At 38.6% G+C, this 250,367-nt stretch overlaps 9 protein-coding genes across 23 annotated transcripts; 3 read left to right on the forward strand and 6 right to left on the reverse strand.

The window, feature by feature from the left end:
- The first annotated feature begins 1,888 nt into the window (after positions 1 to 1,888).
- Positions 1,889 to 16,238, forward strand: NUDT13 (nudix hydrolase 13). The gene is given in 14 exon segments (XM_022590854.3): positions 1,889 to 1,922; positions 1,925 to 1,970; positions 5,759 to 5,771; positions 10,175 to 10,285; positions 10,287 to 10,302; positions 11,551 to 11,685; positions 12,510 to 12,616; positions 13,709 to 13,834; positions 13,999 to 14,107; positions 14,640 to 14,656; positions 14,828 to 14,968; positions 16,020 to 16,142; positions 16,145 to 16,192; positions 16,194 to 16,238. Coding segments are annotated over 14 exon segments (1,071 nt in total).
- ECD (ecdysoneless cell cycle regulator) lies at positions 13,832 to 45,282 on the reverse strand. 2 transcript variants are annotated; one of them, XM_089897663.1, is made up of 15 exons: positions 45,008 to 45,282; positions 43,566 to 43,783; positions 40,281 to 40,398; positions 38,010 to 38,097; positions 37,718 to 37,896; positions 36,581 to 36,773; positions 35,871 to 35,999; positions 33,266 to 33,394; positions 31,424 to 31,509; positions 23,635 to 23,741; positions 23,321 to 23,504; positions 22,269 to 22,336; positions 20,822 to 21,036; positions 18,970 to 19,180; positions 13,832 to 13,902 (listed from the first exon to the last, which is right to left on the reverse strand). In XM_089897663.1, exons 2-15 carry the CDS (start codon positions 43,768 to 43,770, stop codon positions 13,847 to 13,849), a joined length of 1,968 nt encoding a protein of 655 aa, XP_089753789.1. In that variant the 5' UTR covers positions 43,771 to 43,783; positions 45,008 to 45,282; the 3' UTR covers positions 13,832 to 13,846. The 2 variants fall into 2 exon arrangements, with proteins under 2 accessions (XP_089753789.1, XP_022446566.1); XM_022590858.3 differs by lacking the exon at positions 13,832 to 13,902 and having other exon boundaries at positions 18,895 to 19,180; positions 45,008 to 45,281.
- Positions 45,283 to 45,308: 26 nt separating this feature from the next.
- Positions 45,309 to 108,538, forward strand: FAM149B1 (family with sequence similarity 149 member B1). 3 transcript variants are annotated; one of them, XM_022590859.3, is made up of 14 exons: positions 45,309 to 45,514; positions 49,714 to 49,818; positions 50,643 to 50,772; positions 72,862 to 73,004; positions 73,794 to 73,910; positions 81,331 to 81,498; positions 85,078 to 85,265; positions 96,695 to 96,819; positions 98,653 to 98,759; positions 101,152 to 101,376; positions 102,849 to 102,972; positions 103,217 to 103,342; positions 105,138 to 105,216; positions 106,325 to 108,538. In XM_022590859.3, exons 1-14 carry the CDS (start codon positions 45,468 to 45,470, stop codon positions 106,396 to 106,398), a joined length of 1,758 nt encoding a protein of 585 aa, XP_022446567.1. In that variant the 5' UTR covers positions 45,309 to 45,467; the 3' UTR covers positions 106,399 to 108,538. The 3 variants fall into 3 exon arrangements, with proteins under 3 accessions (XP_022446567.1, XP_089753790.1, XP_022446568.1); XM_089897664.1 differs by lacking the exon at positions 98,653 to 98,759 and having other exon boundaries at positions 101,262 to 101,410; XM_022590860.3 differs by lacking the exon at positions 101,152 to 101,376 and having other exon boundaries at positions 45,312 to 45,514.
- On the reverse strand, positions 79,551 to 113,066 carry DNAJC9 (DnaJ heat shock protein family (Hsp40) member C9). 2 transcript variants are annotated; one of them, XM_022590863.3, is made up of 5 exons: positions 112,600 to 113,066; positions 112,288 to 112,428; positions 111,399 to 111,653; positions 109,453 to 109,539; positions 79,551 to 86,683 (listed from the first exon to the last, which is right to left on the reverse strand). In XM_022590863.3, the coding sequence occupies exons 1-5, from the start codon at positions 112,777 to 112,779 to the stop codon at positions 86,639 to 86,641; spliced, it is 708 nt and encodes a 235-aa protein (XP_022446571.1). In that variant the 5' UTR covers positions 112,780 to 113,066; the 3' UTR covers positions 79,551 to 86,638. The 2 variants fall into 2 exon arrangements, with proteins under 2 accessions (XP_022446571.1, XP_022446570.1); XM_022590862.3 differs by lacking the exon at positions 79,551 to 86,683 and adding an exon at positions 106,695 to 109,085 and having other exon boundaries at positions 112,600 to 113,056.
- A 2,009-nt stretch (positions 113,067 to 115,075) lies between these two features.
- MRPS16 (mitochondrial ribosomal protein S16) lies at positions 115,076 to 116,676 on the reverse strand. Its single transcript, XM_022590865.3, has 3 exons — positions 116,502 to 116,676; positions 115,806 to 116,066; positions 115,076 to 115,318 (listed from the first exon to the last, which is right to left on the reverse strand). The coding sequence occupies exons 1-3, from the start codon at positions 116,512 to 116,514 to the stop codon at positions 115,185 to 115,187; spliced, it is 408 nt and encodes a 135-aa protein (XP_022446573.1). The 5' UTR covers positions 116,515 to 116,676; the 3' UTR covers positions 115,076 to 115,184.
- LOC149747241 (uncharacterized) lies at positions 116,034 to 183,359 on the forward strand. 9 transcript variants are annotated; one of them, XM_089897675.1, is made up of 9 exons: positions 116,034 to 117,158; positions 117,975 to 119,360; positions 120,122 to 120,173; positions 122,107 to 122,137; positions 132,534 to 133,663; positions 158,069 to 158,201; positions 163,978 to 164,175; positions 166,866 to 166,918; positions 167,139 to 183,359. In XM_089897675.1, exons 5-9 carry the CDS (start codon positions 133,656 to 133,658, stop codon positions 167,290 to 167,292), a joined length of 546 nt encoding a protein of 181 aa, XP_089753801.1. In that variant the 5' UTR covers positions 116,034 to 117,158; positions 117,975 to 119,360; positions 120,122 to 120,173; positions 122,107 to 122,137; positions 132,534 to 133,655; the 3' UTR covers positions 167,293 to 183,359. The 9 variants fall into 9 exon arrangements, 8 of the variants coding, with proteins under 8 accessions (XP_089753801.1, XP_089753802.1, XP_089753805.1 ...); XM_089897680.1 differs by lacking the exon at positions 117,975 to 119,360 and having other exon boundaries at positions 116,656 to 117,158; positions 132,534 to 132,732; positions 133,478 to 133,663; XM_089897678.1 differs by lacking the exon at positions 117,975 to 119,360 and having other exon boundaries at positions 116,658 to 117,158; positions 132,534 to 132,657; positions 133,478 to 133,663.
- Positions 116,805 to 205,963, reverse strand: CFAP70 (cilia and flagella associated protein 70). Its single transcript, XM_089897683.1, has 27 exons — positions 203,688 to 205,963; positions 202,360 to 202,546; positions 186,831 to 186,929; positions 186,579 to 186,658; positions 185,197 to 185,376; positions 181,588 to 181,770; positions 179,170 to 179,264; positions 175,016 to 175,115; positions 170,290 to 170,424; positions 162,495 to 162,665; positions 161,503 to 161,583; positions 159,849 to 159,940; positions 157,302 to 157,366; positions 156,789 to 156,979; positions 155,146 to 155,277; positions 150,335 to 150,460; positions 148,152 to 148,285; positions 147,915 to 148,030; positions 147,492 to 147,716; positions 136,446 to 136,604; positions 135,762 to 135,883; positions 134,142 to 134,294; positions 133,463 to 133,624; positions 132,702 to 132,791; positions 128,095 to 128,196; positions 119,492 to 119,539; positions 116,805 to 118,146 (listed from the first exon to the last, which is right to left on the reverse strand). Exons 1-27 carry the CDS (start codon positions 203,748 to 203,750, stop codon positions 118,066 to 118,068), a joined length of 3,372 nt encoding a protein of 1,123 aa, XP_089753809.1. The 5' UTR covers positions 203,751 to 205,963; the 3' UTR covers positions 116,805 to 118,065.
- Positions 205,964 to 210,463: 4,500 nt separating this feature from the next.
- On the reverse strand, positions 210,464 to 233,732 carry ANXA7 (annexin A7). 3 transcript variants are annotated; one of them, XM_022590866.3, is made up of 14 exons: positions 233,622 to 233,732; positions 230,056 to 230,110; positions 227,619 to 227,841; positions 226,917 to 227,018; positions 226,239 to 226,303; positions 225,743 to 225,808; positions 221,462 to 221,564; positions 221,148 to 221,242; positions 218,242 to 218,355; positions 217,833 to 218,003; positions 214,760 to 214,930; positions 214,605 to 214,680; positions 213,415 to 213,527; positions 210,464 to 210,961 (listed from the first exon to the last, which is right to left on the reverse strand). In XM_022590866.3, the coding sequence occupies exons 2-14, from the start codon at positions 230,107 to 230,109 to the stop codon at positions 210,839 to 210,841; spliced, it is 1,476 nt and encodes a 491-aa protein (XP_022446574.2). In that variant the 5' UTR covers position 230,110; positions 233,622 to 233,732; the 3' UTR covers positions 210,464 to 210,838. The 3 variants fall into 3 exon arrangements, with proteins under 3 accessions (XP_022446574.2, XP_089753799.1, XP_022446575.2); XM_089897673.1 differs by lacking the exon at positions 233,622 to 233,732 and adding an exon at positions 230,204 to 230,309; XM_022590867.3 differs by lacking the exon at positions 225,743 to 225,808.
- Positions 233,733 to 238,558: 4,826 nt separating this feature from the next.
- MSS51 (MSS51 mitochondrial translational activator) lies at positions 238,559 to 242,552 on the reverse strand. The gene is given in 9 exon segments (XM_089897684.1): positions 238,559 to 239,454; positions 239,759 to 239,852; positions 240,164 to 240,391; positions 240,394 to 240,729; positions 240,935 to 241,059; positions 241,304 to 241,314; positions 241,886 to 242,036; positions 242,318 to 242,351; positions 242,354 to 242,552. Coding segments are annotated over 9 exon segments (1,383 nt in total). The 5' UTR covers positions 242,538 to 242,552; the 3' UTR covers positions 238,559 to 239,234.
- Positions 242,553 to 250,367: the final 7,815 nt, after the last annotated feature.

Below are 250,367 nucleotides of genomic sequence, written 5' to 3' on the forward strand. Positions count from 1 at the left end.
TCTGTTTATTTTTAATAGCTGTGTATTATTCCATTTTATCACAATTTTCAGTTAACATTCCTGTACATATCCTTTTCTTCCTAGGATAAATTCCTAGAAGTGGAATTGCTAGGGGAAAGGGATGCTTATTTTCACGTTTTGATAGATATTTCCAAATTGCCATCCAAAAATATTGTATCAATTTACATTCTCAGAGTTGTATATGAGACAGAAACATTGACTTTAAATTCATTTCCTCCAGTATATCACAGAAGTCTTTGGGTTATTAAAATAAGGATTATACTTTTAATACTCTCCTAGAGTGCTTTATAACCCACATTTCACATACCGCCTTCTGTGAAAGCTATATATTTATTTTCTCTCTCCTGCTAGAGTCCCTTGAGGGATGTTTATCCTATACATTATTGTGTCCCTTAAGAGAGCTTGCATAAAGTCAGTACTCAATAAATATTTTGTTGAATGTCACTTACTAAATATATTTTACCCTTGGTTAGGACATAGATTATAGCCAAAACTGTCCAAGTATTAGTCATCAGTGATTCATAATTATGGAACCAAGAAGTAGGCCTAAACTTCAGACATTCCTTGGTGGTTTAGTGTCAAAGCTTGCTTCCCTTGGGCACAGTTAAAAGGGTAGTTGGTTATTTAACTGTACTGATTTTCTTGTTTCAGTGGAACTTCTTTGACTTTTTTATTGCTAGTGTGAACTGTACTTTTCAGGGAGAATAAAACACTTACTGTTATACAATTTAAAAGAAATCACCTTCTGCAGAATGGATTCTTAAGATATAGAATTATTTTTCCTCTCACAGTGAGATCTAAAAAGTATCTTAGATCCATGTGGGTTTGCATAGCTGCCTTTTGAAATGTTTTCCTAAATGCCTGTAATTTTATATTTTTCTTATCTACAGGATTCTTCTTACTTCATTTTCAAAAGGACTTTGCTTTTCATGTATTCTGAGAAACTTGACTCCATTACTCTGGAGACACTCCTAGGCTTACTTGGTCTATTAGGGTAATGCTAGCTGCTGTAAAAAAAAAACTTCAAAATTTCAGTGGCTTAATATGGTAGAAGCTTGGGCTTCCCTGGTGGCACAGTGGTTGAGAGTCCGCCTGCCGATGCAGGGGACACAGTTTCATGCCCCGGTCCGGGAAGATCCCACATGCCGCGGAGCGGCTGGGCCCGTGAGCCATGGCCACTGAGCCTGCGCGTCCGGAGCCTGTGCTCCGCAACAGGAGAGGCCACAACAGTGAGAGGCCCGTGTACCGCAAAAGAAAAAAAAAAAAAAGGTGGGGACTCTTTGGTTGGTGGGTGGCTTTTCTCCATGTAGTGATTCAGGGATCCAGGCTCTTCCATCTAATGGCTCTGCCATTCCAGAGTCTTCCAAGCAGAAGGGGATAGAGGATGAAGAAGGCATACCACTACTTAACTGTGTCAGCCTAGAAGAGATACACATCACTTCTAGTCACATTCCATTGTTAAGACCTAGTTTTGGTCCTACCAAAGGACCAAAGGAGGAGAGAAATGTAGGCCTTGGCTTGGCAACTACCACCCAGAAAGAATTCCACAATATGGAAGGAGGAGCACATATTTTTTCATGTATAGTTAGCTGATTCTCACAACAACCTATTAGGTAGGCAGAACAGGTTTCAATTTTGTAGATTAGGAAAGGTACTGAAAAGTTGAAATCCCACAGCTAGTTAGCAGTATAAATGCAATTTAGAAGCCAGATCATCTGACTCCCATTCAGTTTATCTTTCCTTAGTATTAAATAGTGATCCTATTCTGGCTTAAAGTATAACCCTCTTGGTGATTCACTACTTTAAATTGCATGCTATGATCTCTCTCTTTTTTTTCTAAACTCCTCTTTCCCCTAAGGACCTGACAATGTCCCTGTATTGTGGAATTACTCACAGGAGAAAATCTTTTGGTGCTATAGGCTGCTGTCAACCTATGTCACTAAGACACGGTGAGTTTTGACCAAACTGAGCTCTAATTATTATATCTTTGTTCCATTAAATTATAAAATATAAGTATCTCAAAATCCTATATTGGGGATTACGGATGTATGATTAAGATTTACGTATAAAGATGTTCAATGCAAATTATTTATAATTAGAGAATTTCTAAACAATTAAATTTCCAATATCTAAAATGTCTGACATACTTAAATATAAGTTCTTTTTTTAAGATAAGAACTTTGGAGACTTCCCTGGCGGGTGGTTAAGACTTCACCTTACAATGCAGGGCGTGTGAGTTAGATCCCTGGCTGGGGAGCTAAGATCTCACATGCCTTGGGGCCAAAAAACCAAAACATAAAAAAAAAAAAAACAGAAGCAATATTGTAACAAATTCAATGAAGACTTAAAAAAAAAAAGATAAGAACTTTGTCTTTTCCCCTATGGTACCCCTAGTGCACAAAACCCTAGTATCTGGCACCTAGTAGGCACTGAAATATTGTTGAATGGATGAATAGTAAGGGAAAAATTAATTAAATCATGATATACCCATATGATAGAAAAACTATATTGAATAATAGTTCATTAAGGTTCCTGAAAATAAGGTAGATAACTCCAGTCCCTGCATACCACCTGCATACCTCCCCCATCCCCCCGCAACTCCCTCCCCCAAGAACTAAACCACAGTGAAAAGCAGACTAGAAAAAAAAAATCTACACCAGTACAGGAAGGTGATAAAGGACTTCTTTGTCCCCAGCCTGGGCAAATATAAAATCTGTGAATTTGAAATCAGTAGCCTGCTCTCATTCAGTTTTGGGGTTTAAATTTGCACCATCTATGTGGTGTGGTCCAAAACCCCCAAACTAAGAAAAGACTTTAAGTAGTATTTGTAGACTTGCAGATGTAAAACCCCTCTGGAGGGATACAATCACAACCAGGGCTTCCCACACTGAAAGCTCTGCCATACATGAGGGCCCAGTTCAATATTTAAAGGCACATAAACGTACACAATCTTACATGAGCAAGAGTTAGAAGACAACAAAATTGCAATACTTGTTTTAGATATTGTTGGACATTTGGGTTATTTACAGTTCTCAGGCTGAGACTCTAAGAACAATAACAGAATTACTGAAGTCTAAAAAATGAGTGTTAAAGTGATTAAATGTATTGAAAATGAATTAAAACTAAAATTCTATCAGTAAAGAATATGGTGTGAAAAATGTTAATATGCTTACAAAAAAAGGCTACAAAGTAGTAGATCAGCTCTAAAAGTACTTATTGCATATGTATAGATGCATAATATTAATAAATACTTTGGAGAATTCCAAGGTATAAACAATGATCATCTGTGAGTGGTGGGACTCTTTTTAAAAAAAATTTAATTAATTAATTAATTAGGCTGTGCTGGGTCTTTGTTGCTGTGCGCCGGCTTCTCATTGCAGTGGCTTCTCTTGTTGCGGAGCACGAGCTCTAGGCACACGGGCTTCAGTAGTTGTGGCACACGGGCTCAAGTTGTGGCTCATGGGCTCTACAATGTAGGCTCAGTATTTGTGGCGCATGGGCTTAGTTGTTCCGTGGCATGTGGGATCTTCCCAGACCAGGGCTCGAACCCGTGTCCCCTGCATTGGCAGGCAGATTCTTAACCACTGCGCCATAGGGAAGTCCCTTTTTTCTTATTATAAAAGTTAAAAAATAGTCATTCTATAGAAATCAGAAAATACAGTTACCAATTTTTTTTAAAAAAGGGAAATCATCCAGAATCCCACCACTCAGGGACTTCCTTGGTGACGCAGTGGTTAAGAATCCGCCTGCGAATGCAGGGAACACGGGTTCAAGCCCTGGTCCGGGAAGATCCCACATGCCACGGAGCAACTAAGCCCATGAGCCACAACTACTGAAGCCTGTGCACCTAGAGCCCCTGCTGCACAAAAGAAGCCACCGCAATAAGAAGCCCGCGCACCGCAACGAAGAGTAGCCCCCGCTCACTGCAACTAGAGGAAGCCCGCGCGCAGCAACGAAGACCCAACGCAGCCAAAAATAAATAAATAAATAAATAAATAAATATTTTTAAAAAACCCTGCTCCTATGTTATGGGGGTATAAATTAATAAGAAATAAACAGTTTAAGTTTGATAATTTTAGTGTGTTATGGTTTCCAAACTATTATACTTAAAGGTGAAAAATGCATTTGTAAGTTATTTATTTATTATTGAGGTATAGTTGATTTATAATATTATATTAGTTTCAGGTGATTAACACAACGATTCAAAATTTTTATAGATTATATTCCATTAAAAGTTATTATAGAGTCTCTGGGAGGGCTCACGCCAAGGAGTACTTCCCAGAACTTCTGCTGCCAGTGTCCTTGTCCTCACTGTGAGCCACAGCCACCCCCCACCTCTGCAGGAGACCCTCCAACACTAGCACAGCCTTGGACTCTGAACCTTCAGAGACATGTCTGGTGCCCCTCATTGTCCTATGTTTTTAGAATGAAGAAGTTTAATTTCTGAAAAGTTTTGGATGGCTTAACTGCCTCCTCCCCTGGCAGTAGTAGCAGCAGTGGCAGTAACAGTGGTGGCGGGGCTGGAAGTGGTTCCATGCATCCAGGAGGGACTGCAGGGGTTCTCAGAGAGGAGATTCAGGAAACCTTGACTTCAGACTATTTCCAGATTTGTAAGCTTGTGCAAGTGAAAGCATGCAAGTGAAAGCTTGGAGTCCTAACCACTGGACCACCAGGGAAGTCCCACAATTGATAGTTCTGTTGTTAGTAGTAATACTAGTATTGTAGCTTTGAAACTATTTTAGGCATAATATACATTATATATGTATATGTTATGTATATGCATAAGCAAATACGCAATCATGTTAATGTCATTAAAACCAAGATTTTCAGTGTGAAAGCAAAGGGATACGAATATAATAACTGATGATTTAATTGTTCACTTAAATTGGAAATATCCATATGAATGCATGATTTAGTTTTCTTTCTGAAATTCACATATTTCCTAGCTTTATTTACTGAGAGGGCATAGAAATAATGACAGTCTGGTAGAAGTGAGCATCCCCAGTGCTGATCATAGTCTCTGAAAGCCATTTCCCAACAAAAGGAAGAAGGGCTCCTTGAAAAGAATGGCTGATTCTAGGTCTGGGGCAGGAAATGTACCAGATGAGCTTTATACCTCTTGCTATGCCAGAAAGCAGGAATGCTTTCAATACCACTGGGGTTGTGTGGATACAGGGGTCAACTTCAAGGAGTTCACATTGGCCAAATTTGGGACAATTTGAGCCTTGAATACTGCAATGTATAAAGCATAACGTATACAGGCATACCTCATTTTATTGTGCTTTGCTTCATTGCGCTTTGCAGATACTGTGCTTTTTACAAATTTAAAGTTTGTGGCAACCCTGCGTCAAGTAATTCTCTTGGAACAATTTTTCCAACAGCATTTGCTCATTCCATGTCTCTGTGTCACGTTTAGGTAATTCTCACAATAATTCAAACTTTTTCATTATAATTATATTTGTTGTGATCTGTGATCTTTGATGTTACTATTGTAATTGTTTTGGGGCACCACGAACCTGTGCCCATTTTTTTTTTTAACATCTTTATTGGAGTATGATTGCTTAATGGTGTGTTGGTTTCTGCTGTGTGGCAGGGTGAATCAGCTGTACATATACATGTGTCGCCATGTCTCTTCCTTCTTGTGCCTCCCTCCCTCCCAGCCTCCCTATCTCATCCCTCTAGGTGGTCACAAAGAACCAAGCTGATCTCCCTGTGCTATGCGGCTGCTTCCCACTAGCTATCTATTTTACGTTTGGTAGTGTATATATGTCCATGCCACTCTCTCACTTTGTCCCAGCTTACCCTTCCCCCTCCCCATGTCCTCAAGTCCATTCTCTAGTAGGTCTGCGTCTTTGTTTCTGTCCTGCCCCCTAGATTCTTCATGACCATTTTTTTTTTAAATTCCATATATATGTATTGGCATGCAGTGTTTGTTTTTCTCTTTCTGACTTGCTTTGCTGTGTGGCAGACTCTGGGTCCGTCCACCTCACTGCAGGTGGCTCAATTTCGTTTCTTTTTATGGCTGGGTAGTGTTCCATTGTATGTATGTGCCACATCTTTTTTATCCATTCATCTGTCGATGGACACTTGGGTTGCTTCCATGTCCTGGCTATTATGGATGGAGCTGCAGTGAACATTGTGGTACATGACTCTTTTTGAATTATGATTTTTCTCAGGATATATGTCCAGTGGTGGGATTGCTGGGTCGTATGCTAGTTCTATTTTTAGTTTTTTGAGGAGCCTCCATGCTGTTCTCCATGGTGGCTGTATCAATTTACATTCCCACCAATGGTGCAGGAGGGTTCCCTTTTCTCCACACTCTCTCCAGCATTTGTTGTTTGTAGATTTTTTGATCATGGCCATTCTGACGGGTGTGAGGTGATGCCTCATTGTGGTTTTTATTTGCATTTCTCTAATTGATGATGCTGAGTATTCTTTCATGTGTTTGTTTTGCCTGGTCTCTTGAAATCACTTCCTAACTGATTTTGTCACCTCTTGTTTTACCCTATTCCAATTCATTTTGTTATAATAATGGTTATTTCTGAATTATAATGTAATTATGTCATTTTTCCTGCTAAAAATTCTATGTTGGTTTCCCTAGAGCAGTGGTGATCTAGAAACAAAAGTCTTATGTAAAATCCCAACAAAATAACACCTATTAAAACAAATAAATATGGTACTTTATTGGTGTACATTAAAAAAAGTTATTATAAAATATTGGCTATATTCCCTGTGCTGTACAATATATCCTTCTAGCTTATTTATTTTTTATTGAAGTATAGTTGATTTACAATGTTTCAGATGTACAGCAAGAAAATGCATTTCTAAAAAAAGTGTTCCAGTCAAGAAGAATGCAAGGAACTTTTTGGATCTCAGTCCCAGTTCCAGTGAGGCCCCAGGTTTAAGACCTTAACCTGGATGCTTTTGTAGATGTTTTGCTTTTTGGGATCTTTAGGGCAAAGCACAGGTTGTATCACTCCTACTGTTCTTTTACAAAGTTAGCATTTTGTTCTATTCTTTATATTTGGTAACTTCTGAGTGGCACATAGCTCTCCTTTGACATACATTGAGACTTTGTCCCAGGAGGTTGCAGTCACTCACAATAAGTATAAAAATATCATGAGTATTCAAATCTCAGAAAACTGTTTCTTTTGTCTTCTGTTTACAAAGCGCTCACTGCAATCGCTTTTATCATACAGTCAAAAATAGGTTCCTATAGATGCCACTGGGGCATGTTTATCATTTTACTTTGTAGTTTCATGTGGAGCTAACTCTACTGGTGTTACAAAAGCTCCCAGATCCTACAGAAAATATCTGTAAACTGTGTTTCCTACTTAAGTGACAAAATATGCCATATACCTGAGAGTCTGTTGTAGGGCTTTCAGCAGTCAAAATCATTATCCCTGGTTGCCTAGTGGTTAGGACCATAGGCTTTCACTGCTGGAGCTTGGGTTCAGTCCCTGGTCGGGTAACTGAGATCCTGCAGGCTGCGCGGCAAGGCCAAAAAAAAAATCATTATCCCTAAGGCCGCAGAAGGAGAATCCACATTCAGTCCTCCCTGAATCACGCAGTTCCTGCCCTGATTCCCAAGCCTCTTGAAAGGATAGACTTAGGCTGTCCTTAATGAAGGTACAGAACTTGCTCCATTACTTTTTTTTTTTTAGAGAAACTAATTACAGGATGTTCTCTTTTTCTACATTTTAATTTTGGCTATTGAAAATATTACACTTTGGGGCTTCCCTGGTGGCACAGTGGTTGGGAGTCTGCCTGCCGATGCAGGGGACATGGATTCGTGCCCGAGTCCGGGAGGATCCCACATGCCACGGAGCGGCTGGGCCCGTGAGCCATGGCCGCTGAGCCTGCGCGTCCGGAGCCTGTGTTCGGCAGCGGGAGAGGGCACAACGGTGAGAGGCCCGCGTAACGTAAAAAAAAAAAAAAAAAAAAGAAATTATTACACTTATTAAATAAGTGTATGTCAAATATGGCTTCACTTTCATCAATGATCCCTTCAGTAGAGATAAGAAGCTAACGGCATCCACCTGGGGGAATAGATGTTTGAAACAAGAGTGCATTGAAGATAAATTTGCTCTTTATCATCCCTAGATTGAATAAGGGTTTCTGAAGGTATACTGTTTGTTCCTTGTCTGCAATAATAAAGTCTGCTCCCATCTCTAGGTGCTCTGTGGTTGATGTTTTATCACTGAACTTGTTTTCCTTTCACTCCACTGCATGTAAAATCTTGCCTCACAGCATAATATTGGCAAAGTACCTTGAGGTTCAATTCAGTAAATATTTATTACCCTTGAAGTTCAATTCAATAAATACTTATTGAATTGAGCCATTCAATATGCTAATTACCCATGATACAGAACTAAGGCAGACCCTGCCCTTAAGAAGATCATAGTCATTTTTGATAAAGGAGGTAAGAATATACAATGGAGAAAAGTCAGCCTCTTCAATAAGTGGTGCTGGGAAAACTGGACAGCTACATGTAAAAGAATGAAATTAGAACACTCCCTAACACCACACACAAAAATAAGCTCAAAACAGATTAAAGACCTAAATGTAAGGCCAGACACTATAAAACTCTTAGAGGAAAACATAGGCAGAACACTCTATGACATTAATCACAGCAAGATCCTTTTTGACCCAACTCCTAGAGAAATGTAAATAAAACCAAAAATAAACAAATGGGACCTAATGAAACTTAAAAGCTTTTGCACAGCAAAGGAAACCATAAACAAGACCAAAAGACAACCCTCAGAATGGGAGAAAATATTTGCAAATGAAGTAACTGACAAAGGATTAATCTCCAAAATTTACAAGCAGCTCATGCAGCTCAATATCAAAAAAACAAACAACCCAATCCAAAAATGGGCAGAAGACCTAAATAGACATTTCTCCAAAGAAGATATACAGATTGCCAACAAACACATGAAAGGATGCTCAACATCACTAATCATTAGAGAAATGCAAATCAAAACCACAATGAGGTATCACCTCACACGAGTCAGAATGGCCATCATCAAAAAATCTATAAACAATAAATGCTGGAGAGGGTGTGGAGAAAAGGGAACCCTCTTGCACTGTTGGTAGGAATGTAAATTGATACAGCCACTATGGAGAACAGTATGGAGGTTCCTTAAAAAACTACAAATAGAACTACCATATGACCCAGCAATCCCACTACTGGGCATATACCCTGAGAAAACCATAATTCAAAAAGAGTCATGTACCAAAATGTTCATTGCAGCTCTATTTACAATAGCCAGGAGATGGAAGCAACCTAGGTGTCCATCATCAGATGAATGGATAAAGAAGATGTGGCACATATATACAATGGAATATTACTCAGCATAAAAAGAAACGAAATTGAGTTATTTGTAGTGAGGTGGATGGACCTAGAGTCTGTCATACAGAGTGAAGTAAGTCAGAAAGAGAAAAACAAATAACATAAGCTAACACATATATATGGAATCTAAGGAAAAAAAAAACGGTCATGAAGAACCTAGGGGTAAGATGGGAATAAAGACACAGCCCTACTAGAGCATGGACTTGAGGATATGGGGAGGGGGAAGGGTAAGCTGTGACAAAGTGAGAGAGTGGCATGGACATATATACACTACCAAACGTAAAATAGATAGCTAGTGGGAAGCAGCCGCATAGCACAGGGAGATCAGCTTGGTGCTTTGTGACCACCTAGAGGGGTGGGATAGGGAGGCTGGGAGGGAGGGAGATGCAAGAGGGAAGAGATATGGGGATATATGTATAGCTGATTCACTTTGTTATAAAGCAGAAACTAACACACCATTGTAAAGCAATTATTGTAAAGCAATTATACTCCAATAAAGATGTTAAAAAAAAAAACAACGATCATAGTCTTTGAGGGGAGACACAGATTAAAAAATAGCACCATGTAAGTGCAACCACAGAAGTATGGGCAAGGTATACAGTAGGACAAAGGAGGGAATGACCCCCTGTAGTCACCTCAAATCCTTTTTTAAAGAAATTTAGGATGTAAATAAATAAAAGGAAATAACCGTGGCAGGAGACCAGTGCAGGAACAGAATTCTCAAAGATGAATGCTGTAAAAGAAACTAAGTATGGTTTTGTAATGCTTTGATTATTTCCAAAACACGGGTATTTATCTGAGCTGAAGGAAGATGATGATGCATGTAAAAAAGCCCAGCAGACAGGAACATTTTACCTCTTTCATAACCTGGCTCCTTTGGTTCAGAAATCAGAACATCAATACCTGGCCCCGCCAGCATAGCCTATTAGGTAAGCCCAGAGTAGACTAGTAAAGTAGACCAGGCTGTGGCCGCTAAGCAGAACTCGGTCCATATCAAATCCCTGAGAAGAATCCTCCGAGTTTAGAGTCCAGATTTTTCAAACTTCTTCTGCCAATTAATTATTTAATGTATAAACCTGAATTGCCCAATCGAATATTTTTTGGTGATGGTTTGAACCACTATAGCCTTAAACCAAGGGTCAGGAAAACTGCTGTCCAAATTGGAACCCATGTCTGTTTTGTAAATACATTTTTATTGGAACACAGCCTCACTCATTCATTTACATAGTTTATGACTGCTTTTGCACTACAATGGTAAAACAGAGTATTGTGACAGAGACCGTACGGCTCACAGAACTTGAAATATTTTGCCAGCCCCTGCCTTGGACCAGCAATTTCCAGCCTCCAAGGAGCTGTTCACTGTTACACCGTTTAAGATTTGCATCATGACTTAATTTCTCCTTAGAAGGGTCAAAACTAAACGTGAACTAAAATTGTTTTGAGAACTCTTTTAAGGTATATAACTAGAGATATCTAAGCCATTGGGATTTGGCATTCAAGATGCTACCTTGAGTTTTATATGATGCCACTATGCACAAACTTCTAAATACATTGCCAGGGTCAGAAGTTGGAATACTTAGATAGGTAGTTTCTAGCAGTGCCTAAGTATATGAGGATGTTTATCAGAAGGCACTAAACATTATTTATAGATTAGCAATGTAATCTTGTATTATGAACAAATAATTATGAGCCCTTCATGCACAGGAGGATAGATTTTCTCCCTATACAGCACTTGTCTTTACAGACCAGGGTCTCAGATGAGTAGTCTACCCTGGCCCACAAAAGCAGCATGATCTGAAGAGTAAATTATAGAACTGCTTTGGTCTCTCTACCATTTTAAGTTTGACACTTATTTTTTTTTCAGTGCTTTATTAAGTCAACTATCATGTATCTTTAAAACTAGGGGATATGCTCCTTTCATGATACAATCATAGAGTAATACAGTGTTACACAGAAAGAATTCCTTTAAACTCTTCAGACTGCTGATGAGAAAATGGAGGCCTTGAGAGGTTAAGTGATTAGGCCAAGATTACATAGCTAATTAGCTGCAGGGCAGTGACTAGAAGCCAGCTGTACCTACTTCAAGTTGAAGTAGATGGTTTCCAATAAGTCTAGTATGGCTCTGATGGTTTAATTAAAACCCTTGTTTTCTTCCCTTCTCCTTCTGTGTTTCTTAGAGTTGGAAAGCCTCCTGGGTAAGTTTGGGCAGGACACGCAAACAATAGAAGACTCCGTGCTAATTGGATGCTCAGAACAGCAAGAAGCATAGTTTGCTCTGGATCTAGGTCTAAATAGCTCCTCTTCCATAAATGGTACATAACATTATTCCTGATGGGTACTTCCCAGTGGTTCTTAGACTTTGGGATTCCACATAATAGTAAAATTTCAAAGAACATTTTAAGAATACAAAACAATTTCAATTTTTCTTAAGTTAGGACCTTAAAAGATAGTACCATCTACCATCATCATCACTTAAAGGACATTTTAATACTTTCTTTCTCAGCTAGGTGGTGGTACAAAGATGTTTACTGTATTATTCTCTGTACCCTTATACATTTTATATGTCTTAAATATTTCATAAGAAATGTTTTAAAATTCATGACATTATTCTTATTTCTCTTATCAATGCAGGTGAATAAACATGTTACCTTGGAGTAGCTCTGGGTCTTCAGACCTGCATTTGGGAACTGGTTTGCTAGAGGCTCATGGCTCCTGTCAGGCTTTCCTTCTCTCTTTCACGGTGTAGCTGTAAACGTAATGATGCTGGAATGAAGTTCAGATAGGAGCTTAGAGGTCCCCTTTCATCTTTTTATCCAGGGATAGTGTGTGGCTAGTGCGAATGTTCTTATTGCCCCAGAGAGGATCGTGGGAAACACTACGCTCTAATGCTTCCCAAATTTGCCTGAATATAAGAATCTCCTGGTGCTTGTTAAAAAATAAAGATTTCTGGGCCTCACTCACCTGCTATTCAGAATCTCCAGGCAGGGGTTTGAGAACCTGTATATTTTTTTATTCTCCCTAGTTGAGTCATATTAGGTGAGTTTGGGAAACACTGTTCTAACAGAATATACTTGAGAGGGTCCCTGAGATAAAGCCTAACATTCATTTCATTTTGTTCTCTTTTCTAATTTTTTAGCTTCCTTACAGAAACCTGAAATGGAGACAGAGCTCAAGGGGTCTTTCATTGGGCTGAGGAAGGCTCTCTTTCAGCTGAATGTGAAGAATGCCTCCTTGCTATCCACGGTAGATTGATTTCTTGGTTCTCTAGGAAATTAAGTAAAGTAGTGTATATGGGAAACATTTGATTTTTTTTTTTTTCAGATCATAGTCCTTCCTACAAACCTTGGCAGAAGGACAATGTGCTGTAGGGAGATTGCTTATTCTTCTTTCTTTTACCCTGTTTTTGGCAGGACCGTTGTTAGTACCATTGTCTCCTGAGGGTGTGCAGATATATGGCAATATGATCTATCAGCCTTATAAACATTTTTAATGACCCACAGCATGACATATACATCATGAGAAGTTATTTTATATTGCTTTAACGACTTGTCCTCCAGGTTTAGATTTCACTTGCTAAAGTGCTTTTGATTGCCCATTTAAAGAGGTATCTCTAAACATTTAAAAATTTATTTATTTTTGGCTGTGCCGGGTCTTAGTTGCAGCACACAGGATCTTCGTTGTGGCATGCAGACTTCTTTAGTTGCACAATGCAGATTCTTAGTTGCAGTATCTAGTCCCCCGACCAAGGATGGAACCCAGGCCCCCTGCATTGGGAGCGTGGAGTCTTACCCAGTGGTCCACCAGGGAAGTCCCTAAACATTTTTTATTTGCAAAAAAATTCCAACTTTATTGGGGAGGAGTACATATTGGGGTGTTTAATTATACTGAAAATGTTTTCTTTTTAAGCTGGCTCATAAGTTCACGGGTGTTCATTATGATATTTTATATATCATATTTTTAAAATAATTCATAATACATTTAAAATATGCTTTTTAAAAATTCATACTTCAGAGAATTCCCTGGCGGTCCAGTGGTTAGGAGTTGGGCTTTCACTGTTGTGGGCCTGGTCAATCCCTGGTCGGGGAACTAAGATCCCGCAAGCCACATGGCACAGCCCCCCAAAATAAAATAAAATTCATACTTCAGATGCTAGAGGACTGTGTTCAAATAGTTTCCTTATTTTAAAGTTTAAATAGTTAATAAGCATTTAAAGTAGGTGAGCTGAAAAGGGATTGGTGTGTCCCTTTGAGTTGCTCTAAATAGTAGCCCCAGCACCATTATAGATGAGCCCCACATTCTCTCCAAATGAAACCAAGCCCATCTTTGTATTCCTAGGCTCAGGCTCTTCTCCATTGGCATGATGCTCATCAGTTCTGCAGCAGAAGTAGACAGCCCACCAAGAAGAATGTGGCTGGCAGCAAGCGTGTGTGCCCTTCCAGTAAGATCATCTATTATCCACAGGTAAGCATCGCTTTAAAAGGTCAGTAATCCAAGAAGGCTGTGCACTACTTTGTCTTGTGGATGGAAGCCTGTACAGCTAAAAGGCTTTCCTTAGTTACCCATTACTTTGTTTCATTAACAGGCCCCAAAGCCCTAGTGCCCAAGTTTCCATCCCCTTTTCCTAGATGACTCCTGTGGTGATCACTCCGGTGTCAGATGGGACTCAATGCCTGCTTGCCCGCCAGAGTTCCTTTCCCAAGGGAATGTATTCTGCCTTGGCAGGTTTTTGTGATAATAGGTAAGGAATTTCGGGCATATACAGATAACATTGAAAGACATGAAATCTTATAGTATGAAATAGTATGTATTTCTTATTCTTGTTGCCATGGTGTCTCAAGCACATTCTTCCCTATTATATCAAGAAAACTACTTTGTGGCATCAATTTTCCAATATTTTATAGGCAAATTTTCAAACATAAGCATAGCTGGAAGATTTATACAGTAAACACCCATGTACTCACCACCTAAATTCCATAATTACTATGTTTACTTTATCACATATCTGTCTATCCATTCCTCTATCCACCAATTAATCCATCTTATTTTGTGATGCATAGATTGCAGACATTAGTACACTTCCTCCTAAATATTTCAACATGCATATTAATATTATATTAACTAGAATTTAAAATTTATTTACGGGTTTTTTTTTTTGTCAGTCTATTGGGGTAAAATTTGCAAATGGTGAAATGTGGCATTTGAACTTTATTAAAAACCTGAGGGCAGCAGTAGCCTCTCCGACTCTTATTTTGTGTAACTAACCTAGTAGGTTCAAGTATTGTGGTTTAATACCCAACTTCAGACTTGATTCCTAGTGTAGAGACTCAGAGATTTAGGGCTCCCCCAAGAGTATTTCATTGACTTGGGAGCCAGTTTTGCGCTCCTTTCGCCAACGGGCTTCTGTATCACCCTTCCTGCTGCAGGGCTGTCCTGAATTAATCTGTGTGCTTATAGGTGGCCATCCGGCGAGAAGCTGCAGAAGAGGTGGGATTGGAGGTGGAAAGACTGCAATACTCTGCATCTCAGCACTGGCCCTTTCCTAATGGCGCACTCATGATTGCTTGTCATGCAACTGTGAAACCAGGGCAGACAGAGGTGAGTTCTGATGCTTCCCTTATGATATATCCTTTGCCTCATCCAAGCTGGTCCATAGGTACTTACTAAGCACCTGTCTAGTCCAGCATTGTTTAGATTATACAAAGAAATGTAATATATGATTTATACCTTTAAGGAATTTGCAATGTTATAAACAACTAATCACCTTAAAAATTGGGAGTGCCAACACAATCACCATTCTTCCTTGTATATATCTCAATCATGAAACAATTTATCTTTCATCATCAGGAAATTAACAGTCTTGCATAGAATAGGCACACAATAAATATATAAAATTTAATGATTGATTTCAGAATTGGTATTATTGCTCCAGTCAGGATGTTGGGGACTAATAATATAAAATCATAGGAACTTCTGATTGAAAGGGACTTAGATGTTGTCTTATCCCACCTCACCTTGCTCTAACATCCCTGACAGATGGTGTTGTGGTCCCTATGTGCCAAAGTCTATTTTGTGCTTTGGTTTCTATACAATGAATAATATCTAATCTGTCTCAGCTCCCTGTGGATGCAGTTTGCATTTTTCCTTCTTGCAAGGCAGATGCTATGCTTTTGGCTATCATTAATTAACACATCCTTTAAAGAAGAGTAACATGTATATGTTCTTTTTTTAGTTATATAATTTTACCTCTCAATGTTAACCACTCTTTTTTTTTTTTGGCCACACCGCATGGCTTGCAGAATCTTAGTTCCCCAACCAGGGATTGAACCTGGGCCACAGCAGTGAAAGTGCCGAGTCCTAACCACTGGACCGCCCGGGAATTCCCAAACCACTCAATATTTTACTATTTGAGCTTCCAGGATTTAAAAATTTTTTTTTAATATTTAAAATATATACTTAACTCTCATCTCTTAATTATGGTACTTTTGCTTCTGAACCCTATCTAGAACTGATTATCTCCCAGACTATAGATCCCAGATATTACCTTCTAAGATTGCTCAGTTCTGGAACCATTTTCTCATCTTTGGCCGTAGTATTCTAAGTTTTGTATCTCCTAACCTTATATCCTGTTTTTCCTTATGTCTTCCAGATCCAGGTGAACTTGAGAGAACTAGAAGCAGCTGCCTGGTTCAGTCATGATGAGGTGGCCACAGCCCTGAGGAAAGACAACCCATATTATCAGCAACAGAATGGGGCTTTCCCATTCTGGCTGCCCCACCACCACCACCACCACCCAAGTTAGCCATTACCCACCAACTGATAAAAGGAGTGGGTGGAAAAACCGACCTGTTCTATCCTGCCTGCTTAGCTCAGATCAGGTCACCAAATCAGATAAATCCCTCCTATCTCAGAGGGGCACATCAGAGATCAACTGATGAAGAGGTGGTGACGAAAGGTCATCTCCAGGCCAACATCATAAGAAGGCAGAGCAGATGGTGAGCCTCCAGCAAGGCACATCTGCCAGCAGTGTTAATAAAAGAGGTTCCTAATCATAGGCAATCAAAAATGCCAAAACTGATGAGATGACAATTGTCAAAATCAGAGGGAAAGTTGAAGCATTGGTTTGGATATGGGCCCTTGCTCATTCATTTTCTCCTGTGCTTTGGAAGCAAACATCTTTTGGCATGTGGCTTGTCAATGCTGGGTTTATACTAACTGCCAAAATGTGCCTGGTATAATTTTGGTTACAACTTTTATTTTAATATTGAAAATATATAGCAGATCTCAACCCTCTACTGAGTTCCTTTTTATCCTCATACAATTTAAAAAAATAGCACATATTTTTTAAACAAATTTATTTACTTATTTATTTGTGGCTGTGTTGGGTCTTCGTTGCTGTGCGCGAGTTTTCTCTAGTTGCGGCGAGTGGGGGCTGCTCTTTGTTGTGGTGCGCGGGTTTCTCATTGCGGTGGCTTCTCTTGTTGTGGAGCACGGGCTCTAGGCGTGTGGGCTCGGTAGTTGTGGCTTGCGGGTTCTAGAGCGCAGTCTCAGTAGTTGTGGCGCACGGGCTTAATTGCTCCGCAGCATGTGGGATCTTCCCGGACCAGGGCTCGAACCCGTGTCCCCTGCACTGGCAGGCGGATTCTTAACCACTGTGCCACCAGGGAAGCCCAGCAGAACATTTTTGAATTTGTGTAGAGGTAATTATTTTGTACACTGTAGTTAAATAAAAGTCATATTCCTTTAAGTCCTTCATCCCAGGAAAGTGGAAGTTAAGGTCTTCCTCAAGGTACTCTCTAGTAAATCAGAGGCAGTGATGTTCTACTGAGGTAACTGCATGCCAGTGGGGCTCAAGAGCATAAGTCTTTTTTGCTGTTACTTGCTCAGTTTGTGACCCAGGGAAAAGATTATCACTTGCCATGCCTGTTTTCCTAAAGGTAAAATGGTTGCTGCCTTTTGCACACCCAGTAAGTGTAACTTCAACGAAGCGATCAGTGAAGATGAACCATTTCTTGAGTTTTATGGGATAAACTAAATTTAGGATTTCTTATCATTCATATATACCATTCTAAACCTTGTCATAGGGAAGAAGCACTTATCTGGAGGAAATGAAATAAATTTCTGTACCTTTGTTCAGATGTTATTTCTGTCTTATGAAGTGAGAAAATTGTAGAAAGTGAGAATTGGGGGTGGGAGGGAGTAATCTATTAGTGTGACAAACATTTAAGTCCAGATTCCAAGTCTGTGGAATGACTAAAGTAATATTCAGAAGAAATCCTGTTAGAGGTCTGTTTGAAAAGAGGAATGGCTGGGGAAAGTCTTATCTTCAGGTACTTTTAGGCAACTAACTAACGATTAAAGACACAAGTGCCAAAGACCCTAAGATTATTCACACATCCAAGTCCCACAGGACTAAGTAAAAGAGATTCTAGAACTAGAAAGATTGAAGTGACTGAATTTCCTTTTGATCCCAAAAGGTTGTTACTCTCACCATTGCCAGCAAAACATCATTGCTTTGGGGAAATCAAACTGCCTTCATCAGGAAATGTTGAGGGATAATACGTGATGGGACTTGATTGTCCTGTTAGATTGGCAGCTTGCCCTGACCTGGGCTGAACCTAGCATGTAGAAGGGAAAAGCACTCTCGAAAGAGAGATCCTGAGATTTCTTCATATCTTGCAGTTAGAAGAAAACAGTTCAGGGTCCATGTGTATTACCATCTCCCAATGTTTTCTATCTCTTTGTGGGTGTGTTTGTGAGCACATGTGTACACAGTATTTTCAGACTGGGGAATCTGAAAATACTGATAGAAAGGGGAGTGTGCAGGACTCCTGGTTGTGAGTTTCTCAAACTTACCATGGAGTGTTTACTTTTGGATTAATGTGTTGTGTTGGAAAAGAAAAAATGAGAATGGCTAATAGGAGGAGCTGCAACATTGAACTTTGTTTCCCAGCAGTGAGTGGGAAGAGGGCTTTGCTTCTTAGAACTCCAAGGATAACTGAAAGCAGAGGCCAAAGAGGGCAGGGTTGGGGTACTGAAAAATGGCAGATAAATAAAAGAAACTTTGGTGCAGGGATCACCTGGCTGGAGAATATTTATGTGGCAATGAATCATGAAGGGGCTAAGGATAAAAAGAACCCAATGGGTCCATGAAGAAGAATAGCAAAAACAGGTAAAACGCTAAAATTATTGGACACCTGAGGGAGACAGACTCAAGGTCATTGGTAACTGGAATAAAAAAGCAACTCATTCATTCCTCATGTTTGCCTATCTATCTTCCTTCCTCTACCCAATATTTAATTCTCGATAAACTTAATGTTCTAAACATGGAGTGTACATCTTATCTCAAGGGCTTGATTCTCTCTCTTCTGCTGATTTCAAAACCTTGTGTGCATCCCAGAGTTGAGATCATAAAGACTTGTGCAGAGAGGGCAACATTTGGGGCTCATAGAGGAGAAGTTAATCTGTGAACTTAAAATGAAGAAAACATTTTTACTAAATGTGTAATCAAAACTAGAAATGAGCATAGTCAGACTCAATATTTATTTAAGAACAAAAAACAGAGGCTAGGTTTGCTGGCTAATCTTTTGTTGGCTTACTTATGGGTCTGTGATCAGCACTGTCAGGCAGCTGCACACCCATGCTTTGTAAAAGGTTGGAAGCAGGTCCTGCCAGTCCAGCTTGGGAACTATAGGATTCCAGTATGTTTGAAACCAGGTTCAGGTCTATATCCACTGGTGTCATAACAGATCCTCCTGCACCAGAATCTTCCTCCTCTGAATTGTTACTGGCAGTCTGGGATAGAGGCTCCTTGTTCATGGAGGGAAAAGAAAATCATGGTACAATATGCTATTAGGTTGGATGGTAGTTACATTAAAAAGCTAAGTAAGCAACAATGTAAAATTGATTTCCATATTAGAAAGGAAATTCCCTTGATAGAAAATAAAAATGAAGTCTAATAATAAACTATGTAATTGAACACACATATTAAAATTTGGTTCCGAAGATTAAAACACACTTCTTCCTAGGATAAGTTTCTGCAGATTAAATGGATTTCTTCCCGATTTTGAAATAGCCCAAGGGAGATAACCAGAATTAAGGAGGTAACTTTATAGCTTGCCTAAGAGTTTTAAAAGAAATAAACAGAAAAATGAACATTAAAAAAAAAAGAATCTAAATTTTCTCTACGTGAAAGAAGTGAGATTTCTTCCCTACCCACAACCCCCACCCCAATGAGAAAACAAAATAAAACCCTGAAGCCTGGGCTTCCCTGGTGGGGCAGTGGTTGAGAGTCCGCCTGCCGATGCAGGGGACACGGGTTCATGCCCCGGTCCGGGAGGACCCCACATGCCGCGGAGCAGCTGGGCCCGTGAGCCATGGCCGCTGCGCCTGCGCGTCCGGAGCCTGTGCTCCGCAGCGGGAGAGGCCACAGCGGTGAGAGGCCCGCGTACCGCAAAAAACAAAAAAACAAAAAACCTGAGGCCTTGTGGGATCCAACCACAGAGACTGTGAATTGGTACTTGAGCCTCTGATTTCATAGGCTGAGGAAAGAATTTGAGAGATTGCAGCTTGATCTATAGATTTTTATATCTTTGCTACCCAAAGTGTGGTCCATGGACCAGCAGCACATCCATCACTTGGGAACTCGTTAGAAATGTAAAATCTCAGGCCCGCCCTAGACATACTTAGCCAAAATCTATATTTTAACAAGATCTTCAGGTGGTTCATATTCACATTAAAACCTAATGTATGGTTTCTAGTAGGTTTTGGCAATACTAAAAGTGATTAAATGTGGTTAAGATGATCAAAGCAAGGGGAATGACATTAATTAAGGGCTCATTATGGGTTTTACTGTTGTCTCATTTGGTTCTCACGTTCATTCTATGACATGAAGATTATTGGTTAATGGATACATTCACAGTGGATAGCTGAGCTGGATTTCAAACCCCGCCCATGAGACTCCAGGGTCCATTCTCTTTCTATCTGTGGTTAGACAGTGCTGGTATAAAAACTAGGATAAAAACATGAGTGGAAGATAAATTCTAAATTTGGCTCTAAATAAGGGAAACATATAAAACAAACACTATTAAGACTTGAAAATTACTTGGATATTTAATATCCTTTCTCTTTTTTTAAAATCAATTTAAGCTATTAGTAGGAGTATGCAACCACATACTAATTTGAACATATCACATGACTTTTTAAAAAAATCCTGATAGATAACATAGAATAAGTAATATAGTCAAGCTTATGTTTAAGAAAATCAATAATCCGTCAGCCTACCAGTGTTAGGAAAAAATTAGCATTCTTATTTATTCAAATTTAAAAATTCATCACAGAAAATTATCATGAACCAAATAGAAAAAAACAAAAGAAAAACTAAGATAAAATATGGTTTTAGCTATCCTTTGTACTAGACTCAAAAGGGAAAGAAGCTGAACACACACATACCATTTGCTTCTGGGTGGTGAAACTTTTGCCAATGCTGGTATGTGCGAGTTCCTGGTCCATCTGGGCCATGTATGACTTGAGATCAGCAAGAGTTCCTTTTACAGATGCTTCTCCCCCAGGCTCCTGTGTTTCAAGATCCAAGTCATCATCACTATCTAAACATTCAGAGTCTTCCTCATCCAGTTCATCAGAGTCTGAGTCATGGGGCCTTGAACCTACATAGACCCCAACACAGAAAGAGCCACCCATTAAATTTTTTTGGAGTGATTACACATCTCAAAAGAATTAGAATGTTATCTGCAAAAAAGAGCGAATATTAGGCAAACTACTTCAGAAAAATCCCCTCCAGAAAATGGTACTGCCGGCAAACACTTGCAGAAAAGTACACAGGCTGAGCTGAAAGATTCAGCTTTTTCTTTTTAATGTGAATTCAATTAATTAAAAGTTTTTACTTAAAAAATTTAAAAACTACATAATCCAGGAATACATTTTGATGTAAACATTCAAGTTATGCAGAATTGTCTCATATTTCACTCTTTTCCCAGAGTTAAAGATCTTTTCACAGTTCAGTGAGTACCCAGACCTTTATTTATGCAATTCTGTGTGTGTGTGTGTATATGTACATATATATAAAACACATTTGTTATATATATACATGTTGAACTATGGTTTGCTTTTCTACCTTTTTTTTTTTTGTAAAACTGAACTATAATCCAATTTTTGCTACTACAATGTTGCAATCACCATCTTAGCATATATAACTTTTTCATAAATTAAATTCCTGGAAGTGAAATAGCTAAGTCAAAGTTTATGAACATTCTGGAGTACCAAACTGCCTTGAGAAAAGACAACTTACACTTCTACTCCCACAGTTTGACAGTGCTCATTTCTCCAACTCTTGAGAAAACTGGCTATTATCAATCTTTTAAATTTTTGCCAATATGATGGGCAAAAAAAAAGTTCTCATTTTTATTGTGTATTTACTTGCTTACTAGAAACAGTTAACTATTTTCAAATATTTATTGATTATATTTATTCTTCAAGGCCTGTTTATATTTATTGATTATATTTATTCTTCAAAGCCTATTTATATCCTTTGTTGATTTTTTTTAAACTGGGCTATTTGTGTTTTTATTATTAGTGTATATGTGCAGTATGTCTAAAAGAGGAAAAAGAAACAGTGTAATACAGGAGCCCATGTAAAACCCTATCTAAACACACAGCATTCATTCATTCAACAAAGATTTAATGAACAGCTACTATGTCAGGCACTAAGCAAAGCATCCTCTGCAAAATCATTCAATAGGGCAATAATTAATGGTTGAAAGCAACTCAAAATCATTAAAAAAAAAAAAAAAAGCAAATGAGATCCAATGCTCCAATGCTCTAGCAATTGCTATACTACTTACACTTGCAAAATGAAAATAAACATCACACTGTAACTCACCTAAGATCTTATCAAAGTAATTAAGAAAAGAATCTGCATCAAAAGTGACTGGAGCCTCAGAATGTTCTCTGTAAGATTAAAGGAAAAAGACAATTTATCCCAAACAAAACTCTTTGAAACTTTTTCTAAACTGGTGCCATTCTTAGGAATACTCCAGATATATACTCTCAAAAGAGGCACAGAAAGGAAAATTGTAGTTTAAATTTTAAAAATCATTATGCTTACTGACAGGGCAACAGAAATGGGAAAGACTGATGAAATAAAAGTAAAAACTGCACTTTGATTATGCACATTTAATTTACACTGATTTAGGGATCTACCCACCCTCCACCTTCCATAAAATATATCTAACATTAGCAGAAGTTGTTATTTATCCAAGTTCATTTAAATAAAGTTTAACTTTTTAAGAACCAAGTCTTTAAAAATAAGTAAGAACAAACCTTCCCTTATCTCTGCTTTCTCAAAGAGAGAATACTAAACATAAACTTTAATCTTCTCATGAGGCTAACGAGCATCAACATTAATGAAGAGATATTTGCTGTGCAAGTAACAATTCTATCTACTTTTTTCCCTATTACTTGCCAGATGTAACATCTCATTTCTTCTGTTATTATTTCTTCCTCTGATAAACACTTTTATCCTCCTCTTTTGAGTCTGAAGCTTCCAATCTGCTTGAGGGTGGGAGATCAGAAGTCTAAGCTTGATGAGAACTAGAAGTTAGGAGTCCATAAAATTCTGAGTAAAAATCTAAAGAATAAAGTACATGGTTGCCCTGCACAGCTCTGGGGTGGTGGCCTTTACATCTGCTGAGTGGTCTCTTTGGCTTACCTCAAGGATCGTAAGGGATCAGGTTACTAGAAATCTGACTCCAGATAAGTAAGTTATCATAGTACTAGGCACCAAAAGAGGAAAACAAAGCAGTAAAAATCATTTATTTAAAAAAAAAAATTTAAACAAAGAAAAAGGAAAAGAGAGAGAGAACTGGCAATGACTGGATGATGTCAACATATAGGCTATAACCATTTAGATATTTATACTTTAACACAAATTACCGAGGCAGCTCTGCTCCTTTGTGGGTTGAGACTTTGGATATGAAAGCTTTCATGCTCTCTGAGACTTGAGTTAAGTCATAGTTCTCCTCCTGCCCCTTGGAAACGGGCTCTGGTTCTTTTTTACCAGCAGCTTCCTGCAGCAGCTGGTCCAGCTGATCTGGTGAGAGATCTAACCACTGGTCATCTGAAAAAGAAGCATGACACTGCCATACTACACTCACATGACAGGTACTCTCAGGAAAGGACCCTCTGAGACTTAGTGGAATGTTTCAGTTCTTTCTAACCCCTCTGCTCTACCCTGGTCCATCACTTACCATCTTCTGGGGGAAGATTAGCTTCTTCTTTCTTAAGCTCTTCTATATCAAATGGTATTGTCTGTAATAACGTTAAGATTTCTTCACCTGGGCTCACAGCATGAGAGCTATAAAAAATCAAAGACATGGGTATTTAATGAGAGCTTAGAATAATAATCATGAAAACAGAGTATTTTAAAGTTGGAAGGGATTATCTAGTTTAATTTGTTTTTAAACATTTGTTTAGGACACAGAATCCTTTTTCTCAAAATTCCACCAGAAACTCTAAAATATAAAAGTGCTCAAAGAAAAACTGCTCTGGGGAGTTCCCTGGTGGTCCAGTGGTTGCACTTGGCACTTTCGCTGCCCCCGGTTCAATCCCTGATCAGGGAACTAAGATCCCACAAGCTGGGTGATGCAGCCAAAAAAAAGAAAAACTGCTTTGTACAGGAAAAGAAAGCATCAACAAAATGAAAAGGCAACCTACAAAATGGGAGAAAATATTCGCTAACCATACATATGATACAGGGTTAATATCTAAAATATATAAAGAACTCATAACAGCAAAAAACCTCCCAAGCAATCTGATTTAAAAATAGGCAGAGGAACTGAATAGACATTTTTCCAAAGAAGACATACAAGACAAGAAAAGGTGCTCAACATCAACTAATCATCAGGGAAATGCAAATAAAAACCACAATGAGATACCACTTCACACCTGTCAGAATGGCTGTCATCAAAAAGACAAGAGAGATCATGTGTTGGCAAGAATGTGGAGAAAAGGGGACTCCCTGGTGGTCCAGTGGTTAAGATTCCATGCTCCCAATGCAGGGGGCATGGGTTAGATCCCTGGTCGGGGAAGATCCCACATGCCACGTGGTGTGGCCAAAAAAAAGAAAGAATGTGAAGAAAAGGGAACCCTTGTGCACTGTTGGTGGGAATGCAAACTGATACAGCCACTATGGAATACAGTATGGAGGTTCCTCAAAAAATTAAAAATACAGCCACCATATGACCCAGCAATCCCACTTCTGGGTATTTATCCAAAGAAAATGAAAACAGGATCTCAAAGAGATGTCTGCACACCCGTATTCCCTGCAGCATTATGCACAATAGCTAAGATTGGAAACAACTTAAGTATCCATCAACAGATAAATGGATAAAGATGTGGAATAAATAGACAGATAGATAGTGATTACATACACACAATGGAATATTATTCAGCCATGAGAAAGAAAGAAATCCTGCCATTTGCAACAACATGGATGTACCCTAAAGGCATTAGGCTAAATGCAATAAGCTAGACAGAGAAAGTAAAATACTGCATGGTATCACTTATATGTGGAATCTAAAAAAAAAGTCAGACTCATGGAAACAGAATAAAAAAGTGGTTGTCAGGGACTAGGGGGTGAGGGATATAAGCAGAGGCTGGTAAAAAGACAAACTTTCAGCTATAAGATAAATACAGTCACAGGATCTAATGTAAAACATGGTTACTAGAGTTGATAACACAGTATTACATAATTGAAATCTGCTAAGAGAACAAAAATTATTCTCACACACATACACAAAAAATAAATATGTGGGGCTTCCCTGGTGGCGCAGTGGTTAAGAATCCACCTGCCAGCAGAGGGGACATGGGTTTGAGCCCTGGTCCGGGGAGATCCCACATGCCACAGAGCAACTAAGCCCATGAGCCACAACTACTGAGCCTGTGCTTTAGAGCCCGTGAGCCACAACCACTGAGCCTGTGAGCCACAACTACTGAAGCCTGTGCGCCTAGAGCCCATGCTCCACAACAAGAGAAGCCACTGCAATGAGAAGCCCGCACACTGCAACGAAGAGTAGCCCCCGCTTGCTGCAACTAGAGAAAGCCTGCGCACAGCAACGAAGACCCAATGCGGCCAAAAATAATAATAATAATAAATAAATATGTGAGGTGATGAATTTATTAATTAACTCGGTGGTGGGAATCTTTCCATAATGAATAGGTATATCAAATCACTACGATGACACTTTAAATATCTTATAATTTTGTAATTCTGTCAATTACACCTCAGTAAAGCTAAAAAAAAAAAACCCTGAAAGACTGCTTTGATTGAAATGGACGCTGGAGGCTCGGAGACCTGCCCATTCTGCCTTCCCCTTTGGATCTGCAGCAGGCTCCATGGAACACTATCATGAAGCTGATGATTTAGTATCACTCTTTCGATTTATATATATCATATATATGAGGAAAAGAAAACCCAGAAGAAAATATGAACAAAAATTAATCTAACATGCATAAAGTATGAACAAAAATTAATCTGTCAGGGCTTCCCTGGTGGCGCAGTGGTTAAAAGAATCCGCCTGCCAATGCAGGGGACATGGGTTCGATCCCTGGTCCGGGAAGATCCCACATGCCGCGGAGCAACTAAGCCTGTGCGTCACAACTACTGAGGCTGCGCTCTAGAGTCCGCAAGCCACAACTACCGAGCCCGCGTGCCATGACTACTGAAGCCCGCGCGCCTAGAACCTGTGCTCCACAACAAGAGAAGCCACCGCAATGAGAAGTGCACGCACTGCAAGAAAGAGTAGCCCCCGCTCGCCGCCACTAGAGAAAGCCTGCGCGCAGCAGCAAAGACCCAACACAGCCAAAAAATAAACAAAACAAAAATTAATCTATCATATGTTAAATGCTAGGCTAGCACTTCAAATACATTTTCTTTATTATTAGATTGATTGATTGACTGACTGATTGATTGGCTGTGTTGGGTCTTTGCTGCTGCACGCGGGCTTTCTCTAGTTGCGGTGAGCGGGGGCTATCCTTCATTGTGGTGCACGGGCTTCTCATTGCGGTGGATTCTCTTGTTGCGGAGCACGGGCTCTAGATGCGCGGGCTTCAGCAATTGTGGCCCAAAGCCTCAGTAGTTGTGGCTCGTGGGCTCTAGAGTGCAGGCTCAGTAGTTGTGGCACACAGACTTAGTTGCTCCGTGGCATGTGGGATCTTCCCAGACCAGGGCTCGAACCTGCGTCCTCTATATTGGCAGGCGGATTCTTAACCACTGCACCACGAGGGAAGTCCTCAAATACACTTTCACATTTAGCCTTCTACTTACTATTATGAGGAAGTAATAATCCTGTTTTACAAATGAGAAAACCAGAGCCCAGTGAATTTCTATAAGTTTTGCAAGGTCATTTAGTTGGACAGAGCAAAAGCTTGAAATCAAGTCTTCTGATACTATTTTGTGCTCCTCCTACTATAAACTGATAATGAAATACACACAGAGATTATTTACATGATGAGTGAGTTATTTTGTGATGGTGATGTGATTTGTTATATAAGTTCATGGAACCCTGTCTGAACTATTTATAATGGAGCAAATCAAGTTATATAATGGACTTGCATTCATTTAATAAACATTTGCACACCCTGCTAACTCATGTGGGTAACAGGAAACTATCCCTACTCCATAATATGTAAATATTACTAGGAGAGAGAAAAGAAATATACAAATAATCATAATAAATTACAAACATATAAAGTCACAGACGAATACCAAATGCTATCAATACAAAGAATCATAGGAGGGCTTCCCTGGTGGTGCAGTGGTTAAGAGTCCACCAGCCAATGAAGGGAACACAGGTTCGATCCCTGGCCCAGGAAGATCCCACATGCTGCGAAGCAACTAAGCCCGTGCGCCACAACTACTGAGCCTGCGCTCTAGAGCCCGCAAGCCACAACTACTGAGCCTATGTGCCAGTAACTACTGAGTCTGAGTGCTACAACTACTGAAGCCCACACGCCTAGAGCCTGTGCTCCACAACAAGAGAAGCCACGACAATGAGAAGCCCATGCACCGCAACGAAGAGTAGCCCCCGCTTGCCACAACTAGAGAAAGCCCGTGCGCGGCAACGAAGACCCACCACAGCCAAAAATAAAAACAAATAAAAACAAACAAACAAAACAAGAGTCATAGGAGAAGGTAATTACATTCACTGGGGTGGAGGCAGAGAAGTTTAAAAAAAAAAGAGAGAGATAATGGAAGAAGTTGAGTTAGGCCTTAAAGAATCAAGAGGATTTTGACAGGTAAGATAGGGTAGAGAAACTATGCAAGGGGATAAATGAGCATTTGTATAGAGGCAGGGAAGTGAGGAACATGTTCAGAGAGCAAATGGGGTTCAGTTTGGCTTAAGGGTGGAATCCGAGGCTGAATAGATGGGCTGGGATGACAGCACAGCAAGCGTGAAATGGCTAAGTTTAGACTCAATGAAATAAGGAGTGGGTGATCACTGATGGCCTCTTTGTTATTTTTAATTTTTGTTTTATGAGATTTAAATAATATAGACAAGTTGAAAAGGTAATACAATAAATGCCCATATCTCTACCACCCAGAATTATAATATTGTTATACTTATCTCTAGTCTAATTATTACATTTATACATTTAACATAAAAACCAAACTAGTAATGTGTGCGTGTACTTACAAAAAAATATGATAGATAAAGTTAGTTTCCTTTGATGATCAACACTCCCAGTTCCAATCCATTTCTCTGGCTACCCAAAGGTGATTGCTCTCACAAGAATCCTCCTGGGCCACTGAGTGTGTGTGTGAGACAGAGAGACAGAGAGATAGAGATCGAGATAGAGACAGAGACAGAGAGAGTGTGTGTGTACTATTTGTTGTATTTACTGTTTTGTTCTCTTTACCTGAAATGTTATTCCCTCAAATACCTGTCTGCCTCATTCCCTCACTTCCCTAGATCTCTTCTGAAAGAAAAACTCCTTGGCCAACCTATCTAGAAGAGGAGCCCTTATATCTCTCCCCGCAAACGCTGCTTTTTCTTCAAAGTACTCATTACCATCTAACATCATGTAATGGTTTACCGTCTTTCTCCTACACTAGTATATAAGCTCCATAAGGGCAGGGAGACTTTGGGTTCACTTGCTGCATTCCCAGTGCCTGGAATAGGGCCTGGCACATAGGAGATAATAAGTATTTATTGAGTGAATATAGATACATGTATCTATACATAATACATGATATCTTGTGTATTTTTACAATTTATATGCATAGCACCCGTATTTTACAAATTTACAACTTGCTTTTTTCCCTCAACATTATGTTTCTGAAATCTATTCATTTAGACCAGTGGTTCTCAACTGGGGACAATCTGGCAATGTCTGGTGACATTTTTGGTTGTCACAATTGGTGGGGAGAGGGGAGCCAGTCCTACTGGAATTTACTGGGTAGAGGCCAGGGATGTTGCTTCATCTCATACTAATGCACAGGACAGTCCCCCACAGCAAAGAATTATCTGGTCCAAAGTGTCAACAGTGTCAAGGTTGAGAAATCCTGAATTAGATTTATGGATATTTAGCTAATCTCTGATTAACTAATGGAAGTAAGCCATCATGTAAATACACTGCAATTCATTTATCTACTATTGATGGACACTTAGATTGTTTGTAATTTTTCACTATTACAATCTCTAATAATTTTTAGGAGACGGGAGTAACATGATTAAAGACACACTTCAAGCAGATTCTCCTGGCTCTAATGGTTGAATTGGAAGAGAAGAGTCTCCAGAGGCTGAGAAACAAGTTTAGGTGTAGCCATAGTTCAAGAATTAAAGTAAGTAGAGTAGCTAGCTGGGCAGTAAGGAAAAAGAATGCAAGACACAAGATAATAGTAGACAGGATCTAAGGACTGGATCCAAGGAGAGAGAGGAGGTCTGGGTGATAAGGAGGATGGTGGTACTATTAAAAGACAGTAGGAAACAGTCTATGATATTAATTCAGCTAATAAAAAAGAACATTGGGAAGTAAAGAAGAGGTCTGGAGGGAGATGTGAGTTTGGTTTCAAACTGTTTAGAAGTTATCCTGGTTTGGTGAATGGGAGCCTCTCCTGCAACACTCATTAAAATGTTGGATATTTAAGCTATTTGCAATAAGTAAATTATGGTCCATTTGCTAAAATGCTGTGTGGTTATTTAAAACTATGCTTATCAAAACTTTTTAAGGTCATGGAAAATGTAAGATCGTAATGAGTAAAAATTATGAACAGGATACAAGATTTCTACATAGTATAAAAAATGTTTAAAAAATCAACTGGTTATGGGGAAAAAAATCCTGGAAGGCAGTAGGTTGGAATAATAATAGTGGTTTACTCATGATATAAATTTTTTCCTTCTTACGTCTTTCTGTATTTGCTGTAATGAATGAATATGTTACTTTTATAACAACAAAAAACTTTATTATATTTAAAAAGAACTACCCAACCATCAATCTATCTTATTTTGTGGGAGAAGCCCTAACTCTCCTACATATGAGTCTCCCTCATTTCTTAACTTTTCTTCAACCTAAGACTATAAGGTAACATTTTTCAACAAGGGGAGTGGTCTCCTAGAGGAGACAGGGATCATCATAGGGGGAGATTCTCCTAACTATGAGGGCCACCTCCTTTACTTTCTTTCCCAAGTTTTCTTAAAGGATACCCTAAGAAGGCATCATCTTTTCCAATTACTGACATAAAGCTGACGGGAATGGGACAAAGGCACCCCTGGACACTTAAAAAAGAGTAAAGACTGCTGTAAAGTCATTACCACCTCACAGACACTGAGGTTGGAGTTCTCTCAGCATCAACTTTGCTTCATGCAGTCTTCAAAGAACATTTTATTACACAAATATGTGATGTTTGAGATGCTGGCAAAATGACTGGGGTTCAAAACCAGATTGGTTTGACCAAAAAAAAAAAAACAAAAGCCCAATGACAAAACAAAAAACACACCCACACACAACTCAGGACCTTTTAAACCATAACATATACAGTTATTTCTTTCATGTTATTTAATACCTTTATTTCTTTCATGTTATTTAATAGCTTTAAGTATCTCAAATTCAATTTTGCAAACATAAACTGAATTTTTTCCAGTATTCAAATTCTGACCTTTGATTCCTCAGCTCAATAAGACCTTCTGTAGGAGCTCCAATTTCCTTGAGCCACACTGACTAGAAGTACCCTCAAGGGACAAGTCAGACAAATGTGATTTTCTTCTTTCAATGATCCTATTCCCTCTGATCTTTGCCTGCTTTTGTTGTTTTCCACTGTCTTCAAATAATTGTTTTTTATATTCTGTCCAGGGTTTATCATTGTAATTAGCACAGGGTTATTCTGATATGTTACTCCACCATTACCAGAACTGAAACTCAATTTTATCAAATTTTAAAGGGGAGCCATTTCCTTCCAACCCTGTCTTCATTTCTTTCTTCCCCCAGAAAATGTATGGCAGGTTAGAATGAGATTTGATTTGGAAGGTGAACGCCTGCTTCATCCTGCGTTTCAGATCCACCTAAAAAAATCTAAACACAGCCCAGAACTCCCATAGGAATTAAGCACATGGCTCAATACTAGACTGCCTGAGTTTAAATCCTAGGTCTGTCACTTTATTAGCTGTGTAACCTTTGGCAAATTATTTGATCTCTCTTGGCCTCGGCTTCTGAGCTGTAAATAGGGAAAATAATAATTGTACCTATTCCATAGGGCTTTAAGGGGGATGAAACAAGTTAGTGGCCTATGCTTTGTAAGTACTCAATAAACGTTAGCCATTATATGATGATGACGACGACGGTGGTGGTGGTGACAGCTGCCAGTGCCAGCAAACTTCTGTAACAACACTTCCTCTCCCTAACCCCTGCTCCTTCAGTGGTCATGAGCCTGGCCATTAACTGTTTAAATATGGAAACTCCAGCATCTGCAACTACCTCAAGAGTAAGTAACTCCTTAACTTCTGGCAAGTAATCAATCTGTTCAGGTAGCGATAAACTCACCTTTCTGGCCGGTTTATGGAGAGTTGGAAGTAGTTCTTTGCCATTTCTAGCCTTTCCTGGTACTGGGCAGAACCTTTCATCAGTCCCTAAAAAAATAATAATGCCCATCAGAGCATTATATATATGGTATCATTAAAATAACCTGCTCACCAGCAACTTTCAGGGAGGCAGTGTACGATATAATATATTGTTCAAAAATCATGAGGCCTGAGTCCTAGTCCCTGTTTTGTCACTGATGTACCTGTTTGGGCTCCAGTTTCTTCCAAAAAGGGACTAAGTTAAATGTAGTGGTCCCTCATCCTTTTCACCATTAAGGGCCTCTTTCCAGTTTGGAAGGTTTTCTATTATTTAACTCATTATTAAGAAATAATTGATTAACTAGTAATTAATTTATAAGGCAAAGTACAAATTGAGCCAAAAAGTAGCATAATCCCACCTTAACTACCATTTCTATCTTTCACATGCATGTTTATGGTGGCATTCATACTTAATATTTTATATTCTTTAAAAAATATACTATAATATAAGCAGTTTTCCATACTACTACACAGTCTTTAAAAATCATCATATTCTTAAGGACTTTTCTACTTCTTGGATGTTTCCTTAAAGTAGATGATTTATTATTTTTTTAAAAAAATTAATTAATTAATTTATTATTTATTTTTGGTTGCATTGGGTCTTTGTTGCTGTGCGCAGGCTTCTCATTATGGTGGCTTCTCTTGTGGAGCATGGGCTCTAGGTGCGCGGGCTTGGTAGTTGTGGCTCGTGGGATCTAGAGCGCAGACTCAGTAGTTGTGGCACACTGGCTTAGTTGCTCCGCGGCATGTGGGATCCTCCCGGACCAGGACTCAAACCCGTGTCCTCTGCATTGGTAGGTGGATTCTGAACCACTGTACCACCAGGGAAGCCCAAAGTAGATGATTTAAATTGAAGGTTCCAAGTTTGAACCTTTCTATAGTTCTTGGAATACACTATCAAATTACTTCCCAGTTAAGGTTCTAACTATTACGATGTTATCAGCAAAGTATAGGTGTATTATTTTCACTATATTCTCAACAGCACTGAATATCATTCATATCCTTTTTACATATGTGAAAAACAGTCTTTATTATTATGTTAATATGGTTATCTTTACTACTTGTGAGAGTGAATTTTTTTTTTTTTTTTTTTTTGCAGTACGCGGGCCTCTCACTGTTGTGGCCTCTCCCATTGCGGAGCACAGGCTCTGGACGCACAGGCTCAGCGGCCATGGCTCACGGGCCCAGCCGCTCCGCGGCATGTGGGATCTTCCCGGACCGGGGCACGAACCCATGTCCCCTGCATCGGCAGGCGGACTCTCAACCACTACGCCACCAGGGAAGCCCAAGAGTGAATATTTTAAGAGAAATTTAGTAGTTGTCTTTTTGCAATTTTTTTTTTTTTTGGAGTATAGTTGCTTTACACTGCTGTGTCAGTTTCTGCTGTACAGCAAAGTGAATCAGCCATACGTATACACATATCCCCTCTTTTTTGGATTTCCTTCCTATTTAGGTCAGGTAAATTTTTAATCCATGTCTCTGCTAACTTTTCTATTTGGTGTCTTCATGTTTGCTTTACAGATTTGTGCAAGTTGTTCATCTGATACAAATAATAACTTTTATCACTTTATATAGACGTTATTATTTTTTCTAAAATATTGGAAACAGTTTATAGACACTCCCTCATTACCACCAAGCTAGAATGGTGCCTTTCAACTTTAGTTCCTACAATTATGTCACACATTAAACATGGACATAGAACTTTAATTCACTGGCTTGACTTACCCTGGATTGTCCAATTTAAAAAATGCATTGCAAGTCCTACCTTAAAGTAATCATTCTTTTTCAGACTTTCAAGGAAGCCAGCCCAGAGCGGTGAGGTAGTCACAAGAGATTTCTTGGCATCAGAAAAATGTGGGCTACATTTGGAGCATAAGATCTCAAATCCATGAGCCTAGATGGAAAAGATAGAATTTTTATTATTAGGTTAATTTCTTTCCATTTAACCACACTCAAGAACTAGGTGATTGGACACATGGGTATGTGGACATTTAAAACACTTTCTGAATTTTAGGAAAAAAAAATTCTGACTTTATTTCCAAGTTTCTTAATCTCTACAGATTAAAATTATAAAGGGGAAGCAAATAATACAAAACAAAGATTCTTATTCTCCTCAAAGAGATTTCTTTTCTCACTAATTAAAAAACTAGAAATTTAAACTTATTTCTTGTTTGCTTAAAAAAGGCTTGCAAGGCAGAAATAGAGACACAGATGTAGAGAAGAAACATATGGACACCAAGGGGGGAAAGTGGGGGGCGGGGGGTAAGTGGGGGGTGGTGGTGGGATGAATTGGGAGATTGGGATTGACATGTATACACTAATATGTTTAAAACAGATAACTAATAAGAACCTGCTGTATAAAAATAAAATAAAATTCACAAAGAAAAGAAAAAAGGCTTGCAAAAGGTTTCTTGTCTAACAGAATTATAAATGAATTAACCATAGTCTCAGGCATAGTAAATGGAGGGAATCACTTCATTTTAAGAGTCCTTTGGCTAAAAAATATAATAAATGCACATGGCAAAATAATTCTAATAGGGGGCTTCCCTGATCACTCTAGAGAAAACTGTCACCAATTCCTTACACATCCTTTCAGAAGTAATCTATGCACTCAAGCAGATATGTGTGTGTCTGCATATGTCCATCCTCCTACTCCATCCCTTTTATCACTAAATGGCAACATACACACTGCTCTGAACCCTGCTTTTCACTTAGTGATATACCTTGGAGATCATTTCATATGAGCATATATAAATTTATCCATCCCACTTCATGGACAGACCATAATTTATCCAACTACTCCTCTACTAACAGACATTTTGGTAGTTTCCAATCTTCTGCTACTATAAACAATGCTTTCATGAGTATCCTTGTACGTCTTTGTGCACAAGTAAAATATATGGAGGATAGATTTCTGGAAGTGAAAATGCTGAGAAGGGTTTGTGCATTTTAAATGTTATGGAAAGTGACAAACTGTTCTAAGAGACTGATTCAACTTATATTCCTATCGATAATGTTTGAGGGTACCTCTTTATGTATTTTTATAAACCCAGTATGTATTATCAAACTTATGGGTACTTGCCAATCAAATGGTGAAAAATACTATTTTGTAGCTTTAACTGCATTTCTTTTATTATGAGCAAGTGTCAACATTTTTCATAAAAATCATTTGTATTTCCTTTTCTGTGGACTGTTAATGGTTTCTGATGATTTTTTGATTGATTAGTACTATTTTTTTATATTGAATTGTGGGAATGCTATATATTAGATAAATCAACTTTTGTCATTTACTAGTTTTTTTACTCTTTGTCATTTAAACTGCAAATATAGGGCTTCCCTGGTGGTGCAGTGGTTAAGAATCTGTCTGCCAATGCAGGAGACACGGGTTCGAGCCCTGGTCCAGGAAGATCCCACATGCTGCAGAGCAAATAAGCCCGTGCGCCACGACTACTAAGCCTGGCTCTAGAGCCCGCGAGCCACAACTACTGAAGCCCACGCACCACAACTACTGAAGCCCGTATGCCACAACTACTGAAGCCCGTGTGCCACAACCACTGAAGCCTGCGCACCTACAGCCTGCGCTCTGCAACGAGAAGCCACCACGATGAGAAGTCCATGCACCGCAACGAACAGTAGCCCCTGCTCGCCACAACTAGAGAAAGCCCGCACACAGCAATGAAGACCCAAGCAGCCAAAAATAAAATAAATTTAAATAAATAGCAAATATATTTTACACTTTCACCAAGTTTACTGTCTTTTGACTATATTTATGTTTTTTGGTTTTTTTTTTTGTGGTACGCAGGCCTCTCACTGTTGTGGCCTCTCCTGTTGCGGAGCACAGGCTCCGGATGCGCAGGCTCAGCGGCCGTAGCTCACGGGCCCAGCCACTCCACGGCATGTGGGATCTTCCCAGACTGGGGCACGAACCCATGTTCCCTGCATCGGCAGGCGGACTCTCAACCACTGCGCCACCAGGGAAGCCCGCTTAATTTTTATATTATCCAATTTATCAATCTTTTCTTTCACAGTTTCTAGTCGTGCTTAGAAAGGCCTTTCCTACTCAGATTTTCAAAAGTTTTCCTATGTTTTCTTTCAAATTTTATGGTTTCGTTTTTTTCATTTAAATATTTGGTCCAACTGGAATTTATTTTGGCATAGGTGTGAGGTAACCAACTTTAATTTTTCAGATGGCTTCACAGTTTTATCATCACTTACTGAATAATCCACTTTTCCTTCTTATTTGAAATGCTACATTTTACTACATTCTCACATTAATAGGGTATACATCTAGATTTCTAAGCTCTGTCATTATTCTCTTAAGAGCCCTTTGACATAAAGGAAGAAAATAAAATTTTCTGGTTTAACATTACCAACTTCATGCCCAATTCGTGGGCTCGGTATTGGGGATGAGATGGAGGAGGCAGCCTGTATCCACTCCGCAGGTCTGGCACAAACCTTTGTTGCACCAACTGTGCATACAGACATTTAGTGAAAGTGACCTGGATATTGGGGCACAAAATATGTGAGTCTTTTCCTGAAATTAAAAATTTGAATATCATTTCATAGTTAATAATAACTTCATAGTAACTTCATTTATGAGCTTCATATTCATATAAGTGCAAAGAAGATCCAACCTATTTACTGCCTACATTTTTTAGTAACAGCTTTACAGAGATATAATTCATATACCCATAAAATTTACCTTCACTTGTCTATATTTAGTTATCACTAAGGTAATTCAAATCATTAGTTACATTACACAGCAATTTTGGTGGGTGGATGATATAGAATAATTCTTAATTCTCTGGAAGAAATGAAATGTTTTATTGTTAAGAGGATATAACTACTCAAATAGGGAAAATATGGTCAGAAATAGCTAGGAAACATTGAAATATAAAATAAGGAGTCAGGTCTCTTACAATCTTCCTCCCCCGGATAGGAGAAAAGAAAAAATTTAAAAATGTATATTAACTTGCTATGAGGAAACAGAATATTTCCCATTTTTTTCTAGTGAACAATTAAATAATGTTCAATTTTATTTCCAGTGAGAGAAACTAAATGACCAAGAGAACTAGCTTACCGAAGTCATTATTCGTGTTTCAGGCAAGAATGTCTTGAATATACGACAGGCTCGCAGGTCAATGGGGTCCCGCAGGTAAAATGCCTGGACTCCTGCAGCCACCAATCTGGGGCGCTGCTTTAGCACTGCTACAATGCCAGCTGGAAGGAAGCAGTGTGCTTGATGAAGGGAGGCTTTAATTTTTTCTGGGTATCTGTGACAGGTAACATAATTATTTTTATTTTATGATATGTAAACATCCAGGATTCTTATACTATTTACTTCCCCCTTAACATTTTATCTTGTCTTGGTTCACCAAGAGTGAGATGGAAAAAGTGACAAGAGAGGTGAAGATAAAGATACTGTAGGGAATTCCCTGGCAGTCCAGTGGTTAGGATTTGGCACTTTCACTGCCAGTGGCCCAGGATCAATCCCTGGTCGTGGAACTAAGATCCTGCAAGCCGCGCGGCCAAAAAAATTAATTAATTGAAAAAAAAGATACTGTATATACTAAAGACTACAAGAAGGAAGAGAGACAGAAAAATCGGGAAGAAATGGAAAATAAAGAAAAGGGATTAAGGTGGCCCAATAAAAAATAAAATCAGCATTTATTCTCCTAAAAAATGGTACAAAGTGTACTGAAGCGAAGCTAAAAGAAATGTTTAATACTGTTAAGACCTGAATGGTGCTAAACATTTAATAGGCACTCACATTTGAATGGCTGAATTAGTATGTTATTAGACTAAGGTATTCTCTTCTGAATAGAGCCTAAGGTGCTCCACCTAGGTCAAAGAATCCCATATATACTCCAAGAACCACAGAAAAAGCCTGAACACAATTGTGCTCACTTAGGTTTCCATTTCTAAAGGTCTGAAAATTTCTATCTGTGGATCTACATAATACTTAGCCATAATATCTAAGGTAAATAAATGCAAAAATATTGGGCCTATGACACTTTTAAATGGAAATTAAAAGATACATCTGTTTACTGATTTTAAAATACGTAAGTTTAATTTGTTGGTCAATTTCACGAAGGATGAAGACAGCATGAAAATTAGCATTAATTTAGGTGAAAGAAATTCCAGATTCAACAGAAGACTTGAGCGACATGAAATCAAAAGGTTCCTTGACTAGCAGTGAAAGTGTTATTTTTCTTACCCTCTGATGCGTCTATTCACAGCAGCTCGTATAGATTCTGAAGCCAAAATTTTTTCTGGGTGTGTTGAGATTATATTCAGTGCTTGTGAGATTGTTTGGAGTGTGGTGGGTAACCAGGATACTGCTCCAGGTTTCTTTGGTGCAGGAATAATGCACAACTCCCCATGATGGAAAAACACCTGCAAAATGATGTTTTAATTTTCATACCAGGCAGTGACAAACTCTCGGTACATATGAAAATGTTGCAACATGATTTCGCCTCCGTAGATTTTCCAAACTTGGATATACTTACCCTATTGGCACTATTATCAGGATCCAACCATTTAGGGAGAAAGTCAGCAGCTTCTATTAACAAGAATTCACCGTCATTGTCTTCAATCCTAATGCAAAAGAAGTTCTAACTTTATATTCAAAAAAGCACATATTTGCTAATAATCAAGCAAATTTGTTCTAATACATTTTCTCCTTCATCTTAGTAAATATATGAGTATGTACCATGTGTAGATTCCTATAATTAAGCAAAATGTTTAAGATACCATTAAGCACTGAAGGAGACTCTAAGATTTTAAGGAGGAATTCCTTAGGTGAGGGTGATAAGGAGAGAAAAATAAGTACATAAATAAATAACAATAGAAAAAAATATGGAAAATACATAAAGTACTATGGGGTTTCAAAAGAAAAAAAAAAATCACATATAGCCAAGATTAGGAAAACCTTTATGGAGGAGGTATTACTGGACCTTGAAAGATAATTTTGTTTTGCCTCATTTGCATGACTTTTAAAAAATTTAAATTTCTGAATAGGTAATACAGTCACATGGTTAAAACTTTTAAAAAATACATAAAAAGTTATACAATGAAAAAGTCTCCTTCCTGCTTTTGTATCTATATGCACAACCCCTCCACCATTGTTATTTCTTGTTTATCCTTCTACCGTTTGCTTATGTGTAATCCAGCCAATAGGAATATAAATTCTTTCTTCTCTTGTTGCACAAAAGGTAGCATATCATATATACTGTTCTAGATTTTTTTCACTTTTAATGGGTGGAGATAACAATATACGGAGAAAAGGAGAGATGTTCTTGGGAGAGAGAAGAGCATAAGCAAAATCATGGAGGTAGCAAAGTTAAGGTAGATATTTGAAGAATGACAACGAGTAAAGAACAAGACTAGAAAAGCACAGTTATATCATTTTGTGAAGAGCTTTAAATGTTGGCAGAATCAACGAGAATGTGTTGAATTTTTTTTTTTTTTTTTTTTGTTGAATTTTATAGACAAAATGAATGAAAGGCTTTAGAGTAGCGTAGTAAAATGGTTCGAGCTCTACTTTAGGAATATTAATCTGGCAGAGACATAGAGGAAACACTTCTTCCTTTTTCTAATTTTTAAAAAAACCCCGACAAGACAGTAGATGCCTATTAAAGAGCTTTAGGGTCCTAGTGTGTAGGTATGAACCATCATTACATGTATAAAAATCAGAATCAGCACATGAAAGGTATTGCCCCCTTCTTATTATCCTAGTAAAGATAGAAACTACTATTTTTGTGTCTGTTCATTTAAAATTCTATCATTCATTAAAAAATTATTGCTATGTATTTGTAGGTATGGTAACAGTAGTGTTTGTTATCTCTTAGATTTACATCCTGAAGTATTTAAAAATCAAATGGCATAATACTGGAGATCTGTTTTAAAATAATCTTGCTATGTGATGGGGGAGTGGGGAAGGAAGTAAATGAAATAAGAATCACCAGGAGTTGATAATTACTGAAGCTGGGTGATGGGTACGTGAAGGTACCCATCTCTCTACTTTTATGTATGCCTGAAATTTTGATATTATAACAAGTTTCCAAAATTGTTGTTCTTTTTTTCTTCTTGTTTTGCTGGGGAAAAGACTGGGTGGATAGAAGACCAGAATTTGGGGGCTGATGAGGAAAACTAGGACATATGTTAAATGGGTGAAGCGCCCTCTGCTGGCAAAACTTGGGAATTACAGATAATTATCCATTCCTATTTTAAAAACTGAATTAGAATGTACTATCGTCTACTTTGCTTCCTGTCCATAAAATTGCGCACTGATTTCTCTTTAAATTTCTTCTGTATATGATTTTTCATAAAATATAGCTATAGTCTAATAGAGGAAGACACAGTAAAGAAATCTGTGAAATATGTATATCTGTAGATGAATTTCTTTTTTTAAAGACACAGGAAATTTGACGGTGATTACTTTTGGGAAGTCAGAGCAGTACACCCTTTTGTATTGTTTGAATTTTATTTACCATGTGTATTTGTTCTTTCAAAACAAGAAGAAAAAGAGAAAATCTAAAATAAGCAGGTTTTGTTTGAAATTTTTTTGAAGTTGAACTCTCAAATGATTCTTTAATTCTTCTTCAAGAAAAGGAAGTCACAAGAGAAAAGGAAGAAAATACAGAAGTCACGTTTAAAATCTACATCCCAAGTTTGTACAATTTCCACCAGACTACAGAAAAAAATACTACTAAATGGATAAAAATGTAGTCATTTTCAATAATAGAATTCCTTTAGAATTATTAATAAAGCTATAATACCTTGCTACTAACTCTGGAAATTCCTTTGTAATTTGCTTTACTATATAAACAATAAACCATTCATCCTCAATGTTATCTCCAAACTTTGTCATGCCAAATATATGAGCAGGAACACCTCCTAAAAACAAGAGAAAAGCAATCATATAACCAAATAAATATACCAGTGCAAATAAAAGTACAAGTAATCATTCAATTAAACAAACATTTATTGACTGGCTATGCTCCAGGTACTATACTGGGAGCTGGGGTTGCAATCCTGGACAAGATACAAGAAGCTTATTCTTGAGGAGCTTAGGGTCTAGACAACAGGAGATAGACAACCAAGCATCACAAAACAAGATGATGAACAGAGGTATACACTGAGGGCTATGTGAGCATAAAGTATGTGATATCTGAGCTATACTCCTCTGGAGGAATGACCAGAAGTAGGCCTTCCAGAAAGAGAGAACATGTGCATGTGCAAAAACACAGAGGCATGACAGACAATAGCGTGGTTCTGGGAATATCAGCAGAAATTTTCAAACAAGTACATTATCCAAAAATATGTAGAACTTAAACAAGACACTCAGACAGCCAATGGGTCAAAGAAGAAATCACAAGAGAAATTAGACAATATCTTGAGACAAATGAAAACAAAACCACAACATGCCACAAAGATGCGATGCAGTGAAAGCAGTGCTAAGAGGAAGTTTATAGTTATAAAAGATGTCAAGTCAACAACCTAGCTTTATACCTTAAGAAACTAGAAAAAGAAGAAAAAACTAAACTCAAAGCTAAAGGAAGGGAATAATGAAGATCAGAGCAGAGATAAATGAAATAGAGAATAGAAAAACAATATTTAAAAAATCAATTAAACTGAGTTGGTTTGTTTAAAAGATCAACAAAATTGACAAAACATTAGTTAGATTAACTAAGAAAAAAGAGAAAAGACTCAAATAACTAAAGTCAGAAATGAAAGGGGGGATATTACAACCTATGCCACAGAAATAAAGAGGACTGTAAGAGAACACTATGAACAACTGTACATCAGCAAACTGGATAACTTAGAAGAAATGCATAAATTCCTGGAAACACACAAATTATCAAGACTGGATTGTGCAGAAATAGAAAATCTGAACAGATCTATAACTAGTAAGGAAATTGAATTAGTAATCAGAAACTTCTGCACAAAGAAAAGCCCAGGACTAGATGACTTCACTGGAGAATTCTACCAAACATTTAAAGAAGAATTAACATCAATCCTCCTCAAACTCTTACCAAAAAACTGAAGAGGAGGAAACATTCCTAAACTCATTTTATGAGGCCAGCACTACCCTAATACTAAAGTCAGACAAAGACAATACAAGAAAACTACAGACCAATACCCCTGATGAATAATGGTGCAGAAATCCTCAACAAAACACTAGCAAACTGAATTCAACAACACATTGAAAGGATTGTACACCATGACCCAGTGGCATTTATTCCTGGAATGTAAGGATGATTTGACACAAGAAAACCAAACAATGTAATATACCATATTAACAGAATGAAGGTCAAACAAGTGTAGTGCGGAGTGTCTCAAGAGCTACCATGGCAAAAAGAATCCCCAAACAGTTGGGAAGAACTGCCCAACCAACTCTTCTCCCTACTCCAGATTTCCCAAGTTTCATCAAGTATAGAAGTTCCAGTTAGGGTGTCTATTTTTATCTACCTTACATATTAAACTTCAATTTGAATTTCATCCAGAAGCAATGAGGAACTGCTGAAGGATGTTAGGCAGGAGAGTGACATGATCAAATTTGTGTTTTACAAAGGTAACTGGCAACAGGGTCAGGAACTGCAGACACTGGAACCAGAGAGGTTAGTTAGGTGGCTACTGTAGTCTTCCAGATGAAGAGATCAAGGGGGCCTAGACTGTAGCCAAACAGATGTAGAAAGGGGTCATATTTTAGGAGTAATCACACTAGGATTTAGTGCCTGACTGAACATGGTGAAGTGAGGAGTTGAGGATGATTCTGAATCACTAACAAGCTTGATAACTAGGTGGCTAGCAATCCCATTAAGCAAGACAAGAAAACACTGTGTAAAAATGATTTTCTAGAAAAAAGGTAAGGAATTGGTTTTGGCTGTGCTAATGGGACAGTGTTCTTGCCAATAAATATCACGTGTTTCAGTGAATAGGTGTTTAATAAATTAACGTTTTGCATTTGGCAACTGCTAGCCAAAAGGAAACAGATAAGCACTAAATTGAGAGCCAGAATGATGGTATCACAAGATGCCACGCTCCTGATCTGAAATAAGACCCCACAGAAGTCACTGCATGAGTAGAGCCTTGGTCACCTATCCATGATTCATTTTAGTAAAGTTATAAGAAATGACAGGACAAAGTACCATATTTGGCCAGAGGTCAGATCTCAAGCACTGAATACAGGGAAGCAGTGAAGGAACCTCAAAATGCTTCCGAGTGGCAAATAATGGTCATTTAGCTCAATTATTTCTCTTTATAAGCCAAGCAGAGCCACTCTTAGATCCTTACCAAAACAACTATGTGAAAGGCAGCCTAGTAAACATACTATCAAGACTGAGGAATACAGAGTAACAGCTAAAAGAACTATGGTTAAGGAAGCCAGATGCCTGAACCTGTTTAGTATAGGTACCTAGATACATTATGGCATAGTAATTAAAGTTCAAAAGAAGAGCCATGGCTTAATAATGTTGAATATATATTAGTTCCTAAGATAATGAGTATTAGAAAGCATCCATCAACATGAATTAAAAAAAATTTTTTTTAAGTTCAAGGGCTTAACTGAATAGAGGCAAACACCATAAAAAGCTCAGGATATAAATCTCCTGACAGGGTTCCCCTGGTGGCGCAGTGGTTAAGAATCCGCCTGCCAATGCAGGGGACACGGGTTCAATTCCTGGTCTGGGAAGATCCCACATGCCATGGAGCAACTAAGCCTGTGCACCACAACTACTGAGCTTGCACTCTAGAGCCCACAAGCCACAACTACTGAGCCCGCATGCCACAGCTACTGAAGCCCACGCACCTAGAGCCCGTGCTCTGCAATGAGAAGCCACCGCAATGAGAAGCCCGCACACCTCAATGAACAGTAGCCCCCGCTCGCTGCAACTAGAGAAAGCCCACACGCAGCAACAAAGACCCAACACAGCCAAAAATAAATAAATTAATTTAAAAAAATCTCCTAACACTGAATGAACTATGGACTATTATACATCACTGTTGTCAGAATGACATTAAAAGTCACACATATCAAAGCAAAATAAGCAAAAGAGCCTTACCTTTCCCAGGTTTATATTTGAGATTGAAAGGCTGATTCTGCCAGATATAGGGGACCAGCATAGGTGCAAACTGGGTCATTATCTTCTCAATGTACTTTTGAAGAATCTCTCTGTGTTCTTCTGGGTCCCATGGTTCATCCGGTATCAGGAACAGGTGGTATTCTACAGTGTCTTCCACTGTAGCAAACTTCATATTTTCCTCCATTCTTCTTTGAAAGCTACATTTAAAGTTTCAATAATATAAACCATATAGAATAATGTAGAAGTAATATCCCATTCCCTGAACTATGCTAGGAAATTCCGTTAACATTTTTTCCCAAAATTCAGTTATCCACATACCATCATCATGATTTTTGCCTTGACCACATACCAACTATAATGACATTTATTTAACATACTTTTAATGACATTGTTATACTTACGATTACATGAAAGGAACTTTTGATATAATACAATAAATGGAAATCCAATACCACATTCCCAAATTAACAAGTATGTAAGAATAAAATAAAAACTGTTTGCCCTTGCACTAGCAGTGGTGTGTATAACACACTTTTAGAAACACTGAAATAACATCTTTTGAAACACTATCACAAGTCCCAGTTCTGCCAGTAGTCCCAGTTGTGTTATTCTGGGCATTTCACTTTCTTCCTGGGGCTTTTTCCTTAATTGTAGAATAAGACTGTTACTGTATCATCTCTATAATCCGTACCTCGTTTAAATTTTTATTATTTAAAATTTCTGAAAAGCAATCTCCCTTACTCTGCAGAATTAAATCTCTCCCGTTGTATGGCATAGAGGAATTCAAAACTACAAAACATTCATGCCCTATCATTTCACCCCCAAATAATCTGCCCATGGCTCTTGATCCTACAACTATCTATCCTAAATTTTCCCCCTTCTCAGGTCTCAAAGGGTATAGCTCTGGTATATTAGGAGGTGGTAAATAACTATTTTCTAAAGGTTCCCCTTACAAACAAAAGTACTAGCTCACTATTGCTTCCAGGTGAGGCTTGGTAAAGGAAGACACTGTTTTGGATTATCCACTTTACGGCTGCAATTCAATTTTTAGACTTGTTTTTCTAACGGAGTAGTAAAACGAAGTCGAGAGGAACTTGCATCTTCTATCCAGACACTCATTCGCTACTTTCTGTCCAAATCATCATTTGGCCTTTTAACCCTGGTAGACAGATGCTAACTACCCACCCGAGGACTATAAGGGGCTTTGAGATCACTCAGGCTAACTCCACACTGTACATATGAGAAAACACTAGAAGGGGCTTTGAGATCACTCAGGCTAATTCCACACTGTACATATGAGAAAACCGGGAGCACAGCAAGAGAAGCAACCAAGCAGCAGAGGCCTGACTTGGGAGTCTAGAGCTTTTTACTCAGACTAGGCGCTCTCCTTCATCCAACAAAATGAAGCCAATTCCGCTTACGGTTCTAGGGCCTGGGCCTCTCCGGCAAGTCTCTGCTGTGGCACCTTTCCTCAGCCGCCTCTCCTATCACGTGAGCTGGTCGGGAGCTGCCAGTAGCAGCCAAAGCCTGGCTCAGACTGGGTCCACACGCTCGTCTGGGACCAGAAGACAGCAGAAACTCTGAAAGTCAGAAACCGGCTCAGCCTCGGAACCCCGGGCGTCGTCCCTGTTGCGCGTCGGCGAGAGCATTAGGTGGGTGCCCGTGTGCCTTCGCCACTTCCGGCTCCACGGGGAAGCAAGGAGGGCGGAAGACTAGGGAGGTGGGGATCCTGTGGGAGTGACGGCCCGCAGTCTAAGAGACGGGGCTTGACGGGGCCGGAAGGTGGCGGGAGGGAGCCGAACAGGAGCCGGCGGGAGGGCCAGGCCAGAGGCCCCCAACCTGGCTTGCCCGCCCCGGCCGCGGCTGAGGAGGAAGAGGAGGATGATCTCCAGATACACTCGGAAGGCGGTGCCACAGAACTTGGAGCTGTGAGTGGACTGCTCAGCCACCCCAGCCCGGCCCAGGCCGAGGCGGGCCGCAGGCGCTTTGCGGACCCTCCCTGACCAGTCCCTTGCTCCTTTTTCCTTTCCCAGGGCGAGGGAAAGAAAATTTTCTTCGAAATTCTCTCCTCCCAGCCTTGCCGGACGTTGCCCCTTCTACCTCCATCTCCAGCTAAGGGCGTGTTACCTGTGCTGTCCCAGAACTTGGCCCTCTTGGGTTGCACTTCTTGAGCTCGGGGACTGGGTTTCCTAAGGCATTTTGTAGTTTCCGCAGTGCTTCGTGCCCCAGTGTCAATGACCATTGACAATTCGTGAAGCTATTAATAGCTGAGTGCTACAATGAAGTTGAATACGTCTAGTGCCAAGCACAGTGCAAAGCTGCTTACATGCATGCATTAGCTCCATCGTGTCAATAAGGAGACCAGATAGGAACTATTATTTTGCCCTTTCTACAGATAAAGATCCCAGACTTAAAGATTGTAGCATGCCAAAGATCACACAGCCAGAGGGTGGTGGTGGAGCTTAAGTACGAACCTGTTGTCAATCTGTTTTTGAAGCTTGTGGTCATAACCATTACACATACTGCCTCTGCACCTCTGCAATTTAGTGTCAGAATCCTTAAGGATCAGTTTTGCTTTTGAGACTTTAGACAGCAAATATTTCCCGCTTAAAGACCCACCTCCCACCCCTAGTGAAGTGTTATAATGTAGGAAGTAATGATACTGTCATTCATTTATTAATGCTTTACACTTTCAAAAAGATTTTCACATTTTGATTCTCTTAACAACTCTGTAAGATGGGTATGATTATCTTTAGTTTTTCAGCAGATGAAATATCAGAAAGGTACACATCTTAAGATTATATAACCAATAGGTTTTGAGCTTGGGTTTTTCAACCCCAAATACCAATATTTTTCCTCCACTAAACTATGTAATTTTAGCAACCATACATTTATTAATTAAATATTAACTATACAGGGCAATTAACAGGCATGATATCTTCAGTCACATCTGGGTTTCTGTTTAGACTCTTTTGTAGCCTTGTTAATTTTAGGCAAATTACTAAATCTTTGAGCCTTCATTTCTGTAATATAGGAATAAGACCTTATCTAAAAGCATATCTAAAGTGATGGCATAGGGCTTGACACATAGTAGGTCCTCGGTAAATGGTAATTTCCTTGTCCCTTCCCACCTTTGCTTGGTACAATAACCATACAAACAAAATCAGTCTATGATCTTTCCTTGCCTTTCAGAAGCTTATTATCTACTAAATAATAGGATAGGACACAGAAGCAGTTCAGTTAATAGGCTTTTTTAGCAAATAGGAAGAAGAAAGTCATTTACCAATAAAGGGAACAGGGCTTAGGCAAAAATCTGCTTTTATAATTAATTCTGACCGTTCTGAGAGTGAAAAAAAATATCATTTATGGAAAAAATTGTTGATAGCACTTATTGGGCCAGAATTATTGACCCAGTATGGTTATGTTACTTGTTCTCTATTGTTGATTTGATACTCCCTAAAGATAATTCTCCCAAAAGATGATTCTCTAGAAGTGTCAGAATAACATGAATAATGATGATAATAAGATTATATGCATCTAAATGACAGTATATATATATATATATATATATATTTTTTTTTTTTTTTTTTTTTCTTCTCAATACACGGGCCTCTCCTGTTGCGGAGCACAGGCTCCGGACGCGCAGGCTCAGTGGCCATGGCTCACGGGCCCAGCCGCTTCGCGGCATGTGGGATCTTCCCTGACCAGGGCACGAACCCGTGTCCCCTGCATCGGCAGGCGGACTCTCAACTACTGCGCCACCAGGGAAGCCCTAACTAACAGTATATTAAAAGTAATTTTTACTTTAGGTGTTATAATGATAATTTGCTTTGAAGAAGTAATTTTAGTTTTCTCCCTAATAGTTCCAAATTATAGATATTGAAAAGAGGTTGGGATAAAATATACAGCTTAACATTTTAAAAATGGTAAATCTCAAGCATAAATGTATAGTGAATAATATAATGACCTACCCATCACCTACATTAAACAGTTATCTAAATTTTAATATATTTGCTTCATCTTTCATCTATATATTTTTTTCAGCCTGTCTGTCATCTGTGAAATAAGGAAGGAAAACCCCAGACACTATCATTTCACCCCATATACTTCATTATGCATTTCTAAAAATTATACACATTTTCTTATGTAACCACAAAGCTATGATCAAATTTAATATTTCTTTGGTATTATCTAATTGTCACTTCATAACCAAATTTCTCTGACAGACTAAAATATGTTTTAAGTTTCTATTTCATAGCTGGGATCCACATTTCTGATCCCCGCCACTGTCTCAAAGACAAGCTTTTGGTTGTAAAATCATTGAATGAGAGAAGTACAAATAGCTCTACACAAATCCAGCCCCACCATTTGAGAAATAATTTAAAGTACAAGCTCTGCTGACTAGGTCTTTATCTTTATATACAAAAATGGTACAATTTACTAAAATCTCAAACTATTCATTTGCTCTGAGAAGCCTCAAACAAACTACTTGGATTTGAATCCTGGCTCCATTACTTACTAGCCATATGACCTTAAGCAGGTTACTTAATCCCTCTGTGCCTCACTTTCCTTTCCTGTGAAACAAGAATATTAGATTTATAATATACATTTGCATATTAAAAGCCCTGGGAAGACCTCTTGTAAAGAAACCTGTGTAACTTTGTTTAACCTATCATGTTATTTGACTACAGAATTTTGTGGGGAAGAAAAGTCTATTGTGGATGATTAGGACTGGAACATATAATAATTGACCCCATCCCATAGTTTATTCTAATGCACATGTTGAACTCTCTAGAACAGTACTGTCCTATAGAAATATAATACAAAACACATATATAATTTAAAATTTTCAGGTAGTCACATTAAAAAAATAGTAGAAACAGGTGAAATTAACTTTTTTACCTTTTTATTTTGAAATAATTATGGACTCACAGGAAGTTACAAAAATAGTACAAAGTCCCGTGAACCCTTCACCCAGATTCCCCCAACGATGACAATTTACGTAACTATAATATAATTTCAAAGCCAGGAAACTGACATTGGTACAGTACTGTTAACTAGACTATAAACCTTATTCAGTTTTCATCAGTTTTTATATCCACTCCTTTGTATATATGTATATATAGTTCTATGCAATTTGGTCTCATTTATTGATATATGTAACTACCAATACAATAGAGATACAGAGCTGTTCCATCACCACCAGGAAACATCCTTATATATGCCTTTACAGTCACATCCATTCCTTTCTTCACACCCTGGAACCACTAATCTTTTCTCCACCTCTATAGTTTTGTCATTTGTGAATGTAATATAAATGGAATCATATAGTATATGTAACCTTTTGAGATTGGCTTTTTTCACTAAGTATGATGCCCTTGAAATCCATCCAAGTTGTTGCATGTATCAGTTCACTCCTTTTTTATGCTAAATCATATTCCATTGTGTAGATATACCAAAGTTTAACTATTCAGCTGTCAAAGAACATTTCAGTTGTTCCAACCTTTTTCAATTATAAATAAAGCTGCTGTGAACGTTTGTGTACAGATTTTTGTGTGAACATAAATTTTCATTTCTCTGGGATCAATGCCCAAGAGTGCAATGGCTAGGTCTCATGATAAACACATGTGTTTAGTTTTATAAGAAACTGAAATTATTCCAGAGTGGCTGCACCATTTTACATTCCTACCAGCAATGTATGAGAAATCCAGTTTCTCCATATCCTTATCTGCGTTTAGTGTTATCACCATATTTTATCTTAGCTGTTCTAATAGGTGTGTGGTTATACCTTATTATATTTTCAATTTGCAGTGAAATTAATTTTAAGAATATATTTTGTTTAACCCAAATATATCCAGAATATTATCATTTTAACATGTAATCAAGATAAAATAATTAATGATACATTGTACATTCTTGTACTAAGACTTCGAAATCCTATGTGTTTTACACTTAAAGTGCATCTCATTTCCAACTGACATTTTAACTGCTAGTGATTAATGGCTACTGTATTGTACAGTGCAGTTCCAGAACAGCAAGAAGTAGGTGACGAACTTGTAGATCAAGTTACTGAAAAGTATATATTTTTTCTTTACAAGAAATATAACTTTGTTTTTCTCTTTCACAGGAAAGGAATAACAAAACATTCTCTTAATCATCATCCCCTTCCAGAGCAGCTGGATGCAATTTCCTCTACCAATGACAGCCATGAAAACGACATAAGTTCCCAAAGGTAATAACAAAAAGTGCTTGTTGCACTTGATAATGGCAAAAGTTTTGTTTTTTTGCCTTGTACTAATGAAAGAAAACAAGAATTTTTTTATCACATTTTTCAATACCATTCAACTTTCATTCTGGAACAGCTAATGGAAACACACTTATTTTGTCATCTATTAGCTGAATAATAGTGGGCAAGTTACTTACCTGGTAATAGTATCTCTTAAAGGGTGTTCTGAATATAAATGAGATAAAATACAGTAAATGCTGAGTAAATATTAGCTGCAGTTATTATTTTAAGAAATAGAGGATACGGTAACTTCACAGAGGGTTCTGAGAAGCAATGTGGTATCATAGAAAAATTACAGTCATAAAACCTAGTTTCAACACCTAGTACTAAATCTCAGATTCTTTGTCTTAAAAAAGGGGTTGAGTTCTGCACCACCAGGTTGTTGTGAGGATAAAATGGGGTTAATATCTGTGAAAGTGCTTGGTAAACTAAAAGTGCCATACAAGTTCACATACTATTCTATGTGAATTCCTAGACGTTTCTGAAATGTCTTTAGTTCTCAAGGGTAGATATTATAAGTGGAATGTTAAAGTATTCATTGTAAACTAAGACTAGAATTATTTAGAATGGCTGCCATCAATTCTGTAGGAATTAGATCCGACTTTACTATGATGCTTACATTTCAAGTCCTTCATTTATTTTTGCCTCTGTGGATATATTTCTACACATGCTTATCACCTAATAGATTGCTGAGTAGTTAATGTTGCAGAAACTTAAGGAAATATAAGAATTTTTCTGTTTTCTCTTCTCCTTCCAAATTGTGCATTTAGTGAGTCTGACATCACACAAGAATCACCTTTTACATCAGCTGACACTGGGAATTCAAGGTCTGCTTTTCCAAGTTATACAGGCACAGGGATCTCTACTGAAGGCAGCTCGGACTTCTCCTGGGGATATGGTGTGAGTTTTATGTTATTGGTCTGATGGATTGCTTGGGAGACTGTTCTGGGAGTTAGCATTTGTCAGTTTGGTCAGTATATTTCATGCCTTCCCTCTCCTACACTGTTTATTTTTAACTTTATTTTATTGTATTTGGCCGTGCCGCACGGCGTGCGGGACCTTAGTTCCCCAACCAGGGATCGAACCTGTGCCCCCTGCAGTGGAAGCACGAAGTCTTAACCACTGGACCACCAGGGAAGTCCCTCCTACATTGTTTATTTACTCTTTAAAATAGCTGTAAAGAAGCATCAGCTTCACCCTCTTTCAGTATTGCTCTGTCTGATGGATGTAGTAGTTGATCCTTAGAGATGCTTAGTGTTTGGCTTAAACACTTGCACGTTGGTATGGATCTGAGCTCTGGATCTACTCCTTCTGCTGTGCTCAGTCCACTAGTGTGTCTCTCCACTACTAATATTACCTTGTTGTTTAAAATGTTTTTGAAAGTTTATTACTAAGCCATATAGACTGGGAAAATGTTTATGATATATTACTAAATGAAAAAAAGCACGTTAAAAATAAATGTATAGGGCTTCCCTGGTGGCGCAGTGGTTGAGAGTCCGCCTGCCGAGGCAGGGGACACGGGTTCGTGCCCCGGTCTGGGAAGATCCCACATGCCGCGGAGCGGCTAGGCCCGTGAGCCATGGCCGCTGAGCCTGCGCGTCCGGAGCCTGTGCTCCGCAACGGGATAGGCCACAACAGTAAGAGGCCTGCTTACCACAAAAAATAAATAAATAAATGTATAGTGTAGTTCTAATTTTATTTTACAGATATTTTTGCTTATATATACTAGAAAAAAAGACTAAAAATATTTACCTAAAATGTTACTCCTTTATTAATTGGGTGTTGAGATAATGAGATTTATTTATTTATTCATTCATGACTATCTGCCATTATAAGTATTATTTTTAAAAGACCAACAACCTTAAAAGAAAATTAAAAAAAATTTTATGCATGTTTCTCACCTTGATGCAATAGGTATTTTTATTTCTGTATCCTCTTTCAATCTATATTTAATTTGGCCTAGCTATAGTCATGGTGTACATACAATACTATGCTCTCTGTTTTTTCACTTACTGTTATTTTGTAAGCACTCTTCCACAATACTGACTTTATACAATATTATTGTTAGCAACCTGCTTTCTTTACAAAAAGCCTGCTAATTGTTACAACCTTTTTGTCACCATGAGTTATTTTCTAGTCATTTTAAGTTGGATGTATATATAGTTGCCTTACATAGTTGTATGATATATGTGCATCCTGATCTGCTTCTTCATTCACCATTATTTCATATAGACATTTTCTTTTACTACTTCCATACTTGTCAATTTGAATAGTTATATATAGTTATATAGCATTTCCTTGTTTTAATATATTATATCATAATTTAGTAATTTCATTATTATCTGATACTTGGGTTTTCAGTTTTTATTTATTCAACAAATATTTATTGAGCGCATTTGTTGTCAGACACTGTATTTGGGAATATGGGGTGAATGAGACTTACATGATTCAATAGTCTAATGAGGGAGATTGACAAAAGCAAATGAACAAAATAACTACAAAAGGTCATAAGTACTCTAAGGAAGACAACAGGGAGCTGAGATAGAACACTATAAGGGGGATTCACTTTAGGTAGGGTATCATGTAGGGTAGATCTGAGACTTGAAGACTGAAGAGTTAACCACGTGAAGAATGAGGAAAAGAGCTTCCAGCAGGTAACCAGCAGCATCTGCAAAGGCCCTAAGGAGGAAGAGATCTTCATGTTTCCAAGGGAAAGTGTTTGGTATGTTCTTGGAACTGGAAAAAGGTCAGGGTGGTTGAAGGATGGTGTACCAGGGGAGAAAGCACTAATGAGACTGGAGAGGTAGGCAGCACTAGATCTTGTAAGGCGTTGTAGGCCATGGTAAAGAATTTAAATTTTATCCTTATGTAATGATTTAATTAATTTGATGACTTATTTTGAGCTTTTAGTGTACTGACTATATATTTCAATCAATTATCTCTATATTTTAATTAGTATCTCTTTATAAGTTATGAATGTCATACAAATGTTTCCCATTTCCCTGCTTTCCTTTTGGTATTTATTGTGTAACAGATTTTTTTTTTTTTTTTCTTTGCGGTACGTGGGCCTCTCACTGCTGTGGCCTCTCCCGTTGTGGAGCACAGGCTCCGGATGCGCAGGCTCAGCGGCCATGGCTCACGGGCCCAGCCGCTCCGCGGCACGCGGGATCTTCCCGGACCGGGGCACGAACCCGTGTCCCCTGCATCGGCAGGCGGACTCCCAACCAATGCGCCACCAGGGGAGCCCATGTAACAGATTTTTTAAAAAAAAATTCAAATATAACCATTTTACTTTTGACCTTAATTTCTCTGCTAGTCAGGATTTTATCTTTAGAAAGATGGAATATTATAATATTCTTCTTCATAGCTTTTTAATAGAATTTTGCATGTTTAACTTTTTAACTCACCAGACTTTTAAAATAGTATATGGTGTGAGGATAATTAAGTTCTTTTACTGTTGAACCTACTTTGTTTGAACAATTTTTCTACATTTGACTTAATATCTTAGGGTTTTCATGATATTTTAAAAATCTTGGAAAATCTATTAGTGTTCATTAAAAAACATGTATTATTTAGTATTTGTGTCCTCTTTGCTCTTTCAGATAAATTTTATTTTCCCTTGTATGAAATTTTATAAAATATTCATGAGGGATTTAATTGATATTGCATTACAACATTATATTAAATTAGGTGCAGGGAGAACTAAAATTTATTGAATATTTAATAGATGCTAGGCTCTGTACTAATCGCTTTATAAACACATTTCAGTCATTTTGTACCTTAACTGAACTTAGTATTCTACCTAGAAATATAGTTTACTTAGATCTTCCTTTAATTTAATCCACTTTATCATTTCATTATTTATTTTGAGTAAATCTCTTGTAAGATACAACTGATATTAAAATTGAACTTAGTATTTAATTATACATTTTCCTTGCTTTTGAACTTAGGTGTTTTTGAGTTATCACTGGTATATAGGAATACAGTTTTCCCCCCAGTTTAACTAATGGCCTACTACTTTGCCAAATATATTTATAATCATGCTGGCGTTTATATTCTTAGGTTTATTTCTTTTAAAATATTGTTTTAAAATTAAACAAAGTTGGGGACTTCCCTGGTGGTCCAGTGGTTGAGACTTCGCCTTCCAATGTAGGGGGTGTGGGTTCGATCCCTGGTCGGGGAACTAGGATCCCACATGCCTCAGGGCCAAAAACCCAAAAAATAAAACAGAGGCAGTGTTGTAAGAAGTTCAATAAAGACTTTAAAAATGGTCAACATTAAAAAAAAAAAAGTCTTAAAAAAAATTAACAAAGTTATTATAATGATGTGAAGGAAGACTTTCCTTTTTTATTCTAATTATATCTATTATTTAAAGTTTTATAGTCAACAATCATAAAAATATCTAACCCAGTTCTATTCTATTTTAGTTTTATGTACTTCGGATTGATTTTTTTTTAAATAATCAAATAAGGTTTATTCTAGGAATACAAAGATGGGTCAATATCTGTAAATGTATTAATATGTTTAACATCAGTGAATTAAAGGAAAAAATATGATCAAGCCAATAGATGTTAAAAAGATACTTGATAAAATTCAAAAACCATTCCTTATAAAAATTCTCAATTAGATAGGGAAGGAAACCCTTGAAACTTGATAATGACTATTTGTCAGTTGAATATCAGTTTAAATGGCAAAACACTAAAGCTGTTTCAGTTACAGCAAGGAACCAGACAGGGATTCTCTATTTACAAATTTAATTGATTCCTTTGCTAACTTTGTACATTTTAATTTTTACATAAAGCTTGTCATTATACACTCTATCCAGGGCTATTTGTTTTTCCACTTAACACTATCAATATATTTTGAAGAATATATTACATTATAGTATAGTATATTATGTATATTATAGTATATTCAAATATATATATTATTAAAAAACTAACTGCTTTGTTCTTTGATGGCTGCATAGCCATTGCTATTACAAAAAAGTGCTGCATTTATGACCTTGTACATATATTATTTTACATATATATGAACATATCTGAGCATAAGTTTCTAGAGGTGGAATGCTGCTCAAAAGATACATGCTTTTGTAATTTTGAAAGTTGTTACCAAATTGACCTCTGTAAAAGTTATTACAATCTGCAGTCTCACCAGGAACATATGAAAGGGCCTATTTTCTTACACTCTTGACCAAAACAGTGAATTATCAAACTTTTTCATCTTTGCCAGAGTTTTAATTTTTTTCATTTAAAGGTATCTGATGCAATGGGGTTGATTAGAAAAGAAAAGTTGCACACCTTACAGAAAACTGCATAACTTACATATTGGGTGTGCATGTGTGTGTGTGTGTGTGTGTGTGAAAACAGTACACAGATCAAGATATAGACAATCAGCATCCCACAAGGCTCCTAGATGCCCTCTTCCAACCCCAAAGATAACCACTATTCTGACCTCTATCACCAGGTTTACTTGTTCTTGCCCTTCATATAAATGGAATCCTACAGTATGTATTTTTTATATCTGGCTTCTTTTGCCTAGAATTGTTTGAAAAGTTCATACATGATGTTGCACATATTTGTAGTCTGTGAATTGCCTATTAATATTTTCATACTCATTTATTATTTTATTTATCATTTTCATATTAATTAGTAGGAGTTCTTTGTCTTTATTTTTAAATTTATTTTAACTTATTTTTTATTTATTTATATTTTGGCTGTGTTGGGTCTTCGTTGCTGTGCGCGGGCTTTCTCTAGTTGCAGTGAGTGGGGGCTACTCGTTGTTGTGGTGTGCGGGCTTCTCATTGCAGTGGCTTCTCTTGTGGAGCACGGTCTCTAGGCGTGCAGCCTTCAGTAGTTGTGGCATGAGGGCTCAGTAGTTGTGGCACAAGGGCTCAGTAGCTGTGGCTTGTGGGCTCTAGAGCGCAGGCTCAGTAGTTGTGGCGCACGGACTTAGTTGCTCCACTGCATGTGGGATCTTCCCGGACCAGGGCTCAAACCTGTGTCCCCTGCATTGGCAGGCGGATTCTTAACCCTTGGTACCTCTTTGTCTTTTAGATTAGGGGTGGTGGGTGTACTTTTTGTGTAAAGGACTAGATAGTAAATATTTCAGGCTCTGCAGACTCTGTCAGGACCCTCAACTCTCACTGAGAAGGCAGCCATAAGCAGTGTATAAATAGATGGGCATGACAATGTTCGAATAAATTTTATTTACAAAATAGGCTGTGGGCTGGATTTGTCCCACTGGTCATAGTTTGCTGACCCCTGTTCTAAATAGTTATATAATGTCCACTCTCCCTGTACAACTATAGAACTTTTGGTATTGTACCCAGTTGAAAATTTATTTACCAACCTCTGTTACAGGTAGAGGTAGCTAATGAATTGTACAATAAGTCAGGAGATGGGGCTTTCTGGAATGCCGTTTTTTTGAGAAAAAATTCTGGAAAATTCCTAATTCCTAATTAGGAATTCTCCTAATTCCTGCCTGGAACATGGAACTATGGCTAAAGGTAAAGCAGCCATCTTGGACCATAAAGCATCACTGAGGATGGAAATGATAGAAGAAACTGAGTCCTTGATATCCATGGAGGCACCATATCAGCTTTTAATGCCTACCCCTAGATTTAATTTTTTTGAGAGAGAAATTAAACTTTTATCTTGTTTAAGTCACTGTTGTTTTTATTAGTAGTAACTAAATGCAATTAATCACTGATACACTCATTCTTTGTTAAATGTATTGCAAGTATCTTTTCCTGGTCTGTGGCTTTTGTAACTTTCACAATTCCCACGCTTAGGTCTTTAATCCCCCGGAATAGTATTTTGTATATGGTATATAGCAGGAACATAATTTTAATTTTTCCATATGGATAATGAGTTGTTTCAGCACCATTTACTACTAGTTCAGGATTTCTAAGCAAGGGCATTTTTGGCATTTTGGATATGGCTGTTGTACAGCAATGTCCCATGTATAGCAGGATGTTTAGTATTAATGATCCCTGCCTATTAAATACCTGTAGCAACCTCTAGTCATTGTGATCACTAAAAATGCACATATATATTTCCAGCTTCTTCCATAAAAGGTAGCATTATTTCCGGAGAGTACTGTTGCATCCTTTCTCCATTGATTTGCTATGTTACCTCTGTTATAGATTAAGTTTTAAAATATGAAATGGTCTGTTCCTGGGCTCTCTAAACTGTTCTATTCTAAACTCATGCGAATACAACTGGCTTTTTTTGTTTGTTTGTTTGTTTTTGCGGTACGCGGGCCTCTCACTGTTGTGGCCTCTCCCGTTGCGGAGCATAGGCTCCAGACGCGCAGGCTCAGCGGCCATGGCTCACGGGCCTAGCCGCTCCGCGGCATGTGGGATCTTCCCGAACCGGGGCACGAACCCGTGTCCCCTGCATCGTCAGGCGGACTCTCAACCACTGCGCCACCAGGGAAGCCCAATACAACTGGTTTTAATTAAACTATAGCTTTATAATAATCTATAATATGTGATAGGGAAGTCTTACTACATTATTGATAATTGTCTTGGCCAACCTTTTTTATGTATGTTAGAATCTGATTATTAAATTGCATAGGTCAGTTTGGGGAGGACTGCTATCTTTATGATAGTGAGTTTTCCTAATCATGAATTTGATATATAAATCTTTCCATTTATTATCCATTTCTTTAGTGTCTTTCAATACATTTTTATAATTTTATCCATAAAAGTAATATACATTTGTTGAAGATTTATTCCTAGGTACCTTGCATGGTATATTAAAAATCATATTTTTAATCTATTTGTTGCTGGTATATAGGTGTAGAGTTCATGTTTTGTTTTGTTTTTTTAAATTAATTTATTTATTTTTGGCTGTGTTGGGTCTTCGTTGCTGTGCGTGGGCTTTCTCTAGTTGCGGTGAGGGGGGGCTACTCTTCGTTGTGGTGTGTGGGCTCCTCATTGCAGTGGTTTCTCTTGTTGTGGAGCACGGGCTCTAGGTGTGCGGGCTTCAGTAGTTGTGGCACACGGGCTCAGTAGTTGTGGCGCACGGGCTTAGTTGCTTCGCAGAATGTGGGATCCTCCTGGACCAGGGCTCGAACCCATGTCCCCTGGATTGGCAGGCGGATTCTTAACCACTGCACCACCAGGGAAGCCCCAGAGTTCATGTTTTCTAAGGGAACTGAGTTCTAGGCTAATGTTGGCTTCTGGCAGAAATTTATATTCTTTGTCATGTGTTTAACTTTTGATATTTCATTTAAATGTTTTAATAGATTTCTCATCTGTTTAATACTAGATTAGACTTTCATTGGATTTATTATTTTTACTTTTTTTTACTGTGATAGTCACATACATAAAATTCACTCTTTTAAAGTGAACAGTTAAGTGATTTGCAGTATATTCTCAGAGTCGTGCAACCATCCTATCATTTTCATCACCCCAAAAAGAAACCCTGTCTCCATTAGCAATTACTCTCCATTTCTCTCTCCACCCAGCCCCTGGCAACCACTAATCTGCTTTCTGTCTGTATGGATTTGCCTATTCTGATATTTCATATAAATGAATCATACAGTATATCACCTATTGTGTCTGGCTTATTTCACCTAGCATATGTTCACATTTTATCCATGTTATAGCGTGTGTCAGTACTTCTTTTTTATTAATGAATATAATTTCATTGCATGGACATACCAATTTTGTTTATTCATCAGATGATGGACATTTGGATTATTTCACTTTTTTGCTATTATGAATAATGCTACTATGAACACTTGTGTACAAGTTTTTCTGTGGACATGTTTTGAATATTCTTAGGTATACACCTAGGAGTGGAATTTCTAGGTCATATAAAAACTCTATGTTTAATATTTTGAAGAATACATTTCTCTTTGAAACTTAAAGCTATAATTGTGATTGTTTTCAAGGTTCCTGGTTAGTATATAAATAATGTTGATATTTTTCTTGTATTACACAAACATTTCATTGCAGATTTCACATGTATGTCAGAGTAGGTAATTCCTGCGAAATCCATTATTAGTAATGGATTGTGTCTTAATCAAATTCAAGTTTTGTGATCAAAGTTGCAATTACTGCACATTGTGTTTTCTTAATAACTTGGAAACAACCTCAAACTTACAGAAAAGTTGTAAGTATAGTAAAAAGAACAGTCATCCCTTGGTATCCATGAGGGATTGGTTCCAGGACCCCCTGTGGATACCAAAATCCAGGGATGCTCAAGTCTCATATAAAATGGTGCAGTATTTGCATATTACCTATGCATATCCTTCTGTACACTTTAAATCCTTTCTAGATTGCTTATAATACCTAATACAATATAAATGTGTTTTACATTTACAAACCCATGAATATGGAGGCCAACTGTTTTTTTCCTGAATGGTTTGAGAGTAAGTTACTGACATGATACTCCCTTGCACCAAATATTTTAGTGTATATTTCCTTCAAGCAAGGACACACTACATTACCAGAGGGCAAGAATCAAATTCAGGAAATTAACACTGATATATTGCTACCACCTAATCCATATATCCCATTAAAGTTTCACTAGTTGTCCCAATGATATCCTTTATAGCAAAAGTTTATATCACATTGTCAAGTCTCTTTAGTCTCCCTCAATCTGGAACAGTTCTTGAGTCTATGATATGACAGAAATGAGCTTGTTTTTCTCATTGCATTCTATTAGGTGGCACATAATTCCATTTGTCCCATTATTAATGTTGTTCACTTTGATCACTCAATTAAGGTGATTTTCCTTTGCATTTGAAAGTATTTTATTGGGGATATATGTATACGTATAGCTGACTCACTTTGTTATAAAGCAGAAACTAAAACACCATTGTAAAGCAATTATACTCCAATAAAGATATTTTAAAAAAAGTATTTTACGGGGCGGTACATTGAAATTATGTACCTACTATCCTGTTCCTCTTCAGACTTTCAATTTATGATTTACATCAGTGTAGACTCAAGGATTCCTATTTTGTTCAGTTAGTTATAATATATAATACATCATTATTTATCTTGAAGTTCCAATTGTCCCAGATTTGGCCCGCAGAATTCCCTTCAAGCTGCTTCTGTGCCATTTTGACATGTTCCCATCCTTCTTTAAATATTTCCTTACTTTCTGGTACAAGATATCCAGGCTTATTTTGTACTTTCTTTGCCCCAACCCTGGAATCAGCCAATTCTTTAAGAAGCCCTGGTTCCTTTTATGCCATGTTTAGAAACAAAGATTTGGGTGCTAAGCGTGCTCATTGCTTTTTAGGTGTCACTTATTCCCAAACCCTCCCAGCGGACAGAACTAGGGAATATAAGTACTCCTCCTATCCCACTGTGAAATGACAAGGTTCATTCTAGTTTTTTCCTTTTCTAATTTGTAACTTCTTTCTCTGACAGTGATAAACGTGGCTTCCGTTATTCTTAATATATTTACTTATTTGATTAGTCCCCCTGAACATAACCAGTTCCCCACTAATCCACTGCCTCTTAACCTCTGCAAATGCTCTTCTCACTCCACATATGTTTCAACACCCTGTGCTGAGTCACTGACCCTTGCACTCTCGCACCCAATGAACGATCTCCTCATCCCACTCAGAGTCAGACACCCAATGTTGTCCTCGCCTCCGAATAGGCACCTTCCTCAGGTTGCTTGGGCTATCACCCTGTGTGGGGCTGCCGACTCCCCACATGGTAACTTTCTTCTCCATTGTTGTTCCAACATTATAAGCTGGCTGCTCTCCCGCAAGGACATCCTCCTCATCTCACTTGTGCTCCATCACCCTGCAACAACCTGCTCCCCATGCAAACACCCACTGTGGCAGATTATATTTTCAAGTCATGCCAATATATATCCCATCTGACATGCCCTTATTACAAGATACTGATACTCCTCCACTGAAGAGATAGGCTCTATGTTCTTACCCTTTGAACCTGAATGGACTATTTAACTGCCTTAATCAGTAGAATGCAGTGAAAGTGATGCTGCATGATTTTTTAGGTTAGAAAGCAATACAGCTTCTGCCTGCCTCTTTCTGTTTCTCTCTCTCTGGATGCTTGACCTTGGAATTCAGCCACTATGTTGTGAGGAAGTTCAAACCACATGGAAAAGCCCATACAGAGAGAAACTGAAGCCCCCAGCTGAAAGCCAGCATCAATTGCTAGATATTTGAGTGAATGAACACTCAGATGCTTTCAGCTCTAAGCCTTTGAGCTTTTCAACTGATATCCCAGATGCTGTGGAGAAGAGACAAACCATTCCTGCTGTGAGCTATGTAAATTCCAGACACATGTAAACCTGGAAAGATAATACATGATTATTGCTATTTTGAGCCATTCAGCTTTGGAGTAATCTGGTACACTGCCAAAGTAATTAGAACACCCCTCTCACACTGCTCAGGGTCAGAAAAACTGCTTAGATGTTCTCTTTACCTCTCTTAGGCTCCTATCATAAAAAGGCTGTCTTCCTACACAGACGCCGTCTTTACTGTGCTTAGGTTCCAATATCTTATAACAGGCTGCCTTCCCAGGTTGATGCCTTCCTTATTCTGTTTTGGCTCTGAAACTCCATGCTGACTGTCTCTTGAGGCATTGGTTAACAGGCAGCCCATATCGATAATCCCTAAGAGAAAAGAAACTCATAAGGTAGGCAGGCCCCTGTTTACCCTGGCTCCCTGCCTGGGAATAATTTTCTGACTATGGAATTGTAAGATAGAGTCCAAACAAAGCACAGTGGTCCCATTTTGCTGAGTAACAGAGATCAGAGTTCAGGGCAGATGAAGCAGTTGGAATCTTTAGGACACAGGGAGATAGATAAAGAACACCAGAAACTAAATAGGTGGGTAAATACAAAAGTCTATATTTTTTAGTGATTTCTCTAAAGGATAACTGAAAGCAAAACATGTGCAAGATGGAGTTTATATTTGTAGACGTAAAAGCTGAGACAAATATAGCTCAAAGGATGGGTGAATATAAATGGAATTATACTGTTATATGACTATTACGTTTGTGAAGTGTCAGGTATCAAGACAAGTGGGAACTATGAAGAGGGAGGTATGAAGTGGTAAAATACTGACTAACTAGACTTTGATAGGTTAAGAATGCACATTATTAGCCCTAGAGCAAGCATTAAAAAATTATAAGAAGAATAAGCTAAGATGCCAATAGGGGAAATAAAATGGAATACTAACAAATATTTGATTAACCTAGAATAAGACAGGAAAGGAAAAGAACAAGAAAGGATCCCCCCCCCAAAAAAAGGGACAAATGGAAAAGAAACAGCAAGATGGTAGACTACAACCCAACCATGTCAATAATTAAAACAAAAAAAATGGAATGGATAAAAAATGGATAAAACACAGAATGGATTAAAAAAAAAACAAGACTCAACTATATACCATATGGAAGAGACAAACTCTAAATATAAAGACACAGATTGAAATTAAAAGGACAGAGAAAGTTATACTGTGCACACAATAGGCTTATATTAATATGAGACAAAATAAACTTCAAGACACAGAGTTGATTACTAGGAAACAGGAATATTTTTTACGGATAAAAAGGCAGTTTGGGGGCTTCCCTGGTGGCACAGTGGTTAAGAATCCTCCTGCCAATGCAGGGGACATAGGTTCGAGCCCTGGTCTGGGAAGATCCCATATGCTGCGGAGCAACTAAGCCCATGTGCCACAACTACTGAGCCTGCGCTCTAGAGCTGCTACCCACAACTACTGAGCCCGCGTGCTGAAACTACTGAAGCCTGTGCACCTAGAGCCCATGCTCTGCAACAAAAGAAGCCACTGCAACAAGAAGACTGCACACCACAAGGAAGAGTAGCCCCCGCTCGCCGCAACTAGAGAAAAGCCCGCACGCAGCAATGAAGACCCAGCGCAGCCACAAAAAAAAAAAAGGCAGTTTGGGGACATCCCTGGCAGTCCAGTGGTTAACGCTCCACACTTCCACTGCAGGAGGCACGGGTTCGACCCCTGGTCAGGGAACTAAGATCCTATATGCCATGCAGCCAAAAAAAAAAACTTAAAAAAAAAATGCTTGCATTCCTATACACTAATGACGAAAAATCAGCAAGAGAAACTAAGGAAACAATTCCATTTACCACTGCAACAAAAAGAATAAGATCCCTAGGAATAAACATATCTAAGGAGGCAAAAGACTTGTACTCAGAAAACTATAAAACACTGATGAAAGAAATCAAAGATGATGTAAACAGATGGAGAAATATACCATGTTCTTGGATTGGAAGAATCAACATTGTGAAAATGACTATACTACCCAAAGCAATCTACAGATTCAATGCAATCCCTATCAAACTACCAATGGCATTTTTCACAGAACTAGAACAAAAACTTTCACAATTTGTATAGAAACACAAAAGACCCCGAATAGCCAAAGCAATCTTGAGAAAGAAAAACGGAGCTGGAGGAATCAGGCTTCCTGACTTCAGACTATACTACAAAGCTACACTAATCAAGACAGTATGGTACTGGCACAAATACAGAAATATAGATCAATGGAACAGGATAGGAAGCCTAGAGATAAACCCACGCACATATGGTCACCTTATTTTTGATAAAGGAGGCAAGAATATACAATGGAGAAAAGACAGCCTCTTCAATAAGTGGTGCTGGGAAAACTGGACAGCTACATGTAAAAGAATGAAATTAGAACACTCCCTAACACCATACACAAAAATAAGCTCAAAATGGATTAAAGACCTAAATGTAAGGCCAGACACTATAAAACTCTTAGAGGAAAACTTAGGCAGAACACTCTATAACATACATCACAGCAAGATCCTTTTTGACCCAACTCCTAGAGAAATGGAAATAAAACCAAAAATAAACAAGTGGGACCTAATGAAACTTAAAAGCTTTTGTACAGCAAGGAAACCATAAACAAGACGAAAAGACAACTCTCAGAATGGGAGAAAATATTTGCAAGTGAAGCAACTGACAAAGGATTAATCTCCAAAATATTACAAGCAGCTCATGCAGCTCAATATCAAAAAAACAAACAACCCAATTAAAAAATGGGCAGAAGACCTAAATAGACATTTCTCCAAAGAAGATATACAGATTGCCAACAAACACATGAAAGGATGCTGAACATCACTAATCATTAGAGAAATGCAAATCAAAACCACAATGAGGTATCACCTCACACCAGTCAGAATGGCCATCATCAAAAAATCTATAAACAATAAATGCTGGAGAGGGTGTGGAGAAAAGAGAACCCTCTTGCAGTGTTGGTGGGAATGTAAACTGATAACAGCCACTATGGAGAACAGTATGGAGGTTCCTTAAAAAAACTAAAAATAGAATTACCATATGACCCAGCAATCCCACTACCAGGCATATACCCTGAGCAAACCATAATTCAAATAGAGACATGTACTACAATGTTCATTGCAGCACTATTTACAATAGCCAGGACATGGAAGCAACCTAAGTGTCCATCGACAGATTGAGGCCACTCTTCCTGGCTTACTGTCTCCTCACATGACCTTTCTCCTGGGCACAGGCACAGGTAGAGAGATCTCTGGTGTCTCTTCCTCTTCTTATAAGAACACTAATCCTATCAGATTAGCGCTCCACCCTTATGACCTCATTTTACCTTAATTTCCAACTTAAAGGCTTTATCTCCAAATAGAATCATGTTGCAGATTAGGGCTTCAACATATGAATTTGAGGAGGACACAATTCAGTCCATAACAATGTATACCAGGAAGATGTAACAATTCTAAATAAGTAAGCATCTAATTGAGTTTCAAAATGTATGAAGAAAAACTGATGAAACTAAAGAGAGGACTAGGTGAATCCACAATTATTGTTAGAGATTTTAGTTATTAATAAAACGATTAGAAAATCAGTAAAAACATAAAAGATCTTATGCTATACTGAACAAATGCAGAGTACATATCCTTCTCAAGAACATATGGAATGTTGACAAGGACAGACTGTATGGCGGGCCATAAAATATATCAGTATTGTTCAAAAGATTAAATCTGGGCTTCACTGGTGGCACAGTGGTTGAGAGTCCGCCTGCCGATGCAGGGGACACAGGTTTGTGCCCCAGTCCGGGAAGATCCCACATGCTGCGGAGCGGCTGGGTCCGTGAGCCATGGCCGCTGAGCCTGCGTGTCCAGAACCTGTGCTCTGCAACGGGAGAGGCCACAACAGTGAGAGGCCCGTGTACCGCAAAAAAAAAAAAAAAAAAAAAAAAATCCAAATTTACGGATGCAGCTAAAGTAGTTCTTATAAAGACATTTATACCTTTAAATACCTATTTTAGAAAAAGAAGAAAGCTTTAAAATGAGTAACCTAAGTTTCTACCTTAAGATGCTAGGAAAGAAGAGTAAATTAAATCCAAAGTAGAATGAAAGAATTAAAAGCAAAATTAATCAAATAGAAAACAGGTAAATGAAAGAGAAAATGAACAAGTCCAAGAGTTGATTCTTTGGAAAGATTAATAATTAATAAGCCCTCTAGTGATACTAGTCAAGGAAAAGCAATAAAATGCAAATTACAAATATCAGGAATGAAAGAGATGTCACTACAAATTCTACAGACATTAAAAATATTAACAGAATAATATATACAATTTTATGCCAATAAATTCCATAACTTAGATGAAATGGACAAATTCCTCAAAAATCTGAATAGTTGTAAAACTCTTAAACTAAATCAAGCAACTCTCACAGAGAAAGCTCTAGGCTTAGGTGAAAGAACATACATTTGTGGAAGAAATAACAGTCACACAAACTTTTCCCCAAAACAGGAGCATTTTCAATTCACTTTATGGGTCAGCATAATATTGATGCCAAAACCTGACAAAGACAATATAATAAAAGAAAATTATGAGATGGGACTTCTAAATAGTGTGGCAGAGTGAGTAGCTTGACAAATCTTCCCCAAAAGCAACAATAAACTGGATATAATTGTCTAAAGCAATCATTTCAGGATTCTGAAAATTGACTAAAGGTACACAGCAAATGGAGTAGCAGTTATTCATGAAAATCAATAGAACTTTGAGTTAGGAACAATAAGAGTCTGTTCAACTTTAAAGGGACAAACTGTGAAAACTAGCAGCTTCACCACCAGAGAGGGCTCAATAGATTTGGAATGGAACTTGGATGAACTCTTAAGTTCAACAGCATTGTCAACAACAGTAGCACATTCGGTAGCATATGAACAAGGAAAAACAGTGGCTCAGATAGTCTGAGGTTTCAATACTAGCTGGGGCAAAAAATGGATTGGCAGACTATCCAGAAATTTATTAAGGAGGTCTGGGAAATAAGTCATAGGAGGCCCTAATAAACTCTCCACATATCCATGCAGGAGAGACCAGAGGGGGCCCAAACTATGCACACACGAATGGCTGACTATGAGTCAGCACACAAATGCAAAGGAGATGAGAGGGCACAGAAATTAAGAGCCAAGGCAGCCATAAAAACTGTTTGAATTTGAACACAAAGTAAACTTTAAGACATAAAATACTACTAGAAACAAAAGGACATCTCCATAATGATAAAAAGGCCAATTCTTTAGGAAAATAAAGTAGTTATAAATGTATACACATCTAACAACGAAGCCTTAAAGCATATGAAGCAAACTACAGAATTTAAAAGAGAAATGGGAAACATAACAGTTGTAGCTGGAGACTTCAATACCCCACTCTCAATACTTGATAGAACAACTAAACGGAAGATCAGCAAGGATATTGAAGACTTGAACGGTGCTATCAACCAACTTGACCTAATTGATTCTATCCAATGACAGCAGAATATATAATCTTCAAGCATACAAAAAACAAGTCTCATAAATCTAAAAGGATTGAAATTGTACTAGGTATGTTCTCCAATGTTGGAATTAAGTTAGAAATCAACAATGGATATAAATTTGGGATATCCCCAAGTATTTGAAAATTAAACACTGTTCTTCTAAATAACTGATGGGTTAAAGAACAATCTACAAGGGAAGTTAGCAAATATTTTCAATTGAATGAAAATGGAAAAGCAGAATATCAAAATTTATAAGACATAACTAAAGTGGTGCTTAGAGGGAAACTTACAGCTTTAAATACCTATAGAAAAAGAAATCAAGCTTATAGACACAGAGCAGATTGGTGATGACGGAGGTGGGGTTGCGGGGTTGGGTGAAATGGGTGAAGCATGTCAAAAGGTACAAACTTCCAGTTATAAAATAAATAAATCATGGGGATGTAATGTACAGCATGGTGACTATAGTTAATAATACTGTATGACATATTTGAGAGTTGCTAAGAGAAAAGATCTTAAAAATTCTCATCATAAGGAAAAAACTTCTGTAACTATGTATGGTGATGTGCTATGGAGATCAATTGACCAAATATACAAATATTGAATCATTATGTTATATACCTGAAACTAACATAATGTTGTATGTCAATTATACCTCAACAGAACAAAAGTGCCTACAGAAAAATGGAGCATACTGAATCAATAACATAAGCTTCCACCTTAAGAAACTAAAATAGACCAAATTAAATCCAAAGCAAGCAGAAGGAAGGAAATAAAATAATACAGATGAGAGTAGAAATTAATGAAACAGGAAACAGAAAAACAATAGAGAAACTCAATAAAGTCAGAGTTCTTTGAAGAGTCAACAAAATTGATAAGTCTTTAGCTACTTTGACCAAGAAAAAAGACGACATAAATGAACAAGATTAGAAATAAAAGTGAGGACATAACTGTTGACCTTACAGAAAGTAAAAGGACTAGGGAAATATAATGAGCAGCTTCATGTCAAGAAATTAGATAACTTAGATATAACAGGTAAATTTCTAGGAAGACACAATTACCAAACTGACTCAAAAAGACATTAAAAATCCATACAGATATATATTAATTAAAGAAATTAAATAAGTAATTTAAAATCTTCCTACAAAGAAAAGCCCAGGCACAGATGGCTTTACTGGTAAATTCTACCAAATATTCAAAGAATAAATAATAACCATCTTTCATAAACCCTTTCAGAAAATAGAGGAAGAGACACTTCCCAACTCATTCAGTGAAGCTAATATTACCCTGATACCAAAGCCAGACAAAGACACCAGAAGAAAAGAATTCTGTATGTAAAAAATTCTCAGGAATTCACAAAATGAACAAACAGAACTGCTTAGCACTAATACATGAGTTTAACAAGGCCACAAGATACAAGGTCAGTATAAAAACGTCAACTGTATTTCTATATATGCTTAAATATTTAAAGAAGAAATAATACCAATCTTTCAGAAAAGAGGGAATGGTTCCTAAATCATCCTATGAGGCCATCCTATAACACCAAAGTCAGACAAAGGCATCACATGAAGAGAAAACTACAAATTAATATTCCTCTTGAAATTATACAAAAAACTTTAAATTATTAGCAAACCTAATCTAGCAACATAAAGGGATTATTTACCCTGAGTGAGATTTATCCACGAATGCACAGCTGGTTCAACATCAGAAAATTAAATTAATACATTATAGTAATGTGAAAAACTGACATGATTATCTCAATAGACACTTTGAAAAAGCATATGATAAAATCCAACACCCACTCATGATAAAAACTCTCACAAAACTAGAAAATAAAAGGGAACTTCATCAACCTGACAAAAGGCACCTAAAGCTAATAGTGTATGTAATGGGAAAAGACTGAATATTTTCCTCTTCAGATCAGAACAAGATAAAGATGTCCATTCTTGCCACCTTTATTCAGCATTGTATTGGAGGTTCTAGTCAGTGCAATAGACCAAAATAAGGAAGTAAAAGCCATCCACAGTGGAAAGGAATAAGTTAAACTATCTTCATTCACAGATGACATGATGTAGAAAATCCTAAAACTTTCCCTCTGCCCCCACCCCAACTCCATCTACTAGAACTAAGAAATGAGTTCAGGATGGTCACAGTATATCAGATCAATTTACAAAAATCAATTGTAAATGTGGTATATTTATGTAATGTAATATTATTCAGCTATAAAAAGGAAAGAAATACTAATACATGCTACACTATGGATGAACCTTGAAAACATGCAAAGTAAAAGAAGCCAGATACAAAAGGCCACATGTTACATGGTTTCATACATATGAAATATCCAGAGGAGCAAATCTATAGAGACAGAAAGTAGATCAGTAGTGGGTAGGGGCTGGGCAGAGAGAGGAATGGAGAGTGATGGCTAATGGAGCCAGGGTTTCTTTTGGGGTGAAAATGTTCTAGAATTAGATAGTTGTGATGGTTGCACAACTGTGCATATGCTACAAACCACTGGGAATACACTAAAACCACTAAATTTTACACTTTAAAAGGATGAATTTCATCATATGGGAATTGTATCTAAATTTTTAAAACCTATTGTATTTCTACACATTAGTAATGTATAATCTGAAAGTGAAAATTAAAAATAAATTCAATTCACAAAGAACAAAAAATTGTTAGGGATAAACTTAATGAAAGGAGAACAAGACTTATACACTGAAAAATTTAAAACATTGCTGAGAAAAATGAAATATAAACAAATAAGAGACATTCCATGTTCATGGATTGGACGACTAAATACTGAGATGGCATTTCTCCCCAAATTGATCTATATATCCAATGCATTCCCTATTCAAATCCCATCAGGCTTTTTGTAGAAACTGATAAGCTGATCCATATTGACATGGAATTGCAAAAGACCCAGATTAGTCAAAACAATTTTGAAAAAGAAGACATGGACTTCCCTGGTGGTGCAGTGGTTAAGAATCCGCCTGCCAACGCAGGGGACACGGGTTCGAGCCCTGGTCTGGGAAGATCCCACATGCCGCAGAGCAACTAAGCCCGTGCGCCACAACTACTGAGCCCGCGAGCCACAACTGCTGAAGCCCGCGTGCCTAGAGCCCATGCTCTGAAACAAGAGAAGCCACCACAATGAGAAGCCCGCACACCACAATGAAGAGTAGCCCCTGCTCGCCACAACTAGAGAAAGCCTGCACACAGCAACAAAGACCCAACTCAGCCAAAAATAAATAATAAAGTAAATTAATTAATTTAAAAAAGAAGACAGAGGACTTACTCTATCACATTTCAAACTTAATGGTACAGTAATCAAAACAGTATGGTAATGGCATAAGGATAGGCCTATAATTCAATGGCACAGAACAGAGAATCTAGAAATAAACTCATATTTATGGTCAATTGACTTTTGGTGATGACAATTCAACAGGGAAAGGATATTTTTTCCAATAAATGTTGCTGGGACAATTGGATATCCATATGCAAATTGGATGAATTCAGACCCTTACCTTACATCATACAGAAAACTTACTCAAATTAATTATAAACTTAAATGTAAGTGCAAAAACTGGCATTCTATTTTTTTTAATTATTTATTTTTGGCTGCGTTGGGTCTTTGTTGCTGCGCGTGGGCTTTCTTTTTTAGTTGCGGTGAGCGGGGGCTACTCTTCATTGCCGTGCGCGGGCCTCTCATTGCGGTGGCCTCTCTCGCCGCGGAGCACCGGCTCTAGGCGCGTGGGCTCTAGAGCGCAGACTCAGTAGTTGTGGCGCAGGGGCCTAGCTGCTCTGCAGCATGTAGGATCTTCCCGAACCAGGGCTCGAACCCGTGTCCCCTGCATTGGCAGGCGGATTCCTAACTATTGCGCCACCAGGGAAGCCTTTGTCATTCTTTTAGAAGAAAATGTATGAGAAAACCTGCAAGACTCTGGATTAGGCAACGAATTCATAGATATGACACAACAAAAGCACAAGCCTAAAAAAATGGATAAATTTGACTCCATCAAAATTAAAATCTTTTGTGTTCCCAAATACACTATCAAGAAAATGAAAGAACAAGCCACGGACTGGGAGAGAATATTTGCAATACATATATCTGACAAAGGACTTGTATCCAAAGCTTAAAACTCCATATGAAGGAGATAAATAGACCAGATGAAAAAAAATGAGCAAAAAGCTTGGACACTCTGTAAAAGAAAACATATGAATGGCCAAGTAGCATATAGAAAGATGCTCAATATCATTATCATCAAGGAAATGCAAATTTAAAACGGTCATGATACACACTCACTAAAATAGCTAAAACTAAAAAGACTGACAATACCTAGTATTAGCCAGGATGTGGAGCATATTTAATGCTCACACATTTCTTGTGGGAGTGCTAACCTGTACATTTATTCTGTGATATAGTTTTAGTAGTTTATTTTAACATTAAACATCCACTCATTATAAGACCAGTAATTCTACTGCTAGGTATTTATCTGAGAGAAATAAAAATATATGTCCAGAAAAAGATTTGTGCATGAATGTTCATATATTTACTTATAATAAAAAATATTGTAAATAATGCAAATGTCCCTCAACAGGAGAATGGATAAACAAATCGTGGCATATTCTTACAACGCAATACTATGTAGTGAATGTAATGTAATGAATACTAACACATGCAACAACATCGGTGAACCTCAAAAACATTCTGCTGAAAAACATTCCACCTCTCTCACTGAATCTGTCATCAAGTTTTGTGTATTTTATCCTCACAATGTATCTCATGTCTTTTTTTCTCCTTTTCTTTTTTCTTTTTAAAAATTGAGATATAATTGACATATAACATTGCATTACTTTTAGGTATACAGAGTAATAATTTGATATATGTATATAATGCAAAACACAAAATGTACATCCTGCATGATCCTGGTTATATGAAGTTCTGTAACAGACAAAACTAATTTATAGTGCTATAAATCAGATCAATGGTTTCATGACATGGAGAACAGGAAACTTCAGTTGCACAGGGGTATGAGGGAACATTCTGGGGTATCAGAAATGTTCTTCTACATCTGGAAAACAATGGTGGTTACTTGGGTGAATACCTTTGTCAAATGTCATTGTGCTGTAGATACCTGAAATGTTATTGTATGTAAACTATTCCTCAATAAGGTTTATTAAACTTTTAAAATACTCAAAGAGTTAAGGGATAAGATAGCATCCATTAAAATTATTGGAGGTTTTAAAACAAAGCAGGTAGAGATTTTAATTTAAGAAAAGACAGATATGAAAATTCAGTTTAAAATCTTAGACATGAATAGCATTTGAAATATCTGAGTAGATAACTGGACATAACTACTATATGTAAACTGGACCCAGTGAAACAGAATAGTAGTGAATTGAATGAGAGAACTAAGAAAATCACCTAGGGGCTTCCCTGGTGGCACAGTGGTTGAGAGTCCGCCTGCCGATGCAGGGGACATGGGTTCGTGCCCTGGTCCGGGAAGATCCCACATGCCGCGGAGCGGCTGGGCCCGTGAGCCATGGCCGCTGAGCCTGCGCGTCCGGAGCCTGTGCTCTGCAACGGGAGAGGCTACAACAGTGAGACGCCCGCGTACCGCAAAAAGAAAAAAAAGGTGTAACTTTTCTTCCACCAGAATGTAAAAGGGCACATAAAAACAGATGAAGTAGAGAGTAAGCAGAGAATCAGATAACATGATCAGATTCACATTTTATAGCCATCCTTTTGGCTGCTGCAAAAGGATAAATTATAGGGCAAAGATTTAATGTAAACTGTCAGGTGAAAAATGCAGACTACAAAGTAATATATATATGGGATTGACTGTCTACCTTATGCTCTAAAAATAATACTGGAACCAAGCAACTATAATAAAATTAACAATCATTATCTTTGAGTGGTAGAATTACTGGTAATTTTTATCTTTCTTTATACTTTTCTGAATTTTTTTGATGAAGAAAATGTTACTTTAAAAACGTAGATATTTCCACAAATTTTCTTTAAATAGGATTTAGGGAGGCCATCTGAATATTGTAAGATCCCCAAACTCACTAACTTAACTTTTCTTTCACACAAATGGACTAAATATTGAAAATAAAACAGAATCTGATTGCTTTCAACCTTTATGATTATTAACAGAGATTGAAGCTCATCTAAATATTTTGGGGTGATAATTTCTTTTAGGAACTTGATCAAAATGCCACTGCAAAAGTCCACGCAATGTTCACAGCCATTGACGAGCTCTTGTATGAGCAGAAGTTGAGTGTACATATTAAAAGTCTACAAGAAGAGTGCCAACAGTGGACATGTAGCTTTCCTCACCTCAGGTATTGGAGCCCTTGTATATTCATGGCTAATACTAAAATTTGAAGAGCAGATTTCCAAGAAAGCTTGTATTCTGAAATCTCTATGGGCATGGATTTATATAAATGAGGCAATGTGGTATAAAGCCTCAGATGACAGAAAACTCATGTTGATGGAAGTTTCTTGGAGTTTTCATAACTACCAATATATTGTCCTAATCAAGTAAAAACAACTTCTATACCAGTAACTGTGATCTGTGTAGTACTGTGGCTGTCCAAACAGCCTTTCTTTTGAACAAGAGGGTCAGAAAATGTATTTGATTACACTGTTGTCTATAAGTAAATTCTTATGCATGTATACTTGAAAGCAAACATAGGCTATTAGGAAGCTTTCCTTAGAAACCGCATTAGTGCACTTACTACACATACTTAAAATTTATAAAGCTTCATGTTCTTAAGAATATAATTCAGTTGTCACTAATTTGGCCTGGCTTTCACCCACTTTGGCAAATTTAATGAAGATTGCTATAGGGGATGGAGGGAAAATTACAAATGTTTGCCCAGTTCCCTTGGATTTTTTTCAGTGGGGTGGAAAAGCTTTATCCTTTCTATCTCCATTGTATAGGAGAGAGATATACCTTTAAAAAGGCTCTAGATTCACATTTCTCTCAAGAATCATTCTAAATCAGTAACGGACTAGGTATGTACTAGATTTCTATGTAGAGCCATCAAATTTGTTCCAAAAATACCTACATTTTGTATGTATGCCAGGTGAAGGTGCTTAATTATCTCTTTATGTTCTTCACTTTGAAGGATTCTGGGTAGGCAGATAATCACTCCAAGTGAAGGTTATGGACTGTATCCTAGATCCCCTTCTGCTGTTTCAGCTTCACATGAGGCAACACTGTCTCAAGAAAGAGATTCTACTATGTAAGTATTCTAATATGTAAGTACTTATGTATTCTAATGTGCAAGTATTATATTCTACCAGTTATACTAAGGGATTAAAATACTTCTTCCTATTTATTGGTATTTAGTAAAGCACAGCAAATTCTGTAAGATTGACCATAGTCTTTATGCATATTAGAATTTTGTTACTTAGTTTTTTGTTCAAAAGTAAGACATTCTCTAGGATTTAAGGGTTATTCAGATTCATATATATCTACGTCTATCTATAAATCTAGGCACTTCCCTCTTGGAATAAATGTGTAGATAGACTGGTTTAAAGAAATTCAGGGATCTAAGAAACAGACTTTAAAATTTTTTTGAAAAAAATTTTGAAAAGTCATTTTCTTAAACATATAATACTAATTAAAACTTAATTTCTTTATGGAAGTTAAACTGGTATTAGTTTATCAGCTTAAAATGGGTAATTAGTATACTAGCTAAAATGGCTAATTCTTTAACACCTCAAACTCTTTATTTTTATTTTTACTTTTTAAAAATATTGGGAATTCCCCGGTGGTCCAGTGGATAAGACTCTGTGCTCCCAATACAGGGGGCCTGGGTTCAATCCCTGGTTGGGGAACTAGATCCTGCATGCATGCTGCAACTAAGAGTCCGCATGCCGCAACTAAGAAGCCTGCATGCCGCAACTAAAGATCCCATGTGCCACAACTAAGACCCACCACAGCCAAATAAATAAATAAGTAAATAAATAAATTCCTTTACTTTTTCCTAAGACTGTAATTTTACTTATACTGATACCTTCTGAGAGTTGTAGTAATACTTTCTTTTGATGCCTTTTTGGGCTTGTAGTAATTTCATCAGACCACAAAGTAAAACATTATTGTCTTAGGCCAGTTAAGGTTATGGGATCTGGGTTATCAACTAACTGATTTTTGGTCAGAGAATGGGATTTGTTTACTTCTTTCAAAGTGATTTAAGCTCAAGCTTCTGGTCACTAGGCTGAGCTTTCTTTCTAAATTTAAACCTCATGTATTACATCAATAAGCCTTTTTAAGTTTACTCCTTTTATATAAAGGTCAGACTTTTACAAACTAATGTCTACCACAGAAATGATGTATCCTTTAATTCTCACTGACCAAAATTACATAACTTATGTCCTGCTATTAAGATATATTTACCTGATCTATTAGTATAAACTTTATATATGCCTTATTATTTTATAACTATAAACAGCAGTTCCATTTAGAGATTCCAAAGAAATAAGGAACAAATCTGAGCAGTTAGCTCCTCCTTTTTTAGGACATCTGGCTAAATCATCATTCTGCAACTTAGTACAGGCAACCTTTCTTTCCTTTTTACTTGCTACCACCACTGCTGCTTGGTGCTTCTTATTTTTCGTTCTGCTTTTCTGGATTATTTGACTTACAGTTTTCAATAATTACCTTTCTTTACTATACAGATGAAACAATTACCTATCTATACTTTATATACAGACATATATTTAAATGAAACAAGTTATTCAGCTATATTAGCATGTCACTACTTATTGAAAATAATAACAAATTAAATATAATCCATATTTATTTTCATATCACTACCACTTTGTCCATACTTGATATTTTCTATCTTGAGTACCATTAATGAACTCATTGCGTTTCAAAATATTTATATATTTGGGCTTCCCTGGTGGCGCAGTGGTTGAGAGTCCGCCTGCCGATGCAGGAGACGTTGGTTCGTGCCCCGGTCCGGGAGGATCCCACATGCCGCGGAGCGGCTAGGCCCGTGAGCCATGGCCGCTGAGCCTGCGCGTCCGGAGCCTGTGCTCCGCAACGGGAGAGGCCACAGCAGTGAGAGGCCCGCGTACCGCAAAAAAAAAAAAAAAAAAAAAAAAAATTTATATATTTTAATTAACCATAATTATTATTGATGCTCAGATTGTTACAACTTGGCCATGTCAAGCTAGTTCCTTTGTTTTTGTCTTGAATGTATCCTTGTTTTCTGGTTACAATAGGATGCTCCAGGCCCATCCTGGAAAAAAATTGTTTCTTCCTTTAAGGCATGGTATCAGCTGAAATTCAAGGAAATCTAATTCCTTTGAGAGGCTACTAGTATTTGAGAACAAAATTTGGATAGTGAGGGTATGTAAGCTGGTGATGATGCTGCAGTTCTGCCACTTTTTCTAATAAGTGGTGTGAAAAAATGTGTCAAGAATTCATTTTGATATTTTTCAGTTTAACAAATCAGTTTTCCATAAAATATGAGGTTGATCATCTACTTTCTACAAAAATAACATTTCAAATTGTATCCATTCTTGCCTCTCCACATTACATCAGATTCTCCTTTTAAAGTTCAGCATTAATCCTTTCTGTCCCCACTTAAAAATCTTCAATAGCTTCCCAGTGAATTTAAGATACAAATCTAAAATTATAGCATAAGCTGGCCCCAGCCTACATCTCTACCTTTATCTTCTGTCACTCTCTCTCTCATTCATTAATCCTCCCACACTGGATTTCTTTCAAATCTCAAATGTACTAAACAAGGTATTCGGTCCAGCTTCCATTCTTGAGGAGTTCTTGGGCCAGAGGAGAGTAGTATAATAAACAACACAAAAATACAGTCTCTTCCTTTTTGTATCTCTAACACCTCACACAATGCGTAGAACATGGTTAGCATCAACTTATTTTTTTTTTACTAAATCATATTTATATGAAAACAAACTCCATGAAAATGAATTAATTGATATTATGGTTGCAAAACAATGTTATCAATCAAAACAAATTAGTGTCTAGGTCAAAATGGAATTCCAGGAACTTTATAACAATAGAAGATGGTGGCAGCATAAGGAGAAAACACAGGCCAGAAAAGGACCATGAAGAAGATGAGTCTGAGGACATTTCCATTTGAAAAGAAACTATGCAGTCATCTGCTTCAAGTTAGCTTAAGGGGCTTACCTACCCTTACTTTAAATACATACCTCAACAAAAATTAACTATAATATCTAATAAGTTGCTAAAGTATATGACTATATGCAGAATTATAACCCTTAAAAAATCATTAAAGAATGGAGAGCTCAGAAATAAACCTCTGCGTTTATGAGTAAATAATTTTAAGCAAGGGCGCCAAGACTACACAATGTGGAAAGGACAGTCTCTTCAACAAATGGTGCTGGGGAAAGAATGCAAAAGAATGAAGTGGGACCCTTATACCATATACAGAAATTAACTCAAAATGGATTTTATAGACCTAAATGGAAGACCTAAAACTATTAAAACTCCTAGAATAAAACACAGGGGAAAAGCTTCAGGATATTGGATTTGGCAATGATTTATTGGATAGAACACCAAAAGCTTAGGCAACAAAAAGCAAAAGTAGACAGATGGGACTACATCAAACTCAGAATTTTCTGTGCGTCAACAGAAACAATCATCAGAGTGAAAAGGCAGCTTATGGCATGGGGGAGAATATTTGCAAATTGCATGTCTGATAAGGAGCTAATATCTAGAATATATGAGGAACTTCTACAATTCAACAACAACAACAAAAATAACCCAATTAAAAAATGGACAAAGGGGGGCTTCCCTGGTGGCACAGTGGTTAAGAATCTGCCTGCCAATGCAGGGGACACGTGCTGTGGAGCAACTAAGCCCGTGCGCCACAACTACTGAGCCTGCGCTCTAGAGCCCGCGAGCCACAACTACTGAGCCTACATGCTACAACTACTGAGGCTCGTGCGCCTAGAGCCTGTGTTCTGCAACAAGAGAAGCCACTGCAATGAGAAGCCCATGCACCGCCACGAAGAGTAGCCCCGGCTCGCCACAACTAGAGAAAGCCTGTGCACAGAACAAAGACCCAACGCAACCAAAAATAAATAAATAAAATACAATTAAAAAAAAGAAAATGTGGTATATACATACGATGGAATATTATAGAAGGAAATCCTGTCACATGCTACAATAGGGATGAACCTCAAAGATATTATGCTAAGTGAAATAAGCTCATCACAAAAGGACAAATACAATATGATTCCAGCCATCTTTAGTATCTAAAGTAGTCAAATCATAGAAACAGAAAGTACAAGCGGAGCTGCCAAAGGGAGGGGAGGAAGGGGAAGGGGCAATGAGTGTTTAATGGATATCAGAGTTTCAGTTTTGCAATATAAGAAAGTTCAAGAGATCTGTTGAACAATAATGTGAACATACTTAACACTGTTGAACTGTATGGTTTTAAATGCTTATGATGGTGTATTTAATCTTACATTGTTCACCACAGTTTTTAAAAAATCATTAAAGTGACATGGTATGGTTTCTCCTAAGCCCACCTCCCTCATGTCACTCATTACAAATTATAGCTTTTGCTTTCATTTTCTTTGATTTTTTTTTTTTTTTTTTACAACTGTCCTAAATGCAAGAGCCCAGTCAAGCTAATTACAAATCAGACTTTTTCAGACATAAAGAGCTTTCTGAAGCTCTCCAAAACCATGGAGATGTTCTCTTTAAGTTTTTCTACTGTTAGGGCCGTCCACAATCATATTTTCTTTCCTAGTGTACTAAGTTATATTTTCTTCCTTTTGGCATCATGAGATCACAACTTCATGTAACTTTCCTCTATTTTGATCATCTCTAGAGGTCCACTGGAAGATAAGTTTGGTCTGAAATGGAGTTGAGAGTGGTTAGTTGTACTTTTCAGATCCTAGTCAGGAAGGAGAGAGCTCTTGGCCACTTGTTCCTCCTAGCCAACCTGGAGGGCCTTGCAGTGATCACCTCCATGAAGGCCGCAGAATTCTGCCTCCTAAGGCCTACACCTGAGGGGTGGCTCCAAATTAAACTCTTTGTTTAAATAAGAAACCCAGCAAAGTCATTTTATCCTCCATGCATGTGGGAGAAGAATAAAGTGGCAATGATTTCTTTCCGCTCACAAGAAAACAGATCTGAACTTAAATATTACTATCAGGGCAATACATTATTAGATAAGACCACTGTTATATTTTTAGTAAGTAAGAGAATTAACAAACATTTTAGAAGTTAAAGTTTATTTTCCAGACATGGTAATCTCTGAAGTCTGATGATTTAAAAGATCCTTTTGTTAGAAACAACATTTGCAAAGACAGCTTTATGATGTAGAATACTATCTGTTCTTTGCTGCAGCTTTAGGGGAAATGGGAACACTTTTCCTTCTCATCTAACTGAAAATTTTTTTAACTGACAAAAAGGCCTATACTTCGTTAGAAAAGCCTATTTTTTTTTTCAGAGCAAGTAATTCCATTAGTTACCACTGACTAAAAAATGATTGGTTAATAATACAAATGGAACGATACAGTAGCACAATAACATAAGGAATGCTGGGAGTGCAGTGTTTGACATGGGTTTGACAGCTTTTAATTTTGTCATGTTGTCATGTTGAAAAAAAATACTAACACCACTGTTTTATAAAAGAAATGACATATTAACACAAAAAAGCATGTCTCAAAATAAGGACAGTCCTTTTCAAGAAAGGGCATTTTGTAGTCTTACTGAGCATTGTTCTTATTTTGCTTATTTTTGATGTGGATCTGTAAAAATTTTGTCATGGATTGCCATAAATCTATTGACTAGATTTTGGGTATCACTGTTTTAGAATTTCAGAACAGAGACTTAAAAAACCTAAAGTCTCAAGTTTAGAGACTTTTATAAACGGTAATACCAGCTGGTTTTGATATATTTGTTCTTCAAACTGTTTTCCCATCTCTTATTGTCTCTCTGTCCCCCATGCCTCCTGCCATGGTCCAGGCTCTCATCAGCTTACCAGCTCTTGTTTCATCTTTTGCACTAGCCTCCTAACCACATTATCCTCTTCATCACCACCATAGTGATCTTTTAAAGCAAGGATGCTGTCATTCCCCTTCTTAAAAACTTCAATTCCATTGCTATCAATTAGCCAAAGTTAATAAAGTACTTCACAGTCTGGCCTAATACCCTTCCAACCACTTCCTATGAACCATACACCTTATTTAATGGCTTACATAACAGAGAAATTTCTCTTTTAAAAGAAGTCTGGAGGAAGGGTATCTAAAGATAGTACAGTGGTAGTATGGTGTTTTCAGGGTCCTACACTCATTTCATCTTTCTGCTACATTGTGCTAGCCCAGGATACTTTTCCTGAGTTTTGGGGGGTTTTTTTTGGTGGTCCAAGACAGCTGATAGAGTTCCAAACAGGACATTCACTTTCCAGGTAGCAGGAAGCAGGAAAGGCAGAAGGGCAAAAGGGCAGCCCTTAAAGCTAACCCAGTTCTCTTTAAACAGCCTCCCCAGAGTCCCACATAACAATTCTGCTCATATCTCATTGGTCACATTTGGCTGCAAGGTGGTGGGAAGTGTCATCTTTGAGGTGCGTGTATTGCTCTCCTGAATTAAATTGGCATGATGTATTAGGAGAGGCAGGGAGAATCGATATTGGGGGCACCTAGCATTCTCTGCCACATATGTATAGAGTTTTTTGAAATTACTGTACATATTTTGTAATCTTTTTATAATTACCATTATGGGAATCTTCCATTTTGTCCCCCAACATTAATTTAGTAACCTCACAGAATTCCACTGCATGAATATACCATTATTTAAACAACCAATCCCCTATCCTGTATTTTGAAACAGTTGGGCCAGTTTTGAATTTTAGCCATTATAAGCAGTTCTGTGATGGTAATTTTTATAGCTAAATCTTATAGGTCATATCCTCAAAGGAAATCCCCTACAAATGAAACCACTGAATCAAAGCGTATTTCTGTTTTAAGGCTTCTAATACATATTTCCAAAATGTCTTCCAAAAAGATTTTCCCACTAGCCTTGCTGAAAAGTGCCATAGGTTTATTCTTTTTTCATTGTTTAAAAAATACTTAAGGTACAAAAAGGTATAAAGAATAACACATACATTGGCTATATTTAATATTTGGTTAAACTGAGAGCCATTTAAAAAATTGTACTGCTCAGATTTGACTGACTTTCTCCAAAGTAAACCTGCTGAAGTGAAGGCGTCATCATATATTCATTGAATAACTGGGTAGGATGAGATATTTAAATATAAGTAAGGGAAGATACTTGCCCTTTAGGAGTATACATTTTGAACAATGACGGAGTTATTGAAATAAGCATATAACCTCCTGAGGTACTTTAAAGAGCTAATTATGAATGTAAATATTATTAGATTTTTTTTAAAAACTTGTTTTATAGCCATAGCTGTTGCATCTGAAAAGATAGCAAGCAGTATTCAATAGTGCATAATATACCTAAGCAGAGTGGGTCTATGGCTAGTATTTATTTATTCCTGTTCTGAGAAATAACAGGTATTAAGGTTTAGAGTAGCCCAGGAAGGTGTCACTAGGGCAAGGGACCTTGAGCTGAAACTTGTGCGAATGAGTTCCTTTGAGAACTGTTTATGTTGAACATAATTAATATTTTTCCTCTTCCAGATTTGGTATTAGGGGAAAGAAGTTACATTTTTCATCTTCATATGCTCCTAAAGCATCTTCCATTGCCAAATCCCCTAGCTTGTGTTCTATGGAAAGAGAAGAGGAAGACTGTATAATCTTCTCGGAAGGAATAATAGAGGAATACCTAGCATTCGACCACACAGATATGTGAGTATTATGTCTTTTAAACTTTTTACTCCCCTGCTATTTTGTTGTTAATATCTATTCTTTCTAAAGTATACTACCAATATTACCTATAATTAAGTTGATGTCTGTTTATTTCTTTTCTATTAGTTCTCAGTTATCCAGTGTCATGTACTTAGTTGATATAAATTCCTATTGCTTTCACATACCAGTCTTCCTTGTATATTTTCTTCCTGCACACGTCATTTGCCTCTTCCTGAGATTAAACATTTTTTAAATGAATTTTTTTCTCCACATAATTTGATTTTCCTCTTTGTAAAGTATCACCAGTAACTCATGAAAACTTTATTCATCTGATTCTAAATCCAGTGCTCTCTTCACTATTCCATGCTACTTTTCTGATATATTAAACTCTTAAATTATTCCTCTAAGCCTTTAAAAGCTCAGAATTGATAGTCACAGTAGTACATCTAGAAGTGAGAATTTCATTTTAGGCTGTGAGGCTGTGGTTAGGTCTAGTTAGTGTCACATGATTCTGGACTTCTTCCCATATTTCCTACTGAGCCATGCTTACTACATGCTCAAGGTACACAGTCCTAGGGTCAGGTAAACACAACCCAGATTTCCAAACATAACACCGTTGAGCTAGCTCATTGTTCCAAGGGAATCATAAGTATGCTGTTTTGGTTTTGCAGAGATTGCCCCCTTCCCTTTCACTTCATCTGGCCTGAGTCAAATTATCCATATTTTCTCTTCCTTTTTCCTCAAAGGTCTTTTCCCTTCATTTTAGCTTATAAAAAATACAGCAGATTTAACTAATTTAAAATGTGATGTTCATGGCTCATAGGTGTCCCTGGGGCATCTCTTCCCCTTTCCTGATAGTAAACCGAAATGAATTTTCAGGTAAAATGGAAGATTTTTAGAAAGGCAGTCTTCTCTTTAGAGATATCACTGAGATATTGAGATGTGATGAATGAAATCATGTAAGTTTGGAAGAAAATGAGATATGAAAGATTTTTTTTTAAATAACTTGGGAATAGGGAAGGTCTTTCTAACCATAGCACAAAATCTACAAGTCATTTAGGAAATTCTTTAAAAAACTGCATAAAATAGTATTTCTGCATAGAAAAAATTCATAGAGTCAAAAGACAAATGACAAACTGGCAAAAATATTTGCAGTTCATGCATAGACAGAGGCTTAATTTCCTTAATATGTATATCAGTAAGGAAAAGATTAAAGATGAAACAAAGAACATGAATAGTTCACATTATAAGAAAATGGATTTTAAATATATGAAATGGAATTCATTCACAATTAGAGATACAAATTAAAACTATAATGAGTATTCTTTTACATGTCAGACTATCAAAGGACAAAAGATAAAGGTTAATAATTCCTTGAATGAGAAAAGAGGCATATTCTTTCACTACTGGAGAATTATACCACCTATTTATTTATTTACTTAGGTTTATCAAAAATTTATTCTTCTTTATTGTCAGCACGTTCCATGGTATGGATGTACCACAGTTTGTGCACCTGTGGAAGGACACCTGGGCTATTTCTAGCTTTTGGCTATTATTAATAAAGCTGCTATGAACATTCACGCACAGATTTTTATATGAACAAAAATTTTTATGTCTCTGGGATAAATGCCCGAGAGTATACTTTCTGGATCCTATGTATACCACCTCTTTAAATTGAAATGCACATACCCTTTGACTCAATAATTCTATTTATAGGAATTTATCCTACAGATATAATATCCATGTAGCCAAAGAAGTACATACATATTGTTCCCAACTTAAGATGAGTTGACTTATGATTTCTTGATTTTGCGATGGTACAAAAGTGATACATATTCAGTAGCAACTGTACTTTGAATTTTGATTTTTTTTCCCTTGGCTGGCGATAGGCAGTATGATACTCTCTCGGGATGCTGGGCAGCGGCAGCAAGCTGCAGCTCCCAGTCAGCCACACAATTATGAGGGTAGACAACCAATATACTTAAAACCATACAACCACTGCTGTTCGCTTTCAGTAGAGTATACAATAAATTACATGAGATATTCAACACTTTATTATAAAATAGTTTTTGCATTAGATAATTTTGCTTAGCTGTAGGCTAATGTAAGTGTTATGAGCACATTTAAGGTGGGCTACGCTAAGCTATAATGTTCAATAGGTTAGGCCTATTAAATGCATTCTTGACATGATATTTTCATAAGTTCATTGGGCTGTAACCCAATATGTAAGTTGAGGAATATCTGTAGAAGCGTATTAATTGCAGTATTGATTATATAAGCAAAGGTTAGTTGATCAATAACTGTCTAGTTAGATATATTATGGTATATCCAATGGAATACTCTGCAGTTATTTTTGTTTGTTTGTTTGTTTGTTGCAGTTATTTTTTAAAAGAGGCAGATTTATATACATTGATAGGGATCATGGACAAGATACATTGACAGAAGAGTGAGGTGCAGTACAGTGTATAATGTAACTATCTCTCTGGACCTATGTGTTTGCTTCTGAGAATGGGGACTGGGGGACAGAGATGTAGGAGACTTATTTTTCACTACATACATATATTTCCTTCTATACAATTTGAATTTCTATCATATGACTATGTTATCTCCTCTAAAAAGAAATATAAATTGAAATACATTTAATGCTAATCAGCCTCCTCTGCCACTTAATGCCAGGCTAGCTCTTCCCTGGGAGAGGAGAAGCAAAGGGAGTCTGGCTGCCCTGCTTAAATCTCTTAGCATCCTTCTTACTTGCTTACAGTTTCCTATTTCATTCTTGAGCACTTTGTTGCCCTAGGAGTAACTTTCACTGTAAAGGTACTTCTCTCCACCCAAGCCAGTTCCAGAATTTGCTTTGTCTTAGTTTATAATACATCTGTCATAGATAAGCACATCCATCAGCCAAATTTTCTTCCCCCAGAAATCTGGGGCTACTGGCACTCATTGCCAGAGAAGAGACAGCCTTGCCTAACTGGAAGTTTCTGGATTATAGATACACAGTCTCCAGAAGAGTCTCAGAGTAGTTTCCTGTGCTGTTGGGCTTCCCTCTTTTTCCTTTACAGCCAATTACCAAATGTTTATTTGGATTAGTAAAAGTATACTAATTTTAATAATCTATGTGGACTACTTCCCTAATGAATCATTGCCTCAAATAATTATGCAGCATAATCACAGTTATATGCACATCGTTAAATGTGTCAAGTTAATATTAATCTAAATGTTATCCAGTTACAACAAAAAGAGTATTTTTGTGTGCTTAATTGTCATAGGTTGCTTGTTGATCAATTTTAAATGCCCGTCTATTTAAAGCTTAAAAAAGTACAATGATTCTGTCTTCTTTTTCTTGTTCTATTTTTTTGGCAGAGTAGGGGGGTGGGGTGGGATGGATGTAAAAAGGGAAATGCAGAGTCTCCTCTGTTGAAAACTCCCTTAGTTGACAAGCCTGTTTAATACCTGTGCTATATATGCGGGGAGGAAGGGGGTGGTGGCGGGGAGGAGCATAAATCACACTCCTAAGCAGCCAAAAGACACCCAGTGAAGAATAACCATGAAGTCTTTCCTTCTTGCTTCTGTTAACAGGGAAGAGGGGTTTCATGGAAAGAAATCAGAAGCAGCTACAGAGAAACAGAAATTAGGGTACCCACCTATTGCTCCATTTTACTGCATGAAAGAGGATGTCCTTGCTTATGTGTTTGACGATGTGTGGAGCAAGGTCCTAAGCTGTATGGAGCAGCTGACACGTAGTCACTGGGAGGGATTTGCTTCTGGTAAGGCTCTTTGTGAAAACAATATAAAAAAATAATTGTTTATGCTTTCCAAACCGTAACCAGTCTATTAAATTATATGTTCATTAGTACAAAAGAATCATATTTGTATTTCTCATAGAAACTAACAGATATTTGTAAAGTATCTGGGAATGAGTGGATGAGTAACAAGGCCTACTCTATGATGACTAGATAGAGATTGTGCTTTCTCTTTGAATATAATTATTTGTGAGAAAAAACATGTGCAAATACATTTAAAAAACTGCTTTATTGAAGAATTGATATACAATAAACCAATCATATTTCAAGTGTATTATCTGATAAGTTGACCTATGTATACAGCCATGAAACCATGAGACAATCAATACAGTGAACATATCCATTATGCTCAAAGTTAATAACCTTGTAATCCCTCCCTCCTGCCCCTGCCTGACCCACCATCCCCAAATGACAAGTTATCTGCTTAAATGGTATCATGTAGTATTTACTCTTCTTTTGTCGGCTTCTTTCCCTCAGTGTGATCATTTTGACAGTCATCCATGTCACTGTGTGTGTCAGTAATTTATTCCTTTTATTGTTGAGTTGTATTCCATTGTTCCACAACTTGTTTATCCATTTATCTGTTGATGGATATTTGGATTGTTTTCATTTTTGGACTATTAATGCTGTTATGAACACTAGTGTACAAGAATTTTGACATATATTTCCTTTTCTCTTGGGTAGATTTCTTCAAGTGAAATCGTTGAATTATATGGTTAAATGTATATTTAACTTCTTAAGAATTGTCTGTATTGATTTTCTATGTTGCATAAAAATTATCACAAACTTAGCAGCTTCAAACAACACACATTTATTATCTCACAGATTTGTGGGTCAGAAGTCCAGGAACAGCCAGCTAGTCGTTTACTTAAGATCACACAAGGCTGCAATCAAGGTGTTGGCTAAGGCTGGGTTCTCATGTAGAGGCTCAACTAGGAAAGGATCCACTTCCCCTTTTGTGTGTTTTTGGAAGCATCCAGTTTCTTGTAGCTGTAGCAGTCATGGCAGCTTATTTCTCCAAAGCCAGCAAGAAAGACTGAGAGCTAATCTGCTAGCAAGACAGAAACTTACATAACATAATCATGGGGGTGACATCCCATCACTTTTACCATCATCTTTTGATCTGAAGCAAGTCACAGGTCCTGCCCATGCTCAAAGGGAGGGGTTTACACGAAGGTGTGAACATCAAGAGCTGAGAATCATGGCGGGGGGTGGGGGGTGCACCTTGGAATTTGTCCACTAGTCTTCCCACTGGCCCTTAGTGATTCATGTGCTCCCACAGGCAAAGTACATTCAACTCCCTTCAAAGGTTTCCAAGAGAATCATCTATTACAGCATCAGCTCCAAAGACTTTGAATCAGGTCCTGGTATGAATGAAGTTCCTGGATGTAATACAGGAAGTGAAATTACTGGGGCACAATTCCTTTCCATCTATAAACCTATGAAACTAAAGCTTATATACACAGGTATATAAACATCTAACTATATAATCCAGCCATTCTACTCCTAGAGACAAGTTATTTGACCCCAACACACCCAACATACAATAGTGGGCCAGGAAAAAGATAACCATTATAGACACTCCAGTTAAAAGGCTGGGGTCGGGGAGGCGAAAGTAAAAAAGGATCCACAGCAATTCTGAAATCCAGCTGTGAAAATACTGGGAGTTCCTTCATTAAGTTTTAAGGCCTGGAAATAATCCTCTCAGCTTTCTGCTCTACCCTCTGAGCTCTTGGTTTTGACCTCTGAGTCATCCTTCCTTTTTCATGAAACACAGCACATGTTTGTAGCTAAGTAATTTTATTAGGCTGCTTCCTGCCAGTAGAATTTTGGGGGTCTGATAGCCTTCCTTTATTTAGAATCTTTTGCCATCTAGAGAGACTGAGAATTTTCAAAATCATCAAGTCCTGGTTTCTTTATGTTTAATAGTTTTTCCCTCAATTTATCTCTCTCATCTCATGTTTGATTATAAGCAGCAAGAAAAAAATCAGGCCTCACCTTCAACACTTTGACTGGAAATCTCCTTAGCTATACAAACAAGATCATCACTTAAAAGTTCTGCTTTCCACGTGACCACAGGAGACCATTTCACTAAGCTCTCTGCCACAAAATAACAAGCATCTCCCTACTTCCAGTTTCTAATAACATGTTCCTCATTTCCTTCTGAGCCCTCCCCTACAGCTTCCTCCAAATCCAGATTCCTCCTAAGTCTGTTCAAGGTAATTTATGTCTTCTCTATCATGCTTCTCAAAGTTCTTCTAGCTTCTACCCATGAACAATCAAAAATGAAATTAAGGAAACAACTCATTTATAATAGCATCAAAAAGAATAAAATACTTAGGAATAAACTGAACCAAGGAAGTGTAAGACTTGTACGCTGAATACTACAAAATATTATTGAAAGAAAATAGAGAAGACCTAAAGAAATAGAAAGACATCCTCTGTTTATGGATTGGAAGACTAAATATCGTTAAGATGGCAATACTCCCTAAATACATCTATAGATTGAGTACAACCTTATCATAATTCTAACTGCCTTTTTTGTAGAAATGATCCTGAAATTCATACAGAAATGCAAGGTATCCTGAATATCCAAAACAATATTGAAAAAGAACAAATCTGGAGGATTCATACTTCTTGGTTTTAAAACATAATACAAAGCTACAGTAATCAAAACAGTGTGGTACTGGCGTAAGAACACATACTGATCCAAGGAATAGAATCAAAAGTCCAGAAATAAATCCACACATCTATGGCCAACTGATTTTCAACAGGGGTGCCAAGACCATTCAATGGGGGAAGAATAGTCTCTTTAAGAAATGGCCCTGGCAGGGAATATAGCCAATATTTTATAATAACTATAAATGGGGTATAACCTTTTAAAATTGTGAATCACTATGTTGTACAGCTGAAACTTACAGAATATTGTAAATCAACTATGTCAATCAAAAACAAATTCAGATAGGAAAAAAAAAGAACTTGTGCTGGCACAACTGAATAGCCACATGGTAAAGAATGAAGTTAGACTCTTACTTCACACCATATACAAAATATCAACTTGAAGTGGATTGAAGGTACACATTTAAGAGCTAAAACTATAAAACTTAGAGGAAAACATTGGAGTAAATCTTCATGAGCTTGGATTTGGCAGTGGATTCTGAGATATGACACCAAGACCACAAACAACAAAAGAAAAAATAAATAAACTGGACTTCATCAAAATAAAAAACTTTAGGGTGTATCAAAGGACATTATCAAGAAACTGAAAAGACCGCCTACAGAATGGGAGGAAATGTACGTAAATCATAAACCTGATAAGAATCTAGTACTCACAGTCTATAAGGATCTACAACTCAAAAACAAAAGGAAAAACAACCCAATTTAAAACTGGGAAAATAGGGCTTCCCTGGTGGCACAGTTAAGGATCCGCCTACCAAAGCAGGGGACATGGGTCCAGGAAGATCCCAGATGCCGCAGAGCAACTAAACCCATGTGCCACAATAGCCTGCGCTCTAGAGCCCGTGAGCCACAGCTACTGAAGCCCACACGCCTAGAGCCCATGCTCTGCAACAAGAGAAGCCACCACAATGAGAAGTCCACACACCGCAACAAAGAGTAGCCCCCACTTGTCGCAACTAGAGAAAGCCTGTGCGCAGCAACGAAGACCCAACACAGCCAAAAATAAATAAATAAATTTATTTTTTTAAAAAATGGGCAAATAACTCAAACAGACATTTCTCCAAAGAAGATATACAAATAGCCAATAAGCACATGAAAAGATGTTCAACATCATTATTCATTAGGGAAATCAAATCAAAACCAAAACCACAATAAGACACCACTTCAAACCCACTAGGATGGCTGTATTTAAAAAAAAAAAGAAAAGGACAATAACAACTGTTCATGAGGTTGTGAAACTGGAGCCCTCATAAATTGCTGGTGGGAATGTAAAGTGGTGCAGCCACTGTGGAAACAGTTTGGCAGTTCCTCAAAAAGTTAAACATAAAATTACCATATGACCTAGCAATTCCACTCAAAGTTATATAATCAAGAGAAATGAAATATATCCACACAAAACCCTGGCATGAATGTTCATAGCAGCATTAGTCATAATAGTCAAAAAGTGGAACCAGGACTTCCCTGGTGGCGCAGTGGTTAAGAATCCGCCTGCCAATGCAGGGCACACGGGTTTGAGCCCTGGTCTGGGAAGATCCCACGTGCCGCAGAGCAACTAAGCCCAGGCAGCATAACTACTGAGCCTGAGCCTTAGAGCCTGCAAGCCACAACTACTGAGCCCGCATGCCACAACTACTGAAGCCCATGTACCTAGAGCCTGTGCTCCACGACAAGAGAAGCCACCGCAATGAGAAGCCTGTGCACTGCAAAGAAGAGTAGCCCTGCTCACCACAACTAGAGAAAGCCCACTCACAGCAATGAAGACCCAATGCAGCCAAAAATAAATAAGTAAATAAATTTATTTTTTTTAAAAAGTGGAACCAACCTAAACATCCATCAACTGATGAACGGATAAACAAAATTTGGTATTCAAAACAAAATTTGGTATATCCATGTGTTATGGACTGAATTGTGTCCCCCTCAAAATCCATATGTGGAAGCCCTAACCCCCAATGTGACTAGGTTTGGAAATAGGGCCTTTAGGGAGGTAATTAAGGTTAAATGAGTCAGAAGGGTGGGACCCTAATCCTATAGGGTTGGTATCCTTGTAAGAAGAGGAAGAGACATCACAGCTCTCTATTTCTGTGTGTGTAAAGAGAAGAAGTCAGGCAAGGACAGAGGGAAAAGGCAGCTGCATAGGAGCCAGGAAGAGAGATCACACTATAAACCAACCCTGACAGCACCTTGATCATGGACTTCTAGCCTCCAGAACTGTGAGAAAATAGATTTCTGTTGTTTAAGCCATCCAGTCTGTCATATTTTATGGCAGCTTGAGTAACTAATACATCATGCAATGGAGTATTATCCATACATTAAAAGGAATTAAAGGACTTCCCTGGTGGCACAGTGGTTAAGAATCTGCCTGCCAATGCAGGGGACATGGGTTCCATCCCTGGTCTGGGAAGATCCCACATGCCACGGAGCAACTAAGCCCCTGCGCCACAACTACTGAGCCTGCGCTCTAGAGCCCTTGAGCCACAACTACTGAAGCCCACATGCCACAACTACTGAAGCCCATGTGCCTAGAGCCCGTGCTCTGCAACAAGAAGCCACCGCAATGAGAAGCCTGCGCACCACAACGAAGAGTAGCCCCTGCTCACCACAACTAGAGAAAGGCCGCGCACAGCAACGAAGACCCAACGCAGCCAAAAATAAATAAATAATTTTTTTAAAGAAAGGAATTAAGTAATGAAGCATCTTAAAACATGGGTGAACCTTGAAAATATTACGTTAAACGAAAGAAGACATACATAAAGGGCCACGTATTGTATGATTCCATTAAGGTGAAATTTCCAGAACAGGCCAGGTCCATAGAGAAAGTAGTTTAATGATTGCCAGGGGATGGAGGAAGAGGTGCATTGGGAGGTATGGGGTTTCTTTTTGGAGTGATGGAAATTTTCTGAAATTAGATAGTGGTGGAGGTTGCAGAAAATCATGAATATACTAAAAACCACTTAATTGTATACTGTAAAATGGTTAAAAATGGTGACTCATGTTATGCAAATTTTATCTCATTAAAAATTTTTTTTAAAATTCTTGCAACCTGAGAGATGTCCTCTAAAACTTTTTGTATGTGAGTCTGTTGGTGAGAAATGCTTTCTTTTGATATATGAAAATTTCCTTATTTTTCTTTCATTTCTGCAAGATAGTTGTGTGGTGTATTGAATTTTAGGTGGACACTTTTTCTCTTGGTACCTTTTTTTTTTAAACATTCAGTGTATCTCGTTTATTTATTTAAAAAATTTTTATTTTATATTGGAGTATAGTTGGTTAACAATGTTGTGTTAGTTTCAGGTGTACAGCATATTCAGTTATACATATACATGTATTTCCTTTTTTTCAAATTCTTTTCCCATTTAGGTTATTAAAGTATTGAGCAGAGTTCCCTGTGCTATACAGTAGGTCCTTGTTGGTTACCTATTTTATTTTATTGGAGTATAGTTGCTTTACAATATCGTGTTAGTTTCTACTGTACATTACAGCAAAGTGAATCAGCTATACATATACATATATCCCCTCTTTTGGATTTCCTTCTTCATACTTTCAAGATGTTGTCCACCGTCTTCTCACTTGCACAAGAAATCTGATGTCATCCTTTTCTTTGTTCCTGCGTTCATGTATTTTTTCTTTGGCTGCTTTTAAGATTTTTCTCATTTTCACTGGTTTTGAGCAATTTGATTATGATGTGCCTTGATGTAATTTTCTTCATGTTACTTCTGCATGGAGTTTGTTGAGCTTCTTGGATCTGTGGGTTTATTGTCTTCATTGTTTGGAAAGTTTTCAGCCATTATTTCTTCAGATATTTCTTCTGGCGCCCACCATCCCTTAGGACACCAGTTACTCATATATATTAGTCCATTTGCTTACTTATCCCTCAAATGTAATGATTTAATTAAAGAATTTTCCTCTCTGTGTATTTCAATTTGGATGTTTCCTATTGTGCCTTCAAATTCATTAATATTTTCTTTTACAATGGTGAATCTGCTGTTAAGCTCATCCAGTGTATTTTTCTACTCATTGTTTTCTGTGAAGTATGATTTAGGTGAATTTTATATCTTCCATGTCTCTTTTTGAAAAAGTGGGATAACTCAAACATGTGTGTGAATTCTGGGTTGGTTTCAATGATTGATATTCTTCTCATTGTGAGTTGTATTTTCCTGCATGGTATTCTTTGGGTGCCAGACATGGTGAATTTTATCTTATTGGGAGTTTTTTTGTTTTTTTTTTTTGTATGTATCTTCTTCGGTTTTTCCTGGGATGCACTTAAGTTACTTGGAAAAAAATTGATCTCTTCTGGTCTTGCTTTTATGATTTGTTATAGACAGGTCATTCAGTCCAACTAATTATCCCCCAGATACTGAGGCAAGATTGTCCTAAGTACTCTGCCCAATGCCCCATTAATTATGAGTGTTTCTAGTATGGCTGGAAGAACCAGGCACTGTTCCTGGTCCCATATGAGCAGCAGGCACTATTCCCTCTAATTCTTTCAGTTGGTTCTGTTTCCTAGCCTCAGGTGGTTTTTTCTCATACATGCAGTGATCAATACTCCTTTGAGTACTCAAAGGACACCCCACACTCTACAGATATCCTGGGTTCCCTTTCTGTGCATTTTTCTTCTCTGATACTCTGTCCTATGAACCCTAGCAGTCTTGGTCTCTCTGGACTTTCAAATCAGGGAGTCCACCAGGATCTGCCTTTGTTCTCCCTCTTTGTGTCATGTCTTGGAAACTCTTTCAAGGCAGTTGCAGAGCTAGCATCATTTGTTTACTATCTCATGGTTCACTGTCTTTCATTACCTGATGCCCAGTGTCTTAAAAGCCATTGTTTCACAGATTTATTGGTTGTTTTAAGCAGGAGGGTAAAGCCAGTCCCTGTTGCTCCATCTTGGCTGGAAGCACAAGTCCAGGAAATACATTAAAAAAAAACACTTCTATTAAAGTGTATCTAGGGGAGAGACTTCCCTGGTGGTCCAGAGGGTAAGATTCCATGCTCCCAATGCAGGGGGCCCAGGTTCGATACCTGGTCAGGGAACTAGAACCCACATACATGCCGCAACTACGAGTCCACATGCCACAACCAAGAAGTCCGCATGTTGCAACTAAGATCCCATGTGCCACAACTAAGACCTGGTGCAGCCAAAATAAATTTTAAAAATATATTAAAAAATATAAAGCATATCTATATAGAAAATTGCAAAATAAATTTACATCAAGCTTGATTATTATTATTTTTTTTTTTTTGCGGTACGCGGGCCTCTCATTGTTGTGGCCTCTCCCATTGCGGAGCACAGGCTCCGGACGCGCAGGCTCAGCGGCCATGGCTCACAGGCCTAGCCGCTCCGCGGCATGTGGGATCTTCCCAGACCGGGGCACGAACCCATGTCCCCTGCATCGGCAGGCGGACTCTCAACCACTGTGCCACCAGGGAAGCCCTTGATTAATTTTTAAAAACTGAGTCGACTTGTATGACCAACGCTCATATCAAGAACAGAACATTACCAACACTTCAGAAGCCCCTTTCATGTTACTCAACTCCTACCCCCCAAAAGTAAACCTATCCTGAGTTACAGCACCACAGATTAGTTTTGCCTGTTTTAAAACTTTTAAGAATGGATTCATATAGTATGTGCCCTTCTGCATTTGGTTTCTTAAACTCAACACTTTGTTAGATTCAACTGTTTTGAGTGTAACAATAGTTCATTTTCATTGTTATATAGTATTTTATTGTATGAATATATCACATTCTACTGTTGATGGACATTTAGGTAGTTTCCAGTTTATGTCTGCTGGCATATAGTGCTGTTATAAACATTCTTGTATATGTCTTTTGGTGAACATATGTAGTGGGTACATAACAGTGGCACTGCTAGGTCATAGGATATGCTATTCGCACTTCAGTGGATACTGCCAAATTGTTTTCCAAAGTGGATGCATCTATTTACACTTTCTCCAGTATTGTATGAGCATTCCAGTTGCTCCACATGTTTGCCACAGTTGATACTGTCCATGTGAGTTTTTTTTTTTAAAGCCACTCTGTTGTATGCATGTTTAAGTTCTCTTTTAAAGCTGGTATTGGAGAAGAGTAGGTCTAAGACCCTTTCAAAACAAACTGCTTTATATTATGTGAGGTTAAGTTTTGGGAGATACAGGACAGATAAAGTCCAGAGACATATCCAAACCCCAATAATAATAAATCCTGGTAATAAAGGAATTACTTCAGTTTTCAGTATCAACCACTGAAAGTTTTCAGAGAAAACTTTCATTTTACCCTTCACAATTTTACCAATGTTAGGCTATGAATTAATATCCTTTTAGTTTATTTTTCCATGCATCCATAAATTTAGGCTATTTCATTGTATAACTACTGTGATTTTGAAACTTAAAGTTTGAAAAAAAGACAATGATCTTATAATGGACCTGGAGGGTCTCTGACTGGTTTAGTGGGTTGATTGACCTAAAATAGGGATCAGCAAACTTTGTGTATAAAGAGCCAGATGGTAAATGTTTTAGTCTTTGCCAGCCATCCAGTCTCTGTTGCAACTACTCAACTCTGCCCTTGAAAGCAGCCATAAACAATATGTGTATGAGTGGATGTGGCTGCGTATACTACTATATACTCAGTATACATCTTCCCCAAGGACATATATAAGAATATCCATGACAGCATTATATACTGGAAAACATAAACTGGAAACTACCCAAACATCCCTCAACAGCAGAACGTGATATATTCATATGATGGAGTACTATACAGTAACGAGAATAAGCAAACTACTCTTACAGCTTTATTTACAAAAACTGGCAGTGGTAATGGGCATGAGGTTTCACTAGTTGTGTGTGGCTATTTACATTTTAATTAATTACAATTAGGTAAAATTTAAATTGTTCTCAATCACACCAGCCAAATTTTATTTTTTTTTACTTAAGTATAGTTGATTTACAATGTTGTGTTAATTTCTGCTGTACAGCAGTGATTCAGTTATATACATATGTACATTCTTTTTTAAAATATTCTTTTCCATTGTGATTTATCATAGGATATTGAATATAGTTCTCTGTGCTATACAGTAGGACCTTGTTGTTTATCCATTCTATGTATAAAAGCTTACATCTGCTCACCCCAACCTCTCACTCCATCCCTCCCCCAGCCCCCTCCCCACTGGTGACCACCAGTTTGTTCTCTATGTCCATGATTCTGTTTCACAGATAGGTTCATTTGTGTCACATTTTTAGATTCCACGAATAAGTGATATCATATGGTATTTGTCTTTCTCTTTCTGACTTACTTCACTTAGTATGATAATCTCTAGTTGCACCCGTGTTGCTGCAAATGGCATTATTTCGTTCTTTTTTACAGAGGAGTAGTATTCCGTTGTATATATAATATATACCATGGTTTATCCATTCATCTGTTAATGGACATTTCGGTTGTTTCCGTGTCTTGGCCATTGTGAATAGTGCTGCTATGAACATAGGGGCATCTTTTTCAATTATAGTTTTGTCCAGATATATGCCCAGGAGTGGGACTGCTGGATCATATGGTAATTCTGTTTTTAGTTTTCTGAGGAACCTTGATACTGTTTTCCAGTGGCCACACCAACTTACATTCCCACCAACAGTGTAGGAGGGTTCTCTTTTCTCCACATCCTCTCCAGCATTTGTTATTTGTAGTCTTTTTTAAAAAAATAAATTTATTTTATTTTTGGCTGCATTGGGTCTTTGTTGCTGCACGCGGGCTTTCTCTACTTGCGGCAAGCGGGGGCTGCTCTTCATTGTGGTGCGCGGGCTTCTCATTGCAGTGGCTTCTCTTGTTGCAGAGCACAGGCTCTAGGTGCGTGGGCTTCAGTAGTTGTGGCATGTGGGCTCAGTAGTTGTGGTGCACGGGCTCTAGAGCACAGGCTCAGTAGTTGTGGTGCATGGGCTTAGTTGCTCCGCATGTGGGATCTTCCCAGAACAGCGCTCAAACCCACGTCCCCTGCATTGGCAGGCAGATTCTTACCCACTGCACTACCAGCGAAGCCCCCTGTAGACTTTTTAATGATGGCCATTCTGACTGGTGTGAGGTGGTACCTCATTGTAGTTTTGATTTGCATTTCTCTAATAATTAGCAGTGTTGAGCATCTTTTCACATGCCTGTTGGCCATCTGTATGTCTTCTTCGGTAAATGTCTGTTTAGGTCTTCTGCCCATTTTTGGATAGGGTTTTGCTGTTGAGTTGTATGAGCTGTTTGTATATTTTGGAAACTAAGCCCTTGTTGGTTGCATCATTTGCAAATATTTTCTCCCATTCTGTAGGTTGTCTTTTCGTTTTGTTTATGGTTTCCTTTGCTGTGCAAAAGCTTGTAAGTTTGATTAGATCCCACACTAGCCAGATTTTAAATGCTCTGTAGCCACATGTGGCTAGAGGCCACTATACTGGACAGTGCATATGTAGAACATTTCCTTCAATCTCCAAATGTTCTATTAGACAGCTTTGCTCTAGTAATCTTTGCTTTTCCTTCTGCCAGGTACAAACAGGAATCACCAGCCTGGGAAACACTTTAAAATAAATTCATGGTTTAAAGTGTTTTTTTGAACTGTGCAGGTGGTATGAAACTGGCCTGCAAAGCTGTGAAGCCTAGCTTGAGATTATGAATTCTCATGAGAGATTTTTTTTCACAGTACTGTTGTTGTGGGTCTGAAGATATTCATGGATAATAGATTCTATTCCTTTGCTCAGATGATGACAGTAATGTTGCAATCACCAGACCAGCTTCAGAAAGCCCCTGTGTGCTGCATGCACCACAACCTTTGGTCTTACCTCGAGTGCCACAGTCTAAGGTGCTGTCTATCACCTCAAATCCGGTAAGTCGCACAGGGGAATGTATTGGAGAACCTAGGACTGTTCTTGTATACGAAGTTTGCTCAGTTATTTGCCTTAATTGTATCACTATGACTCTTTTTCAGTAAAGTTATGTGTTTATCACAGTAATCCAGTGACTCTTTGCAAAGATAAGTTTAATTTCAGTTTAAAAAATTAATAGCAGCGAATGCACTCATGTCAATGAATTGTACATGTGAAAATGGTTAACACAGTAATATTATGCTATGTATATTCTACCACAATTTTAAAAAATTTAACCTGTTAAAAAATTAATAGAAAATTAGAGTTGATAAGTAATTCTCAATCAGCTCTTTTGAAAAGGCATCTATAAGCTGTGCAATCTAGACTCAACTATATGGTCAACTTAAGTCTGCTTTGGAAAAAATGAAAAATATGATGAAAGGAGAGACCAATATCAGATCTTCTATGGCCTTAACATTCTGTCCTTTGAATTTCTTCTTGACTTCTTCCCTCTTTTTTCTCTTATCTCAGACTACCTGGTTTTTGTTTTATTTTTAATATTTGAATCTGTTGACATTTTTGCTTTTTGGATGTTTACTAATCATAACCAGATGTAAAAGGCAAATCAAAGGGAGGAGAAAATGGTTTCAAATAAGTCTGTAGACAAGCATATAAAAATGGCCATTTCTTGCAGAAGGTTGATAAGCCTGGTCTCATCCATGTGTAATGATTTATGTAATCCCAGTTCTTACAATGATAGCTTCCCAGTGTTACTTGTAGCAAAAAAAGTGTGGGAGCAGGGGAGGGATAAAAAAAAAAAGGATTCTCATCCTTGGCCCATGCTCATCGAGCCTGTGTTTAGTACCACATCTAGTATTTGCTTTGTTGGTGTACTGGCCAGATATTGTGCAGCTACATTTTAAAAAGGGTTATTTAAAAGTAAACTCAGCTTGTGAATCACCATACTGTACACACCTGTAACTTATATTAATATGTACATCAACTCTACTTCAATAAAAAAACTAAATAAAAATAAACTCAGTAAGGCCCATACCTTATCACATTGGAGGATGACCCAGGTAATAATCTAATATTCCTATGATGGTAATAAAATACTTCTACATGTTGAACTGGCCTGGTTATGACCTAGGTAGCCTAAGCCCTGAAAAGTTAACGTACACAGTTCTGGTTGTTAATGACCAAAGGAAGGAGAAGCAATAATCCAAACATTCTTAAGACAAAGTAGGAGGAAAATGCATACTGTGGCAGAGAAGGAGCTGGCCAGAAAGGGCACTTAAACTGACTACCTGAGAGAGAAAATAAACAGGACACTAAGGTGGCGGTGGCAGTTAAGATTAAATCCTGCTAACATTAAAATACAATTAACTCCTTCTAATAAAGTCTTCAGAATTTACGTTATTATTGAGAGCTGACTGCTCCAGGTGTAGTGAAGGAGAAAGCATTAGTTGGTGCAGAGCATAGGATTATGTGATAGTAAAAGAGATAGAGTTTACCCTTATTCTCCCCATTTTTGTTCCATATTTTGTTTTCTAGTATAATGTAAATAATAATAATAAAGGTCCTCTCTCCCCTATGAGAGTGACTATTAATTGCTTTCATCTAAGTTGACCAGGCTTCCCCATTTAGAAATGGAGAGGAAAGCACTCTGATCCTGTCATCTTGACAGTGGACTTGGGGCTCCAGCTGGGGTACTGGCCAAGATTTACAAAAGTTAAGGCATAGGAGAAAAATGTATAAATGACCTAATTTGGAAATACTAACTTCTGGCAAAGTTGGGAAACCAAGCTGATATCTTCACCAACCAATGAGTAACACCTTCTTTTGATATGTAGATGAGTCCCTGTCAAGCAGCAAGTGGTCATCAGCCAAATGTGAATGGTCTCTTGGTTCATGGGATGCCTCTACAGCCAAGAAATCTCTCCCTAATGGACAAGCTCCTGTAAGAAGTATAAAACTTTAAGACTATAGAGTTTAAGTAGATCACTGAGAAATAAAAGGAAAGCAAAGTCAGTCAATCAACATGCATGTATTGAGTACGTACCAAGCAACCAGAGACATCTGGGGAGTAAAAACATATAAGGAAAATGGTCTCCACCTTCAAGGAGCTGATAAAATAACTGTTGAGAAGGCACAAAGGTAAAAGGAGACCTAACCATACAGGGCATTCCTGTGACTGAGGGCGAAGTTTGTGTACTCAGTGTGAGCACTATGGTAGTCCCAAAGAAGGGAAGCATTTTGGTGGGTAAGTGTAGGTTTTGAACGTATCCTTGAAAGACAGAAGATTGGATAAGCAGAGAAGAGCAGCAAGGCTATTCTAGGTAGGAGGAATGGTGTGGAAAAAGGTTCGGAAACAGGAAAATACAAATATTTAGAAGAGAAAGCCGACCATTTTTGCTGTAGTAGGATAGGAAGCAATAGGTTAGAACTTTAATGTTCTGATCAAAGACCACTGACAATCTTCTACAACTAAAATAGACCATGGTGTGATTAGTGGGAAAGAAGACACTATGAAATTAAAGAACATTGGGACCAGACTATGGAGGGTTTTGAATGTCATGTTTTTGAGATCCATCCATGTTGTTGCATGTGATTCTCTTTTATTGCCAAGTAGTATTCTATTGTAATAGTACACCACAATTTGTTTATCCATTCTTCCGTTAATGAACACTTGGGCTATTTTCCAGGTTGGGGCTGTTATGTATAAAAGGCACTATAAATATTCTTACACATGTCTTTTTTGTGGACCTGTGGTCTCATTTTTCAGTATCTAGAAGTGAAAGTGTTACAGAATAGGTTAAGTGTATGCTTAACTTTATAATAAACTGCCATACAATTTTCCAAAGGAATTGTACCATTTTACATTCCCACGTGAGCAATGTGTGAGTCCAGCTGGGGAGCACATATATTTAAAACAGGAATCTGAAAGATAGATTTCACAGCAGTAGGACACAGATTGGACTGATGCAGGAGGAAATGAAAGTAAGGAGTCTAATACAGGAGTTCAGGCTGCTATGGGTCTGTTCTCAAGTTGTAGCAAGACTAAAAAAAGGAATGAAATATTTTAGGAGATATTGCAAAAGAAATCAAATTCTATAAAAATAGAGGAATCAAAGTCAACTCAGATTTCAAGCTCAAGGGAAGCTTGTTTGGCAGGGGGAAAATGAGCTTGGGGTGTGTTGAGTTTACAATGATGGGCCATATAGAAGGTCAGATTTGAAGGCTGATCTAGAAGTGTGGAGGTGATAAATCCAGTTATGAATGAGTAGTCCAGAGGAAGAATAAAGATGAACAAAGAGCAGCTAAGGCCTAACCCCCTGTAATTAGAAAGCAGTAGGCTGTGTAAAGAAAAGGCTTAAGTGAATGGTTAGGAAGATCAGAAAGATCTCATATGAGTAATGCTCAAGGTTTAGCCCTATTCTGTGATGGGCATTTTTCCTTCAAAGTTCTCCAAACCCTGAGGCATATTTTGCACTAGAGGACACCAAAGTGGCCTGAAAGATTGAGGAACTTGCTGAAAGCCAAGAGCACCTGGCAGAGCTTTATTCTTTCACTTCCCCTCCACATCACAGTGTAAATACTATCTCTTAGGTGCCTTACAATAGAATCAAACATTCTCTCATCTGCTTAAAACACAAAACAAAGCCGCTGAATCTACAAGGCAGAGTTTAAGCTACTGAACTGTTGAGCATGGTATTTTATCAGAGTACTTACAGGAAAGTGTTATATTTCACAGTTGTTTATGCAAATGGGGATCTACTGCCCTGGGCTGTACAAAGCTCTGGACCCTTTGCCTGTTCCCAGCTTTCCAAAGAACCCCCTATCCCTGTAGGCTCCAACTAGCTCAGCATTTTAATCTCTGCAGTGGGAGCCACACTAGTGCCACACCACTACTAAGCAGCAATATTGGCCTTTCAACTAAGTCTTTCTGGTGACATTCCTTCAGCACAAAAGAATGCTTCAAACATGGTAGGAAGCACAGTCCCTGAGGTAAACTTTTGGGAAGCACTTTGGAGTCGGTACCCTACAGGTTAGTCTTTACCAGTAACTGAAGAAGTGACTGTGATGGCAGGTGAAAAATGGACTTGCTTTCCCAAGTCTCCATTCTAGTAAATTATGTGTAAGATTGAAATGATGTCCTTCTTTTAGGTACACATTCTCATGCCTGAGCTAGATTATGTAACTTCTAAAACTAGGTTATTTATTGTTTTCTCTTTTCGCTTTTTTCTCCCTTGAATGTATTTTATAGTCTAAGGCTTTTTACCCTTTGAGTTCTGTCTCCCTGTACAGAGCAATCTTGATCTCACTGTGGGTTTCTGATATTTGGACACTAGAGATCTTGATGACAAGCTACTTATGAGGCCTGGGTCCAGTACCATCCTTTCAACTCGAAATTGGCCAAATCGAGCCCCGGAGCTTAGTACATCATTTCTGTCATATACAGTGCAGTCCGCCAGGAGACGCAATCCCCCACCACGTACCCTTCATCCCATCAGCACAAGCCATTCACGCGCTGGAACACCAAGACCTATGGAAGAAATACTCAGAGGATCCCGAGTGTAGGTTTCAAAAGCAGAATATCTGGAATCTATGGTAAAACTAATGAAGAATTTTACATAGAGAATGAATTTAAATCTAAGATTGAAATATATGCCTAAACAGTAATCATTACATATTCTTATGATGAACTGCACACTGGTGTAAATCTAATACAGAAAAAATGGAGTTAAATTTGAATGAAATATAGATATACTGGATCTTCCTATTGATTTAGCTAAAGATTTATATTTCTACAAATAAAATGTTGGCTAGAATACTTCAGTAGAACTCACCAAAGGAATAAAAGACATAAAACATTTTCCTTAGTGGGAACATCGTCAGTGAAATTCTTCCCCAAATAATAGTTAATTCTCCTTTAATATTTTTCTGTACCATTAGGATCTACCTATTCCATTGACAATGAAAACTTTAAAACCTCAGATAAGTAGATGCTTATACACCAGGAAATATGTCCCTTGGCACGTGTTAGGAAGTAACACTAAACATGTTCTCTTCCCTTTTCCCACCTTTCATTCACTAGACACTCTGAGCCTCACTGTGCAAAAAATACCAAGCCAAGTCTTTAAAATAAAATTCTTTCATTAGTTGTTGACTTACAAAACATCTTAGGATAGTTAATTTCTAAGACTAAGAACAAGGGTGTGAGATGACAACACCATAACTGTGTTTTGAATTCAGCCTCTAAATCCAGGACGTCACTATACTTCTCTCCCAACACTTCTTGATTTTGACTTTTCTATTTCTTGTTACAATTTATCCCAATAGACTTATTAAAAGAGGTGTCCAAAACCACCAAAAATCTTTGTTAGGACACCAGGGTTCTCAGCTGCTCTTTTGTTGATGTACCTATATCTATACTGATACAGCTATACATTAATTTGAGTATGAGTGGTCCTGATGTATAATTAATCTCTCATCCCTCTAACAGTGCTTTTTTCAAAGTGGAAAAGTAAGCTGCTTTGTTTTTTTCTGGGACATGAAAAGTATCATTCAGCTTTTAATTACTATCTTGGGCATGAGTAACACTGCAAACTGCTCCAAATCCCATGGAAGGAAATAAGTTTAGGAACTTTACCTGGAAATTATAGTTTTTAGTGAGAAGGACAACCAGAAAGCCCAGAACTGTGAGTTCCATCAGATGTGAAATTACAAATCCATAACTGTCAGAGAAATACAACACAATATGGGGAAAATTGTTTTATTCCAGTTCTCTGTGGGAGAAAGGGTCAACTTCTGCTGTGTGCTCAGGATGAAGTTTCAACAATAAGAAAATACTATGAAGGAAACCCAAAACTTTAATTCTCCAAAATCCTTTCATTGAGATCTCTTCACTTAAAAATGTAGGCAGCTTAAAGCTTTCTGTGCATGAAATTAAACTCATCTGCTCAATTTATTTGATTCTAAATCAGTTTGCTTATATTGTTATAACTTTATGCTTTCATGTCTTGGTTTTTGCTGATGGGATCTGCAGCCCAGTGGCGGCCGACTCACTCTCCTCTCCCTCACCACTGCCCCTGAGTCGAAATAATCTGCTGCCACCTATTGGCACAGCTGAAGTGGAACACTTGAGTACTGTGGGGCCACAAAGGCAAACGGTATGTCTCTTTCCTATTGCCTTTCCATGTGCTTGTAAAACCTCAGGGTCAGTAATTCTGCAGGGTCTGTGCTCTGGTCTTGACTTAACACTATATTTTGTCAAAAGTACACACTGAATTCTGATTCATGACGATAGCATTGGAGCTGCTTGGCCTGCAGTGACCATACCTGTTAGGGTTGATAAAGGACATGCACAGCTCCACTACAAATTAACTGTTTCTGTAATTTTTATCTCTTCTGCAGAAAACCCATGGCGATTCCAGTCGAGCTCGAAGTGCAGCGGTGGATGAGCCTAACCATCAGCAGCCCCACGAGAGGCTCCTTTTACCAGACTTTTTCTCCAGGCCCAACACAACTCAGTCATTTTTGGTAGAGTGACATACTTCCTCTATGGTCTTGATAGTTGAGGAAAGGGAAAAAAAATAGTTTGGCAGACTTAAGGCTTTACATGGTGGCTTAATCAACTCTAAGAATAAAAGATGAGGTTCTAATAAAAATAACGTTTTTAAGTTTTAAGTATATTTTGTTGAAACTCTAACTGGTCTCTGTCACTCATTCTTTTAACTTATACATAAATTGCAAATTCTAAGCAATTTAAAGTTTAGCTATTTCTGAGAATAAGCAAAATGTTAAACCCCAGTGTGTATCAGATTAGCATTAACTTCATTCTCTAACACTGCTCTTAGGGAATTACACAAAAAATGGTATCAGATTATGTATGTGGACTGGTGGATGTGCGAGTTAATAAGACTTTTGGGGGTTCTTAGTTAATTGATGTTTGAAATGCTGACAATGCCTTACCACTTAATGTACATTTACTAGCCCTTTTACTTTTAAACAACAGAAAAAAACCTGATTGGGAGACTGGAGATCATGCACTGACCTTGCCCAAAATTGTAAGCCAGGAGCTCAGCCCCACCTCATTTGCTTTGTGCAAGAGGGCTTGGAGAGCCTAGGAGGTGACTGGGGCCACACTTATGGCCCAGGAACCAGGCACCAGGAACCCACATCCTATACCAGTTTTCAAGACAGTGGTATTTGCAACACACTTATCTCAACTCATAACCCTTAAACTGTATCAGCCTAAAGCACTGTACGATTCTTCCTCCATTAGAGGAGTGGTGAGAGTAGTAAATGAATGGGACATTGTACTAGTTTCCTAGGGCTGCTATAACAAATTACCACAAACTGGGTGGCTTAAAACAATAGAAATTTATTCTCTCAATTCCAGAGCCTATTAAGTCCAAAATCAAGGTGTAAGCAGAGCCATGTTCCCTCTGCAGGTCCTAGGGAAGAATCTTTTCTTTCCTCTGTCCTAGTTCATGGGCTGTTCGGCTTACTGCCTGTTTTTGTAAATAAAGTTTTCTTAGAGCAGAGCCACCACGCTCATTCACTGTCTGTGGCTGCTTTCCTACTGTAACAGCAGAACTGAGGAGTTCCACTGACAGTATGTACCACAAAACATAAAACGTTTACTATCTTGCCCTCTACACACAAAAAAGTTTGCTGATTCCTGATAGAAAACATGGGGCTTCATCAGGAAAGAAAAAAAAAAATCTCATATCTCTTAATACCAGTGCTGACAGGAAACTGCGAGGGACGTTTTTATTCTAGAAGTACCAGTGGGATGGTATTGATAGCTTTTTTTAATATCTCCATTTAGGTATTTTAGTTGTATCTTAAAATCTTTAAATCCCTTGAGATAATTTTGAAATGTTTGAGTTCCATATTGAGAGTCACATTTCAAGCATGGAAGTAGTCATGGGTGTTTCAATGTTGCTGAAAACGTTCTGGTTCTGTTGTTTTAAACAGTCAGCAGGCAATGGAAATCAGATAAAAATTCCCTTGACAGCCAATTGTAAGTATTTAGAAATATTAAACCATACGGATTATGTATAAATGCTAAGATTTTCTTAAAGACATATTAATAAAGTTGTAGAACTTGAAATTTTTACAAGTTAACAATGGCTCTGTGGGCTTCTGGCTTCGGATTTTTCTTACTTGGAACGTAAGAGTACACTTAGCCAGCTTGTCCCTCAGAATGTCAGATGATGTCGATTACATTGCTGTCCAACTTCAAGGTTTTCCCTCCTAAACCAAGTAACACATTATCCTCTGGGAGAAGTCACATCGTAAGAAGTGTCTCATCTTCTCTCTTTTTCAGCCGGACACACAGTATCGTCGTTCATGTGCTACTGAGCATCCTCATCAGGCCCGACCTGGTAGGGGATCTGCAGGAACAGGTCGGGCCATGGTTTTTATTTTACTACTCTGTGGTTAAGACCCTGCTGTTTTCCATGTTTATTTTTCCTTCCTCCAGATTTTATTACATTTTGTTTTCCTACATCTTTGTAAATTACCTCAAATTCATTTTGGAATATGGGATATAATAAAAAAATTACAGAACTCCACTGCTCAAAGCCAGAAAGTTCCAGATTTGTTTTCTCATATAAAAATTAACCTCTTAAAAAAAAAAAAATTAACCTCTTGCCATTCCGGCAAACTACTTTTTTTTTTAATCTAAAAAATTTAAGCCAAATAAGTCATTTTCGTAACATTCAAACACTGCATGGATTTTATTACTTGGCAAACCCCATATTGCTATGGATTAAACTGCTCTGGTCAGTTAAGCTGCTAGGCCAAGGTAAGAAAAGAAATTCACAGTGTCAAGACACAAGGAGTCTGATTCTATCCCATTAACTTTTTTGTCTTCTAAGTTATATTCTATAGTTTCTATTTTCATGTGAGTGATAATTTAAGGATGTCTTAATTCTTCCTATAATGGTCTCACCATCAGGGTCATTTTCTCCTTATGTTATAAGTGAAATTTAGAACTATTGGGCAGTTGAAATGTTTCCTGTTAATAATCAGATTAATCAGCAAGTACATTAAAAAGTAATCTGCCTCAAACCTTCTCTGTAATCCAAGCGAATTCTTTTAGTTCACTTCCTAGTAGCATCATTTGGTAGTCTTTGAATGCTTTCAGTGGATTCGGTTCTTGGATCAGTTCTCAGAGAAGCACTGCTGCCTCTGAGCTAGTTATTACATTTGGCCATGCTGCCGGTCAAGTATAACTAGTATAATATTTAGGTAAGTCCTTTTAAATTAGTGGCTATTTTCTAAAATTAGGTTACTGCTTTCATATCTAAATATAGATTTTATTTTTACATTATAAAATACGCACACATGATTTTTATTGCCTTGGTAAATATATACTTTACTATTTAGTCACAGGCTCCAAATTTAAAGTCTAACTGATAACTGGAGCAAAAAAGCCCGTACATGAACTTGAGACAATCAAATCTAGAATGTCTACTAATGTTACTCTATGATGTCATCTTTGTCTGACAGGTCCGCAGTTACATGGATCTACAAAATCTCAAAACAGAGGTGGACCTATCACTAGAACCAGGCAGGGACCATAGGGCAAGTGAGAAGAACCTGCCTCATGCTGCAGGGAACATGTGGGAAGATTTCACAAATCAGTGTTCAGTCATCTCGTGATGCAGAGCTTGTAAACAGGAGACAACTTGAAACTATCTTCATGAAGAGTTATTTTGGTACAACAGACTGAGAACAGTATCAGCCAAAGATTACATGGGTACTGCTTCTATCTCCAGTTACTGTCTTCTTTCAGCATAAGTTAACCATTTCACTGGACAGTAAAATTTGTACCCAAAGATGTAACAAAAGAGTAATATCCTCCAAATCACTGTTCATATTGTCTGTTAACAATGATCAGTTCATTTATTACAGGATTCTATCAGACTATACATACACAAAAAGTAGGAAATTGTTTGTAACATTATCACTGGCTTCGGAATACTTCTGCTTGTGTTAATTTTTGGACAGGTGTACTCACTTTTACATCATTTTTAGGAGACAGTGCTGTCAAAAATCTGAGCTACTCATCAAACAGGTGAGTCGTTCCTAAAGTTTTCTCTTTAGATGTCCAATTCCATAGGCAGACAGATATGGCAGGGGTGAGTAACTAAAGACATAAATGTTGAGCACTGGTGTAAAGTAACCTATGTAATAAACCATAATGGATTTTTTTTCCACATAGGACGACTCAACCTCACAACACCTGCTTGACATCAGGTTATGCTTCTTTTCTTCTTAAAGTACTTTAGTGGTCGTATTTATTTCCAAATATTAAACTCACCTTGCCGATTTTCTCCTGCAGATCTAAGAAAGGCAATTTAAAAATTTATAGAATATTTCTATTAGTGAGCCAGCAAGACACAACTTCTTAAAATTTCAGAAACCCTGCAAATTAGTCCAGTATAAACATATCCTAAGAGCAAAGGAAGAGAACTTTGACATTCTTCCAATTTTCACATGGACCTTTCCTGAGTGCACTCATTAATGAAACAATGGTTTTAACTATGGCTTACATTTATTTTATTTAAATTTCACTGAATTTTAATTTTGATGATCATACTGGTTTTAGATCTTACTGTTAATCTTCAGAGTTGATCAATTCAATTGGGGTAATTTTATTATTTCGCAGTTATCTAATGCTATCACATGAAGACGGATGCTTCAAACAACCTGCATTAAAATTGTATTTTTGATGCAATTAAAGAGTATTTTTTAACCTGTTTATAATCACAAACTGAAAACGTGTCATGGGCTTACCTCAGATAAATCATGATACATAAATCTCAGTAACAGAAGGCTTGTTTTATGTATATGGTATTGAATATATTAGCTTACAAATCAGAGATTTTAAGTTGAACAGTCCCTAAAAAATTACCATATATTCTAATGAGTTCATACCAATTCAACTAAATATAAGTGAAAATCTCTGTACTATTCTCACAAATCAATACCAGGAGTACATAATAACAAGCCACTGGATCAAGACGGCTTGCCTTTCAAGGTTAAAGTTAAGAGTCAGAAGGAGCCTCTGACAAGTCATTTAGCCCAGCTCCCTTACTCTTTTATAGAGGAAAGAAGTTCAGACAAGCTCAGTGACCTAAGGACATTCAGCAGTTACAGGCAGGACTACAACATCTCTTGAGGCAACTTAAACCAGGCTATCTGCTACAATGCTGACTACGACTACTTTTCTTCTCTCTTCTTTATCCTAAGCACCATTCATATCTTTTCTAGATCATCTTTTAAATGATCACACTGGGATCATTTAAAAAGCTCCTGGAACTTAACAGTCATTTTTTTACTTGTTTATTTAATCATGTAAGATGCTTGAAGTTATCTGAACACCTGTTTCTCATATAAACCTCAAGCAAAGAGTGCAAAACTTAGTTGAGTAAAACAAAAAGGAGAGGGTCTATGCAAGAACATTAAGAAAGCAGGGGTTTCCCTGGTGGCGCAGTGGTTGAGAGTCCGCCTGCCAATGCAGGGGACATGGGTTCATGCCCCGGTCCGGGAAGATACCACATGCCGCGGAGCGGCTGGGCCCGTGAGCCATGGCCGCTGAGCCTGCGCGTCCGGAGCCTGTTGCTCCGCAATGGGAGAGGCCACAACAGTGAGAGGCGCCCGTACCACAAAAAAAAAAAAAAAAAAAAAGACTGAAAGTAAATTGGCAAGTATTTGGAAGACAGATGAAGGCTAGGTAAAGTACCTGTTCTAATAAACACACACCACTGAATACCCTGCAGCTCACTCCTGTGTGGCAAAATGACAACTGCTAAATGTGGTAGGGATAGATCTGCATTATAGATACAGTTCCTTGTACAGAAGACCCATAGAAGAGTGCTGTCAGGAAGCATATACCCTTCCGCTCCCTCCGCTCCCAAATTCCTTCATAGGAGGACCTCACAGAATGTCACGGATATACTAACTAGTTTCCAGGATATACTAACATCAGGTTGAGAGATTCTGTTTGGTTTACATAGTTGATCTGAATAATTTAGGCTTGAAAGACAACTTTTCTCAAGAGTTAACTTTTGTCTTCAAATCTTGACGGCACCTTGCCTACGATGGCATCAATTAACACCTAAGGAGTTTTGAAGAGAAAATTCCATTATTTCTTTTCTTTCTTGAGAGTTGTTTTTTTCCCCCCTCGTTTGGAAGGTTTGCAGTACTTTGCTTCCATCTGAGCCAGAAAATTGTCCATTTCCTTTTGCCGATCCTTTTGTCTGCTCTGTTTGAGAAGTTAAAACACAAGCTTTCAAAACACAAGACTGTCCACAGAGATAAAAGTACTTAGCAGCTTCCAGGGGCTGGTGGAAAGGGAGAATGGGGAGTGACTGCTAATGGATAAGGGGTTTCTGTTTAGGGTGATGAAAATGTTCTGGAATTAGTGCTGATGATTGTAAAACCTGATAAATATACTAAAAACCATTGAACTGTACAATTTAAAAGGATGACTGTATGGTACCTGAATGTCTTAAAAGAAGAAAACAAAATGCCCACAATACTGTACATACACTCCAAAGAAAATATTAGCAGCAGGAATCAGAACATGAAAGAAGTGGTGGCAACCTTCACAGACAACCTGCCAGGTTTACCTGAATGAGTGCTTTCAAGTTATCCACTCCTTCATCAAGCCCCAACTCCTTCCTGCTCATTTCTGCTTCTTTAGCCTCTTCCTGAGCCTAAAACAGAAACTCATGTGAGACGCTATGGCAATCTAGCAAATACTAAAAATACACCCTCTTTCCCCAAAGCAAATTTAAGACTCCTTCAATTTGAAGATTATATAAATTAAAAGGATAAAATTGCATAAATATGACACTCACTAAAAGGCAGCATTGCTGACATCAAGCAGTAGATCCTCTGATTCCAATAAGCATTTCTGACTGCTCCCCATTTGTATTTGCTAGGGGTAAGCAGGTAATTTGGTTTCATAAACCACATGGTGACAGGAAGGAAACCAAAATGCTAGAAGAGCTAAGAAAGGTCACTTAGCCAAGGATGCCCTCAAAATTCTGCCAGGATATAGGCACCTCAGATTCCTCCTCTGGAAACCCAATTTACTACATGTGACTCACGGCAGCCTTGAGAGCAACCCTGGTTTAAAATTTCCCCTGAGTAGTTAGGATAAACTCTAACAAATTCAGTTTTAACCTTTCTTTACCGGATTTCAAAGCCACCTCCTCTTGCCACATTTTACTAGGGCACTGATTCCAAAATACCACAAGAATACCTTGGGAAAGGTTAATAAGTTCATTCTTTCCTTCAGGGCAACAAGTAAGACTATAAGAGACCCCAACCCCCAGTGAATTTTCTAAGTAGCAATGAATACTATTAATACTGGGAGTTATGATACATTAGGACCCTGTTATTCCAATAAAGAGACACGGTTTCCATTGTCTACTTTCAGTCCCTGTATTCAATTTATTTCTTTTAATACTGTATTCCCCTCTCCAAGTTTGTGGGAGTCTCACTCAAAAGTATTCCAGCCTCCCGCCCCGCTCCCCCAAACTCTAGGGAAGTTTCTCAAGCTAATAGCCTATTACTGAATACAGCTGTGCTCAGTTTCACCTAAAAAATGATTACCAACTTAAGATAAACTGTCAGCTTGAATCTAGACAGATGTAGCCTATGAGCCAAAATGATCATCTTGATACACATTCCCTTCTCTCAACTCAGCACAGGTGTCAGGTTTCTCCTGTCTCTTTACCTAAAAGCTGCAGACCTACCTCCACCCCCATTTCAGCCATACAAAGTAAAGTACCCACCAAAGAGCTACAGTCTTACACTGTTTGCTCTCCATGGAGCTCCCATTATGAAAGCCAGGTTGAGGCAATGGTGCCTTTAATACCAAAAGACCAGAGGCACAGATGTTTGTTACCTTGAATCCACTCCCTCCCTGAACCCCAGATATCCTTAAGCTCCTTTCCCCTGCCATCATCCTTACCCTCACCAGCTCCACAGTTTAATATGCATATAAAGGACACACAAGCCACAGTCCTTGATACTCCACAAAAGTGTACCTCAAAGTGTGTTTGGAAAGACACTGTTATCAAAATAAACTAAATTGTTTGTTTAAAAAAATGTATATTCTGGGTCCAACTCAAGAATCAATCTGGCAAGAACAAAGGAATCTGAATTAACAAGACACAGTTTTAAAGGGACAGCCTCTGTCACCCTCCCCGCCACGCCTTAACCAAGTGAGAATCACTGTCTAGCCTGTGTATCTGGACTCAATTATTTTATCTCCTCAGGAATGCCTCAGCAAGGTTACAAGAATTGGCCCATATGAAGAATATTTCAGTGGTACTTTAAAATGATATTATCTAAATAATCCATGCAGTAAAATCCTCTTGAGCACAACACAGTAGAAAAAAAGGTTCTCTTAATGAGCTGATCTGCTCATTTTATTAGATGAAAACTACAGATCAAGTTAAACCTAATCTTTATTTCAGCAGTCTTGTATATATTTTCATTATTGTAAATATCCTCAAATTCTTTTTGGAAGCAGTCAAGATATAAACAGCATTCAAAATCTTACCCTCCTTTTCCTTGCATTCATCTTTTGCTTTGCTTCTTTGACAAAGGCATTATAGGACGGGACCTCTCTGGCATCAATGGCTTGTTGAATAATGTTCCTTATCCTGGGTTCCTCTGTGTACTGCACACACAGCACAGACTCCATGATCTGATCCATGTCACCCTTGAAGTCCAGATAGGCCTGTTTAATATCAGCCAGCTCTTCTTCTGAACCTTTGTATGTCTTCTCAAAAGCTTGAATATCTTCTAGAGATATCTGAACAAATGAGAGGCATATGCTTTAACTTTGAGAATTTTATTTTAAATAAAAGAAATACTAGTAAAAAGTATATTTAGGTGTTGAAATGTTTCTCCTCAACTCAGTTACTTGAGTTGAAATTGTTGCAAGGAACCAAAGTTTCTATGCCAAAGATTTTCCAGAGTTCTCCCTAATCCAACCTTTACAACTGCTAAGCTACAGACCAGGAAAATTTAAGTGAAGTTTCCAAGCTAGGAAAAGTTTCAGGACTTACATCGGACTATGTAAAATAAAGCACATCTTGTAAAAAATCAAATGCCCCCGTTTCACTACAAGCACTTTACATCAACGGAAAATTAAAGACCCATTTTCAGTAAGAGTGTGTGTGTGTGTATGTAGGTGCATGTGTTATGGATACACACACACGGTTCAAACTAACGGTGAGATATGTCTTCCCTTCTTCAAAGATCGATAAGTAGACAGGTATTTCCTGAGGAACGCCGGTGTGTATGTGTGTTTATTGATATTTCGAGGCCAAATAAAAATTCCTCATTCTTACACAACACAAAATGCAAGGCCTTAGAGGCATTCAATAAACGTTTGTTGAATGAATGATGAAAACAGTCACAAGGAAATCTCCAGAGTTCTGTACCTTTTTAAACAGTAATCTCCAATAGGCCTCCCAGTCCCGATCTTGGCTGAGCACATCAGAATCCTCGTCCACTGTTCCCTGCTCATCGTACACTGCTCTCTGATCTTTGTCACTCAGAACGGAATAGACCTTCCCAAGGATCTGCGGGAAAGAGCATCCAAAAATCAACCCTGCGCCTCTCACTGAACCGCGCCGCGAGAAATAAAGATTAGGAAACGCCAGGCCGGGTTCGGCTCACTCCACCTGGGCGGGGTCGGGCGGCCAGAAGACGGAGAAAAGCCCGGGCAGCCGGCGGACCGGGGTCTAGCGCACCTGGAAGCGGCGGGTGGCGTCCTCCTTGTCGCCCTCGCCCACCCGGTCCGGGTGCACCTGGAGGGACACCTTGTGATAGCCGCGTCGGACCTCGCCGTCTGAGGCCTCGCGCCGCACGCCCAACACTTGGTAAAGGTCGGCGGTGCCGAACACTTCCTCGCACAGCTCCAGAAGCCCCATGGCCGGTAGCGGTGCGGAGCCGGCGGCGACCTCAGCGAAATCAGCCTGGCTCCAGTGACGCTGAGCAGACCTGGACGACACCCTTTTCCCGCGCAAAAAGCCCAGGGCGCCGGCGTCACAAGAGGCGCCGGAATGGGCGGAGCCACGACACCACACTTTACGGCGGTTGCAAAAGTGGGTTGTGGCCAAGCTTGCGTCGGCCAGAATTGAGGCGGAGAGTGGAGCCGGCGTCCCTGGTTTCCTCTAGCGCCGGGACCTCCTTCCACCACGCCCTCTCCTCCGCGGCCCTCCTCCCGATGCTCTGGAAATCTCGCACCTACCTTTTCCCCAACGTCCTAGCTCAGTTTATGCAACAATATAAGGAACGTTTATATTAGACTGAACCTATGCACTGTTTTCTTTTTGCTTTTTTTCAGTGAAAAACAGCGTATCATCGGCATTTGGCAATTTCACATGGTTTAAATTTAACCTGAAGATTAAACAGATTTGTTCTTTTCCAAAGATGGTCTGACAAGAGTACACAGAGCTCTGAGGCCCAAATAATTTTGCAACCTACAGGTTGGGACCGCTGGGTAGGGACTTTCCCTTGAGCCCTGCAATTTAAAAAGCCTACATTAAACAAAAAGACAAAATACCGGTCTTTTAAAAATTCTTTGTCTGATAGAACTTCTAGATTTGATATTTATTACAGAATCATTTCCATTCACCTTCCAGCTCCTAAATCACCTTCCACTTTGCTGGAGATAACATGGTCCAAATGCTCATCTTATTAAAACCTAAACTTCAGTAGAAAAAGCTTTCTCAAGTGCAGTCCTGGGTTTGAGCATGCTGGACTTGAGTGGGTAGCAAGACAGGCTGATGCAATCATTCAAGACTTGGTGAAAAATCTGGGCCTGGAAATCCAAAGCAAGGCTAGGGCTAGAGAAAACTTTGGAAATCAGGGAGAGGATGAGCTCACATAGGAAGTTTGTGTATATAGATCTTAGACAAAAGATAGACCAGGGCACAAAGTGAATACGTGAGCTGGAAGAAACTAAGTGGCTCAAAATACCCATTTCACATCAGTTCCCCTCACTGGACAATACTTTCCAGAATTACATTCTCCTCTGCTCTACCAATTAAAGCTTCTCCAAAGACCTCAAACTCTCCAGGGTAGATTATTATCTTTTAAACTTTGAAATGGTTTTCAAAACATTTCTCTTTCCTAGTTCCAAGATCAAACCCAGGTAAAGTCAGTTGCTCTCTGCCTGCTGTGCCTTTAAAGTCGCCCCAAAGTAAGTGGAAGCCAACCAGTGACAACCCTGGGAGAGCCTTGATGACCTCAGATTTTGAGATGGCTGGTAACTGTTCTCAGAATATAAAACCCAGAGAATAAAATAGTTTGGTACATTGATAGGGCTATAGAATCTCCTCTATAAATCTCCTATGTTTTAGTTTTATGTCAGATTATGAAATCTGTATTATCCAATGTGCACTAAAACCATCTAATCCTGCTGCACTTCTGGTGGAACAGACTATGTGCTATTTGGGTTTTGGGGGACACAACCAGTCATCTGTATTACAAAATCATGATACCTAAACCTGATTCTGTCACTGACTTTTTAAATGGATTTTTGTAAAGCCCCTCATCTTAGCTCATTTCCCCGGCTACAGACAATATGACATGTTGGAAAGGGCTCTCCAGGTAGGAACATTGGGGTCTGACTCTTAGCTCTGCCCAATATTAAAACTATGTGGCCTTGGGCAAGTTTCTACTGCTGAACTTCAGCTTCCACTCCTATAAACGAGATAATCCTACTTAATTTCATGATATCTTATAATTCTCACAAATAACCTTGCACGGAAAAGGCCTAAAATGTATGTGGGTACTTTACAATATTATCTTTCTTCCAGTTATTCCTAAAAAGTAGGTTGTTAGAGCCTAAAAGCTCATAACAAACCTACCTTTGTAAATCTGAAATTTTGCATTTACAAGACAATGTAAATCTGCAATTACAAAAATAGTAAGTGAAGTAACTGTGTTCCTGAGCTGGTGGGATGACCATAAATGACTAAAGTAGGAATTAGTTGGATAGGACACAGACATGCTGGTTGGGGACTTTGAAACACAGGGAAGTCCTAGAAGGTAGCAGGCTGTAAAGTTGTCCAAGAGACCCAGAGTCCAATCCACCCCACAGCCACTGTCTTTCCCCAGATGAAGGATGAAAAAGCTAATTAGTACCTATACCCAGCTTTATGTCAGTCAAGAACAAACCTCTCCCTGGGCCCTGTTCAGGTCAGGCCAGAATACCATGGATGACTTAAAAAATTCCATTTATTGACCTCTAAATATAATAAAGCTAAGAGATCTGCACAAATATTTTAAGAGGACTTCGACCTTGTTCCCAGTGCTATGATCACTGAAGTCAGTTTGCTTTTGTTTCTGTAGCCTCTGTATCTGTTTTCTGAGCCGCTAAGAGGACTTCTCGTGCCCGTTTCCGTCGCAGCCTCTCAGCATTTGTGATCACCATCGGATGCAGAGGGAAAAAGCCAGAAAGACCTAAAAGTAACAGTATTTTCATTCATTATAACAATACAAGCTAATGTTTCCCTGGGAACTCAGCATCACTGAACTGAGGTCTAACAGAGACCTGATCTAGAACATAGATTCAAATCAAGTTCCTCACTCAACAAAATGTTTTACCTCTTCCCCCAACTCATTTCCTTCCGTTTACTGCAAGGTCACAGTGGATGTTGTCTACTTCCTAACACTATTTTCCTTACTTGGAAAAAAAAAAGAACTGACAGATAGCCATTCAAGACACACCGTTCCCATTTTTTAGCATAAAATCTCAGTCATCCAAAAAGTCTCATAAAGGAGTCTACAAAAGGAATCTCCAGATTCAAAATGGCAATCAGATCAATTTCAGTTCTCACTCCAGTCCTGATTAGCCTGGAGATAATGAAAATCGTTCTTAATTCCCATCATCTTCGAGCTGATTTCAATTTAAAATCCCCTCAGAGAGGTAAGGCTAGAGCTGAGTTACCGAGAAGCTTTTCCACAGGCTTAGAGAGGTGGGCTCCACAGCCAATCCAATGCCGGATCCGGTCCAGGTTGAGAGCAACGATTTTCTCTCCATGACTGTTGGGCAGTGGATCATAGGAGCCCAGCTGCTCCACGAAACGGCCATCCCTGGAGCACTTGTTGTGAGCAGCCACGATGCGGTAGAAAGGCCGGTTGGTACAGCCACCCAGGGTAAGGCGGATGGTTAAGTGGCCTCCATGGTAGGCCTTGCAGAGCAGAGTACCTGTAGACAAAAAAGTGGTTAAGACACAAGAATCGAGGGCACAAAACCGACAAAATGAGATAGATGAAATGAGCCCCCTTCCTCCACTGAAAGGTCCTTACTTCCAACCAATTCTTGTCAATCTGACTTAGATACCGTTTCTTTGTGAAACTCCTCTTATGCACTCCAGCCATCCCCCAACGCACTCAACACTGGCTCTGGACCATGTCGGAGTCCAGCTGCCTCATTTATAAAATTGATGCCGTTTATCTCATAGGGTTTCCGCGAAAACTTAAAAACAAAACAAGAAAACCACTGAGGAGAGGGTCAAAAGTGTGCAGTTTCAGGTACTGGTTGCCTCAGAGCTCGTCTACGGGAGCGCCGCTCCACCCAGTCCCGCACGCCCCCTACCCGCGGCGACCGCCCTTAAGGTCTCCCGGGGCCCCCATCACTCACTGAGCTGGACCATAGCGCAGCCGGCAGGCGCCGGGGCCTGTGCACCAGTTGCGACGCCTCGGAGCTTCTGGCCTCCCGCGCGGATCCGCTCTACCGCCTTGGTAGCGCGGAGGACAGCCGGGAAAGGTCAGCGTTGAGGAATAGCCGGCCTCCAAGCTCCGCGACCCCAGGCCGGGAGCCTCGGTGCCGGAAGCGAACGGCCCACTCGCCCCGCCTCTTCCGCTTTTCGCCCCTACACTTCCCGTAACGCAACACAGTGGAAACTAACGTACCTCAACTGCCGCAAAGGAGGGGCGCTACAGTTTGGGGCCGGATAAGTGCGAGAAGAGCCGTGTCGGGTCTCCCGGCCCTCACTGGCCTTTGGGTTCCTGCCAGAGGGAGGAGTAGAGGACAGTCCTGGGAGTGGCTAAGAAGTGCTAAAGTGCTCCGCAAATCCATCCTTCCAGCAAACTTTCCGAGCACCAGTTAGGGCCAAGGCGAGCTGCCGAGAACGCAAAGATGCGCTGTCCCTGACCCCAGGAAGCTTGACAGTCTGGTAGGGGAGATGGTGAGGTTACACCAGAGTAACTAGGGGTGGTCAGTACACAGTCCTGGAGTGAGCGGAAGAGAAGGTGAACCTGATAATTCCTTTGTGCCTCAGGAAGATTCATAAAAGAGGTAAGTGTTAGGACTGAGAGTAGAAGGACTATAAATGAATGTAGAGTTGATTTTACCGTTCTGTGCTTACTAATATGCCTCTCACCTTCCCTCCTGCTCTACCTCCCTCCTAGTCTCTCAACCGCCTCCTTTAAAAAATGAAGGAGGGGAGCCTTTATTTCTGGTTTTGCTGTAAACGGATCCGGAGGACAGGGGTGAGGTATGGTTCCTTTGTCACCTCTAGCCCTAGAATAAATGGCCTCCGTTGTGAGGAGTTTTGCATCTGTTATAGGGTAATGGACTCTTCATGGAGCCCTTGTGATTTAGATCCATGAAGATACCTTCAGCAAGGACCAGTCTATTAAGCTTCTCTGTTCACTGTTGGATCCAAAGGATCTGGCCAACTCATATGCTCTTTGCTCTAATGCAGTGACCCAGCACAGCATTCTTCCTTTCCACCCACCTTAGAAATGATGCCTTAATTCCCAAGTTCCAGTAAGTGAACCTGGCCAACGACCTTAGCAGTTGACCTCTTTCAGGAGTGATCCTGATAAGCTTTCACCGGAAACCCTAATAATGAAGCTACTATCCCTTACTTATACACACACACACACACACACACACACACACACACACACACAGAGTTATATTCTTATATATACCTCAGTATACCTTAACTGATGAATTCTGAATCTCTTATTTAGATTTTTTTATTGCCATCCAGTTTACTGTCAACCACTAAAACATCCAGTAACATAGACATCCAGTAAGATAGCCAATGGAAATAAGTGAATGGGTTTCAGTTTGTGCTGAAGATCCTTTTTTCTTTATCCCAAGCCCTCATATGGTGAAACATCCAGGGTATAATTTCTCTGGGAAGGAAAGGAGCTCAGTGTCCCATACAGAAAATTCTTCAGGTGGAAGGATGTCAGAAAGATGGATTTCCAAAGCCAACTGTCTCCTGTACCATGTGGATCTCTGCAAGCAGACTCTCATCTTTCAATTTCAGCTGCATGAGAGGAGGAAGGGAAGGACACATGTCATACCTGATATACCTATGTGGAGACCCCTCTTTTGCGGAACCACAGCTAAAGAACATAGTTCCTCAGGATGGAATTGACTCTTCCTATATTCTCTATTTCCCAATAACTCCATTAAAAAGACCTCAAAACATCGTGCTGGTTACATGGATGTGTTCACTTTATGAAAATTCATCACGTGGTATGAACACTCACAATTCGTGTATGTTTTTGTAAAATAACTTAAAGTTTATTTTTAAAACTGTTTACCTTATCACCCAATATATCTTAACTAATGAATAATGTTCCTATTTGGCAAGTGAGAGAAAGGAATGAAAGACACAGGAATCAAAGACATCAGACTTTAATTTTAAAATCTAGATGTGTAGTAGACACATCTAGTTGCCTACTGAAAACCCACTCTCTCTCTTCTTTTACTAACAAAATCATTTCCTTCCAGGGCAGCAGTGTAACCAGCTAAAAAGCCACATTTCTTGCTTCCCTTGCAGCTAGGGGTAATTTCAGTTGTTGCCAATGAAATGTAAGGTAAAGTCATATCTCTTTAAAGGGAGGTGAAATAGCTAGCATGGCCCCTTTGTCCTTTCCCTGCCTTGTTCTTTATTGTGCCTGAAACATGGATATGATAGCTGGACCTACAATGGCTGTCTTGCAACTATGAGGGATGGAAACTGCATGCTATGATTGGTGAAGCAGAAAGAAAGAGGTTGGGTCGCTGATGACACTGTGGTACCAATTCTGGACTTTTCATTAGATGAGAAAAATAAAACTCCTAATTTGTTTAAGCCACTGTCTTCCAAGTCAAATTACTTGCAATCATAACTGATAGACTAGACCAGGGGTTGGCAAGCAATTGCTCATGAGCCAAATCCAGCCTGCTGCCTATTTTGTAAGTAAAATTTTATTTGAAATGCAGCCATGCTCATTAGTTGGTGTATTGTCTATAGCTGTTTTTGCACTACAAGGGCAGAGTAGTAGTTACAATAGAAACCATGTAGCCCACAAAGCCTAAAATATTTCCTGTTTTGCCCTTTACAGAAAAAGTTTGCTGACCCCTGGACTAGAGCAACACCTTCATTTTATATGTGAGGAAAATGAGGCCCAGGGAGGTTAACAAAAGATCCCGCATGGTAATATGCGGGTTTTTATTCCAAACCCAGCAGCCCCATGATAATGGCCAAAGATGGTAAGAAAATCCTCTAGAAAAATATTCATATCATGAAATGCTGTAAAGTCAAGTCCTGAATTAAGCCAGCACCTTCCCTCCAGTTTACCAACCTCAGTACAGTATGAACAGCAGAGGTATCTGCATCATACCTTCATCGTGTACTTGTAGGCCTGCTCAGCTTCCAGTTGCCGTCCAGCCTGAAAAAAAGAGCACTGCCTGGTGATGAGGACATATAAATATTATGAAGGGAAAGTACATAAGCAGAGGATTTACACCTTCTTAGTTAAGAACCTCTGAATTCAAAGGGGGAAGCAGGAAAATGAAAGATGGTAGGGAAAAGCAGATGTTCATATATATATAATATATATATCCCTCCTTCATTTCAAAAAGCTTAAAGACAACTTGGCCTCTCTTTTTTTTTTTCCTGAAAGCACCATGAGTCATTTGTTACTCTCAGGATTGAAGCTATTCTGTTAATAACAGCTAACACTTACATAGTGCTTGCTTTGTAGTTTACATTGTTTTTAATTGTTTACATTTTTAAAGTGCTTTACTTTCATACATACCACTATTATTTATATTGTATCAATATACTATTGATATTTACATGCCACTAGTATCTATAGTTCCCAGTTTACAGATAGAGAAACCTGGGCACAGAGAGGATAAATAACTTGCCAGGGTTACGAAGCTAATAAGTGGAAGAGCCAGGTTTTAAAACAATGCAGCTTGGCTCCAGAGTCCAGGTTTTTAACTACTACAATTTATCCTGTCTGTAGGCATTAGAAAAAGCAGATACTGCAATTACTTCCATGAAGATCTGGATATGAGGTGAGAACACTACTTCTCCTAGTTATTTCTTGCATGAAGTAATCATGTAGGACTTAAATGAGAATAATATGATTTCACTAGTATATTTCATAAGCTTGTGCATAACAAATTAGCTGCAGTATTAAGAGTCACTTCAGAAATTTTAAATACATAAATATGAGAACCACAGACTGTTCAGGTTAGAAGGGAATTTAGAGAATATCAAGTCCAATTCTCTGATTAGTGCTAGTCCATGGTAAATTTTTACTAGTTCACAGAAGACTTCATTACTGTAAAGACTTTTCTAAAATATTTAAACTTTCAAGTGTTCCTACCTGAAGTTCACTGAATTCCAGGGGCATTTTCCAGTACATCTTCCTTTCCTATCATTATTACTTTTGTTTCACTTCTGTCATAGGGAGGCAGAGACCCAAAGGATGGAAGGATCCAGAACAGGCAAAATTTTGAAAAAGAATTTTTTTGTTTTGTTATTATGTAAAATGCTGCAGTAAACATCCTTGTTCATGTTTTCTGGTATTTTCCTTAGGAATGTATCTATATATAAAATTGCTAAGTTGTAGATATGAATGTGACTAAATAACGCCATATTGCACTTCAAAGTAGTTGTACCACTTTACATCCACTAGCAATTAGGACAATCCTAATCAATGTTGGTAATATCAAACTAATTTTTCCCAATCTTATGGGTGTGAATTTCTGTCACATAATTATAAATTGCATTTTCATGGTTACTAGTGAAGCAGACCTTCTTTTCATATATTTATTGACTTTTACAATTTCCACTTCAGCAAATTATATATTCCTATCCTGTGACCATTTTTCAATCAGATTGTGTGTAGGGTTTTTTCTTATTGTAGGAAATATTTATATATTCTGGATATTAATCCTTTATTAGTTATAAATGCTGCAAGTATTTATAATAAAGTCCTTAAGCTTTATTTTAGTGCCTTTTGTTGTACATGAATTTCCAATTTAAAAGTTGTTAATTTATTGATATTTTTATCTTTGTCTTGTGCTTTTATAGTCATAAGGAAACCATGCACACCCAAGGGCAAAGAGGTATCCTCCATATTTTCTTCTAAAGAGTCTAAAGTTTTAGGATTTAGACCTTTAAACCAGCTGGAACAGTGTGTGTGTGGGGGTGGGGTGGGGGGTGAAGTAATGACTACTTTTTTTTTCATATGGATAGCCAATGACTCCACCACTATTTATTGAACAGTCAGTCCATTTATTCCTCATTTTGGTGGGCTGTTTAATTTTTTTTTTTTTTTTTTGCGGTACGCGGGCCTCTCCCGTTGCGGAGCACAGGCTCCGGACGCGCAGGCTCAGCGGCCATGGCTCATGGGCCCAGCCGCTCCGCGGCATGTGGGATCTTCCTGGACCGGGGCACGAACCCGTGTCCCCTGCATCGGCAGGCGGACTCTCAACCACTGCGCCACCAGGGACACCCTGTTTAATCTTTTAAAAATAGATTTATTGAGGTATAATATATGTACCATAAAATTCACTAATTTTAAGGTTCAACTGTGCAACCATCACCACAATCCAGTTTTAGAAGGTTTCTATTACTCCCCAAAAGTTTCTTCGTGCCTGTTTTCAGTCAATCCCCATTCCAACCCTTGGCCCTAGAATCACTGATCTATTTTCATCTCTATAATTTTCCTAATTTCATATAAATGGTATCATATAATATACAGTCTTTTGTGCCTTCTCTTAATTAGCATAATATTTTTGAGGTTCATCCATATTGTTGCATGAATCAGAATTTCATTTTTATTGCTTAATAGTATTCCATTATATAAATATACCATATTTTGTTTATCCATTCACTGATGGGTCATTTGGAATGTTTCCAGTCTTTACCGATTATTAAATGCTGTAATGAAATAGAGAAATCTTTGTGTAGACATATGTTTTCACTTTTCTTGACTAGATACCAAGAAGTGGAATTGCTGGGATATATGGTAAGTATGTATTTAACTTTTTAAGAATCTGCCAAACTGTTTTCCAAAGTGGTGTACTAATTTGCAATCCTGCCAGCAACGTATAAGGATTCCGGTTTCTCCACATCCCTGTCAATAATTGCCAGTCTTTTCGATTTAAGCCATTCTAATGGGTGTGTAGCGTGGTATTAATTTATGTTATCTTAATGAATTATCTTTTAAATTTTGACATAATTTCAGATTAAAGTTACAAGAATAGTTCTCTCCTCTCTGTATATACACACATGCACACATATATACATATGTACATGATACATAAGTATATATTTTAACTTTTCCTGAACCATTTGAGAGTAAATTGCAAACATGATGCAATTTTAGACTTTAGTATGTGTTTCCTAAAACCAAGGACATTCTCTTACATAAGACCAGTGCAATTATCAAAATCATGAGATTAGTACAAATATAATACTATTATCTAATCTGTAGACTTCATTCAGATTTTTCCAAAGGCCCCAGTCATATCTTTTATAGCAAAAGAAAATCCAGGATCATGCCTTCTACTCAGTATTCATGTCTTCAGTTTCTTTTAATTGGGAGTAGCTCTTGATTCTTTTTGTTTCATGATATTGGAATTTCTCAACATTATAGGGCAGTAATTTTGTAAAATATTCCTCAATTAGTGTTTGATGTATCTTTATGATTATATCAGGTTATGAACTTTTAGCAGGAATACCTCAAAAACACTGTTGTGTTGCCCTCAGTGCGTTCTATATTAGGAGGCACAAGCTGTTTATCCCAATAATGGTGATGGTAACCTTGATTATTTGTTTAGATTGTTATCTGCCAGGTTTTTCTACTATGGCATTACTGTGTTCCCCCTTGTAATTAATAAATATCTTGTTGTGAAATTCTTGAGACTATGTAAATATCTTCTTCCTCCTTAAGCATTCATCAGTAGTTTCAGCATACCTTGTTACCATATGACCCAGCAATCCCACTTCTGGGCATATATCTGGAGAAAACTCTAATTTGAAAAGATACATGCACCCCAATATTCATAGCAGTACTATTTATAGTAGCCAAGACACAGAAGCAACCTAAATGTCTGTCAACAGATGAATGGATAAAGAAGATGTGATATCTATCTATCTATCTATCTATCTCCAATGGAATATTACTCAGCCATAAAAAAATGAAATGATGCCATTTGCAGCAACATGGATGAACCCCGAGGTTATCATACTAAGTGAAGTAAATCAGACAGAGAAAGACAAATATCATATGATATCGCTTATATGTGGAATCTAAAAAATTGTAGAAATGAACTTATTTACCAACCAGACTCACTGACATAGAAAACAAACTTATGGTTACCAAAAGGAAAGGTGTGGGTGAGGGATTAGCAGATACACACTACTATATACAAAACAGATAAACAACAATGTCCTCCTGTATAACACAGGGAACTATATTCAATATTTTGTAATAAACTACAATGGAAAAGATTATGAAAAAGAATCACTTTGCTGTACACCAGAAAACAACGCAACACTGTAAATCAACTATACTTCAATTAAAAAAAAAAAAGAGAAGAAGTGGCAAGAGTGGGAATCCTTGCCTTATTCCTGAATTTAGCAGGAAGACTTTTAGCTTTTCACCAATGAGTATGATGTTGGCTGTGGGTTTGTCATAAATGGCCTTTATTGTGTTGAGATATAGTCCCTTTATACCCACTTTGATGAGAGTTTTTATCATGAATGGATGTTTACTTTTGTCAAATGATTTTTCTGCAACTATTGAGATTATCATGGGAGTTTTAACCTTCCTTCTGTTAATTTGGTATATTACATTGATTGATTTGCAAAAGTTGAACCATCCTTGTGACCTTGGAATAAATCCAACTTGATGGTGGTGTATGATCCTTTTTATACACTGGTGGATTCGGTTTGCTAATATTTTGTTGATGACATTTCCACCTATATTCATCAAAGATACTGGCCTGTAATTTCTTTTTTTGTAATGTCTTTGTCTGGTTTTGGTCTCAGGGTAAATGGTGGCCTCACAGAATGAATTTGGGAGTGTTCTGATCTCTTAAATTTTTTGGAATAGTTTGAGAAGGATAGGTATTAGTTCTTCTTTATTTATTTTGTAGAATTCCCTTGTGAAGCTGTCTGGTCCTGGACTTTTATTTGCTGGGAGTTTTTTTTTTAATTTTTTAATTTTATTTTATTTTTTATACAGCAGGTTCTTATTAGTTATCTATTTTATACATATTAGTGTATATATGTCAATCCCAATCTCCCAGTTCATTGCTGGGAGTTTTTTAAATTACAAATTCAATTTCAATTCTAGTTATCAGTCTGTTCAGATTGTCTATTCCATCTGGACTCAGTGTTGGCAGGTTGTATGTTTCTAGAAATTTGCCCATTTCTTCTAGTTTGTCCAGTTTGTTGGCATATAACTGTCCCTACTATCCTCTTATGATTTTTTGTATCTCTGTGGTATCAGTTGTTATTTCTCCTTTTTCATTCTTATTTTGTTTATTTGGGTCCTCTCTCTTTTCTTCTTGGTAAGCCTGGCTAAAGGTTTATCAATTTTGTTTATCTTTTCAAAAAACCAACTCTAGGTTTCATTGATTTTTTCTATTATTTTTTATCTCTATTTTATTTATTTCATCTCTGATCTTTTTTTTTGCATTTGGTGTTGCTTTTATTTTATGAAAAAGCTCACTTCAAATCTACATTAAAACTAAGCTGAATACAAAGTCTTAGTGAAGGGGGTCTGGTGGTTCTTTTTACAAAAACATGGCCGCTGTCCTTTGGCCTTAAAACTTCAGGAAGGGCACTTCAAATGGCTGCATCTTTGCACGTTTCAATGCCAGAGCATAGGAATAGACCTAGCGTCTACTGTCAGATGTTCATCAGCTACCAGAGCATCAAGTCTCTTCAGCAGGTCATTCTTTGGTAAGGAAATTACTTCCACAAATTCTCCAACTCCTGGCTTTGGCTCAGGCCTTAGGTTTTCAGCGTCATCTCCATTGATAGTTACTGTCATGATGTGTGTGGTACAATTTGACAAACCTGGATCCATACATACAGCTGGAGAACATTCAGCAACATCTCCTTTATAGCCAGTTTCCTCCTCTAGCTCCCGAACAGCAGCTGCTTCTAGGCTTTCGCTGTCATCAATGAGACCCACAGGGAATTCTAAGCAGTAGCCTCCCAGTGGTGGTCAGAACTGCTTTACCAGAATGATACATTCATAATGAAGGGTTCTTTGAAGCACTGGGATAACCGGCCACACCATCAGCAGACTGTCCTTTCCTAGTTGTCCACCTCACAGTTTCCCAAGTTCTTGTTTTACCAGTAAGATCCCTGTCAGTTGTTTTATCAAGCTTGACCCAGTTTCCTTCTGAAATTAACTCTTCTGAAATAAGAGACTGGTGTTTTGAGAAGAATCTGCTGGTTCTAGTTTTCCCATTTTCAAACTAGTTAGTCTTTATAGTCCGCAGGCAAGAAGTTCACGCTACTCCCAGGCATGGGACAAAGGGATAGGTACTCCTTTGGGCAGGGGGGTGGGGGGGGTGGGTAGGGGCGGGAGGTGAAAGCATGGGTCTGAGGCCGTAGTCTGAGGAGATGTGGTGCTACTGCTCTCTCTAATCTTTATTAATTCCTTCCTTCCACTGACTTTGGGCTTTGTTTGTTCTTCTCTTTCTAATTCTTTTAGGTGGTAGGTTTGGTTGTTTATTTGAGACTTTTCTTGTTTCTTGAGGAAGGCCTATATTGCTATGAAATTCCCTCTTAGAACTGCTTTTGCTTCGTCCCATAGATTTTGGAAAGTTGTGTTTCCATTTTCATTTATCTCGAGGTATTTTCTGAATTCCTCTTTGATTTCATCATTGACCCATTGCTTTTTTAGTAGCATGCTGTTTAGTCTACACGTGTTTGTTCTTTTTCCCATTTTTCTTTCTATAGTTGATTTCTAGTTTCATACCACTGTGGTTGGAAAAAATGTTTGATATAATTTCTATCCTCTTAAATTTGCTGGGGCTTGTTTTGTGGTATATTAGTGTTTCAGGAAATAATCTTGGGGGAGGTCATCTTTAGAACTCTACCTACCAAAAGAAATTGTATATGATTTTCTTTTTGATCTATGAATTAACTAGAAACATCTTTTTAAGTTTACAAATGTATGTGAGTCTTTTGGCCTATCTTTTAGTTGTTGATTTATAATTTTACTGAAGTGTGATCTACATGTATTCATTGAAGCTCTCTTTGTGGTCTAGCATATGGTCAACCTTTATGAATAATTCACTTGTGCTTCAAAAGAATATGTATTCTATGATTAAGTACAGGGCTATATAATTAGTGTTTGAGCTCAACCTTGTTGTTTTATTCAAATCTTACACATCCTTAATTTTTTCCCTATTTGATCTAGCAGTTTCTGAGAGAAGTGTATTAAAATCTTCCATTTTGACCCTTTTAGTTTAAAGATGAAGAAACTGAGGCCCAGCAAGTTTAAGTAACTTCCCCAGTATCCCACAGCTAGTTGTGGCACAGCTGGGGTAAGAACTCAGGTATTTCTCATATTGATATTTACTCCAAAGAGAAAGTCCAGTAATTTTTATTCTGTTAGTTTCTCTTATAATCACAATATTCCCTGTCAGTTCTGTGTTGTATTGGCCAATGGAAAACTGAGGGCCACTCTCTTTATTCCCAATTTGAATCTTAGGCTAATGTGCAAGTTATTGAAGCAAGTTATTTTAATTATGGGAGGGTTATTTTCTATAGGTAAAGCAGCTATCACAAATTCCCACAATTACCCCCCCACACACACAATTTCCCATCTATTTCAAGGATAAGCACCCTCAGCCAGCAGTTCAACAGGATGGAATGATTCAGAAACACTAGTAGAGTAACTCCTTTGCTGGTCTTTGACCTTGTTACATTCTGATACAATATCACTCCCATTTTAAATTTTTTTAAAAGGAAAACAACTTTAATGAAAAAGGAACTCAGGTCATTAAATATAATTAAATACATTTTAAATATAAATACCATGTCTTTCCTGATTAGTATCAGGTAAATATCTAAACTATGTGTCTGAATAGCTAAACCATCTGTCTGAATTCTGGTCTCAAAGACAAATCTTAGAGACAATTACAAAGAAGATGCTTCATAGCATCAGGTGCATTTTTTAAATGATGGGATCTTTTGGGAAAATAACTTCAGTCTATCAGATTTCTGTTGTTCCTATTGTTGGTAATTCATTTATGGCTACACCCTTATTGTCTACTTTGCCTTTCTTTTTATCATTAGATTCTTATATAGTTTTCTAGACCACATATGACATTTCTGTAGATCCAGAGCATAAATAGGATGACTATACAATCCCAGACTTGAGGTCCTAAACATGAGAGTGAAGGCAGGCAGAGTGGTGCTGAGGAGGGCAGAAGGAAAATCTCTCACCTTCCCCAAGTCTCATCTGCCATCCCACTGCACAGCCCTTGCACATCTCCTAACTGCAACCCCAGACCAAGATCTGATCTGTACATGCTCCTTCATCTTGAGTCAGGGCACACACTGGACTGGGCTTCGTTTGTGTGGTCTGGGCTGAGGCCTGCTGAGCAGCTCAAAAGTGCCACAGGGAGCCCACCCCATCTGAAACCCCCACTGACGGTCAACCCCAATCCACCCCATTACTACTCACCTGAGACCACCAAACCCAAGTGCCTCATTCCCATTTTTAGAATCTGCTTTCCAGACAAACACACCTAAGTATATGATTTTCAAGCACATCCTAAGTAGAGGCTTCCCAGACATGAGCTCTCCTTCATCATCAGTATAATGACCACATCTGAAGCTCATCAAACCTCAACTATCATGCATTGATGGCCTTCCCGCTATCTCTTTCTTTACTTGGTCCCTCACCCCTCTGCTCTACAAGGGCATTGTGTAAGGATAATAATCACTCACTTTCAGGCAGACCAGGGCCAGATATGCCCATACTTCAGCATTGTAGTTGTTCAGTGCATTGGCTTCAGAGAGAGCATCCTCAGCCTCTGTGAGCTCATCCAGCTTGACAGAAAAAGAAGATAACGTGATTTATTAAGTCAAGGTAGTTTTCACTTAAGCCAGCTGGAATCTGTTTAGCTGAAAATGCTATGTCCAAATAACATTGATATATGTGACCCATACTAATAATTTTCAACTTAAAAAATTTTTAGCAACAGAAAAAAAGTTTTTAGCAACAGAACTCTTTCTTCAAACAAAATCATATGTGGTGGTGTTCCAATATATGAATGAGCTAAAAGTAGAACTGCTCTGATTAGAAAGTCAGGTACAGGAATCTGGAACCCTGCCTACTGGGCTCTCGAGTTACACCCCTCTCTTTTTCCTTCTCTCTATAGCAGGCCCATCAGGGCATCCATGAACCATAGAGCTTCAGGTGCCAGGGTTGGAAAACCAGAAGTATTCACTATCATGTGTGCCTCATTCAGTGATTTCCCCATACACAGTGGGCTGTCAGATACATTTGTAGTTTTACATTGTACATCCCTTTCTTAAGTTAAAGTCCTATTAGCCCATCAAAATACTACTGTTTAGAAAGCTTCTCTTTCCCCTAATAATAGTTATTGACAGCACAATCTTGAGCAATCAATACAACATTCAGAGATTCTAGGGCATTCCCTGAGCTCTGGGCACATGGATATCATTGCTGCTCCCTAATACTGTGAGTCTGTTTTGTAAAATCTTCCAAAAGGTCACCTAAGGAAAGGATAAGATACCTCTCTCTCCCCAGTAAAATCGTTCTTCATTTTTCATGTTTTAGAAAGTAAAATAACTGGTTTCTAGGCCCAAGACAATATGAAGAATGGCCTTTCGGCAATGCCCATACCTTGGTCCACACTTTAAATGTCTCAGAGATATTGATTCATTATTTAATCAACCTATATTTGCTAAGGATTTATTTTACTCTGTGTCAGGCAGTATGCTAGCTACTTAGAATAAAAAGAAAAAATACAACTTTTGCCCAAAGAATTCACTGACAGATACGTAAAAAATTAGGACAAAATGAAAACTCAAACACATAAAGAGTTCTGATAGAAAATAAGCATTTCTATAATAAAAGCATATATATATACATATATATATATATATGTATATATATACACATAAATAATCTAGTGGAGGGACAAAGGAAAAGAGGAATAATTGTACCCCGAGATTAAGGGATGGCTTCAGAGAAGAATCACTGCTGAAGTCAATCCTGAAGGATAAATAGGAGTTTGTTAGCTATACTTCAAGGCATTCCAGGTAAGAGGAACTTCATATACAGAGGCACAGAGGCTTCAGAGAGCATGGCATGCTCAGGAAACTCTTAATATGCTTGTGTGGCTGGAGAAGGGAGGGAAGGGAGAGACAGAGAGAAAGCGAGAGAGAGAAGAGAGAAAAGAGAGAAAACAAAGGAAGTGATAAGACCAAGGAGTTAGGAAGAGACCAGATCATTCAAAAAAAATCTGAATATTATTCTGAAATAAGGGGTAGTCACTGAGGAGTTTAAATAGGGAAGTAACCTTGTATTTGCATATTTTAAAGACCACTTTGGTAACAATGCAGGAGATGAATTGAGGGAGGACAGGAGAACACCCTAGCAGGTAAAGAAGGGATGAGGCTTGAATTAGAGCAGTAAAAACACAGATGGAGAGGAGACAGTAGACTCAACAGACATTTAGGAGACAAAATCAATAGGATATTTGATGCCTAATTAAAAGTAATAGAATTAGACTAGGATAGTTTTTAAGTTTCTGGCTTGGTTGACTGGATTCATTATAGTCCCATTTACTAAGACAGGGAATACAGGAGAAGGTACAGGCTTAAGGAATGTGAGAATCCTTCTGAGATAAGTTAGGTTATATTTTGGATGTGTACATTTTGAGGTGTCTGGGGGACCATCAAATAGAGCTGTCTATTACATTGTTTGATATAAGGGTCAGAACATGAAAAGTGTTATGAACTGAAGCTTTAGGATTCATTGGGGCACAATTGGTAGTTAAGACCACTGGGGTAGATGATATTTCTTAGGGAGAAGAAGTAAGGTGACAGGAGAAGAGCTGGCTATAGAACCCAGGAGGACCCAACAATTATGATGGGCAAAAGAGTAGGAGCCAGCAAAAAAAGGCTGAGAAGGACACCAGAGAGGAAGGCGTGGAACTGGAAGGATGTGAATGCAATATTGTGGAAGTCAAGGGAAGAGAGGGTTTCAAGAAGGAGACAGTCAGCAGGGTTAAGTGCCACAGAGACTTCATCGGAGGGTCTATTGCATTTGGCAATTAGGATATTATAGGGGGCCCCCATCAGAGAAGTTTCAGCAAAGTGTTAAGGGGTATACACCTAACTGCAAGGAATTGAAGGATAAATGGTACCTGGGAAAGGAACAGATAATTCACATGATTTCAACTTCATTAGTGATGAAAATGTAAATTAGGATATATATCAAATTGGAAAATGATAATGCCCATTGTTGATGACTTTTAACAGTAAAATGGACTCTCACACCTGGCAGAATATACATCAGTTTACAGCCTTTCTAGAAAGTGAGTTGATACTATACTTAAAATTTTTTCTACATTCTTTATGAATGTATCCTAAGGAAATAACAGAATTAAGCACAGAGATTTATGTCTTAAGAATGTTTATTTCTGCTTTATTTATAATATATAGATGTAGAAACTAATGACATGTCCAATAAGTGGTTGGTCAAATAGATATGGTATATCCACACATAGGTATAGCATGACTAAAACATTGACTGAGGGGCAGAGATTACTTGGATACCTTAGCAGTGGGACTTAACCCAAGTTTTTTTGAGTTTCTATATCAATGAAAATATTTTTTATGCTACTTAAAACAAATAGAAGCATGATTTATGCTGAGTAGTTTGTACTATTGGTTTCTTGTTCTTTTGAAAGTGCTGTTAGGTTTCTAACAGCTACGGATGTTTTACATCCTTTCTGGGAAGGTGGAGTGGGGGCATATGGCTTCTATATAAGTGATCATGTGTCCTGGTTGGCCTGGGACACTACCTGTGTCCCAGTGTAATTATTAATATCACCCTTTTCATTCTCAGAAGTGTCCTGGTTTGTATGATAAATTACATGATAACCTTACTTATGCATCCAAACCAGGGAAGACCGTGCAGTTATCAAAATTTATGTTTTAGACTATTTGATTATGTGAGAAGGTACCAATACTATACTGTTAAGTAGAAAAAAAGATTCAAAAGCAGTAAATATATTATTTACAATTTTATACATTAAAATTACTTTCAGGGCTTCCCTGGTGACGCAGTAGTTGGGAATCCGCCTGCCAATGCAGGGGACGCAGGTTCAAGCCCTGGTCTGGGAAGATCCCACATGCCGCAGAGCAATTAAGCCCATGCGCCACAACTACTGAGCCTGCATTCTAGAGCCCATAAGCCACAACTACAGAGCCCGAGTCCCACAAGTACTGAAGCCCATGTGCCCAGAGCCCGTGCTCCACAATAAGAGAAGCCACTGCAATGAGAAGCCCGCGCACTGCAACGAAGAGTAGCCCCCGCTCGCCACAACTAGAGAAAGCCCGCATGCATTAACGAAGACCCAATGCAGCCAAAAATAATAAATAAATAAATAAAAGAACTTTAAAAAAATTACTTTCATATACGTACAAAAAAAGACTGGAGGAAAATGCCTTCAAATGTTAATAGTGGTTATCACTGAGTGGTGGGGATTATGGATACTTTTATGTTTTCTTCATATTTTGTATCATCCAAATTTCTATAACTATCATATTTTACCTTTATGGTTAAAAAAACAGCAATGAGGAATAGGAGACAAGGAATGTAAACAATTCTTTTGGTTAAGGGTAACAACCAGGGAGGTTGTTACTGTTGTAATTGTTTAATAAGAAGGGGAAAAGTACAGGGAAAGAGCTGATTGGGAAGGAAAGCTTAAAAATGTAAATCAAAGAGAAAGAAAATATTAAGAGAGTGAGGGATTAGGAGAAAAGGAGAGGGATAGAATCAAGAATACACATGAAGAAGTTAGACAAGAACAGAAGAATGCATGCCTCTTTCAAAGATTAGAGGAAAGGAAGGAAGGGTGACTAAAGAGTTTAAAGGGGCAGTGGAACAAAAGATCTACCAGAAGCTGTAGCAACTCCTCCTGAATACAGAAGGGGGACACAGAGCCTAATAAGTATCAATTAGTTTCTTTAATTTAATTGAGTAGATTCTTTATATCCCATATCACTTTTCTCTTCCAGATAACATCATAAAATTACAAGCTTATGTACCAAATAACATGAAATATTTTATTATATAGCTTCATGCTTCAGTTTTTGTGGGATTTTTAAAGAACGTTTTATTTTTGTAGTTCAGATTGACCTTCAGTTTACTGAACAGCTTTGAAGAGCAACTTTTCATTAGAGAAGACTGCCCTGAGAGCCTTCCTACCACCATCCAAACTCCCAGGATGCCTGGAAGGCCAAGGAGTCAAGGTCAGCTGTATGCACAGGCTAGTCTCAAGACCTGATCCTCTTACCTTATAACAGGCGATTCCCAGCCCTAGCCAGGTAAGGCATGAAGGCGATCTCTTACAGACTTGCAGGTAGGTTTTCTTCGCCTTTTCGTACTGTAGAAAGAAAGCACCACTAAGCTATTGATCTGGAAGCTTCAAACACTGCATTTCTAGGATAACCATGAGGCTTCTGTAATTGTACTCCACACCAATCTAAGTTAGATGAGTCCTTGGATTATGTATATATATGTTTATATATATACATATATTTAAATATATTTTATATATATATTTAAAAAATATATATTTTTTTAAGACAACTTTTTAAGAGAAGTTTTAGGTTCACAGCAAAATTGAGAGGAAAGAACAGAGATTTTCCATTTACCCACTGTCCCCACACATGCATAGCCTCTCCCATTATCAACATCCCCAACCAGACTGGTACCTTTCTGTTAGTTAAGTCAAGCTAAGAATGCTTCTACTACTTTTAATAAAAGAAAGCTAAAATAATAGCTAAAATAACACTTACTGAGTTCTTAACAACTTTTTTAGTATCATAATGGTTAAAACCACAGACTCTAGTATTAGACTGCCTGGATTTGAACCCTGCTTCTATTAATTACTGGTTATCTGATGTTGGGCAAGTCACTTTACCTTTGGATGTAAAAGTGTCATCATCATATTACTACTCTTACTCCACAAAGACGGATGTTAATGCTTGAACTGTAATCAGGTCCCAGACAATGACCTGATTTACATAGTTACTCCCCATCTCTATTCCTCACCTCTTTCTCTTCCAGATATATCTGCCCCAGTCGCAGGAAGATGAAGTGCATCTCAGAAGCATCCACTACAAAACTAATGGTTCGCTCATAGCATGCCTTGGCCTCAGCATGATTTCCACTCAGAAAATAGAGATGGCCCTTCACGCCCCAGACGTTAGGGTTCTAAGAAAGTGAAGAACAAGTAGTACATGGGATGAGGTGGTATGTAAAAGTACATTAATGATCTTTGTTTAACATTTTAATTTAGATGAAGTCCATGTTCTTTTGCAAATTAGAAAGAGGGCCATTCAGTTGCACTGGGAGATACTGTTCTAGGACTGCCCTCTCATTTTTTTCTTGCATTCTTCAAAGCCATTTTGTCTTTGGGGAAAATATTAAGAAAAATATTCATGCATAACCATGATGATGTTCACAATGAGAAAGTAGAAGTTCAGGAAACTTGAAATAGATAAAGTGTCTGCTAAAGAGCTGTCCTTATCCTTTCTCTGTCCTTTGTAAAAGTCATGATTGATTAAGAAAAACAAATGGAAGGAAATTAGATAAATAAGTTTACTGACAGCTGATGACCCCCACCTCTAGTAACCAGAAATCTACCTGTGATATGGCATCACTACCTTTAAGAAGGCCTACTTGTCCCTTCTCCAAACTAAACTTAAGATGCTCTAGCAAAAGTTATTACCAGGTAGTCCATCTGAGCTGCTTGTTGAAGGTATTCCTCTGCTTTAGCAAAATCCTTCTTGAGTAGGTGTGTCTGGGCCAGCACCAAGTAATACTCACAGCTGGGGCCTCCATGAGGGCATAATAGCTCATGTGCAAGCACTCTGTGTACATACTGCAAGGAAAACTCAGATTATAAGAAACATGTAAATGACCGCATGGTGTCAATTCCATAGCTCTCACGGTTGAAGATTATGTCTCTGATAATAAATAATAAGAAACATATTATAGAATGAAACGATTATCAATTTCAAAAGGTTAGAGGTGAATTATAAACATTCAGCATATCATGGTTCCATTACCAGCTATTCATGTAGTAACATTTCCAAGTGAATTATCTACAGTACTGTATAATTCTGGTCTTGCTGGTCATACTAGATGAGTTTTAGCCTATTGTGTAGCAGACAAAGGCATTTCATCAACCACCCCATTTTCATACGAGGTAACATTTTCAGGCATTTGTGTTTATACGGAAACTTAGAGTGAGGCAAAACCTCCCTTTCTAAAATTCTAGACTCAGGATCTTAGAAACATAAATGTCTGTTTCTGATACACTCTCAAGCATTTGTTATGTTCACCAGTTTTATACTTTGGGCTATACTTTGTTTTTAATATGATATAAGGCCTGCAAATTTGACAAAGTCATATGTACTTGCTAAGAAGAGGGGAAACCCTTCTTCTCCCGCTGTTCTCATCTCAGCCTATAACATAGAAACTTCCACTAATAATGATACCTTCTTAGGAAAATACAGGGGGGGGAGGCTCTGCAGCTGTTCCCTCTACCTGCATACTGACTCTTGGACATGGGGGAAAAGTGATTTATTTAATTAGGGAGACAGAGAGCCTATTTCTCTATTGTGAAAGGTTAGTATATTAAAGCCTCCTGTTTAACGTGGCCCACTCCCACCTAGTTCATAATTCTTGCCCTGTCTTGAGTTGCCCACCCTCAAGTGGCACATGCACTCTATAGGTTGAGGGCCAAATCTCTCGCCTCCTGGATCTTGCTCTCTCTCTTACTGCTCACTTCATGGATATGTTTCTCATTTCCTATGTGGTAGGTAGACCTTACAGGATGCTCTTCTTCTCTGAGAGGAGACTGCAATTCTCCAGCTGTTCCACCTGTGACTGCATGGGTAAATCAAATCTGGGACCAGTCACATATCCAGCCCAGTTATACCAATAAAAAATTAGTATTTTTATCTCCCCATATAGCACTGTGTATCTGTTTCCAATTGGTTCAGAACCTGGAAGGGAAGAAGGGTGTGCTTAGGCTCCTGTGAACCCCCAACACTCACATAACATGAGTTCCCACAATAAAGTAACATCAGGCTACATATGACTCAGAGTCTGATTTTGCTTTGCTGGTATTCTATAGGGAGCAGACTCGCAGTGAGGTCTCCTGATGCCCTCTGCAGAGAGTAGTTCATGTTTGAACGTTTATTCCATCGTGTCTATAGTGTGCTCTCAAAACATGTTTGATTTCTGCGTCATACACAGTTAAGCTTGAGAAGACATCACTATGATAGAATAAGTAGTTCATTAAAATCTTTCCCTCTACTTGCCCTTTTTCAAATATTCTGACCTGCACAGCATTGACCTTCATCAAGAAGCGTATGGTCTCCATGAAGATGGTGGCAGGAGTTCGGGAAACACTATAAAGGGTGGGATGCAGACAAGTAGATGACTCTTGACATTTTGATGCTTCTGAAAATATGATATTAAAATAATAGACAATTAGATATAAAGGAAAAATTCAGAAGCTCAGACACATAGCAGGGAGAGTATTCTACTCTAATACATGAGAGAAATTATAATCTTGAAAGCAATAGATTATTCTATAGCAATGGCCCCCAAGGAGATCTCAAAGGTTCTCGAGGTTATTCTACTGGTGGTTCCAAATGCAAGCTGAATGAAATAAAAGCTTTTTTTTTTTTAAAAAGTATTCAGATCTTCCTGAATGTCAAACAGATTTGTAGATACTCTGAATCTTTAGATACTGTAAAAATGAAAACTCATTGCCAGAAAATCATAGGTCTATAGTTGGCTACCTCTCTGAGCTAAATGTAAATCCTCACTATAGAAAGAGTTGCATTACTGAGACTGGATTTCAGAGTCTAGCCTCACATGAAGGAATTTAGACAATATTACAGATAAACTAATCAACTTCAAACAAGTTAAGATTGCCATTTTGGTCATCAAAAGAGTTTTCAACATTGTCTAGTTTGTTTATCCCCTTCTTCCAAGTGGAAATCTTTATTCTAATTACCTTTTTTTGATGGTATCTCCTTGATAAATGTGTTGGATGGTTTTTGGCTGGTAGTTGGATCCTGAGACTGTACAGACAAAATGGGTTCATGTGACTCAGACTGCAGGTTAGAGGATTCATCAAGAAATTCATCTAGAATGGATAATGGAGCTCCTAGTCCTAAAAAGATTAAATTTTAATGAGATAAAAACCTACCTTCCTACATTGTATATTAAAAGGTTATTACAGGAGATAAATACAATTAATTTCCAAAGCATAGGAAACATAACCCCTAAATATTGCATGGAAAGACTTGTTTTGCAGATTTTTTATATTTCTGAATAATTTAAAGAGTGCAAGCTAAACAGACAGCACAGCTCCTGCCACTCTGACCCCCTAGTCAAACACTTCTGCCAGCCCAAGTCATGATAGTGTCAAACAAATACCTATTACAAAAGCTATATGCTAAGCCTAGAATCTCAAGAATCCAGAGGAGAAGATTAATATTTAGATAATATTAAAACCCTTTAAGGACAGGAATTCTATTTTATTTCACTGTTCAAAAATCACCATCATCGGGCTTCCCTGGTGGCACAGTGGTTGAGAGTCCGCCTGCCGATGCAGGGGACACGGGTTCGTGCCCCGGTCCGGGAAGATCCCACATGCCGCGGAGCGGCTGGGCCCGTGAGCCATGGCCGCTGAGCCTGCGCGTCCGGAGCCTGTGCTCCGCAACGGGAGAGGCCACGGCAGTGAGAGGCCCACGTACCAAAAAAAAAAAAAATCACCATCATCATCATCATAAGTAGTTATATATGAACATGGCTATATGCCAGGTATTATATTAAGGATTGTAATGTACAATCTTATTTATTTTTCACAACACTATGAGATATACTTATTATGCTCCATTAAACAAAGTGAACCACAGAAAAGTTCAAAAATTTGCTGAAGCTCTTAAACATTCCAAGCTGCCTCTCACATAAACAAATGTTTTAGGAATAAAAATAAAAAGCAATGCTGGTTAGGAAATGATCAGTGCCAGCTGGTTCTGAATCAGAAGAGGTCACTCTCAGCTAGAGAAAAAGATATGGCTTTGAAAAATAGGTAGAAGTTGGATAGGTAGAGAGGTAGGGGCTAAAGTATGGAAGTAGCAAGGTAATTATTTTTATGGGTATTGAGGATTGCATAGTAAAAATTAAGGAAAGGTAGGTTGGGGGCTAGACTGTATTGATATTTGAATGCTAGGAGTTTTCTTCTGTAGGAAAAAGAAGAGGTTTACAATGAGGAGTTTTGAGCAGAAAAATCAGAGGATGAAAGTGGGATTTTATGAAGATTACTCTAGCAGTACTATGCAGCAAGGAGAAAAAAATGTTGATGGAGACAAAGAAGTCTGTAATAAGGCTGTTATAACATTCTGAATAGTGGTAATGGAGAGTAGTGGAAATATAAAAGGAAGATGTAGGGAGCATTTTGAAAGAAAACCAAATGGTCTGGGAAATCAACTTGATATTGGGATCAGGGGAAGCTCAAGCAAGCAACCAAGAAGAAGCAGGGATGACTCTGAGATCATGAGCTTGGGTGCCTAATATAGTGATGTAGAGTCAGTTTGAGATATGAGGAGATGAGTTAACTAGTGGAAAAATCCAACTGCTGGATTCTGGAGGGATGTCAAGGTTAAAGATAGAAATCTGGGGCTTCCCTGGTGGCGCAGTAGTTGAGAATCTGCCTGCCAATGCAGGGGACACGGGTTTGAACCCTGGTCTGGGAAGATCCCACATGCCGTGGAGCAACTAGGCCCGTGAGCCACAACTACTGAGCCTGCGCGTCTGGAGCGTGTGCTCCGTAACAAGAGAGGCTGCGACAGTAAGAGGCCCACGCACTGCGATGAAGAGTAGCCCCCACTCGCCGCAACTAGAGAAAGACCCAACACAGCCAAAAATAAATAAATAAATAAAAATTTTTTAAAAAAGATAGAAATCTGACAGTTATCAGAAGTGAAAATAGAAACTGTGAGGGTAGGTGAGCTCCTAGAAAGTAAGACAGTATTACTGGGAAATGATTACATCTAATGGGTGTGACAAGAAAGTGAAGCAATCAAAGGAAACCCAAACTATTGGAGATGGAGTTAATCCAACATGTATTTCAAGAAAAGAGAATGGTTAAATATGCAGACTGATCATTGAGAAGTGATGATCTTAATGAAAAAAATGAAACTGGAGAGGTGGCCAAAACGGCAGAGTAGGAAGACCCTGAACTCACTGCTTCCCATGGACACACCAAAATTACAACCACTTTCAGAACAACTATCTATGAAAATGACACGGAGACTAGAAGAAAATATTTTCCACACCAAAGACTTAAAAAAGGAACCACAGTGAGATGGTAGGGGGGACAGGGACATGGTATAGTCAGGACCCACACCCTCAGGTTGGTGACCGACATACAAGAGGAATATCACAATCATAGAGGTCCTCCCCAAGGAGTGAGGGGTCATAGTTCTATATCAGGCTCCTCAAACTAGGGATCCTGAACCAGGAAGACATGCCCCCAGAACATCTGGCTCTGAAAACCACTGGCGCTTAGGATCAGGAGAGCTGAAGGACTATAGAAAATAGAGACTCCAATTTTAAAGGGAGTGCACAAAATCTCTCATGCTCCCAGTCCCAGTGCAGAGGCAGTAGTTTGAAAGAAGCCTGGGTCAGACCCACTTGCTGATCTTGGAAAGCCTATTGGATGGCAGGAGGCAACTGGTACTCCCTCTGGGGATGGAGACACTGTTGACAGCCATTTGGGGATCATTCTACCATGATAACACTGGTACTGGCAAGTGCCATTTTAGAATCCTCCCTCTAGCTTATTACCACTGGGGACTGACCCCACCCACCAGGGGGTTGGCACAAGCCATGAGCCCTCCTGGAGCTCACAGACAGCTGCACAGGGATACAGCCTAGCCCACCAGTGGGCCAGCACCAGCCCCAATTCCCCCCAGGGCTGCACAGCCAACCACACAGGAAGCCTACTGTGCCCTCCAGTGGGCCCTCAGCCACCACATGAGGCACTGCCTCACAGACAACTGGGCCAGGGCCCAGCCCCGCCTACCAGCATGCCCACATTAGTTCACCTTGCCACAGAAGAAGAATGCATGCAGCCTACATACAGGATACCTCTAGAGCATATAGCTCTGGTGACCAGAATCGAGTGCCCTGCTGGGCCCCATTGGACATCTCCTACATAAGGCCATTTCTTCAAGATTGGGAAATGTAACCAACTTACCTGCCTACCACACAGAAATAAACAGAGAATTGGGCAAAATGAAGAGACAGATGAATATGTTACCAATGAAAGAACAAGACATAACCTCAGTAAAAGAACTAAAAAAAGTGGAGATAAGCAATCTTTCCACTTCTTTCAATCATCTTCAGTTGCCTTTATCAGTTTTTTATAGTTCTCAGCGGATAAGTCTCTCACCTCCTTGGTCAGGTTTATTCCTATGTATTTTGTTTTGTTTTGTTTTTTGGATACGATTTTAAAAGGATTGTTTTTTGTTTTGTTTTGTTTTGACTTTCCCTTTCTGATATTTCATTGTTAGTGTAAAGAAATGCAACATATTTCTGTATGTCAATCTTGTATCCTGCTACCTTGCTGAATTTGTTTATCAGTTCTAGAAGTTTTTGTGTGAAATCTTTAGGGTTTTCTCCATATAGTATCATGTCATGTGCATATAATGACAATTATACCTCTTCCCTTACAATCTGGATACCTTTTTTTTCTTTTTTTTGTCTGATTGCTGTGGCTAGGACTTCCAATACCATGTTGAATAGAAGGGGTAAGAGTGGGCATCCTTGTCTTGTTCCAGATTTTAGTGGGAAGGCTTTTAGCTTTTCACCGTTGAGTATTATATTAGCTGTGGGTTTGTTATAAATAGCTTTTATTATGTTGAGATATGTTCCCTGTATACCTACTTTGGTAAGAGTTTTTATCATGAATTGATGTTGAATTTTGTCAAATGCTTCTTCTGCATCTATTGAGATGATCATGTAGTTTTTGTCTTTTCTTTTGTTGATGTGGTGTATCACATTGATTGATTTGCATATGTTGAACCGTCCTTGTGAACTTGGGATAAATCCCACTTGGTCATAGTGTATGATCTTTTTTACGTGTTATTGGATTCGGTTTGCTAATATTTTGTTGAGAATTTTTCATTAAATACAAAGTTAAAAGAAAAGATATAATAAATATATAAGCAGAAATCAATAAAATTAAAATAGAAAATTAATAAAGATTAATGAAACCAAAAGTTGGCTCTTTGAAAAGATCAATAAAATCAATAAACCGTTAGCCAGGCTAACTAAAAAAAGAAAGAAAGAAAGAAAAAGAGGACATATTACTAATATCAGAAATGAAAGAAGAGACATCACTACAGATCCCATGGACATTAAAAAGATAGTAAAGGGCTTCCCTGGTGGTGCAGTGGTTAAGAATCTGCCTGCCAATGCAGGGGACACGGGTTTGAGCCCTGGTCCAGGAAGATCCCACATGCCGCGGAACAACTAAGCCTGTGTGCCACAACTACTGATCCTGCACTCTAGAGCCCACGAGCCACAACTACTGAACCCTCGTGCCACACTACTGAAGTGCACGCACCTAGGGCCCATGCTCTGCAACAAGAGAAGCCACTTCAATGAGAAGCCCGCACACTGCAACAAAGAGTAGCCCCCACTCGCGGCAACTAGAGAAAGCCCATGTGCAGCAACAAAGACCCAATGCAGCCAAATAAATAAATAAATAAAATTTTAAAAAAGATAGTAAAGGAATATTATGAACACTTATGTGCCCACAAATTTAATAACCTAGATGAAATGGACCAACTTCCTAAAAAACATAATCTTCCAAAACTTACACAAGGAGAAACAAACAATCTGAATAGGACTATATCTGTTAAATATACTGAATCAGTAATTGATAACCTTCCAATACAGAAAATACAAGGGTCAGATGGGTTCACTGATGAATTCTCCCAAACATTTAAAGAAGAGATTATACCATTTCTATACAATATCTTTAAGAGGACAGAAGCAGAAGGAATACTTCCTAAGTCATTCTATGAGGCCAACATTTTCCTAATACCAAAACCAGACAAAGACTTTACAAGACAAGAAAACTACAGACTATTATCTCTCATGAACATAGACTCAAAAATTGTCAACAAAATATTAGCAAATCAAATTCAACAATATATAAAAGAATTATACACCATGGCCAAATAGGATTTAACGTAGGTATGCAAGGCTGGTTGAACTTTCAAAAATTGACTAATGTAATCCAGAATATCAACAGGCTAAAGAAGAAAATCATATGATCATATCAATAGATGCAGAAAAAGCATTTGACAAAATCTAATGCCTCTTCAAGATAAAAACTCTCAGTAAACTAGGAATTGAGGGAAACTTCCTGGACTTGATTAAGAATATCTACAAAAAACTATAGCTATCATCGTACTTAGTGGTAAGAAACTTGAAGTTTTCCCACAAGATCAGAAACAAGGGAAGGATGTCCCTTCTCACCACTGCTTTTCAACATCATACATTATACTGTAAGTCCTGGCTATGTAACAAGACAAGAAAAAGAAATAAAAGAAATACAAATTGGGAAGGAAGGAATACAAATTGAGAAGGAAGAAATACAACTGTCTTTGTTTGAAAAAGATATGATTGTCTATGTAGAAAGTCCAAAAGAAGTGACCAAAAATACTCCTGGAACTAATAAGCAATTATAGCAAAATTGCAGGATACAAGGTTAATATATAAAAGTTAATCTATATACCAGCAACAAATAAGTGCAATTTGAAATTTAAGCACAACACTATCTATATTGGCATCCAAAAAAAGAAAAACTTAGGTATAAATCTGACAAAATATATACAAGTTCTGTATAAGGAAAACTACAATCTATGATGAACTAAATCAAAAAAGAACTAAATAAATGGAGAGATAGTTCATGTTAATGGATAGGAAGATTCACTATCATCAGGATGTCAGTTCTTCCCAATTTGATCTATGGATTCAATGCAATCCCAATCAAAGTCCCAGAAAGTTATTCTGTGGATATCAAAAAACTGATTCTAAAGTTTATATGGAGAGGCAAAAGACACAGAACAGCTAACATAGTATTTAAGGAGAACAAAGTTGGAGAACTGACCCTACCTGACTTCAAGACTCACTATAAAGCTTCAATAATCAAGACAGCGTGGTACTGCCAAAAGAATACACAAATAGATCGGTGGAACAGAATAGGGAGCCCAGAAATAGACCCACATTAATATAAACTAATATTTGACAAAAAAACAAGGGTAATACAATTGAGCAAAGATAGACTTTTCAGCAAATAGCAGTGGAACAATTGGACATCTACATGCAAAAAAATGAATCTAGACAACACAGACATCATAACATCACAAAAATTAACTCAAAATGGATCACAGGGCTTCCCTGGTGGCGCAGTGGTTGAGAGTCCGCCTGCAGATGCAGGGGACACGGGTTCGTGCCCCGGTGCGGGAGGATCCCACATGCCGCGGAGCGGCTGGGCCCGTGAGCCATGGCCACTGAGCCTGCGCGTCCGGAGCCTGTGCTCCGCAACGGGAGAGGCCACAACAGTGAGAGGCCCGCATACCGCAAAAAAAAAAAAAGAAAAAAAAAATGGATCACAGAACTAAGTGTAAAATGCAAAAACTATCAAACTCCTAGAAGATAACATAAGAGAAAACCTAGATGACATTGAGTATGGCTATTTAGATAGAACACCAAAGGCATGACCCATGAAATAAGGAATTGACAAGCTGGACTTCACTGAAACTAAAAACTCAGGCTCTGCAAAGGACAATGTGAAGAGAATGAGAAGACAAGCCATAGGACTAGGAGAAAATGTTTGCAAAAGACACATCTGATAAAAGAATCAAAATATACAAAGAACTCTTAAAACTAACAATAAGAATATAAAGGACTTGATTAAAAAGTGGCCAAAGACCTTAACATACATCTCACCAAAGAAGATATACAGATGGCACATAAGCTTTTAAGATACTGCATATCATATGTCACCAGGCATGGTGATAATGGGGAAAAAAGACTATGCATGTGTGGAGGCAAGAAGTATACGTGAAATCTCTATACTTTCCTTTTAATCTTGCTGTGAACCTAAAACTGCTCTAAGAAATAAAGTGTATTTAAAAATAAAAGATTAATATGAAAAATCATATTCTAATAAATTTTTAAACCTAGATGAAATTGATGAACTCTAAAAAGTATAAAATACCATGAATAACACAATAAGAAATATAGAATGCAAATTCTTAAAGATTAAGAAAATGAAATGATAGTCAATACCTCCTTTGCCAAAAACTCCTGGTCCCAGTTGTTTTATGGTTGAGTTCTGCCAAATGTTTAAGTCAAAATCAACTGTATCATATATAAGTTGATACAGAAGAGCAAAGGAAAGGTGCCTAATAATCTTGATTATAAAAATAGATGACAGGGGGCTTCCCTGGTGGCGCAGTGGTTGAGAGTCCGCCTGCCAATGCAGGGGACATGGGTTCGTGCTCCGGTCCGGGAAGATCCCACATGCCACGGAGCGGCTGGGCCCGTGAGCCATGGCTGCTGAGCCTGCGCGTCCGGAGCCTGTGCTCCGCAACAGGAGAGGCCACAACAGTGAGAGGCCTGCGCACCGCAAAAAAAAAAAAATAGACGACAAAAGAAAATTACAGGCTATTTCATTTATGAACATAGATGCAAAGATCCAAAATAAAGCATTAGCTATTCAAATCCAAAGGTATATTAAAAACTAATACATTATGATCAAGTAGGATTTCCAATTATTGCAAGAATTGTTCAATATAAAAGAAATTTGTCAATGTTGTTCACTGTATTAATAGATAAAAGGAGAAAATCATTTTTTTCAACTGATGCAGAAAAAGAATTTGATAAAGATCAACACCTATTAATGAAAAAAACTCTTTGGAAATTAAGAATAGAAGAGATCCTCCTTAATTCAGTAAAGGTTTTTCAGAAAAAGCTTACAGCATATTTTATATTTAATAGACAAACTTTAAACTCATTCCCCTTAAGACAGGAAAGAAGACAACGCTGAACAACACAACTAATATACAACATATTATTGTAGATAATAAAAAGACATGAGTAGTATGAGGATTGGGAGGAAAACGTAACACTGTCATTATTGGCAGATGTTATGATAATCATATTCTGGAAAAAAATAACAGAATTAATAATCTACTTGAATCAATAAGAGTCAAACAAGATTGTCATATACAAGTTCAATCTAAAAAGCAATAGTATACACTAAAATCTAAAATGTAGAAAATCAACAGCATACACTAAAAAATACAGCAATAACCAACTAGAAAACATAATTAAAATAAGATACTATTATGATAGCAATGGAATCTATAAAATATCTATGAATTACTTAAACAGGGCCTCACTGGAAAAAAAATGTTATAACTTTAATAAAGAACCCAGAAGATGACCAGAGTAAATGGAGAGATCCTCCACACACTTGGATGGAATGGTTTAATAATATGTAGATGTTAATTATCCCTAAATTTATCTATAAATTCAATACAGTCCAAATAAAATTTCCAACTGGATTTTTAATGTACTTGATAAACTCACTATAAAATTCATACAGATGAATAAACATTCATGAATAGGTAAGTCAGGTATAAAAAAGGCAAATAAATGGGAGAACCTCATATGTCAGATACGAAGGCATACTATAACACCACAGCAATAAAAAGAGTGTGATATTGTTTTAAGATCAGACAAATGAGACAGAACAGAGAGCTCAGAGACATATATACCTTAAATCAAAGGATAAAAGATGATGGTTTGGGCTTCCCTGGTGGCGCAGTGGTTGAGAGTCCGCCTGCCGATGCAGGGGACACGGGTTCGTGCCCCGGTCCGGGAAGATCCCACATGCCACGGAGCGGCTGGGCCCGTGAGCCATGGCCGCTGAGCCTGTGCGTCCGGAGCCTGTGCTCCGCAACGGGAGAGGCCACAACAGTGAGAGGCCCGCGTATCGCAAAAAAAAAAAAAGATGATGGTTTAATAGATGGTTTTGAGAAAACCAGATCTATATGTGGAGAAAAATAAAATTTGATGCCTACCTTGCATCACAGTCAAAGATGGAATCCTGATAGATTAAAGATCTAAGTAGGGACTTCCCTGGTGGCATAGTGGTTAAGAACCCGCCTGCCAATGCAGGGAACACAGGTTTGAGACCTGGTCTGGGAAGATCCCACATGCCGCGGAGCAACTAAGCCTGTGTGCCACAACTACTGAGCCTGCGCTCTAGAGCCCGTGAGACACAACTACTGAGGCCGCGTGCCACAACTACTGAAGCCCACACACCTAGAGCCCGTGCTCCGCAACAAGAGAAGCCACCACAATGAGAAGCCCGCATGCTGCAATGAAGAGTAGCCCCCGCTCACTGCTACTAGAGAAAGCCCACGTGCAGCAACGAGGACCCAAGGCGGCCAAAAATAAATAAATAGAATAATAAAAATAAATTTTAAAAATGATCTAAATGTAAAACTAATATTATAAAGTTAACTGAAGAAAATGTGACTTGAGGCAAGAACTATTTAAACAAAACTTCAAAGGCACAAAACTACAAAGCATTTGGAGAGTTGAACAACACAATCAACTAATTAAACCTACTTATAGAGCACTCCACTCAGTGACAGCAGAATACACACTCTTTTCAAGTGTATATGGGATCAAGACAGATCAAACACTAGACCATAAAACAAGTCCAAATAAATTTAAAAGGATTCAAATCATGCAAAGCACATTTTCTAATCACAATGAAATTAAATTAGAAATAAAAAACAAAGACATCTGGAAAAATCCCCAAATACTTAGAAAATAAAAAACATACTGTTAGATAACCCAGGGTCCCAGCTATTCAACTTCTAAGTATTTACCCAAGATAATTAAAGTATATGTCTATACAAAGACTTGTACATAAATATCCATAGCAGCTTTATTTTAATAGTCCCAAACTAGAAACAACCCAAATATATATCAACAGGTGACTAAATAAACATACCGTGGTATCTCTGTACATCAGGATACTATTTAGAAATAAAAAATGATGAACTACTGATATGGGCAGCAACATATTTGAAACTCAAAATAATTAGGCTTAGTGGAAGAAGTCAGACAAAAAAAGAGTATATACTGTGTGATTCTGCTTAATTCTAAAATTCTAGAATATGCAAACTCATCTATAGTGATAGAATATGCAAACTCATCTATAGTGATAGAAAGTTGATTGGTGGTTATCTGGAAGTAGGAGCAAGAGAAAGAGATTACAAATGGGCGCAAGGGAAGTTTTGGGGATTTTGGATATGTTCATTATCTTGATTGTGGTGATGTTTCCATGGGTGTGTTCATATGTCAAAACATCAAATTGTACATTAAATATGTGCAGTTTATGAAATGTCCATTATACCTCAAACTGTTGAAAATATATGTTCACAAAATAACAATGTACAATAACTTATAAACAAAATAACATATGGAAGAAACACATGAACAAAAATACACACATTAAACACATTAGAATGACTGATTTCCTAAAGTGGAGGAAAGGAGAATGTCAATGAAGAACAGGAAAAAAATACAGTGTATAAATAAACAAATAAATTTAACAATCACAAGAATGGGGCCTTACATACTGGGGAAGAGAGTGAGGGGAAAAAGAATGAAATTTACTCAGCTAAAATGATACCCCTTTTAGGGATACACAGAGACAGTAAATTCTCTAAGTCTCAGAAAACTGAATAGCAACAAGTAGAAGCTTCCAACTTTCCGTCACATGAATGAGGAAACACTTAGAAGGACTCTTTCCTGGTATCCCTGGAACAACTGAAAACTCCACCTTCTCATTCATTTAACAGCTATTTACTGAGTACCTACTATGTGCCAGGTCCTACTCATAAGGCCAGTAATTTTTTCCAATAGCCACTCATCATCTCCCTGGTCCCACCTGCTGGGACTTCCACCTTGACTGCTGCTGTAGAAGAACCACTGGTTATTCCCCAAGGGCCTAAACAGGAGTCGTCTTTCCCTCCTTCTTCAACATACTCCACAGTACTGGTGCTCCTCTGCTTCGTAACTTGTGCCTGAAGCACTCGTGCCTGAAGCTGTTTGAAGGCTTCATGAAATGCCATTTCCATTCGAATATCATTGTTTTGAATTTCATAGTACAAGCCTGAAGAAAAAAAGGTGTTGAAATAAATGTGACTAATTTCCCACCATCATATACTGAAGAATGACAACATTTCACTTAAATTTCCCACACTTTTACTAAAGTTTAAGAACTACACGATGAGCCATTTAAGAGTGGAAAGAGAAAGGGAAAATCTTCTAATGAAAGAAAACACATTCATATCACAGGAAAATATCAAACCAAGTAAAGTCCAGGCTACAACATTAGTTGGCTCCAAGCAAGTAGCATCTTCAAAGAAAATTTCTGCCTGTTCATAGTTCTCCATCAGGACAGCCAGGACACCACACAGCAACAAGCTGAGAAGAGACCACCAACATGATTAACAACATGGTCCCATGTCACAGTCATGGAACCAAGACAATTTCATATAGAAGCTTATCTGCTCCTACTCATTCCTTATCTCCCTTCCAACCATACCTGTGGATATGATTCTGGTTCAGGGAAAGGGCTTTCCGAAAACACTCTTGTGCTTTGATATTGTCTTCAGTTAGGAGGCAGAAGGCACCATAGTCCAGCCAGTGCTCCAGGTTCTGGGGCTCACGAACCAACCTCTATCACATGAAACATCAGGAGGACCAAGGTTATTGTGACGCTATGTCATATTCTTCATGCACATAACATCACACAGTAAGCACTCCGTAAATACTATAAGCTCTATGAAAGTAGAAACTATGACTAAGAAGTCATAGAACAGTCCGAATGCCTAGAACAGTCACTTCTCTGGCTTATAGTATGTGGTCAATAAATATTTGATGAAATAATGTAAAAAATGAATCCTCAACTCATTGCTTCCTAGTGTCAGTGTTCTGGTCATCATACGCTCATCCAATTACTTGGGAACCAAAAGGTTCATTTTATATTTCATTTTAAAGATTTACATATAATCATTTCTGTCACAGTCTTGAGAATGCAAACATAAGCTTATCCACAAATATGTAATAATAAAAGTAACTCATAATGAGTTAAAACTATAAAACATTGCTGAAAGAAATTAAAGAAGACATAAACAAATGGAAATACATTCCATGTTCACAGATTGCAAGACTTAATATTGTTAAGATATCATACAGTCCAAAGCAATTTACAGATTCAATGCAATATCTATCAAAATTCCAATGCTGTGTTTTGCAGAAATATAAAAGCCCATTCTAAAGTTCATATGGAATCTTAAGGGACCCTGAATACCTAAAGCAATCTTAAAAAAGAACAAAACTGGAAGACCCACACTTCCTGATTTCAAAACTGATAAAGCTATAGTAATCAGCCTGATACTGGTATAAAGACAGACATAGAGACCAAGGGAATAGAACAGAGAGCCCAGAAATAAATCGTAGCATATATGGTCAAATGACTTTTGACAAAGGTGACAAGACCATTCAATAGGGAAAGGACAGTCTTTTAAGCAAACTGTGCTAAAAAAACTGGATATCCACATGCAAAGATTGAAGTTGGACCCTTACCTAATACCATATACCAAAAATAACTCGAATCAAAAACCTAAATGTAAGACCTAAAACTATAAAACTCTGAGAAAACAGGGCAATAGCTTCACAACATTGGATTTGATTTTTCCTACAGCTGGCTATGTTCCCATTAACTATGCATTTTTCCCTCTCCCCACACCAAAACCTTTGCACCAGAGGAGGGGCGTCCTGAAGCAACTGGGGCCCATGTGCATACAGAGGTCCACTGCACTGCCTGTGTAGGCATCAGCGGCTCTTCTCAGATGCAACCCAGGGTCGAGTCTTTTCCCTGGTTGTGGCCCCCCAGATCCAATGCTGCTGTGGCATGGTCTAAGTGGGGCTGGAACATTGGCTTGGCCTGGGCCCAGGTGCATGGTGAGGCAGCCATGGGAAACCTGGCAGCCAGTAGGGCAGACCTATCTCTGCCTTGCCTCAAGGGCAAGCCAGGATGCTTGCACCCCTCAGGAGCGGAGTCCAGGCTTCTCCAGCCTTTTTATCCGTCCCAGCAGTTCTCCAACCAGCCAAGGTGGCTTGTCTCCTCTGCATAGGAACCCAGGACTGGGATACCCAGTCTGTAGCTTGACCTACTCACTCCCCAGTGTGGGTATACACCAGTGCAATCTCCCCTTTCCTCTGAGTCCCCTCCGAGGGGCACAGATCCTAACCAGATCTCCCCTTCTACTTTTCTTCCCCTTCTACTCAATTGTGTGTGTATCTTTCTTAGAGCCTTGGTTGTACAGGAGTCCTTCTGCCAGTTTCCAGTTAGTTTTCAGTGAGAATTGTTCTACATGTAGATGTATTTTTAATGTGTTCGTGGTGGGGAGGTGAGCTCCATGCCCTCTTACTTTGCCATCTTGATCTCTGCCTCTCGAGGTTCATTTTCTGCATATGGATAACCAACTGTTCTAGCACAATTTTTTGAAAAGACTATCCTTTCTGCATTGAATTTGTAAACAACTTTGTCGAAAATATAATGGCCTTATTTGTGTGCACCTATATTTGGACTCTGTTTTATTGATCTCTGTGTCTATCCTTTCACCAATAAGGCTGGATTTTAAACAATCAGAAACTACTATTTATTATACCCATATTGTACAAATAGCACTAGTGACAACCACCAGAAAGATGTTTAATTACCTCTTCATAGTACACTGTTGCCATTTCATAGTTCTCATTGACTTCTGCTTCAAATGCAAAGAGTCGAAGCTGTTCACTGCTGGTATAAATGGTTGAAGGAGTGCCTTGGACATCATCTGGCATGGCCTTGTCATCATCAAGATGTTAGGCAGACAAAATGAAGCAATTACAAGTAGAGAAGTTTTATAAGAATAAACCAAATGTGAGACTCTAGTCATGATGTCAAAAATGATATTGAGGTTTTGTACAGTCTTGCCAATACACTAAGAGAGTGAGAGCGAACCAAAGGATGAATATCAAGGGTGAAATAGAATCTCAGGTATCTGAGTACCAACAGTCTAAGCTCATGGAAGTGAGCAAAAAATTATTCAGGGCACAACTGCTCTCTTCAACCCTTAGGGCAGCCAGAATCCCTAAGTCACTTCTAACCTCAAACAGCTTCTTTCACTTTCTCTAGTGTACAGACAAATATTATCATTTTTTAGGTGCCATGACATGAAAAGGGTTGGCAAGAACTAGCTAGAGTCTTTAAACATCAAGAAAACACGAGCCCAGGGTAAATCTTTGGCAGCTACATCTACGTTTTGAGTGGGATATATAGACAGATAGATTCTACAAAGGAGACATTTTAGAAATAGCCAGAAAGGTAGAAGGAAAAATAATATATCCCATATACCCAGATAGGAAAGCAAGTCTGGTAATAACAAGTAATCTCTTGGGCCAGACGCTATGGCCAGGGAAGCCCCCACCCCACCCCACCAATTTCTTTAACTACAAATAAAAATAATACCACTGACTTGAACAAGTAGAGTTACTAAGGAATGTGAAGAGTAAAGCTAAATTTGAGATGGGCCAAAGTAAGCTTTTGATCATTGATTAATGCCTCTGTTCTTTGTTCTTTTTAATTTTGGCAACTTTGACCTCCAAATCCCTACAGCAACACACTGCCATGCCCAAACCAGAAATATTATACCTCTAATATCCACTCCCCAAACCCACATTACAAGGCTTCTCCCTTCTCGTCATTTAGTCCCCTTAAAACTCCTCTCTGACTTCCAATATGCCGATCATTTCCCAAATGGATAAGCCTGGACCTCATGATTTCTACTCATACTACTCTCTCACCAGCACACTCAAGTTCTGGGCATCCTTGTCCTTTTCCTGCACTTGCCTGGAAAACTCCCAAATTAAAACAATCCTACAATCGGATTTCTTCATTCTTAGACAGGAGCTGCTAACTGATCCTGAAGAAAACCGCATGCAGTTTTAGCTGAAGGCCTTTAATACTCTCAGCAATCTATGTATTTGTCCTTGTTCAGCAACATTTTTCATAATGCTGTGCAGTATCTGAATTTTCTTCAAGCTTTTCATTCAACTCTTACCCCTTCACTTTCAGTAAAGGCGTTACTTCACAGAAGAAATAGAAATCATTAGGCAAAAAAACCCTCAACTTTTGAATCCTACACCCGAATTGTTTCTTTCTGCATCCACTCTTGCCTTTCAGTCTCAGAGGACGAGGCATCACATCCTTCTCTGTTTCAAGGCTAATTGTTCCATCTAAAATCTTGATCCTTTTCCACTTGTATATCCTGAGTTTGCCGTTGGTTATTCCCTCTTTTTCCTCAATTTTCAACTTCTCCCAGTCTGCTGACTCTTCCTAAACCTGTGGATGTTCTAAAGACTTTTCCATCTTAAAAAGAAAATCTCGGGCTTCCCTGGTGGCGCATTGGTTGAGAGTCCGCCTGCCGATGCAGGGGACACGGGTTCGTGCCCCGGTCTGGGAAGATCCTACATGCCGCGGAGCGGCTGGGCCCGTGAGCCATGGCCACTGAGCCTGCGCGTCCGGAGCCTGTGCTCCGCAACGGGAGAGGCCGCAACAGTGAGAGGCCCGCGTACGGCAAAAAAAAAAAAAAAGAAAATCTCTAATTTCTAGCTACTGCTTTCCTACTTCTTCCCTTCATTTTCCAACTTCCTGAATTAATATTCCACCTGCTTCCTAATCACTCATTTACTCTTCAATTCATTATCCTTTGAATCCACATCATTAGCCCAATGAAACTGCTCTGTAAAGGTAACAACAACCTCCTTATTGCCAAATCCAATAAAAACCTTTCAGATTTTTTTCTTTTTTCCCCAGGTTTATCAAGATATAACTGACATATATCACTGTATAAGCATATATTGACTTAACATATATTGTGAAATTACTACTGCAGAAAGTTTAGTTAGCATTCATCATCTCATATCGATACAATAAAAAGAGAAAGCAAAAAAAGAAAAAAAAATTTGTCCTTGTAATGAGAACTCAGGATTTACTCTCAACAGTTTTCATATATACCACACAGCAGTGTTAACTATAGTCCTCATACTGTACATTACAACCCTAGTACTTATTTATCTTGTAATTGGAAATTTGTACCTTTTGACCTCCTTTCTCCAATCTCCCCTCCCCCACCCCAGATCTTGTTTTTCTTGAACTCCTCAAGAGTATTTGACAACGGTGACCATTTATTCTTCTTAAAATTTTCTTCTCTTGGATTCTGAAATACCACTGTCTTCTGGGTCTTTTGCCTTTTCAACAATTTACTTGCCTCCTTTATTAATTCTTTTACTCATCCATCCCTTAAATGTTGGTGTTTCCTAGGGTTTTGCCACCAGCTTGCTTCTCTCTCTCTACTCGTGCTTTTCTTGGCGGCTTCATCTATGACCACAGTTTGACTAGCGTCTATATACTCAAGGCTCCCAAATCTAATCTCTAGCCCAGATCTCTCTCTTGAGCAAAACCCCACAAAAGTCAATGTTTAAAACTGAATTCAACATCACTTGCCTTCCACCAAATTTGCTTGTGTTGTACTTCTTGTCCTAGTCAATGGTATTGCCAACTACCCAGTCACTGAGACTTAAACTTAAGAATCTTTGCTCTCTTTTCCTCCTTAGTATGTAATAACCAGTTAACATCACCAGTTCACCAGCTCTAACCCATCCTACATACTGCTATCAGTGTGCTTTTTGTAAAATGTAAATCTAATCATATTATTTCCCAGTATAAAATAATTAAATTTATTGCATCTAACTGCTAATAAGGGAAAAAGCCAAAACTTCTTTGTGTGGCATATAAGGCCTCCATCCACGCTCCTAGCTCCCCTACCAGGAACTGATCCCTGGCTTCATCGCCTGTTTCTCTTGTCACTCAACCACTTCAACCTCTGCTCCTGAACTATATGCAGTTTCTGTATATGCCATATTCTTCCAAGCTTCTAAGCCTTTATGATGTTCTCTATGACTCAAATGCTCTGAAACATCTACCTGGCGAGCTTCTTTTTAGCCTTCAAGGCCCAGGTCGAGTCACAGCTCCTCTGTGAATCCTTCCCTGAAAGATCTCAGGGTGAAGTTGATACTTTCTTTAGGCATCCCCTAACCTGCTCTACCATGGACACACCTTTGTCACAGCACTTGCCTCACTCTACTGCAGTTATTTGTATTTTGTGCCTCTCTCCTCCACTAGACCGGGGCTCCTTGGGGACATAAGGCAACAGTAATTACCATCTCATGCTCAGTTCTCAATTGCTTTCCAAATCAAATCGTCCAAATCATCTGTGCAGGATTGTTCTCTTAACCCTAGGATACTGGACACTCCTACCTCTTTCAGGAAGGCTGAACAGGTAAAAGAAAAAGTGACAGTGGCTGAGAAGAAAAAAACAGTGAAGAACAAATAGAATAGAGACTTTGAGCGACTTCCCTGGTGGCACAGTGCAGTTAAGAATCCGCCTGCCAATGCAGGGGACACAGATTCGATCCCTGGTCCAGGAAGATCCTACATGTCGCAGATCAACTAAGCCTGTGCACCACAACTACTGAGCCTGTGCTCTAGAGCCGGCGAGCCACAACTACTGAGCCCATGAGCCCTAGAGCCTGCACGTCACGACTACTGAGCCCACGCGCCGCAACTACTGAAGCGTGTGTACTCTAAGGCCCGCATGATGCAACTACTGAGCCTGTGTGCTGCAACTACTGAACCCACATGCCTAGAGCCCGTGCTCCACAGCAAGAGAAGCCACTGCAATGAGAAGCCCACGCACTGCAATGAAGAGCAGCCCCCACTCACTGCAACTAGAGAAAGCCCTTGTGCATCAACGAAGCCCCAACGAGGCAAAAAAAAAAAAAAAAATCCACCCTTTCCTTTAACAAAAAAAAAAAGAATAGACGCTTTGAGGATGCATAGCTGGTTAGAGACTACCAGGGGGACAAAAACACTTTGATTTTGTCTTTGTTTTCAAACAAACCACAACTGCATACATAAAAAATGAGCAAATGAAGGCAAGATGTAAGATGTACAAATATAAACAGACAAGTGGGAGGAGACCAGTCAGATAGAAAAGGCATATATGAAGTGTCATTGTCATTCAAGTATAATGTCTGAAAACTCATAGTTTTTCTTTGTTTTGATTGTCAGTCTTGAAGAAAAAGTTGAGAACTGCACACATTCACAGAATAAATAGAATGATAATTTTTTTCCACAATTTACATAGCTGATTTTATTTATTTTTTATCCATCAAATTTAGGACAGTTATGAAATTAATTTTTCTATGAAGTTGAAAGAGGATACCCCCTTATTTTCCCTAAAATTAGTCTTATAACTTAGGCAGTTTCTTATTCATCTTTGTGTTTTCAATGCCTAGCACAGAGCAGACACCCCCAAAAATGTTTGTGGAATTAAGGAAGAAAAGAAGCAAGAAAGGAAGGAATCATTCAGAGGAGACCCTGATGACCTACAGAGAAAAGGAAGGGTTCTTAGCTCTGAAGCACCTACTTGATTTAAGGCCACATGCATCTGATCCACCAAGAAAACGTAGAGCTCACTAATAAATTTCTGCAGCTCCTCTTGGCTTTCAAATGCTGTTGTCTTCAAGTACTTCTCTCTCACAATCTTTACCACAGCATGCTGCAAGAGACACATATCACCATCTGATAACACAGTCTAGCACCATGATAACAGCACAGGCCTCCCTTGAGTTTCTGATCTAAGGCTCATCAGAACTCCAGGAGGTGACTGATTTTCCTTGGTGACTGCTAGACTATTGGTTCTCTGATTTTCCCCCAATCAACATACTCCACATGGCTTTTCTTAACATCACCATCATCACCAATATGGTCAATACAGGATTCATACTTTGTGAAGAGAGTCATAAAGCAAAAAAACCCTTAGCATTATGTTTATGCATTACATTTCTCATGGTGGCCACATGATTCAAGGGAGAAAAGGAGAAAGGCCTGATTTGAGAGTTTGGAGAATGGAATCCTGCTTCTAATCCTGCCACTGTGCAACCTCATAAATTAGTTTACACTTGGTACTTCAGTTTCCTCATTTGTTAAATGGATATGTACTCCTGGTATTCCTATCTTACTTCAGAAGATGAGTGAGAAGCCAAAGAGAAATAACAGGCGGTGAAATTTAAAATGCTGTACAAATAACATATTGCTATAGCCAGGACAGCGTCTTCTTTTTTCTCCCCTAAGTTAACATTATTGCCAGGCTTTGTACTAAGCACTTTCCATGCATTATCTTATTTAATTCTAATAATGACCCCATGTGATCATATTAATATCATCCCTCATTGTTAGGCAAAAAATTGAGGCTCAGAGTGGTAAGGTCATTTGAGACACAACTGAGATGTGACTATACCACCTGAGAATAGCTTCTTGCCTCCATGGATATCAGCTGTTTTTCCCTTTGTCACTTCCATGTGCTTTCTTCGTTATCTGTTTGGTATAGTATAGGGCACATAGTAAATGTACATAGAGAGGCAGTGCAGTGTAGCAGATGAGAATGTGAGTCTGCAGCCAGACTGCCTGAATTTACACCCCGTCTTTGACCTTTACTAGCTCTGTGATCTTGGGCAAATTATTTAACCAACTAACGTTGCAATTCTCCATCTGTAAAATGGGCGTACCTATCTCATAGGGTTGTGAGGATTAAATTAGTAAAGTATGAAGCATTTAAAAATTTATCTGGTATACAACAAATACTCAATAAATGTTAGCCATTATTATTCGGGAAATTATTATTAAGTAAATATTTCTCAAATCTTAGTGATCCTATGGACTAGGAAAATGTTTGTAATGGGAGACAGAGATAATTAGTCATGGAATCAATACCAGGTACAGAGTTTCTGCCTGCTAGTGCAACACGAAATCTGGCCCCAAATCTGGCCTAACTTCAAGTGAAGAATTAGTTTCTTAAAAGCTTACACTCAGGACAGATACTGAACCATTCCAAGCCTCTAAAGGAGCGGAAGGATGTCTCCAGACATTCTATCATAGAGAACACAGCTCTTTGCACCAACAGCAAGAAAGGTAGAGCACAGCTGAACATAACCAGAGAAAAAATAACTAGGTATGTAGAGAAGATGCTTCATAAAAATCCATGGAATCATTAAATAAATTAATATTTACCTTGAGTTGTTCTTTAAAAGCAAAGTATTTTCCAGAGCAATTAAGTTCATAGTTGAGCTGGCACTTCTGCTCCTCCAGGGTTTCACTATCCAGATCACTCCCCACTTTGACTGCCTGTTTTCCAAACATCCTGTGATACTCATTCAGAATGGCTCTAGAAATGTTCTTGATCTGCATGTGGTAGTCACTCACTGCCTAGAAAAATACAAAATGTCTGGTAAAGAGGCCTCAAAGAGGTCAAGACATGGAATGGAAGTCTGAAACTGGATTGGGTTTTACATTCAATAATACTTTAGGTATAAATTGCCCTTTTCTTCCCAGCTCAGAAACCATCAGCCAAAGATTAAACACTGTATACTCTTCACTGAATGCCACTGGTCACAAATAGAAGCAGGAAGGAAAATATGTGAAGCTACAATTTCTCACCCCTTCTGGAAAACATACTGAAGAGCCCATGCATTATTTTCACATGGGTGTACTCAACCTCTTAGAGTTTCACCTTGGCTTTTGTACTTGCCTTCTGAGCTCCTCCCGTCCGACGGGTAAGAGGCGGCCTTGGAGGTATCATTTCCTTGACCCTGTATCAGAAAAATAAAAAAACAAACAAAACAAATCTGAATTATATTCAGATTTATGTTCTTTTATTTCCCACCTCTTAAGGTCTAGGTGAGGGAGATCTAAGGTCAGTTGCCCATCACACTTGAGCACTGAGCTATTCTTTCATGTAAGAACCTCGACGTGAACCTCAGAACAGTGTATGGCTGTGGACTAGACAAGAAGAAAGCCACTAAGCAGCTAGCTGGAAAGTAGCTAAGTTGCACTTCTGGCTAATTTGAGCCCTGGCTTTACCCTTACACATTTTTTTAAACTGCTGTACACAAGCTGCTTGACTCAGGGGTTAGAAAGAGATGGGTGTTAACGACTTTATGTGTACTCAGTAGAGTCTCTGAAAGCACAAAGTTTTGGAAATATAAATGGTACAGGCAAGCGAAAGCTCTTCTTTCCAATAGGATAAAAAGTGTACTCTTGGTCATAATTTATAAGACTGCATTAAACTACAGTAATGATATCAAACTTTATGGTGAATAAGAAAATATATTTTATCACAGTCAAACTACTTATGCCAAAACCTCTACCTTCCATTTTCATGAGCTCTTACAAGAACCTAAAGGAAATTAAGTTATAGGTTTTCCTTCTTACAGTTTCACATTCCTACTGAGGTATACTACACTGCCTTGAAGTTTACAAAAAAATTCACAAATTCAATTTTTCTTTAATAGGTCCTGTGTATGGGGGAATCCCCTGGCGGTCCAGTGCTTAAGACTTGGAGCTTTCGCTGCAGTGACATGCGTTCAACCCCTGGTTGGGGAACTAAGACACCGCAAGCTGCATGGAACAGCCAGAAAAAAAAAAGTGAGAATAGGTCCTATGTAATTTTATACCTTGCTCATAATTCTTAATTTTATTTATTTTAATAGATAATATATCCACATGATTCAAAACTTAAGACATATGAAACAAATATATAGTAAATTGTCTCCTTCCAACCTTGTTGTCCAGCCACCCAGTTTCCTCTCCAGAGACAACGTTATTCACTTATTCAAAATATATACTGAGTGCCTATTACCCATCAGGCACTTTTCTAGGTGCTGGGGATAGAGCATTAAACAAAGCAGACAAAAATTCTTGCCCTCATGGTGCTTACATTTTAGTCGGGAAAAAAAGACAATAAATAACATAAATTGGTTAGTGATATGTGCCATAGAGAAAAATAGTGCAAGAAGGCAGATAGACTATGTTGGGGGCTGGGGATGGTGGAGTTGGGGAGCATATTTCACCAGGGAAAGACTCCGTGAGATGACAGTACTTGAGTATGACCTGATGGAAGTGAGGAAACAAGTCATGTAGGTACGTGGGGTAAGGAAATTATAGGCAAAGCAAGCAACAAGTGTAAAAGCCTTGGTGCAAGAGTGTGTCTGGCATGTGTGAGGAATAGTGAGAGGTCAGTTTGGCTGGACCGAAAAAAATGAGGACAAAATATATGCAGAATACGTAGGCCCTTGTAGGCCAGTGTAAAGCCTTTGACTTTTACTCAGAGTGTGATGGGGAGTTGCTGGTAGTTTCTGAACAGAGGAGTCACATGAATTGACTTCCATTTTAATACAATCATTATAGAACCCTATAATAAGAATAAGTTGCCCAAATGTCCATCAACTGAAGACTAGAAAAACAAAATGTGGTATATTCATAGAATAAAATACCACTCAACAATAAGGAAATGAAGTACTGATACATGCTACAGTTTGGATGAATCTTGACAGCACTATATTAGATAAAAGAAGTCAGTCAACAAAGACCACATATGGTATGATTCCATTTATATGAAATGTCTCAGAGTTGGCAAATCCATACAGACAAAAAAGTAGATAAGTGATTGCTTAGGACTGGGGTGCAGGGTGTTGGTGGGGAAATGGCATGAGAGTTGGAGGAAATGTAGAGGGATTGAGAATGTATATGGAGACATTACTCCCCATTTTACAGAGATAAAAAGAATATAAAGGAATACTATGAATAATTACACATCAACAAACTGGATAATCTTGATGAAATGGATAACTTCCTAGAAACACAATCAAAGCACTGTGGTACAATATAAAAATAGTTCTAAAAAATTACATATATTTACATGTGACAAGGGTGCGCGCGTGCGCATGTGTGTGTGTGTGTATAATATAGGGACTTTACAATAACTCCAGAAGGATAAGTACCAAGGTGTTAAAAGTGGTTATCACTGGGTGAGTAGAAAGAAATCTGGGTATTTTTATATACTTTCTTGTTGATTTTGTTTTTCCTTGCCTATCTTGAAATTCTCAATTTTTTTGTAATTGCCAACATACTGCTTTTATGACAAGAAAACAAAAGAAACTTACCTGAAAAAAAAAACAGAAAACTGTGTGATGCTTAGCCCAAGAAAAATTACATTTATGTGGACAAAATGACTTACTTTTATTTATACCTAAACTGTCTTGCAAAGCAAGTATGAGAACCATTGCTACACACCTTCTGGCTAGTTCCTCCGGCATTCGCTTCGGAACCAAGGCTTTGTCCAGCTCAATCTCCAACACAATGTATGTCCCTGCTTCTACATATTGCTGTAAAGACATTTTTCTCTAATTTATTCTTTCCAGAAAAACAGATATTTATGAAAAAATTTTAGTAACATAAGATAATGCTCACAATAAGTGAGAAAATTGTGTATATAACTATATATAGTGTGATTCTGACTTAAAACATCTTTTACATAGAAAAATAACTGGAAAGAGAAATAGTAACACTGGTTATCTCTTGCAGAAAAAGGTTTTCAATTTTATTCTTGGAAACTTCTAACCCAGCTGAAGTCTTGTTTAATTTGTTCGATACTGTTCTTGGAATTGTTTCAAGTGAATGCCATTCTTTCTTCTACCAAACCTCTTTCAGGAGTCATGAAGAAATAACCTCATAACCGTCTGACATTCCCACCCACACCCTCTTAAGCACCATCTATCAACTTCAACCTCATGGACATTTCTACCCAGATTCTTGCCAGCATACTAACTATCAATACAACATGTCCAAAACTGAACTTATCATTTCCCCTATATCCATCTCTATTTTTACTTTTCTCTTAATGATTCTGTCATCTTTCCAGAAAGTGAGGCTTGAAACCTGAGTTAACTTTTCTTCCTCAACACCCCAAAGCTTTCAAATCCCACACCCTGCCTCCACAGGTTTTTTACGTTCTTTACTACAATCCCTTCCCTAGATTAAACTGTCATCAACACTCATCTGTACTGTAAATAAAACCTATAAACTGACATCTGAAGACCCTACCACAACTTCAATCTCTTTTTTCCATATCCTGGCAAGAGTACTGCTCTGAAACACTCATGAGGTATTTTTTCTACGTGACTTAAAAAACTTCAGTGTGAGTCTCTATGATAAGGCTTAACAGTCTCTCATCATCTATACAATGAAGCCCAAACTTTCTAGCAAGCCTTTCAAAGTCTTTCTAAAACTCAACACAGTCTCTGTCCTCTTTATCACCTCCTTCTAGAACCATTACTTTCATTTCTCTATACCATACACTGAATTAATTGATGTACCCTGAATTCTGCTACCTTCTTTGTGCCTTGACGCAAGCTGTTCTCTGGCCCTGAAATTCTTCTCCTGAAATTCATTTGGCAAAGGGCTCTCTTTATCTTTCACTACTTAGCTTCGATACCACCTCTTCCCGAAGTCTTCTGAGACTGCCCCATCTGACTCCTCTGAGGCCACATAGCACTTTCATTTGTACCTCTACTACAGCATTCATCAGGATTCGTACAGTTAGTTATGTACCAGTCTGTTTTGCCCACCAGAGTGTTGAGTGTCCTGAGGGCAAACGAATAAACGCTGTAGATGATGCATCTTTGCATCTCTCACAGAGCTTAATATAGCATAATTAATAGAAGACGTACATTTTTAGGGCTAGAAAGGACCTTGAAATTAATCTGGTTTCCACTCCTTTTAGAGAGTCTCAACAAGACAAAGAAATTTGCCCAAGGTCATAAACTAGTCGTGGCAAATATGGGATGGTTACTCAGATAATGAGCATTTTCCACTATATCATACTATCTTGCTCAGTAAAGGACTGATGAATTTAAACTTAATTTTCAAACTCTTCATGCATAGTTACCTGTCCTTCTGGATTGTTGCAAAGAGAGGGTTCAACTTCCAAAGGAGTATCTGAGCTCTGAGATTTTATACTAGATGCTTGCTGAAAGAAAATAAGCACACCTCAAAAATTCAATTCTTGGGACTTCCCTGGTGGCTCAGTGGTTAAGAATCTGCCTGCCAATGCAGGGGACATGGGTTTGAGCCCTGGTCTGGGAAGATACCACATGCTGTGGAGCAACTTAGCCCGTGTGCCACAACTACTGACCCTACCTTTTAGAGCCCACGAGCCACAACTACCGAAGCCTGCGTGCCTAGAGCCTATGCTCCGCAACAAGAGAAGCCACCATGATGAGAAGCCCGCGCACCACAACAAAGAGTAGCCCCCGCTCGCCGCAATTAGAGAAAGCCCAGGTGCAGCAACGAAGACCCAACGCAGCCAAAATTAATTAATTAATTAATTAAAAAAATTAAATTCAATTCTTGGAACTTCCCTGGTGATCCAGTGGCTAAGGCTCTGTGCTCCCTATGCAGGGGTCCCGGGTTTGATCCCTGGTCAGGGAACTAGATCCCACATGCCACAACTATGAGTTCATGTGCTGCAACTAAAGATCCTGCATGCTGCAACTAAGAGATCCCACATGCCGCAACTAAAAATTCCACATGCTGCAACTAAAGAAAAAAAAAAAGATCCCACATGCTGCAATGAAGACCTGACACAGCCAAATAAATAAATATTTTTTAAAATAATAATTTTTTTAATTATTAAAAAAATTCATCTAGCCCTCTCAAGTCCTCCACTTTGGGGAGCTTGTCCAGAAATTAATAAAGCTGGTTCTTTGACTTCTAAAAAAAAAATTCAATTCTTACATGGTCTCCACAATAGCAGAAGCAAGGACCATTATGTTGCATCAAAACGCAAGCTAAACTGAGGCAATTCACCAAATGAGAAATCAGTGCAAGCCTCTGGAATGTAACAAAACCAGCAAAATCATCACCTTCTCAACAACCTACCACATCCCCAGGCCTAGGCCTTGCTTCCATATCCTTTTCTTTGACTGTTTTATCTTCTTTCAGGTTCTTAGAAATAACTGGTTTGGACACTGGAGAATTAATTCCTCCTATTTTATTATGCTGAATCAAATTATGGCCAGTATCCCGGAACAAGCTAAATAAACACTTGGTCTGAAAAGAAAGAAAGAAACAAAAAAATGTAATGACTCACAGGCAAATGAAACAAACTCAGTAGAAACCCACATTATTCATTAATATCATTTAGTTTTCTAGACAACTTCAATATGGTACAATCAGAGATGGATAGGAGAAGCAAAAAACAATTGCCTTGCTGTACTTGTTGAACAGGTGAAACCATCACAGAAACATAGCTGCCTACCCTGTTTTTTAAATTAATAAGAGAACTTTCAACCTGGCTTGATTTGGTGTCTCATAACTTATTACCAGAAAGCTTTCAAACTTTGACACATAATTTCAGATTAACTTTAAGTGGTAGAATTTATTTCTGTACAGGAAATATCATCTGTCTAAATACTACTGGCCTATCAATTATAATTTGAAGAATAGTACAAGTTTAAAGTAAAAATTTGTATGGGAAAATTCAAACTATAGATAAATAACTGGAAAAGAATCTTAAAATAATTTTTAAATTAAACAACATGGATGAATCTAAATGTAATTTATGCTAAGTGAAAGAAACAAGACCAAAAAAAAAAAAAATGAAAGAGGGGAGGAGTGGACAGAGGTGGGAGAGAAGCTTAACAGATGAGGATAATGGATATTTTCATTATCTTGATTGTGGTGATAGTTTCACAGACGCAAACCTACGTCAAAAGTTTTAAATTGTACACTGTACATATATGCAATTTATTGTATGTCAATTATACCTCAATAAACCTAAAAGACAGTCCAACAATATTAAAGAAAAATTATAAATAGTAAATATCACTCACAATCTTACCACCTCTACAGTAATTGCTGTATTTCATATATTCTAAGATGCAAACTTTTTCAAATTTTAACATCTCTGGAAGAGAGAACTTTACATGTAAGTGGTATTATACAATATGTAGTCATTTGTGTCTCCCTTTCATTCAGCGTGTTTTTGAGGTTCATCCATATTATAGCATGTATCAGTAATCATCCATATTATAGCATGTATCAGCAGTTCACTTTTTTTCCTTAATAAATTTATTCACAAAATATAGTGAGACTGTAGAGGGTCTGGGGGCTGTACACGGGCAGGGGCCTGGGGAGCTCTGTATATGGGGCTGGGAGACAAGGGAGCCTCCAGGTGGAAGGGTATTTTTTAATAAAAAAAATAATGGGAGGTACAACCACCCCCTCCCCCCTCCCTGATTAAAAAGACACAAAAATAGACGTCTCTGAGGTAAATGGGGAGCCTGGGGGCTTAAGGGTGTTGAAAGGGTACTTCGTGTTTTCTGCGACGCCAGTCACACACTGGAGCATTCTCCGATCCTAGCTCTTCTTCCCTGGTGAAAAGGCTGAAGCTATCCCGCAGAGACACCTTGCCCCCAGCAAATCCTTTCTTGGGGATGGGCAGGAACAGGTCACAAAAAACCTCGGAGGTCGTGGAGCGATACCCACAGGCCTGGCACTTGAGACAACTTTTCAACTGGCCCACAAACAAGTCCACAATCTTGCTGTCCTCTCGCTCGAGGTAAGCTTCCCATTAGGTTGGCTCGGTTGTCACCGCTTAACTCAGGCTCTAGCAGAGCCCCTCCGCAGCAGGGTGGGTAGGGAGTTGGACTATTGGCCAGAACTGGTGGAGCCCGGCGGCCTCGTCAGTTGATTTCGAAGTGTAGCAGCTCCATGAGAAGCTTCAGAAACTCTTGGGCATCTTGCTGGCTGTATCCAGAGAAGGAGGGAACATATTTCTGGAAGACACCTCGGAATCGAGTAGGATTCACAGCTTCGCAGGAGTCAGGGTGCCACAGGGCAACAATCACATCTGCAAAGCCTTCAGAGTTCACCTTTTTTTTTTTTTTTTCAGTACGCGGGCCTCTCTCTGTTGTGGCCTCTCCCGTTGCGGAGCACAGGCTCCGGACGCGCAGGCTCAGTGGCCATGGCTCACGGGCCCAGCCGCTCCGCGGCATGTGGGATCTTCCCGGACCGGGGCACGAACCCGTGTCCCCTGCATCGGCAGGCAGACTGTCAACCACTGCGCCACCAGGGAAGCCCCAGTTCACTCTTTTTTTAAAACAGCTTTACTGAGATAAAATTAACATTCCATACAATTCACCCGTATAAAGTGTAGTCAAAATTCAGTGATTTTGGGGAAAAAAATCTGATTTACAGGCCTAAGCAGCACCTTCCTGAGGATGTTTTTCTGCTTGGTTGAAACACAATGAAATATTTACAATTTTGGATATTCTCTGTTTAGGCTAGGGGTACTATAGACTGCTAGCCCATGAAGATTAAAATGGAATTCACTGGGCAATATCTAACCAAGTATCAGAATGGAACAGGCCACCAACAAGGGTGAAAGCAGGTTCTGTTTCAGCAGCAAGTCCAACAGAGACAAGGAAGTAAATTATTCCAGTTTTGCTCCAGGAAAAAAAAGAAATTCAATGATTTTGGCATATTACATTAATTGTAGTTCATTCCTTTTTTACTGTCAAATAGTATTCCCTAATATAGATATGCCACAATTTGTTTATTGATTCACCAGTTGTGGGCATTTGGACTGTTGTGAGTTTTTAGCTATTATGAATAATGCTGCTATGAACATTCATGTACATGTCTTCGTGTAAATGCAGGTTTTCAGTTCTCTTGGGTAGGTTCCTAGGAATGATTTTCTGGGTTGTATGATAAGTTTATGTTTAACACAGATTTTCTATATAGTTGTTCTGCCAAGTATTGAGAGTGGAATATTGAAATTTCTAAATGTTACTGTCAAATTGTCTATTACCCCTTTCAATTCTGTTGGGTTTGGCTTCATGTATTATGAGGTTCTGTTGTGTGTATTCACTTATAATTTACACATTATATATAATAATTTATAATTTATAAATCCTACCTTTCTGATTAATTGACCCTTTAATTATTATGACATGCCACTCTATGTCTTTAGTAATATTACTCATCTTGAAGTCTATTTTGTCTGATATAAATATAGCCACTCAGCTCCATTATGTTTTCTATTTGCATAGTATACCTTTTCCATCCTTTTACTTCAACTTATGTGTGTCTGAACCAAAATGTATTTGTTATAGACAGCATATCATTGAATCTTGATTTTTTTAAATTGAAGTATTAGTTGAATTACCATGTTGTGTCAGGTTCAGGTGTACAGAAAAGTGACTCAGTTATATATGTCTTTCAGATTATTTTCTATTAGAGGTTATTACAAGATATTGAAAACAATTCCCTGTGTTCTGAAGTAAATCCTTGTTGCTCATCTATTTTATGTATAGTAGTTCATGTCAGTTAATCCCATACTCCTAATTTATCCCTCCCCCCACTTTCTTTCCCCTTTGGTAACCGTAAGTTATTTTCTATGTCTGTGAGTCTGTTTCTGTTTTGTACATAGATTCATTTGTATTATTTTTTAGATTCTACATAAGTGATATAATATTTATCTTTCTCAAATCTTGATTTTTTTTAAATCCAGTCTCATAATCTCTTTCATTGGGGTGCTTAGACTACTCACATATAATGTTATTGTTGAAATATTTACATTTATATTTGACATTTTGCTATTTCTTTTCTATTTATCTTGTCTTTTTTGTTCCTCTCTTCCTTCTTTAAGTGCCTTCTTTTAATGTTAAATATATATATACTTGAGTATATGCATATGGTATATGTACACAAACACAAACACACACATACACACACACACACGCTTTTCTTAGTGGTTGCTTTAGAGATTACAATATGCATCTGAACTAATCACAATCTATTTCACATTGAGACTAATTTAATTCTGATAAAATATATAAACTTTACTGTGCTATAGCTCCATTCTATCCTCTTTCCTTTATGCTACTATTATCATATAAATTACATCTATGTATGTTACAAACCCAATAATAAAACTAATGCTTTATATAATCACATCTTTCAAAGAAATTAAGAGCAAAAATGAGAAAAACATATATTTCTAAAATCTTTTATACTTACTTACATTTAACCATTTCTAGTGTTCATTTCTTCTTGTGGGTTCAATTTATCATTTGGTTTATATTCTTTCAAGCTGAAGGACATACTTTAGTAACCCTGGCAAGACAGGTTTATTAGCAACAGATTCTTTCAATACTTGTTTATCCATGGATGTGTTTATTTCACCTTCATTTTTGGTTGATAGCGTTTTCATTCAACACTTTGAATCTGTGTTTCCATTGCCTTCAGGATTCCATTGTTTCAGATGAAAAATCAACTGTTAACCATGTTGGTGCTCCCCTGTAAGTGATGAATCATTTTTCTCCTGTTGAATTCACAATTTTCTTTTTCTTTCAATAGTTCACTGTAATGTGTATACTATAGACCTCCATATGCTTTTCCTACCTGAAATTCTCTGAACTTCTTAGGCATGTAGATTAATGTTTTTATCAAACAGGGGACATTTTCAGACATTATTTTTATATACATAACTTCTGCCTCTTTCTCTCTCTTTTCTCCTAGGACTCTCATTACAATATGTTGGTTGCTCTCCACCAAGATCTCCATTTCAACCAACGACATTGTCAGCCATGGGTCCTTCACCCACTGCTCCAAATTTTGTGAGCCCTCTCTGTGGCAGCAAAGTTGCTGGCCCTCACAGCCCATCCTGCCCTAGAAGAACCACCTCACTGATTAAGCTAAATTAGAGAAGAGGTAGGGGGAGGTGGTTTAGGAGCAGATCTAGGCAAGAATGCCTCAAACTCCATTGTTTTTCATGCATGAATACTTCTCAGTTTGTTGATGCCTTTGGTCAATTTCCAGAGCACTGAAATGGCATTTTGTCAATTTGTCCAGCTTTACAGTTGCTTTTAGGGGGAGAAAATTTGACAACCTCCTCACTCAGACATACCCAGAAATGTTTCCTCCCCAGTATTTTTCATATATTTAAAAAATTATGATTATATATTTTTAAAAAGTTGTGATCATAGTGGATGCAGTTTTATATCCTTTTTCATTTAACAGACTATCACATGCATTGTCTGTTTTTAAAGTTTTCATGAGAATAATTTTTAATATATGCACAATATTCTCCTTCATATGGGTATAATAAAAGTAACAGGCAAAAATGTTTGTGTGTCAACTATATCCCTAGTGCTTTACATATTTTATCTCATTTAATATGTAAAACAATTCTAGGAAACAAACAGTGTCTCCATTTTACTGATGAATAAAGTTAAGAGAAATTTAGTCACTTGCCCAAAGTCAGTAAATGGCAGCCTGTCTGGCAGTTCCAGAATTCAGTCTAGAAACTGCCTGACATCAAAGCCTATAACCTTTCAATTAATATATTGTTTCCCTCAGATTCACCAAAAATATTTTGATATGATTGATACAATAAAGTGCTTTATATTTTAGAAATAGTAGCCATCTTCTGATATGTATTCAAATATTTTTCCCAATTTTTTAGTTATATTATAATTTTGTTAATGATGGTTTCTTCTATGAATAGGAGATTTTTATTTTTTGGCAATCTAAATCTTTTATATCTTTCATTTGTTTTCAAGCACAGGAAGTCTTCCCTTAATTCATATCTTTAATTAATAGACACTTCTATTTTTATAGACTTCAAATTTAACTTATTTTAATAAACTCACTTGGAATTTATCATGATCTATGCTATATGTAAAATTTTTGCTTTCTTTTTTTCATTTAACTATCTACAAAACATTAATGATTATCTTTTTAATGGATGCATATTCCACCATTTTTATTTACAATAATTTATTAATCCTTTCTCTATTATTAGATATTTAATCTTAATTTTAGTCTTGCTATTATTGATCCCCAAAAGTTTTCATAAATAGGAGGGTTTTGATCCTATTAAATGATTTATTTCAGACAAATCCCTATAAGTTTGATTTCTGATTCAAAGGATACTTATATAGAGTTTATTACTCAGTTGGTTTTCAAATAGCTGATGGATCTTTCATGACTCTGTTATTGAGAAATACTTGTCCTAATAATGATAAAATAGTAATACGTTTTTGTTGTTATTACTGTTGTGTTTTACAAAGCCTCACTTTCTCCTAAGAAGAAACAAGATAAAGTTGATTTTTTGCTTAAATAAATAAATAAATAATGTGTATTTAAACATTTTAACATCTGAAAATTGCAAGAACTATATTATAGCTCATTAATCAGTACATATATTTAAGTTTTTGCATACTTAACACACAATACTTCATTATTTGGAAGATTTTCTTTCCAACTTTATTGAGGTAAAGTTGAAATACAGGCTTACTCTGGAGTTATTACAAGTTTGGTTCCAGACCACCTCAATAAAGCAAATAACTGCAATAAAGCAAATAATGGTTATCTTGGTTTCCCAGTACACATAAAAGTTATGCTTACACTATACTGTAATCTATTAAGTGTACAATAGCAGTGTCTTACAAAACAATGTACAGGGACTTCCCTGGCGGCACGGTGGTTAAGAATCCACCTGCCAATGCAGGGGACATGGGTTTGAGCCCTGGCCCGGGAAGATCCCACATGCCATGAACAACTAAGCCCACGTACCACAACTACTGAGGCTGTGCTCTAGAGCCTGCGAGCCACAACTATTGAGCCCGCATGCCACAACTACTGAAGCCCACGCGCCTAGAGCCTGTGCTCAGCAACAAGAGAAGTCACCGCCACAATGAACAGTAGTCCCCGCTCGCCACAACTAGAGAAAGCCGGCACACAGCAGCGAAGACTCAATGCAGCCAAAAGTTAAAAAAAAAAAAGTAAAGATCTTAATTTAAAAATACTTTATTGCTAAAAAAAGGCCAAAATGATTACACTAGTGACAACACAGATCCCAGATCACAATAACAAATATAACAATAATGATAATGTTTGAAATATTGTGAGAATTAACAACATGCGACACAGAGACACAAAGTGAGCAGATGCTGTTGGAAAAATATCACGCATAGACTTGCTCATCTCAGGGTTGCCGCAAACCTTCAATTTGTTAAAAAAAAATGCAATATCTGTGAAGAGTAATAAAGCAAAGGGCAATAAAATGAGGTATGCCTGTATAATAAATTACATATTTAAAGTATACAATTTGATCAATTTTGACATGTGTATACACATGTGAAGCCATTACTGCAATTAGAATAACCAGTATTTCCATCATCCTTAAAACTTACCTCATATTTCTTGTGTAGTCCATTCTTCCCTCTATCCCTATTCCCAAGCAACCACTGATCTGCTTTCTGCCACTACTTTCTGATAATTGTATTTCATTGGCATTATACAGCATGTACTCTCTTTCGTCTGGTTTCTTTCATTTATCATAATGCATTTGAGATCCATCCATGTTGCACGTGTTAATAGCTCATTCCTTTTTATTGCTGAGTAGTATTCCATTGTATGGCTATACCATATAATTTGTTTTTCTGTTCACCTATTGATGGAGATTTGGGTTGTTTCCAGTTTTTGGATTTCATTATCCTAAAGTTTTTAAGGTTCAAGGGCAGAAGACTTCAAGGTTCCATATTTAACATCCCAGTATACCAGCTGGTTCCAAATATCAATTGCAAAGCTATGTGTGCTAAAGATGTAGGTAAACACATACATAAGAATAAGTTAGGATGATACCTTCTCTTCAAATTTTTCTTACCTTTTCATAGACTGTGCTACCTAAGTAAGGGTAAACATGAAAAGCTCCCCGAATCCTCTTCACACCTGGATACAGCAATGGCACCATATTAACATAAGCCACACCATGAAATGAAAGCCGACCTTCATCATCAGTCTAAAGGAATAAAAACAGAGAGCTGTTAGCGCTACAGAGTAATGTAGCTAAAGTATGGAAGTCTGACTTAGCAGTTCAAAGACCTGGCTTTAGGACTAGCTGAGCTACTTGATTTGGGTCAGTTACGTAGACATTTTGGGTCTCCACTCATTTATCTATTTATTTATAATTGGGTTTAAAAACACCATGATCTCTGAGATAGCGTATACTAACACTATGAATAGTAAAGATAATAGTTGGATCAACACATATGCAAACTAATTACTAATATATATTCAACCAAAATGTCAATTTCACCATGTTGCTTCTTAGGAAAAAGTGAAGCTTTGCAAAAATCAGTAATAACAACAAAAGCTTAAAAGAAAACAGATTGTGGCCTTAGCTTTAGTTCACAGATTCACATGAATGAGAGGGGCCTTACAAATCATCTGCATCAGTGACGACAAATAGGATTTAACTTATGCTTAAATTCTAACCAATTAGTGGAGGTGTTTTAGAATACTGTGTTGAGAAAGATTCTGTGTCCTTATTTGGGTTCAAAAGAAAAGAATGCTTTGATTGATCAGTAATATCTGCCACGGATGAAGGAGGATGACTGACAGTCTGCTGTCATGTATTTGCCAACCTTAATCTCATCTAAATTCTCATTACAAAGATGAAGAACATGTCAGTAAATATATTTTAACATAATTTTTAATGGTTGTATGGTTTGCCATAGAAAACTTTCATAAGGAAAAAAATCAGTGAAAGAAAGTTTAGTGAAAGAAAAAAATCAGTTTAGTGAAAGAAAACACATTTAATTTCTACAAGGTTAAAAGTAATCTCTTTGAGGGCCTGGTGGTCCAGTTGTTAAGACTCGCCTCCCAATGCAGGGGGTGAGGGTTCGATCCCTGGTTGGGGAGCTAAGATCCCACATGCCTAGTGGCCAAAAAACCAAAACATAAAAAAAGAAGCAATATTGTAACAAATTCAATAAAGATGTTAAAAATGGTCCACATCAAAAAAAATCTTTAAAAAAAAAAGTAATCTCTTTGATTTAGCTGATTATAACAATAATTAGAAATTAGATTAAAAGCCCTATCTTCATGTGATAACATTATGTTGCTTGAAATCTAAGGAATGTTAGCCAATGCATATTATATATTACAAAGATACCAAAACCAGACAAAGATATCACAAGAAAAGAGAATTACAGGCCAATATCCCTGATGAGCATAAATGCCAAAATCCTCAACAAAATATTAGCAAACCGAATTCAACAATACATTAAAAGAATCGTACACCATGATCAAGTGGGATTTACCTCAGGGATGCAAGGATGGGTTAATATCCACAAATCAATCAATGTGATATACCACATTAACAAAACTAAAGAATAACAATAATATGATCACCTCAATAGATGCATAAAAAGCATTTGACAAAATTCAACATCCATTTATGATAAAAACTCTCAACAAACTGGGTATAGAGGGAACATACCTCAACATAATATAGGCCATATATGACAAATCTAAAGCCAACATCATACTCAAAGGTGAAAAGCTGAAAGCATTTCCTCTGAGATTGGGAACAAGGCAAGGATGCCCACTCTTTTTTTTTTTTTAACATTTATTTTTATTTATTTGTTGATTTATTTATTTATTTTTGGCTGCATTGAGTCTTCGTTGCTCTGTACGGGCTTTTCTCTAGTTGCAGCGAGTAGGGGCTACTCTTTGTTGCGGTGCGCCAGCTTCTCATTGCAGTGGCTTCTCTTGTTGCAGAGCACGGGCTCTAGGCATGTGGGCTTCAGTAGTTGTGGCACGCAGGCTCAGTAGTTGTGGTTAGCAGGCTCTAGAGCACAGGTTCAGGAGTTGTGGCGCATGGGCTTAGTTGCTCCGTGGCATGTGGGAGTTTCCCAGACCAGGGCTCAAACCCGTGTCCCCTGCATTGGCAGATGGATTCTTAACTACTGCATCCCAGGGAAGTCCCAAGGATGCCCACTCTTACCACTTTTATTCAACATAGTATTAGAAGTCCTAGCCACAGCAATCAGACAACAAAAAGAAATAAAAGGAAAACTGGAAAGGAGAAAGTAAAACTGTCATTGCAGACAACATGATATTGTATATAGAAAATCCTAAAGACACCATCCAAAAGCTACTAGAATAAATGAATTCAATAAATTTGCAGGGTACAAAATTAACATACAGAAATAAGTTGCATTTATATATACTAACAACAAATTAGCAGAAAGAGAAATTAACAAAACATTCCCACTTTAAAATGCATCACTGGGATTTCCCTGGTGGCGCAATGGTTAAGAATCCACCTGCCAATTCAGGGGACACGGGTTCAGTCCCTGGTCCGGGAAGATCCCACATGCCATGGAGCAACTAAGCCCATGTGCCACAACTAAAAATCCTGCATGAAGAAACTAAAACATGCCGCAGTGAAGATCCCATGTGCTGCAACTAAGACCCGGTGCAGCCTAAATAAATAAATAAATATTTTAAAAAATAATAAATGTTTTTGCACAGTGAAAGAAACTACGAACAAAATGAAAAGGCCACTTACTGAATGGGAAAAAATATTTGCAAACTATATATCTAAAAAGGGGTTAATATCCAAAGAACTCATACAACATCAAAAAAAAACAAACAACTTGATTTAAAAATGGGCAGAAGACCTTAATAGACATTTTTCCAAAGAAGGCATACAGATGACCAACAGACACATGAAAAGATGCCCAACATCACTAACAATCAGGGAAATGCAAATCAAAACCACAATGAAATACCACCTCACACCTGTCAGAATAGCTACCATCAAAAGACAACAGAGAAGCACTGGCGAGGATGTGGAGAAAGGGGAAGACTCATGTACTGTTGGTAGGATTGTAAATTGGTGAGATCCTATGGAAAACACTACAGAGGTTCCACAGAAAATTATAAATAGACCTGCCATATGATCTAGCAATTTCACCTTGGGGCATTTACCCAAAGAAAACAAGAACATGAACTTGAAAAGATATATGCACTCCAATGTTCACTGCAGCATTATTTAAAATAGATATGGAAGCAACCTAGTTGTCCATCAAAAGATAAATGAAGATGTGGTGTGTATATATATACACAATGGAATATTACTTAGCCATAAAAATTGAAATCTTGCCATTTGTGACAACATGGATAGATCTAGACAGTATTATGTTAAGTGAAATAAGTCAGACAGAGAAAGATAAATACCACGTCATCTCACTTATACATGGAATCAAAAAAAAAGAATAAAACAAAACAAAAACAGACTCATAGATACAGAGAAAAACGGGTGGTTGCTGGAAGGGGTGGGAGAAACAGATGAAGCAGATTAAGAGGTACAAACCACCAGTTATATAACAAATAAGTTACAGAGATATAATATACAGCATAAGGAACATGGTCAATAATATTGTAATAACTTTGTATGGGGACACTTATCATGGTGAACACTTCATAATGTTTGCAAGTGTCAAATCATTATGCAGTACACCTGAAACTAATAATATTGTGCAACAACTATATTTCAAGTTTTAAAAAAGACTTTTTGCAGGGGACATTTCTTAGGCTATTTCCCATGGTTTTATTCTTCAGCATGATAGGAAGCAACTGTTGGCATAGTAAGTGGGATGAACTGGAAACATAGTCATTTGGACAAATGCATTTATTTTTATCATAAACAAACAAACAAAATACAGTAGAGAACTTTTCTAGGCTCATCAAAGCTGTATCTTTTCAGAATAGTAGTACATCTATGAATCCTATTACTCTAATTAGTGGGCTAAACAATTTAAGTAGGTAAGTCTAAAATAAATTTAGAAAGATGTAGTAGGTTGAACCATATTGCCAATATTTAACTACTTTTGATGTATTAAAAGGCTATTTGGGGGCTTCCCTGGTGGTTCAGTGGTTAAGAATCTGCCTGCCAATGCAGGGGACACAGGTTCGAGCCCTGGTCCGGGAAGATCCCACATGCCGTGGAGCAACTAAACCCGTGAGCCACAACTACTGAGCCTGAGCTCTAGAGCCCGCGAGCCGCAGCTACTGAGCCCGCGTGCCTAGAGCCCATGCTCTGCAACAAAAGAAGCCACCACAATGAGAAGTCTGCGCACTGCAACAAACAGTAGCCCCCACTTTCCGCAACTAGAGAAAGCCCGCACACAGCAACGAAGACCCAATGCAGCCAAAAATAAATAAATTAAATAAATAAATTTTTTAAAAAAGAAAAGCATTTAAAAAAGGCTATTTTTCATGGTTTTACCCATGTTAAAACTATAATAAAGAGCTAGAGGGAAACAGGATATCTGAGAATAAAGCCTAAATAATTGTTAGTGGACAATAGGGAACTAGGGTTACCAGTCATCCTGATTTGCCAGGAACAAGGGAGTTTCCTGGGATATGAGACTTTCAGCACTAAAACCGAGAAACTATTAAGCAAATCAGGATGAGCTGGTCACCCTAGGGAGCAGCCACACAGTTCATATTATCCTTTGGTATCAGAATTAGAAGCAGAAAAACAGGTTGGGTCTGACCCAGCATTTCTTATATAAATATTTTTAAGTAAACTAATTTACCTTCTCAAATTTAGCAGATTTCCCTTTGGGTACAGTAACCAGAGGAACCCTTGTGATCTCTACAGGCCAAAATCGGCAATCAGCAATTCGCTTCTGAAAACTGCAGATCAAAAATCAGCCCATTAGCATTACATGCAAAATGGGGTTAGTATAATTTAGGTCAAAAGGAAGTATTCCTCTCTTAAAAAGTAATGGAATGCACATATGTAAAAATTCTTATTAGGCGTGTGGGCTTTTAAAACCTTCTCATAGGGCTTCCCTGGTGGCGCAGTGGTTGAGAGACCGCCTGCCGATGCAGGGGACACAGGTTCATGCCCCGGTCCGGGAAGATCCCACATGCCGCGGAGCGGCTGGGCCCGTGAGCCATGGCCGCTGAGCCTGCGCGTCCGGAGCCTGTGCTCCGCAACGGCAGGGGCCATGACGGTGAGAGGCCCGCGTACCGCAAAAACAAAACAAAACAAAAAAACCTTCTCATAGCAATAAAATTCCCAAAATAATTACACTATACTGCTAGCAGAAGCAAATTGTATATTTTTGAGAGCAGTTTGACAACATGAATCAAAAGTCTTTAAAATGTTCATAGCCTTTGACCCACAAATTCCACTTCTAGTGATTTATTCTAAAGAAATAATCAGACAAGTATGCAAATAGTATAAAGTACATTTATTTCTACTGTGAAAATAATCATAGTAAGACTTCCATTGTCAGCTCAAACACATAAAGAGCTTGGAAGCTATCACTCCTGTCCTCACAACAAGAAAAGAGCTGGTCAGGGACTTCCCTGGTGGTCCAGTGGTTAAGAATTCACCTTCCAATGCAGGTGATGAGGGTTCGATCCCTGGTGGAGGAACTAAGATCCCACATGCCACAGGGCAACTAAGCCCGTGCACCACAACTACTGAGCCTGCGCACTCTGGAGCCCTAGCGCCACAACTAGAGAGACTGTGCGCAGCAACTACTGAGCCCGCGCACCACAACTAGAGAGAAGCCCACACGCCGCAACAAAGAGCCTGCGTGCCTCAACTAAGACCCAATGCAGCCAAACAAATAAATTAATTAAAAAAATAAAGGCATATGTAAGAAAAAAGCTGGTCAAACTGAAAATCAATGACTTTTCTTAGGTCCATCTAAGAATTAAGTTCACAGGGCAAATTGCCACCTGGAAGTTTAGAGAAACAGGCAAGTACAGAGAATCACAGCTGAGATCAGCTTACAGGCATCAGAAGCCATTAGAGCCAGTAACTGGTAGAAACACTTTAATGATAATTTTGAAAGATTGTTGGAGGCTGAGCGTGAACTCACCAGAAAGTTAAAAACTCCTGGGTGCCCAGTCTTAGGGGGTCCCCACACGTTCTTGGGTTTTAAATCAAGGAGCTCCATCAGACTCTCATTGTGAAAGCAAGAGAATAGCCTTAGGCAGGGAGAAAGGAAAGATAACCATATTAAAATATGTCCAGAGTATTCTCCATAACAAAGGCCTGCTCTGTAAGGGAAACTACTTCACCAGAGTTTTATCTGACCCAGGGAAAGGGCAATTAGACAACTCCAGTCCTATTTAGCCTTCCTGTCTCACACGAAGAGAGGAAGAAAAAAAGACTATTACCCACTTATGAAGTCACAACCTATGGGCTCAAACCCATTAAAATACTGAGATTTAATCACAGGATTATAGAACACTTCCCTTCCCCAACACCTTACCGCCACACATCAACAGGATCCAGTATAATAACAGTGAATTATAACTGAGAATCTGCAAAACACAAACCCTGTTTAGGAAAGAGCTCTTAGCAAACCCATAGACAACAGGGAAGGAGCAAAAGGACACTGAAGCCTCAAGCATCTACAGCTACAGCAAGTGTTAAACACAGCCTACCTCCCAGCCAGGTTAACATAAAAACTCACAGTAAAAAACCCAATTACCACATTTCTTACTACCCAAAACATAATGTCCAGTTTTCAATAAAAAACTACAAGGAATGGTAAAAGGCAAGAAAAAATACAGTCTGAAGAGACAAGGCTAGCATATGAACTAGACTCAGATATGACACAGATTTTGAAATTACCAGATAGAAAATTTTAAATAACTATGATTAGTATGTTAAGAACTCTAATGGATTAAGCAGACAAAATGCAAGAACAGATGGGTAATGTAAGCAAAGAGATGGAAATTCTAAGAAAGAATCAAAAGGAAATGTTAGAAATCAAAAACACTAAAAAAAAGGAACAATTCTTCTGATGGGCTTATCAACAGACTGGACATAGCTGAGGAAAGACTCAGTGATCTTGAAGCCACTGAGCCAATAAAAACTTCCCAAACTGAAATGGAAAGGGGAAAAAATTTAAAAATCACAACAGAATATCTAAGAACTGTGGGACAATTACAAAAGGTATAACAGGAATACCAGAAGGTGAAGAAAGGGAGAAAGGAGCAAAAGAAATATCTTAAGTCATAATGGCTACACATCTTACCAAATTAATGGCAGATACCACAGATCTAGGAAGCTCAGAGAACACCAAGCACAATAAATACAAAAAAAAAAACTACACCTAGGTATATCATATTCAAACTGCAGAAAACCAAAGAGAAAGAGAAAATCTTGGAAGAAGTCAGAGAAAAAACACCTCACCTATGGAGGAATAAGGATAAGAATTACATTGGGCTTCCTTTCAGAAATCATGCAAGCAAGAAGAGAGTGGTGTAGAAACAAACCACCAACCTAGAATTCTGTATCTAGTGGAATTATCCTTCAAAGATGAAGGAAAAATACTTTCTGAGTCAAACAAAAATGGAAGGAATTTGTGGCCAGTAGACCTGCCGTGCAAGAAATGCTAAAAGTTGGGGACTTCCCTGGTGGCGCAGTGGTTGGAAGTCCGCCTGCCGATGCAGGGGACACGGGTTTGAGCCCTGGTCTGGGAAGATCCCACATGCCACAGAGCACCTAAGCCCGTGCGCCACAACTACTGAGCCACGTGCCACAACTACTGAAGCCCGCATGCCTAGAGCCCGTGCTCCCCAGCAAGAGAAGCCACGACAATGAGAAGCCCACGCACTGCAATGAAGAGTAGCCCCCGCTCGCCGCAACTAGAGAAAGCCTGCACACACAACAAAGACCCAACACAGCCAAAAATGAAAACAAATAAATTTAATTTTTTTAAATGCCTATTAAAAAAAAAAGAAATGCTAAAAGTCTTCAGAGAAAAGGAAATGATGTGGGCCAGAAACGTGGATCTACATAAAGAAAGGAAGAAAATCAGAGAATGAAACAGATTAAAGTAAAATAAACTAAAATTTTTTCTTATTTTTAATTAGTCAAATAGATAACTGTTCAAAGTAATAATAGTAACAATGTATCTTTAATAACATATCAGCAAATCAAATCCAACAATGTACATTAATATTATATACTACTGTCAAATTGGGTATATAGGAACTCTGAAATATCTGATCAATTTTTCTGTAATCCTAAAACTGTTCTAAAAAATAGTCTATTATTTGAAAAAACAGAGATTTTCATTCAGATTATACATATATTGATAATCCTCTATTTCTCACCTCTCCCTAACCTCCAGGTCACTGTGACAGAGACCGATAGTTACCCACACAAAACTGTGTCATGTTCTGCTTTAGTATATAAATCCTGATCTAGTCTGGGTGACAATGTGTCCAACAAAACCATTATTTCCTAAGCCTCTTTTGCATCGAGAGATGGCCAATGAGATGTAAACAGGGGTTGTCAGATTCCAGGAAGGTTCTATAAGAGGGGCTAATACAGCCAGCATGTGTCCTTTTTTAATCCATAAGCACTCCCCTCTTCCAACATTCTGACAGGAATGTGAAAGTGCAGGCTGGAGCTCCAATAGCCATCTTAAACCATGAGACAACCTTGTGGATGGAACGTACATGTTAAAGAAGGTAGAGCAAAGAGAAAGATTGAGCCTGGATATCTAATAATACTGTAGAGCCACCACACATACCAGCTCCGAACGAAACAAGAATCCCCCATGGTTAAGCTACCATCACTAGAAGCCTGCTATTAGCAGATGTGGTGGAAGAGAACCTCAAGATCACCTTAACTCAAATATAAATAAACAAAAGTAACATTTCTTCCCACCTACATCTTTGTTGGTTAGACATATTCCCTCCCTCTTCCTACCTGATCACTGCAGGAGGATCAAGGTAGCAGCGACTTTCCAAGTCCCAAGTAATCCTTTTCTTCATGCACTCTGCTTGGTTCCTAAATTCCCTGTCCTATAAAATCATAAGACAGAGACTTTTACTCTCTCAGTATGCCATGGTTGTCTCCTGCTCCATCTGTGGGGCATTCTTTTAATGGATTTGGTCACAATACTTTTATTACTACTACTAATACTACTATAAGTATGACTACTACTGAAAATACTACCACCATCTTAAATTTTAGGGTACTTTACTATTAATACAGTATATAAAATAAAATACTTATATCAATCTAATACTAACTGCCAAATATTCACTCACATAACCTTAATCAGTGATTCTCAACCGTGGATGCATATTAGAATTATCTGGGAGCTGATAAAAAAAAATCAAAAACTGGGCATTGGTATTATTTTAAAAGTAAATTCTTATGTAATTGATCTGGGTTAGAGCTTGGCCATGGGTACTATTTTAAAAGCTTTCCAGGTGACTGTGATGAGCAACCAGGGTTGAGAACTAGTTATCTAAATTAAAATGCAATATAAAATCTAAATATCTAAAATAAAATATCTGATCTAAATGAAAACATTAATGTAAGAAGAGCATGAATTTTTAGTAATCACAATGATGAGAAAAGACACTGCACAATGTTTTTAAAATATTGCTAGCCTTATCTCTATTTAAAATATTTAGAATCAGATACTGAAAGTAATTCAACCACTCATTGTAAAATTACTTTATTGAATGTTTCCACTAATGATTATCAGCTCATTCAAAATATATTTGCAAATGTGTTTACAGCATTTTCTATGCTCTTGACAAACATAGGTTGTAGAAAAATGTGAAGTAAGAGTGAAAGAGAAAGAAAGAAAGAAAGAAAGAGGGAGGGAAGGAACAAAAAGAAAATAATTTCAACAACTGAAATGTTCACCAACAGGAGACTGGTTAAGCAAGTTAAAGTATGTCTATACTTTAAAAAAAGTATATCATAAAGCAAGTGTTAGCGCAAGTTCGTGTGCCGAATGCACAGCGAGGCCAAACAAACCAAAATGCTGGAGTTTGGAGCAGAGAAAAAAAGGTTTATTTCAGGGCCATGCAAGGATACAGGTGGCTTATGCCATAAAAACCCCAAGCTTTCTGAAGAGTTTCAGCAAAAATTTTTAAAAGCCCAGTGTGGGGGGGGCAGGGGCGTCGCAAGGTATGTGATCAGCTCATGCACAATTCTCTAATTGGCTGATGGTGAGGGAACAGGGTGGTGTCACAGGGGTTAACATTTTCAGTACTTAGGCTCCAGGAGGCCTGGGCCTATGTGCTCATGGTCATCTTCCATTTGGTGGGGGGTTTTCACATCTGTAAAACAGCTCAGGAAATGTGCATCAAATATTATTATCTAGGTACTTCAGAGAGGAGCTAAAGCAGAGGATTTGGGGGAAAGGCCTGTCCCCAGAAGGTCCCATAGGGTCCTGCTCTGTTATACAAGTACAAATAAAGAAAGAAAAAGAATGTGGAAGAAATCTCCAAGATACACTATAAAGCGAAAAAAGCAAGTTGCAGAAGTGTGTGAGTATGCCACCATTTGTGAAAAAAGAAAATGACAGGGAAAGAATACGTGTAGGTATACGTGTGTATGAGTATGTGAAGAAAAAACACATTTTCCCTACTTCCAATATGATTAAGCACTTTATATAAACTCAATTAAAAAGAAATAAATAAACATTTCACACTTGAGATAAAGCAAAAATAGCAGAGTCTTCTTGACAGGTTCTAGATCTCAAAACAGCAAGACTTTGAATACTTCCTATAAATCTGGACTCCCTAAAGAAAAACAATTTGATCCCTGACTTTTACTACACTGATGTCTTTGAGCCAGTCTTTCTGAAATCTGACTCCCTTGCATCCTTTTCGAGGAAACTTTACTTTTCTAAATGTTTTTGCTTCTGAGTCTTCTTTTGACTATTTACTTTTGCTTTTATATGCGTAAAAATGTAACCAGAAGGAAACACAAGAAACTATAACAAAGGTTAACTACCAGGGTGATGATCTGGGAAGGAATTAGGAAGAAGAGACATGGAGGAGGGGGGAGACTTTAACTGCATATCTCTTAATGTTTTATTTTGACCTGTAACTGTATTATAACCTACTCATAAATAAATAAATTTCAAATAAAATAAAGAATAAATATGAATTAAATCAATGATTTTGTTTGTTGGACTTAAGAAGTCAGGAAATATTTTAATCAGAACTTTATAGATAATTGTTTTATTTTGACATACACTTGTTTTATTTTAAGAGGTGATGGATGTATATGAATTACAGTGATTTACAAACTGTAAACATATGTTTTATCATATGTCAGTGCACTGAGATTATCACCAAACCCGCCTAATTCTCTCACCTCAGGATGGTTGAGTTCCCCTTCTTCTTCCTCATAGGGCCCACCAACGATGAAAGCATCAGGAATGTTATTAGCTCCTGGAGCCAGAATGTTGGCGATAGGCCATTTTTTGGGCCGAGGAACAGGTTCTCTTTCCCCTCCAAGCTTCAGAGTTCCATTCTTGAAGAAAATGGGATAGTCTTTCTACAGAAATAAATACCATGTATCAGGAAATTTTGTGAAAGGCTTTGAAGTGGACAAAAAAAGATTACTGAAGTGTCTTTTCAATGGAATGCCAGGTGTTGTCTAACAGATCCTTCTGTGATTATCTGTTTCTAAAGAGGGGCCTGCGTCCTTCATTGTCTTGCTGCTATTTTATAATTCCATAATTTATAGAAAATTGATAATAATGCAAATTATTCTTGTCCATAGATATGAACATGTATTTTGTCCAGTGGAGATATAACTGATTATTGCACTATGGCTGATAAGTTTTGAATTATTAGCAAATATATTTCAAGATTCCTAGTTGCTTGTATATATGGGTCATTTGTTCAGATTCTCCTTTTTCAAAAATATTTCTTTATTTGGCTGGGTTGAGTCTTATTTGCAGCATGTGGGATCTTCATTGTGGCATGTGGGATCTTTAGTTGTGGCATGAAAACTCTTAGTTGCCACATGTGGGATCTACTTTCCTGACCAGGAATAGAACCCGGGTCCCCTGCACTGGGAGCACAGAGTCTTTACCCACTGGACCACCAGGGAAGTCCCCAGATTCTCCCCTGAACTGGTTTAAACCCTTTATGTCATTTTATATTTATATGAGAGTCATAATGTACCTTTTTAAAACTTATCTTTTAAAAAACAAACAAATCTGACAAAGGGCTAAAAATATAGGCATTTTCATATCTGTAATTTATCTAAAATATACTTGCAATAGAAAATTGATAAAGCTATAAACAGACAATTTATAGAAAGGGAAATTCAAAAATCCAACATTTAAATAAAAACATGCTAAAAATCATTAATAATAAGTGAAATGCACATTAAAACAATGAGATACTATTTTAAACTGTAGATGGGCAAAGTCTGAAAATATTGTGTTGACAGCATTGTGAAGAGAATGGTATGCTTATACATAGTTGATGGAAGTGTAAATTTGTACAACTATGGAAAGCAATTTTGTAGTCTCTTATAAAAAGTAAAATTGGCATAACCTGTAACTCAACTATTCTAGTTCTTTGGGTTAAGTTTTAAAACTTCTGTGAAGGAGGGGCATTTCTAGAATAGCAGAGTAAGAATCTTTGAAAATCTGCTCCTCAAAAAAAAACACAAAAAAACCAATGCCAGCAAAAATTGTCAAAATTAAGGATGCCAAGACCACTCAGGGCTTCCCTGGTGGCGCAGTGGTTAAGAATCTGCCTGCCAATGCAGGGGACACAAGTTAGAGCCCTGGTCTGGGAAGATCCCACATGCCACAGAGCAACTAAGCCCGTGTGCCACAACTACTGAGCCTGCGCTCTAGAGACCGTGAGCCACAACTACTGAGCCCACGTGCCACAACTACTGAGCCCACATGCCACAATACTGAAGCCTGCACACCTAGAGCCCATGCTCACAACAAGAGAAGCCACTGCAATGAGAAGCTCGCTCACCGCAATGAAGAGTAGCCCCCACTCACCACAACTAGAGAAAGCCCACGTGCAGCAACCAAGACCCAATGCAGCCAAAAATAAATAAATAAAATAAATAAATTTATTTTAAAAAAAAGACCATTCAATAGGGACAGGACAGTCTTTTCAACAAATGGTGCTAAGCAGGTGCTAGTTATTCACGTGCAAAAGAATGAAGTTGGTTCTTACCTAACACCATATACAAAAATTAACTCAAAATGGATCAAAGGCCTAAACATAAGAGCTAAAACTATAAAACTCTTACACACAAACACAGGGGGAAAAGCCTTGTGACATCAGATTTGGCAACGATTTCTTGGTTACAACAACAAAAGAAAAAAATGGACAAATTGAACTTCATCAGAATTTAAAATTTGGGGGTATCAAAAGACACTAACCAGGGACTTCCCTGGTGGTCCAGTGGCTAAGACTCCATGCTCCCAATGCAGGGGGCCGGGGTTCGATCCCTGGCCAGGGAACTAGATTCCACATGCTGCAACTAAAGATCCCACACGCCACAACTAAAAGATCTCACATGCGGCAACCTAACGAAGAATTTATGTGCCGCAACTAAGATGCGGCACAGCCAAATAAATAAATTAATTATTTTAAAAAGACACTAAACTTGGGCTTCCCTGGTGGCACAGTGGTTGAGAGTCTGCCTGCCGATGCAGGGGACGCGGGTTCGTGCCCGGTCCGGGAAGATCCCACATGCCGCGGATCGGCTGGGCCCGTGCGCCATGGCTGCTGAGCCTGTGCGTCTGGAGCCTGTGCTCCGCAACGGGAGAGGCCACAACAGTGAGAGGCCCGCGTACCGCAAAAAAAAAAAAAAAAAAAGACACTAACCAGAGTAAAAACGGCAACCAATAGAATGGGAGAAAATATTTGCAAATCACATATCTAATAAGGGAGTAATAGCTAAAATATATAGAGAACTCCTAAAACTCCAACAACAAAATGGCAAACAACCCAATTCAGAAATGGGCGAAGGACTTGAATAGACATTTCCCCAAAGAAGATATACAAATGGCCAATAAGCACGTGAAAAGATGCTCAACATCATTAGTCACCAGGGGGATGCAAATCAAAAACACAAGGAGATGCTACTTCACATCTATTAGGATAGCTCTTATCAAAAAACAGAAAATAACAAGTGTTGGTATATGTGGAGAAATTGGAACCCTTGTGTACTGCAGGTGGGAATATTAAATGGTGAAGGAGAATTGGAGATTTCTATACGAAAAATGTAAAATGGCAATAAAGCAGGTAAGAGTATTAACTAATTACATTTTTTTAGCAAGCAATTTGGAAATCTCAAGAGCCTCAAAAGACCCATACACAAGCATTCTATAGAAATCTGGACTAAGAAAATAACCTGGAATTAAAAGAAAGTTTTGTATAGTAAAGTACATTATATAAAATATATGCATAAAAGTAATCTGTGTAGAAATACTACATCCAGGGCTTCCCTGGCGGTGCAGTGGTTGAGAGTCCGCCTGCTGATGCAGGGGACACGGGTTCGTGCCCCAGTCCGGGAAGATCCCACATGCCGCGGAGCGGCTGAGCCCGTGAGCCATGGCCGCTGAGCCTGCGCGTCCGGAGCCTGTGCTCCGCACTGGGAGGGGCCACAACAGTGAGAGGCCCGCGTACCGCAAAAAAAAAAAAAAGAAATACTACATCCAAAAGTTGTCAGATTTTAAATGTTTTATATATTTTCCATCATAACTATGTATGTATTGATATAAATTATATGTAGTATATATATATACAAGTATATAACATGTAAACTATAAATATTAACATGCATGTATAAAACAGAAGTAAACTTTATGTTTTTGAGCCTAAAATAAATCTCAGCCATTAACAGAGCCTGCTTTGAATGAAATCTTAGAAGGTGAGGAAGAGATGACCATATGAGTGTTTAAATCTCTATAAATATCTTGCTGCAAGTCTTTACCTCTCCAGCTGATGGAACTTGCAGACCAACCATGAAGTTCTGCAGCAGCCCCATTGGAATGAAGGATTCAGGCACAGAGTAGGCAGCCTCCAATGTGACCTTCAGGAGATTGCCTCCTGAGATCTGGGCTGAGGTCAATAAGGGCTCCGCCACAAATACTTTAACTTCAAGACTGCACTGCTGTAAAAGAATAAAATTACACAGACATTTGAAAATGCCAGAGGCCTTCCTTTTTTCACATTATCTCATTTGAACCTCACATCATTGCTCAAGGTAAGAAGGTCAGGTTTAATTATTTCCATACAGAGGATTCAAATAGCTTTTTTTAGGTCCCATGAGTTAGAGATAAAGCCAAGAAGAGAACCTTATCCCTAAGCTAGAGCCCTTCCCTTCTCTTCTTCTATAAGATCTAAGAGAAATCAACAGTACATAGACTGGGACACTGGACCAAGGAAGGCAGATTGAGCCCAGATATCTACCTCTTTCCAGCACAAATCACACGGAATGACAGAAGGATATTAAATGATTATCTTCATATCCAATAAAACAATAATGCTACAATAGCCCTGGAAAACAAGAAATGCCATCACTGGACTACACATTTTTAGGAATCATTGAAAGACAGAAAGCAAATTAAATCAGATCTACCAAAAAAAACCTAGAAGAAACCAATCACATCCTAATATAAGAGAAGGAGAGAATCATAGCAGATGTAGGAGTGAATTGTGGCAGCCCGAAGGTCAGAATCAACAAGAATCAGGAAGGGGCCTACATCAACGGTTAAGTAAGGAGCTGCATTCAGAATAGTTGGGGCAGTTGGGCCTTACTTGTGCAAAACTGAAGACAGCTGTGGTATCTGCTGAGAGTGAGTGTACTTGCACAAGAGTGGCAAAAGCAGTGTCCCAAGAAGCTGCTGATCCCAGGAGGAACTGGGAAACAAAGTCCAGAACACAAACCAGTAACACAGCCTACCAATTCATGCTTCCCCTCCTCCAATGACCAGAGGCAGGTTACCATGCCAGAAAGTGTGTTAGATGCATTCATATACTGTTTAATTTAATTCAACAGGTCATAGTTAAAGAGGCATTTCCATGGTTAAGCCTTCCCTGCATCTACCCCTGGGCAAAGTAACAGATACCTACTCTGTGTCCATATGCCCCAACCCACCATTTAATCACACTGGTCATAACCTCTGATGTGTAGATTATGAACTCCTAAAGTAGGAGTCTGCCTTATTCATCTTTGTTTCCCAGAACCTAGCACTATGTGTGCCTGTGAAAAGAAGGTGCCTGATGAATTGGACTCAACTAAATTTAACCTTAAGAGCAGACAGGCTTGACTGAATATCAGGCTGATATGTTAAGAATTAAAACTCTAATTACCTTAATACCTGATCGAAGAGGTTCCAAGGGCGAGCCTGGCACAGGGTGCAATGGGACCATCGTTTCAAACGAACTCTCTCCTGCGAAAAGAAGGCCAAGTCAAGCCAAAGAAGGAAGGGTTAGGCAGAAATAACTGTGCTCATCTTTCAGTGAATCCCTCAAACTCACTGAGGCTGATTTTTGCACTTCTCTGGAACTAAGTTTTATGAGAAATAAGTTTATTTCTGCTTTTGAGCAAATCACACATCTGACCTTCCAGTAAAGGAAGAAGGTCCACCACAGCTTGACCAAGGATCATGGTCTTCTCCTCTTTCTGTTTCTTTTCCTTTGGTAAAACTTCAGTCATCGTTACTAGAAAAATCAAAACAAAGAAAATGAGAACATGTCTAGCTCACACATCAGATAACCAAGGTGCAACAAACAAAGCATTGTCAGAGAAATTCAAGTTAAGAGAAATGAACTTGAAACTCGGGAAGGCACATTAGTGACTTCCAGTGGAAGATACTGGACCTCCTCAGTGACTTATTAATCTTTTTGCATGCAAATTATTTTTAAAAAGGATTTTTACATCATAATCATGTACACACATATGTATAAACTTACTGATACATATGATTATAACAAAGTTTCATGTAATATTCATCCTTAGCTCAAAATCCTTAGGTATTTTCTATTCTATTTCATGTATAAGAAATAACTGGTCATGACTCCCTCAATCAATTTTAGGAAAGACTAAAAATCATCATCTGGGACTTCCCTGGTGGCCCAGTGGTTAAGAATCCGCATGCCAATGCAGGGGACACGGGTTCGAGCTCCGGGAAGATCCCATATGCCGCAGAGCAACTAAGCCCATGTGCCACAACCACTGAGCCTGCACTCTAGAGCCTGTGAGCCACAACTACTGAGCCCGCATGACACAACTACCGAAGCCTGAGCGTCTAGAGCCTGTACTCTCCAACAAGAGAAGCCACCACAACACGAAGCCCGTGCACCACAACTAAGAGTAGCCCCCGCTCGTCACAACTAGAGAAAGCCCACGTGCAGCAATGAAGACTTAGTGCGGCCAAAAATAAATAAATAAATGAATTTTAAAAATAAAATAAAATAAAGAAGGAACCTGAAAGTCCCTTTTTCCTTTTTTTAAAAAAATATTTATTTATTTGGATGCATTGGGTCTTCGTTGCAGCACGCAATATCTTCATTGTGGCGTGGGGGCTTCTCTCTAGCTGTGGCACGTGGTCTCCAGAGTGTGTGGACTCAGTTGTTGCAGCACACGGGCTTAGCTGCCCCGTGGCATGTGGGATCTTAGTTCCCGACCAGGGATTGAACCCATGTCCCCTGCATTGGAAGGATTCTTAACCACTGGACCACCAGGGAAGTCCCCAGTCCCTATGTTTATTTGTTTTAATTCCATGATTTCTTATGGTACATACTTACACGGTTTAACTTTGTACACATTTTTATCCACGTAGAATTTATTTTGGTGTAATTCTGAGATATTAGTTACATCTTTTTCCAGAGAGCTACCCAGGTGTCCTTACACCATTGATTACATAGACCATCTTTTTCCCTACTGATGTGAAATGTCATCTTAATCAGATGCTAACTTACCAGAAGTACTGGTGACGATCTCTGGACCTGCTAGTCTGTCCTAATAATCTGTAAGTCTCTGCATGCACAAACACCTCATTGTTTTATTATGGTCTTACACTATGTTTTACTCTCATGTAGGATTAATAATCCCTCATTAACTTTTTCAGAAATTCCTGATTATTCTTACTTTAAAAAACTTTTTTCTGCGCACTTCCCTGGTGGTGCAGTGGTTAAGAATCCTCCTGCCAGTGCAGGGAACATGGGTTCGATCCCTGGTCCGGGAAGATACCACATGCCACAGAGCAACTAAGCCCGTGTGCCACAACTACTGAGCCTGCGCTCTAGAGCCTGTGTGCCACAACTACTGAAACCCGTTTGCCTAGAGCCCGTGCCCCGCAACAAGAGAAGCCACTGCAATGAGAAGGACGCGCACCGCAGCAAAGAGTAGCCCCCGCTCGCAGCAACTAGAGAAAGCCCATGTGCAGCAATGAGAACCCAATGCAGCCAAAAATAAATAAATAAAATATAAATTTAAAAAAAAAACTTTTTTCTGTAAGCATTCTATAATTAAAAAAAATAATGTTGGCAGATTTATAGAGATCATGTTAAACTTATAGGTAAACTGAGGGAGAATGACATCTTTGTTATATTGAGCATTCCTGTTTAATATGGTATGCCTTTCCTTTTGTTCCACCTCATACCTCTCAACAGCATTTTCTTTGAATCAGGATCCAAATAAGGTCCACACATTGTGATTAGCTGGTGTCTCTTAAGTCTCCTTCACTCTATTGATGTGTCTTCCATTTCTTTAGGTTTTCTAAATTGTCCATTTTATCAAAGTTTTCATGAGTAATGGCAGAATATTCTTTTTTATGTCTTTTAAAAATTGTTTTAAAATACACATTACATAAAGTTGATCATCCTAACCATTTTTAAGTATCAGTCCAGTGGTACTAAGTATATTCACATTTTTGTGCCACCATCACAGCTATCCATCTCCATAACTCTTTTCACCTTCTAAAATAGAAACTTTATACCTGTCCAACAATAACTCCCCATTTTCCCCTCCCCCTGGAAATCACCAGGATACTTTCTATCCCTATGCATTTGACTACTCTAGGTACCTCATATAAGTGAAATCATACAGTACTTGTCTTTTCATGACTGGCTTATTTCACTTAACATAATGTTCTCAAAGTTCATCCATGGTATAGCATATGTCACACTTTCCTTCCTTTTACGGCTGAACAATATTCTACTGTACGTATATACCACATTTTGCTTATCCATTCATCTGTCAATGGACACGTGGATTGCTTCCACATTTTACCTTTTGTGAATAATGCTCCTATGAACATAAGTGTACATATATCTCTTTGAGACCCTTTCAATTCTTTTGTATGTATTGCCAGAAGTGAAATCGCTGGATCATACGGTCATTCTATTCTTAATTTTTTGAGGAACCACCAGTTCCTACAGTAACCACACCATTTTACAGTTCCACCAAAAGTACACAATGGTTCCGATGTGTCTACATCCTTGCCAACACTTGTTTTCTGTTTCTTTGACAGAAGCCATCTTAATGGGTATGAGATTGTATCTCGTATTTTTGGTTAGCATTTCCCTAATTAGTGATGTTGACTATTTTTTCATGTGTTTACTGGCCATTTGTAGATCATCTTTGGAAAAAAGTCTATTCAAATCCTTTTCCCATTTTTGAATTAGGTTGTTTGGGGTATTTTTGGTATTGAATTTTAGGAGTTCTCTATGTATTCTGGATATTAACCCCCTATCAGATATATGATTTGTAAATATTTTCTCACATTCTGTGGGTTGCCTTTTTACTCTGTGGATAGTGTCTTTTGATGCCCCAAAGTTTTAAATTTTGATGAAGTTCAATTTGTCCATTTTTTTCTTTTGTTACCTGTGCCTTTGCTATCCTATCCAAGAGTCAATGAGAAATCTAATATGATGAAGTTTTGACCTATGTTTTTTTCTAAGTGCTTTATTGTTTTAGAACTTACATTTAGGTCCTTGATCCATTTTTGCATTAAGTTTTGAATGTGGTGTTAGGTAAGAGTCCAACTTCATTCTTTTGCTTGTGGATATCCAGTTTTCCTAGCACTACTAGTTGAAAAGACTTACCCTCCCTATTGAATGGTCTTGGCATCCTTGTCAAAAATCATTTGACCATATATGTTAGGGTTTATTCCTCAGCTCTCTATTCTATTCCACTGTTCTGTATGTCTCAGTTTCTGTCAATATCACCCTGTTTTGATTACTGTAGCTTTGTAGTAGGTTTTGAAAACAAAGTACAAGACCCCCAACTTTGTTCTTTTTTAAGACTGTTTTGGATATTTGGGGTCTCTTAAGATTTCATATGAATTATAGAAAGGTTTTTTTTTTAATTTCTTCAAAAAAATGTCTTTGGAATTTTTATAGGGATTGCACTGAATCTGTAGATCACTTGGAGAAGTACTAACATTTTAACAATATTAAATCTTCCGATCCATGAACATGTGATCTGTTTCAATTTATTTGTGTCATCTTTAATTTCCTTCAGCAATGTTTTGTAGTTTTATATTTATGTAGATATATCTTTCTCTATTCTTTTACTTTTTACCTTACCATATGGTTATATTTTGAGTTTCTTGTATATAGTGTATTTCTTTATCGAATTTGTAATCTCTGTGTCTTGATATATTTAATGTAATTATTAATATATTAGGGCTTAAGTCTGCTGGGTTTTGTTTGGCCCCTCTTTTTCATTTCTCTGTTTTCTTTTCTCAGCCTTTCTCTGGATTACCTGAGCATTCTTTAGAATTCCATTTTTATTTATCTATAATACTTTTGAATATATCTCTTTGTATAGATGTTCTAGTCATTGCTATAGGTATTGCATTATATATATACTATTTATTACAATCTACTGATGTCATCATTTCACTAGTTTGAATGAAGTATAGAAACGTTACCTCCCTTTATGTCCCCTTGCCCTCCCTGTTTATAATTGCCAAAAATACTTTCTCAATATACAGAACCACATCAGATAGTGTTATACTTTGTTTCAAATGTCAAACACAATTTAGAAAACTCAAGGAGAAGGAAAGCTTATTTTATCTGTCCAAATTTTTGCTTACCATATTCTTTCTTCTTTCCTGATGTTTCTAGGTTCTTTCTTTTATCATTCCCTTTCTGTTCAGAGAACTTCCTTCAACCATTCTTTTAGGGTAGGTCTTCTGGTGACAAATTCTTAGTTTTCTTTCATTTGAGAATATCTTGATTTCCACTTCATATCTTTTATTTAGGTATTCCATTCTAGGTGAGCAGTTCTTTTACCACTGTGTAAATATTGTTTCACTTCCTTTGGGCCTCCATGTTTTCTGATGAGAAACTGATACCATTGTAGTTGTTTTCCCCTGCTTTCAATTTTTTTTTTCTGTATCTTCAGTTTTCAGAAGTTTTACTATGGTGTTCCTTAGTACAGATTTCTTTTGGGTTTATCCTGTTGGGACTTTGCTCAGCCTCCTGAATCTGTAGGTTTATGTCTCTAGCCAAATTTGGGGAGTTTTCAGGCTTAACTTCTTTGAATACTTTTCCAGCCTCACTCTTTCTTCTCTCCTTCTGATACTCCAATAACACTGTTAAATCTTTTGGCATAGTCCCACAGGACTCTGAAGCTCTGTTCATATTCTTTTAGTCTATTTCTTCTACATTACTCAGATTGAGTAATTTCTATTGTTCTATCTTCCAGTTCACTGATTCTTTCCCCTTTTTCCTCCATTCTGCTGTTGAGCCCATTCACTGAGCTTTTCATAGCAGTTAATGTATTTTTCAGTTCTAAAATTTCTACTAGATTCTTCTTTATATCTTCTATTTCTTACTGAGACTTTCTATTTCCCCTATGAGTCTATCTATTGTTTTTTCATTTGTTTCCAACATGTTTACAATTGCTCATTGAAGCATTTTTATCATGGCTTCTTTAAAATCTTTGTCTAATAATGCTAACATATCTATCATCTTGGTGTTACCATCTACTGATTATCTGTTTAATTCAGTTTGAGATCTTCTAGTTCTTAGTATAATGAGTGATTTTCAAATGAAACCTGGAATTTTTATATTATGCTATGAAACTCTGAATCATACTTAGACCTTCTTTTTTGCTGGCATTTTTTGACACCGCTCCTACACAGGAAGGGGAGAGGCAATGCCTCATTATTTTCAGGTGGAGATAGAAGCCTAGGTTCCCCACTCAATCTCCATTAATACCTGAGTGGGGCAGCTCCTCCATACTGCTGAGGGAAAATGGGGGTTCTGATTCCTTACTTGTTCTCTACTGATACTACAGTGGGTGTAGATGCATTACCACTAGGTGATGGTGAGTTTTGATTTTACACTAGACCCCGTTTGACACACGCCAGTGGGGAGTGGAGGAGCACCTCGTTACTGCCAGATTGGGGCAGAAGCCCTGGCTCCCCGTGTGGTCTCCATTAAAACCACATGTTAAGGGAATTCCTTGGCAGTCCAGTGGTTAGGGCTCGGTGCTTTCACTGCCTGGGCACAGGTTCTATCCCCGGTCAGGGAACTAAGATCCCACAAGCTGCGTGGCATGGCCAAAGGGAAAATAACAAAAAACAAAAAACACATGTTGAGAGAGGGGGGTCATTACCATAGAGCACAAAAGTCCTGGCTTCCTACTTGGTCTTCTCTGACACCACTCAAGTAGGGTGTTGAGGCATGTTATTTCAGCTTTGTGTGTGTGTAAGCCTAGGTTCCCCACTTGGCTTGGGTATGGGTGGGGCCACAGTTTTTTTTTCTGGGCATTTGACTGGAGTAGAGCAGTTTCTGTCTAAATGTTTTCTGTCATGCTAGGCTGCCCCCTTTCCTGGTCTTTTGATTAGAGAGAGCAGACTTTTGTTGTTGGTTGGTTGGTTTGATCTGTACCCATTTTTGTTTCCAGATTGCTGGCTTCTTCAGCATACAGTTTGGGATAGATGAGGCAAAAAGAAAACCCAAGGAACTCATACTGTCTTTCCTCAAGTCTCATTTCTTTCTTCTCTCTACCTTTCAGAGTCTGTTATATAAATAATGTCCAGGGTTTATAGTTCTGAGAGGAATAGAGGAAAGTATATCTAGTCCATCTTCTTGGAGGCAGAAGTTCTGTTTAAAATTCTTCTTGATGGGCTTCCCTGGTGGTGCAGTGGTTGAGAGTCCACCTGACGATGCAGGGGACACGGGTTTGTGCCCCAGTCCGGGAAGATCCCACATGCCCCGGAGCGGCTAGACCCATGAGCCATGACCACTGAGCCTGCGCGTCCAGAGCCTGTGCTCAGCAACGGGAGAGGCCACAACAGTGAGAGGCCCGCGTACAGCAAAAGAAAAAAAAAATTCTTCTTGATTTCTAATGACTGTACTTAAGATTATAAATGTATCTCTAAGCACTACGTTAGATATATCCCACAGTTTTGGTATTTGGTGTTTTACTGTTGACTTGATTCTAGCTGCTTTGCAGTTTTTATTATGATTTCTTCTTTGTCTCATGAATTATTCATAATAATTTTTGCTATATTTTTGTTATTTCTTATTTTTTTGACTGTTGTATTTTGGTCAGAAAGCTTTGTCTGTATGCTATTGATTCTTTGGTATATGGCAGGACTTGCTTTGTGGCCTGGTAAGTGGCCAGCTTTTATTATACAAATGTTCCTTGCATCTTTTAAGAAAATACATATTATTTAATGATCAACATAACTCTATGATTACTAATTCTCAGAGAAATTTTTGTTGTCTACCCAGCACCTAGACAGATATGATGGTGAGTGAACTTTTTTTCTAGTCCAATCTTTCTGAGAGTCTCGGCTTACGGCGAGGTAGGCGGTCTCACTCTCAACTTCCCATCTACAGCAGCCCAAGTCTCTGTCTCTGTAAGAGCATTAAAACCCAAGCCCCTGGGTTTTAGAATACTGCCCTCTCCCCCAACACCACCACACACCAACGGCAGCTGTTCAAGAGTTCCAGGTTTCAGTTTCTGTTTTGTTTCTGGAACAAAGGAACTACCATTTCTTTCTCACGAGTTCAGTGACATGCTTAAAATAAGGGTCCAGTATTGCCTTTCCTATCCAGCATGCTAGGGAAGAAGGCAATTGAGATACAACTCTTATTTGGGGTGACAGAGAAGCACAGGGGAAAGAAGAAAGAAGTAGAAGAGAGCGGGTGGGATAAAAGAGGGCAGGTCAGATGGATGCCTCCGTGGTTGACTGATTTCCACCTATGCCAGAGCTAGGAATCACTGCTGTTGAACAGTGTTTCCCAGTAATCACCTGAGACATTTTTTTCCCAATGTACAGCTACCTAGGCTCTTCCCATGGCAATTGTGAACTTAGTGGTATGGGGTGGGACCCTGAAGATTACTTTCTCCCAGATTACTTTCTCTCAGGTGACTGTTATGGAAAGAAAGGTCTGGAAAGCATTGCTCTAGAATACTGTATAGATTCTTAGGTCCACCTCTCCGGGTTTGTGATCTTGGAATCTGGGTTTTCGCAGGTACCTTAGGAGATGTGCCACTAAAAAATAACAAAAACAAAAAATAACAAGTATGGGTCATCAATCGGATCAAGATTGCAGAGGAATAGGATGGGGAGCTCACCTTCTGCCACAAATACATCAAAAATACATCTACATGTGGAATGATTCTCACAGAACATCTACTGAATGCTGGCAGAAGACCTCAGACTTCCAAAAGGGCAAGAAAATCTCCACATAACTTGGAGAACAAAAGAAAAGAGAAAAAAAAGAGAGAAAGGAATCAGGATGGGACCTGCGCCCCCAGGAGGGAGCTGTGAAAGAGGGAAAGTTTCCACACATTGGGAAGTCACCTCACTGGTGGGGAGATCAGCCAGAACAGAGGGGGAGCTTTAGAGCCTCAGAGGAGAGTGCAGCAACCGATTTGCAGAGGACAAAGCAGAGAGAACCCTGCACAGATGGTTGGTGTCACCACCCGGCACTCGCCAGCCTGATACGCTTGTCCACTGAGGCGAGCAGGGGTTGGGTGCTGAGGCTCAGGCTTTGGAGGTCAAACCAGGGGAGAGGACTGGGGTTGGCTGTGTGCAGACAGCCTGAGGGGGCTAGGGTGTGGTGTGCCTCAATCAAGGGAGTACAGGAAGAAGCCTGGGCCCACGAGAGAGGCAAGACGCCATTGTTGTGGGTGTGAGAGGAGAGAGGCGGGACCTCCATAGGAGTTTCTTTCTCTACACACACTCTCAGGTGGCAAGGCACTGCCTACCTGAGCTCCAGGGGCAGGTACGAGCCGCCACTGCCATCTCGGACTCCAGACGTGGGCGCAGACTGCTGCAACTACCAAGGGTCCCACAACTGGGCATCAACCGCTGCCCCGACCGCTGCCTTCCTGGGAGTGTGCTCGGGCTGTGCACCCGCACACCCACCATCAAGGGGATAACGGCCAGCACAAACTGTGGAAAGAGACAGCAAGCGTCCAAACCAAAAACAGCCCTCGCGCCAAAAATATATTTAACCCACACAAGCTATGCAGGGACATTCCCACATATAAATAGCCCTCCAAGACGAGAGTAGGTAACCATTTCTCCTAAACTCACAGAGTAAGAGAAATATAAGCAAAATGAAGAAGCAGTTAAATTGCTTCTTTGACTCCCAGTTAAAAGACCAAGAGAATTCCCCAGAAGGAACAAACAAGGAAACAGACCTCTTCAGTCTAAGACAGCAAGTTCAAAAAGGTAATGAAAATACTGAAAGTATTAAGAAAGGCTATTGGCAGAAATGCAGATTACGGTAAAAAGGAACTAGAAACTACGAGGAGGAGCCAAGAAAAATTAGAAAATTCATTTGCCAAGACAAAAGCTGAGCTAAAGGCAATGAATAGCAGAATGAATAATGCAGAAGAAAGAATAAGGGATCTGGAAGATAGAATAATGGAAATTACCCAATCAAAACAGCAGAGAGAAAACCAAATGAAAAAAAAAAAGAAAGCAATATAAGAGACCTATGGGATAATATAAAGAATGCCTATCTATGCATAATAGGTATTCCAGAAGGAGAAGAAAGAGAAAAGGGTATTGAAAATGTATTTGAAGAAATTATGGCTGAAAAAATCCCAAATCTAAAGAAGGAAACAGATATCTAGATACAAGAAGCACAGAGGGTCCGAAACAAGACGAACCCAAACCGACCTACACCAAGACATATTCTAATAAAAATGGCAAAAGTTAAAGATAAAGAGAGCATTCTAAAGGCAGCAAGAGAAAAACAAATAGTTAATTACAAGGGAACTCCCATAAGGCTATCAGCTGATTTCTCTACAGAAACGCTGCAGGTCAGAAGAGAGTGGCAAAATATATTCAAAGTTTTGAAAGGGAAAAATCTGCAACCTAGAATACTCTACCCAGCAAGATTATCATTCAGAATAGGAGGGGAAATAATTTCTCAGACAAGCAAAAACTAAAAGAATACAGCAATACTAAACCTATCCTAAAAGAAATATTGAAAGGTCTTCTCTAAATAGAAAAGAAACAAGAAGATATAGGAAGGAGGAGATCACAGTTTACAGTTGGAAAGTAAATCACTTAAATTAGTCAGTCTACAGATCAAAAAGAAAAAAAAACTTATTTGTGAAAGTGATGATAAACACAAGGAACAGAAAAAGGATAAACATGAAGATGTAAAAAAGGACATCAAAATCCTAAAACGTGGGAAAGGAGGGTAAGAAAATGTAGATTCTTTTTTTTAGAATGTGTTTGAACCTATATGACTATCAGTCTAAAGCAAGCAGATATAGGAAGAGGTTACGATACTTGAAAAGCAGGGCAACCACAAATCAAAAATATACAATAGATTACTAAGCCCAAAAAGAAGAGAACACAAGCATAAAATAAAAGGAAATCATCAAACCACAAAAAGAAAAACTAAAAGAAAAAGAAAGGAACAAAAAAGAAACGTAGAATCAACTGGAAAACAAGGTTTAAAATGGCAATAAAGGACTTCCCTGGTGGCACAGTGGTTAAGAATCCGCATGCCAATGCAGGGGACATGGGTTCGAGCCCTGGTCCAGGAAGATCCCACATGCCGCGGAGCAACTAAGCCCATGTGCCACAACAGCTGAGCCTGCATTCTAGAGCCTTTAAGCCACAACTACTGAGACGACATGCCACCACTACTGAAGTCTGCACGCCTAGAGCCTGTGCTCTGCAACAAGAGAAGGCACCGCAATGAGAAGCCTGCGCACTGCAACAAAGAGTAGCCCCCACTCGCCGCAACTAGAGAAAGCCTGTGCCCAGCAACGAAGACCCAACGCAGTCAAAAATAAATAAATAAATTTATTTTTTTAAATGGCAATAAATACATATGTATCAATAATTACCTTAAATGTCAATGGACTGAATGCTCCAATCAAAAGACAAAGAGTGGCAGACTGGATTAAAAAAACAAGAGCCTACAATATGCTGCCTACAAGAGACACACCTTAGGGCAAAGGACACACACAGATTGAAAGTGAGGGGATGGAAAAAGATGTTTCATGCAAACAGAAATGACAAGAAAGCAGGAGCTGAAATATTCATATCAGACAAAATAGATTTTAAAATAAAGGCCATAAAGAAAGATAAAGAAGGACATTATATAATGGTAAAAGGATGAATACAAGAAGAGGATTTTACACTCATCAACATATATGCACCTAACCCATTCACGATAAAAACTCTTACCAAAGTAGGTATACAGGGAATATATCTCAACATAATAAAAGCCATTATGACAAACCCACAGCCAATATAATACTCAATGGTGAAAAGCTGAAAGACTTCCCATTAAAATTTGGAACAAGACAAGGATGCCCACTCTTACTACTTCCATTCAACATAGTATTGGAAGTCCTAGCCACAGCAATCAGACAAGAAAAAGGAATAAAAGGTATCCAAATTGGAAGGGAAGAGGTAAAACTGTTCCTATATGCAGATGACATGATACTATATATAGAAAACCCTAAGGACTCCACGCAAAAACTACTAGGTCTAATAAATTCAGCAAAGCAGCAAGATACAAGATCAACATTCAGAAATCGGCTGCATTTCTTTACACTAACAATGAAATATCAGAAAGGGAATGTAAAAAAATAATACCTTTGGGAATTCCCTGGTGGTCCAGTGGTTAGGACTCCATGCTCTCACTACAGAGGGCCTGGTTTCAATCCATCCATGGTTGGGGAACTAAAATCCCACAAGCCGCTTGGTGCGGCCAAAAAAGAAAAAAAAAAAAGCTTTTTAACATTACACCAAAAAAAAATAAAATACCTAGGAATAAACTGACCAAAGAGGTGAAAGACTTATATGCTGAGAACTATAAAACATTAATAGAGGAAATTAAAGATGATTCAAAGAAACAGATATCCCATGCTCTTGGACTGGAAGAATTAATAGTTAAAATGGCAATACTACCCAAAGCAATCTACAGATTTAATGCAATCCCTATCAAATTACCCATGACATTTTTCACAGAACAAGAACAAATGATCCAAAAATTTATATGGAACCATAAAAGACCCAGAATTGCCAAAGCAATCCTAAGGAAAAAAACAAAGTAGGAGGCATAACTCTATCAGACTTCAGACAATACCACAAAGCTACAGTAACCAAAACAGCACGGTATTGGTACAAAAACAGACATACACATCAATGGAACAGAATAGAGAGCCCAGAAATAAACCCACACACCTATGGTCAATTAATCTTCAACAAAGGAGGCAAGAATATACAATGGGAAAAAGACAGTCTCTTCAGCAAGTCATGCTGGGAAAGTTAAGACAGCTGCATGTAAATCAATGAAGTTATAACACATACTCACAGCAGCACAAAAATAAATTCAAAACACCTTAAAGATTTAAACATAAGACAAGACACCATAAAACTCCTATAAGAAAGCATAGGCAAAACGTTCTCTGACATAAATTGTACCAATGTTTTCTTTGGTCAGTCTTCCAAGGGAATAGAAATAAGAACAAAAATAAAGAAATGGGACCTAATCACCCTTACAAGCTTTTGCATAGCAAAGGAAACCATTAAAAAAAAAAAGAGAGACTTACCGGGTGGTCCAGTGGTTAAGAATCCACCTTCCAATGCAGGGGATGTCGGTTCAATCCCTGGTTGGGGAACTAAGATCCCACATGCTGGGGGACAACTAAGCCCGTGTGTCGCAACTACTGAGCACACGAGCCACAATTAGAGAGAAGCCCGTGCACCACAACGAAAGAGCCTACATGCTGCAACGGAGATCCAGTGTACCGCAACTAAGACCCGACACAGCCAAAAATTAAATAAATAAATAAAGATTGGGACTTCCCTGGTGGCACAGTGGTTAAGAATCCACCTGCCAATGCAGGGGATAAGGGTTCAAGCCCTGGTCTGGGAAGATCCCACATGCCGCGGAGCAACCAAGCCTGTGCGCCACAACTACTGAGCCTGCGCTCTAGAGCCCATGAGCCAGAACTACTGAGCCCATGCGCCTAGAGCCCATACTCTGCAACAAGAGAAACCACAGCAATGAGAAGCCTGCACACCACAACAAAGAGTAGCCCCCGCTCACCACAACTAGAGAAAGCCCATGTGCAGCAACAAAGGCCCAACACAGCCAAAAATAAATAAATAAATATTTTTTTAAAAATTAAAATAAATAAATATTAAGAAAAGAAAAAGAAAAAAAAAGAAAAGACAACCTACAGAATGAGAGAAAAGATTTGCAAATGATGCAACCAACAAGGGCTTAATCTCCAAAATATACAAACAGCTCATACAACTGAACAACAAAAAAACAAACAACCCAACAGAAAAATGGGCAGAAGACCTTAATAAACATTTCTCCAAAGACATACAGATGGTCAGTAGGCACGTGAAAAGATGCTCAACATCACTAATTATTAGAGAAATACAAATCAAAACTACAATGAGGTACCACCTCACACCAGTCAAAATGGCCATTGTCAAAAGTCTACAAATAACAAATACTGGAGAGGGTGTGGAGAAAAGGGAACCCTCCCAAACTGTTGGTGGGAATGTAACTTGGTGCAGCCACTATGGAAAACAGTATGGAGATTCCTCATAAAACTAAAAATAGAACTACCATATGATCCAGCAATCCCACTCCTGGGCATATACCCAGACAAAACTATAATTCAAAAAGATACATGAACCCCTATGTTAATAGCAGCACTATTCACAATAGCCAAGACATGGAAACAACCTAAATGTCCATCAACAGATGAACGGATAAAGAAGATGTGGTACATATATACAATGGAATACTTCTCAGGCATAAAAAAGAATGAAATAATGCCATTTGCAGCAACATGGATGTAACCAGAGATTATCATACTAAGTAAAGTAAGTCAGAAAGAGAAAGACAAATATCATATGGTATCACTTATATGTAGAATCTAAAATATGGCAGAAAAAAAAGTGGATATATGTGTATGTATAACTGACTCACTTTGCTGTACAGCAGAAACTAACAGAAAATTGTAAACCAACCATACTCCAATAAATAATTTTTTAATTAAAAAAAATCCTCATAAGTCAAATTACAGTATATCTTAATGTGAACATTCAAAATGACAATTCTAATTTAAACATATCTCGAGGTTACTAATGCTAATAATAAAAAGACAAAACAAAACAAAAATAAATAAAGAAAATATGGCACAAATGAACCTATCTACAAAACAGAAACAGATTCACAGATACAGAGAACAGAGTTGTGCTTGCCAAGGTGGAGGGGTGAGGGAGAGGGATGGACTGGGAGTTTAGGGTTAGTAGGTGCAAATTATCAGATTTAAAATGGATAAACAACAAGGTTCTACTGTATAGCACAAGGAACTATAACCAATCCCCTGGGATAAACCGTAATGGAAAAGAATATTAAAAAAGAATGTATGTATGTGTATAACTGAGCCACTTTGCTGTACAGCAGAAACTAGCACAACACTGTAAATCAACTATACTTCAATAAAAAATAAATTAAATAAATAAAATTTTAAAAATCACACTACCAAAAAATAAAAAAGAGTATGGGTTAAAACAAACAAAGAAGACTTAGCCTAGAATACAGGTTTAGGAACAAAGTATTTCAGAGATAATATTATGTAGTTAGAAACTGTAAAAGTGTGAATACAGAAACTATCCATCTATTTATCCATTCATTCATTCAACATTTTTTGAGCCCCTTTCTATCCCAGATATTTCTAAGCACTAGAAATTCTGAAATAAATAAATAAATAAATAAATAAATAAACAAACAAATAAATACAGCCCTGATTTCAAAAAGTGTCTCCTCTAACAAGGGAGGCAAATTAATAATTGCTATACAGTTTGGTGAATATACAGAAGTACAGATAGGGCTGCCAGGTAAAATACAAGATGCCAAATTAAATTTGAATTTCAGATAAACAACAAATAATTTTTTTAGTGTAAGTATGTCCCAAATTTTGTTTTTTGGGTTTTTTTGTTTGTTTGTTTTGTTTTTTTCCCCTAAATCTAGCAACCTTAAATATACGAATACAAAGGAAAAGCTCACAAATCAGCTTAGGAGACGAAGGCTGCAAATTTCAGTTATATGTCTATTCATTTACGCCCATGGATTGAATTGAGCATTATCTACATTCTTGCTTGTTTGACTGTTAATAAGAATTGATTAGTTACTAAAAAGTTATTAAATAATATTTTTTAGGGAAATTAAAATGAGTTGTACACATGAATAGATCAAATTATCTATATATGATTGGTCTTGTTTCAAACTGGGGGCTGTTTTTTTCATAAAAGAGCATGTTTGCTTCCATGTTATTGCTTATTGTTCTTCAAAATTGTATAAATATTCTTTTTTTTGATCATATGTATGTTTTACTATCAGCTTCTGGAAAGAATAAAGTCAATTTGGAAAATAAAAAAAATTTTTTTTTTAAAGTTCAGTTATGTGTCAAAAGGTCTTCAATACAAACTGATTAAAATTAGTAGGTCATGGTGACAGCTGCCAGAACCAGGTGGGACTCAAAGTATACTGTGTTATTCCCAGATTAAAAAGGTAAGGTGTGTTCATCTGTCCCTACAACAGCTACTAAATATCTCAGAATATCCTGATCACTCATGTAATTAACATATTTAGAATCCCAAGGACTTACAGAACACAGGTTTGTGGGCGAGGTCATGTAAAGTGACTCCTCCTTCAGGATTGAACTCAAAACTGCAAGTGAAGTTGTATTTTGCAGTTCCTTCTGGAGAAACAACAATTTTTGCAGAGTCTCCCAGAACCACCTGATTGAATTCTGCATGGATAAAGGTAACTGGAGTAACTCCTTTAAAACCTTTCTGTTGACAGAAAAATACAATTATATTCAAATAGAGAATTTTCCTACATATGTGGCAACCCGTTTTGACTTTATATAGCATTTTGCACGTTTTCCTAACAAGCTATGTTACAAATACAAACGGGGGAAGTAGAAAGTCATTGAACAAATCTAGTTGTAGCTAAATGTAACATTCTATTTAAAGGCCGTTAAGTTGGAAGCTTTGAAAAATAACAGTAATTGTGTTTATATGATTATATAATTGTGGAAGATTTGAAAAAGTGAGGAAAGCACATAGGAAAACAAATTACCTGTAATAATATATTTTCTAGTGTTTTGCTGTGTGTGTGTGTATATATATATATATATATATATGCACACACATTTATATATACATTTTTTTATATACCCTTCAAAAGAAAGTAGAGGTCATTTATTACATCCTGTTTTGGAATAAGCTTTTTGACTTCATAGTACTGAATGAATTTTTTTTTTTTTTTTTGCGGTACAAGGGCCTCTCACTGTTGTGGCCTCTCCCGTTGCGGAGCACAGGCTCCGGACGCGCAGGCTCAGCGGCCATGGCTCACAGGCCCAGCCGCTCCGCGGCATGTGGGATCTTCCCAGACCGGGGCACGAACCCGTGTCCCCTGCATTGGCAGGCGGACTCTCAACCACTGTGCCACCAGGGAAGCCCCTGAATGAATATTTTGACGTTTCATTATTCTTGTAAATTTTAATAGTTATATCATATTGTAGTTTTATTATTTAAATTCATCAAATGAAATTAATCACAAGAGAAGTTCTGGAGGAATTCAGATCCTTTTCAGGAGAAAGGAACTGCTGTCTAGGAAAATGAAAACCAGTTGTTTCACCCCCATTAAATTTAGTATTCAAATTGCCGGGTATTTTACACATTAATATGACTTGCTGATTATAGACTAACAATAAGGAACACTGAGAAGGAAGTGCCATTGCTATGTAAAGCCAGGAGGTTTGGTGGTACAGAATAATGCAGAACTCCATGCCTCCTGCTAATGTTCCCAACACATCTTCCCCAAGCCAAAACTGGATGACTTACAGGGAGATCTGAGCCCAAAGACAAAAGTACATTCAAGGAGAATGAATAAACTAAGGACTTCCAGGATTCCCAAAAATAACTTTACCAAGTCATATCCATCTGTCACAGTGATCTGCACGGGTCTGCCTGTTGATGACACCTGCTCCATATCAGCACCTGGGCAAAGTCTCTCTGGTCTTCTTTGATCTCTGTGAACATAATGAACGAACCTGTCCCCTTATATACCATAGTTGCACAAGTATCCACATTACATCATAACCAATACCAGGGGAGAACCTAGAGAAATGCCCTAGTCCAGCACTGTTTTGTGCACTTTCCAACCTTTGTTGCCAGATAGGCAGTGCCTTAGGGACCTGGTCAGAAGGATGATTCTGCTGGTTAGTGCTAAAAAGATTCTTATACATGTAACTAACCCATTAAGCACAAATTATCACAAGGCAAAGAGGGTAGGAATGCCATCACCCCACCTCCCATCCCCCACCTCCTTCAAAGTGTTTTTTGGTAGCTTTTTTTTCTTTGTGATGTGCAAAACTCCCCTCAAGCGTTACTTAACCTCTCAGTTTTAGAAAAATATATTTTGATAACAAGAAAGAGGCCGCCCCACAGAATGTTAGTCCACTGGAAAAAGTCCTGATGTATGTCTTATTTAATCAAAGGTATTTTCAAATTATTTTACAACACTAAGGATACAACTTCAAAAATAAATTGGATATATGTTAAGGAAAAAAAAAAGGTCATGTTTTCTGACTCAATTCAAAGTGGAACTTAATGCAATTCAAATATTTACATCGGATATACTATGCTAAGTGTGTCTAGGACTGGTGGTAGAAAAAAGAAAGAGATATCTTGCTGTCTCCAAGCTTTATAAGTATTCTGCATCTTTCTAGTGACTCCCTCATTTTCCCTGTTACCTACAAGTCCCAGATCACTTGTTCAACGTTATGTCTCCAGGCTCATTCAGGGCCTAAGTGGCCCTGACAACTTTCTTATCAAGTTTACATTTGAAATGATCTTTTACATCAGTCTCCTTTCCTTTTCAATAGTAGCATGTGAATTAAGCCTTCACTAGCCTGACCCTGGACAAATGCTTAACTTCTCTGAGCCTCAGTCTCACCTTCCATAAAACAGATAACATAACTTCTGACCTGTTTCACATTTGTTGCGAATATCCACTAAAACAGTAAAACTGCTTAACCTATGAAGCACCGCACAAATGGTGTTATTAATAAGCACTACGTTTCTTGAATGCTTAATTACTTCTTTAGAGACAAGTAATGTATCATACATTTCTGCAGTCCCTGAGTGCCTGGCACCATGCCTTGCCCGCAAGAGGCATTAGCAGCATATCTGTTGAACAATGAGTGCAAGAAATCTGGCTAGTTAAAAGTTATGGTCAAGGCAGTTAAGTGGGGGCTCCTGTTGCCGCTGACAAGGCACGCATTTCTTGTCATCTGCTCAGAAGGGGAAAAGTCAGATTAGAAAATGGTTAGATGCACAACACTGTAAATCAACTATACTCCAATAAAACTTTTTTAATTTAAAAAATTAGAAAAACAAAAAATAGCTTAAACAAACAAACCCCAAAAACAAAAAGAAAGAAATCGTTTAGGTGAAGGAGATGATGTGACTGGGAGTGGTCTGGGGACAGGAGCGCAGTCTGCGCTTACTGGAGGGGAATCTCGGCGCCAAGTGGGAAGTGGGGTCTCAGTCTGGCTTATGGGTGGGAGGCCTGGGCTTGGCGAGAGCGTCCGCGCCTAGCGGGGTCGGTGGCGTTCGAGTCTGTACGGGAGTACAGTAGTGCAGGGATGCGGCGTGTGCGTTTCAGCCTGGCCGAAGCTTAGGGAGAAGAAACTGAGGTAACACGGTGTGGCCGCAGGGCCGGGGTGGGGAGGCCGAGAAGAGACAGTTTTCTAAGGAGTAAGAGCAGACTTACCTGACTTAGCCGCAGAGGTGTGTTTTTTTTGCAACTATAGCAACCAATTACATCTCGCGAGAAATTTGTCTCCACAATCACCGCAAGTTTAACCCAAGACTCGCGATAACATTGTCCGGGAGGGAAAGGGGGACGGGGCGCAAGGTGAGTTTCTGCGCCTGAGTTCCGGAAACCGTGCTCCTCAGCGACAGCCTCTGTATTTGCGGTCACTTGTGTTTTCGCCGATGCCACTTTCCCTTGGCATGTGTTGGCTAAGTACAAAGATTTCCACCTCTCGAGTTTGCTTTTTCGACCCCTTTCTTTCAGTATCTCTCCATAAATAGGAGAAAAACCAAAAGCAAATTTATTTAAAGATAAAATAAAAGCCTTTATTAAACGGTTTTGAAAACAGGTCATTTAAACCTTTCTCCGTGAAAAATGCAGATAAGACAATACTTTAAAAGGGAGCCTGTCTCTCACACACTGTTGGGGAGGATGCAAAACCGCACTGTTTCTAGTGCTAAATATTTATACAATAAACAGACTCAAAGTATATGATGTTAATGCAAAAATTTAATACGTTTGAAATTCATCATTACTTTAGAGTTGGAATGGCAAAATACAATGGCAAAAGCCTGGAAACAACTCAAACGGAAGAGTGGATGAATACACTGATATATATTCACAATATCACATATTACAAAGGAGTCAAAATGAATGAACTACAGCTCTTCACAACATGGATGAATCTTAGAAGTATACAACTTTAAAATGTTGCACTGCTAAGAGCCAGCTTGAAGGGGCTCCTGGCCAAATCACAATTTGAGGATCAAGATAAACAATGATAATAATGGATTACAATCCATTGAATAAAATAGGAATACACAAGTTCACATTGATATAAATAAATGAAGAGAAAGGAAAGCTCTTTCTAACAAACAGTAGAATGCCAACCCAATAATGGAGAGGAAATGATGGAAATAGAGAATTACCATTTGGCACCAACTATAGAAGTGGATGATTTAGACATGAGTCTTCAGTGGTAAGATTGGTGTGTGGAGGTTTGATGAGGAATAGGATACTGGCATGATTTTGGAATACTAATCAATTACAAAGGGAAAAACAGTGAATTTAAGAAACCAGCATGATCAAGTGATCAAGGTTAACATCACCAGTGTCGGGAGGAGTCTACATTTTGTGCCTCCTGATGAGACTCACTGGGAAAAGCAAAGCATCATTTTGTGGTACTCCTGCAAACGAGGCACCTCGGTTGTAAGCCGTCCTGTAGAAACTAAGGTCTGTACCCTTTAATAAAACTGTCAAGGCCATGAAAGACTGGCAACTCTTGCAGATTAAAGGAGTCTGAAGATACACAACGACTAAATGCAATACTTATTCCTGTATAGCATGTTGACCCAGAAAGGAAAAGAAACATTGTTGGGATAGTGGGCGAACTTTGAATGGGCTTAGTAGATTGGGTAGTAGTGTTGTACCAATACTGATTTCCTGGTGTGGAAGATTGTTTGCTGTTATGTAGAAGAATGTCCCTGTTTGGGGGAAAATACCAACTGGAGTGTTTAGGAGTGATGGGACATCATGACTGCAGTTTGCTCTCTCAACCCTCAAAAGTTTCAGAAAAAGACTAATAACAAAGGATATATGTGCACACACACATACTCAAGAGTGAGCAATGAACCAATAACATGTTAACTATATGAGAATCTGGGTGAAGAGGAAATAGGAGCATGGGAGTTCTTTGTACTGTTCTGGCAACTTTTCTATACATTTGAAACTATTTCAAAAGAAATTATTAAACTATACACACACCCACACACTACTCCCCATGGAAACTCTTTGCTTAGGATACAATTACCAGAGCCAAAATTTAAAAACAAATTGTATTTCTGCTAATAAACATATTAAAATTATAAAAATTAAGAAAAAGATTTTTTTTAATTGCAGTGTTATAAGTCATAACAGTTCTCAAAATAAAACTATGCAACTGTTGAGTAAGGCATTTCTCTCTGGATTTTTTCCCCAGTGAGGGTTGTGAGTGAATCTGCGCTGAAATAACTATCCTACCTTGTGCACACATACCTTTTTTTTTTCGCTGTAAGGCTTGCAGGATCCTAGTTCCCCGAATTTAAAAATGGGTATTTGAATAGACATTTTTCCAAAGAAGATACACAAATGGCTAATAAGCTCAAGAAAATATGCTCGTTAGTCATTAGGGAAGTGCAAATCAAAACCGCCGTGAGATGCCACTTCACATCCACTAGGATGGCTATATTCAAATAGACAATGATAGTGTTGATAAGAATGAGGAGCAATTGGAAGCCTCATTCATTGCTGGTAGGATCGTAAAATGGCGCATACAGCTGCTGTGGAAAATAGTCTGGCAGATCTTCAAAAGGTTAAACATACTCTCTCTGTGTGTCTCTTTCTTCCCCCCAACACTTTCTTAGTCTCTTTCTCTCTCCCTTTTTTTTTTCAGTCTCTTTGAATCTTTCAGTCTCTGAGTCTCATTTTTAAAACTGCTCTTTTAGAACGGGAAACGGTTCAGGTCCTGCTGTGGCATGGGGCTTATGTCTCAGTCACGTCTGCTGTGAAGCACACGATGCTCTATTTATTGTAGAAAGTGACTTTATTTGCTTTCTAGAATTGTTTGTAACAGATGGTATAAGAGAGGTAATAAAGAGAAAAATCTATGCTTGTAAAGAATACAAAAGTTAGTTTTACTTACTGTAATATGACTATCTTAAACTTATTTTCTGAGAAATAAATGTTCTAATGAGCAGCAAAAAAAAAAAAAGTTAAACATAAAAATACTGTATGTACCAGCAATTCCACTCATAGTACTATAGCCAAGAGAATTGAAAACATGTGTCCACAGAAAAACTTGTACATGAATGTTCATAGCAGCATTATTCATAATGGTCAATAGGTGAAAACAACCCAAATGTCCATCAATTGATAAATGGACAAGCAAAATGTATATCCAACAATGGATTATCCAGCCACAAATCAGAATGAAGTATTGATTCACGCTACTACACAGGTGAATCTTAAAAACAGTATGCTAATTCAAAGAAGCCAGACACAAAGGGCAATGCATTGTATGATTCCATTCATATGAAAAGCCCCAATAGGGAAATTCAGAGAGACAGAAAGTAGATTAGTGATTCCCAGGGGCTGGGCAGGAGGAGGGGAAAGGGGGAATGACTGCCAATGGGTATAAGTTTTCTTTTTGGGTGATGAAAATGTTCAAAAATTGATTGTGGTGATTGTTGCACAAATGCATGAATATCCTAAAAACGACTGAATTGTACACTTTAAAAGGATGAATGGTATGATATATGAATTATATCTCAATTTTAAAAAATAATTAATTAGTTATGTCTGTGCTGGGTCTTCACTGCTGTGTGCGGGCTTTCTTTTTATTTGCAGCGAGCAGGGTCTACTCCTCACTGCGGTGCGCAGGCCTCCCATTAAGGTGGCCTCTACTGCTGCGGAACATGGGCTCCAGGCGTGTAGACTTCAGCAGTTGTGGCACATGGGCTCAGCATCTGTGGCTCGAGGGCTCTAGAGCACAGGCTCAGCAGCTGTGGTGCACAGGCCGAGCTGCTCCACGGCACGTGGGCTCCTCCCGGACCAGGGCTTGAACCTACGTCCCCTGAATTGCCAGGCGGACTCTTAACCACTGCACCACCAGGGAAGCCCTCAATTTTTAAAAGTTTAAAAATATATAGCTCATATCTTTTCTTTCCCTAGTACCTTACACCCCTCTTTCTCACCTTTACCAAATCCCATCACTGTTACTTTTCCAAAACCTATATCAAAAATCTATCTTAGGGCATCCCTGGTGGCGCAGTGGTTGAGAGTCCGCCTGCTAATGCAGGGGACACAGGTTCGTGGCCCGGTCCGGGAAGATCCCACATGCCGTGGAGCGGCTAGGCCCGTGAGCCATGGCCGCTGATCCTGCGCGTCCAGAGCCTGTGCTCCGCAACGGGAGAGGCCACAACAGTGAGAGGCCCGCGTACCGCAAAAAAAAAAAAAAAAATCTATCTTAGCCAGTGATCCTTCTACCTATGTATCTTGCTTTTGCCCTGCGCTACAGTTGTACAGAGGTCTACCTCTCTAAGAGTAAAGTTGTGTCTTATACCACCTTGTATGTATGTCCCTTGGTACTTACACAAATGTTTATCGCAATATAATTGATAATTACTATTCTCCCCCTCAATGTTTAGTACAATCATTCACCAGATCTGTATTAAATATCTGCTTTGTACCGGGGAGCTCAACACAAAGAACAAATAGGGTTATTACCCTCGGCAGAATTTATAATCTAACATTTACAATTTCCTTGTACCCTAATTTTTGTTTAGAACCCCCACCAGATTACAAACCTCCTTCCTTTGTAATGATACTTTCCCTAACCTACTGTAATGCTCAACATACTCGATAAGTAATTGCTCAGTACTGGGAATAAAGCCAGGTTTGAAATCACTGACTCCCTGAACTACTTCTCCAAAGAGCTAGTATTCAATCTCCCAGGAAGATGATTTAAGCCTCGTTTATTCATTAATTCAGCACCTCTTATGTGTCAAGCTTCACTGTCTTGAATCATGATTAAACTGCAACTAAAATTAAAGTCTTTCACAAATTTTTTTAAAAAATCAAGGGCCAATAAAGATCTCTAGGCAGTCTCAGTAGACGTAAAAGTAGGCTATATATTTTATGCACATAAACACATAATCCCTTTTTTAAAAGTTATTACAGGCAATACTAAACTATTTTCTATGTGGGAAGTTTAGTGTTTATGAATATAGAATACCTATTTATGTAAAGTAAGATGCAAATTGCTCTTCTAGGTCAAAAGAGCTGAATTTTTAAAAAAAAATACAGTTTTGACATATTACCAACTATAACTGTCCAATGGAAGGCAAGGGTTTTTTTTAATTCAATATTTATTCAAATTTATTCAATATTGAATTTTTTATTCAATATTATTACACAGAATTACAGACTTGTGACTTTTATTCAATTTGGTATCCTATTTAGAATAAGAGCAGTGAGAATTATGCTTTACAAACATTGCATTATTCATCATTGTGATATGGCTTTACTTGATCGTATACAGAGAAAAAAATAACATTGGAATTAAGGCAATAACCACATGTGCAAACCAAGCACAATACCCTGACACAGTCTTTAGTAAAAAGCTCTTTTGGTTAGGTGAGGATTGATGTTGCTGCATGCAGGTCAGTCATTGCTTTGAAGGATAAGCTCTGAATAGCTTCACTCATTTAAAAAAAAAATCTCTCCTACTGGCCCACAATGGCCAGAAGAAGCCTTCGGTAATCTCCACTCGTATCACTTGCAATCCTTGTGCTCAGGGTCTTCTGATACATCTGACTGAACATCTGTTTTATTTGTACAAGATCAATCTGCATGCAAGACATGATATTTTTGATATTAGAAAACAGCTGTTAAAGAAAACTGATATTAGAATTATTCTTTAATAGTGAAAAGATCCTAATTATAACCAAAGCAGAGGGGAAAAAACACCAGATCACCGGCATTTTATAGCTAGCATTCATACCAGTACTAGCGTCACCCAGTGAATGTCTGATTCACTGTTCTGTAAAGATATTGAATAAGGGTGATACTAGTTTCATCTACTATTCCAAATATATTAGTCATTTAAAAACCATTTGATAGAATGGCTATTATCAAAAACACAGAAAATAACAAGTGTTGGCAACGATGTGGAGAAGTTGGAACTCTTGTACATTGCTGGTAGGAATGTAAACTGGTGCTGCCACGGGAAAATGGTATGGTAATTCCTCAAAAAAATAAAATAAAAACAGAATTACCATATAATACAGCCATTCCACTTCTGGGTATACACAAAAGTGAAAGGAGAGACTCAAAATTTGTACACCCATGTTCACAGCAACATTAATCATAACAGCCAAAAAGTGGAAGCAACCCAAGTGTCCATTGACGGATGAATGAATAAACAAAAAGTTGTGTATGCACACAATGGAACATTATTCAGCCTTAGAAAAGAAGGAAATCCTGACACATGCTACAATGTGGATGAACCTTGAAGATGTTTAAAAGGACAAATACTGTATGATTCCACTTATATGAAGTATCTAGAGTAGTCAAATACATAGGACAGAAAGCAGAATGGTGGCTGCCAGGAGTTGGGGAGCAAGGAGAATGGTGAATTATTGTTTAATGAGTTTTCAGTTTTGTAAGGTGAAAAAGTTCTGGTGGTGATGGTTGCAGAACAATGTGAATGTACTTAATGTCACTGAACTGTACACTTAAAAATGATTAAAATGGGAATCTTGTGTTACGTATATTTTATTATAATTAAAGAAAAAGGGATCCTGCTTAGAAAATTTAAGTCTAAAAACAAATACACAAGAAGGTTTTTCCAAATACTGTATTATGATTCTCTTTTAAAAAATGATTTACCTTCTTTCATATAATTTCATAGCATATGTTTTCTTTTGATTAAAAAGAAGTCCACTAAATAAACAAAGTCAAAGAAAGGAATACATCTGAGGCTATATTTAGGTAAAAAGATAAATATAAAATTTTTTACAGTTATTTCATAATTAAGTGTATGCTAAATTTTAAGAATTTTTATGTCCAATGGGATTAATCTGCATAGGTCTTTCATACAGTTCTTTTTTTTTCCCCCCGCACCTCGTGGCTTTCAGGATCTCAGTTCCCCGACCAGAGATTGAACCCAGGCCATGGCAGTGAAAGCGCCAAATCCTAACCACTAGACCACTAGGGAACTCCCTCATACAGTTTCTTACATAAGCAAAATGAAAACCAAACAATAAACATCTGGAGTTCCCTGGCGGTCTGTTTCACTTAAGCAAGCCTCTCTCACAGCATGAGGAAAGTGAACACTGTGCTTTATACAACCGCTACCAGCCGTGAGAAAGAGAGCCCTTTCTTAATGTCAGTCCTGAGGGATTGACAACCAACTAAGGAACTTTTAAGAAATTAACATTCTAAGTCAGACAGAGAAAGACAAATACTGTACAATTTTACTTATATGTGGAATGTAAAAAAACAAATGAACGAACATAACAAAACAGAAACAGTTATAGACACAATGAACAAACAGGTAATTGCCAAAAGGGAGGGGGTTGGGGGAAGGAAAGAAATAGGTGAGGGAGAGTAAGAGGTACAAACTTCCAGTTGCAAAGTAAGTAAGTCACAGGTATGAAATGTACAGTGTGGGGAATATAGTCAATAACTACGTAATATCTTTGTAAGGTGACATGTCATAACTAGACTTATCATGGGGATCCTTTTGAAATGTATAGAAATATCGAGTCACTATGTTGTATAACAGAAATAAGCACAGTATTATAGGCCAATTATACTTCAAAAATGAACAAACTCATACAAAAAGAGATCGGATTTGTGGTTACCAGAGGTGAGGGGTTGGAGAGGGAAGATTGGAGAAAGACAGTCAAAAGGTACAAACTTGCAGTTATAAGATAAGTAAGTACTAGGTATATAATGTACAACGAGATAAATATAATTAACACTGCTTTACATCATACATGAAAGTTGTTGAGAGTACATCCTAAAAGTTCTCTTCACAAGGGAAAACATCTTCCTTTAATCTTGTATCTATATGAGATGATGGATGTTCACTAAACTTACTGTGAAAATATTCATGATGTATATAAGTCAAATCACTATGCTGTATACCTTAAACTTATACAGTGCCGATTATAAACTTATACAGTGTCAATTATATCTCAATAAAACTAGAAGAAAAAAATGTTTTTAATATTGCTAAGAAAAAAGGATCAACATTCAAAATCAAGTAAGATCAGACAAACAGAGAAAGCCTCACCTCACTTCGAGTGACCACAATCCTGACCAGGGTGGAGTCATCTGTGCCGGCACCTTTCATAGAATAGTACAGCCTCTCAGCGAAGAAGGCAGGGCGGTTCAGGGCACACTGCACTGCAAGTGAGAGACGCTTCAGACGTGAAATGACTTGACAAAGGTGTGCACACACCATCTATCACTTCTAGCTGCTTTTGATCATTTTCTATGTAATCATCTCAGAAATCTGAGGTGAGTTGAAGATATTCTCCCCTTGATTTTTCTCAGCCTCTATCTTTCTTTCCAGTGGCATCAGACAGGCTACCTTCAATTCTACAAGATCCCCTCTGGCCAATAAATCCCATTTTCTCTCCATAGATGCAGTCATTAGCTTCTTAACATTTTCCCCCTTAAAGTGAGAAAATCTGTAGCAACTGTGCCCTGGTAATATCTTACTTAAAAGGAATAATGACTAAAATCTAAATTCTAGATGTCAAATATATCATTTGACTGAGAGAAGGATGTAAGATACACTCCAATATAAAAAAAGAAATCACAGATTTGAGCAAAGATCTGAGAATGATAATAAGAAATCTGACATGTTTTCTCTTAGGAAAATTAAATTAGCAAAGTCTCTTCCTGCAGATGGTAGAGATGTACTAACTATACATCATTACGTTAGCTACAATTACTATAGTAGTATTTGTAAGATATTCAATTGCTGATATCAATGTGTTACTAATAGTCTCTTTAGTTTTATATTCTCCATGAGAATGAAATTTCCATTTCATTAAACATCTGAATGTCAGGACACCAAAAACTGGGTTTTTAATTTCCAAATGGAAAAGGGTCTCATTGGGCTAAGTACTTGAAAGGTGTTTTGGAGAGCTCAAAATGACGCTTTGTGTGGTGGCACTCTGTAGTTCCTTAGGGCTTTCCTATTCACCTTAATGGAAATGCTACAATCTATCATATATTTTTGTATAGTCCTCAAGAAGGGCATAGAGAATAAAGACCAAATAATTTCAAAACAATCCTATTTGATCACACCACCAACCATTCATAGAGAATTGCATATAAAAACACAGGGTTAGCTTGGCCTCTGCCTAAGCAGATTCCAGGGAGGCTATATTAATAATCACCACTTAATGGGAACAACTATTCAAAGCCTCACTCATTGAAAAGAAAACAAAGCAAAACACTAAAGTATCTTACAGATGGTCTTCAAACCACTTTCAACACTTCCAGAAAACTCACGGCCGACACTGCTTAACAAATCTCGATTAGCCATCTGTAAACAAAAAGTATAGTGGTTAAAATATTTTCACACCTTAAAATGGAAGCCAAATCTTCAAAAGAAAAGCTCATACCCTGGAATAGGCCTCCATGGTAGCTTTCAGCTGAGGAAAGCTTCTTGTGGCAAGAATCATGTTAAAGCAAGATTCATCTGTCCCTAATTTCCCCTCACCAGCCTGATAGAGACGCTGAGCATCTTCCTGAGCCAGCTGGTGGTTAACATTCTGGTTCTCATCGCGATTTCCCTGCAAAAGAGGAAGGCAGGAATTAGAAGAAGGTGACACAAGTTCTATTAAAAAAAAAAATTTTTTTTCTGGGACTTCCTGGTGGTCTGGTGGTTAAGACTCCGCACTTCCACTGCAGGGGACAGGTCCCCATGACAGGGACACAGGTTTGATCCCTGCTCAGGGAACAAAGATCCTGCATGCCATGTGACAAAAAAGTAAAATAAAATTGTAAAAGAAAAAAAAAAGTTTTTCCAATCTAGTCACTTCTGGATTTAAAGGGACAATTTACTAAAAATTAATGCATAAAGTTTGTCACACTTATCTTTCATTTCCAAAGAAACTATACTAGTGTAACTAGTACTTTATTACACTGCCAACTTTGGATTTTATATGACCATGGTTTAATGAGGTTATATTAAAATGAGAGGTTTTCAGGGCTTTGAGAGCTAAATTAAATCAGAAAACGTTTCCATGAAAAATCACACACACACTTTATTTTTGAAAGTGTGGAAAATTTTATTAACATTCACTTTAAAAAGCTTTCTCTTGGTACACCAAGAGAAAGGGGTTCTTTAAAAAGTTACTCTTCAGGGTTTGGTCCTTGGTTTAGAAGTTTTGGGGTTTTTGTTTTTGTTTTTATTCAATAAACATTTATTAACAGGTATTAAGAGACTAGGCATGATAGAAACCACAAGGACTGGAAGTGACTATGGCCACTCCATTCCTCCCATTAAGGAGATAAAAGATGCCTCCACAGTGGGATTAGGGTTATAACTGAGGTCTCTGGGAATTAAGTGCGGGCTCAGAGCAGGGAATGACAAATGGCCCAGGAGAGTCCAAGAATGCTTCTCTGAGGAGGTGGCTTGAAGGGTGGTAATTGGGCCAGGAGAAACAGAATGGTGTGTGTTGAGACTGCAAAGTATGACACCTCCAGAGGCTGTGGCCACACACACAGACTCGTGATCTAGCAAGTCCTGAACACTAACAATGCAGCCACTTCTATCCTCCGGGAGAAAGCCTTCTGCCACCAAAGGAATTTCATTTTTCACTTCTCTTGTGATAGGGTCTAGTTCTATCGGTTCATGTTCTGAGCCAATAAGCACCGTCCCCTGTTCAGTTCAGAGAGAGAAGCACTGAGGTTTCCTGGAGGCTGGATATCCCTGAACTCCAGGGTCTGAAGTAACTTTAGATTTCTCATGATGAAGCGACTACTGAGCCACGCTGAGGACCTCCTCTAATAGGAGATATAAACTACCACTCAAATAAATTATGAGTCTGCTTACCTGGGATTTAAGATCAATATGCATTATACTGAGTTCCACTTTGTATTCATCCACATAACTATAAGGTATGGAGCACTTGCTTTGTACCAGGCCGTATTAGTCAGGGTTCTCCAGAGGAACAGAAACAACAGGATGTGCTAAGTGGTGGGGACACAAGAAAGACAGGGCCCCTCCCCTCAAGGAATTTAAGTCAAAGGAGGGAGTATATAATATGGAGGTTTCATGAACGCCCTTTCATTCATCCAAGTGTAATCTTAATATACAAGTATTTATTATGAATGTATACATGAAAATGACATGTGAGCCTTTTAGAAGAAGTTATAAATAACTCAAGTACTGCTAGCCTGTACCAATTTATAGACCAAACTCTTCACTGGGAAGAAGAGAGGGAGGGCCTGGGCCTGAACAAGAGTAAAGCTTAGATGGGTAGTTGGTTTCTCTCAAAAATATCAATAGAAACACAAACCCAAACAAAGGAAAGGCTGCCCTCTAGAGTCTCAGTGTCCGTCTGAGCAACAAAATGGAGAGGTGTTCCTTGAAGGTGAGAAACTGTCTCCTGAAGAGCACTGGGCACAAGGAATGTGTAGAAGCATATTCTAAATGGGCTACTGAATACAGCACAGGCAAAGGAGCTCAGGAACAACTCCCCAGATGATTGCCTTTGGATTCAAGCACACAATACAGTCCCATTTTCCTAGGAATAGGGACCTTTACTTTGAAAGATGGCTGGGCCTTGAACCCTGCATAAAGAAATATTCAGCACCTCATTAAAGTCTTAATAATCATTTTTTAGCATTAACTCTCTGGTCCTGATTTTCTTTTCATGATAACCTACTCCCCTGCTCTGTTACTCTGTTGTGGGTAAATTCAATGTCCTCCCATCCATTTGCTTTCTTTTCTCATTTCCATACCCATGCACTTTGGCACACTGTCTTTTCTGCAACTACCTCCCTTTGCTGTGAAGAGCCTCTCCTCTACTTTTAGAATCTTCAAGACTGTCCAACCTGTGCACTAGCAGGATAGCCAACAACTCCTGATACTGAATCAGTGTGCTAGTATTTTGCCTCATCTCTTTCAAATATACCCTGATTATCTCATTCTAAGTGTATTTGTAGTATCATTCCAAATACCCTATTTGGAGAATTTTCTGCCACTTTTCCAGCACATTTGGGGAATCAGAACAAGGAGGGTACTAAGCACAGTACCCACAGTACTAAGTACTGTGAACGCTGAAACATTTTCTGCATTTCTGGCTCTCCTCACAGTCCTCACTCTTGTAGCACTTGCATGGCGGACCTACATACCTTCAGTTGATGGTCCGACTTAACTGGCAGTACAATGCTAAGCTCAAAAGTACAGATTCATCGCCATTCTAAGACACAGAGCCTCAAGTTGATTTCTGATTTCACACAACCTTAAAGAGGTTAATTTCTGATTCCTTACAAAGGCCACATTTGCAGAAATAAATTTCAGTAGTGACTACAAAGAAACCTGTACAGTGGATTCTGCATTGTCCCTCTTAAAGATGTCAAGATTCCAAGGGGGCTAAATATTAAAAGGAATAAAGAATGGCCACTGGCAATAGGCAGTAAAAAATGTTCCCTCCACCAACACCCAAACTTTCATGCTATACTCACCTGGCACATGGATACAAGTAAACGTTCAAAATGCCCTGATGTATCTGACCTAATGTCCTTTTCAAGGTCTCGTCCAAATTCTGATTGATAACATCTGACAATTTCTCTGATTTCCTGATTTGTTCTTGTGCATAAAATTTCAATCAATACACGTTCCTGAGTTCCTACTCCCTATGTGAAGGGAAGAAAGGGAGAATTATACAACAAATCATGAAATTTCTGAAAGTAGTTAAATCTTACTGTTCCATCAAATATTTCTTTGGCCTCCAGACCTGAAAAGCTCTATATATTCAGATGATATAAAATAATGTACTGATTTAGTTGTCACTATAAATTCAGAACTGCCAAAGTTTATGGGGCTTTACATTTGAAATACGATAAAATACTCAAAGTAAATGCCATATAGTACCTTCATTGCATTCTGTAAACTCCAGGCATCATAATACGTAGGTGGCATGAACAGGGCAAGGATCAGTTCTTCCATATTTCCTCTTAACTCTGACTTAAGATCTTTGATTAAATCCTGTTAAATTACAAATACAAACTAAGTATATGTGCTCTCCAAATTTTGTTTTGCTTAAATTTTTTAAGGACAATATGAAAAAATGGAATTGAATTGCTATATGAAAGCCTCAATTGCTGTTCTGAATATTATATACTAAGGAATAAATATTTATTTTAAGTTTATTACACTCAAGCAGATATATTTTACTCATTCTATCAATAAACACTTAATAATAAATTTATTATAGTTCCACCACTACACTAGGTACAAAATAAGAGGTATAGGAAACAAAGAATAATTCAAATTAACAAAATGATAAACAGATATTTACTTAGTATAAGAAACTGTTCTTACTCTATGAGGAAATAGAAATTGTCATCATCGTGTTCTTATTTGAAAAGATAAGATAAACATTTAAAAAAAGTTAATATAAAGCAGCCTGTACTCCAGCACCAGATGAGTAAATAGCACAGAAATAAGCTGAAATAGGAAAAGTTAAAGTGGGCTAGAGAGCTCAGAGAAAACTTTTAGTCCAGATCTTGAAGAATATGTAAAAATTAGCAGGCAAAGAGAAAGAAGAAAGGTATTTCAGGCAAGGAGGAAGAACACAAACAAGGAACAGAAAAGTGGTTCCCAGCCTTGGCTATATGCATTAAAATCATCTGCAGAATTTTTCTAAAAAAAAAAAAAACACAAACAACACTTATGTCAAGAATGAATACCCAGAGATTCTGCATGTGTTTTTAAGTTTGAAAAGAGATTATGATACTCAGCTAAGATTGAGAATCAACAGTATAGAGGCAAGAATGAGCAAAGCTTGTTCAATGGAACAACAAGACAACCAATTTTGTTAGAAGGTAATGTTTTCAGAGATTAGTAAAACAAAGTTGTAACTATATGCTTGGATTATTACCTTGAATACCAAGCTAAAGAGTGTGGATTTGATTCTGCATGTTGGGAGGAGTTGCTGGAAACTTTTACGTAAGAAAATGGCATTGATATAGCAACAAGAGGCAGTATCAACAGGCAGTACGGACTATGACGACAGAGGCTACAAATGAAATTTAGGCTACTGGAATATTTAGGTAAGAAGTAATAAAGGCTTGGACTTGAGTGGTGGAAAGAAAAAAAGGAGACAGAAGACACATTTTTAAAGAGCTCTTCTACAGATTAGATCCACAAGACATAGTCAATAACCAGTTGCTAGGACAAAGCAGTGCCTGGCATACAGTAGGCACTGAAACAATATTCACTGATTAATTGACAAAGAAGGGTGTGGAATCAAAGAAGACTCCAAGGCAGGCTAGAGGAATAGTATTTTTATTAATAAGAAGTCAAGAGAAAAGGTGGCTGTGGGTAAGGAAAATAGGCTGGGAATTTAGTTTTAATTCAAAAGTGCTGTATGAGAAAATTCAGGACAACAAAGCACAGACTACATGTGAACTAAAGAAATTCATAATGTGGAAAATACTTTTGTGAGAAAAGTGAGTCTGATGTTGAACCCTAAGAGAAACTAGAGTTTGTGTCACTTAATCAGCCTTAAGACTAAGGAAGTGGATTTTGGGTTGGGCAGGGAGGGTAGAAAAGATGAGATGGGACCAGCTAGTGGAACTCTACTTCCATTCTGAGAAAAGTAAACTGGATTCAGAGGATATCAGAAAATTTTTAGGACTCCTATCTAAATGGCAAACCAATGCTACCCAGTCTTGCCCTTTATATTTAAGAAACGATGACACCTTTCAGCCACAGAATCTTGCTGGATTTAGTCACTGATCATCCACTCAACAAATATTTAAGTGGCTATCTGTTAGTGTTCCTGTACTTGGTACTATAAATACAAAGATGAATATGACATGGTTTGCCTGATGGAAGCTCACAGTTTTGGGGAGCGGGCAGTGAGATTAGTTACAGCAGAGGTTTTACAAAGTGCTATGGGACCACAGTGGAAGAAGCAGCCAAATTATGCCCAGAGCAATGAGAGAAACTTCACAAAGTAGCTTAATCAAGACAAATCCTGGAGAATTTGTTTGCCATGCAGGAAAAAAGGAAAAGGTGTCCCAGGACAAGAGAACAACATACACCAAACACAGAAGTATGTGTGCAGGGAATGGCAAGAAGTTCTATAAAGTCATAATACAAGATATGCTTAGACGGAGGGAGAGGAGTGAAAGATGATACCAGGGACCAAAAATAAGCAAGGGCTACATAAGAAGTCTTTGAATCCAACCGTAAGGAGCAGATTGAGAACCAAGCTACTGATCAGGATTGTGGTCATAATCTACTTTTTACTGAACATGTGTCACCTACCAGACATAGTAAATAGGCATGACTGTGAGATCAAGGACTACTCTAGAATTGGAAAGCCTTCTAAGAGAAATAAATATTGATGGGACTTCCCTGGTGGCGCAGTGGTTAAGAATCTGCCTGCCAATGCAGAGGACACAGGTTCGAGCCCTGGTCCGGGAGGATCCCACATGCCGTGGAGCAACCAACCCCGTGCACCACAACTACCAAGCCTGCGCTCTAGAGCCCACACACCTAAAGCCCATGCTCTGCAACACGAGAAGCCACCACAATGAGAAGCCCACGTGCCCCAACGAAGACCCAGCACAGCCACAGATAAATAAATAAATTTATTTAAGAAAAAAGAAAGAAAGAAATATTGAATACACCTCTCCTGGGGTCTCTGAAATCTAGTTGTCTCTTCTTTGTACTCACCAGTACGAATAAAAAGATAGTATCCAACCTGATAGAATGCAGGGCATAAGGCCACTGTTCATGCTCACTCCTGAAAAGAAAACAAAACATACCTTGCCATACATGGTCTTAAAAGCTGCTTTAATTTTTTGCCTTTGATCATTGGAACGATTGGCCACAACGTCTACAATTGCCTGTTCGTCTGTACCTGAAAGAACCATACATGTCTAAGTAAGGATGAGGTCTGTGTGGGGTGCTCCTTGATGACATCTTTTAGATGCTTACAAGGTGTCTGGTGCCAGATTAAATTGACGGATGTGCACACAGGCTCACATATAAACTTGGTTTATGATATAAAGCTTATTTTTACTCTACATTCAATCACTTGAATTTGATTGTAAATAAGACAAAAATATGTTTTCCTCACCAAAACCCTTCATTGCTTTACGAAGAATTTCTGCATCTCTCATGGCATCGAAGTTGGCAGCAGGTTGGATTGTTCCTTGAGTTCCCTGAGTCATCGAAGCAGGCTGAGAACAAGAGGCATAAAATCCAAATCAGTTATTGTGGTAATCATTTCACAATACATACATATACCAAATCAACATGTTGTATACCTAAAACTAATACAGTGTTATATTTCAACTGGGTCTCAAAAAACTGGAAGAAAAATAATATGAAAAAATGTTCAACGTCTTTAATAAAAAAAATACTAACTTAAAAAAAAAAGCCAACTCCGGTTTCTCTGCTTACAGGAAGACAACTTAAGACTTCTCCAATTATGGGACTTCCCTGGTGGCGAAGTGGATAAGACTCCACACTCCCAATGCAGGGGGCCCGGGTCTGATCCCTCATCAGGGAACTAGATCCCACATGCATGCCGCAACTAAGAGTTTGCATGCCACAACTAAGGAGCCCATGTGCTACAACTAAGGAGCCAGTGAGCTGAAGCTAAGAAGCCTGCCTTCTGCAACTAAGACCTGGTGTGACAAAATAAATAAATAAATATTGGGGGGAAAAAAAGACTTCTCTGATCATCACTCTTAGGCAAGGAAGCCAGTACTTAGGTTTTAGGATAAGGATATTTATTTTCATGGCTCATTCTGGAACAGACAGAGACTATCCTTCTCCCACCAAAAGATAGTCAGACACCATACACTTGTTTCAGGAAACAAGACAGTCAAGCTTGTGAAGATAGTCACAATCTTTCCATGCCTTGGTTTCCTTCTTGGTAGAACAGGATGGCAAAAAAGAGATTGAAAAAAAAAAAAAAAAAAAAAAAAAAAAAAAAAAGAGATTGATCCCTGGGTAGTGTGAGTGGCAGTGTTTTATTTAAAGAATATGATAATGGCTTTAGTGAGGTAGAGCCAGACTTGCCCAATGAGATTTCAAACAAGCAATATACTTTTGGTAATAGCTCTTCATTTCCTGTATGGGCCCTGATTATTAGACATAAAATAAAACATTTTATAGTAAGAAAAGCATGAAAATGAAATTGATGACTACAGACTCTGCGAGTTACAATATTCTTCATCGATTTTATAAGGAAATAAACCAGAAAGCAAAACAAGGACTATATGTTTTTAAATACAAATCTATAAAGAAATTTAAAAATCACCATATGACAAAGACCACAGTACTAAGTGTTTCAGGCAAGAATCATCAATGGATGCTAAAATCAGTTGGTAAAAGTATAATGAGAACAAAGATATTTGCATACTTTGTAACATTACAGCAGAAAACCTAGCAGACATCATCTGAAGCAAATGATCAAAACCAATTATCACCAGGAATGGGGTAAATCAACAACTAGTGCCTCCTGATATGATTCACTAGGGACACGACATCATTTCTGTGGTATTCCTGCCAAAATGGCATAACCTAGATTTAATCAGGGGGACTTATCAGACAAACACAAATTAAGGAATATTTTACAAAATAACTGGTAGTATTCTTCCAATGTATCAAGGTGATTAACAACAAAGACTGAAGAATTATTTCATATTAAAGGAAAACTTAAGAGACATGACAACAAATGCAATGTTTCATCCTGGATTTGATCCTGAACCAGAAGGACATTACTGGGACAACTGATGAAGTCTAAAGGTTGGGTAATAGTATTATAAAACTGTTATTTCCTGTACTGTGTTTATGTAAGAATCTGAGTAAACTGTATGTATACAGGAATTCTGTATACAATTTTTACAACTTTTTTATAAGTCTGAAATTATTACAAAATTAAGTTTAAAAAATTTTAAATACAAAGCTATGAGACAATTCATTAGTTTTCTTAAAATATTCGAATCAGGGTTTAAGAGAGATGGGATACAGCAAGATGATATCCCTTCATACTTTTTTTTTTAATTTATTTATTTTTGGCTGTGTTGGGTCTTCGTTGCTGCACATGGGCTTTCTCTAGTTGCGGCGAGCAGGGGCTACTCTTCGTTGCGGTGCGCAGGCTTCTCACTGCGGTGACTTCTATTGTTAATGGAGCATGGGCTCTAGATGCGTGGGCTTCAGCAGTTGTGGCACACGGGCTCAGTAGTAGTGGCTCACGGGCTCTAGAGTGCAGGCTCAGTAGTTGCGGCGCACAGGCTTGGTTGCTCTGTGGCATGTGGGATCCTCCCGGACCAGGGCTCAAACCCGTGTTCCCTGCATTGGCAGGTGGATTCTTAACCACTGCGCCACCAGGGAAGTCCCCCCATCACATTTTTTAAAATTTAATTTTAATAATATATTTTATTTAACCAAGTATCTCTAAAATATCATTTAAAGATGCAATCAACATCATTTCAAAACATAAAATGATTCAGTTGCTTTCTAGGCAACTGAAATGGTATTTCGAGTTATACCCATTGAATACAGCAACAGCAATATGCCAACCAATATGCCCCTTTGTAGGGGCAAAGTGACTGGGGAGAAGGAGACCAGACCCTTCGACAAACATTTTTATGGTCGGTAATTCCTCCCACTCATCTCTACTCTCACGCCAACATTTTCTTCTACCAATAAGCCCTAACAATCATCCTTCAGTAGTTTCTAAGCCAGGAATGTAAGCAGAGAACTAACAAGAAATATTTGTATATTGGTTTTAAGGAAAAACTAAAATTATTCTACTTGTAGCAAATATTCAAGCAGAAAAAAATTTTCAACATATTGCCTTTACATGAGGCTTAATGTATCAAGCACTGATGAAAGTTTTCTTTGATGTAACCATTGTCACTAAAATCCTAAGCAGGGCAGAAGCCTCTGTTTATAATACACTGAACTAGACAGTAAGAGAAACTAACCCTCATCATGCACTATTTGACGACTATCATTTTCTGTCATCCTCTTGTTTCTAAAAACGAACAACCACCAAAAGACTTATTCCATTTTTCATCTGGAGGGAAAAATGGTTTTGTTTTATTCTTTGTTGAAAGTCTTAAGTTTGAAGTGAATCTTCATCAAGAATACTATCATTCTGCAGGCATTATACTGAACTCAAAGAAATCAGGGTCTATATTCTTGAGGTCAAAACTCTAACTACAGAGGATTTCTCAGCACAGCAAAGCCCATACTATCTGCCACCAAAAGTGCCACCCTTTGCCTTCCATTTCATTCCAATCCTGCTGAAAAACTGCCATAGAATTAGAATTGGGTCAATCAGGAGAGGTCACCTGGCCCCAAGACAAAAACTTTCTTTACATCTTCCTACACACACACACACACACACCAACTTCTATCAGGGGATTTTCAGTGACAGGGAGCTCACCCCTCACAAGGTAGTCTATTTCACTTCCATCTATTCCACTTTCCATCTCCCAAAATCTACTGCTCTGTAACTTCCTGGTTTCAATTTAGGGTCGTAATTGTTATGCAAGATAAGCTGCACGTGTATGTGTGTTTTACTTTTAGTGTTTTTATGTTTAAAAATCTTTTCTATTCAGTCATAAAATGATGTCTTTAAAAGCAAATGCATGCTTAAACTAAACTAAAATAAAAATTCTCATAACAAATGATTAGAATAACTACAGATTTATAATATGATTAATAATCAGCAATTTTTTTAAAAAAGGATTGAAAGCAATTTACTATGGGCTTTGGAGGAATATCATTTACTGTATCAGCAAAGTAGCACTGTATAACAGAGACCACTGGTCTGAGAGGCAGAAGAGCTAGGATCTAGTCTCAGCTTTGACTTTCACTAGCTGTGTGGCCTCTCTGGAGCTCAAAAATTCCTCAAATCTGGAAAGGAAGCCAGAAAATGGCTAAGTTGTTTTTCTTCCAATTCTGTAACCCCTTACCAATCCCAGCCTAAAAAAAGCTTTAAAATGCTAGATCTTTATGAATAGACAATATGAAATGAGAAAATCAAGATAAGGTAAACATAAAACTGCTTATGTTCCTAGTAACTTGCATAGGATATAAAAGAATTAACAAGTCAATTAAAGAATAAAACTTAATATTAAAATAAGGAGCTATATTGAGATAGGGCAAAGATTTGATATACGGGAGACCTTCTGAGACTCCTGAAAAATCAATTTAACAGACATTAATTGACTACTGTATTTAAAGCCCTGCCAAGCACTACAGGGACATAAAGATAAAAACAGATACAATGAGCCCTCAAGGAAGTGGTGAGAGACAAATACAGGAGAAATTAGAAACAAATGAAGGCATATATAGGAGATCTAGTGATTAGTGAACATTAAAAAACCTTACTCACTTCACTGCTATAATCCACAGAAACAGGAGAGAAAACAGGATAGGAAGGTAAGGATTCTGTATTGATCTGAAAGAAGAGTGGAAAGTTATAAAAGTAAAAAAGGAAAACAAAACCATACTTCATAAAACACTGCCAGAAATATCAACCACCCAGTCACCTGAGTTCATAGTTATACTGCCAGCAAGGGAGGAGGAAAAAGAACTAAAATCAACGCCAAGAGTCCAAGTGAATCACTATGAAAAAGAGTATGGGTGTCATCACCTGTGAGAAGGGACCTATGTTTGTCTTATTAAAGTCATCAGGACAGTACTTAAAAACAGGTGGACCAAAGAGCATGGAGTCTAACAGAAGCAAAGATTAAAGTCTTAAGTGAACTGTTTTAGACCATCTCCTCTGCTTCATGGAAACCTCTAATGTTAGCAAAGGAGTAGTGCCCTTCTTTAGCATTATCCAGTTACCCAGACTAAATTTAAAAGGTAGGAAAAAAAAAAAATACCTGACTAGGGTAAGGAGATTGTCCTCCAGGGTACTGAGAAGGCATCGGTCCCCCAGGAAAACCACCTACATATTAAGAAAAAATACAGCAATCAGGTCTTAACTGATTTAATTTTTCAAAACAGCACTGATTTATTATGAATACGGAAACATATGAGAATATTCACACTATTTATTCACTAGGATAATTTTTAAGTTTTATAATTTACTGAATCAAAAACCAACTTTGGTCACAAGGACCTTTTAAAATATTCCATGTCCTAATTTCTTTAAAATAATTTAACATAATTTCTTTATAAACAATACTCTAAAAAAAGAACAAAACACTTGAACCAGATTAAATTCTGATTCCATCTGGAAAGGATGACAGGACATAGTTCTGGGGGTTGTTTCCTTTGTGCTATACTAATGAGCAGAGAAGTTCCTGAAGGTTTTGCTTTTTGGCTTCAGGACAGATCTTTTTTTTTTTGATTGAAAAAATAGGTCCTTATTACCATCTTGCTGATTAAACTTTTTCATCAAATTAATACACTTCATGAAACCATATACTACCTAAGAAGTATTTAGTATAAACTTTTACTAAAGACGATCCCAACCATAAACTACTAAGTTCCTTCAACAGCAACTGCAAGATTCAAAATATCAAGCTACTGTTTTTCTCTGGACAGTTAGTACATACCAGGTAGTGGGACCTGGGATGGGCCCCCACCATAAGACTGTGAGGGTGCCTGTGGATAGCCAGAAAAGCCTGCTCCACTTGGTGGGGCTCCAAACCCTTGGCCTGGAGGGAGAACAAGAGAAAAAAAGAAACAAACTACAGTGACAGTTCTCATGATTGAAGTGAAAACTTTAGAAACAGTAGAAAATATACTATTAATGCTATAGCAGTAGTCCCTTTTGGTCTAAATTCAATTTCTCAACAAATCCTTCCCCATTAAAAAATAAATTAAAAAAAAAGGTTACTTCATTCATCTGCCTTAATAACTTATAATACAAAAGTGCTAAGATTTTTGTTTGTTTGGTTGGTTGGCTTGGTTTTTTACATACTGTGGACAAAGCTGTCCTAAGGTCACAATCATGCCAAATGAAATATCTTAATCAGTTCTTAAGATTACAAATTATCAACCAAACCATTATATATTGGTCCTTTATTACCATGAGATTTATTCTAATTCCTTTCACAACAGAGTTTTGGAGACTGCTCCCAGCTTTCATGCCTCCTGAGAACCTTTATCCTTCTATCTTGCCAGCTAGGTCCTTACTGTCTAAGGTAGAAAGTAGGCTAAGAGCAACTCTGACCTCGTACAAAACAAGAAGGAACCGAGAGGATTAAAGAGAGAAGAAAAAAAATGCTATACTAATTCCACAACCCAGGACTCACCTCCAGGATAGGATGGAGCTCCCCCTGGCTGTGGGGCACTGGGATAGCCTCCAGGGGCAGGGTAGCCTCCAGCTCCTGGGTAGCCTCCAGCTCCTGGGTAGCCTCCAGCTCCTGGGTAGCCACTACTTGGTGTTGGTGGGTAGGCACCTCCTCCCACTGGAGGAAAGCCACTAGGATAAGAATACTGACCAGGAGGAGGAAAAGATGACTCCTGACCTGCAGGCTGAAAAACCAGAAAAATTTTCAAATGAATGTGATCACCAAGAAATAGAACCTAGCTAAGGAAACAAACAAAGATAACTATTAAGGTCTAGCTTATTCTTTTACATATTAAAAAGCCCATTAGAAGTCCTGGTATCTCATACTAGTTTATCAGTATACTAGTTTTTCAGGACACGTTTGTCAGAATTCAGTTATATATAAATCTACCTGTGTTAGGCAGGAAGAGTCTGTTTCTCTATTTGGGAGTAAGAACCAGGCTCTTTCCAAACCTCAAGCCTTCAGGAACAACTAGCAAAGCTCATTAGTTCCTTCATTTTCCTAGCACCTGGAAATAATAGGAAGATTTGCCTCTCTACCCTAAAGAGAAGAATTCATGGCTTTCTTGCAACACATCTGGACCTGTGCATAACAGGGGGAAAAAAATAAAAAGGTGACCTGAGTCATACACTGGGTGTGACATTTTGGACCTCAGTTCAGATCACACAATGTCTAAGTGTGGAGAGACTGTTACATGTTCACTAAACTTTTTCCCAGGCCACAAAACTAGACTACATTTCCCAGGACCCCGTTACAGTTAAATAGGACCATAAACGAATGTGGACAGAAGTAACATACACGACTTCCAGCCTGGTCCCCTTAACTTTCTGCCCAATCCTCTAAGCTCTCTCTTCCCCTCTCTTTTCCTTCATCTGCCAGCTGGAAGCAGAAGATCCAGTGGAGGACTCCAAGGCACTAGAGGATGGTAGAGCCAATATACCAAGGCAACAGAGGATGGAAGGAGCCTGGGAACCCGCAAGACGACATGGAACAAAGCCTCCTAGCTCCCCACCACATCCTTCCCCCGGCCACCCCCACCACTGACTTCCAGGAGACTGAAGTAAGCAAGTAATAAGTTTTTATTGCTTTAAGTCATTGGGATGTTAGGGTTGTCTGTTTTAACAATTAGCTGATATTGACTGAAATGGTGGTCAGAGTCCAGTTTAGTACATAGGGACCTGGGAACATATTCATAATTCTCATCTCTTCGATGATAAATTCAGGAGAGCTATATATTCACTTTACATAAGAATATACACATTATCATTAATCTGTATAGGCCCCTCTTTCTATTCTCCCAGAGTTAGAAAGAAGCCCTGCATACTTATGAGCATAAAATTGAAACACAATTCTCACTTACGCCTCAGCTATGAGGTTAGTCCTCAGAACAGTATAGACATCAACAAGGCAGAACTTGGTAGCACATTTATAACATGCACTCCAAATACTGAAAGTCTCAGAAGTACTAATCCAGGGACCTCTAATCCACTGCAATTTGTTACCTATGAGTCAAGCTCCTCTTAAGTTTTTTTTTTTTCAAAGATGTTGGGGGTAGGAGTTTATTAATTAATTAATTAATTTTTGCTGTGTTGGGTCTTCGTTTCTGTGCGAGGGCTTTCTCTTAAGCCCCCTCTTAAGTTATTTTAAATCTTCTAACACAAAGATTAAAAACCAGTAACTCAGGACTTCCCTGGTGGCACAGTGGTTAAGAATCCGCCTGCCGATGCAGGGGACACGGGTTCGATCCCTGGTCCGGGGAGATCCCACAAGCCGCTGAGCAACTAAGCCCGTGCGCCACAACTACTGAAGTTGGCGTGCCTAGAGCCCGCGCTCCGCAGCAAAAGAAGCCACCATAATGAGAAGCCCACGCACCACAACAAAGAGTAGCCCCTGATCTCTGCAACTAGAGAAAGCCCACGCACAGCAACGAAGACCCAACGCAGCCAAAAATAAATAAATACTTTAAAAAAACAACAACAAAAAAAACCCCAGTGACTCATAGGATCGATTTAGCTTACCTACATGTTGTACTGAATCATACAGCATTTAACATTTTAAAATATTCATTTCCCAATTTTAAAAATTGGGCAATTTCACATAAAATCCAGATTGTTGGCTTTACTTGAAGATATGGAATTATCCAGCAACACTGGGTCAGCCTCCCTGCATGGACACATGCGGCTTAACCTAACTGCTGCCTTTCCACAGGTGAGCCAACTCCCTGTAGTTCCCCACAACACCTGCCTTCACTCATGAACTCTACTCAGTACTTCTGGCCATTTGAATTTATGACCCCTGCTCTAGCATATTTGTAAGATCTGTCATGGGCTGGCTAGTTCTATACAAGATCTGTGCCAAGGACATGAGCTATTTTAGTATCATAAGTGGCAATACTTACAGGATATCCAGGGAAAGCTGGGTAGCCTGTGGGGGGATAGCCCGGGTACGACATTCTGTAACAACAATAAAAAATGTCTTCTGTAATTTCCTATAAAGATTAAGGCCTTTGAAGATATATTTTGTCATAGGGTTTAATCAAAACACACCTTCTTTCAAAAGAGTCTAGCAGGCAGACTGATTCAGTAGTTCTGAGATGGGGCCCAAGATTCTGTATTCCTAACTAAGCTTCCAGGTGATGCTATTGCTGCTGGTCTGTGAATGATATTTTGATACCAGAATATTTTGGCATTTCTGAATCTACCACCTGATTTGCCAAATTTTTCAATATGTGTTTTGGCTCGTCTCCCCAATACAGCTATAAATGATTTGTATTTCTTTTTTATTAAGACCCCAAACAATGACATATACACACTACTATATATAAAACAGATAACTAATAAGGAGCTACTTCATAACACAGGAAACTCTACTCAATACTCTGTAATGGCCTGTATGAGAAAAGAATCTTAAAAAGCGTCAATATATGTATATGTATAACTGATTCACTTTGCCATACACCTGAAATTAACACAACATTGTAAATCAACTATACTCCAAAAAAAAATTTTTTTAATAAAGGACCCCAAACAAATCCAGTTCAACACTTACAAAAGCCCACTATTTAATAAGCACTGTCCTAGGTGCTGATACAGAGATGCGGGGGGTGGGGGGAGGAAAATGAGAAAATAAATTTAAGTTATTATAGTGCTCCTTATGACATAAGCACAGTATAGAAGCTAAAAACTTGCTAAATTGAGAATGAATGGGCATATATTTAGTCGAAGTTGAAAGAAAATAAGAAAACTGATCCAGTCAGTTTTAAAACAGTCATTTGGAATCCAAAGACCTGGATGCAAAGGACGTTAAATCATTTTTTGCTGTCTTCTTCCCCAAGCCCAGTTGATAAAAAAAAGGAGTAAAGGAGAAACAATATCATCCAAGAACAGTCAGATGGACCAAGGGTAAAAGAGGTCAGGGTCAAAATAAAGTGAAAAAGTCTGAAAATAATTTATGGGAGAAATTAATAATTATTTTATTTATTTATTATTATTATTTTTTTTCGGTATGCGGGTCTCTCACTGTTGTGGCCTCTCCCGTTGCAGAGCACAGGCTCTGGACACACAGACTCAGCAGCCATGGCTCACGGGCCCAGCCACTCCGTGGCATGTGGGATCCTCCCGGACCGGGGCACGAACCCGTGTCCCCTGAATTGGCAGGCGGACTCTCAACCACTGCACCACCAGGGAAGCCCAATAATAATTTTAAAGGCAACAAGTTTTATAGCACCAAAGACTACAAAAACAATTTAAATTTCTAAATCTCAGGAACTGTTCCAGTGACAAAGTCCTATTTCTACAGCCTTTAGCTACTACATTAAATCTTACCTTTAAAGGCACTAGAGGAATTACGTCAACAAGAGTTTCTGAACAGAATGAAGATAAAGACTATCCGTACATGAGAAAACTTAAAGCAACTTTAAGAAAATGAATCTGGGTACATTTTGAAGTATAATTATATAAAGGACTAGAATGCAATTCTATTTCCAGGATGTACCTCATAAAAATACTTACACAAGTGCAAAATTATATACGTACAAAGCTATTCATTACACACTATTTGTAATAGAAAAAGGTTGGGAATTCCCTGGCAGTTCAGTGGAGAGGACTCAGTGCTTTCACTGCCATGGGCTGGGTTCAATCCCTGGTCAGGGAACTAAGATTCCACAGGCCAAGTGGCATGGCCAAAAAAAAAAAAAAAAAAAAAGACGGTTAAAAACAATCTAAAAGTCCATTAATAAGGAACAGGTAAAACAGATTATGGATAGCCATACAATGAAGTGTTAGGCAACTATTAAAAATGAGCAGCTCTCTTTTTACTCATATGTGAAACCACTCTAAGTCATATTAAGTGGGAAAAAAGCAAGATGAAAAGCTACATAGATAATTTGCAACCAAATGTGTAAAAATTACATTTATTTGCTTGTATATGGAGAGAATATCCCTGAAAGTATACTCAAGAAAGTAGGAAACAGTACTCCACTGCTGCCTCTGGAGAGGAGAGCTGGGGCATAACAAGGAGACTTTTCAATGTACTAGAAAAAAGGGCTAAGTGTCCTTTTGGAATTAGGCATGTATCATCTATTCAAAACGCAGATTGAAAAAGCTTTTGTAAAAAGCTGAAACAAACCCGAGTTTGGTGACTCAACAAACTACTCAACTTTGCCCAAGGAATAATCAGACTATACCAGTGAACCAGAACTTTTATTTCCTTTTCAACATCCTCTGTCAGCAACTACTTTTAAAAGACTAGAAAAGCATTCTTGGTTTTCCAAGCCATCTCCACCCAGTGAGTCAACTACTAAAAGGGGTGGGTCTCACTATTCAAGTCTCAGAGATGGCATGAAGCCCAGGAACACAGGAGGCAGCTGTTGCAAATTTATGAAACACAAAATAGAAAGGGTGTATGAAGATGGCCAACAGCAGATACTACAATTTTCCAAAACCTGCCTCTTGATTGGGAAAGACCATTTAAATCTGTCAGCAAGGGCCCTTCAATAAAGAATTGGAGGCACGACTAGGCTCTGCATGGACAGGGTAGGCAGTCACCACCAGTGAGGACTGAAAGGAGGCTTCACTTTGCAGTAGTCAAAATTCTCTCTTCTACCTCCCTATCTAGTACTTGAACTCCTTCCCTGCCTGATAGGTAACTCATTACACTCATTATCTAATTAGGACAGATTATCAGATCAGCTCCCCACCAGCTGGCAGAAATTAGAGAGTTTAAAGACAGTTGGACGACTTCTTTTCATTTCTGTCACTTTATGGTGGACATCAGCCATCTCCTTCTGTAGAATTGTTCACACAGGTTGGGCTCAAATCAGCACACGTTTGCTGCTGCTAAGGTACTAGGAATCAAATCTGGAATGCCACTTCCCTGAATAGTTCCCAAAAATTATAAACCTGAACCAGTGTACAGTTTTAGGCTTCCGCATTCTGTCCTAGGTTCACTAAGCAAGTACAAACGTCCCAAGTTTCCCTAAATTTGCTGTGTCACCAGGAAGTCTAGTCACCAGCCGGACTTAGCTTTCGGTGCTGCTCACCGGTTTTCCTACTCAGCCCTCCTTGGGGTAGCTTCAGCAGGGCCATCCTCTGGCCTCAACCCCTCCACCTGTGGTCCACCTGCCTGCGCGGGAGGCCCCTCGGGCAGTGAGCTCCCTCGGACCTCCGGACAGCCAAGGGGCACAGACGACCGGCGAACAGGACTTCCCGTTGCCCGGCCGCCTCGCCGATCCCGCCCTAATGCGCCCCCGCCCGAACGCCCCCACCAGGCAGCCCGGGTCCCAAAACGCGCACACCGAGTCGCCGGCCACTCCCGGGGCCCACAGGCTCCTCCAGCCCCCCCCCCCCCGGCTCGTGGACACACGCGGGGCCCCGCCCTCTCCCGGCTGGCAGGCCTCAGAGCAGGCCGGGGCGAGGCGACCGAGGGGGACGAGGGGTGGCAAGGGTAGGGTACGCCGTTCCTCACCTGACCCGGTGGAGCAGCGTCTCGTCCCAAACTGATCTCGGGCAAGATGGAGCCGGGGGCGGGCCCGGGAAGGGCGGGGCGCCGAGGGCCGCCGCCCGAGGCCGTTAGGATCGCAGGGGGCGGTGCCGACAGGGCCAGTCCAGGCGGCTGTCGGTGCCGCTGCTCCGGCGTTCCCTTCCGCCCCGCCTCGCCGCTCCACCCGCGAGAAGACGCTCTCTTCGGATGCACCAGCCAGTTTTATCACAGTTCTTTCTGGGCTCTCTCAAGCCATTTGGGAAGTTGAAGCCGTCCTGAGGAATCCCGAAGCCCCTTCAGTGGTGGGCGGCAAAGAAGGGCTCGAAACTGGGAGGCCAGGGGCAGCCTCTCCGCCTGATGTGCCGTCCTCCCTATCTTCTGAGGACAAAGACGGTGTCTTTTATTAGTCCCTTGTGAATTGAATTAATATTTATGAGGCTCCTAGATAGTGGGAACACGAGATGCACTAACCAAAACCACTCCAGAAGGGAGTTGTTAGGTGATTCCAGGCTCCCCTCACACTAGAGCCCTACCATTAAACATTTGAGGCAATTTCAAGGGCCCAGACCAGTATCTTAAACTCATTAAGAAAGTTTATATTCCAGAGCAAAGAACCAGTTGGCTACCTTTTACAGTGGTTCTCAAACTGTGGTCCCCAGACTGGCAGCCACCACATTACCTGGTAACTTGTTAGAAATGCAACTCATTGGGCTCCACCTTAGACCTAATGAATTAAATTCTAGAGATGAAGCCCAGCAATCTGTTTTAACAAGCCCTCCACGTGGTTCTATGCACACTAAAGTTTGAGAACTATTAACCTATTACCCCACATGCTTTTCTACCCAAAAGCTTCCTCATGGGGGTGGGATAGGGTGGATTAAATTTTTAAGTGGCAAAAGCAAGATATACATGGCCCTAAAACAGGGGTGAAGTGGAAGGTACTTGAGAAAGGTCACTGCCAAATTTAAACAAAACTGCACAACACTCTGGATACCCAGCATTAATTCCCCAGCTCTCACCAATCTGTCTGGAAAATATTGGGCCTTTCTGTCCAATCTGCCTGGAGACCTCTGGAATTTAAGCATTCCCTAAGAAGCCTGTCCTTACTCCTTTGCTCTATATTACTACCTCGGTGATCTCATCCCCACCCTTCCCTCTGCCTTAACTATCAGCTTGAGAGGTTATTTTCCAAACCTCCTATTTCCCGCCCACTTTCCTGAGCTATAGGCCCAAATATCCGATAGTCTATTCAGGTAGATACCACTAGATTTCCCACTTCATCCTTTCAATTTGTCCTTCTTTCTTGACATACAAGGCCCTCCAGGGCCAGAGACCCTTTCCTCATGCTGCCTCTGCCTAGAAAGCACTGCCCGCCTTTTAACAATTATGAATCTATTAAGACTCAATTCAAAGATCACCCATCTCCTTCCTGCCTCAAGAAGCTTTTCCTGACCTTCTTTTCTTTACCTTCCCTTGGGTAGACTCCCTTTTTTGCACACAAGAAAACCTTTTATAGATGTCTGCTGTGACACATTTAACAGTAGTCATGTGCTTCCCTGGTGGCCCAGTGGTTAAGAATCCACCTGTCAATGCAGGGGACACGGGTTCGATCCCTGGTCCAGGAAGATCCCACATGCCACGTAACAACTAAGCCCGTGTGCCACAACTACTGAGCCTGCACTCTAGAGCCTGCAAGTCACAACTACTAAGCCCACGAGCCTAGAGCCCATGCTCCGCAACAAGAGAAGCCACCGCAATGAGAAATCTGCGCACTGCAACGGAGTAGCCCCCACTCACCGCAACGAGAGAAAGCCTGCGCGCAGCAACAAAGACCCAACGCAGCCAAAAAAAAAAAAAAAAAAAAACCAGTAGTCATGCACATGAGTATTTAACTTGCCTGTATTCAACCACACGAACTTAGCAAAAACAAAACACCTCTGAAGGTCATCATATGCTCCAGAGTTCACATAAAATAGGAGACATTATGCTTCTTCTAATGTGAATATTCCACTGTGTTTAAACACACATACTGGACTTCCCTGGTGGTCCAGTGATTGAGACTGTGCTTCCAATGCAGGGGAGCATGGGTTCAATCCCTGGTCAGGGAAGTTCTGCATGCCAAGCAGTGTGGCAGCAAAAAAAAAAAAAAAAATATATATATATATATATATATATATATATATATATATATACATATAATTAAAATAAACACACATACGTTTTGTACAGACAGAGCAGTAATTTTGTCCCCAAAGGGACATTTGGCAATGTCTGGAGACGTTTTTGGTTGTCACAACTAGGGAGGAGGGTTTTACTAGTATCAATGGGGAGAGGCCACGGATGTTACTAAACATTCTACAATGCACTGGACATCCCCCTACAACAAAGAATTATTCAGCCTGAAATGTCAGTAGTACTGAGGTTAAGAAACTCTGAGTTAGACTAATCTTCCTAAATAACGGATTTGGTCATATAATTCCCTTGATTAAACTCCTCCACTAGCTTCCCACTGGAACCAGAATAAAATCCAAACTCCTAGCCATGGTCTATTAAGCCCCATATAATCTGGCTACTGCCTACCTCTCTGATCTCATCCCTCTTCACCTTCCTTCTCAAGCACCAAACTCTGGTCAAAATGGCCTTCTGTCTAAGCATACCAAGCTTGTGACCAAACACACCAGAGATTCCCAGGATCTTTACACTTGTTATTGCTCCTATTTGCAATGTTCTCTATTGCATGTTACATCTCAAATGTCATCCATCTCCGCAGAGAGGTATGTATTCCCTGAACATTGTAGCATTAGTAGCCCCACTGTCACTAACACCACTACCAGTTATACACACTAATTACCCTATTTAATTTTCTTTGTAGCACTTAAAAGCATATAAAATTCTGTATTTACTGTTTGTCATCTCCCCCTGCTGCCCTCGGAATGTACACTCCTTGAGAACAGAGATATCTCTAGAGTCTAGAAATAAAATGTTCAGTAAATACTTGGTTGACTACAACAGGGCCCCCCAGACTCAAGCCAATTATTTCATCCAGTGATCAACTAAATAAACAGAGGTCTGTTTCCAATAGTGGAGGAAATAACTGGCTCTGATAGACTTGTTGAGATAAGGATATGTTGGAATCCACAATGGAGTGTTATCCTAAGGGAATTTCAATGTAGCTTTGAAAATACAGCTTTTTCACTTCATATGCTGACTTTAGAAAATGTAACTCATTATATTGCCCCTGCTTAACATCAGTCTTTTATTAAACTGTAAACACTCTAAGGGTAAAAGCCATTTGGAATCCTCAGCATTTAGCATGAAGCTAAGGCACTTTTATGTACTGTCACCACCACTCTAAGCTGGAAATTTTTGTGTCACCTGTTACTGTGTGGTTTCTGTCTCCTGATTAGACTCTGATAGATATATCACATTTCACCCAAAACAATCAGTAATTAAGCCCTATAGATTTTACTTTCACATTCTAGCTACAAAATATTATCTACCTGTTTACTTTCCTTGTTATAGCTAGACCTCTTCTTTTCCCTAACTACTACCATTGGCCACTTTAGCTGATACATGCATTACATCATCTGAACCACAAAAATGGCATTCTGACTGGTTTTTCCATTGTCGAACCCTCTTGCTCAGTAAGTTCAATCTATTTATGTTACTGAATAATATTCAAAGTGGTATGTATTCAATAATAGCTACCATTTATTAAATACATACTATATGCTAGACACTGTTAAGCACTTAACAAATATTCTCATTTTTTACACTCTGATTTAAAAAACTGTTTTTCGTAACAGCTTTATTGAGATATAATTCACTGATGTAAAGTGTACAATTCAATGGTTTTTAATATATTCAGAGTTGTACCATCACAATTTTAGAACATTTATATCACCCCAAAAATAAAGCCCATACACTTTAGCCATCATCCCCAATATGCTCACCATCCTCATCTCTATGCTGCCACTCATCTACTTTCTGTCTCCATAGATTTGCCAACTCTAGACATTTTATATAAATGCACTCAGACAATATGTGGTCTTTTATGACTGGATTTTCACTTAACATGAACATGGATGAGCGTATTTTCAAAGTTCATCCATGTTGTAGCATGAATCAGTACTTCATTCTTTTCTATGGCCAAATATTTCATTATATGTATATGCCACATTTTGTTTATCTATTCACAAGTTGATGGACGCTTGGGTTATTTTTACCTTTTGGCTATTATGAATAATGCTGCTGTGAACATTTGTGCACAAATATTTTCATTTCTCATGAGTACACACCTAGGAGCAGAATAACTGGATCAAATGGTAACTTAATGTTTAACTTCTTGAGAAACTGCCAGACTGTTTTCCAAAATAGCTGCACCATTTTACATCCCTACTAGCAGTGTATGAGGGCTGCAATTTCTCTACATCCTCGTTAACACTTGTTATTATCTGTCTTTTTTATTGTTGTCATCCTAGCAAAAGAAGCACTTTCTTTCATTGTGGTTTTGATTTGTATTTCCAGATGACTAACGATGTTGAGCATCTTTTCATGTGCTGATTGATCATTTGTATATCTTCTTTGGAGAAACATCTGTTCAGATCATTTGCCCACTTTTAAATTGAGTTATTTGTCCTTTTATTATCGAGTTGTAAGAGTTCTATATATATATATTCTGGATGTAAGTGGAGAGGCTGAGGTCACAGCAAGTTGTAGAAATGAATATCTAGGGAATATCCTAATCCTGAGAGTGTGATAAGAGAAGGATGACAATAGACAGGGTGTGGTAGAATGGCAGACCCAAACAGAGAGCTGATGTTAATCACTCCTTTGGCAAGAGAGAAACCTCCAATCTTGAGATGTTCTGTGTAGACAAGTAACACTTGGCAGTGAATAGGAAATAAGATAAAACAAGTGACTTAAGAAGCCCCAAACTGAGTTTATTGTGGTATAGACCAGGCGATAACAAACTCCAGTGTATTCAAGTAACCCTGATACACCCTGGGATACCTAAAATACAACACAAGGGCAAAAAGCTGCTCTAAAATTAGAAGTCCCCAAGAGAAAATAGGAAAATGAGACATGTATCTCGAAAAAGCCAGGAAGTAGAACAGTGTGCCAATCCTCACAACCTCCCCCATGTTCCCAACCACTTCTCTGACTTCCTCATTTTTCCACTACTTCAAGTCATTAAGACTTCTGCATTTTTTAGCCCAAATTGCTGTATAAGAATAAAGTCTTTTTCAGAAGAATAAGGTGCCATTCTTCTCCTTGGTGCCATCCGGTTAAAGTCAAAACGTATAACTTTCTCATGAAGGAAACTCTTAGGAACTTAAGGCTCTACAAAGACTGATATAAGGGCCTTTTGCCACACACTAAATCTAGAATCCTGTCTCTAGAAGCTACATGTGGCTAACCTCTTGGAAATGAGTCACATCATACAGGATCTCCCATTCAGCTTAGAATCTACAAGGACAAGTGAATTAAGTTTATGATATAGTGGATTTGAAAGTTGGCAATAATCTGGCATCAGCAGGTAATTTCATCACAATCTCTGCATTTTCTAGACATCCAGTCAGGATCTGGCTCAGCTATTTATACCCTGCCATTTACTTTCTCTTCCAATTGCCTCTTATCCAGCTGGCAGGAGCTTCCAAGAAACATGATATAGTAGGCACTGCAGTATACTGGCTGCTTGTTGGGGTTGGAGTAGACCTGTTCAGGTTTGAGGGACGCAAAAGGATTAGCTCCACAGGCTGTGATGTGTGTATCCAGGTCCACCAGAATCTGCAAAGAGGCTGCCAACTCCTGCTGGCTATGGGAGACAGATAAGAAAAATTGCTCTGCTGATTACGAAAGAGACAGGAGAGGAACTGCTCATCAATCCCAAAAATTACCTAAGGCTGGACTAACGCAACAGCTATCCCTCCCTCCCAAATGTCTAGACTAACTACTCAATTAACTAGCATAGCACTTTGAAGGGATGAGAAAGCCAAGCATGGGAAGGAAGAAAATCCTCACCAGAAGGCAGAAGATGAGCAAGGGGGAGAGAAATGAGCTCATCTACATAGAGGTGTGAGTGAATTGGGGAGGTATCACAAATAGGAGGAGGTCAAAACCTGTAAACAGTAATCATTGTAGGGATCTCATAATCACGAAGTAGCAAGAGGGTGGGCAGCCAAGCCTCCATCAGGTCCGGGGAAGCATGGAAACCTATGGAACAAAAATGGAGATGGGAATAGAAAGGGGAAACGCTAAGGTAGACCCTAACCAACATACTTCTTTGACTGCGTCCACCCCTCATCTTGCTCACCTCCAATGCTCATTTACCACCATCACCCGCCCCAGATTCTTTAATGGACAATTATGGACCCAGGTGTAGCACATATGGCTAATGATCAACCAAGGTCTTCATTATATTATGCTTAACCTGACCAAATGAATGGGGTTCCAAAGGTACAAGAGCCAGGATGGAAAACTCCCAGAGGACAGACCCTGTATTCCCCCAAACAAATGACTCTTACCTGGATGGAATGCCACCACCAAATCTGGATGGGCTATCTGCCCAGACTCTACCTGCTCCTCCCAGAAGTCATGTTAGAGGCCCCTATGGCTACTAAGCTGAACTGTGCCAGGTTCCAGGAGTGAAGGTGAGGCACTCTGTGAAAAGCCAGCAGCTACATCTACACCCACCATGATTACATGGAGGCCAAGGTGCCCAGGAAACACGCAGCCAAGTTCATCATAGTCCCAGGGTGAGTGAGGAATGTCTCTGCATGAGAAGCACCAACCACGTGCACTGTGCTTCCCCCGACCTTGCCAACATTAATCCCCAAGGCCCGAAGCCCAAAGCCCAGTGTCAAGGGCCGTGACAGAGCATCTGTCAGCAACCGCTTCAAAGAGCCCTGCAGGACATCTGGATCTGGCCTTGGCCATCCTACACTGGCCCACAGGGTGGTCATGGCCGGACTACCAAGCATAGCATCCAGAGTAGCCTCTAGCTGTAAACGTCACATAGAAAACCAGGTGTCCCAGCCCTGTGCGCCTTCAGTCAGCCAAGACCAAGGTCCTGAGGGAAGGACAAAACCGCCTGCAGGAAAGAAGGAATAAGAAATGACCTAATCCTTCCCTGGCTTCAATATTCCCTCCATGTTCATTCTCCCAACCTGTCCCCAAGACTGCCCTGTCCCACTCAGTTCCTCATTTTTTCCTCAAAACAACATGCTTTCATATATTTCTCCAAGTACCATCAACTATGACCATTATGGCAAAATTCCCCAATACTGTCACTCCACCTGTGACCAGAGGCCATTCCATGAGACGGTCCACAGCTACAAGACGCAGCTCTTGACAAACCCTCCTGTGTGCTGGCCAGTCTGACCTCTGGCACTCTGGACCACAGTAATAGACACTTCTGCACCTGAGAGAATGAGGCCCAGAAACAGATGTTCCTATACCTCAAAGGTGAATGGGGGACTCCTGGGGAAGGGAACTGATATTCCTGCACCTGGGAAGAAAGATCACCGGGTGAGGAAAGTAGGGAGAGGAATGACAGCTGCTGCAGCAAATTTGGGGACTATGTTTGGCACAGGAGGCAGGAGGGAGTGGGAGTGTAATTTTTCTCTTGGGTTACAGTGACACCTCAGCCTCTGTCTAGAGCTAACTTTTTACATCCCTTACAGAAACAAAAAAACAGCAGGAGTTTGTGGCTGCCCTGTTATCACAGGTGTGGCTTGACCCCAACCTCCCCAGACAGATACGGTCTTACCACTTAAGTGCTCAAGAGAAGAGAGGTAGGGCTTCCCTGGTGGCGCAGTGGTTAAGAGCCCGCCTGCCGATGCAGGGGACACGGGTTCGTGCCCTGGTCCAGGAAGATCCCACATGCCGCGGAACGGCTAGGCCCGCGAGCCATGGCCGCTGAGCCTGCGCCTCCGGAGCTTGTGCTCCGCAACGGTAGAGGCCACAACAGTGAGAGGCCCGCGTACCGCAAAAAAAAAGAAAAAAAAAAAAAAAAGAGGAGAGAGGTAGAAATGATTATACTCTGGTCTCTGTCTAACCTCCCCATAATACCAAAATAATCAGGAGCCTTATAAGCAACCCTTTTCTAATTTCTCTGTGGCCTAGATCACACAAAATGAGGAGCAAGCCTGAAGTTATTCTGAAAATTCTCAGACCTTTCCTCCTGCAATGAGGTCTTAGAATAGGATCATTCCGGATGTCTCCCCTATTAGCCCCCAACTAATCACCTCTTGCCGGAGGACCCTGGAGTTTGAAAGGCCACTAGGGAGTACTTTACAGTGAGCACAGAATCGGAATGTGTCCTCCATCTTCTGGAACATTTCTTGAAGGCATCGATATCCAAAGCCTGATACAGGAGTATCCCCATCTAGCACCAACCTGCAGAAACAGCATGAAGAAGGAGTGGCAATAGGAAAAACACCTCCAAAATTTCTCATGACTCTTACCTTGCCTCCTATATATTTGCACCTCTCCTACTCCCATTGTTTCTCTTTTAAGCAAATTATATTTCTTCTATAGTAATAAAACTGGCAAAAGTCAGGATGAGAAAATCCCTCATTGCAAATACCCCATATTCCCCAAGCTATACTCCCTCTCCACCTTATGAATCACTTCTACCAGTGACAATATATCACTCTTCCATAGAGCTAGTCACTCACTTGTATTCTTCATAGCTTTTCATGTTCAGCTTTGAAGGATCAGCTGGGATAGGCCAGGAACATTATTCTCCAAGGAGAAGAAGCCAAGTGTATCAATGCTAGGGCCAGGTTTTGAGAGGGTCAGAGGCACAGGAGTCACAACTGTGGGTGGGGTCACAACCACGGGAGCCACTGATGAGGGGAGTTTCTTGTGCCTTCATCATCGGGACCGTGGAGCCATGGCCTGTCCAGTGATACCTGGGGACTATACGTAGAACAGATATGGAATGGAATTTTGTAAGTTGGACACATATGATGCTTTTTCGTATGTCTGACCTTTCACTTGTCATTCCAGTCTCTCAGGCCCAGGTATCAGTAAGATTTATTTCATATCTACAGATTATTGATCACCACAGGCAGTTGTGAAAAAGAGAAATAATTGTATGTGACTATAATTATACATATATGTATTATACATGAAGTTCTATATATAATATAGATGCCTAGAAAAGTCTGGCAGGGCTCATATAAAATTGGTAACAGTGATTAACTCTGAGGAGGGGAAAAGGCACTACGATGGGAATTGGATCGATAAAAGGGAACTTTAGACTTGTTTGTAATGTGTGACTTTTTATACAAAGAATATATTCGTATACTATTCGTGTATTTTAAAACATCAACTTAGAGGAAAAAGCAACAAAAGTTTTGGTTGGGCTTCCCTGGTGGCGCAGTGGTTGAGAGTCCAACTGCCGATGCAGGGGACACGGATTCATGCCCCGGTCTGGGAAGATCCCACATGCCGCGGAGCGGCTGGGCCCGTGAGCCATGGCCGCTGAGCCTGCGCGTCCGGAGCCTGTGCTGCGCAACGGGAGAGGCCACAACAGTGAGAGGCCCGCGTACTGCAAAAAAAAAAAAAAAAGTTTTGGTTGTCCGAAACTACCATCTAACTAGAGAAACAGTCAATCTAATCTAGTTGGGGAAGGAAAACATTCATTTTAAAAGACCTATCATCACATTTATAAGCAATAAACCAAAAAGTAGAAATCAAATGTAATACCAAATGAGCACTAGCACTACAATGCCAAGTTATGCACATTATTAGGAAAATTTTCTAAAACGGTGAGCTCTGAAGTAGAACTAAACCCACACCCACTCACTACCTAGAGAGAACTCTTGTGGTGTCCTCCTTCCCTGGCCTGTCTTTTCCCATTCCTTCCACGAGGGCTGAGTAAACAAAAGGGACTATATTGGAAAAAATAAAACATAAATATTTATTGATAAACAGATAAAATCATTTGCAAAATACTATAACAGAAACAAATGTGAAAAAACATACTTAACATCTATATGTCTTAGACGTTAGATATAAACTATAATATAAGGCAGTGTATAAATCCTACAAGAAAAGTGAAACTAGAGCACTAATGGGAGATCAGAAGAAGAGAGTCTCTCAGTTGGTGAGCTACAGACAGACTTTATGAAGCAGCAGTTGGAACAGACCATGAAATATGGCAATACTGTGAATACACAAAGATAGGGAAACAGGAACTCTAAACACAAAGAAGAGTGTGACCATAACAAATGTAGATGGGAAAATTCTGGGAACTAAGGAACTAGAATGGTTTGAGCTGGATTATTAAGTCTAAAGACCTAAGTGTAAGAGATAAAACTATAAAGTCTTAGGGGCTTCCCTGCTGGCACAGTGGTTAAGAATCCACCTGCCAATGCAGGGGACACGGGCTCAATCCCTGCTCCGGGAAGCTCCCACATGCCGCGGAGCAACTAAGGCCGTGCACCACAACTACTGAGCCTGCACTCTAGTGCCCACGAGCCACAACTACTGAAGCCTGCGTGCAGCAACGAAGACCCAACACAGCCAAAAATAAATTAACTAATTAAAAAAAAATTTTTTTAATGGTAACTTTCATGTTAAAAAAAAACCCACTATAAAGTCTTAGAAGAACACAGGGGAAAAGCTTCATGATACTGGATTTGCCAAGTTCTTGAATACGACACCAAAAGCACAAGCAATAAAAGAAAAAATAGATAAACTGGACTATATCAAAATTTTAAAACTTCTGTGCATCAAAGGACAAAGTGAAATGGCAACCCATAGAATGGGAGAAAATACTTGTAAATCATATATCTGATAAGAGATTAATATCCTGAATATGTAAAGAACACCTGAAACTCAACAACAACAAACAGCCCAATTACAAAATGGGCAAAAGACTTGAATAGACATTTCTCCAAAGAAAATATACAAATTTCCAAGAAGCACATGATACTCAACACGACTAATCAAAAGCAAATCAAAACCACGGACACCACTTTACTACCATTAGGACGGCTATCATCAAAAAACTAGAAAACAACAAGTATTGGTGAGGATGCAGAAAAACCGGAACCTTCCTGCACTGATGGTAGGAATGTAAAATGGTGCAGCTGCTGTGCAAAACAGTATGGCAGCTCTGCAAAAAGTTAAATAGAGAATTATCATATGACCCAGCAATTTCACTTTTAGGTATACACCCAAAATAACTGAAAACAGGTATGCAAACAAATGCTTATACACAAATGTCCATAGCAGCACTATTCACAGTAGCCAAAAGGTAGAAACAAACTAAAGGTTATCAAAAGATAAATGAATAAACAAATTGGGAGATATATATATACACATATATATACACATATATATGTGTGTGTATATATATATATGTATATATATATAAATTCAGCCATAAAAAGAAATGTACTGATACATGGTACAACGTGGATGAACCTCAAAAACATTATGCTAAGTTAAAGAAGCCAGACACAAAACGACACATTATATGATTCCATTTATATGAAATATCAAGAATAGGTAAATTCAGAGACAAAGGAGATCCGTGGTTGCCAAGGGCTGGGTGGACGGGGGAATGAGGAGTAACTGATTAATGGTTATAGGCTTTTTGGGGGGTGTGATGAAAATGTTTTAGAACTAGATAGAGGTAGTGGGTGCACAACAAAGTGAATGTACTCAATGTCATTTAATTGCTCACTTTAAAAGGATTAATTTTATGTTACGTGAATTTCACCTCAATTTAAAAAAGAAGAAAGGTATCTATAGAGATTTTGAAGCTAAAAAATTGTTTTATTCCCCAGATAAACTGCCTCCAGGGACAGGGAAATGAAGAGGATAATGGTGACAGTGGTTGTTTTTATTGTGAATGAGGTAAAAGTTCAAATCAAGAATTGTGTTTTGTTACAAAAATGGTCTGACATTTAATCCTTCTGAACTAGATCTGTTAGGAAAAAACTCCAGAATGATCATTCAGCTGAGATGTAGGTGGTAGAACAATCAAACAAAAACCCTCCCCAAATCGTCCAGCTAATATCCATTATCTTACAACATGGCTCTTGCAAACCACGGTCCTCAGGTTAATGGAGGAACTAATTTGATTTTCCTTTGTAGTTTCTTTCTCCTCGTCCTTTCATTCCACCCCTATTCTCCCCCCTCATCCCACAGATGAACGGCCAGTTTCAGAGTCCACAAAACAGAGATAACTAAGTTCATCTGCGTATCATATCTTCTACATTCCCACCAATAAAGAAGAAATTAGACCTAAAGATTGTACATTATTTTAGGATTTAAGGGTTATCTCTCTTTCCTAAAGGGTAGATGGAATTGCCTTCAAACCTTAGGACACCATTTCCAAAAACTGACCTGGCTCTTCCCTCCACTTTTTTTTTTTTAATTTATTTATTTTTGGCTGCATTGGGTCTTTGTTGCTGCGCACAGGCTTTCTCTAGTTGCAGGGAGTGGGGGCTACTCTTCGTTGAGGTGCACAGGCCTCCCATTGCGGTGGCTTCTCTTGTTGCGGAGCACGGGCTCTAGGCATGCAGGCGTCAGTAGTTGTGGCTTGCGGGCACTACAGTGCAGCCTTAGTAGTTGTGACACACGGGCTTAGTTGCTCTGCATCATGTGGGATCTTCCCGAACCAGGGCTCAAACCTGTGTCTCCTGTATTGGCAGGTGGATTCTTAACCACTGTGCCACCAGGGAAGCCCTTTCCTCCACTTTTAATCACCAAACATTCTCATCACATTCCCAGAACCACTGCAATTCTAGAATAAGTACTCATATGCTGTATCTACCCAGCCCCCTCTGGCAAGACACCACCTTCTTAAACCTTGAAAGAATGGACTCATCTTTTCTTTACAGGTATGGAGGAAAAGTATCTTTGAGATAAATCAAGAGTCTTAAATTCCAGAAGTAATAATAAATATCTTCCTGATATTCAACCAAAGGCCTTTATTCTGTAATGGAAGCCAGTTAAGACCAGAAAGGTACTTATCCACCTTTCCAATGAGAGGTCTTCCTCCAATGGAAGATTAAGTCCACTGGAAGACTGGCTGAACTGGCTGGAAGTCAAGGGATCACACAGCTTGGGGAGGCATGAAGTTGGTGAAATCCCTGATGCCATATTTTCCTCTGTGTCTACAGTGGGTTCCTGACACAAATGGATAATTTTCTGGCAGGAAGGTAAGAAGGTGGGATTGAGGAGCCAGGTCTTTGCATTTGCATCTGTATATATCATCAGGCTCATGTCTGAGTTTGTGTACCCAGGCCCCCTAGTTCTAACTTTCCTGCAATGAGGCCTAGTATCCTCCTAGTTCGGGGGTGGGGAGTTGACCTGAGAGAAACAAAGGCAGTGACTTGGGGTCTAATTAGAGAGAGAACACCAACACCAAGGACTGGAGAGGAGAGGAGACATGAACTGGATGGCCTACAAAAACTCTTATCCTTCATCTCTAAATTCTCTAAAATATTAGCTAGCTTATCCCCACACCTAGGTCTCCCATATTCACCCCTCCTTACCACCAACAGCCTCAAATTTCACCTAAATCATAGTCATCTTCTCACCATCTCCAGACCAGTGAGGCCCATCTAATTTTCTCAAATTCACCAGCAAACAAAAAATGTCTTTAGGGAGTAGGGAAGAGAAGGGTGAGTGAAGCTCATCATTGGGGACCCTCAAAAGGGGTTAGGAAAGAGAAAAAGCAAAGGAGAAACACATTAGAAACATTGCTATTAGGACAACATTCAGCTGCTTTATCAGTGATTAACACTCCCTGGAGTGATAAATACTTTACTCAACTATAAACTAAGCAAGCAGAGGAGTTGATGGAAAAGTAACTTACCCTGCTAAGCCCTCAGCTTCCTTCCTTCTCTTTCTTCCAAGTGAAGTAAATGCTTGATCTCCTCAGATCTACGTTGTGGCTGATTTGCAGCTGTCCCTTCACATCACTTTCCTTTGCAAACTGCTGAAATGCTGAGTCTCTGTGATTAGGTATGCCCTGCCAACCAGACAGACAACACTGAATTCTCCCTAACGAGGCAAATAAGGACCTGGCGCCCTGCCCTTGGACTTCTCTCTTTCTGACCTTCCTTCTCTGCCAGGAAGGCTCAGAACTCTGTTAACACTCCCAAACTCACCAAAGGCCAGGCAGGCTGAGGAAAGATGAAGCTTACTGCTTCCTGGACCTCTCTTATTAAGGCAGCATTTCTGCTCCCAGTCCACAGCGTCAGGAAAAAGCCCTTGGGATTAGTTCAGAAGTCAGTATTTGATTGGAAAAGGTAAACACTAGCCCAGAGGAACAGGAACCCCTAGAGTTCTAGATGTCAATCTAGACACAGGATGAGTTCTCCCAAGGCCCAAGTCCTTTTTAACGTAACAAACACTGCTCAAACACAACTCAACAGTGACCAATGTAGGTTTAAGTACAAATATGATACCCAGAAAAGAATACAAATGGTCATTTAATGGTACAGAAAGAAATCAATTGGAGGGGAAACGTCCAGAATTAATTTGTAAAATTCAATTTCCCTGAAAGGAGAGCAAGACACTTTCTGAGTGAATGTCATCAGGGGCATTCCACCTGTTTATTTTAAAAGAGGAATAAAATTTTCTGGAATATTAAAGTAAGCAAGACCAAAAACACACACTATTTCTAGGAAGAGAAAATAGAAAAGAACTCAAACATCTCATTCCTTCCTGTAATGGATGCTGATCCAGGGAATTTAATTCCACATTTCTAGCTCCTTTTCACTTAGAGCTATCAAGCTCCAGAACCTATCAGAGTTGTTAGTGCAGCGGTCCTATATGACTCTACGACCTGACGCTGCTTATATGTGGCCCCAGCTATGTCACTTACCTGCCTCTGTGAACATCAGCAAATTGGGGAACAGAACCACTTGCAATAAGGTCCTGGACCGTGGCAAATAAATCTATGCATGAACAGACGCAGAGAATGGATTCCAAAGGAACCCCAAACTGTAGAAAGCACAAACTACAAGCAGGGAAGGTGGAAGAAAAGTGTTAAGGATGCAAAAAAACATTACATAACATTATGTAGAATAGCTGTGGACAAAGGAAAATCAGTTGCAACAGGCAAAAATCCTGAATAAAATAGGGGTAATTCATTTTAAGCAAAGGTTTCAGGCCAATTTCAAATTTAACTGGCAGAAAATTGAAAGGTTTTGAGGTTTGTTAATGGCTGAACTGCAAAAGGTAAAAGAACTCAGATTGTCTTTTCTAACTCAGAAGTGTCATCTTTGAATATAAAGGGAGATGATATATAGAAAAAAATTGACATTGAATAGTTTACATTTCACCATCATTACTACTGTTCTGGTAGACATTTAAATTTACAATTTAGAAAGATCTGAACTTTTCACAATTTGCATTCATCATGAGTTACATTAAAAAAAAAAAAAAAAAAAAAACCTTTAAAATGGGCTTCCTTGGTGGCGCAGTGGTTGAGAATCTGCCTGCTAATGCAGGGGACACGGGTTCGAGCCCTCGTCTGGGAGGATCCCACATGCCCCGGAGCAACTAGGCCCGTGAGCCACAACTACTGAGCCTGCGCGTCTGGAGCCTGTGCTCCACAACGAGAGGACGCGACAGTGAGAGGCCCGCGCACCGCGATGAAGAGCGGCCCCCGCTCGCCACAACTAGAGAAAGCCCTCGCACAGAAACGAAGACCCAACACAGCAAAAATAAATAAATTAATTAATAAACTCCTACCCCCAACATAAAAAAAAGAAAAAAAAAAAAACCTTTAAAAGTACTTCTATGGTTCGTTGTGAAACTAGTTAGAAGACAGACTAGAAAGAGCCTCCTATTCAACAAGTACAAAGGGGGCTTCCCTGGTGGCGCAGTGGTGAAGAATCCTCCTGCCAATGCAGGGGACATAGGTTCAAGCCCTGGTCTGGGAAGATCCCACATGCTGCAGAGCAACTAAGCCTGTGAGTCACAGCTACTGAGCCTGTACTCTAGAGCCCGCGAGCCTAGAGCCCATGCTCTGCAAGAAGAGAAGCCACCGCAATGAGAAGCCCGCGCACCGCAACGAGAAGCCCCCGCTCTCTGCAACTAGAGAAAGCCCGGGCACAGCAACAAAGACCCAACTCAGCCAAAAAATAAATAAAATAAATTTAAAAAGAAAAGTAGGAAGGGATCTATGAGGCACTGGGTGATTTTTACCACTCTTCATGTATACCACTTTTTCTGAGTTCCATTCCTTCCTCTTATTTTCTTCTTAATTTTTGCCATTAACCCTAATTCTTCTGATTTGCTAATGATATTTTATGTTTACCCATGATTCCCATACACACTATATAACCCTAGTAATGGACCTAAGGAACTAAAGAAGTTCCTGCTACCTGATATATTAGTTAAGCTCTTAATTTAGAGATGCATAGTTTTCAAAGACCAATAACATCAAGAGAATATTTAAGGTATACAGTACATAATAACTGTAAAGGCAGCTCATGGACTGGGATGCAAGTTAATATTACAGCAAGCGAAGCTGTAATGATCAACAATTTGAGTTCTGTTTGCTATCTTGAATTAGGCATGTATATATACTTCAATTTAAATTAATGCTTTTTTTTAAAGTCTTTATTGAATTTGTTACAGTATTGCTTCTGTTTTATGTTTTGGTTATTTTTTGGGCCGCGAGGCATGTGGGATCTTAACTCCCTGACCAGGGATCGAACCCACACCCTATGCATTGGAAGGCGAAGT

The sequence above is a fragment of the Delphinapterus leucas genome, chromosome 16 (assembly GCF_059928025.1).
Source record: "Delphinapterus leucas isolate spDelLeu-1000000601 "Yukka" chromosome 16, BTC_Dleu_Yukka2, whole genome shotgun sequence".
In the NCBI taxonomy this organism is placed as follows: domain Eukaryota; kingdom Metazoa; phylum Chordata; class Mammalia; order Artiodactyla; family Monodontidae; genus Delphinapterus; species Delphinapterus leucas.

Coding starts and splice junctions, on each gene's coding strand:
- ECD (XM_089897663.1), bottom strand. CDS start 43,770: ATGGAGGAAAATATGAAGTTTGCTACAGTGGAAGACACTGTAGAATAC. Junction 38,098..40,280: donor TTTCCAGAGTTAGTAGCAAG/GTATTATAGCTT, acceptor CTTTTGCATTAG/GATTGAAGACAATGACGGTG. Junction 19,181..20,821: donor TCACCACCCAGAAGCAAATG/GTATGTGTGTGT, acceptor TCCATGAACAAG/GAGCCTCTATCCCAGACTGC.
- FAM149B1 (XM_022590859.3), top strand. CDS start 45,468: ATGATCTCCAGATACACTCGGAAGGCGGTGCCACAGAACTTGGAGCT. Junction 85,266..96,694: donor CTGGGAGGGATTTGCTTCTG/GTAAGGCTCTTT, acceptor TCCTTTGCTCAG/ATGATGACAGTAATGTTGCA. Junction 102,973..103,216: donor TGGGGCCACAAAGGCAAACG/GTATGTCTCTTT, acceptor TCTCTTCTGCAG/AAAACCCATGGCGATTCCAG.
- DNAJC9 (XM_022590862.3), bottom strand. CDS start 112,779: ATGGGGCTTCTGGAGCTGTGCGAGGAAGTGTTCGGCACCGCCGACCTT. Junction 109,540..111,398: donor TGAATGCAAGGAAAAGGAGG/GTAAGATTTTGA, acceptor TTTCTGTTTTAG/GCTCAGGAAGAGGCTAAAGA. Junction 109,086..109,452: donor ACTTGAAAGCACTCATTCAG/GTAAACCTGGCA, acceptor CTTCTCAAACAG/AGCAGACAAAAGGATCGGCA.
- MRPS16 (XM_022590865.3), bottom strand. Junction 115,319..115,805: donor GCCTGTGGAAAAGCTTCTCG/GTAACTCAGCTC, acceptor TGTTACTTTTAG/GTCTTTCTGGCTTTTTCCCT.
- LOC149747241 (XM_089897675.1), top strand. Junction 158,202..163,977: donor GAACAGCCAGAAAAAAAAAA/GTGAGAATAGGT, acceptor CTCCGATCCTAG/CTCTTCTTCCCTGGTGAAAA. Junction 166,919..167,138: donor AACCATGTTGGTGCTCCCCT/GTAAGTGATGAA, acceptor CTTTTCTCCTAG/GACTCTCATTACAATATGTT.
- CFAP70 (XM_089897683.1), bottom strand. CDS start 203,750: ATGGAGCAGGTGTCATCAACAGGCAGACCCGTGCAGATCACTGTGACA. Junction 186,659..186,830: donor CCTTCTTCCTTTACTGGAAG/GTCAGATGTGTG, acceptor TTCTTTTCGCAG/GAGAGAGTTCGTTTGAAACG. Junction 135,884..136,445: donor GGAGATACCATCAAAAAAAG/GTAATTAGAATA, acceptor TCATATTTTCAG/AAGCATCAAAATGTCAAGAG.
- ANXA7 (XM_022590866.3), bottom strand. CDS start 230,109: ATGTCGTACCCGGGCTATCCCCCCACAGGCTACCCAGCTTTCCCTGGA. Junction 226,304..226,916: donor ATCCCAGGTCCCACTACCTG/GTATGTACTAAC, acceptor CTTAATATGTAG/GTGGTTTTCCTGGGGGACCG. Junction 225,809..226,238: donor AATCTCCTTACCCTAGTCAG/GTATTTTTTTTT, acceptor CTCTTCTTTCAG/ATCAATACAGAATCCTTACC.